The 288,358-nt window shown below is 38.7% G+C and overlaps 4 protein-coding genes across 21 annotated transcripts in view; 2 read left to right on the forward strand and 2 right to left on the reverse strand.

Annotated features, from left to right (window-relative positions):
• Positions 1 to 49,766: 49,766 nt before the first annotated feature.
• On the forward strand, positions 49,767 to 56,526 carry SMLR1 (small leucine rich protein 1). The gene is made up of 2 exons (XM_071547907.1): positions 49,767 to 50,015; positions 53,364 to 56,526. Exons 1-2 carry the CDS (start codon positions 49,883 to 49,885, stop codon positions 53,522 to 53,524), a joined length of 294 nt encoding a protein of 97 aa, XP_071404008.1. The 5' UTR covers positions 49,767 to 49,882; the 3' UTR covers positions 53,525 to 56,526.
• A 1,296-nt stretch (positions 56,527 to 57,822) lies between these two features.
• Positions 57,823 to 168,409, reverse strand: EPB41L2 (erythrocyte membrane protein band 4.1 like 2). Of its 15 annotated transcripts, XM_071549084.1 has the most exons (26): positions 168,334 to 168,409; positions 164,324 to 164,405; positions 122,366 to 122,835; positions 121,169 to 121,375; positions 104,192 to 104,296; positions 99,979 to 100,021; positions 93,352 to 93,427; positions 91,583 to 91,801; positions 91,054 to 91,141; positions 89,666 to 89,818; positions 88,452 to 88,549; positions 84,658 to 84,830; positions 82,642 to 82,823; positions 80,486 to 81,127; positions 78,503 to 78,535; positions 78,231 to 78,293; positions 75,497 to 75,643; positions 74,086 to 74,190; positions 71,331 to 71,477; positions 70,342 to 70,395; positions 69,576 to 70,136; positions 67,635 to 67,757; positions 67,056 to 67,154; positions 65,024 to 65,104; positions 62,425 to 62,563; positions 57,823 to 59,050 (listed from the first exon to the last, which is right to left on the reverse strand). In XM_071549084.1, exons 3-25 carry the CDS (start codon positions 122,819 to 122,821, stop codon positions 62,459 to 62,461), a joined length of 3,960 nt encoding a protein of 1,319 aa, XP_071405185.1. In that variant the 5' UTR covers positions 122,822 to 122,835; positions 164,324 to 164,405; positions 168,334 to 168,409; the 3' UTR covers positions 57,823 to 59,050; positions 62,425 to 62,458. The 15 variants fall into 15 exon arrangements, 13 of the variants coding, with proteins under 13 accessions (XP_071405185.1, XP_071405178.1, XP_071405179.1 ...); XM_071549077.1 differs by lacking the exons at positions 74,086 to 74,190; positions 78,503 to 78,535; positions 80,486 to 81,127; XM_071549078.1 differs by lacking the exons at positions 71,331 to 71,477; positions 78,503 to 78,535; positions 80,486 to 81,127.
• A 28,678-nt stretch (positions 168,410 to 197,087) lies between these two features.
• AKAP7 (A-kinase anchoring protein 7) overlaps positions 197,088 to 288,358 on the forward strand; it is a 96,541-nt gene continuing 5,270 nt past the window's right edge. For 2 of the 4 annotated variants that reach the window (XM_071549087.1, XM_071549086.1), the window contains exons 1-7: positions 197,097 to 197,441; positions 202,252 to 202,395; positions 203,985 to 204,130; positions 213,227 to 213,363; positions 217,649 to 217,803; positions 228,819 to 228,931; positions 239,568 to 239,712. In XM_071549087.1, coding sequence (XP_071405188.1) covers positions 197,285 to 197,441; positions 202,252 to 202,395; positions 203,985 to 204,130; positions 213,227 to 213,363; positions 217,649 to 217,803; positions 228,819 to 228,931; positions 239,568 to 239,712 — 997 coding nt within the window. In that variant the 5' untranslated portion in view covers positions 197,097 to 197,284. Of the gene's footprint in view, positions 197,442 to 202,251; positions 202,396 to 203,984; positions 204,131 to 213,226; positions 213,364 to 217,648; positions 217,804 to 228,818; positions 228,932 to 239,567; positions 239,713 to 258,391; positions 258,538 to 286,874; positions 287,398 to 288,358 lie in introns of those variants that run through there. The other 2 variants (XM_071549085.1, XM_071549089.1) reach the window with 2 other exon arrangements.
• On the reverse strand, positions 233,226 to 236,257 carry LOC139668354 (mutS protein homolog 5-like). Its single transcript, XM_071547910.1, has 2 exons — positions 236,216 to 236,257; positions 233,226 to 235,659 (listed from the first exon to the last, which is right to left on the reverse strand). Exon 2 carries the CDS (start codon positions 235,656 to 235,658, stop codon positions 233,226 to 233,228), a length of 2,433 nt encoding a protein of 810 aa, XP_071404011.1. The 5' UTR covers position 235,659; positions 236,216 to 236,257.

Here is a 288,358-nt window from a genome sequence, read left to right on the forward strand (position 1 = left end):
CAGTAAGGAAGCACCGACAAGGAGCCCAGGATTGGTACCACTGGCACATGGTGGCATCCTAAAATTAATACTTGATTTCCCATTAGGGCTTTTTCTTCCTATTTTGATTTGTTCAAAGTTATATATAAATTAGATCAAGACATTAACTAAAAAATGAGTGAAATAAGAGAATGCTGAGATTAAACTGAAGTGTCTAAAGAGTTTAGCTTGAGTCTGCGACAGCAGCAGTAACACAAGTCACTGGAAACAAAGAGAATTGCTAAAATGGATCACTTGTGATAGTCAAGAGAATAGGCTGAGTACATGTATTACCTCTCTCCCACTCCTTGGCTCAAAGTTTGTTAGAATAGCTGATGCCTCACTTGGAGAGGCTTGATTATGTATGATGAAGGATGAAAAGTCAATATTAGAATAGCAGACACTATTTATTTTCTGGGGAGCTGTGAACATAAGACTCTTGGAGAACATGACCATTCTGCTGCAGACTGCTCAAGCATATTTTTCATTTTATTTAGTAATATTTATAAGGTTGAAAAAATGTTTGATATATATCTTTTTTTCTCCTGTCATAAATATGAGAAAGTGATCACCTTTATGAGGTCAGTTCATTCTTCTACTCAAATATGTAAAATATAGAAGAATTGTGGATGTAGACCAGACAGAACAGCTATAAATCAGTATGAACTCACTAATATGAAGAACAGTGCCCTTACATCGATGGATAAAAATTATCTTAACTCAGCAGATGCCAATGGGACTCCTTGGTCCCATTTTAATATTCTCCCAGTCTGCCAGTACTCCAGTCTCCATGCTGGGGAATGGTCTTCTGGTTGTTCCTTTTCCAAGCCGGCTGTTCTAAGCTGGGGAATATATATCTATATGCAGGCAAGCACACTGTATATATTGCCACACCCATTTGCTTGACTAAATGGATTACTTAAATGGCTACAATCACAGACTCTTGCACTTGTTTAGACTGGACCATCTTCTTTGTCTTTGCATATAGGAGGCCTACAGAAATACCATGTGCTTGGCCAGGGTAGCCATACAGAAGTGTAGCTCAGAGAAGCATCTGGTCTCCCTGGAGTTCTGGTCCCTGTGCATTGCTCCTGTGAAGGCTTGCCAGGCTAGTGACCAGCTGTACAGTCTTATCAGAGTCATAAGAAAGACACTGGACTAGGCACAATATGACAGGACTGGAATAAGACTCTTGAGGACAGAATAGCCTATAAACAAATTTTCAGATGGAAAGTAATATTCTGTGTTGTGTGATCCTAATACAAAAGAGGACCCTGTTTCAATGACTGCAGTGAGTTAAGGACAGACTATTAGATGTTACATATAGTGTGTTGTCCCAGAAACATGGGCTTCAACTCCTGTCATGATACTTATTAGGCTAAGTGTACTGATCTGAGTTTGATTCCATAATCCTGGTTAAAACTTCACCGCAGAAGCCTTTGGCCATCTAGAGCAGTCTAAATATTGAAATTGCGACAAAGGAAATTTTCTGACCCTCAAATTCTTGACATCTCTTGAGTAGCCCCTGACAAGGAGACACCAGCAGTGGTGGGGACCACAGCATTCTCTGTCCTTGATGACCATTGACACCATATCTATTACAGATGAGTGTTCTCTGGTATGTAACATGGCACAGTAGCAGGCATGCACACATATAGTTGTGGGTATATTTGAAGGAAATCACAATCTTGTCACCAATATTCCAGTAGCAGATAAGGAGAAAAAACATTGCAAATTATTTGTCACTTTGAATATTGTGTGCAGTTTTGATCACAACAAAGAAGACAGTGAAGTGCCTTGAGGGGAAGCCAGATGAGGAGACACTGAGGTCACTTTGTCTGGTCGGCCTGGAGAAGAGGAGACTGAGGGGAGACCTCATTGCAGTTAGTTACAAGTTCCTTGTGAAGGGAAGGGGAGGTGCAGACGCTGATCTCTTCTCTGTGACAGAACCTGAAGTTGTGTCAGGGAGGCTTAGGTTGGACATTGGAAAAAGGTTCTTCACCCAGAGGATGGTAGAGCATTAGAACAGGTTTCCCAGGGAAGTGGTCACAGCACCAAGCCTGACAGAGTTCAAGAAATGTTTGAGTGATACCCTCAGGCACACGATGTGACTCTTGGGGATGGTCCTATACAGGGCCAGGAGCTGGACTTGATGATCCTTGTGCATCCCTTTCAGCTTGGCATATTCTGTGATTCTGTGATTTGTTCAGCTCTATTGTACAGTCATGAAAACAGTCACAAAATTTCTGCTGACCTAAAACTCTGCTACTTTGCCTCAGGAATTCTCACAGGACTATTAAAGACAAGAAGGCATTTCCTGTATATCAGGTATATTATATGGGGGCAATATTTTCATTTTTAAGTAAGTGCCTCTGAGACAAACATTTCTTTGCTATCCCTTAAGAAAAATTCTTGACTAGATGGCTCATAAACCCCACTTAGTCTAGCATTATTCACAGTATTGTAGCTATGCAGCAGTCCTTCTTGGCTAAAGGCTTGTGTTGTCAGCTAAATTGAAAGCTGTGGCAATGTGCTCACTTAAGTCATGAAGGCCAGTCCTCTACAGAAAAATATGCACAACTCAAAAGGAGTCCAAAGTATAGGCGAGGAAATACCTGAAATTGCTTCTTCCAAAACATTTTTAAGTATAAGTATGCTCACAGATATTGCAAGGTCAAAATCAGAAGCCAGGGCTATAAAAGAAACATTCTAAAGTGCTATCATTTTGATGTTACTCTCAAAAAAATTGCAGACCAAAATAACTTCCCATAGGTATGCTCATTTTATGCTCTATTACACTTTCCTCTTCACTCTGACTTGTTTTAATAATTATGCTTTGTTTTGACATTTTGAATCATTTCCATGACATTCAGCATATTATCTGATCTGCATTACAAGCTGTCACTGAAAATGTGCTGTGCAGTTAAACTAGATCTGAGGTGACAAGCAAGTGAGCTTTTTGTTTTTACCTATAAACTTCAGTTCCATGAAAGCCTCATTTCTCACTGCGTAGAGCTCTTGACAACAGATTGCTCCTGTGAGTGTATGGCAAATGTTCCCATGGTCTGTAATGGTTACATAAAAATGCGTTAGTCAGAACCAGCTTTTACTTTCCACTAAATATCCAAGATCACCTCTGTTTTTTCCTATCAGTTTTTAATTTGGAAGTGTAAAGTGCAAAAGTGTTTGCCCATCCTTTGGTATGTAATGAACACTCAGATGCCTTCCTTGGGTTTTAGGATTAATAGTGTATATTTTTATCTCTTGAGACAAAAGGTTTGATCAAAGCCTTATTCAAAAGAATGAGAAGACTCACCACTTCCAGAGAGCTTTAGATTAGAGTGTGGGATAGCACTTGGGTAGCTGAGAGGCAGCTATCAGTCTGATCACAAATCTGTCAATTAAGGATTTTCTTTCATACTTGGTCATCAGATGCCTTTCCTCTAAATAGCATACATAATTGCTACAAGATACCATATTCACTTTTATTGCTCTTTTTGCATTGCTTAGCAGGATCTATTGTCCATACTGCATTGTGTGGCTGTTGTAGAGATATAAATCCTGCAAACCACCAGCACATGGGCTTGTTCTATGTCCCTCATCACATTTATCTCAGGTACCTTCTTGAAAGATCAGTTTAAATTTGTAAGGGTGAGGCTTAATAGAAAAAGAATATGAATAGACGGGAGTTTTCACAGCTGCAAATTTTGCATTTGCAGTTTGTCAATTTCATTATTCTTGTCTCATTTTCATAACTCTCATTGGTTCTGTTAACAATATCCCTCTCTGGAAGTTTTGCATCTCGTTTGAAATATCCTTTGGAGTTACAAAAAAAAATTAACCCAAGGTTTCATAAAGTTTATTCATTTGCTTTTATTGTCTAGCAAACAAACTGGGCTCCATTTCCTATGCAATTACTTTCTGTGACTGAAGTCTATTCTTTCTGAATTTTACTATCTCTATTCCACGGTGAGCCTTTCCCAGTAAAGCTAACTTTCCTTCAGACTAAGAGATTTGACTATCCAAATGTTTTATCACATTTGTCATTCTCCTGTCAACCTGCCAGCTTGCCATTCTCCAATCTACCTGTCACTTAATTAAAAGCAGACACTCAGTTTTGGGCAGCTCATAATGAAAGACCTGATTAAAAAAAATACAATTACAGCAGACAGGAAACTTTTTCTGATCTTTTCAAGATTAAAGCAAAAGAAGAAAAACCTGTTGTGAATCCAATGGAAAGCAAGGCTAAATAAAATCCAAAGAGGTTGTTTGATGTTCAGTGGACTTTGAAGACATGTGAGGGACCCATGGTGATACATATCTGTCTCAGATGAAGACTTAGGCAATTTCCTGAAACCCAAACCACCAGCCTTTTGTCAGGATTTTACTAATTTTCCAAATAAAATATTCAGATAGCTTTTTGCAAAATATCTTGACCTTTCTGCAAAATATGAACAACAACAGATCTAGAATGCCTATAATGCTGAAATACCTATATATCTAATGCAATTAAAGATTATTTTAAAAAGTGGTAACTTGCCATGAAATTCTTTTCTTGTAGAGATGTGTTCCAAAACACAATATTTACCCTCATTTTCTGGCTTGCAAGAGATTTAAGATGCTAGAAAAAGAGTCAGCCTGACCTATTTTGTTGCAGTGCAGCAAACAAGATGAAACACAGCTGTTCCAATCTAAAAAAGTCAAAGTACCATATTTTGGCCGCTGGAGCTCAACAGCTGGTTGCAGCTGGCACGACAGAGCTGGAGGGTTACAGATGGGAGAGTCCTCCTTCCTCCTTTCCCCTGTTTCTGCCATGAGCAGCAGGAGCAGCTCCACAGTGTGTGGCAGAAGGGCACGTTCAGGGGCCTGCAGCTACCAAGGCTTTGCCACAGGGGTGAATACATAGCTCTAGATCATGCCTAATAGCTGTACCTGAGGCTTCTGAGTGCAGGTTTCTGCAATGAGGTGAATGTCATCATTTGTGGCTCCTGATGAGATTTTTCTTTCGGCATCCGGATCCCTGCATCTGATTTTTTTTTAATTTGTTCTTAACAAGATAAGGTGGTTCCTTAGTGGAGGTGTTTGCAGTCCAAATTGTCCTCCTACTTTAGATCTGCAATCTCACAGTGATCTGATGAAAAAAGCTTGCTTTAACAAAAGTCTATCAACTGAGTCTTTTATTTCATTACAGTTGAATTACAAATCCAAAGCATCACTTGGTCAGGGGCAAAATGACTATGAAAATATGAGAGAATCTTACGAAGAGGTTGTGGAGCATCACTCTGCCCCGCAGAGCTAACTCACGCAACACAAGCAGGGTATTTATCCAAGCAATGGCATAATTCTTGTCTTCCCTAAAAGGCAAAAAATTTTCCCTTTGATCATCAAGCATTGTCTGGAAATAAATACAGACAGGTATCTCATAAGCAATGTCTACTTGAGATAGACTAAATGGGTGGTAAAGGAGACCACACCCATCACTCATAGGACAGCAGGAAGTCAAGGTGGCTCCTATGTTTCTTTAAACCCAAATTGTCCTCAGTTTCCCACTTGCCAGTCAGTTGCTGCCACTCATGACTTTTGACTAAATGTAAGAATAGGTTCAAATACAATATGAAACACCAGTCATAAGATTAGGTTCTTTGTAAAACAGCAAAACCAGCTTGGCCTGATACTTGGATAAATGTGGTATATGACTGTCACCACTGTGGAATTAATTGGTGCATAAAAAGGGGGGAAAATTGAGTAATTATGCATAAAACGTATACCCAAAAGATTATCATGGAAACTGAACTTATTTTAAGAACCAAACTGGTTGTGATCTTCCTGAGTTATTATTAGGTCTAGCCACAGAGAGAAAATACAGTTCATAAGTGGTATAATTGGGTACATATGAGTAGTTACACAGTCAATAGTTGCAAACCTAAGTCACTTTTCTTAGTAACTCAAAGTAATTAGGGCAATTAAGTATGAAATTTATTTATGAAAATGGGACCCAAGATGGCTATTCTTAGTAGATACTGAAGGAGAGGTTGTAAATGAAAAGGAAAAATATCAGGTTAGATTCATTTCTAATTGTAATGCAGTATGTTATTTTAAAATTTTTATTTGATTTCTTTTATCTGAGAAAGGATACTTTTAGGATGAATGACAGAGGTAACATTTTCTGTAATCAAGAGAAATGTGTTCATTCTAAATAACATACTGATCATTCAGACAAAATCACAAAATCTGGCCCTATTCTTTCACATGATCTACCTCATATTTCCTACAAAACATCAAGTCTGGACAAAAGCTGTGCACTGGAAACTATACAGTAAGGAAATTTGTATTGGTATTCATTTAGTGCAACATATGACACAGCTCTTTCTGGTGCAGAGTATTGACTCATCACAGTTTTTTGGGGTTTTTTCCATTTGCCAAAGAGCTTTAATTTCAGTTCAATAATCTCTTTCATTATTGGTGAGATCAGTAATTTCCACAGATTTTCCCTCAGTAAGGGAAGACCTAACCTCCTTACAAAATGCCAATTTTCCCTCTAAGATACACAAGTTCTCATGAATACATCTAGAGCAGAATCAGCTAAAAGTATCCATATTGCCAATTGTAGAAAGGGAAGGTACTGCTGTACTTGGCAGTTAATTTTAGTTTCATCCTGCAAGCTGCTTTAAGGCATGCCTATTTCTTCTCTCCAAAGAAATTTAACAGTATTTAATACAAGTAAAAAGGCTATTCCTTATCTGTAATCATTAATAAATATATTGAAGCTGATTCAGAGATGACATTTCTACTTCATAAGTTCTGTAAACTTCTCCTGTAGCACTTCATGTGAATAGTTCCCTTTTAGAAAGATGCAATGATAGTTTTTATTCCTTAAAGAATTAAGGCAAGATTAAGCCCCTTCAACTTAAACATCTATTTTATATTAAACTAATGTCCTGTCATGCTTCTCAGAAAAAAGAACAGTAGAATTATCACTAATTTATGTGGATGGTGTTTTCTAAAGAGAATACAATAGCAAAATTTGCAAATTATGCAATGCTAAGGATCTTTAACTCAAATTTTCACTTTACAGGTAAGCTAATTGATAAACTAGTTAATACCAAAGGAATATACACAGTATTTTCAGCATCAACTGTGACTACTTCAGATGTCCACCTTCAGCTGAAACATGAAGCAGACTCTGTACTTGGTTTTGTTTTTGTGATGAGATCTCCCATCCAAAACAAGTATTACCTGGTGTATTTCTTCATGCCAACAGGTTACAGCTATTGGTCAAAAAAAAAAAAAGTAAATCTAGCTCTAAGGAGGTTTAGAACTCAAACCAAAGGCCCTGAAACTGAATTCCTCCTTTCCAATGAAACTCATGGGCAAACTGGGTCATTTAGCGCCAAAGCTCTCACTTAGTCTAATCCTCCCATCCTCTTTGAAGCCTTGTGAAGAGATGAACTGCCAGATAACCAGTTTTGGTATTTTCACTGCCAGTGGAGTCCTACAGCTTCATTGTGCCAAATATAAACAGCATGATCTTTCAGATTACTCAAAGCTGAGCAATGTAGGAACAGTAGGAACATGTAGGAACAGTATATCTAAGCTAGACTTCAAATGGGTAAATAGGAGAAATTCTGATAAGAAGAAAAACCTGTGCAACAATTTGCCTCTTTGATTATATCCCTTGCTATCAAAACTGTCTGCCTATATGGACAAAAAAGTTTTGAAACACTAAAAATTTATAGCTTAGACCAATTTCTATGCATTATACAATTATTTAAAGCAAAATCTCACTGACTATTAAAACTTGTAGAATTTGTCTTTTCAGAAACAAGCAACTGATGAGCTCAGTTATCTAATTATCTTTGCAAGGTAAAAGAAACAAACCAAATTTCTCAACAAGCCATAATAATTTTCAGCAGCCAGATGCTGACATACTGCTGCAAGCGGCCAAAGCAAGACAACCTAGATTTTCACAGCATCTAAGAAACCAGAAGGAACCATTTTGTCATCTACTCTGATCTCCTCAGCATCAAATCTCATTACATTTCACTCAGTCACCATTTTCTCAAACCTCATAATCAGTATTTGTCTTAGCCTCTGCTTGAGAGGCACTGAAAGACCAATACTACTTCATCTTCAGACAAGTGGCTCTTACTAAGCTTCTCATCATTAAATAACATAAACCTCTGGCACCCACAATTCTCTCATGAGAGTAGACAATACTTTACTCTACTTGAATTAAGGGAGTTTTGTGTATTTTATATTTTGATTCTTTTTCTCAAGGTAGCCTTGCATGCTGTTGCAGGATCTTATGACGTGTTTGCTAGCTGTGTACCAGCAAGTTGTCCTTCAATCTCCTGTCCTATAGCTCATAAAAAACCAAAAGCTAAAAATACATACTGCAGGGAAGGATTAGCAAAACCAGTTCATCTTGTTCCTTTTCCCATGTGTTATATAACTTTGCCATCTCAGACAGTGGAGGCACCTGAGGGACCGATGAATGAGCTGCTTGATCTGCATCCATAGAGTCAGTGGAGTCACTGGTGAAGCTCAGTGGAAGAAACCCCACAGTGTTTTATACAGAAACTTGTAAATCACATGAAGTCCTGTTTTCCCACTGCAGCTAAATTGTTATAAAACAGAGTGGCAACTTTTCTTTGCAGTGAGGCTCCCTATCTGTCCATGTCACAGACAATGTCACCTTTTAGCAAGATAACTGTCTTCAACAATAAGATTCAGAAACAAACCTGAGCTTTCAAGCAGATTCAGAATGAATGTGAGGCAAAAATGTCTTCTTCCACATGGGTTTTCAGAGGGATATGCTGATTGGCTGAGCATGGCTTTCTCTTAAGTGGGAAGCCTGATGTTTCCCTCATTCCCAGAATTTGCATTAAATAGATGTGTCCAACAGGAGATAAAAAAAGGGGGGAAACAGTCAGCTTAAGACATTTTCAAATTATGAAACAAATACTTCACAGATCCATTTGAAGGACAAGGAATGGAAAGACAACTTTATAGATAAATTTCTTTATGTATCTTATTTTTGAAACAGTATAGAAGGAAATATTATCATCTGTAATTTATATCATTTCACTATGAAATATTTCTGAGTGCATAATAAGTATCTGCCATGCCTAAATATCCTCAGGGTGTCACTCCACAGTCCTCCCACACATATCATTTCAATTCAAGGAAAAGTTCCTATCCACTCCATTAGGAAAGCAGCTTGAATAAGAATACAGGATTCAAACACTGGAGCAAATTGTGGAAACCCAAATAGTCTCTCTCATGTTCCTGGACACTGAAAGGAGTCTGTAAGAACAAATTTATGTTACGTGCACCAAGTCCGTTACAAAAGTGAAAAAATAAATGCTAGACATTATTTTATGCCCTTGTTTTCATTTTTTCTTTAGAGGCACTGAAATGAATTTTGGTACAAGACTCTAGGTTTGAACTCTTTCCTCTGTTTTCCAAAAGGCCCTTGTACTTTGATGGGATACAAGATTTTTCTTTTTGGTCTCCTTCTGCCAAAATACACAGCAGGAATGGGCATACACACAAATTTTTGCATGCAAAATTCACTCTTTAGGCACCACTGGAGATAGCAAAGGAAACAAGGGTGACAGAAAACAGGAAATGGGAAGATACAAAAATGAGGCTGGGTTTTTTTCTAAAGTGGGGTTGACAAAAAGTCAATGTTACAACCTTGAGATTTTTTTCTTGTTTCTTCATTTGCACAGACTGGGGAAATCATAGAATCATAAAGGTTGGAAGAGACCTTTGAGATCCTCAAGTTCACCTGCCAACCCAGAACAACCCAGTGTTCACTATTAGACCATGTCCTCAAGTACCATGTCCACCTGTTTTTTGAATACTTTCAGAGATGGTGATTCCCCCACTTTCATGGGTAGTCTGTTCCAATGCCTCGCAAGTGTTTCTGTGAAAAAAAATTTCCAAGTATCTAATCTAAACTTCCCGTGGCAGAACTTGAGGCCACTTCCTCTCATTCTGTCACCTGTTACTTGGGTAAAAAGACTGACCCCACCTGGCTACAACCTCCTCTCATGTAACTGTAGAGAGTGATAAGATCTCCCCTGAGCCTTCTTTTCTCCAGACCCAACAACCCCAGCTCCCTCAGTTGCTCATGATAAAACTTTGCTCCAAACCCATCACCACCTCCACTGCCCTTCTCTGGACACTCTCCAGCATCTCAATGTCTTTCTGGTAGTGACGGGCCCAGAACTGAACACAGGATTTGAGGTGCAGCATCACCAGTGCAGAGTACAGGGAGACAATCACTGCCCTGGTCCTGCTGGCCACACTGTTGCTGATATAAGCCAGGATGCCATTGGCCTTCTTGGCCACCTTCGCACACTGCTGGCTCATGTTCATCTGACTGTCAACCAACACCCCTGGGTCCTTTCCTGACAGGCAGCTTTTCTGTCACTCCTTCCCAAGTCTGTAGCACTGCATGGGGTTGTTGTGACCCAAGTGTAGGATCAAGCACTTGGCCTTGTTGAACCTCATATAACTGGACTTAGCCCACCAATCCAGCCAGTCCAGACTCCTCCACAGTCTTCCTGCTCTCCAGCAGATCGACACTCTTGCCCAAACTGGTGTCATCTGTGAACTGACTGAGGGTGCCCTCCATCTCCTTGTCCAGGTTGTTGATGTAGATATTAAATAGGACTGACCTCAGTACTGAGGCCTGGAGAACCTCACCTGTGACTGGCCATCAGCTGGATGTACTTCATTCAGCACCAGGCTCTGGGCTCAACCACCTAGTCAGTTTTTTACCCAGCAAAAAGTGCATCACTCCACACTATATGCAGCCAGTTTCTCTAGGCAAATGCTGTGGGAAATGATGTCAGAGGCTTTACTAAAGTCTAGGTAGAAAGATGGAGCTCATTTGCTTTGTATCTGAAGATAAAAAATGTACAGTTACATGTGGTGGGAAAACTTCTAACATTCAGATAAAAGAAATAAAAGGAGAATCCAGGCAGCAAATCTATTTGCTTATTTTTGCACAGTTTCACATTATTTGGATAAAATAATTTAATCTGCTTGGCCACAAGGTAAATTGAAAATAACCAGAAGGTTAACATTCCTTGCACCTGCTGGTTTGGTTTTTGTTCCTACCCAACGCAGACAGCAGAAGACTAAAAATCAAAGAGCTTAATCATTGTTTTTGGCAATGACCAGAAATAAAGGTTCACATGTCAGCTGTAATGATTCATCAGTATGATACACACATACATACAGATAAGTGTGTCTTATGATAATAATTGCTCTCTAGTAAGGGATTTAGCATAATACAAGGTACAAATAAATAGTTTTATGAAAACACTCTAGAATGTAACATACAAATCATAGAATGTGAATGTTATCTACATTTAGAGGGAAAATCCTTTCATAAAAGGGAGGCAAATACTAAATTGTCCAGTTGTCTAAGAGATATATTCCTCCAAACCTTTTAATCTCAGTGCTGAAATCTACAGTGCCCTGTATCTTCAATGACAGATACACTAGTTACATTATGAGCTACAAAAAGTGGCAAAAAATAAAAATTTGAACAGGTTTAACCCCATTCTAAAGCAACAGCAAGACTGTCTTGCGCACTATAAAAGACATATATAGCTGTCAACCAGAATTTCAAGGTTTTAGCAGTGAATAATATTGAAAACCACAGTACTGGAAATGGTAGATACTTGAGGAGTAAGGCAGTAATTACAGAATAATGTAATTCCCTTTCCTGAAAATCCTTGATGCATGATGTCCTATTTAACACAGCTTGTGATTACAGAAGTTATAAACAAATACAGGTTTCAGTTGTCTCTAGAAAAGTTGTTTCTCTTACTAGCTAGATGCAGAAAATTACTTAGAACAACCCAAAAGACAAAAAACCCAAACCCAAAACAAAAAAACCAATAAAACCCCAAACCCAGCAAGAAACTCCAACATAAAGTCTGATATCAGCCACTCACCCTGCCATGAATGGAAGTGACCACAGTGGTCAGAACTCTTGTCTCTTCTCTGTTTTGCAAAAAATTGGTATGTTCTTGGCTAAAATATTGATTCAGGGCCCTGTCAGAGTCCACAGTGTTTCAGCTGAATGTCTGTCTATGGGCTGTTGTGAAAGGGAGAATATTGAGGGAAGCTCCCTATGATTAGAGAGATGACAAGAACAGGCTGCCTACATAGCAGTGTATCTACCACCTCTAAGCCCCTTGCTAGCTCCTGTTCAGAGGCTTCTAAAACTGGAGCATGTATTGAGTTTAAGAGTCTGACAAACTTCCTTCCATCAATTTGACTACACTTTTCTGAGCCCATTTAATCTCTTGGTCTTCAAAGCCTCCTGTGCCAATGAGTTAGTTCAGCAATTGACTACCAACGTATGAAAATATTTCCTTCTCTTTCTTTTAAATTTATTTCCTAACTATTTGATTTAGTGTCTCTCTAACTTTGTGCTGTGAGGAAAGGTGTAGAGTTTCTTGATCACACGCTTCATACTAATCTCATTTTAATAAAACTCTGACCTACTCTTTCTCAGGGAGAATCTTGCTAAGATGAAGAGGTTAAATCTTGGCATCCACAGAAGAAATTCCTTACCTTTAATCACCATTTTATTCTTTATGTTTTCAGTCTGTCTTCTCAGAAATGTAAGCAACTGGAATTGTAAACAGCATTGGAGATGTGAGAAATACTTGTGATTTCTATACTGGCATCGAGGTATTTTCTATTTCTGTCTTTCTTCCAAACAATCAATTGGACTATGTTTGTTCTTTGGCTACTGCTAAGTGATAATCTGAGCTTGTAAATGGTGACAAGACCTCTTTCCTGACTGGTATTAGCTAAAGAAGTCTGTCATCACAAATGCAACATTTCCTCCTCTATCTGCATCACTTTATGTTTCAACTAGCTCCTTCTTTATTTTTTTCAATCCAGTCATTCAGTATTGCATGACTTTTCTGAGGCAGTTTCAATTAACTGTAGTTTGGATTACTCTAATTTTTCCATAGAAAAAATATCATTGTATCTCTATTTGCTCCCTCCTCAAGAATATTTGGAACACAGATTGAAGCATATTTCCACAGTAAACTATTGAAGTTACTATATTATTTTTCTATGCTCTTGTAAAAATTAAATCTTTCTATTATTATGGTTTCATCTAGCTTTGCTAGTATTGAATCAGACTTAAAGATCTCTGCTTTGGAATAGTGGCTAGTTTAAAGTTTTGTCATACTTTTCACCTTCCATTTCTTTCATATTGAAGCTTCTGGTACCTTGGAACCAGTGGCATTGTGATACACTTTTAGGTATGGGCAGGATCAGGTTGTTGAGCTCCTAATTTTTCATTTGTTAATTAGATGCTCTGTAGAGGACGACGTGAGGTATAATTAACGCTTGCAAGTTCACAGCAATTACCTATAGCATTTGCTGAGAGTTGATTTTAGCATTAACCTTTACATGGTTGTCAATTAGCTGGAAAAAAATGTATCTTATCTTAATGTGTTTCCTATAGTAATACTGTCTGGAAACTTCTCCATCATTTCTGGTGGCCATTTAAAAATGGGCTGTTCCTGTTTCCACTGCTTTTTCCAACAACTGCAATGAAATTAGTTTCTGATCATGATGCCCTGGTGCTGATCCTTGTTGAGGTTAATGATGCCCTGGGTTACAGCAGAGTGAATGTAACCTTGCAATCTATCTTCTAATTCTTTTAGGTTTTAGGAGGCAGTTTCCGTCACCATTAACAAAAAAGAGGAAGGGAGTTTGTAGAGCAAGCATCTTTTTCTGATGGTCTACTTGCTATTTTTGTATGATCACACAGAGATGTGAACCTTTCTAACATATAAAGCTGTCTGCTTTGAGGTTCACAGAAAGACAGTTCACACATTTGATTTCCCATGTAAATGAGATGTAAATCAAATGTAAACAAGAAGCGAGTCACTGGAGAAAGTCACAGCCCAATATGCCAGATGAAATTTCATGCTCAGTGAACATCAAATGTTAGAAAGTTCTATATTTTTTTTTTAATAAGATACTGCCAAGTAACTACTGCCTTGAATGGGAGGCTGCTTTAAAGAGGAGTGTGCCATTTTAATGAGAGCCCTCCTGCTGCTTCGCTGCTTTTGACTATTAGAGGCAGTTTGTGCTATTAACGTGGTGCTTGGAAAAGTAATTGCCGCAGCTTTTGTTTATGACCAAGTAAACTTGCTTCTACATGCAAGTCACATAGGAATACCTTTTAGCAATTTTGGTTTTTCTGAGTGAATAATTCTAATAGATATTTTTGTCTGGCTTTTGTTTTTAAAGTGTGATTTTTACAATATGTTGGGTACTTTTAACAGTATCAACAGTATACAGTAAATTTAACCTCTGAAAGGCCTTTCTTTTAAAGGTCATTTTTTCTTAGCTGATGTTTGCTGCTGACAGAGATACAGCCCATTGTGGTAAAACTCAAAATCAGAGGTTCTGGTAGTATTTAGGAGCCAGACATTGACACAACAGAAATGCACCCCAGAGAGTCATAACTTCATATTTCAGTGATATGACTATCTTTATGACATGATATTTGTTATTTGTATTTTCAGTTATGGTGGGCCATGTAAAAGCCACACATGAATACATTAATGAAGTGATTAACTACACCAAATCTCACCATGCCTTAGGAGCTCTTGCAAGAATGTATTTAACTCAGTTATTGCTTCTTGGAAGAATAACATGGGTTTGATCTGATTGTTTTTATTTAGCCTCAAACATCTTTATGGTAAAAACTATAAGCTTTTGTAGGCAAGGTTCCAACATGCCAGGTGCAGTACAAACACAATGATAAAAGATGTGCCTGCAGAGAATTATTTGGGCCTCTACTCACAGAGTTTCAATTACTTTTGGATCATCTCTATTTTGAGCTTAAGCAGTTCTGTGAAGATACAGCTTTTCCTGGACATGCATTTATCTGTCAGAGCAGAAGTCCCCTCAGCTTTCAAGCTCAGGATGGCAAAAACCAGATTTCTCTGGTTTAACTTACCATCCAGCTTCTCAGCCTCTTCTTAACTTGTTTTTTACTGATCACCACAGCATCTGTCCCTGCCCTTCCTTGAGTCTGTCAAGGAGTCTGTCAGCTCTACAGTCTCATCTCTGGCTCTTCCAATTTCCAAATAGTTATCTGGGACACTTGAAGCACAAAAATCTGCTTCCTATCAGAGGCTGGGTCACTGCCAGCAACACTTGAGTCGCATTACACGGGCACCATTCTCCTGGACCAGTTACATTAACTCATCAAGACACTCACTTAGATGATAACTTCCAGTTATCCAGGTTTTAATCATTGATGAGGAATAAGGTTTTTCAGTAATATACTCACAGGTCAGCCTATTTTATTATCCTCACCAACACATTGTGATAGCTGCAATTCACAATTGCCTTGCATCACCTACAGCCTAAGAGTCTTGCTCTTGTCTCAGAAAGGAGAAGCAGTTTTGTTCATCTTGGGAGACCACATTTGTGATAAATGTCCCAGGGATTTTTCACTAGCCTTCAGTTCACACTGGGAGTGCAGAGAGTGAACTCTGCCTGAAACAAAGCTACTTGTGAGGAGTGGTCCTTTCACAAGGCAGTCCCAACCCTGAGCTCACACCCTTTGAAAGCAACATGGAGTTCCCACCAAGTCTTCAGCACCAGCTCCTCTGCTCTGTAAAAGTAATTCTATTTTATAATGCTACTTAATAGTATAGACATAGCTTTAATTTTAGAAATACAGGGAAATTAAATAACAACACTGATTTTCCAATGCTTATTTTCTTTTTGTCCCAAGAGCCTCTTCACTCTGAAAACTTCTCCCTGTTGAAGAGGCTATGAGTAATTATTATATTTTGGATTTTTTTAATAGGGGCCTTAGTGGGACTCTATCATTGCTTAACCCTATGCATCACACTCACTGACTTCCCACCAGTGGGATAAGAGAGAGAACCAGAAGAGCAAAAGTGAGGAAACTTGTAGGTCGAGACAGACAGTTTAACAGGTAAAGCAAAAACTGAGCACTAAAGCAGAGCAAAACACAGAATTCATTGAGGACTTTCAATGGACAGGCAGGTGTTCAGCCATCTCCTTGAAAGCAGGGTTCCACCACATGAAACAGTGATATGGAAGATGAATGCCAATTCTGAATTTCCCCCCTTCCTTCTTCCCCCAGGTCTATATGCTGAGCATGAAACCATCCAATATGGAATATCCTTGGCATCAGTTGGGGTCAGCTGTTCTGGCTGTGTACCCTTCCAACTTCTTCTGCAACCCCTTTGCTCACTGGAAGGGTGAGATGAGAATCAGAAATGGCCCTGGCTCTGTGTAAGCCCTACTCAGCAACAGCTCCAAACTACAGCCCCATGCCAAGCTAGTATGAAAAAAATGGACTCAACTTCAGGCAAACCTAGCACAAACTTGAAGACACCTCCAAGGAGCATCTGACAGAAGAAAAAAAATCAGGAAAAACAGCTCTGAGTTCATAGAATCATAGAACTGCAGAATAGTTTGGGTTGGAAGTGACCCTAAAGATCATTTAGTTCCAATCCCCTCACCATGGGCAGGGACGCCTTTCACTAGATCAGGTTGCTCAAAGCCCCATACAACCTGGCCTTGAGTACTTTCACAAAAAAGCCATCCACAACTTCCCTGGGCAACCTGTTCCAATGCCTCACCACCCTCACAGTAAAGAATTTCTTCCTAATATCTAGTCTAAATCTTACAATTTAAAGCCATTCCCTCCTTGTCCTGTCTCTGTATGCCCTTGTAAAAAGTTCTGAATAAATAACCCCCAAAAGAAAAACTTTATGCACAGGGAAAAAGAAAAACAAAATTTCAATTCTTATCTGAAAATAGAGTTGCATGTGGGAGATGGAATGTAACAAAAAATTAAACTAGTTCCTAGACACTTGACCTTTACTGGGTGTTATCCACCAAGACGCAAAAGAACCTGAATCAATGCTAGGTCCAGTTCTTTTATTTTCTGTACTGGTAGTGGGTGTAAGTCACTCAAATCATGCACACACCCCCATACACACACTCTGGAGTAAGTTTATTCCTTACATGGCTTTGCTGTGTCTCTTCTAACTAAGCAGGCAATAATATTTACACTGGGGGCTTCCCAGAGAGAATCACGCAAATCTCCTTGTCCAAGAGAAATTCTCAGCTATATCCTGAACTGAGGCACTGGATACTAAGGCTTTGCAAATTCTTTCTCCTCGACTGCTAGCAAAAGCCCCCTAGGTAAGTATAGCTGATGCTTAAGTAACAGATGTAAGAGGAATCCGGAACACCTGCCTGCAGAGCCAAAGCGAGGGAAGGGACTTGCTGTGCATGCCCAAGTGCAGAAGGAGTATCCCAGCAGGAATGCTCTGTGCTGAAAATGTATTAACACCTGCAACAGGCTAAACGGCTTTGGGATTTCTACTCACTTGATGTCTTCCTTCTGAGGGCCACTGGGCTCGGTTATCACCCGGCACTTGGCCATGTTTTACAGCTTCGCTTCCAAGGATGGTTGTGTTATTTCTTAGTGCCACCAAGTGGCAAAATTTAATAGCACCATTTTCGATAGTCACTTCCTACCAATTAAGAACCCGGAAAAGTTATCTCCAGTGCCAGCAGGAGAGCATAAAAGCCCTCCAGCAGGCTAAGGCACGAAGATTTTGCAAATTAAAATATTAATGTGCGCTATCTGTTTCAAATGTTAAACGATCCAAGTAGGGGACAAGTTCATAGCAAAGCTAAATTAAATGTATGTAAATCTGTAAGGCTGTATTCAGCGTAACCTCAAGTGCACACTAGTAACATGGAGGAGAAAAGGGGCTTAAGCTTATATTTAATTTTATGACCATCTGCTTGCAGTATCTTGCTCAACAGGTGTAACTTGCTGAGCTGGAACCAAAGATACCAGTAATTAACTCAGAGAATCAATAGGTGGAAGGTGAAATTTCCAATAGGCTTACGCTACTTTCCATTATAATTTAATGGGAGCAAAAACATTCACCTCTTTCCAGTACAATGTAATCATTAAATTTTGTTAGTCTTAAACTGTATTAAACCATGGTTTCATAAAGCGCTGAGTTCTTTTTGTAAGTGTATGAACTTTGCCAGATCCTGGGAGGTTACCATGACAGATACTGAATAGCAACAGTATGATGGAACCAACTGAAACAAGAATTTCCCAACTTTTCCAGAGGTCTTTGAATTTACCTGTAAATAAAGCAAAAATGATACAGAACCCAGTGCTACATCAAATATTTTCTGGGCTGATTTTCCTTATGTTTTCCTCTAGATCTATGGAAAAACAAACATAGATACATTTCTGGAACATGAATTTATATTTCAAACATTCTGCCGATGGAATTACATAGAATATAAAATAGCTGTTTGCACTCTTTTTAAAAAATAAAATTGTTAGTGTTTTAGTGCAAATGCACTACATCCATCAAGCTAACCAAAAATGTTGTTAGTATCAGAGAAGGAATCTCCTAGCATAAATATTTCAGTGAAGTTTCTCCACCGGAAGTGCATAAGCAACTCTTGGGAACAGGAGGGCTTCCATACAGTCCATCTTGAGAAGAAAGAGCAATGCAGCCAGGCAGTCCATACCTGCAGTAAGGGATGGGAATGTGGGTGCAAACAGGTAGCCTGTTCTCAGTGGAAAAGTGCTATTACTCATTTCAGAAGAATCTGGGTGACACAGTTTTCTCTCAAAGCTCTTATCTATGCAAAAGCATTGGAAAACTGCACACTCACTCCACCTGTTTATTCAGAGATCTTGAGGGCAGCTCACTTGTTATAAAGAGTGGTGTAAAATGAAAGCTAAAAATACGATAACTATTTTCCTATTTTAAAACATGACAATAAAATGTATCACCATGTAAACCAGCACACAAGTGCCATTTAGGGATGGGTCACTGTGCTGAGAGCAGCTCAAGCACTTGCCTGTAGCTCTGGATGCTAGTCAGCATCTCTGGCTCTGAGTGGGAAGCCTGTGGCTAATGGGTCATCCTGTCCACTTCAAAGGTCAGTGGCAAGTACTCTTTCTGGCTTTCCCTGCCTCTCTAAGCCATTTTTCTTCTCCCATTCCTGAAACACTATGCAAATTTATTCCCAGAGGATACCACAGCTATACTGCCCAGCTAGGTCACTACACAGGCACCAGAAATAACAGATTAGTGTGCCAGGTAGATGCAGCCTGTAAACAGCCAATCATATTGGAGACCAGTGAGCAGCTGAGACCTCTCAAACTGAAGATCTGCATTAATGCCACCATTTTTATAAGGCTAGGTTTGAAGAGTGTTTAGATACCAATTATTAAATGATTAAACTATATGGTTGTTATGATAACATGCTAAAGACATGTTTTGGAGGAAAAAATATTTGTATTTAATTTAAATAAGGACATATTAACACTAGAAGCAGTTCATTATTTCCTCTAGGAATTTCATCATGAGTTGCAAGACTAATCCTGAGTTTATATGTTCAGTCTAACATTAGATATTTTTACAGTAAATTGATGGTAGAAACAAGTCTTCCCAGCTCTGCAGCCATAGCAGTGCAACATAACAGATGGAGAATGTGTCTTCTTTTGCCTGTTCCTTCAATGGTGACATAAGAAACTAAGTAACTCTCCTGTTGAATGCACAGAGGAGCTGAAATAAGATGAAAAAAGAAACTGTGAAAGCCTCAGTATCCTACAAGTAACTAATTTATTTAGTAATTTATCCATTCTAGATTTAAAGACCCATTGTAGTCACATAGCAGCCTTACACATTTCCTAAACGGGTATCGACCTATGCTATTCCTTGTGCTTCCATCATATGTCTTCATAAATGCTGCAAGTTTATCCTGAGGAAAATTTTCTACTGAAGTGCAAGCTATCCAGCTAAATCTCTGTTAACCTGACAGTTTCTTCCAATTAGTCCTTCCTATTTAAGCACATGCCCTGTCTGCTACTGCAGACACATTCAATTAAGATGAAGAAAAAAGTGCAGTAGACAAGCTTGACATTAATATAAATAAATGAGTGTCTTTTCTTCATGCACAAAGAGATCACAGTTCAGCTTTCAGCTCAAGGGGATTTAAATACAGATAAACTTCCATTGCCACAATCTCTGTTTGCAGTGAGTAGAGGAAATGTGACATTAACAGAAAAACCAAAGTATCTTTGAACATCATGTACTTTTACCTGGATCTCTGGATAATAAAATCAAGAGTGATTTCAGTGTCCTCTAATGACAATGATGTTTTTGTACTGACAACACTGTAAAAAGTGACAGCCAATTTGATAACAAGCATGGATTGCATTCTTGCTCAGAGAAACAAAAATCTACAGTCAGCTTGGTTTTCTGAAAGATCAGAGAGGTGTAGCCTGCTCTGCTTCCTGCCTGGAAAGCATTGTGCACCATCATTTTGTCTCTGTGTAAAACAATAAAAGCAGTTTTATACGTAAAATTTTATTAAGATACATTCTCCTCAGCCATCTAACATGAACACATCTGCCACTTATTTCTCTCTGTGCCAGTCTCTAACTCTGTTCCATAGTATCAATTAGATTCTCTCATGGGTGGTCCGAGAGTCAATATACTCAAGCTGAACTTGCAGTAATATATCATTAGACAGTATTTAAGCAACTACCACCTCCATTTCTGATTTGGGAAAGGGCTTCTCTCACTAGCAACTTTTCTAGTCTTTTGTTTGCTGAAATGATGGTATAAAGAAATCTGAATTTTTCTGTCACAAACTTCAGCTGTAATGTCTAAAATATGAGAGACTATTAAGGTAGATTATTTATGTAAATATTATAATGATTTTTCTGTTTAAAACCATGGACTTCCTCAGCTAAAGTAGTGCTTCCCAGTGGGAAGCATTTACTTCATGTCAAAATCCTTGATTGAATAGCACAGAGTTCAGCTGAGGGGCCAATCCTTTCGGCAAAAGTAATTATAACCATTTCCAAGAAGGCTAATTATGGTCCCTGTTAATTAGGATCCAGTCAGTGAATAATGCTCATAAGTGTTCCTCAAGGATAAGACACATAATGTGAAATACTCTAATGACTTAACAAAATTTACTAGACAGTTAGAAGGGTGGTTGTTTAGGCCTCTGTTGAGAAAACTATTTCTACCTGAACATTCAGAATATTTAAAGCTGGCCATCTACTTCCAAGCTTCACCATATGTGAACAAGACAGGAAAATATTTGCTTTGCTCAAGCAAGGAAGAGCCTCCAACTTTCTTTCTATGTTAATCCGTTATAACATAACATACCAAAACCTGGAAAAAATTGACGACACATGTAAGAAGCATTATGAGACTTGCAAACATAGGAGCCAAAGTCAGTTAGTTGAAAGTATCCAAAAAAGTATTTTTAATAGTTTCAAAAAATTGTGTGTATTCTGATTTAAAACAAGCATTGGACCACTTTTCATAAACACTCATATTAGTTATGCTTTTTGCCATATGTTTGCTTAGCTAATTATATCAAAATCTACTTCTGCATGCATAAGGAAATGAACTGTGGACTGTGGAGTGTCACAATAACACAAAAAACAAGCGTTAAATCCTCTTCTGTTTACCCACACAAATAACCGAAAACATCTTGAAAATTGCTAGGACAGAATAAAATTTAATTGGAGCAAGAAAAAAGTCCAGAAAACCAAGGACACAGAAAAGCTCACAAGCTATGCAAGACTTCAAATACACTAGCATAGGGTTTGCAAGAATTTCCACCACACTAAAAAATTAAAAAATATATGAGAAGCAACTTCCTGGGTGTTTGGGAGAAGAAAGGGAAGAACTACATTTGTAGCTGCAATTCATGTTTCGAGTAATTTGCCCTGATCTCAGCATAAATGGGAATTTAGCCAAGGACGTTTGTTTTATCTCACTGCTGAGCATGCAGATTATCTGAATATCACCAGAGTCATGTCTTGAAAGATCTCAAGGCCACGCTGAACATTGATAGTGCCTGCCTGAAACCCTGCTCCCTCTATGAACAGCGGTGGTCCCTGCAAAAACCAGGCCAGAAATGGATAGCTAAAGCAAAACACCCTTCCCTGCTTTATCAAACTTCCATTTTCTGGTGCCTTTCTTCTCTCTGAGCTGCCTCTGAATTTCAGAGATAAGCCTGAACACTTTGAAAGCTGCCTGAAAATACACAAAGTTCAACACCACACCAGCAACCAGAACCACCATCTCTTGACATCTTAGTATCTAGTCATCTGGTATTGTTCAGTAGTTTAGTACAGACCAACTATATTTCAACTTCTTAGAAGTAGAGGTCATGTTGAAACCAAGAAAATTTGCTAGACTGTCATCTCAACATTTTTGTTTTGCTGGCTAGGTAAACACACTGAAGTGCACTAAGCAAAGTGTGATTTAAAGATAGAATTAATACATTCAGAGTTTGAATATTTTTCTTGGGAAAAAACTGTTGAGCATCAACTGATTCGTGCAACATTTGCTTTAAAACTTAAGGCTTATTCAAAACTGATACACTGTGAGTATAATTCACCTCTTGACAGTAAAGCCACTGCCTTGGGTAATTTCAACTAACCCATTTCATGGCTGAGGCATACACAGCCTGATGTCAGTGCTCAGCTGATATTGAGGAGGCAATTGTAACTCAGACATTTATGAGCCTGAAAAAGCACTTGCCTTCTACAATGGGTTAAGACACACTGACATATGGAAAGACGGACTGAAGCAGGGTCTGTGCTTCTCAGTATGAGGAGTGCTGCAGGTCATTTGGAGGCAGAAGGCTACAAATCACTGCAGATCTAATTCAAAGCAAAATGCAAATCTGTGTAGAGGAAAATAGTCAGGTTGTCCTCTTGGGAAGCTGCATGATATCTAGCTGAACTACAGCCTGGACATTTTAACTAGCACAAATATCTCCTTGACAATTTGAGCTTAGAAGGGTTTGGTCTGGGCACATTTACAAGCTGGAGCTAGTTTCATGTGTGGTTCAGAGCTGAAATTGAGGGGATGTATCAGATAGCCTCATCCCTCATGCAGGATTTTAACTAGGGTAACAATCAGATGGATAAGACTTCTGGGGGGACTGTGCTTGCTTGAGCTGCCTTCCTGCTGTGGCCACCATATTCATCTGCATATGGACCCAGTTGCAGTGGGAGCATTTTAGGCAGTTTTAGAAACAGCTTGGAAAATACAATTTCTCTTGTCTGTGTTTTTCTGAGCTCCTGTCCAGACACCTGCATGCACAGAGCTGGCTTAAATTGCATTTTTCCTCAGATCATTTAAATAATTTAGAAACACCGAGCAAAGGAAATTAATGTTATGTATTTGGAAGGTCTTTCAAGGGTCCCCAAGAGAGAATTAAAGGATACAGCTTGCAGTCAAAGTGGAGGTGGTGCTTTCCTTTCTCAAAACTCAGAGGAGAGAACCAATGTTCCAGTAACAAAATATTTAAAATAATGGCACTTTTTGCTGAAAATGTATTTCCTGTTTTCCATGAGTACAAAAAGAAAGACCATGTTTTCTTTGTCTTGAATAAGAAAATGTTTTTCTGTATTTCTTCATCTATAACATTCACATATGAGATGGTCCATGCTGTAAAGGTTTCTATAGCAACAGAATAAAATCTTTAACAATAATAGCTGTTCTTTTCCCAGGTATGTTTATGAGCTGGTCATAGTTTAGTCTTTGAAATTAAGCTTCTTGTCTTTTTGGAGCTGCACACCTAGAATGAGCAGCTATTTTCCATTTAGCTTATGTGAGTTAATAGTGATGCCTTAACTCCAATTAACTAATGCAGAAATGAATACAGGCATTTCAGCAGCAGAGAACATATTACTGTGTTTGAGTGCTTCAGAGGCTTTGAAGCATATATCCACATCTCCCTTTCCTGTCCTCAGGAATGTGTTACCTTCATGTGACACAAGAGACAGAGAGAAGGCAGAAGCATGTAGAGAATGAGAATCTTTCCAGAATCATACAAAAGTGTTGTGGCAGAGCAGACTGTGAGATGAAGGTTTACAGTTAGGAGGTTTTTGCCCTGTCTGGCATACCTTCTTGTGGAACACCAAAGAGACGAAAATGATTGTTTCTGTTCAGCTTAATTTCCCATCCAAACTATGCTAAAGTTAAAACAAACTTTCTTTCCTTTTTATGGCTCCTTGGGCATTTTTTCTGAGAGCCAAAACTTTCCTTGTATGCATTATAAAGAACCAGTGTAATTCCATCCCCACCTCTGCTATCATCACAGTTCATTTCTGAATCCTTTCAGTTTGTACGTCCTCGGACTCAGTTTTTTGCACAGCACTCTGCTGGAAGGACATTGCTGATCATGCTAAGTGTGCTCAATCTTCATCTTTCATAGTCTTTTTAAGCAGCTGCTTTGGTCTAAGATTTCACTCATCAATAAAACTTATTTTTAAATTTATTCTTAATTCAAGCTATTATTCAAACTAAGAATTTTAGTCATAGAAGAAAGCAATTTTTCTGTTGAATCACACCTTAGAAGGCAAGAAGAACAACTTCAGCTTGTTGTGGCATGCTTTTTTGGGGGGGACTGGAAGGCTGAGTACACACAAGCTCCATAATCTGGCATGCAGTAAGCAGAGCTGGTCCAGGAGGGAGATCTTCCTCTCCAGTACAGTATCCTAAAGAAGCCACAACTCTGCTAGGTCCTTCCCAGCCTGACCCAGATAATTTAAATCAACATAGTGTTCCATTTTAAACTGCCTTCTCTGTTTAAAAGTACCCTTTCCAGAGCTGCTGACTTAACATTGAGTGGAGGTGGTTTTAAAGCAACCCACTCTGTGCCATGCAACATATTTGATCTCTGAGCTGTCCAGGTTAAAGCTTCCAAGCCTCAGCCTGGCAGCTGAGTTGCAGTGTGACTTCACTTTCTGGAAAACCACAGCAAGATCAACCACAGACCCAGAAGGGACATGATGAATCTGAAAGTATATTGATTTTATTTTATGGGCTATCACAGCAGATACTTTCAAGTTAACATTTTCACCACAAATATTCATTCTAATTTAACTCAATTGCTCTTAGGTAATTCAATAGATGATCAGTCACTCAGCGAGATAACACACCGAAGCAGTGAGTAAATAAAGGAGACAGGTTCTGCTGCTGCCTTGTTACCTCTGTTTAGTCACACTGCATGTGTCACCAGGGAGCCAGGATTACTTAAATTGCCTACTGCTTTAATGTTGAATAGTTATTATGGATAATTGTGGCTCATGTTCATTTATTTTGGCAGCATGACAATGAGATCACTTTTAGTCCTTAGTGGTGGCTTCAGGAGGCTAGTGGAGAGGAAGGCAAGAATGGAAAGAAAGCATTTACCCAAATTTCAGCTTCAGAGGAGCTATTGTCATTCAACAGAAAGTATGTGGTGGCTTTCAAGCTGCTGTAAAGCTGGAAATTATCTGGGTCTCCCAACCTAGTCTATCAGAATTTCTACACTGATAATGAGCTGTCCAAAAGTGTTCATTATGTTCCATTTCAGTAGCTTATAATTGATGGAGCTATCAGGAAAATCTTATTCCTTTGACTTGTGCTTTTCCAAACACTACTGTAAACTTTCAAAAATTTCAGTTGGATTAACATGGAAAGCATATGCTGCCCTAGCCCAGGCACTTGAGAATACCATGGAGAGGTATAACTAGACATGTTTAGTGATTAAAGTGTTTTTAAAACTTCTGATGTGATTAAAGTGGATGAGATATTGAGCCTAGGTGAGTTTAAAAAGAGGGACTCAGTACTGTGTCACTATATTGCATTGTGAGACTCCCTTCCCCTCCACCCTTTAAAAGTCAAGGGAAGGTTTAAATTCAGACCATTTAGGGTCCTTTCACTTTGACTGCAAATGTTTCTGCCTCCTCTCCGCTCCTTGCTGTAAAAGCTAAACACTAATTGTTTCATCTCCACCATAGAGAAAAACAAAATAAAAGCTGGTTTTAACTTAGTTTGTTTTGTGGGAGTTTTTTTTAAACTCAGATTACCTCAGCAATCCACTTTCCAGTTCACTCTCACAAAAAACTGAATACTGTGAATAAACGATTGAGGATAAAAATTTCTTAGCTGTGTTTCTATAACATACAGAGAGCTGTACAATACCCTATAAATCATAAATTACTATCTCTTGAGATTACAGAAAATTCAGTGCCTTTCTTGATGGGTACAAGTAGTGCTTTTTCAGTCTAAAAAAATATCTAACAAGAGATGTTTTTCTTATCTTTAGACCTTAAGGAAATAAAGAAAGTCTAAATTTCAACCCCTTTAACTCCTCTGAGTTAATGGTTATTTTCAGCTAATTCAAACACACACTGAAAGTGCTGGCGACTGGGGGAAAGTCAGACAGCAGGTGATCACTTTCTTTCTCTTTTTTTCCTGACTGAAAATGAGAATACATGTGTGCACATGCTAATAGCTGTTCCAGTACACTGTTGTCACAACCTCTGTGATAAGACCAGGATACTGACTGTCAGTTCAGCTGGCCCTATTTCTGTCTGGGAGATGCTGTCATTTTACAGCATATTTCAAATCTGTCCATATCTTTCAAAGGCCTCCCAAATATGACATTTCTGAAGACCTACTATGACAATTACTTCAACTTCACAGTCGGAAAAAGATTTCTTGGTTGACTGGTTTCTCTTTCTAAAACTGTCACTGTAAGGGTAATGAATGTATTTGTTTTCAGTTGGGATTTTTGGTTTTGCAAAGGAGAAATAAAAAAAATCAAAAGTATTTCAGAAACTATTAAAAAATGCAATTCAGAAAACACATTTACATTTTAAGGCACCACTTTGCAGAGGAAATGTTCCACTGAGATTTCAAAACCAGAGGCAATATAAGTTTGATGATATCAAGTGATACAAGTGCAAGCCACAAGTATGCTTAACATTTTCTGTGTTGTTTCTGAGACAGCTTTGAAGGCTAGCTATTCTTTTATTTGGATTCCTCAAAATAGCTTCAGGCACTTGTAAATGTAAATTGAACCCTGACTTACAAGAAAACTAGTTGGAATCGGTAACTTAAAATATTGCTCTTGCTTCAGGCAAGGGTGGATTACAAGGAGATGTTGTGCCACGTATGTTGTCTTTGTTCTCTACCTCTATTATCTTCTGAAGATTTTTATTAATCAGAAATATATTCCTGGAAAGCATTTATCTTTTAATCAACACTGCAATGTCTGAGCTATGTTCATTTTCCCTTTTTTTTAGTCCCAAGTTTCCAGATGCTTTTGCATATGAGTCCTAGAAATAATTTAATTTCTAGAATGCCTTTTTTATGCTCTGACCACCAGATACTACAAGGAAAACTGTATTACAAACAGACTAAGCAGCTGTGTGCATTTAATCCAATAGCAGCCTTTTTAGCTCTGAGATTTATGCAAATGTAATAATTTATTTTTAAAACTTGTTTAGGAGGTTGACATCTTAGTTTTGTCAAGTAGCTGGGGTTGCACTGTGATATCTTGAAAATAAGTCTTGGAAAGAAGAGAAGAGATTTGAGACACAGTCATACCCTGACTACGCCTGACATTGTTCCACTGAGGATAAGGTGTGTTGGACTGGCCTAGTGGTACAGACCCCCTTTGACTCTTTAATGGCAGCAGGAGGAGCTTCTCTGCCCCCACACAGGACTACGCCTTAACCCAAACATAGGTTTGGGTTAGGGAATTATGGAATGTATTAGGAATTAGGGAATTACATTAGGGAATGTATGTTCAAACCATGCATTCGGTCCTTCTTGTTGAATCAACACACAAGACTACAGACACATGTCTGGTTACCAATAGTTTTTGCAATAAAGAGCCCAGTTAGAGAGCCCCTCTGTGGAAAAGTTCTCTTCCAGGTACCGGTACTATCATTCCCCTGATCCAAGAACAGGTTTTGCGTTACTTTGGGACTTCATTTGATCATATACACATGGTAAATTGCCCAAATCACCTCAAAACTGGGATGTCAATGTGCTAGTGCTGCTCTAAGAATATACTTCAAGCATAGGAGGATTTACTACAGCTTTCTAAATTGCTCCAGACATTATGACCTGCTTGCCCAGAAGTAGTAAAACAAAATTTGTAATGCAATCATTGGAAGGAAACTATAACAGCATTTAATCCCTTAAGTATTTCCTATACTTCTTAATGATGACAAATTCCATGTTCCCTTGAAGTCATCATACCCAGCAGCATGCCTGGAAGACATAACATTCTTACACACAGCAAAACTTGACAAGTCAGAGCAGAAAGACTGGAAATACACAGCAGCTCTTTGGAGACAAGGTTCTACATTCTCTGTCAAAAAAGATTTGTTCTCACCAGTTCAAGCATCCATTGCTATTTTTGGTACTTAGTAGTAGTGACAGCAGTACAATAAATTCCCCTTTGTCAATTTTCAGACCATAGCATGAGACTCATCTCTTCACCAGGACAATATACTGATGGATTTGTAAGGTCACCAAGACCCCTCTCAGAGTCTGATCCTTCTGAGCAAGAGTTTCTGTTAGAGAGCAGAAAGCTACTGCCCACATATTGTCCCCCACACACATTGTGTGACACAGCATCTTTGGTTCATAAAGAGACCACAGAGGTGGCAGAGATGAGCTGCCCCATTTTTTGTGGCAGTAAATATGTCAAGATCTCTCAACTCCACTGTCTGCTGTACAGAAACATATCTTGAAAGTTGAGAGCTGCTGGGTGAATTAAACTGAAACAAATGGGTAAATTAAAAGCAGTGTTTCCTTCGAGCAATGAAGATACCAAAAGGAGGAGAGATGAGGAAGGCGACTCAAGGGAATCACCAAGACCACTGCTGCCATTGAAGTGGCAAGGGTTCATTTGTATGAAGCTGTGTTCGATGTTGACTTTGCTTTCAGTTTTCAGCTTGGGCCTGGAAACGGCTGAGGAAAGCACTGTCTCAGGGATTTCCCTGTGAGATGAACAGGTATGAAGTTGGGGCAGGGTAAAACTTTGCCATAAGAGCCATGGATTCAGAGCAGGGTCAAGCCTTGGTGGTGGAAGACCAGAGCTCTCTTTGCATCCAGCTTCCATGCACTGCCTTCTCAGGCTGAACGTACTTTCTGCAGCAGCTCTGAAGGGCTGATTTCCCAGACCCTATGCCATGTTTTCACTGTTCACTGTCAAAGGGAGATGCAGAGTGGGTGGTCATGGTCACAAAGAGAGTATACAAAGCAAGGAAGATCTTGGGAAATACTAAGTAACGTGGAATTAAATGCAAGATATCATATTTCTTTAGCAACAAAACCTCCGCGCTTCAATGCTGTATTTCTCAGTCCATTTAGTAGGCTAAAGAAGAACATTCAACACCACTGAATTGTGACAGATACTTGAAGCATATTCAGAGAATGACATGAACTGAATTGTGGAGCTGAAACTTAATTTTCAAGTGGGCATCATATGGACAGAATATTTTTGCTTCTATAACTATGGGTAGTCTAATGAGACCAGACATTTAGCTGCTCAGAGCGATATTAACTAGGCCATGGCTCAAATAGCTGCCTACTGGGAATCTCAGGTTTCATTCCTGTGGAAGAGGACAGGCAGGTGAGCAGAAGTTCTTCCATTTGTTCTTCAGAATTCCAACTCTTGTTGTTGCATGATCCTCTCCAAACATTTTGAAAATTTTCATTTTCTCTATATCCTTTTCCATTTGAAGCTGACACCTGTGACCCTAACCATTGCATGGGCTTTTTCTACCTGGAAGGAGGTTGTAGTAAAATGGGGTTTGGTCTCTTCATCCAGGCAACTAGTGACAGGACAAGAGGAAATGACCTCAAGCTGCACCTGGGGAGGTTCAGGTTGGACATCAGGAAGAAGGATGGTTAAGCACTGGAACGGGCTGCCTAGGTAAGTGGTGGAGTCATCATTCCTGGAAGCGTTCAAGAAACATCTGCATGTGGCACTTGGTGGTCCAGGTGTCAAAGAAGTGTTTGGTCAAGACTTGGACTCAATGATCTTGGAAGTCTTTTCCAATCTAAATGATTTTTTAATTCTGTGATTCTATGTCTGTGAAGTTTGATGGAGTGAAAACAGGGTCTGTGGAATGGGAATTTCTCAGTGGTGTTAGCATTGAATATCATCAGTAGCCTGTTGCAACTCATCACAAAGACAGATTGCAAATACCTGCACTGAACCTCCAAGTGTATCCAGTGTAAAATAAATCTTCCCAGAAGCCATAGCCAAATTAGACTTACAAAACCTCTCTGCCACTAATGAAAGTGCTGTGTCTTTTCTGCTGCCAAACCCAACCTCACTACTTATTAAGCATTACATATGATTCACTATGTGTATTACCATAAAAATACCATTTAAAATGTCTTTGTAACACATTTACAAACAAGAACTTCAGTTGCTTCAGAGATTATGGGGACCAGAGCTCTTTGCCAGCAGTCTTTTAGGCACACAGTCTATGCACAACATCTCCTTATTGTTTCAATTCTAGTGCATGTGGAAGTAACAGTTTGGTTTTTTCCAAATGCAAGGGAGCGAGCAAAAAAGAGGAACCAGAGGGACTTTCACCAAAAACAGCCAGATTAAATCATATTGGGATTTGCAAGTTAGTTTATTCACTTCACGTTATCTTTAGTTTTCATCCCTCTTAGCACTTGCTTCCAACTAGCTTTTAAATACAGAAACGCATTTTTTAAAATTTCTATCAAGACATGCACTTTGCAGGCTCAGAGGAGTCAGAGAGTTTGCGTCAGGCTGAGATAAACACTCAGAGTGCTTATCTGAACCAAACTTTCTGAGGTTTTTCATGTTACAAATGAGTATCTTAGCTGCAATCAGGGATGTAAGAGAACAGGACTGCCCTGGAACTAAGTGCTCCAGCCATCATGCTTCTATTTCTGACTATAACTAAAGTCCATCCATCTGACTTTTGGTGAGTCAGCCTCCCTCCATCAGTCCACTGCATGTAAAAATGAGATAGCAGTACTTCCTTTTCCTTCAAATATTGGTCTCTGTTGTCTGTCCTTAATGCAGCCAGAACAGGACAGCTGTCAACTGCTTAGTATAGAGTTCCTCAACTCTGTTGGACCCAAAGAGATCAATGTAACATTAAAGCCATAGTTAGTTAACAGTGTGGGACATTGCAAACTCATGCCCCTCCTTGAGAATTTTCTTCATTTCCTTCTCAAATTTGTTTACAAAATGCTTTTTTTTAAGTGACAAACCATGCGTAATAAAGCTATTCAGTAGATACTTAAGAAAGATGTATTTAATTAGAAAGAAATCCCTGACAGTTTTAAGCACTGATGTTTTTTAAAGGAAAACATCCAATATGCTACAGGAAGTGGGACTAGATTGCGTACTTCCTTTTCAACTCATCTGCTCCTTTCATATATGCAAGCTCATGTCTCAAAATGGTAGCTGCCAGAAATTTAGAAAAGTCCAAAGATTGGCTTGAATGCCTGACCTGTGAGAGCACCAGTGAGAACAGTTGTATGCTGAATTTCCTTCTCTTACTGAATTCCTATCAATTTTACCTAATTATTTTTTTGTTCCAAACATTTAAAATTCTTTGGAAGCCAATGCAAAGTAATTAGCAGTTGAAGCTGAATTGCCTCTTGACTTGACATCCATTCCAATACTCACTACAGGACAGACTGATACCAAGTTCTTTAAGAATGATGTGACAATGATTGGAGTAGTTGCTGTTCCAATACACATTTTCAAGATTTCAGTATAGGGATATCATAAGTAAAGTCTTAACTTTCAGGTTCTAGCATCTGTTTTATACTGTATCCATTCAAAAATGCATAGCTGAAAACATTAAGTCAATGCAGATCTTCAGACAGGTGTTTGTTTTAAAACCAAGACCTCGAAACAGCAAAATAGTAATTAAAAAAAAGCAGATATTTTTTACCAATTTTATGCATCAGTATGAAATTCTCTATTAACTGTGGTGCATTTCTGACTATGGAGGTAGCAAACAGGTTGATGCCACTAGGATAAAGGGAAAAAGCACATTGTTACAGATTTATAATTTACTGCCAACTTTGAACAGCAATGGAAAGCTCTGCTGGCGGTTGAAATCAATATGCACATCATGTGGGAGCTGACAAAATTACTCAAATCAAAACACAAAACCAAGAATTTAAATAGAAGTTCTACTTAACATGAAATATTCTTTAATTCTTGGGTTTTCATTCTCAAAGCGTTTTGTTTTCACAGACTGGGCAACTTCGATGGGCAGACAGAGAGGGAGGGCTCCATTCTCTCCTACTGTATGTGCTGCTGTACAGCACAGCAGTTGGTGAATTTTTATGGGAGAAGTGTAACAGGCAATTACTCCTCTCATTCCAGGGGAGCCCAAAACCCACCTTGTCACTAGAACTTCATACAGAAAAAATTGTATCTTCTGTGGAAAACTAAGTCTGTAACACAGGAAGCTAGCATAAACTTTGCAATTTTTTTTGCAGAACAACGTAGGTATTGCACATAATTTACATTTTTCAAGAGGTATTTTCTTTGTGAATCCCTTAATATTAAAGTCCAAAATATCTCACTATGAAATCCCAACTTGTTTATGATTGAACAGTGAAGTGTGAACCTAACATTGTGAGCTCATCATGGCCTTAATGGTCTCTCTGGTGGCAGTGGTTTAATCCATGAAAGATTACCGAGACAGCTGAAGTCTGCACTTTAAGCCATGACAATCTGACAAGGCATTTGTGAGTGTGTGTATAATAAGAGTCTTTCATCTCCATGCATCTGTTTCTGCTACTCCCTCCTCCCTGGCTTGCAGAGGCACAATAATGCCCTCTCCCTCATCTGCTCATGTCCATTCAGAGCACACCTACAAAGAGTGCTTTTCTAGACCATCAGTTTGGAATCTCATCTTGAAAGATATCCATGCTGCTTCTTCAATATGCTATAGACCATCCAGACTAGACTACTTCTTTTCTCTTCCAAGATAGCCCACATTTTGTCCCACCTCCTTGATCTATTTTTCTGAACAATACCAAGAGACTTGTTAGGCTCACAGTGCCAGCTTGTATCAGGTATCCATGGAGTTTCAAGTTACTACACTTTAATGTATGGAAGGTGACCCAGAAGATAGAACCTTAAAATTGCATTCAGATTACTTCTAAAACTTGCCTTGCTTTGACAACTACCAAAAGCCATGGTCCCTGTGCTGTTTGTTGCTTATTACATTGACTACAGTGGCCCACTGTTCTTTGTTTTTCTCTTGCTTTGTACTTGGGTTGTACAGTCCCTTTGGATGCTTTTTTATTTAGCTCTATTTAAGGCTTTCAGAACAATGTGTGAATAGTCCATGATGGGCAATAGATTAATGCAACACAGCAAAATGCTTTCAACAAAGATTGCATGCTGTGTTATTGGTATTGGTGTAAAAAATCAGCATGTCCAACCTATGAAGTTTTTAAAAAATAAAGCTTTGCTATTTTTTTAGTAAAAATACTTCTCTTTGCAATATTAGAGAGCAAAACTAAAACAATCCATTTCCCACAGCAGGTATTTCAAGGAAAAATGAAATAAGATTTGAGAAGGGGATTGCTATGAAACTACAAATTGAGAAAGGAATCACTCCATGTACAGAAAACAATTCAATAAAGAAACAATACGAAACTACTACATTGCTGCTAGCAATTTTACCAGATGTTGGATACCATGGCCATGTTTCAGCTCACAGCTGTCTCATACTTGGTTGTTAGGAGAAGGTGACCATCTGTCTATATGAAATACCTAATCAATTTTTTTTTATTTGCAAGCTATATTACATAGCTCCATTATTTCACTTTCAGGTTCCATTTTTTTATGCCTATTGTATTAGGAAAAAAGCCTTCCAGTTTTCTGATGAAGGGATGAATAAATGGAGCCATAGGGGATGGCTGGAGGCCTAGAAACTAAAATACACTCTATGCTTTTATGAATATGCACATTTAATTAAAGAACATTATATGCCATCAAAAGTATTGTTGGCAGAGTAATGTCCCTCCTAACAGATGTCATTACAGACAAAGGGTAAATATTATGCAGGAGGACATAATAGCAGAACAGCCTATTGGGAAAGGAGAAACATCGTAATACAAAAGCTACTTCCAGCAGCAGTGTGCTATTCAGCAAGAATATAGGCTTGCTCTGGAACTTTTAGCCTTACATAGAAAAGTTCACAAGCTATCCAAACTTCACCCCTTAGAACTATCTTGAAAATAGACACTGTTGCCTTTCAAAGCACACAAACACACTGTGGGCTTTATATTTTACCTCAGAGTGATGCTGGATAGAAGTACAATTGACTTTAAGTGCTAATGACCTGTATCAGATACTTCCAGTCCATTCACTCACCCTTGCAACACAGACCCCTAACCCGATGGCACCTGCATCCATGAGAAATGGGAAAGCCCCTGCAAAGCTGAAAGCCAGCTTCTGCACCAGAGTGGGCAGAAAAAGTTGCACCAGGGAGTAACCAGCTTCTTCAGAGCAGCCCACGCCCCAGCATATACAAGAGCATTTGGGCTCTTCCATACTCCACTGGGTGTAATGTAAATCTGCTACCTTACTGTCGGGTGAGGCATTCCTCCAGCTCCTGGTACTTCCTTCCTTCCACTGTGCCAGACCAGGAATGGACACAGCCAAATTATTTAACTGAAAAACAAGAGAATAAGAAGGGAAGAGAAACAAAACAAACCAAACTCGAAACAAACAAAAAAAACTGGAACAAGAACAAAAACAAAAAGGTGAACAGAAAATATATGAGAAAGTAAACTTACAGGGAAATTATTTATAAACTGACTGAGCTTTAATGTTACCTCTTTCCATACAAACTGGACAGCAAATGCTATTCTGTGTGCACTAATAGAGAACAGGAAAGGCATGCAAAGATACCTTAATTCCTTGCTTACTTGTTTTTAAATATATTTTCAGCTAATTTCTATTATTTATATAGTTTAATATCAATGAAAAAATAGATTTATAACCACCTTAGTTACTGCAAGATAAAATAACTGTTAACTAAACCAATATAGGCTAAAATACACTTGAGCTACAGGGTTCCACTGCAACTGCCAGGATGTAATATTTGCTGAGCACAATTATTCTTTCCTGCTGGCATGGAAACATGCTTTCATCTGTAGTCAGTCAGGGCCCTGGCCAATTATGACAATAGAAAATCCTCTGTTAATGTCAATGGGCTAGCCAACATACACAGAAAATGGTTGTAGTTCAGCTAGTATATATGTTTGACAAGAAATTAAATGGAAAGAGGATGTCAAAACTGCACCTGCCTAAAGATATGAGTGTGGAAAAAAACCAGTCTCTTTTTAACAAGGAAGCTGATTATCTGCAATTTTCTAATGTCATTGCAGAGTTTCCAGTCTTGAAAGCAGGTCCTTCCTCAACAACACTGAATTTGTCAGGAACAAGCTGTAAGAAATCTTTTCATCTTTTTCTCTGAAAAGATGACTGGTCTCATGTAGGGAAAGAAACTACTGATGCAGTATGTCTTCATGTAGCAAGCCTTTGATACAGTTCCATTTCTTTTCTCAGAAAAAAGCTTGAAAGAAAGCCTATAAGATACATGCACATTTGTATGTTAGCCTACATGCTTTAAATGACAGGGTCATTCAAGTCAGGCCATGCAGTCTGTCCCAAGACTGATCTATTTCCTATCTTTATCAATGACTTGGGTGATGGGTTAGCATGTAGGTCATGCCAAGATGAGAAGATCAGGTTTTAAAATGAATGTTAATAATTTGAGAAATAGTTGGAAAATTATAAAATTCAGGGTACAAAGGACTATGCTAAGAGCAAAACTAAATGACACACATACAACATGGGGAATAGCCAAGACATGTTTCAGCACTGGGGAATTTTGTGGCTCAAAATCTGAAAGTGAAGAGATACTGTTGCAAACAAGAGATCTACTGAGAGTCACCAGTGCCTTGCCTTGCCTTGCCTCAGTTAGAGGGGATAGTGACACTGCCTTCAGCTCTTCTTCCACTCTTTCCTAATTGTTATTTCCTCTCCAAACCGTTCCGTAGGTACAACTCCATCAGTTTTCCCCCGGGTGACAATTCTCCAACTGTTCCTCTCCATAGGAATTCATCTAAAGCAGCACATTTTCCAAGGGCTGTAAACCTACTAGACCTACTAATTCCAGCAAGACTCCTCCCAAAAATTAATACAAGTCAGGCTTTCTGTAAGGCTCCCAACACTTCCTTAGGCTTTCTCCTACTTGTCCTCTTCCTAAAGATGTTATCCTTACATACTGTATGGGATGATTCCAGTTACCAAGCCATTTGCTCTTTTTCAGCTTTCAAGATCTCCTTTTCTGAAGGCAGAGCCACTCTCCTTTCTTGCCCTGTAACTTATTTCCCAGACTGTCTAAGGTCCTCTAGCAGTGCCTCTGCATCCAAGTCACTTTCCTCTTCCTGTCTTGACCCCCCTTGTAGAATCAATCTACACATTCTCCTGCTTAGCTGATTTTCTTCTACCATGCTCCTCCTGCTCACCCTTGCCAGACATGGCAGGCACACCTAAATGAACAGTTCTGGCCAGTATAAGGATTGCATGAGCAACAAATGTTGCTAGATAGAGAAGAGTATTATACTCTTGAGAACTCCAGTTGGAGTTTGCGTGGGTTATTCTCAAAAAAAGGTATAGAAAGGCTGGCATAATTCAGCAAAGAACATCCACATTTATAAAGTTTTTAAAAATAAGGTACACTAATGAAGTTGGGGAATGACTTTTACTAAAGCTGGAATGAAGAGACACATAAACCAGAGCACAAAATTACAGAGTGTATCAAAATAGGATAGCAACTGGCTGCTGTTGAAAGATAGAACAATAATTCATGTAATTTGCAGAAAGGGATATTTAGGCTAGATAGCAGGGAATTAGCATACCACTCATTACATGGTACCCCAGAGAGGCAATATTTCAGGAGGTTACCAGAACCTCATGCTCAGAGGCTTTTAAGAATAGGTTATTTCAACATGTTCAAGAAACACAGATGCTCCCGACCCTGCCTCAGAGGAGGGGTATTGCTTAGACAGTTTCCTGAAAACTTTTTCATTGCTTTTTCTTTGATTTCTCACATGAGTCTCAAACCCTGGAAAAAACCTAGGGTAGCAATTATAGCTGTCCAGAGATTGTATCCATGTGATCATCAAAGCAAAGGGGATAGTGAATGACAAAGCCTATCTGGGGGAGGTGTGCACCAAGGAGTTAAGAAACACTCTTAGGAAAAATAATAATTCACCAAGTAAAATGAGCAGATCTCCAAATGGTTACTAGAGAAATTGAATGTCCATCTCACCCTTCTTTCAGGAGTTATGTGCAGAAAATGGTTGATGCATTTGAGGGAAGTAATTCCTCTTCAGCAGAAATAATGAATTTATAGAGAAGAATATTTTGCATTCACTGAGACAACAAGCCAGCAAGAAGGTCATAGTATCAACTTTTAAGAGTGTTTTAAAAATAAGCCTAATTCTTCTGAGTAAACTTTTTCTATAAGATACACTTCTAGCCTGAAAGCTTCTCAATACTCTGTGAACTTTTGTAAAGGTACAGCAAACTACTTCAATTAAGTCTTTTTTTAGCCAGATGATGCTAACTTGGTTTTGTTAAATACAATCAGCAGAGACAGAAGACTTGGCATTTAGGTAAATTTCCCTAAATTGTACTGGAATACTGCCAATAAATATCTGGGATAGAGTAATTCACCCATATTATTTTTAATACTACTTCTCCAAGTAACTTCAAATAATGTCTATAGCAGTTAGCCAAGTGATTTGCTTTCACAATTAACTCCTTGTAATTTTAGCTACTAGTATTTAAAGTTAGTTTTCTTACTCCTAGCATGCAGTATTTAGCTTAATGGGAGCAGTATATATGCTCCTCATCCTCTTTTATCACAGTAAGTTTTAGGAGCCATTGTTTTCATTCCTTTCCACTTCAGCTGGTAGTCAATATATACAAGCTACATTATGAATTAGAGAAGTAAAGTAGGGATAGAACTATCCATTTAATTCTGAAACATGACTGTTTAATAATCAGAAAATAAGAGGACTTTGTTTTGCATTTCCAATTTCTTAGTAGACAACAGTTCCATTAACACAATTTGTCTCAGGCCTAAACAATGAAGACTTCTAGTTCATCTCCCTGGATTGTCTTTGCTTTTGCTGCTTATCCACTCAGAGTGACTCCATCAAACTACAACCATTGCCTTCCCTTGTGTTCAGAGCCCAGAGAAAGTCCCAGCTCTTTTCTTTCAGTGTGCCATCCTACCTTTTCTCCACTGATTTGTGACACAGGAGATGTTTCTTAGTTCTTTGAATATGACCAAATAAAGGTACACTAAGTTACTCTGCCACTTTGATTAAATGACATTAGTCTCTGCCTCCAACCAGCTCCAGGGAAATCTGCCAGCTACAGCCACCCTGTGTGTCCTCCATCAAGGGGATCTCAGGAAGTGCTTAGATGATAAGAAAGTTGCTTTCTTACTAAAACTTTGTTAAGGCAGGGTAAAATCTTACTTTTTCAGCTGTAAAATTAGAATCATTTTTGACATGACATTCTCATCATTAATTCCAGCATTCCCAGGAGGTGCTGTAGTTCCAGTACTTTTAAGAAAGCTAATCTATAAGTGCTTCACAGAGTGCTTGGGAACCTTTGGGTAGAAAACCCTATTATAATTTCAAATGTCGGAATTACGTCTCTCTGCAAAATGCACAAATAAACACTGTGGAGAGACAGGAGAACGTATCTCTGAAATGTTGATTGTAGCCCATTATCCAAGTATCCCTGAGAGCACTGTACTTCTGCAATCCACTGATTGAAGAAGAGTGCTAGATAATAAATGCTGTTGGAAACAGTGAAAAATCAGCAGGTTGCTGTCACACAACTAACTGTAAGTAAAAACAGATAGTGTCACCAAGATAAAACCAGCACAAGTGGAAGAAACAGTGCATAGGTGATAGGGAAAGAAAATGAATCAGAAAACTTAAAAAAATAGATATTTTCACTATTTTCTAGTCTTTCAACCTACAAGAGAAGAAGCATGCTGCAACAATAATTACAGATGATTGCAGTTCTGTAGATGTCATGTTGTTTCTGTTTTTGTAAACAATAAAACTGCCCAAACATTCAAGACTGATAAATCATAGCCTTCCCATGCATGTGCACACACATACCCCCTACAAAAGTGTTTCACCAGGTAGAGTAGGCTATAAATTCACAGGTACTCCCTGATTATTGCCCAGGCAGGCATATGCCTCTCCCCAGTAGAATGATTAGCCATCACATGTTGACAGGGCAGGTAAAAATCTGTCTTGGGGCCACATACCCACTGAGTAGCCAGAGCACTACTCTGTGTTCGGACACTTTCAATCCATATGAACTAAAGTTTGCTTGACAGCACACTGTGAGATAGAATCCTCTGTGTTTAGTACATTAAAAATATCTGCAGCTCTTCCTGCCCATCTTTTATATTTGATCTTCTTGACACTTGTGACTTCTATTCTTTCAAGGAGTCAAAGCACTATTATGTTAAAAAGTTAATGTATTTCTTAAACAAAGATCAGACATCTCTACCACCGCAGACTCCAGCTAAGCCACTGTAGGGAAGGTGAATGAATTCCTTTTGCAAGTATTCACTTTGAAAGAAAACAGGGAGACTCCCATGATGGAATTCCTGGGTGGAAAATAAGGGAGCAGCAAATATCTGAAATTTTGAGGAGGAGTAGAAGAAGTAACTGAACAAACTGTGAAAACAAACACTGTTATCCCCATTATTCCTGAGGAGTTCTAAGAGAAATCAAGGCTGAAACAGTGAGGTACCAACAGTGGTTGGTAACTGGTTAAAGCTATCTTGCTATCTGAGGGCTTGATGATGTAAAAAAGACTGAGTTTTAAGAGAGACTTTGGGAACTCCAGTGTAAAAGAACAAGTAACACTGATGTCTGTAATAGGCAAATTAGTAGAATTGCTAGCAAACAAATAACAGGACAAGATTGCTCAATTCCCAGATAAATACAACATGATCTGGAAGAGCCAGCATGATTTCTCCAAAGGGGCATATTCTCTAACAAATCTCTGAGTGGCCAAAAAAATGTCATCAGAAGAGTATTTGTAGTTTCTGCTTGACCTGTAAGTCAGTGTCTCTGAGCATCTGGCTTGGCAACAATAAAGGTTCGAGAAAGGTATGAAATAGGACCAAAATAGAGGTGGACGTTTTAGTCAAAAACATTATTTTATGGAAAATTTTCAGATGCCAGCATCAGCTGTAATTCAATGGAAGGCTGTACAATACGTTCTGAAGCCTCAGAGGGTGAGCTTCTGGTCAACCCAAAATGTCTTACCATGTTATCATAAATGAGTGCTCATATCACCATTAGATTATTGCTTAGTTGTAGTCTAAACTTAACGTTAAAAAGGGAGAAAAAGAGAGCATTTACAAGTTTCAGATTTTAGGGTTAAGATGACTATGTCTTCATCAATCCCCTTAGTTCCGAGCCATTAAACATTTTATTGCAATTCTAAGCAAGAGAGATCTTATTTCCCCTCATTCTCATCATTCAGGATCAACTAAGTAACCAATGTCTTGAGGTACCTGTACAAAACAGATAGAGTCTTGCCTCCCATTACAGATGTATTTGCCATTAGGGCCTATCCACATTTTCAATCCAAAGTTGCCCTAAAATGTGAAAAGTCAACAAGGTGGGGCAGTAGATCTTCAAAGCAGCGATGCCTCTCTCAAACAGGAAATATTCATCTCAGTTATTTCCCCTTCTTCCTATTTTACCTCTTTGCAGCTCCTTTATCCTACTTCCATGGCTCTGCATGGTTTAGCATTCATGCTTAGAGAAGCTGCTGCCTATGGGCCAGTTTTCTGATGAGGATGGGCTATATTTACCTTAGCACTCTTATGAGTAAAAGACCTTAGAATGCATTCCTCATTCAGGGAAAAAATGCAGTTGTTGCTCTCTTAAAACAGTATGTGAAGCTCCTCAAGGCAGAAAATTCACAGTAGCTATTTTAAATCACTGAACAATGCAGTGTTAAAAACTCTTTCCTTGGGCTTACACAGTTGAATGTGTAAATTAACATTTGTTGCTACCACTGTCAGTGTTAAGCATAAGGTTTTCTGGATATGTTAGAGTATAAGGAAAAACGTGAAGGACTGTCTGTCTATCTCCTTTCTGGGGAGAGTTAAAAAAAAAAAAAGAAAGAAAAAGATCATTTCATGCCAGCAGATGGCTACAACTCATTACTGTGTAAATGTACAGTGTGGAAAGGGGAATGACAAATTAATTAGCATTCACCAGAAATACATAATAGAGAATGATATGTGCTCATGCCATTTTATTTCATGTCACATTAACTGAGTACTAGATAGCTGACAAAATGCGTTAAACTAACCATAGCTTTCGCTGGCAGTAGCTGAAAATTTCTCTCACACAGAGATTTAACTTCCTTACAGCCACTGACAGAGGCAGCAGCCATGCACACACACATCCCCCCCCCCTCCCTTCTCCAGTGTTACTAACTTCCTGTACTGCTCATTTTGCTGTCAATTATTTTTACCCAAGGTTACATCAGGCCTTAGCCTAATAAATTTCTGATGAAAACGTAGCTTACCCCTATTCGACCAGCAGCTTGTATGCCTGGTATTGGCTCAATGAAGGAGCCCTGTTTCCCCAGGAAAGGAGCCTGTGCAATGGCAGGGAGTCACAGGTCAGTTTGTCACACGGAAAGCTCACAGGGAAAACCTACCCAGCTTTGTTTAACATCTTTATTGATGATTTAGATGAGGGGATTGAGTCCATTGTTAGCAAGTTTGCAGATGACACCAACTTGGGAGGCAGTCCTGACCTACTGGAAGGCAGGAGGGCTCTGCAGAGGGACCTGGATAGGCTAGAGAGATGGGCTCATTCCAATGGGATGAGGTTTAACAAGGCCAAGTGCCGGGTCCTGCACTTTGGCCACAACAACCCCCTGCAGTGCTACAGGCTGGGGACAGAGTGGCTGGAGAGCAGCCAGGCAGAAAGGAACCTGGGGGTCTGGATTGACAGGAGGCTGAACATAGGCCAGCAAATGTGCCCAGGTGGTCAAGAAGGCCAATCGGATCCTGTCCTGTATCAAAAATAGCGTGACCAGCAGGACCAGGGAAGTGATCCTTCCCCTGTACTCTGCATTGGTGAGGCCACACCTTGAGTACTGTGTTCAGTTCTGGGCCCCTCAGCTTAGGAAAGATATTGAGGTGCTGGAGTGGGTCCAAAGAAGAGCAAGGAGGCTGGTGAAGGGACTTGGGCACAAGTCCTATGAGGAAAGGCTGATGGACCTGGGGGTGTTTAGCCTGGAGGAGGCTCAGGGGAGACCTTATCACTCTCCTCAACTACCTGAAAAGATGTTGTAGCCAGGTGGGGGTTGGTCTCTTCTCCCAGGCAACCAACAGTAGGACAAGAGGGCACAGGCTTAAGCTCTGCCAGGGGAGGTTTAGGTTGGATATCAGGAAGAAGTTTTTTATGGAGGGAGTGGTCAGGCATTGGAATGGCCTGCCCAGAGAGGTGGTGGATTCTCTCACCCTGGAGGTTTTTAAGGTAAGACTGGATGTGGCACTTAGTACCATGATCTAGTAATCAAAGTGGGGTTGGATTAAGGGTTGGACTTGAACCCAGAGGTCTCTTCCAACCCAACTGATTCTATAATTCTGTGATACATAAAATGTCTGCCAGACCCTTAATGAATAACTTGAAAATACTTGGGATACTGGCAACACTGGTATAGACACTTTTAATGTGGATTTTGAGTTTTCTATAACTCTATCAACTCTATGAAATTTTGGGCTGTTTTTCAAGTATGTCTAATAAGGACCTTGAAACTGAAATACTGCAAAACCCTCAGATACCCTGAAAAGCAGCTGAGGCATCATGCCTCAAGTCACTTATAGCACATAAATAAACACAAATAAGTTAACATGTCTTAAAAATCACTGTGACCTGGAAGATGACACTTTTTTATTTTGCAGAGCCATGCCTCAAATTCCAAACAGCTGCATCTATGCATGATTAGTCCCTGTATAAAATGCAACTTTTGCATTAGTACCACCCCATGTAGCCTGTTCACAGGGGTTAAAACCAAACTGTGTCAGTCAGTGGGCAGCCTTCCTCATCACCCACACTGTGGCTGCCCCAGTCTGGTGTCACTCCAGTAGTTCTGCCCCATGCCAAATCTTGCAAATCCTGAGTTGGAAAAGTTCATTGAGCCCAGCTCCTGGCCCTGCACAGAACAACCTCAAAAATCAGCCAGGGCTGGGGTCAGGCTGCTTATGGAGACGCACCTAGTGCTCTTCCAGTTCAATCTCTTGAGCTGGAAGGGCACAACTGTAAATCTTGCGACCATAGACTGCTCTCCATCATCTTTTGCTATAGAGAAGTGGGAAAAGAAACACTGCATTGGTGACTCAAACCCCCCTGAGGTACGGTAGGGTAGCAACACTACGGCAGCAAGTGATGTTGCAAAGCAATATCAAGAAGTGTTAGCTAACCAAGAGGCAACAAATGGCAAAACACATTTGAAATCAAGCCAGCTGAAAAAAAATTTGCTTTTACAATTGCTCTGATCACTTCTATGGACATTTGCACAGTGGTTTCAAGAACAGTTACAAGTCAGGGCACAAGATGAACACTGAACCCATCCTAGTTTCTGGAAGCACATCTTCTTGCTTTGTTTGTTGCTATGTGAAAAGTGAGCTGTCACTGAGCAAACTAATACAGCAAACTGCCATCATAGCTGGGACCATGACTTATGGATAAGATAAAAAGACAGCACACAACTATTTCCAGCTCAACCTTGCCCTGCCTTTCTGGGGTATCATAGCAGCACCATTTTTCATCCCTCATGACTTATCTACACTGTCTAAAAGGTTACATTGACTTCATCTTTACTAATCAAGGAGAAAAGCACACTGGCAGGCAGCTGTTAGCTGTCCAAGAGATGGAACAGAAAGAGATTAGGTTTGTTTTGCAGTGTTTAATTAAAAAGATAAAGATACCTTTCCACTTAATAGACTGCTGCTTGAAGTCTAATGCAGAGAGCATTCATAATACAGCTTCTACAGATCTGTGATCTTCTGACAGAAAGATCTGGAATTCAGCAGTTGAGAGGGATGCTGCAGGACTAGGTTATGCCAGGTACAGATAAAATAATCCCTGTGCTGGAACTGATGAAGAGCAGCTGATTACAGAGCAGTCATTGGGAACCAGTCTGATTAGATACAGCTGAACAGTTGGCAACTAATGAAAAACTATACACATACTAAACCAGGTGTTAGAAATTAAGCTATTTCTAAAATGTTTGGCAAAATTGTTTGATGGACATCATAAATATTTATTAACTTAATAAAATATCAAACATACCTTAAAATTTGTATTTAACAGAAACACAAGTAATTCTGAAAGAAACATTTTATTACTCTCTGTTGAGTCATATTTCAAGTCAAAGACCAGCATGACTTTGAATAAACTTTGACTTTGAATAACTATTGGTTAATTGCAGCTAGAAATACTTTTACCCCACAAAGTGCAGAAGCAGCAAAGCCTAGTTTTCTATGAGTCTGTACTTTTTGATACTATATCTCTTACCATTGTAATGACTCCACAGTTGGACCCATGTCATCTTTGATACCTCGTGGGATGAGTGGCTACACATGCTGGCATGGTGTGGCCAATGAGTACAGAGGTAGTTGTTGGTGTCCTGCTCCCAAACTGAACACACAGGGGCTGAACTCTGCACTCCTTCTCCCCCATTTGGGCCCTGCTTGCCTCTTTTCTTCTACTGAGCCATTGATTTTCACAGTACTGTCAAATAATCTGCTTTGAGTTTTCTATGCCTCTCAACCTTTTTTGAAATAAGCTGAGTTATTAGGGAGGGCAACTGTGATTCCATAACCTTATTTTCTCAGGGTAAAAGAAAAACAACAACAACAACAACAAAAAGACAGAATAACAGCAAAGGATTACGAACAATCAGATTTTTTCATTCTTTCAAAATTATGCTGGAATCAAGGGAGATGTTCACAGCACTTCATTAAAAGGTGGTTTAAATAATACTATATAGGACATATTATTCTCAATGAATGTTTTAGTTCATACTCAAAAAGAAGGCTCATCCACTTGTAGCAATGCCAGATGCTTCTGTATAGTAATCACCTGTACAGGTGATTAACTACAAAGCTGAAATTTAAATAACCAATACTGAACTTTGAAAATCAAGAAGCCTGGAAGAGGGCTAGGAGTTGGCCGAGAATTTATGGGTTTTTTAACTCATGCTAATTTTTCATGAATCTTAAGCATAATACTGAGAAGCCCAGAAACCCATTAGTTTTGTGCCCATGCTCAAGTGATCTGATCTTATTACAGGCAAGGACACTAAATGCAAGCCAGGAAGAATGCAAAGATTGTTCAAAGAGATAGAGAATCAAAACATAAATAAGCTACTTAGCACGGTTTATGCAAAATAGCTGTTACCTTGTTAATGAGCTTGATTACAGATTTGTTTGGTAAAGTCAATCAGAGCTTCAATACACCTAGATGTCCTAAGGCACTTAAATTAGTAACACATGATGTGCTCATTAAAAATTAATCACTTTTCTATATCAATAAAGCACGCGAGTAATAAATTAGAAATTGTTGCAGGGATCTTAAAAGTCATATCCAGAAGGGGGCTGCTGCAGTGCTTCCGGTGAGGGGATGGTTATGCATTTGACAGCAGAGCCATCTCCATTTTCAAACTCAATCAGAAAACAGATCCAGTTTCAAAATAATCTCATTAATACTTCCCCTCAAAGCCCAGAATCAGCTTATGCAGCTTTTCAGCCAGATCGATAACTTGAAGCAATTTACCATGTGAAGACACAAGTGCTTACATAAGTAAAGCAACTAAATAGAAAACAGGCAAAGTGGGAGAAGAAAAAAAAACAGAGTAGAAATTGATAAAAAATCAGTTCTTCTAAAAGGTGCAAATGATCAAAGATTAAGCAATAAGGAGAACTAACAGGCAGTTAGGCTGTGTGATCCAGATCACTTGTGAGAGGCTGGGTTTGCCACAAGGTAAGTCACTGCAACATTTCCAAAGCAAAATTTTTCATCTAGAAACAAGATTTCCCAATTGCCTTGGGAAACCACAATACTGAAGAGGACTGAGATGCAGAGCAGGTGGGTAATGTAGCAAGTGCCTCCAAATCCACTAGCAATCAGGACTCAAAAGCCCTCCTGATGAGTGAACAACTGAGTAGCAAGTGGGAATAAAAGCATGAATTTACCTTTAGGAGTGTCACAGGTGACACTGTTAGAAGATTTGGTATGCCTACATTTCAAAAGATATTTTTAAAAATTAGACAATGCACAAACTGCAAGGATGTTTCAAGGATGGGCAAAACCCCCAAAATCCCTGCCATAAGGAATTTAAAAAGGAGCATGCATATCTTAAAACAGCAGACTGCAAAGTGACATTGCAAGGCATAAGTACTTTCACAGGGGAGCAACTCTGAGGAAGACAGAGTAAGTGGCTGAAAGCAGAAGCCTGACAACCTCTATATTAGACATGAAGCAAGTGTTTTACATCATGAAGAAACCATGGAAAGGGACAGATGAATCTCCATCACCTCATGTTTTCAAACTAAGGCTAAATGCCTTTTGGGAAAACAAGCCTTAATCAATTTATTGAATTCTGCAAAGGACATGGAAGGAAATGAAATTGCCTGTAATAATACAGATATCAAACTACCTAATCTAATAGTCTTTATTGAATTTATGTTGAATAGGAGAAGAAAGGGTTTTGGTGTTCTAGTAGAACATCCAGGATAAAGATGAGATCTAAAGGCTCATTTAGTATTTAAATTTAATAAAATTAATACATTTTACAGGAAGCCTTTAAGCTTGATAGCCCAGGGAACTGAAGCTCTTTGTCCATCCAAAATGTGTCTCCTAAGCATTGGATCCAGCTTACCAATATCCATCCTGGATCAGGGACACTTGTGGGAAAATCCAGTCCTGTGGGGCCAGTTCCAGCTCTGGTTCAGAGAGGAACGGTAGTTTTGACCCACTGGTCTACTACTTTGCCTTTTTATATTCCCTAGTAAAGCCATCTAGAGATTTTAAGACAAATTCTTCCTTTGGAAACTGTGATTGAAACAATATAGTCAACAAGAATATATGTGAAAATATGTGTGATTCACATACACAAAGATAAGCAGTAAAAGTAATTTCTTCCAACAAGGTAGGTGTGATGTTCATAATTTCCTATGTTAGTTGGCAGGTTTGGGAAATAGAAAGCCACTTGAAAACTGAATTAATTCATTTGTGTTCATATTTCATGTAAATAATCAAAATGATACAGCTGAAATAAGAGTTTTAGTGGCTTTAAAATTAATGTTCCTTAAATTCCATTTCACAGGAAATTAAGTTTGTGATTCAAGACAAAAGGAAAACTTTGAAATGGCCAAAATCCCCATGTGTCAGAAAGCAAACTTCCAGCAGGTCCACTCTGCAGTACCAGAGGTGTAGCAAGCAATCACTTCCTCCAGCTGGTGAGAAATCAGTGCCATATTCACGAAGCTCATGAATCAATCCATTTTCTCAAATACACCCAAACTTCACAGATCAGTGAGAAAACCATATGTTCCTGTGTTACTAATCCATGCCTGGCCCACATTTCCCAGTTTTTCTCTGGCTGTGGCAGATAAGACTGCACAGCAGAGACACGCGAGGCATTGCCGCTGCAGACAGGGGCTTGTCAGGGGGGCAGAAGCCCGTGCTGCCAAATGCCTGTGCAGCAACACAGCCCCCCTTTGGCTTCATCCAAACCATCCCAGCCAACTCAGATAGGAAAGAAACCACTTTCAAGGTGAAAGTGTGTTTAAACTTTTTTTCTACCTGCATTTGCCCTGCTTCAATACAGACAGTTGTGTTACGTATTTGTCACATTGAGCAACCACAAGCCAAGTTTTGTTCCTCATGTAACTGCTGTGACCAGAGCTGGTACCTGCCATTTCACAAAGGACGTTGTACAAATGTGGCCAGTTGAGAATTTTCTCATTCTTCCTGGGCAGAAATTAATCACTTCCAAACCATCAGCTGTCTAGTCCCACGACAGGCAGGTGTGACAAGCAAGGCAGCTATGTACTTCATCACCTCCCCTGACTTGCATTTGACAGAAAGAAATTGTATCACAGCTGCACAAAGAAAACCAATTTAAAAATCCAAGTGACTGTTTTGCCCTTGTATGCAGGTATTTAGGTCTCATTAATGTCATTGTGAGCCGTAACACATCTATCAAAGAGAAATACCCCCCTTGCTCATTTTGTAATGTCAGTGCTTGGAATTCAGTCACAGACCTCAGTCTCGACAACTGAGCATTGTGATTACTCAAGATAATTTTACTTAAGAACAACAGTTAGGAAGGAATTAAAAAAAATAATCCAGAAAAGGGTGCATCAAAACATTGCAACTGTTTTACAAATCAGAACAAAACACAATAGTCTAAAAATACTAGGAATTAACATTTCATGAACAAAATAAAAAATGTCTAAGGAATTTATTGATCACAGCTGACAGGTATCTATTCAAGGAAGGAGTTATCTGGCAACAGATGGGCCTATAATAATATTAATATCCTCCCCATCTGGCTTTTAATCCATGCTTTTCATCACTAGATCATAAAGCACTGTACAAATGAGGTCAAACATCTTGTGGGAAAAGGCAGAATTAGATATAACAGCTAGAAGCTGAAGTTGAACAAATATAAGCAAGAAATAAGGCACACTCCATTTGCTCTTTTTGCAATTACAGCAGCAGGTGATTAACAAAACAAGGAATTTGTTTGTAAACACTGTATTTTCCATTGCTTGTAGTCAAAAAGGGATGATCTCAAATATGTTACAAAGTTCAAAGTATTTCCAAACTTCAAATCGTTATTAGGTGAGGTTGTTTGCCTTTTGAAAACAGTAAGTGAAGAAAACAAGGTGAACACAAATACCTCTTTCCCCTGAAAGTCTAAAAAATTTCCGCATTTTCCCTTGGCTCTAGCCTACCCCACCTACTGAATCAGACAAGCAAATCTCATACATCCCTTCTGGAGGCTTGCAGAGAACTGTTCATAAAAATGGCTGTTTTCACCCAGAGCTCATGATCCAATTTCAGATTTGGTTGATATTGAACAAATAAAATCCTTAACATCATGGACATGAAATGAGCCAGATTTTTTCATCCTTGTCATAACGAGCTGCTGAAAACCCAAACACACAATGCTTAATGTAACCTGATGCATTCATTATGAATCAGATTTGGTAACCCAAAGACTGTTCATGTTAAACGTTGGACTTTATAATCTTCTTGCCTCAATGGTCTGGTCTGAAAACTCTTTAGAGCAGAGACCACACATATGCCTATGTGATATGTATAACAGGGTCTTCACCCTGAGTGAGCATTTTACATCTACTGTAATATAAAAATATATCTAGAAATCGGGTCCTTATTACTCAGCATGGTCTGTACCATGTTAGCAGATGACAGAACCCATACTGCTCAAAAGACAGCAGCCTTTCATATCGAGCCATGCCCAGTCTAACATATCCAAAGGTTTCAAAGCCTCACACTACTTTAATATGCACTTTCAAACTTAGTTGTTGAGTAACTTAGTGAGTGAACTCCAAACCTAAGGGGATCACAGGCCTACACAAACAAACCAAAGTCCAAAAAGAGATTATGGCCTGACTAAAGGGCAGAACATGGATCCAGGAAAAAAAGGAAAAAAGCAGGATAAATAAACTTGTAGATCATCAGGATCTTGCTTGGCATAGTTGTCAGAAACAAAAATGGGCATGAGTTACGTATTTTCAGTGTTCCTGAGGGAGCTGCCTGGCTATGTTCTCTTTGCTGGAATCTTTATGCCTGTGACTTTACTCCTGCTGCTGCTCATCGCCTACTTCAGGATCAAACTAAGAGAAGGTGAGTCAGGACTTGGGGGCAGAGAGTGGGTAGGCAGACAAACCTCATCCAAGAGGCAACTTAGGCTTGTACCATTAACTAAACCATAGAGAACTATGATCAAAAACAATATTATGAAATTGTACTGCATTTTAGACCATTTCCTATTTGAAAAATGCTGCAGGTATTTGTTTAAACTTGGATTGAACCCTCACTTAAGGCTCCATAGACTTACATATCATACTATAGAAGATTTTACTGTTCTGTACTATAGGAGGGGCAACCAAAATGGAGAAAAAGAATAGGGCAATTAATTTTCTTCTGTGCTTACACTGTGCAAGTCTTCAGTGAGACAGGCAGTAGCAGTTACACTCTGTAAGTAGTTGGTTATTGAGCACATTTCTGTGTTCTTTCAAAAGTATTTGTTTACTTTTACTTTGTACTTAACAGCACATTGGCAATTTTTAGAGCAAAACCAAAACAACACCCACACCAAAGCAAATGAGCAGGGATTGCAACATAGCTGTGTACTGCAAATCAAGGTTGCTCACAATGCCCAGTGGTGCTTTACTTGTAGCAGGCAGGGAGTTTCTTTCAGAAAAGAAATCCCTGTACGTCAGAACATCCAGTTTTAATGAGATGATCTTCATGCCCTCCAGGTTTGGATCCCAGCTGCAGCAGCACATTCCCATATGTTCTGCTCTTGTTTGAGGTTTCCAGCTGACGAGGCCAACTCTGGGGTACATTCAACACATCCTCAACCTTTGTTTCCTTCAGCCCTTCCAAAACATGTTATTGCAGACACTGGGCTAAGCTTGTTCCTCAAATTATCTATCTTTTGAAACTTTTGTCCATAAGGAGTGTTGGGGGAGATAAAATGACAACCTAGATTTTCTTTCCTTCAAGTGCTTCAGAAGCTTGGCGAGAACCCCGCCTGGGACAATGGTCCACAATGCTCATGGTACAGGGTCTAGTTCTAGCGGAGTCCTGGCTGGGGCAGACAGGCTAATCCTGACCACAGGGCTCTGCAGACAGGCTGAGGCACTCACACCAAGCTGGACCAGGGTGTATCAGCCCAACAGGTCAAGGCTAGATTTGCCCACCAGTGCAAGGCTAGGAAAGAAACCAAGTATGCCAGGCCAAGTACTGTAATTTGTGCACTCATTAAGTATATTCTATCCTGCAGTCCTCTGAAATCCTGAAAATTGGACCGTTTCACACAGTTCTACAAGAAAAGCAGCATGTACACAGAAATGTAAAATAAATTAAATCCCTGTTCTGTTTACCATCTCCAGGCATTTAGATCCGAGTCTTTAACAGAGAGGAAGGGTATTTGTTTTTGTTTGAGCATACACCACAAGTTACTTTCAGGCTGCTAAAACTCAAACATTTCCTGTTCAAGATGAGCTTTCAGATGCTGAATTAATCTACGAGGGAAGACTGCTCTGCATGCCTAACCCAGCCCTGCCTTTGGTTATAGATTATCCTTAAAACCAAGGTGCTGAATTTTTCACACACCAATAAAACAACCTAAAAACAGTGCAGTGTCAAAACACCATAAAATTCAATATCTATGAAGGAATAAGGAAGGCTAAGTACTGACAGCTGTATCTTAAAAATGGTTGAAAAAGGAAGCTAATGCAGTAATAGCCTTCGACTTTGGATAAAAGCAGGGATTCTTCCTTTCAGTAAATTACCATCTTTGTGCTCATATGTGATAGTCAGAAATTAGTTATGGTTAAATAATACTGAGTCACTACTGAACTCCTCTTATCAGGTGATGCTCCTGCTTTTCTACTCCACTTAGGATCAAACAAAACAGGAAAAGCAGGTGGGTTACAGATCCCATTAGTTCAGATATTTTGCTCAGGCTCAGACAATACTTTCATTAAGCCAGAAGAGCCCATCTGAAAAAACCCCACAGACATTTGCATTCATGATGCATGATGAACAGTCCTACCTTCTTTCACAGCAGCCATATCCTCCTTAGCTGCACATTCTGCAGGTCTGTAAATAATCTACAGCACCAGATGTTAAATCCTGCTTCTATTAAAGAACAGAAATTTTAGCTTTGGATCTGTGAAGAGCTGAAGCAAGCAACTGTTTCCCAAATTTTCTGAGATTAGAAATCAAGGTTGTAAGAGAGAGGTGAATGAAGTAGTTGGCAGACTAATTTGCCATAGGAATATTGCTGCTGTACTTTCACAACCAAGAAGGATGCTTGAAGGGAATCATCTGGCTTTACAGTGCCTTGGGGAAGAAGACACTCAGTTTGCACATCACAGGAGTTCTGGTTGGGACTCTCAAGAGGATGTGAAAAGAATTCTTTTCTATTTAATACTTTGGGCAGTGCAGTCCCAGCTCTGTCTCTGAGCCTTTTTTCTTGAGCCGAGACTGTCAGAGTCCAACCTACCAATCTGGCCTTCAGCCAACTCACACAAAACATCCTGAGCAGCTCTCTCTGTGCAAGCAAGTGGAACCAGCTCCAGCTTAAGACCATCAAGTGAGAGAAAAAACTAACCACAGATAAACCTGAGAACAGACTCCTTTAAATGCTAACTCCCTCTCTGACATAACACCAGAAATTCATCAGGCTTTAGCTGCCTATTTCCTTAGAACTATTTTTAAAAACAGAAAGAAAAAATTTGCACTACTAAAAGCAAGGCTGACTTTCTTCATTGTTAAATAAACATTTAATTCTCTGTGCAGCAAGAGAGAGGTTTTGCATAAATATATAAATACATAGATATCTTATAAATAAAACTAAGTCAACTAACAAAGCAGCACACAGTTCTCCTGAACAACTAGCAATGACAAGTGTTTTATGGTAACTAGGCTTTTTTATATTATTAGTTTTTCTTTTCTCTGTTTCTCCATCCCTCGTCAAATAATCCCCAAACCTCCAAAAACACCACTCTATTTTGAGGATGTCCAGTTACATAGGCTGCAAGCATTTTCCTGGTCTGTCTGTACCACAGGCAGCATCAGCAGCATCAGGAGGATCAGGCTAATTTGAGGTTCCCACAGCACAGCCACAGTAAAGCAGAATATGAATTGCCTGTACAGGCTAACTATGCTTTTTGCTGTTGTTAAAGGATTTTATTCTGATTGAAAGATGGAAGCAATCAATAGAGTATTTCTGCAGACATCAATAGTTTGTGTTGATACTTCACCAGGCATACTAACAGCCCCAATCTCACATGCTTTTCTAGAAGTATGGGCAAACTGGTATCATGAGCTACTTATACACTTTCAATTTAATAAATTAGTTCTTACTAATATAGGCCAGGTCTGTTTCTTTATAAAAATTCACCAAAGGAAATCAGCATATTCTTATGGAATTTTTGTATTGGTTGGTTTAATTTGCAGTTGATGAGGAACCGGACGTGGCACAAGACACCCAAAGTGCTCTCCTGTACCACCATGCCCAGTGGAAGAAACCCAGGAGAAAAAACCCTGGTCAAAAAGAGAACAAATACAAGAACTCAAGGACATTTAAGGGAGTCTCACGTTTCAGGAAGCAAGCTTAAATCCACTACTCAGGTCTTCAGGTTTAAAAATAACCAGCTGTAGGTAAATACCAGAGAGGAGAACATACAGAGAGAATAAGTGCTGTGCTGCACAAATGAAATGGCTGCTGCCATTCAAAAAGTTTCATAACCCTTGTGCCTTCTCACATGAGCTCAAGTAAGTGGCACTTGCTGCAACTCAGCGGAGACCAGAGACCTGCAACAAACTGTATCAGTTCCCTTACATGACACAGGATTTGGAGGGAGGGACAGCACCTTGCTCATGAGCCCCTCCCTTGCCAACAAAGAAGAAAGCTATAGAATGAGCTCCTGAGAGGCTAAGCTGGTATACACAAGGCAGGCAGCCTTATTAAATTGATGCATAAATAGCAAGGCTGTATGAAGCACTGACATTCAGAAAATTGAAAAGAGTAATGAAGGGGAACTGAGTTTTTTTATTAGCTTGTACACTTTAGGAAAGATTGTGAATTTTATAAAGTATGCTTTCTATAAAATTTGGAAGCAAAATATTACAGTAATGGTGCATCTCATATTGGTTGTGGAAGACAGCCCACAAAAATGCAACTCAAACTGTTTGAAAGTTCTATTGTTCTATCCTCAGGTTTAAACCCAAACTGATGAAAAACTAAAAGTGACTATCACTACTGTCCCCGATGTTTACTGTCCCTGATTGCTAGTGCTTGCTGTCTGTAATTACTTTTCAATAAAGATGTTTGTCATTACCAATCCTGCAAGAAAAAAGTGGGCAATCTTGCCTGACATTTTGTGTGGATTTGCACAATTTCAGTTCTTATAGACTTTTAAGAAATCCTTGGAATCATTTAATAGAAAAAGCAACGAGGCCATGACTAAAGGTTTAAAAAACACTGTAATTTATCAAAGTCTATGAGAAGTGAACAGGGCTCAAACAGCAAGTACCTTTACTATATGTAACAGTCCTCTCCCATTTTAATAGTACTCTATTTAAAAAAAAAAACATGAATCATCACACTATGGAAACAATACAGAATACATTGCATTGAACAGGTAAAGAGCCAGTTGTTTGCAATTGAAAATACAATCTCTTGCAGGGAAGTTGAGACAGCTGCTGCAAAGAATTTACTTTCTTCATTTAAGAAGGATGCTGTCTTCTTAAAGCAGTGATCTGGGATACTGATCAAATGCTAAAGGAGTCGCAATATACACACACAATTCCAAACACCCCTTACCACCCAAGAAGAGACTGGCCAGGATCACATGTAAAAATACAGAATGAAAGTTTCTGCAAGGCTTACCATTACATAAAATTGACCTTTTAATTTCACAAGATGTCTGAGAATAAGGAGATTTGAAGTGTCAATAAGCGATATCACTCTTTAACAGCACTTTGCCTCAAAATGGTGGTATGGATACCAAAGATAATGCCATTATAGGTACACTGGATGCCTTTGACACAACTGCCTTTTGAGCCGTAATGCTGCCTGGTAGGAGGATCTGCCATTCAAGACTTAGTAACTAACATGTAAAGAAAATTCTCAGGCTTTGTTGTTTTCAGTTTCATTACTGAATAATGTCAAGAAGTATCTCTGACACTACTGGCATGAAACACTTCACCCTATCCAATATAATTCCCTCAAAAAGGAAAAAAATATTTGAAGAATGCCATGGAAGTAAATCTTTGTCTAGACAAATTATAAAAGTTTTATCTAAACATACATAAGAAAAGAGTACTTGTAAGGAAATAATTTGTCTTCAATTACTGTTCTTACTGAAGAGTCCTCTGTCTTCCTGCCATCAGCAATAACCTGAAGTTAGGATTCCATCTATGATCAGTAAGCATGTTTAAAACTTTCTTGCCTGTGACTGCTTCTTCTTCACCTCCCAGAACAGAAATCAAAGTCTTAACATTTAAGCTGGAAAGGGACAGAGAAGGATGAGAAAATGATAAAAAATTGTGGAGTAGCTTTTGGCAGGGGAACGACTGAAGAGAATGACTCTGCAGTGATGCTGTCAGATGAAGCTAGCAGGGGCAGGTTCAAAAGACATGAAAGGTGTTTTTTGGCCTTTTTTTTTTTTTTTTTGGTAAGCAATACAGAATGGTTAAAATGCCTACCAGAGAAAATTTTCAAAAAGCAATTAGCCAAAAATCCAGAGGCAGATTAATGTACAAGACTGATAGATCAGCAAGTCTTTGAAAATTGCTGGAAAAGCTGGAAGAGTATTTGGGAAAGTTCTTTCTAGTACAGTACTTATACTTACACACACCCCTAGGCAACTGCCAGTAGCCTCCGTCAAGGATCTGGAAGAGTTTAGCCTGGCGCAGTATAGCCATTCATATATACTTACCTCCAAAAACTCCGGTAGGATGTAACACTACAAGAACGCGTATAGTTGGTACCAAGACTACAACTCCAAGTATCTTTTTTCAAGTGCAGTACAAAACTCCCAAACAACTCAGCAGCTCCAAGCTATCCACTTCCATGGTTAACATGTCAAAAGCTGAGAAACTCCCACTGCATCCTGACCAAGAGTACAGTTAGTTAGTTGTTCTGATCGCCATCAAATCTCCCAGACTTTGACATATGTCATAGTATTTATTTTATTTCACCTATTTGATGTTGTCTGTGGCCGAACTAAAAGTTGTCATTCAGCCTGATTGTCAAATAGAATATTTCAAGAAACAACTTGTCCTATAGTTGCTAATTGCTTTGAGCAATAAATGTTTTGTTTTGTTAAAAGTTAGTAATTGGAGTTGCATGCTTGTCCTTTATGAAACCTTTAGGAAACAACCTGTAGAACAACTCCAACATTCACTATGAACCCTTAGGTGACCATGATTAAAAAGAAAGATGTATTAAGTACTTCTGTGTAGGACCTGCATGACTTGCTTTTCTAAGTATTTAAGCAGAATTAATTACTGAAATATCTTCTCATTAAATGGGCCTGTAATTGTATTTGAAATTGCCCATGTATTATAAAGCTGGCTTGTGAAGTGCCTTGAGAACAATTTCCTTTGTTGCATGTTGCAGTTTTTGTTATATCATACATAAAAAAGTAGCAATAAAAATTCATCAAAATAGCACAATATTCCAGGACACTTGAATAATTACATACAACCAGACTATGTAAAACCTGGTTATCTTTAGGACTGATCACACTTGGGGCTTTTGTTTTTCTGCAGGACAATGGCTGTTTAATTAGTACATGTTTAATCAATGGAAGTGATAACTGTATGCAAGCTACATTGACCTGAAAACACTATTAATTTTTCCCTGACAAAAGGTTCTGATTAGTATTTGAAGAAAGACATCTCTCAGTGAAAATAACATTATTTCAATAATTTTATATTTGCAGGTTTAGGGATTAAATACAATTGCAATAAAATCAGTATTGATCTAGTGTCTAATTAATCATAATGATCCAAATCAACAAGGAATTCAAAATGCTCTCCTCCTATCAAAGATCTACAAAGTACACCATATAAAAATACTCTTAAGATTTTATATAGCGCTTTTTTTATACACTTTTGTAGGAAAATCAGCTAAGAGACATCCCTCTCTATGTGTGTCCATTTTGACCTACACTTAGGTGTCCAAACTCGCCACTTCTCAACAACCTTCTCACTTGCAGTGGTGTGGCAGTGCTCTTACATTATTAGGTTGGATGGGGTTCTCTTCCCCCTTTTGAAAGGCAGGCCATCTCTGGTTTTGAAGAAAAGCAGGTGAACCTGTTACCTGCTATTTTTCCAGGTAATGTGGGATGTGGCTGAGAATGTCCATATATGTATAGAAACCAACATGTCTGTTACTGTTGTCTTAGCTTATCCAAATTGTACAAAGTCAAAACTAACAAGAACTTCTGTTATGCAAGCATGCTGACAGATGGCAGCCATCTAAACTGAGAATAACACCAAAAATACATTGCTCAGAAGAGAAACAGAATGCAGTGAGAAGTTTTAGATGTGTTTTGTTATCTGAAGATGATAGTATGTCCTAACTCAAGCAACTCAGCAAAACCACTTGCAGATTGAGGCACATTTTAACTTGCAGTGTGGTTTCCAATCTTCTCTGTTTTGGCATCTGAGGAATTCTTCTCTAAACTACAGAAACCTGGATGTTTATTTGAGATGTCTTAAAAATACTGATACTTTAGTGTCCGTATTAGGAGCCAGGCAATTGTGCCACCCTTCTGGCAGCCCTGCAGACCACTTGCACTAATCCCTGCTCTTCAAGGTCCTGTGACCTCTAGAACTGCAGTTGTTGTAAGTAATCCGCTCACTTTAAATATCCTCCAAGCTTATGTCCGAGTGCCAAAAGTCATACAGAGAATAAACAACTTTATTTTATAACAGAATTACAGAAAGCAAAATATCACTTAATACAACTTCAAGCTGCTATAAATCTAATTTGGCATTTAAACTATACACAGAGTCAACAGCAAAAAAACCCCAAACAACCCCCCTGCAAGAACAAATTAAAAATAAACCCCAATATATAATTAACAGGTTTTCTCAATGGCAGTCTCAACTGATGGTATTCTCTCATTACTATATGAATGGAGTCCATCTTACACTTTTACTCAGTATCCTAGAAACCTGCATTAACCATTAGAGGAAGCATGTGAAATGTATACCTTCTCCATACAGAGATGTCAGTTCTAACATGGAAACAGTGAGTTTAATAGCAAGCGAGCATTCTACACATGTATTCAAATAATGCAAGTATTGAAGTTGGGACACAGTAAGAAAAAAAGCACTATGGTTTTAAGCTGCCTAGATCATCTCTTGTTGGAAGAAGAGAAAGATATTATGTTCATCCTTCTTTCCTTATCTGGAATGCTGCAGACAGCAAAAAAGTCTGCAAAAAGTTGAGCATTGGCACCAAAGTGCAAAAAGAACACAGTGCTCAGTCAGAAGAAATGTGTCTGCAACTCCTTCTCCTCTATAAACTGCCATACCATCTCTGCTCCACAGAGAGGAGAACCTTAGAACAGAAAGAGTTACAGAGATACCAGTATAAAATTTATCCAAAGAAATATATTTTTTCAAATTTTAGCAAACATTGTATTTTTATAAAAAACTTTGTTATGTGATATCATTATATTTACCTGAATAGTCTGAAAAAAATTCTGTAAATTACTCCAGTACGAGATTTCACTTGAAATATTTGAAAAAAACCTATATCTAAATTAGTAAAGATCCTCTTTCCCGCACAATTACCACCTGCTCCAGTGAACAATGCCTTCCAGACTTTTGTTCACTTTCATATAATTAAGAGTCAGTTTCAAAAATACAAGTATTTGTGCAAAAGAAGATCATACTCTCTATAACTTCGTTTAAAAAATTTCTAATATTGTTAAGAAGTGGTTATAAAAAATAAACAAGAAACATTGTAAGGGAATATAGACCAAAGATGTTAAAATGGAGTTTGGTATTGGCATTTAAGTCATGAATATCTGGTCATCGTTGCTAGGCTTGGTGGATTCGGTAACTGAGGAATGATGACTTGGAATGATCACAGTTCTTGGTGGTCAGTATCATCTTTACCTCTGGAAGAAAAAAATTAAGCAGAAGGTTACATAAGCATTTATCACAGACTCTACAGGAATGTCACACGTGAGTATACAGGGGATTTTGGGGAGTGGGGAAGGTTATTTTGTAAAATAAATGTTTCATTGATTAAACTCCCCTTAAATCATGAGGCAAACAGTACTGCACTTTCTCTGAGTACTCATCTCAATATTCTCCTTTGTTTTCTCCTCAATATTCTCGTATTATTTTAATAGTCTCTTCTTACACAGTTTACTGAAAATTTTAATCCACAATTTAATGAATAAATAAAAATAAAAGGTACTTGTTCAGTTTAGCAATCCCTCAGAATCAAAATGCAGTTATCTTTCACTTTTATTAGAAAAAACAAGTCTACAAGAACAATATTGCTGTAGCCATGAAGACAAAGCTTTCATCACCTTACAAACAACTACTAAAAATCCATGGCATGATTCCATCACCTAAGCACAATTGCCAGTTCCAGCTGTCCCTCCAGTTGCTGCTGCAGGAGAGTAAAGGGCTCTTCACAGATATTTGAGGTGCTTCAGGTGCCCTGAGTTTGTTTAGATGTCTAAATTTTTTCCTTAATGTTTAACTGCAAGGCATCATCATGCAAACAAGTCCCCAGGTCTCAGATACAAAAGTAGTGTGGAGAAATGCCCTCTTTTATTCTCTCACAGCTACTTCAGACTATAAAGCACAATTGGCAAACTCAGAGATCTGAGACACTGATACATTGCAAAGACCATTCCACAATGTGTTTCTATAAAAAGCACACCCCCCCACCCTCACACAATGTAAGAAATTCTTTGAATTCTTTTCCTGAATAAAATTTTAACAAAGTATTTAAATATTTGATGAAGTAACAGAATCAACTTTGCAGCTAATCACTAATGTAGAGACGTGGTGTAAACCTGCCAAGATAATTTTTTCCTTCCGTGACACAGTCCCTTCTAAAAAGATTACTTCCATGGGATCTGAAAAACACTTTTCTGGATTAAGGCAGCATGAAGAAACTGGCACATTTTATGCATATATAACAGAAGAAGCAATCTCTGCTTCCAAGACCTTTAAATTCATGCTGATTAATAATAAAGGAAAAATGTGATGGTAGCACATATCATAATAGTAAATCCCTGCAAATCCAAACGACCTGCTCTGCTGCCTCAGTATATCTTTCTACCTTAGATCCTGTGATGTAAATGCTGAAAATATGCGAGGGATGGTTTGAGTGTGCATGTTGAAATGTTGCTGGGTACCACAGAACCAGTGAAATTACCCAGATCACAGGCATTCTCCTTACTACAACTATCTCTCACAAAAGTGATGTGGATTTTTCCAAGCCTCCTGGAGCATTTATATTATGTGGGGACTCATCCACATCCTCCTATCTCACAGTTCAGTACAGTTCCATGTCCTCTCCTGTGCTTTCAAAGCAAAGCTGGGGTATGCATGCTGTACTTGTTTTTAGTGTCACTAAGCAACAAAGCTACAAAATAAATCCAACTGAACACTGAAACAAAGGTACAGTGAAATTGGCAATTGTTGATCTAGCACTTCCAAACTTGATTTGTGCTGTTTTCCTGGTTTGTACATTTATGAACAAGAAATTATTAATTTCTTTTCCAAACACACAATATTCTGACCATATCTAAAGACATTTTTAGGAGGCAGCTCAAACTTAGTTCCACTGTGATTTACATCCTGGAAAATGGTGTAAATTTACACATTCAGAGGAGAACTGGCCAGAAGGTACCATCTAAACACATATGATCAAAACAAATACTGCAGTTCTAGCACAATCTGCATCAGGTCAGGAAAAGCAACTGGATCCACTTTGACAGACAAGGTGGATAAACTTTCTGTCTGCAGGCAGGGGACAGGTATCCTACTCAGCCTCACAGACTTCTCCATGGCATTTTACACTGCTGCTCTAGGCAGTGCTGCAGGTAGCAGGAGTTCAGGGCAAACTCCCAGAAGATTTGTACGTGCAGTGGTGAGACCTCTCCCCAGTACCTCACCGCATGCAGTCTCTTTACTTATCATATACATGTCAACAGCTGGCAACTGTTATTGTGTAGTGTATTAGTTCTCCCTTTCCTCAGCCAGAGCACTTCCACTACTATCCAGATATTAAGAAAAGAGACACTTGCAGGTAAGTGAAATAAACTATGGCTTTAGTCTATGTCTTTCAGCTGAAAATTTGAATCTGTAATCAGACGAGTTCAGGAAGACTCTGATTCCTTAATAATGGTCTTCTTCCATGGAAAAGAATTCAACAGTCAAACTGATACTCGCATCTTTTCTCTTCTGGATCCCAGAAGTGATACTTGGCAGTGAAATCTTTATCTCTTAGGAAACTCAGGCACAGGAGTAAAATGGATCTTTTTCAACATGATGAATTATCAGGATTATGAGAAAAACATCCTCCTCTATAGTAGGTGGCATCAAATCTGGAATCAAGTCAGTGTCTCATTTTTCATATATTCCTGGCACTTCATGACTATGCTCATGTTTGGAAGTCTGCTAAAGCTGTACGATGAAATTTTTGAGAGGTAGTTTCCTTTGGTGAAAAGCTTCATTCAATACTAAGGGAATGCAAGACCACAAAACCTTCTTCGTGAATCTGAATCTACAATTAACAACACCATCGAGTTTGAAAAAAAGTGAAGCTTTACTCTCAAATCGACAGCTTGACAAAGGAAAAGTGAAGCTTTACACCCTCAAAAGGTGACTGAGCTTTAAGACATTAGCCTGTAACGAGTGCAACAGCAGATTTATTCAGTGTTCATCCTGTTTTTTCTGTTGAATACATGAAGTAGGGCAGTATTGTGGGTCTTCTCTTTTTTTTTATTTTTTATTCCTAGAAGAGAGGGTCTAATAAAACGACAATCCTGCAAATAGCTCTTTCAAATTATAAAAGGCTTTGAAACTTGAGCTTGCCATGCATTTACCTTCTTGCCTGGGAAAATGATAAAAGGTCAAATATTTCAGTGTGTTTAGGATTAAGAATTAACTGACTAAATTCAAGTGTCTAAGAGTGTCCTTTCACTACTGGGAACTACACAGTCTCCCCACTGAACAAGCAAGACATAAGGCAAGGATTGTAACTGTCCAGGTAAACAGAGAAATGTGACACATCCTTCATATTTTGCAGAAATAGCCCAAACACGCTTCAACATAAACTACGACTTGACCAACCATCATAGTAAATGCTATGAGGGTACTGTGACAAGACTGTGGAGACCTGTTTCAACTCACCCTTTAATGATACCATATCTCAAAGATGTCTTGTATTTTTCAGCTGAAAGACATGAGTGCATCAGAAAACTGATGATACATTTTCCTATGTCAATTATATACATAAGCTTACCTGAAGTATTTGCTTGAGGACATTTTTAATTTGACTATTCATCTTCCTCAGCAAGTTCAGTTTCTTTGTGCACCACCACTCTTGTCACAGACATGTCAGGGTGCTGTTCTTTGGCTTCTTTGATTGCCTGTGCCAGGGCCTGCAAATGTATTTGAAATATGGAACTCAGTAACACCAAAAGGACATTCATGTGGGTCCAAAGAATGGCAGAGTAGCTTTGGAAAATTTCATTGTAATTTTTCAGAACTGTGAATTCCTGAACTTGAGAAGGAATCAAGGGTGAAAAAACCTCAAACCCAAAACCCAAACAAAATTAAAAACTCAAACAACTATGCTAAAAATTCACCAAGACTTCCAGGAAGTAACAAATAACCATAAAGTTGTAAGATAACTTTTCTAGCTCATCTCAGAAGAAAAAAGTATTCTTATATCCCAGAAGTTTTGAACTACTGCAAGAAATCTAGGAAATAAACCCATAACAAGAATGCAAGACAGTACAGAAAGAGAAGAGTTCCCTTCAGTTTCCTGAACAAAATAGAAAGGTACTTAGTATACATTCCACAGTATGCCACTGAAACTTTGGAAGAAGATCATAACAGAAACTTCTTTCTCAGCACAAGAATATAATAATTCTTTTTGTACTAGTCAAAGAGAAATTTCTCTAGCTTAACTCTGGAAAATGCAAATATAAGTATTATTCAGTTTTTTATAATTCCTCCCGCATATTTTAAGAAATTTTATCATCTTAAGAGATGTACCAATATTAACAGTTGGACTAGATGACCATTGTAGGCCCCTTCAACTGAAACGTCACAGTTTTTTCTACATCACAGTCAACCACATAAGAGCAGCCTCTGAGTGAAAACAGGCAAAAGAGCACTTGAGACCTTAGACTCCTTGCCCTGATCTACAACTTATTTCTACGAGCTGTATTACTGCTGGAACCTAATATAAGAAAAAGAAAGAAGACAATGAAAGGCATTTCTGAGGGAACAGTAAGTTCACTATTCATCTTAGTATCAACCACAACTTAACCCTCGCCACTCCCCCCCCCAAAAAAAATACTCTGAGGAGAAAGAAAAATGTAATGCAACAGAAATTAATTGAGAAAAGTGACAATTTCCTGAATTGTAGGTGTTAAGGAGAAAAGAAATAACTAATTCTGAAGAAACATTGAAAACACCAACATTAGCCACCCTAACGGCTATAGATAATGGAATTTGAAGTCCTGTTAAGGAAACATGTACAGAACACACGGTGTGCACTGGAATAATACTGAAGTTTGCCAAAGTATTAATCCTAATTGTATTTTAGTAGTTTCTCTTTTGCAGTTTTAGTGATATAGGGAGCTAAAAGACAAAAAGAAATATCCAGCATGTGGTCTGGGCATTTAAGGACCTCCATGCTTACTGAAGAAAAAGTGGTAGATATTATTTAAATCTCTTTAAAGCTTCTCACTGCTGCTTCAAATGGCCTTCCTCTTCTATAATTTCATTTTTGTTCACTTTAGTATTAAGATCAAAATAAAGAAGGACTTAGAAAATTGTCTGGTACTAAAGGCATTGTATGACCTTTGCAGACATCTGAAGTCTGTGTGCCAAGGCAAACAAGAGCCATGTCTGATGCTAAACAGCCCTGTCATTTAATGATGAGTTTCAAGAAGAGATTCAACTTGTCAAGAGCCACTTTCTGGAGGCAAATCAAAATGTGAAAATAAATTCCTTGAGAACTCTCAGTATATTACAATTCAGAAGTTAAAGCCTGTTATGTTGATTTGTGTAGCCTTCATAAAATTAGATATGAATTCACTGCAACTTTATGCAGAAGGTAGACTTTTCCATTTTTATTATCCAGTGACTGCTGATTGCCTTTGTTACTATAGTTTCTTAGATGAAACAAAAATTGTGCAATAATCACCACAAAGACTAGATAATTGAGTTTTCTACATTATTTTCCTGTGTACTGCCTAAATTCAGCCTATTAATTGAGCACGTAGAAGTGATTTTAACCTTAGTTTCTAACACTTTGTAAAATACTGCTTTGCTACTCATAGAGATGAAAGTTACTTACTACATAAGATTCCAGCAGATCAGCAATCTCTTTTCTTACACATAATTCTACAAATACAGGTCAAACCCTAATTTTTAAATTTGAGTAGTTTATGCTTTAATGTATTCCAAAGCTTTCAGTCAAAATGAGCGTTGCATTCAGATGTTGCTGACACAATGCAGTAGAGACTTCCATCTATCCAGATTAACATATCAAAATAAGATTATTTCAGTAATGCTCTTCCTCCCAATGACAAAAGCTGCACTAAATAAACTGGGTCTCTTCTACAAAAAGAAAGTCCTTTAAAAATAGTAAAAATCCATTCACATGATCTATGATACAAATTAACAAATGCTGTTTTTCTTTCACTTATATTCAAAAGACTCCTTACTCACAGAACATGACTGCTTAATACCTATGGCACAATTAACTGTCTCCGGGTCTTTGTATATCCTCTCATTCAACTTCTCTACTTCAGGTTTATGAAATATCATCTAGATCTCACTGGACTAAAAAAACCATTGTGAGTGTTAACAGTTTACATACTTACCTCATCATGGTCAATATCTGCATCTCCAGTAATGACAATTCGCTTCTCAATTCTTGTTTCTGATACTCCACCTTTTACCATCTCCAGAAGGCAGAAAAAAAAGAAGAAAACATCCTTGTAATTATTCTGTACTTCCACAAGGCACTCCTTTCTGTTACACTGAAGCAGATAAATTTCTGTGTCTGAGCTGCCATGGGTAGGAATTGTCCTTAGCACTAAATCACCCTTTCCTCTTTCAGCTACACAGTCACATTCTAACAATTGCTAAACTTGAGAAAAATGAAGCAATAGAGAATTACTTCTGTTAATGGAGCCCAAGTTTGACAAACTGCAATTCTAGCTTCTTCCACTATATAAATCTGGTTACATGGAAGTTCCAGGAGTCTTCTCTTTTATTTCAACCCATCTATCATGGGCCTCTCCTCAGTCATAATCCTATGCCATTAAATACAAAGACAATCTGGTTTTCAGGTCTACCATTCAAGGACCTTTGTGACTTATTTTCAACCAATTTCACATCGTTGAATAGTTTTGAGCTTTGTTTCTTCATTTCTTACACTAATGATTAGCTCATAAAAAATTCTCACAAAAATAACATTGTTTACCTTTCTTCTTAATCAGCCAGTATATGAGAAAAGAATAAACTACTACTTAAGATACACTGACCATACTAGGTAAAATCCAAGATCACTCTGTTAAAAGCACCATTAGAATACTGAAAGTATTCTTGAAGGTCCCTTTATCAATAATGAACAGCTTGGGATGTAAAAAAGAAAGTTAGTTTAGAAAATTCAGTCTTGTTACCAAGTACTTACCACCAATTAAAAAAAGACAAGGATCTGCTGCATCATGGTAATCCCAGTAATATTTTAGTAGAAGACAATATTGAAACTATTTTTTTTAATTGTTCCATCAAAAAAGCAGGATTATTTGACATCTGAACTTGACAAAGTAAATATACGTTTCCCCTCAAAACTGTGGTTCAATTAATTGAATAAAGACTTTTTCCAAAAACGGTGGTGGCCTAATGATTCCAAAAGGAAGCAAGAGACTGAAAAGGACCTGTCGACTAGTCTGTATAACAAAACATACTCATTTTCAATTCTGAGATTCCTTATTTCATGTGATTTACTTTCTGACATTATCCTTCCACTGTCATTCTGGGAACACAACTTTCAATCATTAGAAAATATATCCAGTGAGCAGTGAATTATTGTTCAATTCTGCCATGCAGTGAAACTTCAGTGTCTTGGGGGAGGGAAAGAAATCCTAAATTCACACTTTGTTTCCCTCTTCTTTTTTGCTTTACCCTAAACAGTGCTTTCAGTAATTTTCTTGGAAAAAGATGTTAAGAGTTCAAGACTGAAGTTCAAAAACACACTGTGGTATGAAACATCACATAGGACTGAAACAGATGTGATACCCTTTTAGCACTGAGGTTTTCTTTCCTTTTCAAGCACAGATTGCAGAGCAAATAATTCAGCACCCAATATGCTTGCAAAGTAACCTACTGGAATAATCTGTTTTTAAATAAGCTCTAAACCTAGCAGCACAAGGATCATCAGCACAAAGGCCGAGAAAACACTGTTTCAGTTTATTCTTCTAACTGATGCCATTAGCAGTACTCCTGCTGATCTCAGACAAACCAGTTGTATTAGCAAAGATTCTGTAGGATATCAGCAAGTGATAATTGAAAATGTAAAAATGTAATTATTGAAAATGTAAAAATGTAATTATGTACTCTTTTGTCAAACACTGAAATAAGATCAATATGAAGTACTAAAAAACACTAATCATACTTTTACCCCTTGCCTTGTCCTGTCCTCAGATATTCCTGCTTATTATTAGGGCTTCTCTGTTCAAAAGTCTGTGTACAGAAAGATTCACTCTCACACATGCCTGGAATGAAGCCAATCCATTTCAAGTCAGTTTTGTTTGATGAATTAGCAGATATATGAAAAACTTCATGCAAGACTGTGTTTTGAGGGTTTGATGTCTTTACCAGTTAAGAAAGGCATTACATATATTTTACCTTCGTGATGTGTGTAGTTGTGGTAGTGGAAACAGACTCTGACGTAATTGTCTGCGCACTCACCAGCATGCCGGCATCGCCACCAGCGCTGCCATCAAGCTGTAAGAAAAAAAGGTTGGTTTTGTATTTTGGCATTTAAAAATTTTGCTTTCACAGGAGAAAAGGCTGATTTACACATTCTTCAGTTCAATTAGAACTTAAATCTAAATAGAAGTGCCATCCAAGTTTACAGAGTCATGTAAAACTATTGTTATGGCTCATTCCTGTGGAAACTTCACGATTAGTTACATATTCCTTTCAGAAGCAATGAGATATTTTAATAAAGTTTCGAAAACTGAGTTATACATTTGCAGACAACAACAAAATATTTAGAAAAAGCCAATTACAACTTCTGAAGTAATGCTGCTTTGTCTACAATCATTTCACTTGCCTAAACATTTCACATAGCCAAAGTAGACTCTTATCTGCCAGAAAAAAAGTATGTGCTTTTGAAAAGCATTTTTGGGCATGATCTATCTTGATCTACATAACCAGAATAAAAATAAGATTGCCAACAATATAACAACACAGTCACCATACCTGTGAAGATTCATATGTGATAGTCTTAGTTTCTGTTTGCACAATTGGAATTTCTTTAGTGGAGATTTCAGTTCTCTGTGTGGCATCCGAAATGGTTACCATCTCTGTTTTCACTACTGGAGGCTGTGATGCAAGAAATAACCAATCAATTCAAAAGACAGAAGAAGTTTGTGTGGACCAAGAAAGCACAATCAAAAGCTCAAGAAAATCATAACAGTAAGATAAGTATTTGGCTGGCTTCCCAATGAAAAAGCATGCAATAAATAAGCAAAATGAAATGAAGATCAATACATTGGCCCTCTGCATAACATCTATCTATGTAAAATTGTAAGAAAATTTATTGTCCTAATAACCTTGCCAAAGTTCAGTGTTTCAGCCACCAGTACATATCAGAGAGGGCAACTGCTAAAACAAAGCAGCAATGTATGTATTGAAAATGTGTAAAAGCCATCACTAGGGAAAAAAATAAAAATCTTGGTTTGCATAAAGAAATTGATAGCTAGGCTCAGATGGATGAACTTCATATGAGAATTAATCTGGGAAAACACCTATCATTCTTTAGTCTGCAAACAGATTAGAAATTCCAAGGAAATTACATAAAAGTTTAACTTTTTAATATGTACTACTCCTGGAATAGAAAAATAACTTTGACAATTGCATTTTATGCAGTCTAAATTCAACACATTAATTCTGTAAGTCAATTACTTCTTTTGACAAAGATCCTAAAAAGCCATTTTAACCATTTAGAGTTGGCTAGTGGTGTTCTCTGCAATATCACAAAGAAAGCAATTAACCCAGAGTCTCTAAGCTAGTGAACTCATGACTTATCTTACTGGAACAGATTTTCAGTATTTTTAAGAACTAAAGCCCTTTTGGTATTTTTCTACATGCACCAGCTGCTATCCCTTCACTGATTTTGGATACACATGGCATGAAATCCCTGGATAAAAAAAAACAACAAACCACCCCTTCTTTCCCTCTACACATTTGCACAAACAACAGCCCTTCTTCCCTTCCCCTAAACTATCTATGTTATTAGGAAGCACGGGTACCTGTAAATTTTAAAGGTCTAATAAACTAATTCCTTCACATCATTAATCATAACAGCTGTGTATACAAAAGCTGTTTAGATTCAAAAGTAAAGATAAAAGTGTGCCACCATTATAAGAACAAGTAGGTGAATAACCACCAAACCCCCCATCTAACCACTGAAAACCTCAGTAGAAGATCCTAACAACTTTACAAAGACATTGCACTTCTTTTTTTCCCTTTCTGCTTTTTTATAACATTTGCCTCGTAATGAACTCTAAAACCCATGCATTATTCCTTAAAATCTACTGCACTAGACTTCACAGAAACATTGTGATATGTGCCTCCCCATTTCACAGTGCAGTGCTCTCACCTATGCAATTTCTAACCATACATATTCTAGCCTATATATCTGTAATGTTCTTTTTTCTCCTTCTATAAAACAGCAACAAAAGCAGTGAGTAATGAGGAGTGAAAAAAAAGAAAAAAATTTGCGAAGGGTGTTTTCTAATTTCAATTGTCAATAGGTTTCCATCACAATTACATGTCATGGACTTGTCAAAAACCATTGACAAATAGACAAGACAAGACTTAAAACATTTGAAACATGTAAATAATAAACATACATCATGTATGTGCCTATAAAATAAGGAGCAGATAAAAAAAGGAGGTATCAGTCTTCGGAAGGTTTGCCTTACTGGTGATTCTCACTCAGTTCTAGCAAAAAGTCAGAAACCATAACTGAAGGAGACAGAATTTCACTGCTCATCAAGGGTTTCCCCTTCCAAATGATCAGAATCTTGTTGGATGACAGAAGACGTGGAGGAATAGGAGAAGAAGAAAGGCAGGTATATTTTCACCCCAAGAAATACTTCCGCTTAATCTAGTTGGTCATACTGTTCTACCATTTACCTCAGAACAACAAATTAATTGTGGTGCAACATCAATGTCAACATGAGACACATCTCCATTGAGTTTGAGCTGTTCCTCCTCTTTTTCTTCACCTAAATCTTGCTTAACTTGCTCTGATAATTTCTTCTCCTCTGTAGCTACAGTAACTGTATTTTTCTGGACCAAATCTTCAGCTTTAACTTGTGTGTGCTCAACTGGTGCATTTACTTTACTGCCTTCTGGTGTGGCTTCCACACGTTGCATTATTTCTTCATGTTCTTTCCTTTTCATGTCTTCCTCTTCTTCCTGTTCTTCCCTGATGACTTCCTCAATTGCCCTATGATGTGGCTGGTATTCTCCCACCTCTTCATCCTCACTCTCACTACTACTGCTGCTGCTGCTACTATCTGACGGCAATGATGAAGAGTCCTTTTTTGACAGATGCTCCACCTTACATGTTTCCCCAGCATCAGTGGCAACTTGCATTTTCCCTTTGTTGGTTTCGTCTATGACTACTGTTTCTTCTATCCCAAACTCTGCCTGCTTCTTCTCCTCCACTATGTCCAGAGTCTCATGTGAACTCTGCACAAAAAAACATGGATGAGGGGGAAAAAAAAGTAGAGTATATGAATAAATTAAAATGATGAAAACAAAATTAGCTCATGGCTGGTTCATGTCATGTACAAGACAAAAAATGGTTGTGATGGTTAACTGAAAAAAGAAGTAAGGAAAGAATGAAGATGGATTGGAAGAGTTAAATTTAGTCACGGAAAAAAATCTGTAGAACCTTATCAGCATCGCTGACTCCGGTACAAGGCCCTTCCGCTCTGGAAGCATGTCTCTGTGAAACACAAAGCAATCAGAGGACAAAAATCAATGCATAACCTTTTTCAACAGTGCAACATCCTCCAAGCAAGCTTTTAAGAATGTATATACTAGGCAGATACTGTGTATTCACTGCAGGATTCACATAAAACTGTGCTCATTTCCTTACACTTCTTTGAAATATTGGAACAAAAGTAGATCAGAATTATGGATATTATTAATTGGCATAAGAATTTAATTATGAAAGCCTGAAAATAAAAAGCATGAATGCACTTGGCAGTGATGCTACCGAGGTAGTTACTTCACTCAGTTAAAACAGGCATTAAGAATAAATATTAAGAGAGAGTAAAAAGAAAAAGCAAACTAACATTCTACTAGCAGTTTATGGTAAATAAAAAATAATAATACATTATTGTAGGGTATTAATAGTTGCTTGTCTTTGGTCTGATACTTTATGAAACTTAATAGATAAGAAGAGGGAGACTGTTTAGGGTGGTAAGTTGTCAGAGTAGTAATACATGATTACCTAGAAGAACCATTAGAATTCAGTCTGGAGCCAAAATGATTGTATTAAAGCAGCTATATTAGTATTTGTTCCATAACATAATGATCTGTGATGGATATCCCAGAGAACCCACTGTAAATGTTGCATTAGGTAGTTAGGGTGTTTGTTTTTTTTTTAATCTAATGTACTTTTAGCGAACAGTCTGCAGCAAAATTAAGAGTTCAAATTGTAAGAACAGAAAAAGCAACACATCATCTGTGACTTAATCCTAGCTTTTATTGCTGTTTACCAAGCGAAGAACCTACGGAGGGTGAGTTTAAACAAGCCCCGGCTCTTTTCTATTCCTGGAGTGTTGCAGATGCAGCCCTAAGCTGTGTGTGCATCCCTGCGCCCTCTAAGCGGCGCGGGCAGGGAGCGCGCAGGGATGCTAAGCCCAGCCCGAGCACCTGGGGCGGCGGCGCGGCCGCGGCGCTGGTCTGTTCCCCCGCGGCGCCCTCTGCTGGCCCCGGGCTGGCGGCGGCGAAGGGCCCTCTGCAGCTGGAGCCAAAGCCCTCCTTACTAAACAAAATGGAGGCTATCTCCTCTTCTAGGCTCTAGACAGGTCAGAGAAGGGAAAGGAAAGAATTAGACAGCGGCGGGCGGAGCGGCAGCCACCTACAAAGGAAAGGCTTGGCGAGAGAGAGACGTGGCACGGGCAGGGGCACAGCACAGACACCGCGGGGAATACAGACACCCACGGGCACTGCAGACACCCATGGACACGGCAGAGAGACACCCACAGGCACAACACGCCGACAGACACCCACAGGCACAGCCACCGTACACACAGCAGGCACTTAGTTCCCAAATCCCTATTTACTACTGGGGCTTTTTCCCTCTTAAAAATCCATTTTTGACACCTTTTAATGCCAAGCTGGCTCAGAGCCCAGAGCTGGCAGACACATTTGTTTGGAATACATACCCACAACACTGAAATGTTGTAATACTTGTTATTTTTTTATATTAAATGTTACATGTTTTTCAAATGCTTAAATAACCTAGGGAAATTTGTGTCTATTAACAAAAACTGTTTCCAAAAAGCCTTTCTCATTTTACTGGGAAACTTGTTTTATTCAAATATACATATAAAGGTATCATTGCTTTAAAGCATAAGTTATGTTCATAGTCTGGTCTGTTTTGTGTAGGCCTATAAATCTGTATGGTCAAGCAAACTTTAAAAACTCATGTGGGTACAAGCCCTCTGGAAAGGCTAAAATTCTTTACTCCAGATTTCTTTCCACAAGCTCTCGGAAGAAGTTGAAAGTGGAAGAGGTTAAAATAAAAAAACAACAACATACAAATATTTACATGGACACAACACATTTGAACAACATTCTGTAAGTTACATGACAGTCTTAGAGAAGGGCACTACAGAGAGCCATGTCAGAAGCACAGGCCAGAGGAACGCCAAGGTGCCATGCAGGCAGGGGCAGCCTGTGTGGGTTCCCCATGGGAGGAGCCGTGTAGAATCCCAACTAGCAGAAGTTATACCATGCTACTGCACATATACTACAACACATATGGCATGCAGAAGAACAGAGAAGAAGAAAAAGAACCCCTATATTGTTTTCCTCTGCGATAAAATTTAAAGTTTATCTCAAAGGTGGCTAAAAAAAGTTAATGGGAATGCAAGTTATTAAATCTGACTTCATGCAACACTGAATATCCATCAGGACAATGTGTTTCTCACCCTCACTTTCTTTCCCTGGTTTACTACACCCAATAAATGTTCATCCATTAACAGATTACATCAAAAGGCAAAAATGTTCATGATCCGTCTTAGACTGTGTGCATCTCTCTCTCACCCCCTCCTCCCTTATATATACAATTAAAGGCAGGCACATACCACCTATCTCTCTGTCTCTTTGAATTTTACCACCTTGAAGTTTTTTGGTCTTCCAGTCTCTTTTTAAAAGGAAAATCTCTATTCCCTGAGGTGGTGTTTGGTAAAAATTATTAAATGTATCAATAGAATTGGCACTTTTCATCAATTTTGTATCACCCTGTGAGGGTGTTTAAATTCCTGACAAACTCCTTCCAGTACATAGTCATACACTCCTAATATGAAATACCATTTACAAGCTGCTGGGGATGGATTAAAGAAAACAAATATTGTGGGTTCTATAAAAGAAAAACATTTCACATATTTATTTGTGACATACATATCAATGTGGCATGACTTTTGTTTAATTAAGTCACAGATGCTGTGCACCTTTTAGAGTATGGTAATATAGAAGAATAGTGGCATAAACAAGATGTGCCCAAAATAATACTTCTCATACACAGAAAATTACTTATTTGCAAGTATTTTCACTAGGGCAAAAGAAGAATGAAAAGAAAGAATATTAGCAGTATATCCCTGCATTACTCTCATTGTCCTGCTATCCTAAAGGACAGGCAAGGATACATACAGTCCAGAGATATGACTATGCAATATATTAGTCTACTAATACCAGCAAGTTTATAAATTGGGGGTAGAAGAGTTGAACAGAGACTTCTCTGCCTCCGTCAAAAAATAATTCAGGATGGAAATAGTTTCCCAATCATCATATTTATATACATTACTGAAATAGGACTGACAGCTTCACATTAATCTAACAGACCAAAAGTGAAGTAAAAAAGCAACGTCACCATTACTACTAGTCTCACTAGTTATATAGTGCATTTCATTGCACAGATAGATGTCAAAACAGCTTATTAGGGACAAAACCTCCCACTTTTCCTGGATGAAAAGAGGTACAAAAGTATGGAGGTACTCAGAACCATGTTGCCTTTGAAACAAAGCTGCTTATACAGCATTATTGGTTTGCATAATGATTACATAGTGAACACAAAATGCAAAAAGTTCTTGAGTGAAATGTCAAATAACCGCTGGCAATTACTTTTATATACAATGGAAATACACATTTTGCTGTCATCCTTGTCATATCAAATACAGTAATTTTCCAACAAAAAAATTGGTATGCTTTTCAAATAGTAGCAATTCAGAACTTCACAGTTAGATGAATGTTTAAGCAAAATGTTGCTGGCATTCAAGAATGTGTGTATATATACACATACACACACAGAGATCTATCAAGAAAATAAAAGAAAAGAGAAAGAAGTGCCCAAGCTAGCCCACAGCAGATACAGTGAAAAGGCAGTTGGTTTCAGGGCAGCCACCTTATTGGTTTCCTCCGGTTCTGCTCCAGCAATCCATGGCATTGCCATCCATTGTTTCTCCTTCCCAGGCAGCGTTTTCACTTGAAAAATGTGGTCCCCTTTTTTCTAGTTAGTTTTCATTTCATAAAACCAGTGTAAATCAACAAGCAATGAGACAAACATACACTACACATAAAACCAAACCTTCTGAAAGTGACAAAATATACTAGATGAGAAAAAAGATAAAATCACTTGGAAAGGGCCTCAACTTCAATACAAAGAAATGAACACACAAATACACACAACCATACAACAAAATTTGTCACACTTTTACATAAATGCCTGTTTAACCAAAAATATATTTATAACTATTAAATTAACGTATGTGTCATGAACATTTGAAAATATGACCGACATTTGCACCTATTCATATACCACTATATATAGAAATATTAAGGTACTACTCAGGAATTTGAGGAACTTCTTGACAGTGACCGTAAGTTAACAAAAATTAAAGAAGTGATCCATAGAGTAAGTAACTGTTCAGATTGCTTACAGATCTTACGAAAATAGTGTCCTATTAAAAATAATTTGGTAGCATCAAGCCTGCTTAACTGAAAGCACACCCCTCTGTGGACTGAAAAGAATGTTTAAGAATTTAAGGGGATAGGACAATACTTTTAGGGAGGGAAGGGTGGGAAACATGCTCGTAACAACACAGCATACACTCATTTCTTTTGAAGATTGATTTGCTCTTCTACTCTACAAAAGAAGCAGTAAATAAACCAGTAAACCCAAAAGTTTCACAACAGCAAGAGAAATCTATTTGGGTAGTTTTCTTGCCACAGGCATTCAGGATGATATTTAGAAAAATGTTTTCCATACCAATGATTCAATGTTCAGTCAGAGAGGAGGTATAGAGAAAAAGTAGATTAACTCATTTTACACACTTTTGAAGATTAAGAAAGTAAATTTTAACAACTACATTAAATGTGTCTTGAAGGAGTCAACACTGTAAATTAACTGATCACATAAGGTCCTTCCGAAATAACACACAGACTGTATTTATGTGCAAGCTGCCTGTGAAGAGTTAAAAAGACGAAAAGGAGGGAAAAGTTCTACTGTCATTGAAAAGTTATCTCTATCAACCTGTGTATATCAGAGTGAAATTTAACATGGCCTTAATATACAGGAAAATATTGCCATCGCTTCCATTTTGTTTTAATTCAGTTGTTCATGTAGAAAAATAAAACTCCATACACTATTTAAAGTCAGGTCCAATAGTAAGTGGTAAAAAAGTTAATGTATACTAAGTATAAACAAATACTACATTAGACTAATAGAGTGTTAATATAAAGGACAAACTGCATTTACTGTCTTACATACAGGCTTGTATGGGAACGCATGCGGAGAGGTGTCTGCAGTGACATACCCCTTGTGTCTGAAGGGACAGAGGTGTGATACGCCGCTTTTCCCACTCATTTGGGCGTGGTTCAGGTGTGGATTCCATGAAATTGCGCTTGAGCTCACTAATGCTAGCCTGGTGTTTCAGTAAGTCGTCCTGGGTCTTATCCAGGTCCTATCAACCCACAACATAAAACAAAGTAGGACAAAACACAGCAACAAACCAAACTTCACCGGAAACAAAAGGAAACAAAAGCAACCAAACCAAGGAAAGTGCCTTGTGTCTGAAGAGTTGACTTTCTTTGGAGTGCCTTAAAATAGGAAAGTTTAAGGCTATAATGGACCAAGATTTTTTGGCTTTGTTTTTGTTTCTTCCATGTTTTAAAGCAAAGGAAGAATAACGTTTTGCATGGTTATTTAACAGAGGGCTACTTCATCCTCAACATGAAACTACTAGTCCTTTGAAACAATAATTTCCAGGAGCTGTTCGCTTTCAGCTAAAATTTGTCAGCACAGAAGCAAATGTTTCAGGATACTGCACAGCTAACATAACCAAAGGTAGCTGTAAGAAAGAACAGTTTAACACAAGGAGCATAAAAATTCATCTTTCTTGATATTACAAGCTCCATGAAAAATACTTCTGTGAACACAGTACTACACAGCCAAATATGCAAGCAGCTAACACCTGCTTAGCTTCACAGGGACTACTCACTGTGCCTCTCATGCAGGCTTAAACTTACTGAAGAAGTCAGATTAAAGACTTAAAACTTGTTGTCTGACAATTCCACATTTAAAAACCTGACAGCTGACAGACACAAGTAGGAATAGTTTCTCTGCATGGAAATACCAAAGAAATTATCTCTCTAAACTGCACCTCCCGAGGCCACTGCCAAAGGGAACACCTTGTGTGACTAATCTACCAGATTAGATTTTGTGATCATCCATGGAGGCTAAACTGCAGCACCTTGGATCAAATAACTACAACCCAGTTTTTCACATCATACCAGATACAGAGCAGAGGTAAGGTCCAGGAGATACGCAGAAACATAATTCCTCTGGTAATCAGACAAAAAACGCATCTGCTTAGCTTGCTTGGAAATTCGTTATCCTTTACAATGGCTGGGCTTTGGTGGGAGGAGCAGATTTCACCCTGCTTTCATAATGTGTCCTCCTTCCAGCATTACAGGTCTTGAGAAAAGCCTGTGTTGCTTATGCTCACTCTAACACAAGAATACATTTTCAGTATTCTGTAGTTAAGTTTAAGCCTCTGATCCATTTTCAGTAAAGAAATAAAAGACAGAAGACTAAAATTAGGATTTTTATTGTCAGTGACCACAACGTAAATAGACCTCACATTAAATCATTAAAAAGCCAATGCCCAAATTTGTTAGTTTCTAATTTCTTTTCATTTGCATGTCCAGCCCCAGTAAGGGTTTGGTGCTGCATATCTATTTCCTAATTCTGAAAATAATCCCACATGCAGTTTGAACACTTGAACCTCTCCCCCTTCTGGCAGCTCAGTAGGCTTGTATTGACACAGAACCACTTTTCATCCTGGACTAATGACTGAGACATTAAGTATGTCCTCCTAAAGTTTGCATTTCTTGAGCTAAGTAAAATCTTATGCCAAAAGCGTACCCTTATACAACTGAAGCTCATAAGAATAATGTAATTATTTTAAAACCTGTCTTGGCTTGACACAAGGCACATTTCTTGGACTTGATCAAAGCAAAGTTATGCAATGCACATTTTCAGTGCTTTAGTAAGTTACACACAGGCATATTTTCAATAGCGATCAAAAGCTGCAAAAAAGCCGTAAAAGATTAGTTGGGTTACTGTGATCCATACATCTCCTTATTACTGAACAAAATCAGTGATTTTTTAAATAGACCATTTTTGTGACAAAGGGAATTATTTATAGCCCCATCTGGATGAATAAGGACAGCAGTAGAATCTTCTAAAACATCTTCAGTTATTAGCTTAAGTTATTAACCACAAGTTAAATGACTGATTATACTACAGACAGTCTGATTAAATAATTGAGGTTAGCATCTATATGAAAATTCTTGTAATAAAAATCTCTACTTCAGTGACTAAGCACTACACATGAACATACTGGTCATAACTCTGCTCATCTATGATGAAAACCAACCTCCAGGAAGCAAAAATTACTTCCTTTTGAAAAACAAAAAATAAATATTTCAGAAGATACCTAAACATTTCCTTTGAATATCCGATCCTTGCATCATTTCTCAATGCTCCTAAAATCAACGCGTGTTGGAACCAAAACGAGTTTTCTATACTTCTTTGCTTACCCTTACTTTTAACTTCATGTATTCAACTAATGTATTTGATGAATGTTGATGAAACTGGCAAAAGCTAGAAACTCTGCTCAACAGAAGATGTACACACTAGGAAGCAATGTACAAAACCCATTTAGAACTATGAATTGAACCCATGTGTTTGCTTTATCTAAATAGGGCTATTATTCCCAGTTGCCACCTTGAAAACATCTAGCAAAAATATACAAATTTACATTCAAGGTTCAAGATGAGGTTTGGCTGTAGGGCTTTTTGGATTTGTCTGTTTGTTTGTTTTTTAATTTAAACTCAGAGACTAGAACGATAACATGCAACATTTCCGAGCTGGTTTTCCCCATGCGCTTCATGCACTGTGTCCATAACAGCCTGCAAGTGACCTCCCATCCCATGCAGCCTGGCAGCCCGTGAGAATGGACAGTATTTTTTGCATTACATACAAACCTCCAACATTAAATTGCTATGTCTGACATAAATATTTTCCCCGTCTACTCTCAAGGAATTCATCTGTGAAATTAAGCCACACAGAAGAAACAAAAAAAAACAAAATAGACGAGCAAGTAAATAAAAAGGACCTTTATAATCAGACATTTAAATAAAAGAAATAAAATGGTGAGGTGAAAAGGCACTGTTCACACAAAACCCACAGAAAATTTAGGGTGCTAACAAGGCAGGCAGCTACAGCCAGGTTCAATTGTAAAGAAGCAACCATGCACCTTCTGCTGTGCTTCCTCCTCTTCGTATTCCACCTATGCGAGCACATGATAAATTATTAAGAAAAGGAACCATTAACATATGATTACAGACTAACACAGAGGCTGCATCTCTTTGTAAATGCTGCAAAGCGTGCTGTATTTACAGACCTTTACAGTTTTGGTCCCAGATGTCGAAATTAAGCATCTTTGGTCTTCTTTCACCTACATTGTTGTAGAATGGCTGAAGTAATTTTTGGCACAAGCAGCATGAAAAATGGAAGTTTCACACAGTGTCCCCTTCTTGCTATACTTTTTAGTGTTTCCCAGGTGAAAATTTTGGAATGAGTAATGAAGAAAAATGATATGCATAATTTCTATAGTAAGCAACTTAAATTCTGCAACAAGTAGATGGGAGAATGGAATCAAATCCAGGAGTTCTTTTGGGAAAAGTCTAGGGTTCAAGTCAAACATTTGAATACTGTATTTACAAACTGTCTTAATATTTTAGGAATGTTGCTGCATTGGGATGAGTTATTTATGCCACCCTCCACCACCCCTTTTTAGGTGAATATATTCCTTCTTAAACTGCAATGCACTTTGTTGGAAATGGTAGCTAATCTTTGTATCTTCTCTCCATGTATTCTGAATCCTTAAAGAGCAATGTTTAAAAAGCAAGAAACTTCCCAGTCTTTCCACAAGTACGAATATCAACTGCTAATCTTAGGAAAAGATGCACTTAGAAGTCAACACTCTGCAAGTACATAAACTTGAAGAGGGGTTTACTTACTGCTCATACGGTTGCATTTTGGATTCTGTGTGAATGCCCACAAGATGAGGTACATACATATCACATTTTTAATAATTTCTGACTTCTCTGGGATTCTATTTTCTGTAGCTTTATGTTACAAATTATGGATTGAATTAGGCTACAGAAACATTGAGAAAATCTTTAATGTTTTTCATTATTTTAAACTTAGACTGGTGTTATAATGACATCATGTCACATTTACCATGTTTTTAATATGTACATCAGTTTAGCAAACTTTGTTAAATGTAACATTAAACAGGCCCTCCTCCTTTTTGATTCTATTGTATTTTGTTTCATATTTCCTTTGAGGACCAAATTAAACTACCTTTTTCTAGTGGTACTGCTGTAACATGTGCAGCAGACAAAAGGAAAGCAGGCATTTTTTCAGCCATTCCAGATGATCAGAGCAACGTTTTAATGTGACAGAGGCTTCTGTACAGCAATCTTAGCAGGGTATTCCAAAGAATGTTTAGACTTCAGTGCTTCAGTCTGACATAACCTTCAATCCCAGCTAATGAATGAAATCAGTTTCCACCTTAAATACTGCTAGAGATTAATCAAAGCACATTAAAAAAGAAAAATATGCGTTGGACAGAACTCAACTTTGCACACACCCTTGTAGAGCTGAAACATCTGAAACAACAAAAAGTTGATTTGTTAATTTTCAAATATTCACTATTTTCTGCATTCAGCTTTTAGAAATTTCATTTTTCAGTTCTAAACTGAACTTGGGAGATGTGCATTCCAGTCAATACATGCAGGAGACATGAATTTTAAAACAAATTGCTAGCACAAGTAGAACTTGCAAATAGTATCAGAAAATAGCATATCTATGATTACACAGAGCACTTCCAGTATTCAGATTTATGCACTTGTAAACATTTTGAACTATGAAATAAGTCCACCTGCAGCTCAGTATCTGTGGAATTGAATGAAATTATGCATGCTGTTGGAAATCAGGCAGAAAAAACACGAGCTAAAAGTTATTGACTAAAAATCCCACAACGGCAATTTTTCACATGTTAGAAATGCTAAAAGATACAGATATACACGTGTGTGCATGTATTTATATATATTTACAGGCATGTACATTGATTTGTCTGTATACCAGGAGTGTGCAAAACTGAGCATGCCTCAAGAGAAAAAGCATAAAAGCCATGTGCAAGTGTCAACATTTAAGCAACAAAATTACACACCTCCACTTCCTCTGCTTTGTCATTCAGGTCATTGCCATTAGAGCCACTAAAGGAAGACGCCTTAGGCTCCAGGTAGCAGAGGGACAGAGCGAGAGGAAGGGAAAATGTGAGTGAAAAAGGAATAGACTGGAAAGCAGACAGAAGCAGCACAAAGATAAGGAGAAAAGAGGGGATGAAGGAAGGAGAGGTAATAGGAATATAGTGCTGAAGGCCAGGTGGGAGGAAAGAAATGCAAACATCAGGAAGGCTAGGAAAAGTAATATAGCCATCCTCATCAAGCAGTGAACGGAAACTAAAAGAAAGGCATCTGAAGAAGCTGAATGAGACACACAACTCAGTACTTTTGTAGTCATTTGTATGGATTTTTCCCTCGACAGCAGGGCAGCCTCGACTAGCTAGGGGTCTTATAGATTCAAAGATATCATTTGGTGAAGCTGTTCTGGTTTTATTATGATCTGATGTTTGTTTCATGGAATTGCACTCTGAAACATCTGTAAGGAAGGGCTCCCCAAAGGAATCTTCCTCTGAAATATCTGAAAGCATGTCCATCTCAAGGACAGGTGACAAGTTTGTGAAATGAGATGACACAGAATGGATAGGTAGTGATGGTGGGTGTATGTGAGTGAGCTGAAGAAAAAAATTCTGTGCACAGTGGAAAATGAAAGCACAACAAAAATGCAAGTTTGAAGGCACATGAAGAGGGGAAAAAAAAGAAATTATTAGTTAGTGAAAACTTTTACTTAGAAGAAGGAATAGCTCTACTAAAGCAATAGAAATAAAAATAAAAATCCCCTTGTGTTTTACAAGCAGCCAACTTGTTTACTTCTGTGGATTATGAAAGGAACCCATAACGAATGTTTTGTTCTCAGGCTGTAAAAAACCATGCACTTTTGAACTGTAGTAGTCACTTAAACCAGATGGAAGCAGACAGACATTCAAAGCTTTGGCAAGAAAGGTCAGAGGACAGTGCAGTACAGGAAAGACAAGCTGGCACTTTGATTCTTGGGTTTATAACCATTTTCTCTAAGACTTTACGAGAGCCAGAAAAGAAAAGGAGGATCTGCGCTAGGGAAAAAAGAAAGCTGTCCACAGAATAGGCATTTGGAACAAAACCTTACTCAACAGCTTCCCAAAACAACTTCTCGAAAAACATTTTTTTCCCCCTCTCTTCTTTTTGGTTAAAATATTGAAAGATATTCCCTTATTTTCAAAATGGTTGTATCACCATTTTACCAAGCTCAAAGGCAAAACATAGTAATTTATTTTACCATTTCTCTCCCATGAAGAAACTGTGTGTGCTTTTCTTCTAGTCACATTCAAAATTATTTCAGCTTGCCAGCAAACAAAACAAAAAATAACCACCGCAGTGGTATTTGTTCTCTTTCTACACTTGGATGCAGTGAAAACATATGAACTGCACAGAGAATCTCAGCAGTCTCACTAGGAATAAAATGGGTAGCTGACTTGCAGAAGTGTTTGAAGACAAATTTACTTTTAAATATTCAAGCAAGTTCTGGAGAATTGCTGAAAAAGAAATGATCTCCAAGAGAGAAAGAGTAGCAGTTTTAGTTGACAGTCTAGGAGGAAATTTTTACATCAAATCATACAAAATTTAAATTCAGTTTTTTTACCTATTTCCCCCGTAGCTCAAACAAACAAGACAAGTAGATGGTTGCAAAAGAAACAGATTACAGTACTCAGGTTTCCATAGAAATGTGCACCTTAGTCACCATACAACTTTTTAAAGGAGGAAATAATTCTGCAATGGCTACTAAAACAATACTGCTATCTATGGTAATTACATTCAGTCATAATATACCCAACTTTGTAGAAAGCACACAAGTGTGGATATATTAGGATTTTATTTTAAATATGAACTAAGAAAATAAACAAAACATTATTTACCCTTTGACACTTTTTTTTTTCAAGAACTCATTCAAACTTACTGAGAGAAATCCTAGGTCAATGCCATTTAGAAGTTTGTGTTCTGTTTTGCTTACATATATGAAGTTAAATCCACAGAAAGCACTTGACAAGTTTACTTGAATATTTTAATACAATGTCCTGTATGATACTCGGAACTGAAAGGCATGAAATAACCACATATGGACACACACCACAAGAACAAATAATTTTGGTGTGAAAGTCAGCCATACCTTTCCATCCTGAGTCAGTTCTAATTGTGGAGTTTTGAGTGGGCTTCCATCTTCTTCTCTACCGCCTTCTTTTACCTTGGCCTGACCAGCAGCTTCAGTGTCAATGACTTTGTCTCCAGCAGCCTGGCCTCCAGTAGCAGAGAAATCTCTTAGCAGACTTTGGTCTGAGATACCCATGGGAGCTATTAGAGAACAAAATAATTTTTGTTAATTCCGGTAAGCTGACACATTTTGTTATTAAGTCCTCTTAACAAAAGTGTTTTATGATGATGTCAGCAATGGGCAATACAGGCTAGTTACTGAGTGATACAGTGTTTTTCAGCTTCTTGGCTTTACAAAAAGTCTGTGGTTCCCATTGCAGTGATATGAACAGCAATATACCCTCATCACAAAACATGCACTTACTATACAAGGGAAAAACCCTCACAGTATCAGACAGGTATTTATCAACTTCTTGATTAGTCTTGGAAGGTAAATTGAACATATTCTTTTAACTGTCTAAATCACCATTAAAAAAGAAATAGGCAACAGCCTTTTTTTGTGGAAACCTACTATTTGAGCGAACTACTTTAATACAACATAGAAAGAGCTATGCATATAACTGTCACAGTACTTTTTGCTGGAGCCCTAGCAAAACAGTACAAACAGCTCAGTGAAATCAAGACCTTTCCTCTCTACATGCTTGCAAAAAAAAGAAAGGGGAAATACTAAATATGTATACTTGAATAAAGTCACAGGGCAAGAGAATGAAATTTCTTAAATTAGGGTTGTTTTCTCTTATTTGATTTGGAATAATAGGATTGATGAGCAGGATGGCTCTTATTTTTTAAATCACCATGACTGGTTTAGTCAAAGCAGTAGCAATGAAATAGAGGAGAATTCATTAAATAAATGAAGGAGCTTTAAACACAACTTTGATATAAACTTAATTTTGAGAGTTGGGAAAAATTTAAATTGTTTCTAGCCAAAAGAGAAACTAAATCAGACTCCGACAGTAACACTGATGTGGTGTCAAGTCTTTTGGTTGCCACAAGGACTCATCACATGCTACCAGTGCAAGCACTTTTGCCTCTTATTCTAACTTTGGTTCTCAGAAGACAAGCAAGTGTCAGAGTGTGTTCATAGTATAGAAGAATGAATATTTGCAGAAATAAAATTCTTCTCAATAGAAGGGTTTTTAAGAAAATAAGGTAAAGTTGACAGCTCAACTGTAGCTAAACTCACATCATTGTTCACTTTTATCCTAGAGAAGTTGTGCATGCCTGAATCCAAATCAAGCTTCATGTTATTTTGCTGAAGTTATTCTATTATATATTATTTCAGAAGTAATTTAGAGCAAGACAGGTACTTATACATCTCTCACACATACTGCTGCCATACATGCCTTTGAAAAGAATGCCTGTTACCAATAAAGGAAACCAGAAGGTATTTATTTCTCCAAATAAAAGAAGATAGTTATCTAAATAAAAGAAGCTAAACTTGAGTAATAACAAAAAAACCTTTTAGCTATTCAAAATCAACATAAAATTTTTTAACTAAACACTGAAGCATTGAATAAATATATAGGAAAGCAATATATTGAACAAAATTATAGAAAACTAAAAGAAACAACTTGTTGAGCCTTTTCTGTTTAGCAGAGAGACACTCAGGTGCACTCAGATCCCAAAAAATGCCACTGATGAAACAACTCTGACTAACAGCTTATAATGAGTGTCTATCCCATAAAAAGATATGAATAGTGTAGACAGATGCTACATACCCAAGATAGACTTCTCCATATAGTCACAGCAGTGCCATACAATTTAGGCAGTGACTTAACTTACTGTTTAGATCACTTAACACTGATAAATACACAAAGCACCTACTCCTCACATCACCCATTAGAAACTGAAATTCATAAATTTGTCAGTCGACCTTCTGGCCATCCATAATGTCACTGTTTTTTAATGTTGGTCAGATCAGAGTGGCTACACATAATGTAATCATTACACTGAAAAAGTAAGTCAGATTTCATACCTCCATCAAGGCTTCTGGAAACACGTTTGCTTGAAGTGCGCTCGAAGTACGGAGCTGGTCTGTCTATGAGGTTGCTCGCCTGCCGCGTCTGTGCTTGCGTACGTCCACTGTAGCGGAACTTGGAACCCAGGGTCAGAAACTTGGCTTTTGGAGGCTGTTCTGGCGATAGAAGTCTTAAAAGAAAGTATGGGAAAAATCAGTTAAAAAGGCTTTATTTTAGGTATTTAATGAGGTATTTTAAAACTACTTACTATATTTCAACTTCAGCTCACTTTGCATAATTTGCACTCTCCAAGAAAAGATGCTACCGTAAGGTCTGCAAAGACCTTCTAAAACAATGCATGTTATTTATTGTTTGCAGTTGAAGTGACACTGATAACCATCACATTTTTCCACAGTATGATTAAGCATTTGGGATTCTTATCTTTTAGTACCATCTTAGTTGAATTGTAATTCTTTGCAGAAAGCTGAGGCCATTATAGATCCACGTTGAATACCTCTCATATCTCTCTTGTTAGAATGTTACTTATAGTAAAAAACTATACATTCTACTCCATTGTCTTTCCTATATGCTGAGGTACCAGAACAGCAGCTGCACCATAGTCTGCACCAATGGCTGCAGGGGAATCTCTGCTCTGGCACCTGGAGCACCCTCCTCCTCCTTCACTGACCTTGGTATCAGCAAAGTTGTTTCTCTCACATATTCTTGCTCCTCTCCCCAGCTGCCACTGCTGTTGCACAGTAGCTTTTCCCCCTCCTTAAATACATCACTCTGGAGGTGCTACCACTGTTACTGATGGGTTCAGCCTTGGCCAGCAGCAGGTCCATCTCAGAGGTGTTTGGCATAGGCTCTATCAGACATAAGGGAAGCTTCTGGCAGCTTCTCACGGAAGCCACCCCTGTAGCCGCTCTGCTACAAAAACCTTGCCATGCAGACACAATACAGCTCAGTGGATAACCATTTTCTCCAAGAGAGCATGTTTACAGCTTTGTCAGAGGACTAACCAGAAAGATCCAATCAGCCATGCCTAAGGTGCACATTCACACAACTGAATCTTAATCTGTTCCAACACATTTTTAAAGAAAACAATTCAAGACAGACTAATCCACTCCTCCCCACTAAGGCCACTTATGTAATAAAATTTCCAGTATCTGGAGCTTCCCCTTTATTGCTTCTGTAAAACAGTCTTTCTCCCCATTACTTCCATGGCAGAGGGTGTTATGGACTGAGAGGAAGAAGGCTAAAAGGGTTTTTCCAAGGTTCCTTCAGTTCTTGATTTTCCAGTCTTGGCAAGGCTACAGCATGAACTGCCATTTTTATCTTCCACCCTGCTGAGATAAACTTTTAATCTTTTAATGTGGAAAACCAAGAGAACTAATTACTTCCTGTTTAAGGGCACTTGAATGGATTTTTTGTATTACAGGCTTAATTACCTGAAATAACTGAAAGCTATGCTTTTACCACTTCAAGGCATTCTGAGGAGACAGTGAAACAATCATGAAAATTTCAAATAAAACATCATAAAGTGGAAATATAAGCATGTTTCTTCAGACACTGGTTAAGATCCAGAGTTGTCAACTCTGCTTGCCTCAGAATATTAATGTAGATATATAGTCTGACTTTACTTTTAAGTAGATTGCTGCTCTTTGAAAATGGTACTGGAATCCTGTAACTTTGAGCTGGTAACAAGTGAATACAATGCTTTTTGGTTGTCATTTTCAACACGGTTCATTACAACTTTTATAAATAACTTCCTATACTGGCTTAATTTCCTACACATTATAAAAATGTATCTAAAGGTAGCTATTTAAGAAAAACAAACACTACGTAAGACAACACAAGGAACAATGTTATATAGGGCATGCTAAGAGATTTTAAAACTAAAAGTATACATTTAAACTGTATACAATTTACTGTGGCATCATACACAAGCTCTTCATATGCTCCGAATGAGCTACAGTCTCTTGGACTGTAGCAATTGCTTTCTGCTTTTTATCTCTGGAGAAAAATAGAGCTGGATTTATTTTACTCTTTTTAAATCAGGATGAGAGGTTCTGAGGATTTTCTTTCTGATGACATCAGTGCAGTCTATGGATTTACAGAATAGCTGAAGTATTTGTTACATAATTCTCACTGTAAAGTCATTCCTAGTTAGCAAAAGCCACTTCTGATTGTAATGAAATACCGTTATTTTTATTATATCAGAATTTCTGCAATAAGAGTATCTTATACCTATTAATGCTCCTGAAAACTTTCATACTTGCAAATGATGGTTGTCAGTTTAAGATTTTTGACTTCCATAAGATTTGTTTTTTCTTTATTCAGGTCTATTTCGTTACTATAAAACTAGGAAATACAATTTACCAGCTAAGTAGATCACTGCAGAAGTTATTTGAAGAGTAGTGATAAACTTTTCATTGTGGAGAGAACTGCATACAATTTGTTGTAATCGACACCACCAGCCAAGGCAGACTTCAAATTTTCAAGAATAGAATGCTGGATTATTAATAAACATAGCTAATGAATTCTATCAACATGAAAAAAAATCTCTGATAAGGATTTAAAAAAGAAGTGCTTCTAAATTAAGCATTTAGAGACCAATTTATGGTGATATTTGCCCATATCAGCATAAATTCTAACACTGCATTCAAGAATAGTCTACATTCAATGAAAATCTGAATACTGTAAACCAATGAGACAGTTCCAATATTCAACTGCTTAGGATTCCTGGTCTCCAAGTTTTCTGAAGTTGTCAATCTAGCAAGTGTATTCAGCAAAAGGATTGCATCTACCTTAAAACACAACAAGCTTTTTAAAAACAAACCGGCTACTGAAGCAGAAAGCTTACCCTTTACATACCATAGTTACTGTGCTTTGAAGCACAAAACTTGGATTTAGTGCCTATCCAATTCATGAGAGATTCAACCTACATCAGTGACTCCTAGACTGCATGGGGCACATGCAGTCCCTCATGGAATGTGTATTATAAAAATCAAATGAAGATTCTTCTATTTTCCTTTTCATTGGAGGAAATAGACAGAGGAACAACTTTGTGGCCTGTTGTTAAAGAGCTTATTTACAAACAAATCAGAGCTTCAATGACCAATTCAGAATTTTATATTCCTCGGCTGTTGAGAAAAAAAACAAGGTTATGGATTATTACATAAACAGTCTTTTTGAAGTGATTCCCCTCTTCAAAGGACTGTGAACTCAGACCAGTTCGTAAATAATGAAAAACTCAGTTGTAAGCACTTACGCTCAGCAGAATATTCAAGCTAATTGAATATTAACATTCAACTTAATTGAATATTATTATTCAACTTAATTGAATAAAGATTACTGTCAGGCCCTAAGAGCTTCTTGTGCAGATGTATAGTAGGTTTCTAGATGGGCATTCTGAAGAGTCAATCTCTCGGGAAATCTTATCACAGAATCACAGAGTGGGTCAAGTTGGAAGGGACCACAGTGGGCCATCTGGTCCAACCTCCCTGCTCAAGCAGGGTCATCCTAGAGCACACGGCACAGGATCACATCCATATGGTTCTCGAGTATCTCCAGCAATGCATGACCACTTGTTTAGCTCCATCCTGTTTTGATAAAGCAGTTAATTATACTTGAGACTTTAAGAACTGGTAATTTGGTGTCAGTGATTGTCAAGGTGTCTTCTAAGAGGTGTTACTGGAGTGAAAAATTAGGGGCAAAGAAGAGGGAAATCTCTACTTTCCTCATGTCCTTTAAAATAAGGATACGAGCACATTTTGTAAAGAAGGGAAAGCAGAGAATTATCATTTACCTGAAGAAAGTATGATGCTCCACACAAACCTTCCATAACCTTTTAGCAGCCCGATGGTTTGGCAGTTTGAACCCAATAGTGCTCTCAAACTGTTCCTGCTGTAAAGAACCCACAAATAAATTAATTTCCTTGAGCTCCCTAATTAGATGGAGTTCAGATAGTTCCATTACTGTATCAAGCTGTAACACTCCTGTCATAAGACTTTGTAAGATTTAAAAAAAATAAATTAAAAAGATCAGAATTTCCAGCCTTTTAAAAGAATTTTACTTGTTGGGCTAAGTCATGATGGGTAATAATCACATTCTCACTTCCTATCTGTACTAATGGCTCTTGAGAAATCTAATAACACTTTAGTGTTCCTTGCTGATTTTTTGACTAGCTGACAAATGTACTTATTTTTAAACAGCATGAAGCAATTGTACTGCAGGTTGTGCTCCACACTTTCCTTGGATTTAAAAAAAAGTCTGAAATCCATACTGTAGTGTTAAGCTTATATGACCTGTTTCACTGTATAATAGCTTCTCAGCAAAAGTATTTCATCTACACACACCATCAGGACTGCAAGAACAATACATCTGTGTTCCAAAACTTCCAAAACTTCAATGTTAGTATTGTAAAACTGGTATGACTCCTCTTTGGTTTTATTTATTTGAACAGTAAGAGCAACTTTAAACAATTTAGAGTATAATCTAAAAATGTGTTGGTATTTGACATTTTCATGTTTTGTTAGATTTCCAGTTACAATGTGTTCAAGATGTACACCCCCAACCCTCCTTCAGCAATTCCCACAAATTTTTATCGGAAAAGCAGCTTGAACCCAAACCCATTGCTTCCACAGCAGCTAATAGAAGGAGTTATCCTACAGGACAAGTCAAGCGTTTGGTTACGGCCACAAACTAGATTCACTGACATTTGGTGAACAGTTACATCTGAAGAGGAAGAGCAGCTGTCTCTCCCAGGACTGCACGGGTTTTTTCAATAGGCATCTATTGAATAGGCATCTATTGAAAAAAAAGATTTTATTCTTCATTTACTAATCAAGATAAGTGTTTCATACAATCAGTAGAATCTGAAGAGGAAAAAGCACTCAAATTCTGCTTAAATCTCTTAGAGGCAGAGGCTTATGAGGGCAACTGGGAAAAAATGAGGGTGTTTTCTTGTTGCTGAGTAGAAATTATCTCACAAAAGAAACAAGACAGAAAGATGCCACTTACTTCTGCTGGCCTGACTTTGATGTAGAAGTTACTTCGCTTGTATGAAATCTTTAGAATTTTTGGCCAAGCGAAGCGGTTGATCCGGAGTCTGTCTTTGTAAATCAGCAGACCATTAGCACATACACCCAGCATGATATCCACACCTTCAGAATCCTATCACATATGAGACAATTTCATAAAAATCAGTTTAATAACATTCCAAGAAAGTAATTATTGCTGCTATAGCTTGAGGGAAAATAATGCAACTGGGAATTGTTTCATATTCAAACCTACAAGACTGACAATGAGATTCTTAAATCAGAAATTGCCAACTGTATTAGTTTTATAGGAAAGGCTTTGGACTCTAAGTAATGGTTTTGGCACTCATATACCATTGCTGCATATGCCACAGTTCTGGGAAATTCTTCAATATTCTGGTAATAGGGACTAACTTACCAACTTCAAAGCAAGGAAGGGTATGGCCAGTGTGTGTGCTACCAGTAATTTCAACAAATATTAAAAGAATAAACATTAAAAACAGGCCGTTCCAACTTAAAGCAGTCAGTGAAAGTCTCAACAAGCTGTAAAGATACAGGAAGTAATGGAAAGGTTTCTGAGTACTCTCTTCCACTGACAGCATTTGATGCAAACTTTACAGGCTACAAAACTAATCACTTACTGATAATGCTTTGATACCCTACACAATACAGCAGAATCTCATGTACTCTCCAACAACCAATCAACTACACCAAATGCCAACATTGTCATTAGCATGTTGCTTCACCAGCATAACTAACAAAACAAAATTAAACAATGTTTCTCCAGCACTTAGAAGTCTTTATTTTCTTTTTTAAATATAGGACTGATATACTTAACATACCTTAATTTTCCTAATGAATTTGAGATTCTGGATTTATGTGAGAAAGTGGGAGGGGATTATTTGTTTGTTGGGGTTTTAACTAAAAAAATAAAACATCACTTGAAATGAAAATTTCATTTGAGCTACCCAGAGAAGTGGAAAAGGCACCCAAAAACCACTCTCCCCTAAGACCTCCCCCATCTGTTTTCAACTCTCATGGTATAAGGGAAACAATTACATGTTCTTTCAGGCTTTACTTATGGCCCTACATCTCCTTGGCATAAAAAACCCTGATATTTTAAATGTATATGTCTGATCTTATGAATAAAATATTTCCAAGCTGCACATAATTCTATGTATGAAATGCACTAGATAAACTAAGACATGGAATAAGTCCTAAGGATGTTACAGCTGTAAATGGAGTAATGTGACCAAGAGATAAAGGTTTATAACCAAGAATTAAGCATGTAAATTTTTTTAACAGATCTATATATAATGTTGTCTTTAATACTAAACATGTCTATCCTAAAACAAAACTAATCTCCAATACCTTGGCGTGATGTAAATCCACCCCATACATGGAGAGTCTCTTAGCATTTTCTAGGAACTGGGAATCCGCTTGTGCTGGAGTCAAGCCCCTAAAACCATTGAAAAAGCCTTGAGTTTATTGACAAAAAACTGAGAATCAAAACAGTGAAATCCTGGAATTCAGACACACAGAAAAACCTCAGTTTGTAAGGTATCAATAGAACTTTTGGCCTACAGGAAAAGGGGTCTTTCAGAGAATATTATTTTCTTTGAATACCAATTTCCACCTTCACTTTCAAAATATTCCAGCTCTATGTTGCTTAAACTAATTGATAAACTCACATAGGAATATTTGCTCCCAAAGTTCTAAGATCATAGTGAAGGTACTATTTTCAAACTGAAATTTTCAAACACACAAAAGTAAGACCTTTTAGTTACATAACAATTTCCAAAGTAACAATAATTTCAGCTCAGCAGTTTTACACATACATAAATGACATAAATGTGACAAAGCACGATGACTTCATTTAATCTCACTGTATCTGACACACCTGTGTGTTTTGTGTAGCTCAGCCACTTTCTCCTCCATTTCTTGAGTTTGATTGGGTGCAAATTGGAATTCACTGATATAATCACTGCGGTGTTCCTCTGGGTCATGATCACCCAGCTCAGCCTGCAGGGTATATGAACCAAGGAGGGCATGAGTCACAAAGGAACAGGGCAGCCGACCAGATACAATATCCTGACGAAGCTGTAGGCACAAGAAATACCTGCAAGACAAAGGAATGGGGGGGTGGAACCAAAGAAGAAAGTGTTACCAATGGCAAATTAATGAGATATGACAGATGCATGTAATCATGTAAGAATATTTTAAAATAAGTCAATGGCATAATAATATGTTACACTTTACATTATGTATTATTATCACATAGTGAATTTCATTTCATTTTTAAGAGTCAGTATTACTTTCATTAAAAAATGTGAAAAGGAGGAAAAATTCTGATTTCCGATATACATTAATAAAAAAGCTATCTAGTTTTAAACAAAAGCTTAGAATCATAGAATCAGTTGGGTTGGAAAAGACCTCCAAGATCATCGAGTCCAACCCTTGGTCCAACTCTAGTCCATTTACTAGATCATGGCTTACTTAGGAACTCCTTCAGTTCTCATTGTAGCCTGTAGGTATCTATGGTTTAAAAATAAAAAGCTAGGCATTTCTTTTGACATTTCCCTTTGGCTTTAAAATTCTTTTCTATCTCTTGCAGTTCACAAGCTAATCAAGTCACATAATACAGAAAGAAATCCAGTTTAGTACTGAAACCATAATAATCTTCCTTAAACCATGTCTGTATTAGAATATTTCAAGTATCGCATACAGTCTTCTACCAAATTTAACAAGTTAACATTCAGCTTAACATCCTACCCTAGCACAGATATTTTTTTATATAAATGAAAAAAAAAAGCCTTACTGGTGAAACTTAAATTTTAAGGAATTTAGCTTTAACATATAACAAAATTGGTTTTATCAATTGAATAAACAATTGAAAAGCCTACCAACTTGCTGAAAATTTTCAAAGAAAATATATTTTTAAATACAGTCTGTACTAAATGTCTTAGCCTATTTGTAGCAATGTATCAACTACACACTTGTGTAGCTATCTTATTCTGTGCAGAAGACTGATCCAATGCAATGTGCAGTAGCAACATTTATCCTGCCTCAGCAGAGTCAGCTAATTCCAAAATAAAACTAAGTATTTAGGTTTTCCTTAACTCCTGAAGAAAAATGAGCCAATTCCTTGCACTGTATCCCCGGTTATGTCAGTCTTGAAATGCTACTTTTTAGGTGCCTAGTATCCACTGGCATTCTAAGTAATTTCTGTCCAAGAAGTGTGGAAGATAATTATTTTCATGTTTTATTATGTTTTATGGCTTTATTTAATGCATATGTGTAAAACTGCATTTTCACCAATCCAGTCTAGGTGGTTACTGAAGTGCCTTGGATCCCTTGAGCTTTGCTCAAAACCCCCATACGCTCACATCTGCTTTATAATAAAGCAGCAGACTGACAATAAACCACTCACTTCCTTCAAATAAGATCACTAATATCTTACCTCCTGCCCAAATTATATCCCCACTTATCATTAAATTCTTCCTGCTCAGGTTTCTTCCAGAAGTTTTCACTTTACCTTTTCAACCTCGTTACAAAAAGCAGTTGATGTATATAAGAACATTATATAGTACAGTATCCAGAAACTGAAGAAATGTCATATGGTTTTCAAAGTAGACTAGCAGTAAGTTTAAAATTAGGAACTGTGCATACCTAGTGATGTCTTCAGTCAACTGTGAAGGATCAGGGGGATAAAACTTCACATTAAAGGTGAATATCCAAGGTAAACCTAAATACGGGAAATAACTGATTGTTAATCTCAAATAAGCTTAAGCAAGCAAAGAAAGGAACTTACTGAAAAATGTTAGGCAGTCATATAAATCTTAATCACTGAAATCCTGAATAAAGTCTTTTTCTGTCTTTTCACAGTACATTAGTAAGACATATACATTATTTTCACTAGCAGGTAGAAACTCAGATATATAGTGAAAGATTAGCATGTTAAAAATTATTTTATGATGGTTTACATGCAAATATCAGAACATATTTTTAATTTCAAAACTACCGTAATATTTTAACACTTTCAAGACATTGTGTTTTCAAAGGCACTTGCATTGCATTTGTGTTTTCTTTCTAACTCCTCTAAGGCTAATGCTCCTTCTGTCTAAACTGGCATGGTTTGAGAGAATATACATTAACTGTGAACAAGATGTCAAAATGAGGTCTGTGTTGTATACAACAGAGAGAATAAATTATTCACTGGGAATGCATGGAAGGCAGAAAATATTAGCCATTCCTACTTTAAAATATTTTTCTGATAAACACCTTATTTAGCAACTATAACAGCAATGGTATTTTAAATTTAAATTCTTACATGTTAGAACTGTTAACAACACAGGCATTTTTTAAGCAAAAATGTGCTTAATACTAGATAATAATTTGAAAAGCATAAAATGTTGCCTTCAGTCATATCTCTATTTTTAAATAAATTTTTAAGATTTGAAAGCTAAGTCATACATCAATAATTAAAATACATTTTCAGAATGTATTGTAACGCTATGTGCAAGACGAGTACGTTAACTGGAAAGTACTAATAACCTTACCAAAATAAAGAACTTCCCTAATGCTAACAGATTTTATCAAGTACAATGCAGTCATATCTATGTAACAGAAAATCCCAAATTGGGAGTCTAGTAGAAGACAACTAACAGTTTGGGTTTGCATGCTTCCTGAAAGCAAATGCAGTTGAGCTTTATCCTATGTCAATAAAGAAAGTAACAGTATAATGGAGACCCGCTAAAAATTATGAAAAAAGGAACAAAATCCAGAGGAGGGTGACAGAAGTGGTCCGTGGGTTGGAGTACCTCTGCTATGAAGACAGGCTGAGAGAGTGGGGGGTCACCTGTCAAAAAGAGAAGTGTCTGGGGAGACTTCAGGACTCAAAGGGAGCTTAAAAGAAAGATGGGGACATACATTTTAGTAGGGCCTGTTGTGATAGGACAAAGGGCAATGGCTTTAAACTTAGTGAGGGCAGACTTAGATGTCAGGAAGAATTTCTTTAGGTTTAGATTAGGCATTAGGAAGAAATTTTTTATGTGGTGAGGCAGTGAACAGGTTGCGTAGAGAGGATGTGGGTGCTCATCCCTGGAAGTGCACAAGGCCAGGCTGGATGGGGCTCTGAGCAACCAACTTGGTCTAGTGAAAGGTGTCCCTGCCTATGGCAGAAGAGCTGGAACACGATCTGTAAGGTCTCTTCCAACCCAAATTATTCTATTTTTCTGATATAATATTATGAAAACAGTAAGTAGCTACTTTTGTCCTTCTTTTGTCCCTTTTTATCTAACGCATGAGTGAAAGACATACCAAAAATTGTCTTTGATTAAAAAAGGAAATAGTTTTATAAAGCCTGTTAAAGATGAATGTTGGACAGTAAATTATTTTTAAAATCTCTGCAACACAGATAAATCATGCTTTGAAAAATGTACCTTTTTTACAGCAACAACAAAAAAGACTGAAATGCCACTTTCAACACAATGCTAGAAAAAAGTGCTGATGTTGTTTAAGGTTATTTTCTTTTAAAAAGCTGTTGTAAAATTTTATAACTGTTAAAAGTCAAGAGATGCTTTGTATCACAATTTCCAGTGTCTTCCAACATTTCAAAAATTATTTTAGTTTTTTTAGATGTGACTATTCACTGAAGCACTTCAATTTTTGTTTAAGTGTGAACCTTGCTCTCCCTCTGGCTGCTAAGCCATTATTTCTTTTTGAGAGCTCAGGGTTTTAGTGTATCTTAACATTCCCAGCTATCAAGTTTTTGTTAGAAAAATGACAATTTTGTCTACAAAGTAAAGCAGGACTCCTTAGATGAGAAGGTCTAATTTATCCCTGCACCATCTAACACAATACAGTGCAAAACAGAATTAAGAAAAAAATACCTTTTAAAAAAAAGTCTAACACTAATTAACATATACAGCAAACAAACACAGTTAAAGATGGAATAGATTAGCCTACTTGCATCATTTATCTCCCAGGGAATTAGCATCATTTAATGAAAAGATGCCAATATTGAGTAAGCCAAACTGATGAATATGAGCAATTGGGCCAAAATATCTACACAAAAAGCATTCAGGGAGAACTGTCATGTTAACAGGGCTGTGGGATGTGGAGAAATGGATGAAGAATGTTTCCTTCCACACAGAAACTAAACCAGTCTTCAAGTTTTCCTGGAATGAAGCAGTGTTCCCTGGTATGAAGCCGTTTCTTCTGGTCTAAAATTGCAGTTAAACCAGTCATACATGAATTCCTGTTTAGCCTGTTGTTCTTCCTTGTAAGCATTTCTACAGTTAAATTTCAGAAAGTGGAAGACCTAGACATGGTTTGAAGGAAAAAAAAATCACTATTGAAAAGTTATAAAGTTATCCTCTGAGAGTTCAGACTTTGTGAAAAATTTCATGTGTCTGCTCATACTGATTCCATTGCTAACTTATTGAAAAATGTTGAAGTGAACTTTGTACTAAATATTTTAGGGACAGTTGGTAACCATCTATTTGCCTGATTACTGAAGGCACATTTATTCCCTAAACATAGACTAGCAGATACGTTACAATGTACACAGTCTATATTTATACTTCTCACTAAAGCACACTGTTTATAACTGTACAGCCAAAGCGTACAAACATAATTGCCTTCACACAATAATGCACATTATTACTGTTTCTTTAACTGAGTTGGTAGCCAAGACAAAAAAAAAAGGAAAAAAAAACCACAACAAACTGATTTAAAATTATATTTAGCATTCTGTCCCTGATAAGGCTCTCTGTTTTGATGTTTAATAGTATGGGCTACAGAAATGTCAAAAATTTTTCTAGCCAGCTTTTTACATCAAAAATGCTTCTGTGCAAAGTTTAGGCACATTCTTAGAGAACAAAAATGCAATATAACCAACTAGCTAGCAGCATACAATTAACATGATTCATCCCATTTAAACTGGAAAAAAATCAGTAAATTGTTTTTTCTCCCAGTAAAGGCTTTTCCTAGCTTTTACTCATCATCTCTCATGTGTCAGCTTTTGCAGAACTTTTCCCTTGGCACAGGTACTTAGTTCTCTTCAACAATAACAAGCTATACTCTAGTGTAATTAGCTCAGGTCAAAATTAGCCACAACACTTACAGATATACAGTTATATATATAAAATAAATTAATATAAAGTGAACCTGCATAAAGTGACCACCATATTTTGATCCCTGAGCATAACCATACACTTGTTAGCATTAAAATCAGACAGATTAAATGCAAACCCTGTAATAACTAATTCAAACTTCCCTTAGTGTCCAATCTATTGTGCCCTCAGAACATCCAAACTATCTCCATTTCTTCTAAGATATACAATGGAATATGTAATATGGAAGTATTTTTTTCAGCGAGATTTAATTGACATAATATTACCCTCAGTTTAAACAGATAAATTCTCAAATTGAGTTTGTTATCAGGGTGACATACCACACCCTGTGTCTGAGAGCTGACTATTTCAAGGTCAGTTGCTGCTGCCTGCACTATCACAATATTCAAGCTGAAGTTCTCAATTTTTACCAAAAGCCTGAATCCACCTTAGATGTAGCAATTTTCAAGAAGATAGTGACAAAAATCTAATTACCCACCTGTCCCTGAAAAAAGTAATTAGAGGTTTTAACACATGCCAGTACATGAGCTAAAAAAAGTCAAGAATTCATTTTCCTGAAGAGATCAGGCTGGCTGAAAGCAAACAAGATTTTTGTCACCTTTGTAGCCCTGAGAACAGAGATAGTAATTTGTGGATCATGTTCATTAGCCAAAGTAAAATCAGTAATTGCTGAGATCCAATGTAATTGCCCAGCCAAAGGCCAACCTGTAGAAATAAGAAATCATACAGAGGGCCTGAGGACCGTGACATAGCAAGAGACACCCTATAAAACATGACTTGGGAGAGACTACAGGATTCTTATTTCATCTTCTCCAGTCACAAATGGCACACACATGTCCAGTGTGCAGAGTATTGGTGTTGCTTGCATTTAAGAGAGCGACAGATTGTTATAAATAATTTTGCAAACTGATATCCTGAATTACACTTCCAATTTTGTCACCTTTGTGTGCTCAGATCAATATATTTGTCCAGATATGCTTATCTGGCATGCTAGTGCTTAAGTTTGTGCTACACAAGACAAAAAGAAAAGAGTTTCTTAATTTCCAATTTTCAAATGAACTAGTAGGTTTTAAAGGTATCTTAAATTTAATTCAGTACTTTTGTATGTAAGATTTCCATTCTGGATTCAAAGACAAATATATTTGGAATTAAGTCTGAAACAAAGAAAGGTCTCACTACTTGATATTCATGCATCTAGGGGATTAAATGTATCTGCAGTACATTCCACTATCTGGAAACTTTAACAGACTAATTATGAGGAACATGACTGACAGTATGCTAATTACTTGCAAATTGGTGTAAGCAAGTTTCATTTGAAAATGCTTAAAATGATGTTCTTACTTGTTTGCTTTATTATGCCTATCAACTCTGAAGTCCTACAGACCAGAGAAAAAAAATCCAGTCATGATTCCTAATTCAAGAAACTGGATTTGCTCTCCAGTATAAAAATGTAGGTCTCCATGTTGTATGAAAAATCACATCCCTTCAATATATTTGTTTCTGTAGTGGGTATGATACAGTATTAAAAAAAACATTGTGTAATGCGTCCAAAAAATTTTCAGGTCAGTTGTGACACTTGAAAATTTTGGCACTAACTTGTAGGCTAGATAGTATGCAAATCACTACAGAAGGCAAAAAAGTATCAACAACATTCGTATCAACAAAGATGATCCAAAAAGTATTAAAACCTGTAGTCTTTTGTCATTTATTAAAAACAAACAAAACAGCCTTTAGCCCATGTATTTGGGCAACTAACAGGTTTTCACTGAAGACTTGCAGAACAGGGAGTTTCAACACCAGTAACTTTTCCTTAATTAAAAGTATGGCCGCGATTTGAATATTAGTACATTCACTATTTTAATAGGTCTAGTTTGGTTATACAATAGCATGTTGGATCACAAAAATAAAGTTTCCAAGCAAACTTCTGTAACTTTTATTCCATACTGAAAATATAAACCACATCTTCCCAGTAAGGGATTTCATCTGTAGGCAAAGATCTAAAGAAAACAGAGGTAATAATTTCTGGAGAAAATTAGTGTTGCCTTAAAACAGTAGAGTTTACAATAGTAAAGAAACCATCTGTTTATCATTATAAATACTACACTGCTGTTCTTAATTACAAGTACAGTCAGTTCCCTAACTTAAATTCTTATTGTTTTGGAAGTGTAGGCATGTAAATGTTCTCATCATTCTCTTCTCCCCGCTTATATTTCCTATCAGGTATTCCCAAAAGGCTTCCATCAAAACAAAAACTACATTAAAAAATTAAAAACAACTTACACACACACACACACACACACACAAACCCCCCCCACACCCCCCCCAGATTGGCCACAAATAATTAAAGCAATAGGAAGAAGTTCCGTTAAGGGCAGGGGCTGTCTAGCAATTTGTAGTGGCAAATTATTTTGTGATATGCAGACTCAAGCATAGCACCACCTAACTTTACTCTCCATACAGTCCTCATCTACAACAAAAACTACCCAGCTAGTGAAGAGCTTGACAGAGTTTCATGCTAAGAGAGTAAAATACATTACTCATCATTTATTGATTATAGGAAATAGAAAGGCATTTCTGACAAATTCAGTCTGAAAAGCATTGTAGTAAGACATTCCAAGATTATGCTCTCTATTCCACTTCTAATCTGGAAATGATGGACATACAAAAAAAAAGTCAATGCTGGACTGATCATTATTGAAGAGTATATATTTTCTGTAAGACATTAATTCTCTTTTTATAGTTTCATATTGTTGTAGTGCATCTTTGAATTTATAGAATTCTACAGCAACAATCGTGACCATCTTTGTCAAGAAGACATTCTCCATCCAATAACCCAAATATCAGCACAAAGCTGAAAAACATCTCTTGTTTCAGAATGCAAAAATATCAACTATTGGTCACATACAACATACGAAAATTTTTGGGCAATAGCCAGTATAGCAATTAACTTCTATAGCATAAAGTTGAGTGACTCTCTCTCTCTCTCCTTCTCGGACAGTAGACAGAAATAGAAGATTTGCTTTCTGTTTTAAGGCTGAATACAAAATTATCAGACAGAAATTATTTTAAATCTGCAAGCATACAATTTAGTCAACATCCAGGCTACTAAATCTATGAAGAATATTTCTGAGGAAATAAAAGGAGCATCAAAAGTACTTACTTCGAATTTGTCTCTTAATTTCCTTTGAAGGATCTAGCCAGTTCTGAAAAAAAACACAAACACACAAAAAAACCCCCCACAGCCAGAAATTAAAATCCTCAATATAATCTGTGCAACCTATTAAACAGTTCATAGCATTTCAGTTACTCTTGATATGTGCAAAGAAACTGTTTCATGACAGATCACCCAAAAATTTAACTTTGGGAAGTGAGATTAGAAATTGGTCACATATATTCATCATTAACTCAGGCAATCCTGTTTATTAGTTTTACCCATACACGTAAGAAAACAGGTTGCATGAGAGACTAGAAATGCAAGCCTTTTACCTACAGTTACTGAAAACTTCCTTCATACAGTGTGTGAATCTTTATTTCCCATGGCCAGCCACACATTCAAGCATGTCCATGGAAGACACACACTTGTGTACAGCAACCTGACAGGAGGCCTGGCAACATTTCACAAGGTAGGGAAGAATTAGAAACTGGCTTGTAGGTCAAGGACAATATCTGCTTTTTCCTAGACCACTGCAGTTATTAACAGCTTTAAAGTCTGAGTGGACACCTCAGGGCAAGCACACATGTTGGGAAAGGCATACTTCTACCAAATTTTCTTGCCTAAGCAGTATAATGTGACTCACCTTTTTCAGCCTACGGCACCAGACAAATTTCAGATGCAACATTGTTTCCCCTTACCTCAGTCTCTATTACAGGCTTTTGCACCTGAAGTCCAAATTACTTCACGGATAAATGCTAGGCTACAGTTTCATAGGTGTGTATGGATTAGGAGAACATGAAACTACGTTTTTGCATAGTTTCTAATGCAAATCTTTAAAGGCAGATCACCTCTGCTAAAAGAGAATGTGGCTCCTATGGATACGACCCAAAATGCCAATTCCCTCTTGTAAATGACCTTGGTTCAAGTCGATTTCATTACAAGTACAGCACACATATATTAGATGAATACTGTTTAGAAATGAAATGTAAGATCTCCTTTTTATAATTTTTTACAACTGTAATTTTAAAAAAAGAGAACTTAGTAAGTCTGTGACTTCTAATTTCATAGCTACTATAATTTTTCCAGAGGTGGCACAGTCCGTACCATTGTTACAAAGCTTCTCCAAAATTCTGGATATCATTTATTCTATGAAAAACAGAAAAACTGCTATCTGTTTAAAGAACCTTGACATGGAAAGGCCTTGGAAGACAACATAAGTCTTCAAGTAATTTTAACCAAGACTCACTTCAGCTACAGTTATCAACCTAGGTTTTCAGTTTTGGAATTAATTCCATTCTGAAATTACACACAACTGTATTATTGCAATTAGAAAGATAACTAGAAGTAGCTTAAACTTTCACATTTTACATGTAGAATGAAGTAATAATACAGAATATAACATGGTATAGCTACAGCAGAAAACTAGAATTTCTGAGTATATTCCTTTCAATGCTTTATCTTTTATCACTATAAAGTAGGAGAAAAGAACATACAATACAGAATATGCTGCAAGATGAGAAGAATAATCCTTTCTTTACACAAGTTTACAGCTCTTTTTATGGATTTTCCCAAATCTGAAATAAGCTTGCTGGAAGCAGACTTTGCCATTAACTTTCATTACTGTTCTGTCAAATAAAACCAGATGCTTATATGCTGTTCATCAGCATAATTACAGGGATGCGATTTTTTTTGCATCTGTGTCTTTTGTTACAGATAAAACAAACACCATGAAAGAATCTACCCTGAATTAGAGCTCCTTAATGCAAAATAGACAGGTCTGTTTTTCAAAGCAAAAGATAAAGCATATGCGCACACTACTTTGCTCCAGTAGGCAGAAATCTATTTGTTTAATTTGTGCATGGTAAGGGTATAGATGAGACAAAGTAGCATACTGTCAAAGAACAACAAGTGTTCTCTACCATTACAAAAGTATTTTGTCCAAATCCAGAAATGCAGCATTTTCAGCTGGCACCCAGAACATAAGAGCAGAAGCTTTCTAACACTTCTGCAGAACAATTACAGCGTGAATGGAGCATTCATGAACTTTTGAGAGTGCAATGCAATGAAAACTAAACTGTACACTAATAAATTGAACATTTGCAAACACTAAAAGAAATCATTAATGACTAAATTGACTCAAAGAGTTTTTAATTGTGTATCAAAGCTAACAAAAATCAGTCTGATTTGAAGACATAACATGTCGCTCAGCTGCATAGAACACCCATGGAGAAAAGTTAATGGGACGACTCCTCCAATGGTACCCCAATGGTGCATTAAGGAGCAGCTCTAATTCAAAATAGTGCCTGGCATTCAGTTTCCACACACCACAGCTGCCAGCGAGTTCAACAGCTGGCTCATAAATGGGTGGCTGTGATGAGTGCACAAGAATGGGAAAACCACATAATTCAGCACTTAGTACCGACTGGCCTGGAGGTCAGAGATTTGTGGTGTTTTGATTTGAAGAGGGAAGACTCATAATAGAAGAAAAAAATGCATCAGAAAGAACTGGTACTGAAGGAACTCAAACTTACTACACAGATGAATAAAAAAGAGGGCCCTAAACCCAGAAAAAGTTCTGAGAAAGTAGGAAACGCAAATCTGCTATGGAAGACTCGTTTTTAAGTTTCTCCAAATAACACAAAGAACTTATTCGTATGAAAAAGACAAAATCCAGCAACTGTGGTTTTTAAGGCTTCTTAACAAATAGGACCAAATTTCCACAGAGGTTTTTAAATAAAATTCTTCCGCTGTTCATAATTTGGGTGAGACATGGTCTTCTCTTCTTTTGGATAAAGTGCTAGACTTAGTCTGGGCACAAAAATAAAGACCCCATTATCAGATATTTCTCACTTAACCTATGTAAATACCTCATTTATGAGTGCTGCTACAGTAACACCTCCAGAGTCTAAGGATAAGGAGCTCAAGAACTCATTCAGCTTGAAAGAGACCCCTGGAAATAAATGGTCCAAGTACAGTTTAAGAGCCAGTTTTGAATAAGATCAGGCTGTGCAGTTCATATCCAGTCAAATTTTTAGTATTTCTACAGATAAAGAAATGAAAAAACAGATGGGCTCTTTTTAAAACATGGGACTCTGGTCCTCCTTTCACATGACTGAAAACTACCAAGAAAGTCTCAGTCCAACTGGAGGTACATTAAAAAAAAAAGAAAAACAAGGGGAAAAAAGAAATAAAAGGAAAAAAGAAAACAAAAAGAAAACAAACCAAATGAAAACAACGTTAACTCTACACCAATCCAGATTTTTCTGCTCTACTTTCAAAAATACAACGGCTCCATATCTACTTCCTGGTATAGCTCAGGGATCCCATGTCTGCTATTAGACCTTTCCTCTCTTGCCAGAAATCAGACTGCTGCTTTATATTATTTTGCTGTACATGTATAGTATAGTTTTTTCAACAGTGAGTAGCTCAAAAAAAAGGACAAGCGAAAATAACAGATAAAATTAAGTTTAGGATATTACTCAGAATGGAAATTGTCAGAAGTTCAGATTTATACAAACCACTTAATTAGACTTAATTTCAAACACAATAGTAGGAACAATATGATGATAGAAAAAGAGCAAGAACTTCTAGAGTAATTATACTGTAATTATGGTTCTGTTACAAATAAAGATCAAAAAGAAATGGATTCTTTTTCCATTTCAATTTGTAACTATTAGTTGGGGTTTTTTAATGAAAAAAAGATGACTACAGGTATATCTTTATTTCATGAAGGAAACAACAGCCAGCCAGTGCTGGAAAGACAACCTGGGTTTGGTGATTAGTGGAACATGTGCCACCAACTGATTCGAGATTTTTCTCAGCTGAGCAATCTAGATATTCTCTATCATCCACCATATAAGTAAACGCTAAAGAAGACTGAAAGTAAGTTACGAAACAGTATTTAAGAGATCCTTCTGAATATAGTCATGTCAAACACCACTCATCTGTCAAATTAGCATCCAGTACCAGTCATGGGCCAGCTCCAACCTCTTTACAAATGCCAAAATTTTCCTTAAGCTTAAAAGTAAGAAAGAAACTCAAAGGCCCAATAGTTACAGAGCTACGGGCTAGATTTCCTTCATAATCCTGGCACAACACATTCTTACACATATACAAGAAAAGGCAGCAAAATTTACTCAAGTGTTTGTAATGTTTCATATTAAATATTTATTGTGAGCGGCAACAATGAAAAACAAACAAAACCCTCATACAGGCTTACCTTCTGTTCTGAATTCTCATAAAACAACAGCCCAAAATAGTCCTTTTCCAGTAAATTGAGATGTTCACATACTTTATCAAACAGCACTTGTCCTTTGGCTCTTTTCTGGGAGTGGGAAGGTAGGGAAAGGGGAAAAAAAGAAAAAGAAAAAAAAAGAGAAACTAACAGTAAATCAGTAAAGTCCTTATTACAAGTAGTTTTACTTGACTATATTATTAAGGAAAATTTAATATATCCATAAAGCATATTATAAAGCTATAGGCTTTCTTACAATACACAGATCCCCATAATCAAGAGTTATACATACCCCTGACAAAAACAGAGAAATTCCCAATTTTTTTCAATACATGACAAAAAAATTACTTGAATATACAAGGAAAATTCAAGACCTAAATAGATTTAACATTTTTGCCCTATTAAGTGTCAATAAATAGTCTTAGTTTTTCTGGATCCTTGTTTTTAAAAGAACAGATTTCTTTATTTGAGCCAAGTTTATCCGTAGTATCATCTAACAATTAATATAGTTTCTATAGTGTTCATTTATATTAACTTTAGCATTTCTATCATTTTGGTATACATCTCAATGACTTAAGAATCACGTTATACGAATACATTAAAAAAATAAAAGTGTGCTCTCATCTTCAAGAGACGAAAAAGAACTTGCAGACCACTAACAGCCAATGCTCAGACCAGCAGAGGTCTGAACAGGTGCAAACTCAACACACGCAACAGGCCTAGCTGTCTGTACTGCAGTAGTTTTGAGATAGAAAGTACAAGGGCTGCTTTCTGTCTGCATATTTATGAACTCTCTCGGTACCCAACATGTCCATTAGACACTCAAAAATAAAGAACAAGTCTTAAAGAAGCTTATCCTTCCTAAAAATATTATTTGTGGAAGTCAGTAACAAAGAAATAAAATGGAGAACATGTTTTTATTTGCAGTTCATTTCAGTATTGTAGACTTCTACTTTGTAATGGTAATTGAAGACTGATCATCATCTTAACACATTCTTTACAAGGCCACTTGCTGTGGCTCAGTATTACTAGAGCTTAAGCAAATCACAGTTAGTCCTGAAGTTTATCTGTTCTTGTGATCTTGCAGCAGCTTTCCAGTGCCTAAAGGGGCCTACAAGAGAACAGGGAGGGACTCTTTACAAGGGCATGTGGTGACAGGTCCAGGCATAATGGTTTTAAATTGAAAGAGAGTATGCACAGATCAGGTATTAGGAAGAAATAATTTTCTGTGAGGGTGGTGAGACATTGGAACAGGATGCCCAGAGAAGCTAGGGACGACCCATCCCTGGAAGATGGGATTCAACCAGATTAGATGGGCCTTTGGAGCAACCTGGTATAGTGGGAGCTGTCACAGCATAGAAGGGGCCTGAAACTACAACTTTAAGGTCCCTTTCAATCCCAAACCATTCTAGCATTCTATGATTCTTCTACTTGCAATTGGGAATGTAAACAAGGGCAATCCATATGTCTGTACTGCCTGTAAGGAAAAGGAGGTCCCAGGCCATGCTTTTGTGTGCCAGGTTTTAAGGAACAGACTTCTTGTACTGGAGATGGCAGCTGACCAGAGATAAAGATTTAGAGCAAACAGCTCACACCATATACTCAGGAGCAGGAAGATGAGAAGTTCTTTCCACAGTTACCATCTGAACATGAATGGCATGCAGCCTCCAGTCTGAAACAACTCCTCCATGCCTGCTCTGCTATTTGTGGCATTTATCAATGAGGCCACAACATAACCTTTGCAGAGGCCTCTCAGCTTATAGGAATTTTTGCATTTGCTTAGGCCTACTTATTTCAGTAGATGCCATACACCACTGCAATTCCATAGGAACGCCACGGACCGCCCCGTGTATGCCTTGGCAACACTGCAACCATTGTCAGCGCAGACGGACACAGAGCGCTCGGCACGTGGCTGCGGCTCAGCCCCATGGCACAGGGCGCCAAAGGCCAGGCGGGGAGGGAGAGGGCTCCAAAGAAGGTATGCACTGAGCAAAGAGTGAAGGCATTGTTGGTTTATTCCCCGAGAAACCAAAGCTTTATTTATTCCAAAATGGCATTGTCCAGCAGACATTCTGCTTGCAAAGATCAGAAGGCTTACAAAGAAACAAAATTATAAAATGAAGACATTTAGTAGCATAAGCATCACACTGAGGCAGTGGAACTTAGAAGTCAGAGTGACATTTGAAATGGGGAGCTGGGAATCTTAAATTTGTTCGGCACTTGCAAAAAATCTTAATCTTCAGAAAGACAGATGACTGCTTCCCGTAAGTGTTTGAAGTAGCCACTTAATCTTCTTGACAGCTTCACCTTCAGCTTAAGAGAAAACACCAATATAGTGATTGTGGGCCCTAGAACTGCACACAGTACTCAAGGTGATGACAAGACAACATGAATACAGCAGTATAGTCACCTCATTTGTCTGGCTGCTTAAACAGTATTTGCTGCATCCCAGGGGAAAGCAGGAGAAGTATGAGCAAGAGAGTGTTTGAAAAATCTTAGCCTGCTTAGATGCGTGTGATAGACGACACTTTTTTCCCAAGTAAATATGCACATCAGTCATCCACTTTGCAAAGGCAAGTTCCAGTTATACATATTTCAGTAAATATACTGATGAGTGAAAAAAATAATATATGCTATCCTTAAGTCCATATCTGGAATTAGTTACTTTTAAAATAAAGTTCATATATTGCATTCACCCTTTGTAGGGTTTGGGAGGAAGCATAAATGACGGTCAGAAGAGCTCAGGCACAGCAGGCATCAGAAAGCTTACAACTAGGAGAGTTTATTTTTAGTTACACCCAACACCTTTTATATCCTCTTATATCTAACATGTCATGACATTATTGGTTAACCAATTCACCTCACATACATAGAAGCATCCCATTGGTCACAAGATACCACACACTCTACAGGTAGCTCTCTGCTCCTTAAGAGTGTACTCCAAACTATTTCCTTCAAGGATACACACACTGTCATCACCCCTACATTCAGATACTAAATCCTGCAGTTAATATCATGCTTTTGATATACAGAAACAAAGCAGACAAATCTACAGGAAATATATTCTAAGTATAACAATAAAATATTGCACAGTTTCTTCTTAGGAAGTCACAGTGAACGTAGAACTTGGATACACTAGCAGTGTCGACTGTATCTTTAAACATTTTTGGCACTTTATAGCTCTTTCACATAAAGAAAAACACCACCATGCCATGAAGCCCAGGTTATGTTAGTCTGCATTCTAGACAGCAGCACAAAGCAGCATAAAGACATTATAGCATCAGAAACTGGTATTTATAGAGCTCCGTTATGGATTCATAAAGCCTCTCAGTACCAGCAGTGGTTCTCATTAGAAGATCCTACTTGTAAAACTGAAAGACGCCTGGTTATTTTATATATATACACACATACACACACATATATATGTGCATATATATATATATATACACACATCATGTATATACACACACACAGAGATATATATGTATATATATATACACACATACAAATATATACACACACACACATTCATACACATATAAATATATATAGTGATACAGTTTTAAAAATCTGAAAGAGTATTTAATTTGCAAACTCAAACTTTTTAAGTGCAATTTCTGTGCAATCCATTTGGGGGCAGGTATTACTACACAGTTTAAACTACACAAAAACATGTAACTTTTCTGGAAAAGCCCATTGTAGGGGCTTTTTAGGTGAAGGTTTACAGGTAACAGGAAACAGAGGGACTGCCTGGAAAATTTCGTATCCCAGGAGCAAGCAGGGCTAACAGAGGGCATGACTGACTGCACACGCCCCCTGAAGCAGCAAGCTGATCCATGGAAGGATTGTGCACATCACTTGAACACGTTACTGCTCCCTTCCAGGGGCATATACGTGCCCCCATAACTGTCAGTAAATCAGATGTTGTACCAGCAGTTCTCGTGTTTGCTGCACTGTCACAGCCCATGCTTTAGAGACAGAGTGTGTCTCAACAAGAACTTAAAGCTGTTGTAATTCAACAATTTTTTTCATAGAGGAGCAGGGGGCTCTAAGAAGGCAGCATCATGGTTTGCACAGGTTGTTACTTTTTAAACTGGATTCCATTTCTTTTTCTACCAGGTGGTTCAGATGTCCAGTAATGGCCTCAACCAATGTGTAAAATTATAATCACTATCCTTAGATATGTATGCATAATACACATTTATGTGTAGGTATATACACACATATGTGTACATAGCACAATAAACATTAGCACTGAAACAGGGAAATCTTCATATTCCAAATTCTAATGCAGAAATGGCAGTAAAATTATAAGACCATACTTTGGCTCCCAAGAATAATCATGTAGGGGAACATAATCAACCTCAGTGTACCAAGAGGTTGAAAAGTGAGGATCCACTCACAGAGCCAGTAATTTAAACACACAGGAGTACTCAGAACAGCAGTATTCTATTGTGCCCCCAAGCTATGCCTTTCTCTTTTTTTAAGTGAGAACACAGAAAGCAAGCATGTAACCAAGATTATTACAGTACTGATTTCAAGTCTGTATTTAGACATCACAGATACGACCCCATAAAACCAGAGGGTAGCATGTTTCTGTCCTTTACCTCCTTCCCACAGAAAGAGCAAACCACAGGAAAGCAAATGCAGCAGGCATACACAATGGAAATTTCTATGCAGCTGGAAATTAGCATATTATGGATCTGTTTGGCTATACAAGAATTGCCAGCTATTATTGCAATATAAACACTCATGGCTACCAGTTCTGTTCAATGTATTTATCAATGATCTGGATGCAGGAGTTGAATGCCCCATTAGCATAAACCAAACTGGGAGGTGCTGTTGGCTCTCTTGAGGGTCGAGAGGCCTTACAGAGGGATGTGGATAGACTGGAGCACTGGGCAAGCAGTGGCATGAAATATAACAAGTGATTCTGTACCTGGGACAGAGTAATGCTGGGCACAAGTATACACTGGGTGAGGATTACGTAGAGTTCAGCCCTGTGGGAAAGGATCTGGGGGTGCTGGTCAGCAGCTGGCTCAATGTGAGCCAGCAGGGAGCCCAGGCAGCCAGGAGGGAAGACCCCATCTTAGTGTGCAGCAAACACTGTTAAAGCAGCCAGACAAAAGAGGTGACTATCCTGATGTATTCAGATTGTTTTGTCCTCACCTTGAGTACTGTGAGCAATTCTGGGGTCCATTATTTAACAGGAATGTGAAGGTCCTTCAGTGTGTCCAGAGGGGAGCAACAAAACTGGTGAAAGAGCTAGAAGGAATGTCTCATGAGGAGTGGCTGAGAACTTTGGGCTTGTCTAGCTCAGAGAGAAAGCAATGAGGGGTGGCCTCATTGCACTCTACAGCTTTCTGAGGACAGAGAAGAGGAGAGGGAGGTGCTGAGCTCTTCTCCCTGAGATCCTGTGATAGCACATGTGGGAATAAGTCAAAGCACCAGGGAGGTTTAGATATTAGGAAGCATTTCCATACCAAGAGGGTGACCAAACACTGTAAAAAGACTTCCTATAAAGGCGGTTGATGCCCCAAGCTTGTCAGTGTTTAAGAGTCATTTGGACATGCTTTGACCTCTGGTCAGCTCTAAAGCAGTCAGGCAATTGGACTAGATAATCATAGTAGGTCCCCTTCCTCCTGCCCTCTCCTTTCTCTAGCAGTACATGCTGAGGAAACCTCTGATGACATTTCTTCCCAGTGCTGCACTAGCAGAAAGGACAGACTGGGTAAGCAAGTCTCAGCCTAGGCATTGGCAATGCCTGTGTGGAAAGGAGGTATGTACCTTCTCATGAGGGGGAGAGCTGTGGATCACCTGAAGATAATTTAACCCCCAGAAGAAATTTGAAGAACAACCAAATAACATAACACACCATCTCCTGCCAATAGCCCAGGGCATGTCTTGGCTCAGCCTGGGGCCTTCAGTCCCTGCCTAAGCCATGTTGCAGGCCTGTCCATGTCTGCCTGCATCTTCTAGATAGGCTAGAACCTGCACTAAAGAGAGCTGCTCTCCTAGATAGGCACAGCTTAGCATGCATAGATAATACTCTATTCCCTGTGTTCACCATTAATTGAATAACTACGATACTGATATTTGCCTGAATTTGCCTGAAGGGTTTCTCAGCTCCAAAAACAAACACATATCACAAAGGCTACAGGTAGAAAAGGGATTTGATTTCATTTTATTTTTCTGATTTGTTTTAAGAGCCAATGCTGACAAGCATTAACACAATGCACATCTGTAGTCAGGAACATGCTAATGCATTCCTCCATTTTGCTTCAAAAAAACAAAACACACATACACACAAAAAAAAACCCAACAAAAAAACCCCACAAACAAAAACCACATCCCTTGCAGTTTGGCAAAGCCAAGGACACAGAAAGGAGAAGCAGGAATATGGGCCAGGAAGTCTCTGTTTCCTTCAACTTGAAGAATAACGATGGGTACTGGTCACACGTGGAAGAGGAAGAGATGTGCAATAGCCTGGGTCGTTTTCAAAAATATAGTAAGCATCAATGAGTAGCATATTTTTTTGGCTGAAAAATATTGCTTTGCTATGCTTCTTGGCCAATGATGCATGAAAAGTGCTCTCATGCCTGCAGCCAACCTGGAGCCCTTCCAGAACATACTGTTTTGCACAAGCAAGAACCTCTGGGGAAAAGTGAACCAAGGGAATACGGGAGCTTGCTTCTGCTACAAACTTGCAGGAGCAAAGAGTGACAGAGAGAGCCAGGGCATAAATAGTACCTTGAAGGTGCAAAAGCAGCACAAAAGAACTTAAGCAAAAATGGCCCAAAGGAGCCGTGGCAAGGGGCCAAGCTCAATGCTGCAGAGGATGGCAAAACACTCCCAGGGACTGAGATGACTTCACACATAAACATTACTTTCAGTGGTATCTACTGAATCCAGACAGGCATTTTAAAAAAATATGACTAATTTAACATCCCTGAGTTTTTTTTCTAAATGAAAGATTTCATACTTTAAACAGACCACTTCATGTTTGAATAAACCTCATCTACACATCTGAGCAGTCAGAAAAAAGATTTGCAATTCAAAACACAACTACAATTAAACATCTATTCCATATCAACTTCATTCAGACTTTTCTTAACTGAGGGTTAAAGACTGATCATAATTGTACAAGGAGCAAACATATTTTTACTTTGTATTAGCAAACTGTAAGTAACCACAGCGTCTGTGTCAACTCCAATATATTTCACTTGTTCATACGTGCATAAAATACGGTCAGTGCTGGCATCCTTTAAATGCCTTTTGTCATAAATATTTAATTAGACCACTGACTGAATGCAGTAAACAAACCCAATAGGATCTTCATTTGCTTCTAACTCGTAATCATTATGCACTTAGCACTTCCTTTTGTTTGTTTAAACTGTGTTACTCTCTATTAAAACACAGTTTATATTTAAAGCAGTAAATCTGAACAAGTCTTTACTGCAGATACCAAATTTAATGACAATTTCCTCATGACCATCTACAAAACCACAGAAGAAGAAAAAATCAAGTTTATCTCCTCCATGAAAGCAAGAGTCACATGTAGATCACCATAAATTTTAATAAGTTACACCACCCACAGATGTCAATTATCAGGAAAGGAGTAGGTCAGAATTATGACATTTGCACTGTGTTAAAAATAATTCTAGAAATTAAGTCAAACATTTCAACAGTCTCTTCATTCAAGCATTTAAAAACTCAACAGCCATTACATCTCAAATATGATGCTACTAAATCATGAACCTAGGTTATTTTATCCTTTAATATGGTTATGTCATTTCAACAAAAAACAAAAATTCAGTCACTTGCAAGTTTTGGCAAATACCAAGCTATTGAAGCTTTCATCCTCCAATACTTTGACAAGTCTGTGATACACTTGCACACTGTTATTCCTGTAAGTAAACTGAACTCTCTTAACAATGACACAGGTAACAAAGTTTAACAGTTCACAGCCTGTGGAAGTTGTTTCATGCCTCTCCAGAACTATTCAACAATAGCTTCTTCCTCCTCCCACTTCTCCAGGCATTCACACATGATTCTGAAGAGTCTGAGGCTAAGAGGATGTCATCTTTAAGAGCTGTAACAGTTTTAAGCTTAAAATAATTAATTGCTCATGCTCTATGAATAGACATATCGTTTACACATAACTCATGTTTAGTATAATACTTCCATGCAATACTATTCTGTGATTTATTTCAGAAGATTCCTTTAAAGCCACAGAACACAGAAAATCCATCTATTTTGTTAATATGCAACCTGTGCACTTAAAGAACTAAAAAACTAAAACTTAAAGGAATTAAATATAACATTTTAATGCTGGATCTTTTGCTACTTGGTTCCAGAAAACCAATATAAAGCAAGTTTGATGAGTGGCTGGAATAGAAGTTCACAACACTACTCCCAAAGTTTCTGATCCCTCAGAGCAAGTAGCCAAGATGCAGAGTGATTATTTACAGATCAGAACATATTTTATCAACTATGCAACATGATAATCAGCATCTGAATTATGTCTGATTACAATGCAGCACTGGTGAACTGACTGCAGTGATAATTTCAAACTACAATGAACTGAGGAACAGGTTTCACCTGGTACAAAGTTTAGCTTCATCATGCTGTCAAGGCCATGGACCTTTTTGGGCAACACCTAACATGCATCTACACTGCCATTCCAACAAGCATATTCAGAGAAGCTATAGTCAAGAAAGACTGCAAACCAGGTCCTTCAAATTTGCATCTATAAAAGTAATAAAAGTACAAAGACAGATGAGGGAAAAAAAGAAAATAATCACAAAAGAGGCTGAAATATCTGTTTAAACAATTCCACAGATAAAGTTATTGGCTAAGAGTTCAAAATGGCAAGTTGATACCATATAGAATATCTATTAAGGCAAAATAAGGTGCTCCAAGGGCAAAAGAACAGATTACTCTCAAAGGTGATAAATTAATTTACAAAGTAACCTTCAAAAAAGACAAATATCTGAGATTTGCTTCGGGTTGCAAGCCAAACATAACCATGTCAGACATGCCCTGGGCAATGGGAAAGACATGCAAAAACAAGCCAGAAGAAATATCTCCACTGTCAAACAACAGTAAGTGGCTGCAAAAAAAGAGCTGAAAGTAATTATCAATACACAAAACACAGAAATGGCAAAGAAACAAGAAGGGTACAAATGCACCTGTACTACAGCAACATTTGATAACAAATTCAGAACTATGTAAGAACAGCATCAAATTATAGTAATTTGCAAAGATACTTCTGTATCACATTAAAAACATACTAATTTACCATGAATGTTCTTTCCTCACAATGTCATACATAAATTTATTATCTCAACATATTAAAGATATATTGTTTCTAATAAAGCATCATCGATCCATTTCTATTCTGTACCACTCACCAGCAAATTACACCTGCCAGAGAGAAGATGCACCCAGAAATTCACTTTCAGAACATTGTCATGAAAACCACTTTTCTTCACTCTAACTCTCAATGCATTCTGCATGTCACATATACTTTTTTCCAAGAAGTGCTTTGATTCAATATAGATTCCAAGAAAGTGCCTCCTTATGCAGAAGTTACATCAATTTCATTTTAGCTACATTTTAAATTGTAATAAATACCTCTTTAATTATGTAATTGATGCTAAGTTTCCACATGTCCCTAATCGATTCCAAACAAACTGAAATAGAGTAAAATGTACATCTGTGCAAATTTTTTAGTGCTATAACAAAGTTCATAATCGGATTGCAATTTGTACTATTTTATCTTTTTTTTTAGATAGTACATGTATTTCTTACAAATATTTGCTCCCAAAATTCAGCTCCCTTTTGAAGATTCCAGAGTAAAAAAAAAAAGCTACATATATAATTTCCTTATGCAAAACCTACTTCTACTCCTGCCCTTTATCAGCTGACCTTAATGCAGCATTAACCCTTTGCTTACAGGGGATCTTGTCTTGCTAAGACTACCATTGCAAATACAATTCTGTGGTAGCCAAGACAGAAAACAAGAACATCAACAAATTGGCTTCAGTCATACTAAAACTACAGGACTTTGCCCATACACTTAAATCAACCCTTCTACTTATCTCAGCTTCATACTACAGAACTCAATGTTTCAGAATACAGCCGAACTCAATTTTCAGCAAGTTAGGATATCCACTTGTCACTTGGTAAATACTAAATTTCTAAAAATGTTTAGTGAAGCATGAAGAGCCAGGTACAGAACAACCTCTACAGAGCTTTCCCTGCTTAGGGTAAATCTCAGCGATAATACAATCTGAAAAAAGTAATTCCAGGAGAACTCTTTTGTTAAACACCAACCTTAAGCAAAAATTGTAACTTTCTTTTCCAATACCTCACCAGCACCTTATTGAAATATCCAATTTTTAAGCTTGAAAAAATTCTCTTTCTACACCCAGTCACCTTTGAGAAATTAATATAATTTAATTTGTACCAAACATGTCACCTTGCAAAAAAAAAAAAAGCAAAATCAGCTTCAGAGTTGGTGAAGGTTGAAGTGAGGACAGGGGATGGTTGTGCATCTGTGTAAAGAACTGAGTTTTTTACAAGATATCATATGAAACAAGGTTTTGCCATATCCAAAATTAAAAACCCTTGCTATAAAAAATTAAGTATGTTGAAGTGTTTTAAAGCACTGGAGCTGAAGAAACGTAGCCACAATTATGTCTAAAACTAAATTAAGCTCACAAAGCAAATGGAGATATATGCAGGATAGAAATCTATCACATGGACAGCAGTTTAGAGAGCGGCTTCTGGTCTACTGAAACGCCATTTCTTCCTAAGCACACAGACTATTGTCAGTGAATATTCTTTTCTTTCAAGAAAAATTAAAAACAAGATGGACAGAAAAAAGAATGGAAATTAAAGTAAAAACCCTGTCAGAACTGCACAGCTAGCATCTGAATCTATACTTAGATTACTTTTAAAATAAGGGAAAATAGAAGGAAATAAGAAGATAGATGTCAGATTAAACAACTGATGTAGATCATAGATTTGAATGAGAAGTAACAAAAGAGCTGCTATTTCAGAAGCTGTTAATAGCAACTGCTAGGGATATTATGCCTGAACTCATCTGTCCTCACAGACAGTATGAAGCCTCAAAGTGCACTCTTCCAATTGTACCAGTGTGAAACAATCCTAAGGGTTCTTATTTATTTAGGGCTTTATTGTCTTGCTACAAATAAAATTAAAAAAACAAACAAAACCAAAACAACTCAGATGCTTGGACAACAGTGCTAAACAGGTGAGACTGAACTGCTTTTTCCTACAAGCAAAAAAAAGTGAGGACCAATCATCTTGCTAAAAGGGCCATATACAAAACCACAAATTTTGAGAACTATGACAACAAAAAGTTTCCATTCATATTCTAAAATATGAGAAATATGTTGTTTCTACATTCACTTTTTCAGCAATAGCACCTTTCCAGCAACCTAATTATTTCAAAGGTATCTCAGTATCTTTATAAAGTGAAAATATTAAGTCACAGCTGGAACAGAGATTAATAATTCATTGCAGTGCTCAAGTCAGAAACATCAATAATTTGCCACACCACAACAGGCAGTACACGAAACCCTCCAACATAACTTCAAATCCCAAAGACAAGGTATGGGAAGAAGAGTTACTAGGCTAGCACATTTGAGAGTTCCTTGCAAAATGCCACTGTTAACCAGGAATAAGTGCAATGTTTTCAAGGGCAGTTTGCGTATCAGTACTGCAATTCTTACACTGTTATTTAACTTAATGAATCTACAGGTATGCCATTGGGTTTATTTCTTTAGCAGTAATTGTATGTTCATACTATTCATGCTATCATCACTTTTTAATTGACAGACTATGTGTGCAATGTGCATGATAAAAGCTAAGTTAACATATTTATAGTAATTCCTGAATTATTCTCCTACAATGGTGAAATATAGCTACAATTATATATGTCAGCTGAGGTTTGAAGGGACCTCTGAAGGCCATCTAGTCTGAAATTCCTGCTCACAAGTGTAATGGTTTTGATCCATGGCTTCCTCAGTAACTAGGTGTAACTAAGGAAGCAGACATCACAAGTATTCCACATGTGTTTTCCACGTAACAGAGGAGGAGTTTAGGTTTTTCCTTCTTCCGGGGAGCTGGATATGGGAGAAGCCTGGATGGTCTGTTCTGTTCTTGTGGTGTTCCTGGCCTGGGATGTGGGTGAGATCATTTCATGCTTGTTCTCCTTTGATTGCATTTGTCTGTTTCATTTTTTTAGGTTTGGTTTTGTTTCTTCCTCTTTTCTGGTTAACAAGTTGTTTGGGTTTCTTCCTTTTTTCCCTTTTCCCTTTCCCCTGGGGGTGGGGTCCTACATGGTGTGTACACATTGTATATATGTGTTTGCAAATGTCAGGAAAATATAATTTCTTTTTAATTCAGTTCAGTTTCTTTTGAGTTTTTCTCTTTTCAGTTTTCTTGCAGTTTTTTTTTCCTTTGCTATGAGGACTCAGGGGGAGGGAGAGGGCAGTCCAGGGTTGGTAAGAAGCTAGGCCAAACCTGAGACAACAAGTTTGTCAAGGCCTTGTCTTGTCAGATTTGGAAGCTCCACAACTTTTCTAGGCAAACTGTTCTGGTGTTTGATCACCCTCAATTGATATAAACTCACCTTCATTTTTTCAATTGATTCCCTGTATTTCAGTTTGTGTTCATTACTTTTCATTTTGTCATTGCTCACCACAGAAAAGCCTGGGTCCCTCTCCTTTACTCATCCCCAGACAGGTATTCATATACAGTGCTGAAACCTCCCTGAGCCTCCTCCTCTACAGGCTGAACAGTTCTGTCAGTCCCTCCCCACATATCCCATGATTAAGGCCTTCAATCAGAGTTGCAGTCCTTTGCTGGACTCTCTCCAGGATGTCCAAATCTCTCTTGCACTGGACAGCCGAGGACTGTACCCATCACTGGGGGTACTGAGCAGTGAGTTAAGGACTATCTCTCTGGACCTGCTGCCAGCATTCAGCTACTACAGGCCAGGAAGCTGCTGACCCTTGTTACAAAGGCCCACTGCTGCCCCATGGTCACCTTGTCTATTAGGACACACACACAGAATTCTCTCTGTGCAAAACTGCTTTCCAGCCAGTCAATCCACCCTGTGCTGCTGCTTGGTCTTATTGCTCCTTGGGTGCAGGGCTTTGTATTTCTCTTCATGGAAATTCAGGATATTCCTGCATGCCTGTTTCTCCAGCCTGTTCAGGTCCCTCTGATACATCACAGACAGTCTTTCCAGCTTTATCATCACCTACAAACTTCCTGAGGACACACTTTGTGTCATCAACCAGATCACTAAGTGCCTCGGTATTGGTGCTTTTAGTACAGTGTCAGTGACCGGCCTCCAGCTGGACTTCAGACTCTGCTGATCACAATTTTTAAGCCCCTCAGTTGAGTGAGTTTTTGGTCCAACCCTCTGTACACTTACCCAGCCCATACATCACCTACCTGTCTAGAACAATCACAGGAAAATGTCAAAAGTCTTGCTAAAGCAGAGATTATATCCACAGATTGCCGCACATTCACAGAGCCAGTCAGCACATTGTGTGAAGTACAGTTTCCCCTTTGAAAACCCATCCTGACTATTCCCAAACACCTTTTTGTCCTGAAGTTCAAAAAGGATTATTTGCACCATAACCTTCTCAAGTAGCGAGGTGAAGCTGATCAGCCTGACATTTCCAACATCTTCCTTCTTGAAAACAGGAATGACATTTAATTTTTTTGATGGGGGGAAGATCAGAGCAACCTGCCCTGCCTGCTGGGACCTTTCACATATGATCAAGTTTGGCATTGCAGCAACACCAGTCAACTCACTCAGTATTAGTGGGTGTGTTTTAAAAATGTTCCATGGGACTGGCATCTCTCGCTCAAATGTTCCCTAACATAACCCTCCCTTTTTCCATGGTTTTACCTTTACTGATCAGAAGATATTCAAGGTGGAAGATTAAAGTTTTTCTGACTAAAACAACTTACAGACTAAGAACAATGCATCAATACTTTTTTGTTTTAAAGAAACAAGGCATTATTACTCAATTTCCAGATTTTCTATTAAGATTCTAGTGAATCTAAGGTGCATAATACCTGAACTCAAATATCAAGACTAATATTATGATTACACTAATTAATTGCTTAGTATTATGATTACTAATTGGTCACAAAAGTTTCTGTATTTAGTTACTGCTGAGAATTGTAATCAGTATTGATCTGCATACTGACATTGAAACTACTGCATCTTTATCTCCTTTTACATCTGTTCTCAGTCATTGTCTTACATAAAGACACATACAATAAGAATAAACAATGACATAATTTAACTGAGACTGAATTGCTGGGTCATATTTTGTTTTCTTTCACACTCCTTTTAAGTTACATGAATACAAATTGATGCAGTTCTACAAGAAAAATAGGAATGTGTAATTGTAACTCAAACAGAAAACCCCCTAATAAACAGTGTACTAGCTCTTATTTTATTACTGATTACAATGAAGGTTTAAAATGGCAATTAAAAATAGACAGGATTCTACAAAAAGCCATCAAATAACATTAATGAAAAGGAGGCATTTTTCAGTTTTACTTCATCATTAGCAAGTATGTATGTTTAAAATATGAAAAAGTTGGTCTACAGTGCATAGTAAAAACCTGGAAGGGGCAACAGGAATGTACAAGTCATGACAATTTCTCCAAAACAAAAACCTGAATTACTACAAAGTCAACCAAGGTAAATTGGGCTTTGCCCTGTGTGCTTTAGGCTGCAGAAGTTCTGTTTATTTGCTTTGTATCATTTCCCTAACATTTTTAAAAGCACAAATAAACCAACATTTATCCAAACAACAAATACTGAAGGAAGACTAAAAAGGAGTATCAGAAATTTATCTACTAGGATCCCCTGCAGAAGAGACAGTAGCTTTCTGAGACTAAGTATTCTGGCAGAGTAGTAGAGCATAAAAAAATCCTCTGCATGTATTTAAGAACATAAACTCATCTATAAAATTGCCACCAGCACTGCTCATGTGCTAGAAATGATTCAAATGAACATATAAAACCAAGTGTTTCTATACTGCTTTGTTCCTCTCCTTAATTTTTTTCAGTTCTTACAGCAAACTCTTCTTGCAAGTAATAAGAAAGCAAGTATCTTACCAAACAACCAAATCATGACAGATTTAAAATATTGCAGAATAGAATTTTTCAGTTATGAATGCAAAATGCTATCATCTTAGATCTGTGGTAAGCCACAACTTCAATTTAGTCTCATTTTAGGATGAGGGGAAAATTCCAGGAAGATAAAACTCATACAGCCTTTAATTAATATAGATATACCATTCAGATCTAAATATCCTGATTGATGGGGGGGGCAACGCAGAACAACAATCACCACCCCAGGGTTACTAATGCATCTATTTTTCTTTAATACATTATTTATGGGGGGGGTTCCTCCGTATATAACACTAGTAACACAAACAAAAGTACTTTTCAAGAAATTCTGGTGACAAAATTCCTGCAACTTTAGACCACAAATATGTACAGCCTTACACAATGTGTTGTGGACATTAACTGCTCTGTAGTATATTTTTCATGTTCTTGTTTTGTTTATTCTGATTTTTTTTTCTTCTGGAAACACAGCATAAAAATAAACAAACATTAGTGAAGGCTTCACTATCACTTTTTACAGTCAATTTAGTTTAGGGTGAAGTGTTCTGTGTTTGACATGATCAGGGAAAGATCATGTAGGATTAAAATACTGTATTTTAAGACACATACATTGAAATTATTCTGTTTTAATGTCAGGAATAGACATTTATAAATGGGAGCCCTAGAAAGCTTGTATTAGTATCAACTACAAAACACAAACTTCAAAATGCCATTAAACTACAGCAAAATAGCTCCAAGGAATATTTTACACAGATAAGCAAGTAAGAATTTCTGAACTGACAGGAAGAGTTTTATTAGAGAGCAGGTATAAAAGGCAAGCTGTACTAATGCATGAAATAGGATTTAAGTAGTGATGAAACTTCTGAAAGGCTCAAAAATAGGCATATATTTTAGTCTTGTCTATTGTTTTTGGAAGTTCTGGAGGGACAGGTCAGCAGTACCCATCCAGCACTATACCACAGAACAAAATGACTTGTATACAATAAGCAATAAAAATACTAAGGAAGCCTAATGAAATCCACAATCATACAGCAGAGGGACTGACTGAGGGACACTGGAAAAATGAAACAGCATGAGAGCAGACAGAAGGCCTCAAACAGAAGCCTGCACTACTGTAGGGCTTGTAAGGTGTGTAACTATGACAAAAGTTGAATGATTTACATTGGACAAAAATGGGAATGTTTTAAAGGAATCAGCTGGGTCCAGGAAATGCCATAACACTGGCAGTGTTTCATCCTCAGATCAGTATGAAAGATATACCTAGATGTCTAGTTTTATAAAAAACACAGATTTTAACCACTATTCATAACTCAGATACTCAGCTTAGGTATCACCCAGTGATTTACAGTTGTGAACAAGCAATCCAGGCAGCCATGAAAATTCGGAATTAGAACATCACTTTAAAGATAATATTTTAAAAAAAGAGAATTAATTCAAGAAAACTGTTATTAGCATGAGACACTACCTTCATGAAAATGTCAAAATGTTACCAAAAAAATCCAAAAAACAAAAAACAAAACAAAAAACCCAAAAAACCAAACCCCCCCCCCAAAAAAAATACCGTCAGATTTGAGCTGTCAAGTGATCAGCATTGAAAGGATGTGCTACTGTACCCCAGAGGGCATTTTTAAGAATAAACTGATATCATATTAAAGATGGAGATTTAAACTGAAATGTCAATTGACCTCTAATGATAGCGTTAAAACACTTAGCACAATGAAAACAAATTTTCCTTTTTCCCTTTTATATAGAGACCTCATGCCTTACCTCTAGGTCACAGTTGTATTCTGAGCCATCCAGAAGCATTACTTTACACTGCACAGCTTTGATTTTCTTGGGAGATTTCTGAGGAATGCTGTCTGTTTTAATTTCAGCTGTTTGCACTTCCTTTGTTTCCCTTTGTTTTTCTTCATTTTCTTCCTTTTTCTCTGCAACTTTCTCTACTTCCACTTCTTTACCATCTTCTTTAACAGGCTATATAAAATACAGGTAAACAATGACAAAGTCAGGAAGTGGATATTTTTAACTTGTTCATTTCTTTCATAAGCTACTAAAAAAAAGACATTAATCCTTTATTAAAGTTATGCGCATACTGGAATCACAATAACCAGCACAAGCATTAAGGTCTGCCTTTGGGGACCAGATATTCTTGCTCTCAAACCACTGAAGGTGCCCTTCTTTCCTTTTCTTGAAATTAGGTAATTTTTGTTTTAGTGTCTTTTATCCTAAGAGAAAAAAAAATTATCAGGAAGCTCCAGGAATTATATTAAACTAAAACCCTATGTTTATGAAAGACAAGTAATACAGAATCACAGAATAGTTGAGGTTAGAAGGGATCTCAAGATCATCTAGTCCAATGTCCCTAGGGCCTGGCCCCTCCAGAGTCACACACAGCAGTTTGCCCAGGACCATATCTAGTTAGGTTTTCAGTATCTTCCCAGGCGAAATCTCCACAACACCCCGGGCAACCTGTTCCAGTGTTTAACCCAGCCCTTTGTTACTTCTGGGAGGCCTGTCATCTGTACCACCATCACGTGGGCTATTTCCTTTTGTTACCAAGGGAAGGTCCTCCCATCATCAGTAAAAACAATTTTTTTGCAATTTAAGATGTAATCTCATGTTTTTGAGTTGAGTCCATTGTCTTTTGTCATCTCACTGCATACCACACTGATAAGATTCCCTTTTATTCTTCTCTTCCCCAGGCTGACCAGTACCAGCTGTCTCAGCCTCTCCTCACATACAACATTCTCTGTGCACCTGATCTTTGCCACCCTATAATATGAAGTTTGAATGTTAAGAACTCACATGCAACTTCACAAAAATCAAGACTTGAGCCTAGCTACTGGAGTAGCTAGCAGTTTTCCCCCAATATGATTCTAACAAAGCTTTGCATGAATTACATAAATCATGAATCAGGTTTAATTAACATTACTCCAAAGTATATATGAAACTTCCCACACATACCTGCATTTCAGCACTGCTGATAGACTGTTTTGTTTTGTTGTCTGCTTTAGCATTATGCTGATTTTCAGCTGCTTCTTCCAAGCTCTTTCTTGGCTGAGCCACCCCCTCTGGTATCTGGCTTTCACTTTCTTCAATTACTTGTTCTTCCCCTGTGGCCCTTTTCTTGGGTTCATCTTTGGGCTCTGCCAAGGTGTATGATTTTTGTTTCTTAAGCCAGGGAGGAAGGAAACGAGAGATACCCTTGCTTTCAGGGGAAGCTTTTTGCTTCTTCTGGCTACTTGGACTACTTTGGCTAGTTAGTGCTGGGACAGATGAATCTTGAGCTTCTTCAGAGGATGCTGACTTTCGATTTTTTGGAGACTCTGATGCTTCTTCAGGCTTGTCCTTGCCTTTGTCTGATCCCAACTGTTCAGAATCTTTCTTTACTTCAGTCTCTGAGCCAACTTCAGTTGTCATTGTCACAACTGAAACTAAAAGAAGCAACAGTAAAAATAGTCTTGTTACATAGCATCACTACTTTTACTGATTATTTGCAGTAACTTGAAATCACGTAAATTACTAAACTTATTTGGGTTAAAAAATACTTCCTTTCAAATTCTCTGTTCACAAGTAACATCAGCCAGCTAAAAGTTAGTGCTCTGCAGATAAAGATTTTTAAAACATGAAACTAGACAGCTAGACCTACAAATAGTTTCCTTCTCCTTGATAAAAATTTAAGTGTGTTCACTGAATTACATTTGTTTTATTATAAGCTATTCCTGATGTCATTGGCCAAGATCCCTTCACAAGTAACATCAGTTTTATTTCTACAGGGCTCCTTGGCTGACTCAGGAACGGAAATTTCAGAAGAGTAGCCACCTTCTTTAGCAAAATTAGCAGATACAATCCCCTTACTTATTCAGTGACACCCGTTAATTTGAAAGAAATTATTGGAAGAAAATGAAAGAGCAAGATACCAAACAACAGGACAAAATGATGGTGAGCACAAGACTGAGTATAAAAAAAGGTCAGAAATTATAAGTCAGTGATACTGCTGAAGTTACTAGCTAGCAGTCCTAGTTCAGCAGCCAGGACCAGTTTTATCACTGTGTGGGTATGACCAAAGCTGTGTATTCTACACCTTTTATGTCATTTCTCATGAACTGTTAACAATGGACCATTTGTATCAGCTGCCCAGGGCACACCTGATCCCTCAGGCTGTGCAAGAAGCCTGTGAGATAAGAGCTGTGATAAGTCCCCTCCAGGAAGTCGTCAGCACTGTCACACCCAGCCTGAGGGGGTGTGTCTGCTAACGGGCCATCAATGATCCCAAAATACCCCATGACTCACAGAGTCAGATCACCCATTGTGGAATTCCCTGCCCTGGGGGAGGTACTGGGCGATCCCACCTGAATCTGAGGGGATATAATCTTGGGGTTTGGGGACTTCTGGGACCACTCACTGGATCCAGAGGAGGACCAGAACTTTGACAGGAGGTGACCACCACTCTTGACCAGACTACAACCATCATCTGCACCAACAGGGTTTTTGCCCTTCTTTTTACTTTGGACTCGGAGGAACCATGTGGGTCTCAGCACAGGGGCTAACAAACACCATTGTCTTTGTGCCCCAACGTGCTGGGTTATATTTCTGGGCTTTGTGGGTTAAAACCAATTTCTCTTTGTATCATTGCATTTGTTGTAATATTTTTATTAAATTGTAACTCTGACTTACAATCTTTTTTGTGTTGGGTTCACTTCTCCTGCCAGTTTCCCTTTAGAGCAGGACATTATGTTAGTTACCAGCTGAAGTTACGCTAGCAAGCATACTTTTTTATTTAAGGTAAGATTGGGTTCTTAATCAGGAGTTAATACCAATTAACAAAAAATATCATGCATAACTCTTATACTCTAATCACTTCTGCCTAAGTCTCCCTTCAGTGAAATTAAAGGCAAATGTACAATAACAATTTTTAATTGTAACATCCGTGGTATTTATTGAAAAACTATTAACTAGAATGAACAAATTTTCTTATCTATGTGGCATTGGATTTTGGTTCATTGCTTTGAAAGTGTAATAGAACTATTTTTTTCTAATCTATTCAAGTGAGTTATCAAAAGTAAGCACATGAGGGTCCAACAAAAGTTTAAAATTACTAGATTCCATTAGACACCACTGGCAATTACTTTCAACCTTCTGAAAATAATCCATTTTAAACTGATGGTCTGTTTGTCTGGCCTGAAGTTTAGCATGTTAGTTACAACATAATTTTTTTTATCTTCATAACAGCGAACCCTTTTCATTACAACTGATGGCCATAACTTCATGCCATTAGAGTCAAGAGGCTATTCGTTCAGGACTCTTACTAAACTCAACAGCTGCTGCCTCCACCCCTGCCCAAAAAAGTCAAGTAGTTTAGGCTTGATGCAATTAACTCACACAGCACTTTCAAGTGCACATGAAGCCCACCAGGAACTATTTTAGATCACAAGACTGCAGGGACACTTTGCCTCCAGGTTCCCCAAGCACATTCATAGGCAGTCAGAAATCATTAAACTAAGCTGTTCCCAAGGAGGGAAAAACCCCTAAAGGAAGCTAATAGACACCTAAACATACAAGAGAAACCATTCTGGCAAGAGAGATGAACAATACTGTGCCAGAGTAAACCATCTTGACTGTTATCTTATGAAGAAGCTTAGACATAGGAGCCTTGAACCATCCACAGGCAAATTCATACTAAGAAAGCATCCTAAGACCAAAAGTATCTCCATGTTGTGGGTGTTTCTTTTTTCATCAGTTGGCATTTCACCATCTAAACCCAAAACATTCCCCAATGGGGAAATTAAAGGAAAAGTTAATAGCTTTACTGGTACACTGAATACATTTCAAGTTTAAATATTACAGTCACATAGCCCTTTCTATCAGTTTTTAATAGAATTCTTCAAGTTTTAATACTATTAAAAGAGCTTGTAGTGATAGAGTATTAAATATCACATAAGTATTATAAATCTCAATGGTAACAGGCTTCTGAGAGGCAGCTTTCCATTTGACTATTGAGATTAAAGACTTTGCTACTTAAAGCCATATATTAGTATGCTAGTTTTAAAGCCACTACTAGTCAAATCACATTTTGCTACCACCTTTGTATTTTACACAAAAATGCTGTTCTTTCCTAATGGTACATTATCTTATTAATATAATAATGTAAAACTTCATTATCAACATGAAAAATGAACAATATAAAGAAAACTAAAATCAAGTTTCCCTAGGAGAAAAATCAAAATTTATGTGGATCAGAGAATAACAATCCATGCTGCTTAACAAATTCATAAGGGAGATTTTGTTATTAACAGAGATAGTGGTGATTTTTTTTCTCATACATCTCTAAGAACGAACTATTTCCTTCTCAGAGAGTAGCTAAGACAATTTTGGGAAACTTGATAAACATCTTCAGAGAAGTTACAGGAAAGCCACTATTTTTTCTGCATGCTTTTTTCTACTTTTCAAAATATGCAGAAACACGTAGAATACATGTACAAACTAATAAAAATTCATTATATACTGCTCTCAAAATTAAGATAGTATCAGTCAGAAAGGAGAAATCTCTAGAAAATTTCTTAGAACTGAGTAAAATTAATCACCTGTAAACACAATCCTATGATACTTTTCTAACAATCAAAAACTGAGGATACCATGTTCAGACATCTTAATTTGATTTTTGACAGGATAGCAGTGGGTGGTACAAACTTGCTCAGTGTGAAACAAGAAATGTTCTGCATCTTGATGTGTCCAGGTTTTCACAAAAATCATAGCTAAAAGAAGAACTTGGCTTTATACTGTAGAAGGAAGGGAAACTTGTTACAGCCCCTGCCCTGTCTCAGTAGGTCTGTCCATGTTCGCTTAATGCCTTCATTCGATGCCCACAGCAGGAGGCGATTTCTTTCACAAACCCAGCTTCCTATAAACTTGTTTCCAGGGGGAAAAAAGAATCAGGAATAGAGAGGAAAAAATCTACAAAACAAAACACACCTGTCTGCTAAGCCTGTGTACTGCTTTATACTCCCAGTAGTCTCTGAATGAACTGTGAAGAGGTGGATGACTTTACTGAACCAGGGCACTGACCAAGAGTATAAGGCACAGTCTTCCCAAAATACCTACCGTCACTACCATCTAAGTTTGATGTTTCTTATTTCTAGAGTTGCATTTTAGTAGGAATTAGGCATTCCTTGAAAAACAAAATCAGGTCTACCTGCCCTTCCATACTCCCCACTTCAATGCTCAGTCAAATCCTCCAGTTTTGCAGTCCACAGCAAAAAACAGAGGTAGGAGGGACAAAACTCTGGAGTTCTGCCATCAGCCTACTGCAGTTGTTTGTGAAGCCTCTGATGTTACTTTCACCACAGTCAAGCAGATCAAATAACCACATTTTCCAGAAATTACTTTTTTCTGATCTGCTCTTGTCCTGCTTGCAAAGATCTCACAAGATCCCACCCAGCCCTGTGTCTAACAGCCAACAACACAGCAGAACAACAAAATGGAAGAAAGAAGCAGACAGCATTTGTCTCAGATTGGGAAGAAAATCAAATTAGATTGAAAATTTAGAGTTCTGAACTTCAACTGTATGTTTTCCTCTCCCATGTCCAAGTAAACCCTCATTTGCTCTTACTACATAGTATTAAGCACAGTACGTAGTTTTGCCCCTATAATTTTTAGGCCCTGTAGCAGCTGCAGCAGGATAGGGATCTCCTCATCTCACCTTTTTTGTATTGCAAGGTAACATTAAATCGGTATTTTATTTTGAATTAAGAAAGAAGAATAAGAATCTTGCAGTAAGAGTAGACAACAGAGAAGGCACCTTAGGGAGATTATCAATGTCTGAACTTAGGGAAAAAAGTCCTGGTAGATTTTGCAATTGACATTAAACGCATGCACAATAAACCACAAGTCATAATATCTGAATCTGCAGTAATTGTCCAGTAAATTTGGCTCATGCAGATTGAATGTCTCCCCAAACTGCAAAGACCAAAGTGAGGGTGGGATGGCCAAGAGTACTGGAAACAACTTGGCAACTGAAGAGAAAGTGATTTTGTTAAAACAGGTCCCACTTTTACAGGGAGCAGATGATCTACCCTAACCATAACTCTACCAATTTCCCCAAGCAAGGGTACTGATCAGGAAGCAACCAAAGACAACAGATACTCATTCTCTCTCTGTCTCTTAATCATTTCCTTTGTTTTCATTTCACTAAGATACTAATGCTGGCCAGAGTTCACGCTGAAGACTGAACGGAATGCTAAAGTCTTTCCTTACCACTCTTCCCTCTCAAATAGATAGACCAGTCAGCTGGTTGATACCTTTCCTCCAGTTCCTAGCAGAAACTCTTGAAATACAGTTTTCTGACCAGAAGGATTCCTACCACCGTAGATAAACTATAAGCAGAAGGCATATCAAGTATAACATGAAGAAGAAAAAAAAAAAGAGCAAAAGGGAAAGAAGAAAAGAGTAGCTCAAGGATCACAGACAACACTGAACTAAAACAAACTGCAGTGAAGTGAAGCTTTCTATGATAATCCACCTTTTACTTTGCTGCTTCCATTATGGCATTTCTTATTTATCAGCATAGACAAACAAATCAAAATCCTTTTTACTTATGTTCCTGGATCTTATTTTATTTATTTTCTGAGCATATCAAAGTAGAAGGCAGTCCTAAACCTTTCTTCTTTTTTTTACTTTGTTACTGAAATTCATAGCAAACTCAAGAAAGAAAAATTGTTTTGATGGTTATACCTCCATCAGTCTACTCAGATTCACAGAGAAATCACATCATAGAAGGAAAACTAAAAAAAGAAATCAAAAAAACTCCAACCTATTTCTGCTGAAATAAATTACAGCTCAGTGCACTAAAAGCCAACGTGTGTCTGCGCAAGTCATGTAACTTCCTGGATCACCATATTATTTATTTTTAAAATCGTTACCTTCATAAATTTTCCAAATACTTAAGTTCACATGAGGCAAACATAAAAGCCAAAAAGACAGCAAGTAAAATTTCTAACTTCTGAAAAAAAAAACATATGAAAACCTGAAACAAAGTCATGTGTACTTCAACTGCCTAAAACAAAGCAAAACCGGTCCCAAATAAAGTTGTTTATTTCTTCTCATATTATTGATCTGAAGCACAGCAGAAGACTACTCCATATTTCACAGTTTGGTAGGACACATCATTTATGAAGAATATGGGGTTGCTGCTTTCAACACACATGATCTGTTGATATAAAAGCCACATAGAAGTAAAATCCTAGTTGGGACAGTCATTCAAATTTTAGAATGTAAAGCCAGTGTTTAAACATTAGGTAATACCTGAGGAACTTGGTGCTACACCTAAAAGATGTTTTCAAAAGCATAAATTCATTATTTCTGAAAAGTGCAATAATTTCTATTTCAAATCAGGCTGAATGTACTAACTAAATAACCTTATTTTAAATTCATTAAATTTTAAAACTTGTACCTTATCTTGTATGTAAAAAAGAAAACTCATGGCATCCCACAGTTTGTTGAAGGTGCCGATACAGCCAGCACACATTCTACTAGCAAACAAAGAAGTAAGTCAAATTTCTTCTTTTAGTTATTTTCAGATGGATTAAACAATTGCAAAGACACTGAGCCCTCTGAACACAAAGGAATAAACTAACAATTCAGGAATGCAGTTTTATATTTTGACATCATTAAGAAAGCAAAAAACATCCCTAAAATTGTCTTAGTTACATCAATCTGAAATATTTATATCGTACCCTATTAAATATTGTTCTGTAGTCAAATATCAATGCAAAAAAGTCCCAATTCTCCCATGGGAACTTGCATCTTCCTCTGTATTTATGAAGACACAGAACTGTATATTCATACAAACATACTTTGAAAACTGCATCTGAATTTAGATTAATTTTTAAGCACACTAAAAAAAAAGGTGAGACTGAAATCAAAGATCAATAGTTTAGCACACTACTGAACACAATTAAAAAAAGTTACAATGGAAAACCCACAGGAAATTGGTACCTCACATGTACAAAATCTAATCACCTGTTTTTGAATGATTATTCAAAGATGATCTCTAGTGACTGAACCCAAACCTAGGTATTGACACACTAGGTATTGAACGTGACACTGACTGTTTCAGTCAGTGATGATCACTGTGCACAAAAATCAAGGTTAACTGCAGAGGCTGAAGAGACAGACCACAGAGTCGGCTTTTCTGTGAGTCTCTGCAGTAGCCACAGGGCAGAAGCCCGTCAGAGTCCATTGGTTTACAGGCTGTGACAAGAGCACTGGAGCCGGGGCCTGAACTCTGCTCGTGCTGTCAGGGCTCCTCTTCATAGGCTTAGAAAGCAACACAGTGATAACAAACAGGCTACCAAGAACAATCCTTCATGCCACATATAGCTACCACCCCCTCCCAGAATTCCATCTTTTAGAGCTTCACAGTTCATGGAGAAGCCTTAAGCAATAATCCAGGTGACTAGACAACTAAACCTGTATTATGATTCAGACTTTTGCCTTTCTAATAATATCTTCTACTAAAACTATTTTTTTTCCCCAAATGTAAGCCAACTAAAAGAATCACCCTTTCTTCTCCTCATGATTCTGCTTGCAAAACTGGAAGTTTATTTGCAACGAGGTAACCAGGTGAGCAAGCTGACATTGCCAGTCTGTATATTGGTCAGCAGATGGTGCCATAATAGCTCTAAAAATCAGTAGCTTGTTTCAAAGGTCAAACCTTAAGCAGTAATATTCCAATTTCACGTGCAATTTCCAAATTATGACAAGTAATGAAATGCCTTCATACAAGTATTAACATTTTAATAAATATGACTTCAGAGTAAGTGAACTCCAACTCCATGACAATACACATTAGTTAGATTAGTAACTAATTAGTACATTAACAAGTGTGTGTCTAACTATATACACATATTCACATCTAAGTTAATTTCCAAGAATAGAAATGGCACAAAACTGGCTTTTCGAAAGCTCCTACATCTATCAAATCCAGTTTCCAGGGAATTACAGCCATCTCACAGTGGTTAGCAGCCAGAGTTAATAGCAACTATACTCACAAGCATCCTTTTATGTAGACAGTGAGGCCACTATTAAAAGTAACAGCTGTTTCACTAGTCTTCAAGTTTACATCCATGCCATCATATATCTGATTATTTGCAAGTATGCAAAGTTCCTCTCCCAAATAAATTCTTGTCTTTATACTAATACTGAAATCTCATTCAGTCTCTAGAACTAATTTTTGTACTGCAACAAAGTTATGGTAGGTGTGACACCATTCCTTACAAAACACAGAATACACAGAACTCACCAGAAAAAACACTGACAAATTCCCATATAGGATGATGAGAACGCAAAAGGTAGTTCTGAAACAACAATGTAAGACAAGTAATTCTGAAAAGAGCAGTGAAGACAAAGAAAAAAATCAAGGATAGAGACAGCAGATGAAATGTGACAGAGAAAGGTACTTCTGTCTAAAATTGCCAAGTGTGTATCTGCAGTCTAGATAGAATGTTTTCACAATAAAACTGTTATGTTGACAAATTTCTCTAAAGCAACTCTAGGGAAACCACCCTAACTCTTTGTAAACTCAAATTAGCATCCAGGAACATTACTACTTCTCAATACACTTTTTCCTATTAAAGCAACAAAACACATACCTATCACTCAAGTGCCTCATCTTTCATAAAACATCTGCTGCAGGCCATCTCCATTTTGCCTAGTGAACAACTTAATTATTGCAATCCACATACAACTTTGAAAGGCATAGTTCTGACAGATAAGTCAGTTGTAGAGATACATCTGATTTTTCCGGAAAGGGAAGATAATACTACAAAACATGAAAATAAGTGAGAATTCTTTAAACACTATTTTGTTTCTCTCATGACACTAGGTAGCAATCTCAGATGTATAATAAAACATAAAAAATAATAACAGAAAGTGCTGTTTCCCAAACTAAATGAAATGCAGTGAAAACTGCATCATCTGTTTAACAGCACCCGTAGAAACATGCAAAGCTCAACCCCAAAGCTTGCAACAAAATCAGAACATAAACACCTTTTAAGTGTTACATGGAGCCAAGCTGTGATGTTCACACCGGAATCTGAGATTGCATTTACATACAGCTCATATATATATGTGTGTGTGTATATATATATATGTACATATATACATATTTATGCCGCTCTCTTAGTGATATCCATACCATATCCAGAGATAACAAAAACCTGTTCCTTCTGTATTTTCAATCTACAACTACACTGCTATATCAAGGGAAAAAAATAAGTCTCAAAGAGCAACTTAATTTAAATCCAGACATCTGTTTTTGCCAGAGTACATATGCAGAGACACAATCTGTTTACGAAGCTTTGTGCTGTTCCCCAGCACTGGAAGAAGTGTTGTAAACTGATGAGAGTCCAAGTCATTTTGAAAAGCTGTACTGAACAAAAGTGACCCCACCCAGGCCATGACACTGCTAGAGAACGACATGCTCAAATGGAAAAGTGGGATTTAGTTCCAAACTCATTCCAATTCAGAAAATGAACGTGGGTGAGGAGACAGCACTGTTTTCCTGTTATCTGTCCAAACAAAGAACATAGTTTTTGAGAAAAATCTCTTCCCTATTTTTAAAATCAACTTTGCAAGTTTATGGTGGGTTTTGAGTGCTCACGTTAAACCCCCAGGATAACCACAATTTTAGAGATTAAAACCAGCAGTGAGCACTCATTTTTTTTCCAAGCACTGCTGTCTCTCCAATCTCCATTCCTATCCTTCCACTCTCTCCCACCTCACCAAATGGCTGTTTCTATAACAGTGCCACAATTTCACTGAAGCACAGGCAAACATACATTGCTTTTTACCCCATTCTTATTAAAGAAACTGGGAAGGTGGACAACCACCACCGTATTTGTGTTCTGTACATTATTTACCTTGCTTGGATTTGGAGGTGATTGATTTTTAGAGGCCACAATAAAACAAATTCCACTTCCAACTTTCATTCTTTTTATTTATAATGTATTGGCAAGACTAAAACCAGTTTCTTTTTATACTGACAGCATTTAAGTTCACTCTTGCATACAGTATGCTTCCAAGGCACTTACAGTAACATGGTTAATCAAAGCACTTGCCAACTCTGTGAAAAATAACTTAATAGTATTTTCTGTACTGCAAACTGAGAGGCCTCAGTGTAACAAAGTTCCCAGATGCCAGAATTCCACATGGGCATTATTGTTTCGACAAGTATCTATTTCCTCTTCAGTGGAAGTCATACAGAGAATTATTACCCTTTCACATGTTTAGGAAGTGTACGACAGCATGCAAAAAGAGGAATCTCTGTAATATCAGGATTCTATCTCAGGAAGCAACTAGCCTGTGTTTTTGGTAGTGACAGACCTGTACAAGCACATTCAGAAGTTATTTCCATCAGCAGAGACAACCAATAACTTTATTTCACCAGTACATTGAGGCTGAATGTCATACAGATGTGCACACTACTGAGATCACATTGGAAACACTTGCTAGCTTTTCATTTCAGCTAATCCAACTCAGGGACAATGGCTAGAAACCAAGTGACAAATGCACTGACAGTTTGTTCTGTCATGTACAAGAGTTCAACAGACTTTTTTAGGTTTTTAGACACAAAAGTGTCTTTTTTGGCAGCAATATCACTTTTATATTTCCACTTTCAAGGGTACTTGATTTTTGCTACTGTCAAATATAAGCACCATAGAGGGCACAGTTCTCTTCAGCAAGCCACTGTAACAACACTGGTTGATGTTTGCCATTACCCAGAGAAAGAGTTGTAAAGAGTGACAATAAAATTATCAAGTCTTTTATACAGAGGACAGGTGTAGAATCTTCTCCTGCCACTATTTTTTTAATGTCTGTTTTCCTGAATCAGGATGCAAGCTTAGAAAGAATTAAATTAAAATATAAAAAATTAATTACACTAATTAAAACAGGATAATTCTCAGCTCACGTTGCAATGAATAAATGCTATTCCATATTCCCTGACTGCTATCATCCCTACATTACTCAAACCTCAGAGGTTAGTCACCTGAGATGTCTTCTGTTAGTATTTTTATGTTTACAGCTAGCACAAGTTACTGAGTCCTTTATGTGCTACTGAAACAAAAGTATTCCCTTGAAAGAGCAGAACCAGTTTGCTCAGCATTTCCCATCTACCCTGAATAATTATAATGCACCTCAATGATACACTGCAAACTATTTCCTATATACTTCAGTTTACTCAAATATATAACAAAGTAGTGAAACTAGAGATAACACTGCTCTTTGAAAAAGTGTGCATCTCCTGGTCCTGTGGGAGTTAACTCTGCCAATCCCAAGCAACTAAAAGCAGTGGATATGCCTCTTTGCTGAGCAAATAAAACTGGCAGCCAGAACTTCATCACTCCCATGGGCTCTTCTGAATGCTGGTGTTTGATTAGCAGAGTAAAAACACAAGCAACTTCTTAAGTCTCCTACTTTTCATGGCAGTGACTTCACAACTAACAATGCTGCAACCACTGTCACATCTCAGGCTAGACAGAAATAAGCCCAATTAATTTCTAAAACTAAAGGTCAGAAACAAGTCTAAGAGGGAGAAAAAAACCAAAAGGCAAAAGAGAGTGCTAATAATGCTGGTTTTGTGTCTGGACTTCAGCACTTAACATGTTTATTTGTCATCTAAGTGCTTTAGCTGTTTTGTGCTTTTAGGAAGGACATTCCCAGCAGGAAAGACTGTAATATAAAACAGATAACAGGATATGCATAAAAGTCCCAAGGGAGTAACTATTTAAACAAAGTTTTCTTTGGAGAGTTAGGGAATGACAACAGATAAGTAATTTTTAACAGAATAATTCATTTGTGAACACCAAGAACAAGGTGGGGAGGAGCATTTAGAACTGTTCTGTACACAAGGAAGAGAGAACGTTGACTTGGCAAACCATGACTGCAATGACATTCCCACATAAATATAAGAATATACATCACAAACTGCAGTTTACCAAAGCAGACTCACCCACTGCATAAAGGCCTTTTAATGACCACATACAAATGGGGATGGTGTGTTATTACAGTAAGCTTTCAGGCCAAATTAAGTAGACTTTATTCTGCCTTCTTGGGCTCATTCTGTACATCCACATAAGTTTCAAAGCCTGGAAACAGTCCTATGCAAACACAAATCCAAGTTGACAACTTAGCATCTTACAATTTGATTACACAAACATATACAACAGGACATTATGAACTCCATGCCAAAGACTTGCTTGGATGAACTGCCAGCCTGCAGTGGCTTGGGGGTCTTCTCTGCCTCCTTTTGGCCTCATCAATTTAGGTGCTGACTCAAGAAATGCTTGAAAGCATATTTACCCTGCTATTCTCTATGGGTATGCTTCTCTTGCATTAAATGCAAAATCCAAGATCGTGTTTGAGCTCACGGTCATGGATTTCCCCCATCCTATCTAAATTTTTTTTAACTCTTTTGAAACAAAGCAATGAGAAAGGGAAAACTGGTATAAGCAGACAAACCAAACTAATTTCAAATTTTTTTTCACCATGTATACTGGTTAACAGCTGGGGGGGTTTGCAAAGCCACACGCCTGTGTGGAAACAACAGAAAGGACCTATTAACAAAAAGGACAAGAGACTCAGTCCTTTTAAAGATAACATCATGTTCTTTCAGAAATCAAGACTACTTAATTAATTCCCAAAGTCAGATGTCAGAGACCAAGAACTGGAACTCTGGCCTGGATGAAATCTCAGGCATGCTAGTGTCAGAAGTCTGCCTAAACATACAAACCTCAAGAAATGAAAGCATGAAAACTTCTAGCACTTAGAAAATGAATGTGTCTGGCTCTATGTTAAGATGGGAGACATACATCCATGTGGCAGACCTGAGTTTTGGGAAACAGTATGAATACCATGCAAACTAAGATTTAATAAATAAAAAGAGGATACAGAACCTTGCTAAAAATGGGAAGACTGATGCTATAGCTCTCAACTCTTTCTTCCTCTCTTCCATTTACTATGAAGAAAAAACTTAGAGCTAAAAAACAAGTTAGCAGTGAAAGAAAGTAAAGACACCACTGCAAAGAAAGTCAGGAGCAAAAAAATATGGGGTGGGGGAGGGAAGGAAAAAACAGGAAACAGACACTGAAGACAAAACAGGAAAGAAGGTCATGATTTGTTTAATAGCCAAAAAACTGCAGTGAGGCCAGAGAAGGGGAGAGGGTGGGAAGACACCAGAATCCCAGTACAGGCCAAGTTACACTGTGGAGGCTACTGGTCAGCCCACAAGATCTCCTGGTCCTTCAAGTGCTCAGCTGCAGGAGATCCAGCAACTATAGGCCCCTCATTTTTAAGACTCTTCCAGTAGCTTTTTCATTTTTGCACATTTATTTCCCGACAAGTTTCAGGTTTTGTTTCTCTATTGTAAGATTTAAACAGAGTATTCCTTCTTTTGTACTTGCAATTATTTTCTACATTTGTTTTTAAGCAGCAAATTATTGCTTTGGATTGCCTAATGAACTAAGTGAAAAGCTGCATTTCCTGGAAAAATTGGGTTACTGTATCTCCAATAAAATGACAGAATTCTAGTTTGTTCACTTTTGGTGTTCTGGTTTGCCTACACATCCTTAAATATTTCAGTTCAATTGAACACCAAGATTAGAGGCACAATATCTCAACAATTCAACTACATCTTTGGCTCACCAGTTCCTACACAGTAAGTTTCTTTCTGCTATTAATAAGTTATTAATTATATTACATTTACTTTTTGTTGAAGGGCTAAAAGACCAAACTCCTGTGTGAAATATGTACCTGAAGATGAGCTGACTGTTTTGTAGCATTATAAAACTGACCCATCTATAAAAATATTCTGATTTTAGCAAAAGAAATAATTTTACAGATAGAGAAACTTGAGCACTCTGAAGAAACAGTCACACATAAGACATACTCACTGAGACAGCAGCAGAACCACACCAAAAACAGTTCAAGGCTTCTATGCTCAAATACTGACATCAAGTACTTCTAGATGTTTCAAGTAAGGATACAACATTGTAGTCTTTCACTTATTTTAAGTTGAAACCCGGAGGTCTCTTCTCTCTAAAAATATAAAGCTGATGGTCCACAGGGGAAGTTTAGCTTTCTGTAGACAATAGCAATACTTCTCAACTTCATATAGAAAAGAAAAAGCAGAGAAGTCTTTTTGACCTGTTTACATTATGAAATGCTGCAGACTTGCATAAAAATTGTGTTACAAGCAGAATGTCAGAACTGGTTTCCATGGGAGCTATGAAACTTAGAAGAATTATGAAATGAGCTTTTTAACTTTTAAAATTATAAACCAGAACAGAAGTATCCCCAGCTCAATTTCTACTGAAAAACATTACACAAGCTAAAAGTCTGTGTGCATCAACTGATACACCACTTCTGCGTTGGACATTCCAAGCTAATACATGCTGTGTGACATCACTAATTAATATGAGGCCCAGTTCAAGTCTGCAGGAGACAGACAACACTCTCAACACACTCCAATTCCACAGAATTAGATCTCACCACAATTACGCACATATGAACCCAATCCTCATCAGGTGAAGAATTCTGTGTTGGTGGACATCTTTTATGAGGTACTGCTGTCATCATGGAACTCCCTGCAACTTCATTAATCACCATAACCACATTTGCACAGAAACAATTCAATACTTGGAGCAAAATGAATGCACAGCCTTTTTTCCGCAAAGAAAAACTGCAGCATTTCTCATGCCAATTAAAACAATGTTTCATTGTCTTCTTTACAAAGGAGAATGAATTTTAGACTGCACATGCCTACTGCAACACTTGAGATATAAATTTCAAATATTAAAAGTAAACCTAGTGGAAAAGGGAAATAGAATGAAACAGAAGGCATTCCTTTTAAGATATACAGGTAAGTAATACAGCACACTTAGTGTGCCTTCCAAATAAGAGTTTCAAACTGATCAGACACAAAATTTTTTGTCCCACAAGAGTTATATGAACCAAAATATTATGCCATGCTTCACATAAAGCGGTAAGTATGCTAAGCTATCTATAAAGACTTTAAAAATCTGCTAAACTATATAGATAACTCTTAATCTGAAAACATACTACCAGATTGTGTTACCCCACGCTAAGATGCATACTTAAGCCTTTTAAATGAATAGATACAGTCATACGATCATGAGACATTTAGATGAAAATGGTGAAGAAAGAACTTTGTTGGAGCACAAGATTCCATAATCCTATAATGTGAAACAGATTCCCCTAAAACTCTCAAGACACAGTAACAAGTCTGTTTCAAGGTATGATGTGGGGGCTTCAATCATTTTCAACATCACGCAACCCTTCTTACTGAATACTAGTTTCACACATAAGCATCTCTTCCATCCTCTTTTCTTCTCCCTCCCCTCTAGTATCTTCACTTAATCTTACTTGCTTTTTTTAGAATCTTCCTGATTATCAATTAAGTACTATGCCTTCCACTCTTAATTCCATCACGATTGCTAGAAAGCCAGGGTGCCAAACTATGTCAAAAGCCTGGCTTACATTCAAACAGTTTAGCAACTCACCTGAACAAAAAGATCAAACAATTCAATATGCAAGATGCATTTTTCTTTCAAATCATATCCACAGAAGAACAAGCAAAAGAAGGTGTTTACAAAGTTATGTGAATGCCTTTATTTGTCAACTAATTGAAACAAAAAAGTTTTCAAATGTAGTACTTTAAAACTGTTCAACTAATGACAAATTAAGCCATAGGCAAATACATAACACGAATGAAACAGTTTCAGAAATAAAGGATTCTTTTCGGCAGCTAATTTACACAATTACTACCTAGTACTGGGAATTTCTTTCTGTCTAAAGCAACTGGAAACCAGTATAGCCAATATATCACAAAGATGTCCTGGGAGGCTGAAACAGATTCAGTTTTTCCCCATCTGTGCATCACAATAAATGTTCCAGTTTGTGTTGTCAACAACCTCAATAACTGAGGAAGTTAGATATATTCTTAAAACAGAGATAGTCAAATCTGGGAATGTTAAAAATAAGCAGATTTTTCTGCTCTTATCTCTGAGAGTATCTTGTTCTGAAATGCATGGATTGATTATGTTCTTGATCCATAGCCGACAAAGACCCCTGCATACCCTAACCAAAGGGATTACAGGCATCAAAAACTAACACTAGATTTCTTTTCATAAGGAGTCTCTTCCAAAACAGCCCCTGATTCATGGAAGTGGAAGGCCTAAATAGTTCTGATTCTGCCTGACAAAAAAACCAAGGCAAAGTCTATGTAGAAGAAAAGGATTGTATGCTCTGTTGACGCTGTCAGTGACCTCCTTTAAACTGTCATGGCTGGGATGAATAGCCTAAGTCACCAATCCATTTTATGACTGCTCAATCTGAGCCAGGGTTTAAGCAGCATGCTGTGCTGCACAGGCTACGCTAATCTCAGTACACGTTAAGATACACAGAGAGCTGCAATCTGCTCATGCTCAGTAGATAAAGAATATCCCTCATCTTCACTCTAATTGAAGGCTGTGCTTATTTAATGAGTAAATTTCCCAGTTAAAAGAATAAATATAGTTTCAGAAAAAACATATATTCTTCATTACTCAACTCAGGAGGTTCCACTGTTTGCATACCTCATGCAGAGGTGGTAGAAACATCACATTCTTTTTCTTCTCTCAATTTTGACCATGACACTACTTTAAGAATTGGCTCTAACTAATCCATAGTAATCCTTTAGTATGTGAAAATAAATACATCCTTCAGTTAATGAAAATAAACCCAGCAGGAACAGAAAGTCAATTATCAAAAGAAAAACTGTAAGAAGGAAAGATGTGATTTGTCATTTCACTAATTCTTAGCATTACAGGCCTGCAGAAAAAGAAAGAATACTGAAGTCTCTTGGAAGATGTGAAATATTTCTTCTACTTAGTGTTTAATCCCTTCAGAAAACACAGTAAGAATAAGAGGAATGCAAACAAATTTTAAGAACCTCTGTTAGAGCAAGTTTTTCTTCTTCTAGCTCTGAACATTTTGACAATGACCCAAGAAAAGTCTTTAACATTTAAACATGAGGTTCATGGAAAAAAGCTAATAGTTATAGATGCTTTTTAGAGATAAAGAATAGGTTATTTTGTTAAGAAATTTGTATTGCTGTGTTTTTAAAATTCTTCTAGTTGCTTTAGTTACAGATACAGTCTGACAAGTAGTTTTAAAATGTTAAGATCTTCAGGTTGATTAATGAAGTGGGCATAATACTCCATAAAGCCATTTCTCAACGTGTTCCAAAGCTGTCATTTGAGACATCTGTGAAGCCCTTCTAAAGCATTCAGTCCAATCTTTCAAGAATAAAGTGAGTTCTTTTCTGAAAAGAATAACCAGGAATCATTAGTTCTACGTATGGCAAAGCAACAAAACCCCTCAACTTTAGGTATGCCAGTTTTTAGGTATGTTCTAGAGATAAAACTCGCTATGGACTAAAACAGAAGTTGTATTTCTCAAACAACTAGAACGAGTATCTCAATACACATCCTACTCCTAAATCAGTTGCCCTGTAGCCAGTATTCATTGATCAAGTCCACCAACAAGGGGATGAAAAGCTTGTTATCTTATAAGGTCAGCAGCCTGTGGAAGGGCATCTTTTCTCAGCATTGGCTAAACACACAGGTTGTACTAATTTGATGACAAAACAATGTTAAAGAACATATCTGGACTTCAGCTGGTCGACAGTAACGCTCTACTGAATTGTGTGCATATGCCTTCACATAGATGTTTTTATTTTTTTCCTCAAAGAAACCAACTTATTTTTGCTCAAGAGTTGTTAAAATGGATTTATTTCACCAAGAATGTAATATTACATTTGGCATTGCTGTTGTGATACTGAATTACACACATGGTGGAACCACAAGGTCACTTAAGGTATACAAAGCAGCAAGATCTCTTCCCCACTCCTCCTCCTTGATCTTGTGCACACATACCAGATAACTCCAGTGTTCCTTTACAGCTCTGCAACAGCACTAACAGTCTGCCAGCCTTTTTTGAAGGGTGAGAAGATGTACTATAGGTTCTACCTGGCTTGCTAAAAGCTTGACAATGGGTTGGTTTATTAGCACAAACATATCCAACCAAAGTTTGAGTATTCCCTCTTCTGAATTTAAGTTTTGTGTCCAAGTATCTATATTCACATCAATACCTAACAGGCAGCATTCAGTTCCCAAACAAAACTACATATTGCTTAAGACAGAACATGCTGTATCACAATTTACAGTGCTATTCTGGACATTTGCATCAGCACATGAACTTGTCCTTAGATTGGTAACTAATGAAGAGCATCAACACTTGACATACTCTTTTTGCTGATCTATTTACATCACAAAAAATAGTACAGCTGAAAAACACGGATTTCTTATCTAACATTCATATTATAGTGAACAGAGTAACACCAGGCTGGCATCCAGTCACTAGCAGGGTTCCACAGGGCTCCATCCTCAGCCCAGTGCTCTTCAACATCTTGACTGGCAAAATGGACCCAGGACTCAAAGGAATACTAAGCCAGTTTGCTGACAACACTAAACTGAGAGCTGTCAATTAGCTCAAGGGCAGACAGGCCCTGCAGAGAGACCACCACAAATTAGAGATCGACAAGCACCAACCATATGAAGTTTAAGAAGGGCAAATGACAGATTCTGCATCTGGGATGGGGCAACCCTGGCTGGGTGTATGGACTGGGGAATGAGAAGCTGTAAAGCAGCACAGCAAAAACGGACCTGGAGATCCTGGCTGACAGCAAGATGAATACGAGTCAGCAGTGCTCTGGCAGCCAGGAGGGCCAACCGTGTCCTGGGGGACATCGGGCACAGCATCACCAGCAGGTCAAGGGAGGGTATTGTCCTGCTCTGCTCTGCACTGGGGCAGCCTCACCTTGAATATTTTGTGCAGGTTTGGGCACTGCAATGTAAGAAGATACAAAGCCAATAGACAAGGTCTAAAAAGAGGGCAACAAAGATGGTGAAGGGTCTGGATTGGAAGCCTTATGAGGAGCAGCTGAGGTCACTTGGTCTGTTCAGCCTGGAGAAGAGAAGACTGAGGGGAGATCTCTGCAGTTGACAACTTCCTCATGAGGGAAAGCAGAGGGGCAGATACTGATTTCTTCTCTCTGGTGACCAGTAACAGGACTCAAGGAAGTGGCATGAAGCCGAGCCAGGGGAGGTTTAGGTTAGATGTCAGGAAAAGGTTTTTCACTGTTGAGCACTGAACCAGGCTCCCCAGGGAAGTGGCCACAGCACCAAGTCTGAGTTCAAGAAGTGTTTGGACAACACTCGAGCACATCATGTGACTCCTGTTACAGGGCCACAAGTTGGACTTGATGATCCTGATGGGTCTCTTCCAACTCAGCATATTCTATGATTTTCCTTTTTAAAAATCACAAATCTGTAGAAAATATGTTCTCACAGGTACTCTTCTCTATTATCTCATAGCAGCACGTACGTATCCGTATACAATCAAACTACTTCAGAAACCACCAGTAGTTAAAAAAGAAGAACTGTAAAACTCAGATATAACAATTACATTTTGGTGTCAGTACCTTAAGTTGCAGCATTTTTGGTATTTCATCCAATTCCTTAGCTACATCAACAGCAGATGCAGTCACATTTTTGACTGTAGAATAAACGCATCCTAAAAACATCCAAAAATAGCATAGACTTGGCCACTGGAAAGAAAGTCAAACTTAACTTTCCTTATTTTTGTGAAATTATAAAAACATAATCAGCAAGCAGGCAATGAGACTAACTCTAGGCAGAAGAGTATTTTGACTGACATTTTGAGTCAGAGATGCTCTTAGTGAGCCAACATTTATTTACAGTATGAACAAGACACATGACTACTATATAAATAACAAACCCTCCCCTAGCTTTAATCTAGATATCACCAGTGCCAAAAAAGATATAGCAAGTTCTGATCCCTACAGGGTATTTTACCAAATTGCTCTATTTTCTAACCCAAACTTTAGCAGAACAAGGCTCTAATATGCATTATCCTACACAACTTACCTATCTTTAATAAATTGAGCAGCACGACAGACTTTTCCTTAAATACAGCTATTTCTTTTTGTGCTTGAGGTTGTGTATACTCTTGGTGGGTGAAACGTGAAACAAAAAAATAATGACTAAGCTATTACTGAACCACATTCTCCATTCTGAAAGTGTCTTAATGAACAGGGTGGAGTTTTAAAAGAACTGTTAGCTCTGATTTCTCAGTTAGCACCCTTCACTTCACATAAATCTCACATGAATATCCACTGGATTTTGCTACTTCAGGATTATGAGCCCTCCAAGGAATCTTTTCCTACAAATACTGGATAGCATAGAAGTAAAATGAATGACTTTGCCACAAGCAAAAGGCTTCCAACTCCCTTTGTACTGGAGCTGTGTAACAGCACAATCAATTTAAGACTGAACACCAACAACCGTTTATTTTAAGCTTGTATTTTCTTGACCTCTCACCACCCATTAAGATTTCTTGGTGGTTTTTTGCAGATCAAGTAGTCACAGCTAAGTGAATCAAGAATCTAGCCAGTTTAGTGGTCTGCACAGTGCAGGAGACCACACAGATTAATCCCCTCTTTACTGGGAACATGCAATACAATCGAAATCTTTCTCAATGTTATTGTCAAAATCTATTTCTAAGCCATCAGACCTAATAATAACATTAAACATTTTAGATGAAAAAAGGTGAGGTGAGTGTTTCTGTCCTTACTGTACTCCCTCGCTCCATTCGAGACACCTCAGTACCTTAAGATACTGACTCAAGACAGCACTCCAGAGGGCTGGCAGCCCCTCTGCTCCAGCACTTCACTGCAGTTCCCTACTTCTCAGGAATGTAACAAAGGCAAGATGCTGGGTAGCACAGATCCAAATAGCTCAAGAAGTTTAAGGTAATTAATATTAATTCTTAATGAACTCTAAGTATGCTTGACTTACTGAATATTCAGTATCAATTCTGAATAAAAGGAAAATTACTGAAAGAGTAAGGAAAGCATGTGCATGCTCTAAACACACACACACATTATGCTCATTTGTTTGTTGTAATGCAAAAGCTACAAGAGCTTTCAGAGTTCCTCTACCTCTGGATGAGGAACTCTGAACTATATGGTAATGCTGCAGTGGAAAGAAATTGCAAACAATTTAATTTAAAAAATCTGATATAAAAATGAATGGTTTTAAGTTTCTGGACTAGCGATATTAAATACAAATTAAGTGGGGTTTTTCTTCATGCAACAAATGAGTAAGATTTTGGGGCCACTTACCCTAAAAGGCAGCAGGAATAACAAACCAAAGTAATCTTTCAATAGCACTTGCAAAGGTCTTGAAATTCATGTTGATTTTCAATTCTTGATGACCCAGGAGACCGATTCCAAGTCTATAATGTTAGGATGTTTGAATTCAGACACCAAAACTGAAACTAGGATTTTGTCAACTTACACTGATGTCATAGTGCTCAGCATCTCCTCCATGCACCACTTTAATCTTTCAGAACAGGAACACAGAAACCCAATGTACTTTCTCTGCTGCTTTGAAGAGACAACTCTCTTTTTAACCACTCAAAGAATGTGTTCTGCACTCTCCCATAATTTAATCACTGTCAGTCATAACAGCCTATTGTGAAAAATAATCCACTCATTTATTTTATCATCAGTGCACTCAAGCATGGTCAATTTATGAGCAACATAGTCACATGCATGAGCCACGAGAGATCCATTACAGAGCTGCTGGAAGGTTTGTGAACAAACCAAGTTGCTTTCCTCTGATTATCCATAGGCTAAATCTAGCCATCTAAGTGTTTTCATCCTATTTTCAGAGGAGAAACAAAGGAAAACCTTCAAGCAATAGTTCTAGTGTTTACTTCAACACATGCTCACAGAGTGGGCTAATTAAATCTTCAGATTTTAATATTAAACTACAGTAATAATATCTCATGCAAATCAAGTGCTCATGGAAGAAAATGTCATTTTAATATCATCATATTAGCTCACAGGACATCTGACATAAGCAGCATACCTGTTTGTTCTGAGAGACCAAAAGCACAGCTGTCACTGGAAGTGTAGGAGCTATAGAAAGTACACTCAGGCTTGGGAGCTTGCAGGCTGTACAACTCTGAGTTGTCAAATAGCAGTCAGACCAATTCACTGGCATGAATTTTATCAAGTCCTGCTCACAGTGTCAGGTTACTGAAGTCATGAAAGTAATGGAAGTAACAGCTTTGAGCTCTAAGAGATGCAGACATTGCTAATCCAAGAATTGTCACTATGTATTAGTAGTTACAAACAGGCTGAGGACTTACACATGAGTACATACATTTTCTAAACACTTGCACACACATGTATGTATGTCACTCAGCGAGACCCAAACAGGCAGAGAGAAAACGTAATGAAGTTCAACACAGTCCATCTAGAGTACTACATCTAACAAGGAATAACTCTGTGCATCAGTACCAATTAGTAGATGACCTGCGTCAGCTCCACAGAGAAAGATCTGGGGGTCCTGGTGGACAACAAGCTGCCCATGAGCCAGTAATACCTCTGTGGCCAAGAAGGCCAATGGAATCCTGGGGTGCATGAGGAAAAGCACTGCCAGCAGGTCAGGAGAGGCAATTCTGCCCTTCTACTCAGCTCTAATAAGGTCACATCTGAAATTCTGTGTCCAGCTCTGGGCTTCCCAGTTCAAAAAATACACCTACTACAGGGCTACGAAGATGATTAGGGGACAGAAGCATCTCTCTAAGACTGATGACCATTTGGCCTAAAGACAAGCGAGGGGATATTATCATTGGGTACAAATATCCTAAGTGCAGGTGCCAAAAAGATGGGGCCAGACTCCTTTCTGTGGTGCCCAGCAACAGGACAAGGGGCAACAGACAACCAAGCATGCAAAGTTCAATCTGAATATGAGGAAGAACTTCTTTACTGTGAGGATAACAGAACTCTGGAAAATGCTGCCCGAGAGATTGTGGAGTTTCATTCTGGAGATACTCAAAACACACCTGATCATGATCCTGTACAAACTGGCTGTAGATGAACCTGTTTTAGCAGGAGTGTTGGACTAAGTGATCACTGGAGGTCCCTTCCAATCCCAGCCATTCTGTAATTCTGCATACTACAGTCTTAGCTCTCATACAGCCAAGCATTCCTCAGGAAATATCTTCCTAGGAGACATAATATAAATTTCTATTATCAAGTCAGAAAATCATTCATATTATTATAAATCCTAAAGCCCTTTAAGAATTTTCAACTGATAACTGGTGAAACTGAACATGTAAAAGTTTTAACCGGAGTAACTCATTGAACCCTGTCTTTTTATGTGCCATATGCACAACACTTGCACAATACTCAGCCTTAAAGTTATCGCTTCCATTTTAAACACAGGATACAGCTAAAAACATAGTGGTTAAAAACCCCCAAGATTTCCAGTGTTAACATTTTCAGTCAGGTTATGCAGATAAACCTACAAATGGTCTGCCACTAAGTTTAAAAAGAAACCCAACTGAAGAAACATCACTTTGAGCACCCAGCCATTAAGTTCCTTGGCAAGCTACACTGAGGGAGAAGCCTCACTCAACCCATCCTTTTGGCAATAGTATGATGCTACAGGGTAACCTATGTGGGAGACATGGCAGATATCACTGCACATCCTGCCAAAACCTGACACATTTATCTGGAGAAAAATCATAGAAGTGCTGAGCATGCTGAGAACTTGGAGCATTCTGATTTGTATTACAGTGTGTTCCATAACGTACCTGACCAAACCAGCACTGCAATGCTCACAGCACCTATTAGGTATTCCTCTAACTCTGCCAGAAATGACTCCCAAATTGTAAGTAATTTCTTGATTGTTGCAGTAAGACTTTTCTACAAGTTAGAGTATAATTAATTCCCCACAAGGACACTCAATCACATAATACAATGCCCTCCAATTAATTAACAGAGCCAATGTATTAGACAGCTGCTTAAGTATTTCTTGTCTTGAAGTGAATTTTGACTTCTAGAAGAAAATCTGCTTTTACAATGAAAGTTAATAAGTAACTTCCATAAGAAACCCACAGTGTATCAGAGCTAAGGAAGTATTATATACACATACAATCTAGTATGAAGAGTATCATTCTTATTCCCCATTTACAGAAATTTAATTTAGCCTCTACAAGTATTTGCTATCATGAAATATGACTTTCCAGGTAAAGGAAAATTACGTACTTTATTTCTTTATAAGCATAAATATTAATACAGCAAAACTGCTGCTCACTTTCCCAGTAAGATACATATCACCATACCATTCAAATTTTAGTGTCAAAACTGTAAACCAGTACTACAACAAGCTGAAGGTACTAAAGTTACTTTAAATCAAGCCAGTACTTTAAAGGAAACCTCTTCAGGCTCCAAAGGTTGCTACTGTTAAATATTCCATAGTCAATGAGAAGCAATTTTTCATGCAGTGGTCAGTATTACAGTCTGACGAGCACCCAGAGGCTGAGAACAAAAGCTGGAATTCACTTCTCAATTAGGTCAGACACACTAGCACCTCAATAAGCTAACACTAGCAAATACACCCAGTCTTGAACCTCTAGACTAGAACCTCTAATTCAGCAACACTGATGTCTGGAACTCATGCGCTGAAAATAAAATCCTGCCACTTGTGTAGTAATAGATGTAAATTGTGAACAAGACAAAGCAACACAAATCCACACCAGCAATCTGATCTGCAAAGTTAGGCTATCAGGTTTCTCTGCAAAAAAAGGTGGGTTTTGATTTCTTGTCCCTGCTCCCTCCCCAGTCTACAAGCAGGTTGATATCGGAAAGCACTGATGGCAGTCCCTCACTATATACACCTTATACAGATTATCTATCAAATTCCAAAAAACTGCCACTTGTCACTCTTACAGAAGTCTTCAGATTCATAATTAATTCTGAAAAGTAACGTTGTTTTTCAAAGATGTCTCTACTGACTTAAGCAAAAGACAAATATATTTATATAAATAAGACTTTCAAAAGCCTAACTGACTACACTTTACTCCTTGAGCATTAATGTGGTCCCAGACAGTCTGCAACTACAGTAAATATATTTTCTGGCAGCCTAGAAGTGTGTTCCCTTCCAAATTATTTATCAATATCAGGCTATCACTAGCGCAGAAATGGTCACCCGCATCCCTAGGGACACCATACCATCATCCCAAGACAATAGGGAATCTATGTGGATCCGCTGCAGTCATCATTCCCACTCTGAACTATTGCTGATGCTTCACTCCCTAAGAAAGCAGGCTCAACTTCTGGATCCTCAGTCTAAACAAAAATTTGGGTGTGAAATCACAGGGCAACAAAGTTTAGTGTCACTTAACAACAGTGCTATTTTAGGACAGCCCTAGAAAACTGTGAACAATTTATTTTCCTACTGACTGTTAAACCACATCTGTGTCAATGTCTATTTAAAAGGATGAGTGTTTCTGAAAATTAAGATAATTAAAAGAATACTTGCTATAAGGAAAAAAGTGACTAAACCTGTACTCAAGAGAAATTCTAACTGCCTTTTCAAAATTCTAATAGACTGACATAATGCAACTGTTTGCATCAGACTCTACACAACAGTGAAAAAGTTATTCCACTGAAATAAATTTTTCAAGGAGAACAAGTTTTATCCTGGAACACATAGCACCTTACTTGCAGTGACTGACTTGTCAATATCTTTAACCTGAGGTTGCCTTGGGAATATAATACAAATAAGTATTCAGTTCCAGTTTTAAGTATTCTGTATTGCAGAAACTGAGAAATGCTCTTCTATGACACTACATGCATTACATTTTACACAAAATGCATTTGATCATCACAGAACTCATTGTAAGGGCAACCCCAAAACTGGCATCCAAAGTAATATGTCAGGTACAACAAATACTAATGATAAATTATCTTCAAATGGTTGTACTACAGGAAAAGTAGAAAACAGTCTTGAAGGTGGAACATTGTGTATCCCTATAAATTGTAGAAAGAAACAAATTTGACAAGTGAAATCCTTAACAGTGGTAAGTTTTCTACTGCAATGGCACGACTTTTATTCCGGTATTGAACTGATTACTCTGCAGTGACTTTTTTGGGAAACTGAAGACTTTAATGGTAGTTAGCATATTTATTGGATTTATAAAGGATTTGTTGAAGGTCTTTCTCCAGAATACTGTTTTCTACACAGTGGATTTACTGGTTTAGCTAGTTCCTCCAATTCCAACAGCAAGCTAGAGCAGTATCATAGGTCAAGCACCACTTTTCTCAAATTACCTTAGCTTTAAGTTTTGTACACATTGTTGAAACACAAAAGCTTTTCAAGGTTTCTTCAACCCTTTATCCTATTACCAGCATCCTGATAAGCCAAAAAAGCAAAAGAAAACTTATTTTTACAAAACCAAAAGCTATCAGAGGAGATGCATATCACCTTTTATAAATGCATTTTCAAAAGTAGCTCACAAAGACACTTTTAAGCATGGCTGATGTTTCGTTCTGTCTATTCTGTTAAAAGGCACCAGTCATGTGACTAAGACTATTAGCCATTTAATTAATTTCAAAGTTTAGGGTCAGATCAGTACAAATTAAAGGTTTCCCAGGAGTACTGGCAACATCAGCTTTTTCCTGTCAAATTCATTTCTGCTGCAGCAACAGTACTGGCTTCAACTTCCATCCTTTTTTCCATAGTTTAGGAGTCCCAGTGACATCCCTGGTCTCACTGCTGTGACTGCAGTCCTGCGATCTGCGTACTGCGCTCCTGACTCATTTCTGTCCAAATTCCCAACCTCTCACAGCTTCCAAGAAATCTGCTCACTTGCAACCAGAACAGAAAGAGTTAAGAATACTGCAAGAATTAAGCTTTGCTCTAGCCTGCCTCTGCCTTTTGCAACAGAGAGCTATTACAAGGCCGTGCTGTTATCCTACCCCCACTTACCGTAACAAATGCCAGTACAGGATGGGGCAGGATGCAGAGGCAGAGGAAGGGGCTGCAGACCATGCTCAGTGTCAGCATCCTGAGCCACTCTTGCAGCCTTTGAGACAAAGCAGACAAAACGGGGCCTCTGCCCTGAGACTCTCCTTGGTTTTAGACTGAGGTTTTGCTGCCCTTATAGCCTGCATCCTAAAGATCAATTCAATGACAAAAACTCTCATATGCTTTGCTTAACAAAGGCAAACTCTGTTTACACCTTTTCCTTCTGAAAACATTAAAACTATTACTTTGTTCCCAACATTAACTTCGCATTTGAAACCCCAGCTGTTCGGCAAACTTTTGTAGTCATTCCAATCAATCCTCACAAAGGTTTAAACTAAGCACTTCAGTTAAACTCATTCTTCAGGGGGTGAGAGAGGGTAAGGAAAGAAAACAGGCTACTGCTACTACTGAAACAAAACAAGAAAAAAGTTTGCTTCCAGCTACTGCTAAATTCACTGTGAATTATTTCACCTGAACCTCCTGAAGTGCCTCAGGAGACATCCTTCTGCATTAAGCTTGCAATTACACTACAAAGCTATACTTTAAATTCTTCCTCCCTTTACCAGCTGTCCCTCTGCTCACACACTCACTTTAATGAACTGTTGCCGACAGCCACCTGTATTTTACATAGACTGGGGCTGTACATGTATTTTAAAAACGATTGTATGACATCTGCATTTTCCCTTCTCTTCTGATATCTGCAGTATCTACACCTTGCCAGTACTTCTCAGCCATAGGCTCATTCTTTTAAGTGTTTAAAAACAGTTCTCCACTATTCTCCATGATCTGTCAGTCATTATGAGCTTTGCACCTTAGCCAGAATTATGTCATAGGCATAAAGTATTTTCAATAATAATTTCAGAGAGTTATTTTTGTGTCTTATTAAAGCAAGAAGTATTGTAATTTTCATTCTGGAATACCAAACAGGTGCACAACTGAACTGGTAGATAAGACAGCACCCTTTCTTTAAATCATGGTATCCATCCAGTTAGATCTTGCCCCATTTGACAGCTTTAAAAAAAACCAAAACCACAAAAAAACCACACACATTTGCAACACTTTTTCATTCAACTTTGCAATGCAGTCCACATCAAGCATTCCCTTTCCTAAACAAGTTAATTTTTAACAAATTGAATGCACAGCAGTTCCATACTTGAAAGAAGGATGCCAGGTACCATCTAGTGAGGCTACACTTGCTCATTACAATTTTGGTTTAATGTGTCTTCCCAGCTGATACTTAAAATGAACTACTACACAATTGTGGTTTAGGGAGAAAAGCTAATTCAAATAAACAAGCGACAGTGTCTCTGTAGGATGTGTGAAGAACGCTGAAGCAGCAGTCTCAATGCGACAAGGGAAAGGGGGAATACAGAAGTGCACACAGTGGCAGAAGTTTCCGAAATGGAGAACTACTGTCAACAGAATTATAACAAGTAATCAAGCCTGTTTGGTTTTATGCTATAAAGACAATAGAGACTTAATCTGCAAAATCAACAATAACCCTTCTCTGCTAATTAATACCAGCTCAATGAATGATGTACATGATACAATTAAGGCAAACAGTAAGTTATATTATTGTTTTGTCTTGCCTGCAGCTACAATTGCTTGTGAAATACCAAGGCCTAAGAAATGAGATTCAGGATCCTTGAACTCAGGATAGATATCTAGAGGTGAAGACCAATCTTTACAAGCTGTGATACTGGTTTGGGAATCCACTTTTTGAATCTCTGTAAAGAAAAATCTAGTCTTGTAAAATATCTTCGGGAAATGCCATAGAAACATTTATGTTACGAACTCAGTTTCAGATTTCATGCTAGATAAAAAAACAACCCTCCTTTATCTTCATTACAGATTCATTCAATACCTTGATTCTAAAAAGATACAAAACATTTGGTATGTGGCAGATACAAGTGAAACTGTGTAAGGCTCTGAAGTTATTTCAATAGTCCTTTAATTGGAAGCAATTCACTTTGCTCTCAAAGAAAAACAAGTAATTTGTTATATTATTCCAATTCCTTTGCATTATGGAGAGTAGGTTCTATATGCACAGTAACCAGTTTTCACTCTTTGTAACCTCAGCTTTCCCAGCTGCAGACTTTAAAAAGCTACATTTCAGATCAAACCACAGACCAACAGATATGTGATAAAACTGAGACAAATGCACCAGCAATTTTTTTAGTCAGGCATTTCACACAACTACATAGGTAGATAGGAAATTTACATGCCATAAAAATAAGACCACAATACATATCTTGCACAAAGTTTAAAAGAACATTAGTAAATAAGCTTCCATTTCTTGTAAAGATGCTAACTTATCTCCTTAATATTAAACTGACTGGTTTAAAAAAAAAAGCTTTCCAAAAACAATCCCATATTTTAACCAAAATATGTATCTTAACTGTTCCATAAAAGTAGTTCACAGTAAAAAATTATTCAAAGAATTAATAATACACTTGTCTCTCATCCTGTAAAACATTAATATTAAAAGGAATATCCTAAGTTTTAAGATATGTATGTATGGCCAAACTTCGCAAACGCAGATTTGGGCAGGGCTCTCCCCACGTGGGTGTGCCCTTGCAGCCTGTGCAGTGGATTTTTTAGGTGAGGCACAGCGTGCGCAGAACTGGCCCCACCGTTAAGTCCTAAGGGTCCATTTGCCATGGCCAAGAGAGCTTGGACAGTGACAGGGAAGTCCTCGGGACTGTCACAGCACCCGGTACTAACCGGGGCTGACCCTGCTGAGCATCCGAGATCTGACAGGATGGGATGGCAGGGAGGCATTTAACTGCCAGGAGACGGTCCCCACTGAGACTCGAACTATGACCTTGTGATCCAGAGTGCTCACCATTGCACCACGGGACCGCCCTTAAGTTTTAAGATATAAGCTTTACACTTTTTAAAGCAAGTTTTAAATACCTTAAAATTTGCTTCAAGGCATAAATTGAAAAGACATACACAATTCCATGATTTGCTACTTTCCATATTCATTCCAGAGAATGATGATAAAATGTATGTGTAGATAGAATGTTCCCATAAAATTTCAGAACTGTATTTTATTCAAATGATTTAGAAGAACAAGAAGTTGACGTAAAACAAGCTGTATTAATGTAACACTTTAGCTACCTTATTAAGCTCATTTATATTAATAGTTTGGGTAAAAAAAAAAAGCACTAAAAGTACTAAATGCCTCCTGAAAACCAAAGGATGGCTAGACATCCAGTCTTTCCCTCATAATATTTCCATACAAAGGCATCCACTGTCTTCATTTGCCTCTCTTCACACTTCAGTTTTACCTCATTTAAAATGTCAATTATTTCAGCAGCATGGTCATCACTCTCACAGAAAGTCTTAACAGAAAACAAAACTACACTTAACTATTTTTTACCCAGTTCTTGCATAAATGGCGCAGTTAGCAATACAGGCCTGATCACTGACTAAGAACTAAAATTCACAACATGGTTTTTGGCCCCAGCAGAACTTTAAAAACCAATTTAGCCATCAACTCTGCACTTGATAAGCAAGAAAGGATTGTGTGCAAAATTTCTGGAATGCCTGTGTGGGCAACACCATTTGTAATTCTGGGCACTGGTGCACTCAAACAATGGTTTACAGGAGATCTTTCAGATATAATTAGATTGCAGACCACTGGTTCCATCACAGCAACCCTGGACTGTCCTCAAATTTAGAGAATATTCACAGAATATTTAACTAGGGGGCTTACTAGAAGCATGACCATGATCTTGCCTTCTCCAGGTATTCCTTACCGTCTCTTTCCCCAGTGCACTAGGGAAGGAAAATGAGCCAAGGAGACCAAATAGGACCCATCTTCACAGAGCTTTCTGCCCCAGTGCAGAGACTGGGATTTATAATCAAAACTGTCCGGGACACAGAGTGCTGCTAGTGTTGCCTGCAATGCTGGCAGGCTGTTAAAGTTACAAAGAAAGAAGTATGCGCCAAAATATGTACTCTTGCTTGCCAAGCATATAATCCTGATGCATACTTCCTGATAGGAAAAGCATTTAATAAATATGAGAGAATTTCCTTTTCCCCTTGCTTAGAAACGATCTTCTTTCCCACATGCTTACGGACAGAGAAAAAGAAACAGTGCAGCTTCCACATGGAAAAGATGATGAGTTAATTCTCTGCCTGGAATACTCAGGTTCATTTGATGAAGCATATTCTGTATTTTCTTAGCAACTCAAGATGACAATCACCAGGACAAGTTTTGGAATCTAATAGTCTCTGCCTCCTGTTACTCATGAAACACTTCAAAAAATGCTGGAGGGTTAGATTTGCTCGTGGATACAGCCTCAGTTGTTGCTGGGCTCACTCTGCAGTCTGCTGCTCTACTAGCAGGTTCTCTCCTGGTTGGAAACAAATGGAATGCCTATGAAGGACTACAGGTTTTGCACTTGAGTCATGGCATGTCCTTGGTTAAAATGAGGAGAAGTGAAGTTTGTTACCAACCTTCTATGTCAGATATTTTAATTACATAACAGAATGCATATAGGTTAAGGGACAGCTTCTGATGCTTAGAAAGGACATAGCAAGTAGAAGAGCAGAATACATGAGTCAGGGAAATGAGTCACAGGCAGCACTACAGAACTGAGGCACTCAAGCTTACTTCATTACCATGGCATAGCAACAATTAATTTAATATATTACCATGAGCGATACCAGCAAAATACTGCACAAACCAAAGCTTGAGTTTCCAAAGACTCCTCAATAAGGGCAAACAAAGCGTAGCTAACAATACATTGAAAAGATCTTGTTGAAGAACCAATGTGAAGGACATATTAACAGCTACATTAAAACCCTGTGTCAAAAATAGTCTTAATGCATTTAAGGAAACTCTTACTTTCATAACAAGGCTTTCAAAGAAGAATCAATTGTCATTTAGGTCTAACAGAAAAGTTTCCAAAGACTGAAAGATGCCCATCAAAGGACTTAAGTGTTACTAAGGTAACAATCATGACTATTTTTTCCTAACGTGCAGCATCCCTCTGCTACTTAACATCTTTTCCTATTTCTAAAAAGGGGAAACAAGACATTTTACTCATGACAAGCCATCAGAGATTTCAGTTGTTAACTAAGATATATTCAGCTGAGTGAACATAAAATTTCAGAGAGGATGTAGCAGAACAGTTGACATAGGATTTGGAGCAAAGGCCAAGAGGCCAAGAGGAAAACAGCCTCAAGTTGCACAAGGCAAGGTTTAGATTGTATATAAGGAAAAAATTCTTCACTGAAAGGATGGCCATGCACTGAAACAGGCTGCCTAGTGAAGTAGTCGAGTCACCAGAAAGAAAATCATAAAACATTCAGAAATCTCTTAATGCAACCATCTTGACATTTTGGGGGTAAAACCAAAAAAATCGTAACTTTCATTACATTAAATTCCTCTCAAAGAGGTATCTACCATCTGCCTTTCAACCACTTTATTTCAGGACCCTCCCCCCTGTGTGAACTGCTGGAAGTAATTTTAGAAAACCACTATAACCAATCATTTTGATGCAAAAACTTCTTTAACTGAGAACTCAGTTTAAAAATATGGTATTACTGTAGGCAATGACAGTATCATAATCAGAACAAATTAGTTCTGCTAATTAAAGAACATATACAAAAAACAGGAGCATTAAGTCAACAGCAAACAGAGTCAGGAAAGATGTTTTAGAAATATTTCAAGTTTATAGACCAAGTTAAATGTTAAAGTCAAAATCTCCTACACTGAGAGGAAATAAAACCATTCACAGGAAACAAAGCAGTATTTTACTGATCATACATTGCTATGCTGACTCAAATGTCTTGTGAGCACAAATCCACAATAATGCAGTGTCATTGCATGACATCAGGCTGCAAGTTTGATTACTTCTCACTTCCTCTACTTTACACTCTTCAGGAATTAGCTCCTAGTCAAACCTTTAAATATAACCATTTACACTGATGCTCAAGGAACAGCCACAAAGCCCAGTTAGATAAAAAGACTAGCAGCATTTACCCATTATGTGAAATAAGTACAGCTTACCCTAATAGATTACAAAAGACTGCAGAACAAAAACATAGGTTATCTAGGGGGGGAAAAAACTACTTGTCACCCCACAATTTAACCTCCCTTTAGCACAGCAATCAGAAATGGAAAGCTGGTGGAAGTCAAAGTCCAGGATCTTGTACTTAGGCGCCCCATATGCATTGGTGACCTCTCCCTTGCAATCACTTCTCCATGTGTAGCAGCAAGCTAAGAGTTTGAAGAGTTTGATCTTTCTCTTCACTTCCACAAAACTTCTACACTAAAACTTACATGTGTTTTGAAGAGCAGCAAAACAACAAAGCATACAAATTATTCAAAAAAGCAGCTACAATCAAATCAGTAGATCAAGCTGGAAAACTGAATGTATCGCATCGCTTGGTTGAAAATTACTGAACTACTGGTAAAACTCTTGCAGAGTTATTTTAGCCCTTTGCCCTTCAGGGTACCTGCAAGGACAGTTTTGTCATGCAATTGCCTGCAAACACTTGAAAAGTAAGTCCAGGCTATGGCAGTGCTTTTCAAGTGCAAAGGCAGGTCAGTAAATTAAAGGGTTTTTCAGGCAAAGGAAGATATTCCTGAATAGCTAATGAGACATCTCTATCTCTCTCAGTCTAGAGGGGGTGAAAGGAGCAACAACTGTTTTCAATACAAAGGGTCAGAAGCACTGACTGAATATGGGAGCACATTCAGCTCAGTTTGATTCTACAGAAGAGACCTTACACTGCAACCATGTAGATGTAAGGTTTATATTAGATTATCTCATTGCAGCGATGGTTATGTCACCTATTTTTAAGGAAAGCATTCTGAGGGGACTGCTTCAGTTTCAGCGAAAGGACTGAATGTGATCACTTTCACATCAAGCAACAAGAAACCTTCTACGTTAAAATAATGGAAGTTTCTACAGAGCATGCCATCATTGTACACCAGCTCACTGGCATTTACATCAATGAAAGGAGAACAGTGCTTCAGGGGATTACCCGACCCTGGCAAACAAAGATCCTCTCTTTTTCCTCCCTACTGACACGCACCTCGTCCATGGAAAGGCTGTCCAATCCAAGACTTCAGACAGATTCAAAAGACTCGAGCAAGGTAGAGAGGAAATGTCCCCATGCCTCCCTTGCTCGAGAGGTAACAGAGAAGACATGAGGAAGTAGGATGGAAAACCCACCACTGCCCTAGCAGCATGGGTACATGAGCTGAGAAGAACAATGCCGACAGGAAATTTAAGGGCAAATGGCACGCCAGTTTCCAGGGGGCAAATCCTTAGAACAGAAGTGCTGATATTACTTGTGATCCTCTTGAGGGGACTTTCAATTTGTATTTACAAGAAGCAAACAGTGAGTTCTGTGACCAGAATCAGAGGGGCCTTGCCCCGGCCCAGCTGGAGGAAAGGGGCAATGAGATCTGCTAGACTGTGTGGATCCAATGGCCTGGCACATCAGACTCACAAGAGTATAAGGCTTTAGTTGACACCAACATACAATGTAGCCTGATGTCATTAAGGTACGTAGGGGCAGAATCTCATGGTATCTCTGTTTCTGGGGTGACAGGGGCATCTGAACAACTGACTGTACTGGAAGCTGAAGTGAGCCTAACTGGGAACACATGGCAAAACCACCTCATTTGGACTGGCCCAGGGGCCCTGTGCATCCTTGGCATAGATCATCTCAGGAGAGGGTATTTCAAGGACCCAAAAGGGCATTGCTGGGCTTTTGGGAGAGATGCTGTGAAGACAGAGGAAATTAAACAGTTGAATACATTGCCTGATCTCGGAGGACCCTTCTGCTGTGGGAATCCTGAGGGTTGAAGAGCAATGAGTACCAATTGCTACCACATCAGCGCACCACCAGTAACACTGCATGAACCAGGACTCCATGATCACCATCACCCATGAGATGATTCATGAACTGGAGAGGCAGCAAGACTTGCTCACCCTTTAACAGTCCTATATGGCCAGCATGTAAATTCAAATGAGAGTAGAGACTGACAGCAGACTATTATCATGGCCTGAACAAAGTTACACCACCTCTGAGTGCTGCTGTGCACTGGAACTTCAGTACAAAGCAGAGTCCAAGGCAGTGAAGTGGTGCCACCATTGATACCGCCAATGTAACTTTTTTCTCCATTCCTTTGGTAGCAGGGCACAGGCCACAGTTTGCTTTTACCTGGAAAGGCTTCCAGTATATCTGGAACCTACTGCCCCACAGGCAGAAACACAGCACACTATTTGCCATGGACTGATCCAGACTGCACTGGAAAAGGGTGAGGCCCCAGAACACTTGCAAGTACATCAATGACATCACATGGGGCAATACCGTAGAGTTTTTGACAAAGAGGAAAAGATAACCCAAATCCTCCTGAAGGCCAGTTGCAAGGTAAGGTCAAGACACCTGCCCAGGAAATTGTTTTTAGGAGTAAAACGCCAAGATGGACATTATCAGATGCCAGTAGACATTAAACAAAATAGCAGCTATGTCCCCACCAACTAGCAAAAAGGAACAGGCTTTCGTAGGGGCTGTGGGGTTTTGGAGGATGGATATTCCAGATTACACTCAGATCATAAACCCTCTCTATCAAGTGACCCATAAGAACAATTTTAAGTGGAGTCCTGAACAACAACAAGCTTTTGAACAAATTAAACAGGACACTGTTCATGCAGTAGCCCTTGAGCCAGTCAAGACGGGACAAGATGTGAAAAACATGCTCTACACCACAGCCAGGGAGAATGGTCTTTCCCAGAGTCTCTGGCAAAAAGTACCTGGGGAGACTCAAGGATGACCTCTGGGGTTCTGGAGTCAGGCCTGCTACATTTCAAGAGATATTGTCTGTTTATGAAGGTGTTTGAGCTGCTTTAGAAGAAACTGGCACTGAAGCACAGCTCCAACTGCCAGTGCTGAGCTGGATGTTCCAAATGGAAGTCCCTTCTACATATTATGCCACTCATGCTCTACAGAGTAAGTGGGTCAGGCTGATCACACAACAAGCTCAAACAGGAAATCCTAATTGCCCAGGGATCTTGGAAGTCATCATGAACTGGTCTAAAGGTGAAAATTTCAGATTATCATCATCAGGAGGAGGAGGAGACATGTGCTATGGAGGTCCCACCATATATAACCAGCTACCAGAAAATGAAAAGTTGCATGCTCCCTTCACTGACCATTCCTGCCATATTGTAGGGATACATCAAAAATGGAAAGCTGAGCTATAGAGTTCTATGTGGCCAGTCACAGAAGCTATTGAGGTATAGGGTGGATAAAGCCAGGTTGCAGAGCTGAAAGCCATCCAGCTGGCTTTCAATATCACTAAACGAGAGAATGGCCAGTGCTCTATCTCTACACTGACTCCTAGTCAACACTGAGGGGCTGGCCAGACCAAAGCAAAAAGAACAACTGGCAGTGCAGAGGTAACCCCACTAGGGAAGCTGAGTTGTGGTAAGACATCACTGCCTGGGTAGAGCAGTTGGCTGTAAAATTATGTCATTGTGGTGGTTTAAAAGATAAAAAACCCAAACGCTCAGCAGGGCAAGTTAAGATTACTCAAGCTGTCACCTTTCAACAGTGGAGGGCAAAACAAACAACAAAAAAGAGGTTAAAATGTTTGAGTCACAGCATTACTAAGACAATTTGTTGCAATAAAACAACAAAACAGGAAAGCAGTTTAACCACAACACCAATAAAGGCAAAGAATTCACATGAACATGTTAGGTAAAAAAGAAACAAACTTTATATTTCATCTATCTTCTGTAAAAAGTTTTTATCAAAAGCATTTTCATGTCGACCAGTCTACCTTGAAAATTCTTAAAAAAAAGCATTAGTTAATCATCTCTCATAACAATGACCCACTAAACAGACAATACAATACCTCAATCAACTTTTCTCAGGTTCTTGTTCACTCCAAACTCCAAGAAGCTTGTTTGTCCACACCTGACTGACAATTCTTTTACTCCACACTTTCTCAGTCTCCAACAACATCCTGACACTTACCTCAAGATTTAAAAGCATTCCTCAAGACCAGCATCTCCTAGAAACCTATAGCCAGGAACAGCACTAGCCATAACTCTATTGTCTCCAAAGATCTGTAGCCTTTGTTTTGTTTGGGCTTGGCTTGCTGTTTTGTTTTCAAGCAATGAATAACATTACATTGAACAAGATATCTGGTAAGAACTTTATTTTCCTTTGAGTTGCTACTCTCATGATCAGTTTACCAAGACACACATACAGATGTACTTCCTAAGCTATCTGAAACAAAGCTTCAGTCAGGGCAGTAGTAAAAAAACACCACCAAACACCCAAAATTAATCAGCCTGTGAAAAATCACATGCTTTCAAAATAAATGCTTATGCTTTTATCTTCCTGACATAACCAAAGGTCTGAAAAGAGTCACAGAATGCAAAATCATTTGTTGTGTCTTGTGCTGTTAATTTCATTTCTTATAGACTGAGTCTTCTAAGCAAGTATCACATGCTGTTGTTAACCTTGGAAACAATACAACATAAAACCCACTCAGAATTTGGAAACTAACAATTGTAGAAAAATCTCTTTTAATGTAACTACTTGAAGTCTTAAAACATTTAACAAAAACAAAAGTTGACTTGTTTTTAAAATGAGTAAAACAAGAACATTCCTATGAACTTTTGAGTACAAAAGGATCTACAGGTTTTTTTAGTCAGCATCTCCCACAAGCAAGCCAAGATCATACATACAGCAGTAAAAGAACGAAGCAGCTTGATTTTAACTTCAATCAGTTTAACATGTGAATTACAGCATACTGGCTTTTTTGCCCCCTTTTTTGTTGCAAATACCTTCACCAGGCAAATTAATCTTCATCATTCAACAGTTTATGGATACAAGATATTTGAAGCCAGAAAATAAGGGCTCATGACAGTGACTAAACAGTTCATCCTATAAAAACTCTTCATCTAGTCCCATTCCAAAGTTTTAATCCTGCTACGTATGCCATATGACACTCTAAACCAGCACCAACCACTGGGTAACTTATGGTACGCCCATCAGTTTCATGGTAGATGTTGCCTTGGAATGCACTTTTAGAAAATTTTTAAAAATTATAAATCAGGGAAAACTGAACAAAAGGTCTGAAAAACACAAAGAAATTGCATTTTTATCAAGGCAAGAAATGGTTATATTTATATATATACATACACACACAGAGCATGTTTTGTATTTTTCACATTAGCTTTTAAAAATCCATTGGCAGGCAATAAATAAATCTTAATTCTTAGCCCACTATTTCAAATCTCAAAATTCTTCAAAACAAAGTTAAATTACTTACACTTTCAAACATTTCAGCACAGATAAAATATACTTCAGCTGAAGTATGGGCATTTTTATAAAGCTTCATTATGCTTTTTGAAACACAAGAAACAGAAGCCCAGAATACACAAAGACAAGAAGTAAAGCAGCTTCAGCATTATCCTCATACCAGTGCCAATACTGCACAAACTTTTCCTCCAGGGATAACTGTCTCACATTTAATACTTGGTCTCTAGTTAAGACTGCAAATACTCTGTTTCAATTACTGAGCTTGAAAGGTCTAAGGACGAAAGTAGAAGGTGGTGTCATGCATCTTGTGCTAAGTTTGCTAAAACCAGTGGGCAACAGGGGGGAGAGGGTGAAGGGAGCAGCAATTTATTATATATATCATTTCTTAAAACTAGATTATTTGATTACATCATCCTGGCATTCTCGGCAAGTCAAAACACCATCATTTACTACTGTGTTCTGTAGCAAGATTTCATTTTCACTTTGAGTAAGGTTTTTAAATATAGCTCTTCCTGGCAACAGAAATGATTTTACAGTTCACTTTTATGAAGAAGGCATCTTTTATTCAAGAATTTTCTCACCTACAACACAGGGCTGAAATATTCCCAACTTCACTTAGATATAGCTTCATTTCTGCTACAATACAAGAACAATGTTCTCGTAACAGAGCAAACTTTTCCCCAAAAAATATTTCAACTATTCAGTCTCTACAGTAAGTCACTATCCTGCAGTTACGCCATGAAACTTAAATGGCATTCTTACTTCCTGATATGACACTGGGACTAAACTCAACAGCATCAAAAAAATTCAATGTAGTAGGAAAAAACCCAGAGAACAGTGATTTCAGCCTTCAGAAACATGTCTTACCCTTCAGAATGAAAATATCCCAATATACTTGCAAAAAGCTAAAATGGTCTCAATATTATAAGCAAATGTCATATTCAAGGGCCAGGAAGGGTTGGGGAAGGAAAAATAAATCTGTAAATGCACAGATTTCATTAAGCATTAATTTCTTTCTCTAAGACATCCTTGAGCATATACAGAGTCAAGAAAACACTCTGTGAAAGTGAGGCCAAATACCCAACAGCTTAAGTTAATTAGTGAGATAATTAGAGGTCCAAAACAGGTTTAAATTATTTCCAACTGGGGTTTATAAAGAATACTATAACACTGATATGCAGCAATCCCAGCCTCAATCCAAGGAGCTGCCTACGACCATTATGTAAGACAACCTCCAGTCAAAGACCACTTCAATACGAGTGTTGGCTACAGAGAACACAAGGCAGCCTTAAGACCCAACACGGACTAAAATATGATTTTTATGCTACAACATTCTTTGGTTCTGGTTGTGGGGTGTCTATCCTGCCCTCCCACCACCTCTTTTCCTCCAGACACTGGGTTTGCTTCAGATTTGTGGTACAATAATGCAATACCCTACCAGGCAAAGTACACAAAGAAGCCTTAACAAGAAGCAGGATCCAGTCCTCTAAGAGAAGAACAATGGTATACAGACCAGATTTCTTTAATTGTTTGATGATGAAACAGCAGGATATACTGTACCTTTTAAGTACTCCAAAACAAGTAAGCCAAATGGAATAAAACAGCTTCTTTCAGCTGAGGATACAGCAAATAAATTGTTTACAAATCACATCTACAAAGTACAAAATACTGTATTTGGAAACTGAACAACAACTTTCAGATCCAAAACTGAAGTGTTCAAAGAAGTTTACAGGACATACTTAGTATATTCTGAACTATTTTATTGAGGAATCCTTTTGTTTGTGAGTAACTTCAAGCAGTAACATTGTTCCAACAAATGTGAAACCCAAGCATGTATTTTTATCATCAGATTTTAATTTTGGTTTGAATTTCAAAAGTAGGAGTAGAGTACACACGCTGAGTCAATCAAAATTAAAGGTCTGCCTACTATGAATTCAAAAACTTGCAGTAAGAATATACATTTTAAAGCCCATCTACAGGATAACTGAATATTTCAAATTAGAAAAAGCTGTTCCACTTTTCCATTGTGGTAAGAGAGCACATCATTCATTTTAAATACATACTGAAGTTTTTTGTACTTTTAATAACATTCTGTGTTCTTTAAATGTTGTAGTCAAATTCTTATCCAGGCCACTAAAAAGAATACCACAGTTATAGTCTCTAATTCTCAAGCCACAGTAATGGGATAGCAGTAATTTACAGTAAAATCTGGTGTTACATTTAGCTGTACAACGCTACTAATTAGAGAGTAATTTCAACAATAAATATTTAGTTAAATTATGCTTTATCATCAGTGCAAGCAATTTAGGATGAAACTGATCTTTCAGAGTCCACACATTTTTTGAATCTATTTTATTTTCCTGTGCAACACTCCTCCCAAACTACTGCTTTGCAAACCGAAAACCACATAGACAATGTTACAAGCAAAGGAGAAGATTCAAAGTGGACCAAGGCAATCCAGTTCTCTTCAAACTGTCCTTAGCTAACCCTATTTTACTATTCAATGCCAAATTCTAACAATGACCTTACAGAGAGAGAACTGCAGGCTACATCGCTACAGGCAAGGAAAGTTAAAAGACAAGCCATTGTGACATCCTTCAGAAAGGATATAGGGAGGACAAACCCAGACAAATATGAACACCATGGTTGATACAATATTAGAGCAGAGCACCCAGTCAACCCCTAGACACTGTCAAAGTAGACTGTTTCAAAGAGAGGACCTTCCTGCAACACTCCCTCACCACAAGTCTCTGAAGAGCCAAACTACTATTAAAAAAAGCACTACACAGATGACCAATAGTAGTACTTTACTCCTTTAGGAAAAAAATATCCAACCAAAGAAATGAAAAAGCGAGCAAAATACCACTACCTGCTTCTGAGAATCTGCAGAGCCAATCACTTTTTAAACATGAGGCCAACTTCACCAAAGTCACGCCTTAAAGAATCTCATACTGGAGTCTGGTCATGAAACACTATGCCACCAAATGTAGTGATGTGCAAAGGGGTAGCATCAGCCATTCTCCTTTGAGACTAACTTGCAGAGCTGCTGTAATGCAGTGTTTGGGTAGTGACACTGAGACTTCAGACACTACTGCAATGGAAACAATTTTTTTCCCCCAAAGTCTATTAAAATAAACAAGCCTGCATTCTTGCTGGGCTGTCCCACTTGCAGCACATGCAAGTCTATAATTTCATACCATATATGGCACATACTTTCCTCATTTCACTCACCAAACAGAATGGCTATATTCAGATTACTTAATAGTAATTAATCAATATTCTGTTGATATGGCCTTCACTTAATCTGTAAATCTTTACAAAACACTCAAAGACAAGGTGAAGTCTATGGAAGAAATAAGTACTGGTAAAATTACCTTCACAGATTTGTTTATATACAAACATTTTAAGTAAAAATATTTACTGTATCACAAATATGTTCTTTCCTATATAACACTATGAGACTGACAACTTAAACCATGTAAATTTATCCCATCAGCAGCAAAAATAAGAGAAATGGAACACAGAATTTTACATATTTAATGAATTCCTACAGTGAATCTTCCGATATTAAAAAAAATCATTTGCAAGTTACCTTTTACTCCAGTGGAAGCCTTGAAGATTTGTAGAATGCAACCAACTATGACAACTGGATAACAGCACAGTATCTTCTTTACCTATAAGAGAGATAAATTCAGTAAATTACACCAAAAGGTTTAACCCACCAATCCAGTCAGAAAACCAGATTAGTGAAATGAACTGTGCTTAAATAATAAACATTTTAAAAATGTGAGCACACTTATGAATAGGAAGAGAAATAGACTCCAAAATGATCTTTTAACCTTCTCTTTAATTTTGTTCCTTAAAAAAATAGAAGGCTGGTAGTTTACTATAAAGTCTAACACTCTTAAAGTCAAGAGGAGCCTTTTCTTTCAAACTAGAGGGTCAGAAATAACCCCTATGATGCAGTTTGAATTCTTGTATATCCCAGGCTATAACACAATCACATGCTCCCACATCCCCTTTCCTTGTTCCCATCCTCTTTCTTGTGCCCAGCCATTGTGTGAGGATACAATGAAGAGTTTTCCAACACTGCTATTTTTGGGTTAATTTTCCTACAATGTGGAAGACAGCCCACCTTTCCTCCTCTCACTCCCCCCCCGGCTTACAATCAGTTCCAGAATGAAATCACCATTCGAATTATTACATCTTTCTCAAGAAAGCATTCAATCTCGCTTTAGAAATATCTAAGGCAAATATGCTATACACTACAACCTTTAGTAAAATCACTTTTAACCTACTGAAATTTACACATGGTAAACTTAAATGTAGAAGACTTCCTCTTTCAATAGAACGATGTTACACATTACAGACATAACTGTTAGAAATGTAAACCATTTCGATCCTTTTCCTGCCACTGAATCCTTTCATCACCTCTGTTATCTGCTCTTGCCCATCGAACAGATACATCTATCACCATTTTATTTTGTTCCCTCCATTTTTAGTGCTTTAACAGATCAACTTTTTTTGTACTAAAACATCATCATGGCCAAACTTCGCAAACGCAGATTTGGGCAGGGCTCTCCCCACGTGGGTGTGCCCTTCCAGCCTGCGCAGTGGATTTTTTAGGTGAGGCACAGCTTGCGCAGAACTGGCCCCACTGTTTAAGTCCTGAGATCCATCTGCCACAGCCAAGCGAGCTTGGACAGTGACAGGGAAGTCCTCAGGACTAGAATCTACAGTTCCCAGTATTCCCAGGAGGTTTCCCATCCAAGTACTGACCAGGGCTAACTCTGCTGAGCTTCCAAGGTCTGATGGGATTGGGTGTCAGTGTGTCTTGCCAAAAGTGAACACAGAATTCAAAATGGAATTCCATAAGCACCAACTACAGATTTTTTACCTTGTCGTGTATTTTAAATGTTGTTTATATACCGGGTTTGATTTTTTTGAACATTAACTTATGTCCAAACTATTATTCATCACAACTCTCAGCTGCTTCTTTACCTTCCAAAACACTCATGTTCCAACTACAACACATTCTTCAATCCTTAAATGTGTGACCTGGGAGATGGTCCCACAAAAAAAAAAAACCTGCCTAAATCCGCACTCACAAAGCGATTCAGATCATACTGAATACAATAAGTAATACAGTTACTCTTCAGGTTACCCTTTCTAAATGAGAGCTCTCCACTGCTGGTACCAAAAGCCCAACAAGATATCAACAAGCCAAAGTAGCTTCAGAGTTACCTCTGTTTTCTCCTCCTTTTTAAATTATATCAAAAGTGATAATAAAAGTTTTTTAATTGACTGCAGTTGTTAAAAAATTATCAAATTAGAAGTGGAACAAAAGGTCTATTTCCAAATGAATGAAGCCTAGAAGTTTATTCCATATGGCCCTGAATGTTAAGAAGTTTGAACTCTCCTTTTCCACTTTCAACACATGTGCAGACAGAATATTCTTGAAATTCTTGCCCAGGCCATTTTAAATTATATTTTTACAACACAAGTTCATCTGTCACAGGTACAAATGGCTGACAGAAACTTTGAGACCCATAACCTCTGAAAATGCAGAAGGGAAGGTCATATTCTGAGCCCAAAGGTAATCAAAATCAGCAGAATGTTGCAATTTAAGAAAGAGAAACCAAGCAGCTCAGCTTCCCACCACAGAGGTTAACACCAGACAGAAAACAGCATGGCAAGCAGAAACAGAAACTTGTTGGAAGGGAGGAGAGAAGCAGCTGTAGCAGAATGCTTCTGTTGAACACCCTTCCAGGGCTGCTCCTGTGTAACCCACGGTGCCACAAAAACTGGTTCTGTTCTTATAACTGTTTGGCTCTGTAGCTTAAGGACAGAATGTTTCGGCTGTTCAAAACATGATGCCAGGGGATGCAGCTTTTCTTTTACATAGTGCTTCTTTAATAGAGGCTCATTTCAATCTCTGCAGGACTGGAAAAATGCAAGTTTATGAGAATTTGCTGAAGGCTAAGTTTTGTAGAGCCATGCTTGCTGCATTTTACAAACACTCTGGAAGTGTTCATGCTAGCAGATAAAACAATGAGGCTGTAAACCTAAGCCAAGCACTGCCTGTGCTTTAAAATAAATACAGATTATATGATTTTACTTGAAAATGGGTCTTGGACAGCTTTACAAGGAGTAAAAAACAGTTGAACTGCTTGCGAGTTGCTACTGGTATCGAAGCACCTTAAGCTAAATTTACTCAAGCTGGCTATTTCTTGTTGTCTGGCAGTGATCTATTTCAGAAGGTGAAAATAATAATCATTAAGCTGACAAACCCTCAAACCAGCTCTCTTTAGGTCAATCAACAGTCATTCACAGAGCAACTCCTTTAAGTACACTCTAGCCATACACATGCATGCACAATACTATTAACATCAAAAGAGATTAACTTCAGCTCAGTGGGACCTTCACCTGTGGAAAAATGCTGTACAGTGTTAATAGCTCTTGTGAGAGATTGATTACAGAGCTTCACAGCACTGTAATCAAAGTCTTACAAAAGAACAGTAATAGGAAAAGAACTTTAGACCTAAATTTATAAATAAGATCTCATTTTTTAAAAATATCTCAGTGCATAACGCTCACACAGAGGCCAGGTCATCACATCTTGAAAGGTGGACTGTTATTTTAAAACAGGAGATACAGAACATACCAAAGCAAAGTAAGCATAGAATCATCCTAATTCTGAAGAGAAGGGAAATTAGGAATGTAAAATCTTCCTCGATTTCATCCCCCTACCTAATTAAGCAGCTTCAGTGCAGGGTCCTATTTAGCTCATTTTTCTGCAGTTGCTCACTTCCAGCTGAGAGAAAGGCACAGCCCAAGATGCAAACAGATGAAGTTATCAGAATGAGGAGTGGTGCTCCGGGAGGAAACAAATCAGGAAACCGCCTCTCCTCACACAGTATTCACACAGCGGGTGCGGGAGCGCCACCGACAGCCACCGGGACAGGTTTTCGAGGAAAAACACCCCTATCTTTCTGGCCCCCGGCCAGGAGGGGAGCGATTCAAGAGCGCGACAGATGCAGCGCCGGCCGCGACCGTGGGGGCTCCGCACAGCCCGGGCCGGGGCGTCCCGGGCTGAGGGTCCCGGGCGGCTGCGGGCACGGCACGGCCCGAGGGGGACTCGGCATGGAGGAGCGGGGGAGCCTCCCCGCACGGAGCACCTCGCCGGGAGCAGTGCCCGAGGCTTGGGGGAACGCAGGGAGGAGCCACCCCCGGCCCCGAGCCCCTGCCCGCCCGCACCGCTCGCCCCCGGCCGCGCTCCTCGGGGCCGCGACCGCCCCCTGCCGGCCCCGCCGCTGACAGCCCCCGCCCCGCCGCCGCCCGGGGCCACCAGCGAGAGAGGAGGGAGGGGGCAGCCCTGCCCGATCCCCCAGCCCTGCCCTATCCGCGGCCTCCGCATCCCGCGGCAAACAGAACGGACCAGAGCAAATGCCGACGGACTGGGGGCAAAGCCGCTCCCGGCGCAGGGCCGGATCCCCACAGCGCTTCGGCTGCCCAGCACCCCCTTTCTCCTCCTCCTCCCCGCCACCCACTGCCCGTGTAAGTGGCGCTCCCCCGGGACCCTCCCGTCCCATGCCCCGGTACCTGCCGCCCGCTCAGCCGCGGCTCCCGCAGTGCCAGCCGCGGCCGCCAGCCCAGCCCGGGAGAAAACCCCGCCGGCCCCGCCCCGCGGCCAATCCGAGACGCGCCCGCCCCCGAGCTCCGCCCCAGCGGCCACGCCCCCACGCCCTGCCGCGCCGCCATTGGCCGGAGGGGCCGTCAATCACCCAACGAGAGCCTCGCCCCCGCCCGCTCTTCCTGGGCCGCCTCCAACGGCCGCTGGCCGGCGGGTGCGGCTGCAGCGGGGCCGGGGCCGGGGCCGGGGCCGGGGCCGGGGCCGGGGCCGGGGCCGGGATCGGGATCGGGATCGGGATAACCGCCGGGAGCACCGCCCCGCAGACGCCTGCCCGGGAGTGCCGCTGGCCAGTCACGGCCCCAGGCGGGTCCGGGCAGTGCTCCGGCGGTTCTGTGATGTCCCAGGGGTGTCTCCGTTCGGAACGGGCTCCTGCGGTACTGCGGGCTGTGCGGGCGGGGAGGGGAGGCCGTGACCCCTCCCGGCTCTCCGCAGCCTCTCGCCGGACACGCCGCAGGGAGCTCTCGGGGCCCCGAAGCGGCCGGGCCGGAGCGCCCGCCCCGTGTGGGGCGATGGAGGGTCCGGGCAGGTGCAGCCCAGGGAGGGGATCGGCACCCATGGGGAGGTGGGCAGGGAAGAGGTAGCCAGGGCTTCACGGTGCTGCTGAGGGACCCCGGGCGTGAGGTGCAATGAATGGGTCAGGCTGGGCGTCGGGAAAAGGCTTTCCATGCTGAGGACACGTGGCTGTGGGAGGCTCCTGCGGGTTTCCTGCCCCAACGCAGAGAGTCCTGAGCAACCTGGTCTCACCACGCAGCTGGCCTTGCTGTTGAGCAGATTAGGCTACAGACCTTACAACCTGAATCTTCAAGTGGTCTTCGTGGGGGTTGACCTTCATTTAGCTCTGATGTTTGGATGCTGCCAGTGTGGTTGCTGACTGCTAAAGGCCTGGATATGGAAAACCTGATGGAGTGTAATGGCAAATGCTGTGCTGCACGGGCTGCAGGCCCTGGGAGTGCTGTGGAAACAGAAAATCATTTATATTATGTGCAGTCATACTGATTTTGCTAAATCCAGCACACAGTATATGTTGCCTGTACAAGTTCATCCCTTAGGGATGCATATCCCTCATGCATACCAGGCCATTCCTTTTTGTAGTGAATAGATTTTTCTACTTTGGAGCAGAGCTGTGCAGTAAAATAAGAAATTTTTTATATAATCACCACGTAATTTCTAGGAAAACTGGAAGTTGGGGAGCAGGATCATGACTGAGACTGTTGACTGTTCTTCACAGAATTCTGAAGTTTTCTTTATCAAAAATTTCTGTGCTACATAACTTTAATCTGATTTTTGTGAAGAGGTTGAGGGATGTGTTTTCACAATGCCAATCATAAGATGCTGGGGTTTCATTTAGACTAGCTTACTAGTGAAAATGAAATCAACAGGCAATAGACTGTAAATATTCTGGGTATTTCATAATGCACAGGATCGAGAAAGCAAGTCCTGTTTGACACAGATCAATATTTTTTCTTTAATCTTAGTGCTTCAGAAGTAAAAGCAGCCATGCAGCTCATAGGAGTGCTGTTAAAGGACATTAATGTAAGCACACAGAGAAGCAATGAATAGAGACCAAGCAGTATTAGATGTCTGTGTCTAATTCCGCGTTGTTCATTCTATGTCCACTGAAAGAGGGTAGGGACCAGTAATTAAAGAAGGAATTATAATACGTGGGCACAAGCAGTTTTAATTTGTATCAGCTATATTACTTGATGTTGTAATCTTCATGTTTTATGTATCATATTGCATAATTTAAGTAAAGCTGTTGAATTATTTTTAGTATCTCTTGCTCCACATTCAAAAACAGCATTAAAAAGCCTTTGAGTCTTTCAAAGAGGAGACAGAGTATCATTTTTCTTTTTCAGGAAAAGCCGTCACTGTGGTTTTTTTCTTCAATATAGCAGATGCTAGAATTACCACAGCACTACTGGGTTTTACATTTAGATGCCTTCTTTATGCAGAATGGATTCTAAAACTCTGTGTTTGATCTTTCCTGGTTCATTCCGCAGATGCTTTAGTATCACTAAGCATGAAGGAACGGTAGCAGAACATGTGCCAGTTTCTCTAATATTACAGCAGCTTCACCTGCCTGCGTACAACCAGTGACTGTGACTATAAAAAGGCTTAGTTTACAGAGCCAACAGGAGACACTTGGTCTCTGCTGCATTCTGAGGCTACCTAAGTTTGCACAATCCAAACTGCTTTTTATTATTGCGAGTACTTCTGTGGCTACCAGTATTTAATATCATTGGCCTGAGCAAGTTTAATTGACACGGTACTAAAACCAGCTGCACCTGCAACCATCTTGTCTTCAGTAAGGTTTCCAGTGTTGCTAAAACCAGTGGAAATGCCTCTAATGCACTTTCCTGAGATTAGAAAATTCAGGAAGACCTCAAAGAAACTGCTTCTTTTTCTCTCTTCAACAAGCTCGGGCACCTCTGCTCAGAATCCCAGTTAGAGGTGCCACCCAGAGAGGTTTATTTATACTGATGTTTCTTCTCACGCTGGTTTTAGGCCACCTGTTTCTGAAGGAATCTGCTGCCTTATGACAAACTTCCTTCTTCTTTGATGTAGAGTTTTGGAAAAGTAAATAGCCTGGAAGTTTCATTGAATTAAAAATCTATGCTGCTTTTTTTTAAAGAATATAAAATGTAATCTGTTTTTTCGTGTGTGCTTTTCCTTAATTCTTTTATTGTGGGACAAACATGTCCTAAAGAGGAGAAGAATGCAGTCACTTTCTTAAGCAGGGTAATGAAACATCTGGGAGGCCAAATAAAGTCTGTCATTCTGTCAGCAGCACATCAGGTGGTGATTTTCAGTTGTCTAAATTTCACAGAATCACAGAATGGGTCAGGTTGGAATGGACCACAGTGAGTCATCTGGTCCAACCTCCCTGCTTAAATAGGGTTGTCCTAGAGCACATTGCACTGAACATTTCTTAAATATCTTTAGTGAGGGAGACTTCTCAACCACCCTCACAGTAAAGAAGTTCTTCCTCATATTCCAGTGAAAAAAACTGAATGTTTTTGGGAGATATACTGCTGCTGCACTAGAGAAAAGCCATTAATGTAGTTTCAAATATTTTTCTCCATCCCCTTTCCACTTCTCTGAGTTTATATATGTAAATTTTGTGTGGGTGCCACTGTGAGAACTGTTACCCATCTGTTGTTGCACTCAGTATGCAAAATTTTCTTGAAATTGCCAATCCAGCCAACGCAGTGTTTAGCGGATAGAAGGACTGCGGCATTGGAGCTGCTGTCTATATGGATTACAAATCTGTAGTCAAAATGGCTGTTTGTGCAACTCTTGCACCAGTTGGCTTTACCTAAATGGCACCTTATAATGTTCATCCTGCAGTCTCCACATAACTAGATGACACAGCCATGAGCAGTGTCTGTTACAAAAGAAAATAAGGAAAAAATACCCATTTCTAATGTTAAATTATTTGATGTTAACAGAAAACAAGGCATAAAGAAAAATACACTGCCTTCTTGAATGTAAGGATATCTCCATTTCAGAGATTTTAAAGCAAAAAAGGAATGAAAAAAGATCCCAGAAATGGCTGAAGTAAGTACATAAAACTGCATAATCTAGTCCTAGTACAACAATATATCTGCTTTAATTATATTCAGTTATTTATATTTAGTGGCTTTGACTTTTGTTATTCAGCACCATCATTGTGGTTTTTAATGGGCAAATTCCCAAGTGACCTGGAAACTGGTCCTGAAAGAGTCTATCTCTCCCTCTTCCATAAAGTTTTATTATAGATGAGAATAAGCTTTCTATCTCTCCTTCTTCCATGAGGTTTTATTATAGAGGGGAATAAGCTTCTAGAGAGCTGCTTTCTGGAAAGGTAATGTATTTTCTTTTTTGCCCAGAGGTTAGTTTGCTGGCAAGTCTACTGGCATTCAGCAAGGTTCCAAGGCATTGTATTAGTGCCAGTAAATATCTTCCATAATTAATAGAAAATGTGCTACAGCATAAAAATATGCACTAGAAAAAGAAGCCCATTGTACCTGTAATTTTACTGTGATAGAACTGCATAATTCATGAAGACACTCATCATGGACAGCATTTTCAATCTATTGGCACAGAAGACTTCGTGTGCCCAGTAACATGATTTGTGTGCAGTGTCTGGAGTTCGAGGTTACAGGACTTATGCCCATGAATGAAGTAAAGCGAAAGGTACTCTTTAGCATCATAGGAGTGGATGTTGGTACTACATTTGATTGGTCAAGGAATACCCCTTCCAATTGGGTACTTTTTCATGTGTGATTCTGCTTTTGCTTCTGGCAATAGAACAAGGCAGTGGATTTCACTCTGTCCTCAGGTTTTGAGACATCAGACACAGCCAAAAACAAGAGACAAGTTATATTGCTGCAGCGTGATGGCATGAGATTTCTCACACCCCAACTGTGGTGCTGACAGGGAGGACAAATGCAGCAATCCCACTGACAGCTCCCATATGGTGATTATAAGCTGATCAATGTAATTGTGGGGGTTTGGAATTACTAAGATTCTGATCTTGTAGACTCTTCTGAACTGCTAAGATTCTTCTTGGTTACTGTTATACTGGCTTGAGGATTGTCCTCAAGTTAGGACATTAGATGAGCATTGTCAGGCCACACCATTAAAGAAAAGAACCTTGTTTTTATCTCTGGAAGAAAAGACACACCTTAAGGGCCTTTGTGCCTCTTAAAGCAATAGAAGTTGTAGAGTTTGGAGTGTTAAAGGCAAAACACAAAATAACAAAAAAAAATCCAAAAGATTAGTTGTATGTGATGTAAGATATACACAATGAGTTTAAACTCTATTCAACCAGAGTTAAGTGGGGGGAGAAAATCAGATGGAAAATAAACCATGTTCATCATGAAATGGATACCCATAGGTTATACTTGTCTTTTGTCTTTACATTCCCCATTTGTTTGATTCTATATTGTTGGTAAGTGTCAAAATCAAAGCCGCAACATAAATTCCCCTGAACAGCAAAAGACAACTAGTAGTTCAAAGTGACTGCTGATGTGAAAAGCCTGTGTTCTCTTAATATTGCTGCTTGGCACTGCTACCGACGGGGTAGTGAAGCGGATAACAAATATTGGCATGGATAAGTGGCAAGTGTTGCTGAAGACCTAGATTTTGTTTGTAGAGCAAACATCCACAACAGATGGAAGGATCCAACCTGGCAGACCAACCAGGGCTCAGAATCAGTTACACCTAAAGAAATGCAGTTGAAACATTATTATGTGGTAATAAAGTGGAGGATTAAAGTCATTAAGAAAGAAAATAAATTACTTACTTCACAGCTGTACCATACCAATCAACAGAGTCCAGGGGAATTTTAAGAAAAGCAAAGAATGTGTATCCTTTGTAACTTAGTAAAAATATGATTGCTGCATATCTGGGATTTCAACTGCAAATCTCAAAATTCTCAATTCATATACAATCTCTGTTAACATGTCTCTAAAATGTTTCTGATTCCAAGTACTGATGAAAGCTTCCAGACTCCAGCTGGAGAGAGTTTATCTTCATCAAGTCTAAAGCCAGGAGAGATAAATTTGGCCCATATACAGCAGCTTTTAGGTGTTAAGGCCATAAAGTGAAAAGCATTTGGGATGAGAGAACAAACACTGTGTTTAGAAGCCAAACCGGCCAGGTCAATTGTACAGTGTAGAAGAAGGAAGCTGAATATAAAAGAGAAAAGAGAGGATTGGAAGAAAATCCTATCTAAGATACCAATGTTTGTGTGGAAAGGATTAGATAAAATAGATGAATGTACAATAGCAATAGTAATCGTCACCATCATCTAAATTGGAGAGGCACATTATATAGCTATCCCATTAAGATAATTCAAGGAAGTAGTCTGCATGTTCTTTGTGCAGGGATGTGCATAGGTGCTATTGCCTCATCAGAATTCTCTGTGCCTGTATGAGCTCTGATCTCTACCCCTGCTTGAAAAACGGTTGCTGCAAAAGGGCCATGGACAATGCTGGTCACACTAATCTGTTTTCCTCCTCAGGGTAAAGTTTTTCTGGTTTTGACTTTTAGTTTGCAATTTCAGAGTAAGCAGATGAATTTTGTGAGAGGCGTTTTCATGGGGCTGATAAAAAGAATCTTGGAAAATGCGGCTGGGAGGGATGTTTTTTATTTATACTGGAGTCCCATGACAGCTGTGCCAAATATGCTAGGTCCCACCCTAGTTCCAATTATCCTCAATGGTAAAATGGATATTTATGTCACCATCATAGTACCTATCATACATATTCCTAGAATCATCCTGATAAACAACATGAAATCAAGCTATGGGCAACCTTGCCACTTAGCAGAGTTCAAAGAAATTGTGGCTGGTTGTAACTCAGTATAAATCACTTAACACTTTGTAGGAACAGACTCACCAGGATTATTTAAATAGGTTCTTGTATCACAGTGCCCTATGGTAGGAAGCTAAACTATTCAATAAAAATGCTTTGGAAAGAGCATATTGCAATGTGACAGACCACACAATGAGAGAAGAGGGCATTAATTAATTAGATGAGTTACATGTTAACCCTACAACTCTGTGTGGGAGCCTTGGCATCACTACTTCAAAAAGACAAATCAGAATATGTATCAGAATACTTGTAAAGGAATAAAGTCAAATTCCTGCAGGAGCTTTGAACAGACAGAAGATTTCTTTACTTTCCCTATTGCTTGTGAAAAAGTCTTAAGTTTCTACCACTCACTGAACTTCATTTTCCTGCTAGGTTTTGAAACTTTCCAGTGACAGAAATGTAGGAATTCATAAAAAATAGGCACAAAATCATACCAGCAACCCCCCACTAAAAAACCAACCACCAAATATTCCACATAGCAATGGTACTTAAAAATTTCTTCTCACAATTTTAGCAAAATGGGAAACCCCAAGTTTGATACCATATCCATTCACTCAACTCATCTGTTTCCTGAAAGCTGTAACTTTTTCAAAATAGAAAACATATCCAGCATCCACTGTGCTTCTCTTCTTCGGGATGTGTGCTGAGGATCTTCTGGAGCAAGCTTTCCCAGGCATAGTGAGGACCACAGAGTACTAGTGGCATGGATCACCTCCTGTTTCATTTGTGAACAAACAGAGAACCACAGCAACAGCTCCAATGCAAAAGTAATATTAAGAAAAAATGTATTTTTTTCTAACAGTTCCAGCTGTGGTTCTGGCCTTCACTTTCTCTATGAGGACAGTGCATACAAGAGGCAATTATGGTACTTATTTCTGTCCCATTCCAAGACCTTATATAAGATTCCTGAGTTTTCCTGGCTACTCCTTCAAGTATCTGGAAACAAGAAAGCAGCACTATGTGTCCTATCAATTATCCACAAACCATGGGAAAATTGCCTGCTAATCCTGTTTTGTGGATCGCTATTATGGAAAACAAAAAAGTTGTGTGTCTGTAACTAGTAATAAATATAATCCTCTTCACTTGATCATGACATATGACATTCATGGTTATGATATTCATGCTTATCAATAGCCCACTCCACTGTTATGAAGATCCAGATATTTACAGAAATATCTTTTTCTCATACCTGTACTTGTGTGACAAACCAGCTTTTCCTTTGTGTTTCTGTACTTGTGTAAGCCTTTCACAGAACAAAGAAAATATAATTAATAGAGAGTTCATTTGTGGCAGCTGGAGAAGATAGGAATATTCTGGTTAGTGCTAATATGGAAAAATAATTTGGAGTTCCCTCATTAGCACAGGGAGTTATTCATAAAATTTGTCACTGGAAGGGTAGCATGTTATGTGTGTTTTATGACACTTCACCGCAACTAGGAGATACTTTTATTCTTCCAAATAACTGTGGCACGGTTTTTTTCTTTGCATAGTTCCAGTATTCCTTTCTTAGTTCAGCCAGTTATTTTTCTACAATTATGTGTGTTTTTGTAAGCAAACATTTCCAGTATCTCTGAACATGCTTCCCAGGGTATGACCCAATCATTAAGGCTGAACTAGTCAAATGATTTAACATACAAGGACTTCAGGTAGGGTGTAACCGGAGGAGGGAATGCAGCCCACCCAAGTCTGAGCCTGTGAATGCCAAGTTCAAGTAAATTTACTAGCAGGCTTTTTCCCTTTAACACTGGCCTCCCCCCCTCCTCCCAAAACATATAATCAAAAGGTGAAGAGTTCAGTTTTGGAACAAACAGGACCTCTTTAAAAATATGTAGCTGGCTGTAGCCAAAGACAAACTATGATGTCATTGGGTGGGAACTTCCCTTCACTGAATGCAAGCAGCATTGGAGTGATGTGATTAAAGATGTGAATAAAATCACAGGGATGATTTTAATATATCTTGGGGTATACTTGTTAAGACCAATCTGCAATATCAGTGATTTTCTGTTTTATACCTTTGAATGTTGTTCATCTGCTGCAAATTGGTGCCCAAGCAATTTTCCATTCCTAGCCATGCTACACTCATACACAGACTGAAAGCTAATCTGATTTGCAAAGTTGTCAATCACAGCATCGATTAGATAGTAGACAGTGGTGTTAATGCAATCACTAAATGGCAAGCACCCTTTGTGATATTTTTCTTTGAACAGCATGTGGGGCCCTATCTATATTGCAACCACAACTGATTCAGGGAACCTGGCTATTGACAAGTTACCCTGTGCTGGGTTTTACATTTATATTGATTGGTCCTGCAGACAGTTTGGTACCTAGTTTATATTTATGTCTATTTGTAGAACTAGAAACTAGTTTTGCCCTCAAGAGATTTCACATGCAGCCAGTTAGGCTTAGCGACCTTTATAGCAAACTGCTTGAGAAAAGGCCATGTGTTCTGCTGTCAGAAAATGTGTCATAAAAATGTATTTTAAAGAAAAATTGGTACTTATGTTGGTGTTTCTAAATCTCACTATTCCATGTAGAACACTAATGGTTACAAGAGAAACCAAGGTCAAATCCTGGCTCACCCTATCACTATAAATCAACTTCTCATGACGGCAAAGGGGCCTGAATTTTATCCTGTATGTTTTACACTGAAATATGGCCAGCAATGTGCATCAATTGCTTTACTTTGGAGACCTTAGAACAAAATAAGTTGAAGCAGGAAATTAGTGTAATGTTTTTTTCCTGCTACTGTATGGGCATTTGTCTGTAATATTAAAATTCCATGCATTGTTTTCTTTTCTCAGGATTGACTATTAGCAACTTTCCTGGTCTGTGATGAATTACATTAGTATATATGTAGATCCAGATAAAACATCCATCTTTTTTACATTTTACTTTTTCCATAAAGAATGGAATGAATGTTTCATTTTTAATCAATTTGACTTTACCATTTCACTTATTTTCTTTTTTATTAATCACACTCAAGAAAAAGTTTGGATAAAAACAGCTTCAGAACTGGCATTGATTTTCAAAGAAATCTGTTATCAGTTTTCAAGTACTATATTCACAAAGGTCAATAAACTTAAAATGCACAAACTCATTGTTTGAGCCTACAGAGTGCTAAGGGGAAAATGTGCATCATGAAGAGCTAATCTCTTTAAAATCATCTATCTCAAGTGTTTGCCTTGGGTAAGTTTTTAGCATTAAACAAACATACCATGTATAGCCATGACATTGCCAAGATATCTGTGATGTCTTTTATCAAAACTAATGAATATCTTGATCGTCAGGTAATGTAAAATTTGCCTGACACAAAGCCAAAAGCTTCACACTCCTCTTTTTTTCAATATGGATTATTCATTTTGTTTCTTGAAAAGATGAAATTACAAAGAATGTCCATATGGGGTCCAAATACCCAATTTCAAAATCTTTAATATTGCACGTATTCTTAAAATGTTTAATCAAAATCGTTACCATACTGATATTTTATCATGACACTAACTTTGACTATTACCCATAGGGCATTTAGCAGTAATTCAGTTTTATACACATAAAAGCATCCTTCATTGTTAAAAATTTATGTGACTGGTTGTATTATTAATGAAAAAAAAATGGTTATACTGTTTGCAGTTTTATATTACTGTTAATTAGGGAGTGGCGATGTCCTTTAGGTGAGTGACAATAGTCATATATATAAAATCAGAGACAGAATGTATTTGTTGACATCACTGCTGTTTAGCCCAGAAACTCCCAGAAACTAACTTTTGCATTCAGGGTCTGACTTGCACATACAGAGTAACATCTGTCCATCCAAGCTGTGCTCAGAGCAGGTTAGAATTTCTTGCAAAATCCATTTGCACCAAGTAATTTCACTTTGATTTAAAGTGTCTGCACAACAGGTGTGTGCTAAGTGTTTAAACTGATTCAAGGGAGCCCAGGAGTGCAATTCCCTGTTTGGAGTACAGCTTTTGAAAAAGAAGCAATACCAGCATCAACATTGCTTGTAATGCCCTTTGGAGCCAAGCAGAACAGAGGTGCCCCTTGCAGCTCCTTCCACTGACCAGCATTCCACTGCGCTTCTGAGTGGAGGATCAGGGAGTTTGCATTGAGACACAGCTGACTTCCCCTCAAATGCCCTCCCAGGCCATAATCCACAAACCCCACTAATCTGCACTGGGACTTCCCTGCATTACTGTGGATTAGTGACGTCCTGCTGTATCATATAGCACATTTACGCACTGTTTACAAACCCCATGCTGTTTAACCCATGGCAAGCATTGGTCTGTAATCTCACGTACTGTCAAGTTTGTTTAGTATAGGTATAAGAAATAGATATAAATAGTGTTATACTTACTTCACAATAGCGTTTTATACAGCATACTACCTGTGTACCTTATAACTTAACAGGTTTTCACATGCTTGGTGAATTCAGACGTTCCTTTGCACAACAGCAGCCTCTCACAAATCTGTCAGGAGGTAGTTGTGTTCAAGGACTTTGCTTGGATTCCCCTTTATGCCACAACTCTTCTCTAGTGGCTTGGCTTCCAGCCTAGCAGCATTACTTATTCTTCCTCTCTCAAATAGAATCCATAAGCCTCTATCCTACAGGAATCCTGACAGTCTTAGATTCCCTGCTCCTGAAGGCTTCAATGACTGTTTTTATAAGGCCTACTAGTAGTCTTCCGCCAAGCATGGCTCAGTTCAAAAGTGATCATGACTAATTCAAAAGCAACAGCGATTTACAGGATCTCACCATTTATTTGTTTGCTTTCTTCTCTACCCATCACCATTGCATTGTCTCTTTTCCTTCATTTTTCTGTGGTTAGCCCTAGGCTAAGTTACTGTAGGCAAGATCAGGAGAATTGGAAGAGTTATTTTCCAGGCTCCTCAAACTTGTTTTGGTCTTCCTGTCTGGCTCATAGAATGGTGGTGACTGCTCTGCTCCCCCTTCCACTCCATCAGTCTGCAGTCTCATTGCCATCGTAAATGCAAAAGCATTCCCATAGGGCCTACAGAAGGATGGCAGCACTGAAAAATTTCCTCTTGTTCGGTAAGAAGGGCTGGAGACAAGCAGTGGGGGTGAAGTGCAAAACCCTGAGAGGAGTAATGGGGTGCTGTGGAAGAAAAGGGGGGTCATAATGCAGGAAGAAAGGGTAGCCAAATGCCTTTCTAAGAGTCTGCTAACAGCTCGTGGAAAAGCACATAAACAGCTCTGCATGCCTCACACTTACATTACAAATCCTCTTAAGTACTCCTTCTTTAAGAAGGGAAAATACTATACCTGGAGTCCCTGGGGAAAGTCATGTCTGTCCACTTCTTCAGGGCTCAGCCAGGGCACACCTTTTCCTTTAAAAACTAGCCCTTCACTCAACACGACCTCTCTCATCCGCAGCCTTCTTCTCCCTTACCTTCATTTTCTTGTCTGACTTGTTGCAAGACTGTATTCAGTCCCTACTCTGCTAAAGCTTCAGCAAAGTGATAAAATGTGGCATTCTCACACAGGTAAGAAGGTTCAAGCCTGAGTTGTACGGAAGACTAGTTTTTGTGGCAACTAACTACTGACTATTGACTACTGCTCTAGTCTTCAGTGCTAACACTAATTTCACTATGAACAAATTGCTCTCTATATAATAGATTCTTTTGTTCTCTAGGTACTCTGGTGGCTTGCCATACTTTATGTACCATTTTTCATTAACAGTCTTCAAACAGAATTGAAGGAGATAACCCCTTCTCTCCTAATGTGGACGTAATTTTAAGTTTCCAATTTGGTCTATTGTAATTTTTTACTAGGATTGTTAAAGGCAGGAAAGTTAAGTCAGATGAGTTTTGTGGTCTATGAATCCCTGGACTACTTTCATCAGAGTGTTTGGAGATATTGTTCCTCTTCTTCCCTTCCCAATCCAGCAGCTGGTTTGGGGTTTTTTATGGTGTACAACTGTCATGAGAACTGGCCTCAGAAACAAGGATGACCTGCCTACAGCAATGACAGCACTGAACTGTATTCTCTAGTCTGAAAAATGTAAATATGTGGGGATATTGTACCTGTGGAAGCAAAACTATTAATGCCTATTGAAGTTATTATCCTTATTAAAGCAATTTTTTGTTGTTGATTTTGTACAGCAGTCTTAGGCTTCTGTAACCTGCATCTCTGTTGAATTTTGTATTAGACACAGCATTTACCAGCTTTTCCGAGAAAATTTCTAGGTAAACTAACCTGTAAATTTGCTATATGTATGACTGTGACATACACTAAGAAATCATCTATTTTGGAGAAGTAGCAGGAACACTATTCATGCAACATGCACAAACCAAACCCTGTGATGATTGAAATGTGAACACACTATGTATCTTTGCCATATTAGCTCAATAATCCAAACTTCCCTCAGGCAAGTTGCCTGTGTGTCTAAACAGCACACATCTGTTCTTTTCCACAACTTGTTTACATGTTCTTCCTCTCCATGTGCCTGCTCCATCCTCATTTTAAAGAAGTTCCTTAATGCTTCGTTTATTTCTCATGCATATTTCACAACTGCATACTGTAATAGTTGTATGTGCTGAGTGCTCATTTACGATCTAGTGTTTGTTTTTTAATATATTAGTGTGTATTAAGAATAACTTCATGAAGGCATTCAAGGTTAAAATAAGGCTTCCTGGCTTCAGGCTGACTGGGCAGCATTGTGAAATACCACATTTCATGGTAATGTAACTAATGAATCTACAGTGATAGATACTATAATACAGAGTAAGAGAGTTAGAATAGGAGAGAAAAATCTAATTAAAACTAACAATTTGATAGTGTCATTCAAAACATTACTATATGTTTTACTAAGCATAATAAAGGGGAAAATACACATTGAATTTAGAAGATTTTTTTAAATAATTACTTATTTTCAGTTTTCTGTTCTCAGGTATGAAAGTGATTTTCAGAAATGCTGAGCAAATATTTGTTTACTAGTGCTGAAAAACTAACAATTCTATGAAATCCACCATCTTTACAACATTTGTACAATGCTGTACAAATTTTAGGACAATAAAGATGCTCATTTTCCTCTAAGGATAGAGGAAATCATTGCTGTTCTATCAACACTGTTGCTAGATCAGCCCAGTTCTGAGAATTGACTTATATACCTGTTTGCTTAATGTTATTTTGTATTTTCTTTTTACTATGTGAAGTGTTCTACAAATAATAGACTAGATAGGCTGAAGTGGGTTGTTTGTTCCTCTACTGAAATAACACTCGGTGCTATCAAAACAAAGCACTCAGCACAGGATTTGTTTACATGTTTAGTCTGCTTGCTTATCATATTTGAGTGCTGATCAGTGCCGCCTCAGTCTCTTTTTCCAGAATCTCTGGTTGCAGCTTGGAGTAGAACCTGTAGTGTGGGTTGTTATAAAAGGCTTAACAATAAAAGTAAAATTCACAGAGAAATACTTTTCCTTTTTTTTGATGTAAAAATTGCAGCAAGCATATGAAAAACTCTATGACATTAGGAATGGGCACATCTGACATTTAATTCCTATAATATGCGCCCACAGACAAACAATGCATCATTCAGAAAAGAAACCAAGTATTTTCAAGGTAGAAACACAAACTAAAAAGTATTTCTGTATATAAATGGATATTACTGTAGGAAAAAAGGTTTTTGCTGATTGATTTGTTGGAATTACAAAATCTTAAAATTGGCAGACCGGAAGATCAGTGTGGAATTAAAAATCAAACACTAAGGAACTCCCTGAGATAATGATTCTGCTTCTTAAGCTTTTTTTTTCTTTGTAAAGTAACTTAGCAATGCACATCTCTTTTATTTGTGATGGCTATAAAAAAGCAAGCATTTTCTTTCAGATATGTATAAATACTATTGCATAATGCCATGTTGATCTCTGATCATTGTGAAAGCAATAATTTCCTTTGGACAAAACCCTCTCTTCATTAGCACTGAATGGTATTTGTCAGTCTTTTTCCTGTTTAGATAATATGTTCAGTGTTGATATATTTAAAAACATTCAATTGGTTGGAATAGTATCTGCGGCTTCCCATCAAAGGAGTGATGGCAGTAGCTGTGTGTCTAAATCTCAAAGCACCACTCTGTAGACTTCCTAAGTGATTAGTACAGAGTATAATCGCTCTCCACCATCTGGCTATCTAATATGGAAACGATAATAAAGGAATCAGAAGACTATACAGGCTTCATCACTATGAATATACAGTATGTCACAGCAAAAATGTGCAAGTTATGTTTAAAAGAAGAGATATCCTTAAACGCAAAAGAATTATTTCTTTTGCAGGGAAGACGTATGTCTGTCCTCCCTCATTTTAATTACTTGTAAGTATATAAAGCCATACATATGTATACCGAGACAATGCAGCTTAGCACATATACGCGGGCTGCATGTTTAGCATGCTAGGAGTGAAATCTGTTTAAATTAAAAGCCTCATTTTGGTTTTGATGCCACTACAATTAATTGATGTGTTGGATGGTTTCTAAGGCTTTGATTCATCTATGCTTTAAAGGTTTTGAAGTTAAATGCTTTGGATAAGGCAGAATTAAAGAATCATCAGAAATTTCTGTGTTAAAGCTTCACAATCCAATACATAAAAACTCTTGTAGTTCAGTGTACTGTATATCTTTGTGTATAAAAATATCCCTTTATAAGGAAGAACAAAAGATACGCTTCTCTACTCCAGGAACATTACATGGAATAAAGAGCCTCTGAAAACCTCCAAAGCACAGAATGCAAGCTTGTGCTGCCAGACAAAAGTGAAAGCCTATCCTGTTTTCTCTCTCCCTGATGTAGTTGCTGTGTCAGATGAGGGCATCAGGGCAGATTCAAAAGTCAAAATGAAGAAAAGAAAAACAGCGCAGAGAGAAGTGTGGTGATTTCAGTCCTACTACCACCTAGGTTTTCCCTGTGCAGGCCCAGCCTTAGGCTTTTTAATTTGTTTGTTTTACAGAAGAGTGGATAAAGGCAGTAATTAAAAATGGGTTATCAGATTCCACTCATTCATAGGTGTTATGCTCCAGGGTATTGGGAGCCCTGTATCCGGCAAGGAGGAAAGCAGAAAGAAAGGGAGGTCTTTTCTCCTGTTTCCTTCAAGCTGTTTAGGAAGTTATTTCTTTACTTCTTTTAAAAGGGTTTTATTTTTACCTCACAATGAAAATCAATTTCTTTGTCTTGACAGAGAATCCTGAGCTAGTGGGCTTTCAAGTAGACTCATGTCACAGAAGATCTGTAGCCATTAATGAGGAAACATGTTTGGCTGAGCAGCACAACTAGTAGAGTCTGGTTTGGTAAAGATGTATGTCTTTTGGTCTTGAAATCTCCTTCTGCACTGCAGTGATCTTAGGTACTGTTCTGTGGGACCTGTCACAGACAAAAGACGGCATGGACTGCAGCTAACCTGGGGAAAGGACAGTAGTGAAGCTGAGCCCACCCTTCCCTCTGAGAAAGAATTCTTTTCCTTTCTCTTCTAGCTAACTGTGGTGTTTTTTTTACAAAGCTTATAAGACATTAATTGTCTTTAAGATGACTATCCTCTTGCATATATGGCTGAAACCGGTCACTGACTTAAAAAGTTAAAGGGCAATGCCTGACAGCAGTCAGATGTGCCTTAGGAAGATCAAGTATCAAATCACTTCTAATATGTGTTTTTATATTTTATATTCACAGTGCTTTTGACCACAGTTCTCTGACCACTGGTAATGTTCTTCACAATAGCCAAGGAGTGTAGTAAGTAAAAAAACCCCAACAAACACCATCTTCTTACCCAAATTTTCAACTTCTCTTCCTTCTCTATATATCATGAAAAGAATATGGCACCTTTTCCCATTGTGTAGGAGGTACTTTACACATAAAGGCTGTGGATCTACGTAGCACTGCTTTTGACAGCAAAGCAGGTCAGGTTGATGGGCTCTGTTCTACTGTTCCCAATCTGATCAAATCTCCATTGTGCTTTGCATCTACAAAAAAGTTACATGAACAGAGCCGTCTGCGGACCCTTGGGTAAGGTGGCTTGCTAAACTGATGGACACTAAAAAAAATAAAAAATTAAGGTACTCTTAATCCAAATTTTTTCAACATTCTCATTCTCAGCTCTTCCACTTCAGTGATGCAGGGGCAAATGTGCACTGCTGCAGCGGGGAAAGGAGCTAGGAGATGGATCTTAAAGCAGAACTGCTACCAAACTGGAATTAATTTTTTGAGTTACTCCTGAAGTATGAAATTCTGTCCTGACCGAAGATACCACCAAGTTTGTCTTTTACTGCAGAGTGGATAGAATTCCATCTTGTGCAGCCACAGCACAAGGGCAAGAATCCAGGCCCTACCGACATCAGGAGTGAAATATCCCATGAATTCAACATCTTGGCACTGAATAAACTCCAATAGTTGCGACTCTGTGCTAGGACAGCAGTAAAACCTGTGAAACATTATCTGTGGGTTGAATCTCCCCTGCCATTACAAATTCCAATCATAACTATGGAAAAAGAACTTTTAAAGGACCAAAAGATAAAATTAGAATTGCTTCATATTTAACTGTCCCAATCTTTTTACTGTGCCCTCATTTATGTGCACAGTTTAGGAAAATATTTTATGACAGTATTTAAAACTTCCTGGCATGATCTTTTTTTTTAAAGCAGTGTCAATTAGTACATATTAAAACTCGTTTTCCACAGTCAGGGTTCAGTCAGTTCCTAATGTGCTGGTTCATAACATACAAAACCTGCTCATGAAGTCCTAATTCTGGCAAAGATTCCCATTCCCTTAGTAAGGAGAGCAGACCAGCCTTCATAGTGAATACTCAGTTAAAAGGCCTGTGAAAACAAGCATAAGATAGTTTTTGGTAAGGAAAAATACATGAAATACATTTTCCAAACAACTTACATACTAGATCTTTGATTTATACCCAGATATACCAATGTAGTCAATAAAGGGTAATAGGCTAGCTCAGTTAAATGTATTTTTGCTCAACTTTAACTCATTGTTAGGAATGTACAGTTTATGGCTTGAAGCAGGAACACAACATCAGCAGCATTTTTTTCTAATCCTAAGAGGACAGTATTTTTGGCAGAAATTGCCTTGGTATTCCAAAAACTACTGTCTCCTTTCAGTCTGCTACTGTTCTTGTAGTAACTGTAAAATCTGTATACAGCATAATCACAGTAAGTGTAAATCCCTTTTGTATGCAAAGGACTTAAAAATAATCTATTGCCCTCATTGTAGAGAGGTAGTATACACATTTCTTTTTTTATGGTGTAAATTAGCAAAAGAATATGAAAATGCTACTTTCAAAAAAAGCACATTTAAACAAAATATAAACTACTTTATCATTCTTTAGGTAATTCCTTCTGGTACAGTTTTTATTACAGCTTTACATCCTGGACTTCTACCAACATAGATGTCATCTCATGTAATTACACTGGATCATTTTCAACAGTATTGCATGCAATGAGTCACTTAAAAATCAACTTTAGGAAATACACTTGGAGAAAAGTAAGCTTTTCAAGTAATAATACTTGAAAAGATTCAGGAATATGTATTTGCAAGAAGACATGTCTTTTATGAGAGATGATTTGCTTGAATTCTTATGGGTTCCTTCTGAAATGATCTACTAGTAATTTCAAATCAGAATTTAAAATAAAGGTTTACAAAGGATATCAGCTCTTTTGTAAAGGCTTGAACTGATGGTATTTATCACACTAAAAGAATTTATCTGGTCCAGTTTTCAGTAGACAGATTTTTGTGGTGCTGACTTTTAATTGTAAAGCAGAGAAGCTCCATCTGAGATGGACAGACTGGCATATACACCAGGGAGCCATATGACAAGCATTAAACAGCTTAGAAGATTTTCTTCGTGCATTATTAGTTCAGCAGTTGTAAGGATTATTGTTGTTGTTGTTTGGGATTTTTTTTGGTAATATAATAGTAAATAACAGTTTCAAGAAGAACAACAAAGTAGGGTTTTTCCAAATAGAAGGAGCACAGGAAAAAAAACATAGATTCAATATCTGCATGGTACTAACATAACATTGTCCACAGATAATTTGAGCTGCTTCTGAATGAGTTAGATTGCATTGGAAGCAGAACAAATTCATTAGTGCAGTATTCTCTTTGCAATGTTTACTTGGCTAAGAAGCACAATATATTCACCCAGATGTACAGCCGCAGGAAACACAGCCATCCAGTTCCCAGTACCCAAGGCCAGTTGTTAAGATCTGGACTCTGTTTCTCTTGAGCTATACAGGAAAAAGTAATAGCTCCTGTTTAGAAATTAAGTTACAAACCTTTCAGAAAAAGAAATCAACCTTCTCAGTATTAAACTGAAGATAATTAAGGCAGGCATCAACCGTGAAGAATGGAAGTCAAGATATTTGACTTGGTTGGTAAAATACAGAAGCTGTGGAGGAATTTAAGATAGGTCACATTGCCAAAGTTGAAATTATAGAAAATGCATGTCTCCAAAGACTTTCTAAATTACTGCACAGGGGAATTAAATTGTGTTTTGAAAGGCCACCAAAAAAAAAAAAATCGTGTTTCAGTACTTCAGATGTAAGGTGCAGATCTGGACAAGAATTTCAATAGTAAACATTACAGTTTACATTGACAAGACTCTTTCTTAGATTAAAAGTTAACTTCTGCCTAACACATCTTACAACAGATTGAAAAGGAGCTTTGAGAGATTTGAGATAAACATATTGCCTATAGGTACTGACTGATGGGCAAGAGCTGTGACTGAAGGAGTATGGAGAGGGAGGATGAATTGTGTTAATGATGTTGAGTGTAGGCTGCAAGCCAGACATCCACAGGCCGATTGTCGAAATCAGGCTGAGATCTCAGTTTGAAAAATATGAAGGAGAGAAAGACCTGGGAGTGATTTTGATAAAGATGGTAACTTGTGCTTTAGATGAAGGAGGGTAAGAAGTGGAGCGTATTCACAAAGGGGTGAAGGAGTAAGACAAATCCTCCAAAGGCAATGCTGAAACACGAGAGAATCATGAGTCAATGTTGTCATAAAAATCAAGTGAGTCAAGATTTCAGTTTTGCAGAAATTTGACCCGGATTTGAAAGACATCAACCAGCCACAAAAAAAAAAAAAAAAAAGATGGGACTTGGATCATTTGAGACTTGCGTGAAAACAGATTCAGCTGAAAGGCAGACACTGGACTGTAAAACATGCAATTTTAGAAAAATTTAGACAGCAAATGTAAATAGCATATTGACTGAGGCTGGAGCTGAGTGGGTAAGACATGTAACATCTAGAAAAGCAAGTACATACAGAATTAGTTTCAAAGGGACAAAGGCCCCTTAAGTTGCCATATCTCATGGGAAGTCAGTGAGCTCTACCTAATCACTCTCTCTTGCTCTGAAATCTCCCTAGTTATAAACCTAATTACATGGATATGACAAGTCACCTGTCATTAGTGGTACTTCCCATGAGTCTTTGGAGTCCTGCAAATACAGTATGTAACTGGTAACATCTGCTATAGACCCACACATAGATTTGACAAAAGTGCAGCTTCACATTTCCTTTGACCAATCAGTCTGCTTTTTTCACCCCTTGATTTTCTGCTGGTCCTGCTCCTCTTCAATTGAGGGAACAGGTCCTGGCCATATTACATCACTGCAGGAAAGCATTACTTCTTTTACTGAATGTCCCTCAAGTAAGGGATCCTATTACTGCCTTCCTAACTATTCCAAAAGCATAAAGCACCTTTTTGTGGGTATGATTTCACCCTTTTTAAATTCCCCATGCAGCTTACCTGTCTCAGAGAGCTATGTTGTGAGGAAGATTATTCTTAGGATTGTAGATGCCATTCTGCCAAGACAAACAGAAAGACATCTACATGTTCCACAGTATTATTTGTCTGCTATTTTCAATTTGACTTTTACTTGCAGTTTTGGTGCTTATATGTTGCCTCAAAATAATGATGATGAATTTTTAGGAATGAGTGTAAATTAGAAAGAAAGACAGCAGTCATGTCACAATGTAACGCTATGTGACATGGAGAGTTATCACAGCATTTGGTCAAAACTGAATGCAAGCATATCAGATACTGAATATTTTGAGCTGAATATGAATTGTGGGTCAAAAAAACTCATTGATTCCCTGGCTGCCCACCAAAAGTAGAGTTTTTGACAGAGTACTTTTTAATGTATCCCTGAGCTCCTTCTTTTCAGTGTTTCAAAGCATGTGTAAGCCACCTTTCATGACTTTCAAGCTGTAGATTGATTCTCTTACACAGAAGCAAGTCTGGAAAGTTCTACTCTGAACATGAAAATCACTCAGAAATGGATTAAAAATAAGACTTTTTTTTCCTCTCCTACATGAGTACAAATTCTTGTGGTAAGACCAAATAGCTGTTGTAATCAGACCAGATGAAATACAGTTATTCTGAAGCCCTGGGGAGATGTTTTTCCCCACCATCTCCTCACTTTATACTAGCTGTATTAAACAGCTGATAGTCTGCTTTCACAGATACATGATAATGGTCACATGCGGGCTTATGTAGACAGACTGGATGCCTGACACAATGACTCAAAAATGGTTCTTTCAACAGGGCTGCTGAAAACAGTTCTAACATGGACTGAAAATCAGATTTACCAGTGAAAATGTGAATGTTTTCCTCCTTTTCAGTTATTGCAGCTCATTTAGTGCTGTTGTATGAGTGAATGTGAATTGAAAGTGGCTCAGCAAAAGTCTGCAGGATTGAATAAAAACTGTAAGAGATAATCTATTAAAGACATAGCAATGTGCCAAGCTAGAGAATTAAAACCTGTTTCTTTTCCCATTGGTCAGAATGTGTTTAGGTGTTTTTCTTTAATTGTATTTGTTTCCGTTTCATGTTTGGTCATAATACTAGAAGGTAGACACAAGTCTTTCATCTAATGTAAGTTAAAAACATGATTGTAAATAAGGGGGTTTTGGATTGATTCATCCTTGTGACTTCATATATTAAAACCTTGAGCCTCAAGAGAGGATCAGGAAACTCCACTGTCAGCAAAGACATGGTGAATACCCCCAGAGCTATACATACAGATGGATCCAATAACGGTGAGAGATTTCAGTGACAGAAGCTGGATGCCAGCTCCAGGTGTGAGTGGTAGCTAAACCAATGTTAAAACTGAGATCTTTCATTTCTGTTGAGGTCAGGAACGCTTTTCTTCTTCAAACAATAAGTTACTGTTTCCCTGAATAGCTCGTAGGAAAGGTATTTTGACCATCACTGTTTTTTTGTTTTAGACTTTAGGTTAAATGTAAACAGACATCTTAAGAGATTGCTGATGTGAAAGCAATGAATGGGATTTTTTTTTGCATGGTTAGGCCCAGCAACTTCAGAGGTAAATCAATTTCAAAATTCATATGTGAAACATAAAAAGTACTGCTTAATTATTTCATCCTAGGTAGGCTTTAACTTGGCAGGATCACAGAACCTGCATTGTGTGAATTTTTCTGAGCACTTATCTTTGTAGCATTAGTCACAGCCATTGTCAGGTTCTTCCAAACTTATGAGGGTTAGTATAACATTCAATAAAAGGCTGTTTTGACACAACTGCTTCGAGCTAGAGAGTATATGTTGAATTTAAATGCCTGGCTTTTTTCCTAATTCTAAATGAGGTGATCACAAAATTCAGGCCTTGATCCATTTCACCCAACTTGAGTCTTCTAACCAACAGACAGGTTAGAGGTTGTGTCTAGGCAGGACATGCGGCCTGTCATCCTGGTCATCCCAGTTATCTGTGGGGAGAGTGGAGTTCTCTAGAACAACTGCTTACTTATTATGTGAATAAGTTTCCCTTTAGAGAAGCCTCTGTCTTTACTGACTGGTGAAGAGTCCCAGAGCAGGTACCTTCACACCTTAGGCTAATGAGCAATTGCCTGAAGCTCTGGTAGTGCTTGCGAACTGGTGTCTCAGCTACTCTTAGGAAAAAAGGCAGGCACACACCAGAAATGCATGCAGAGGGAGGAGTGAGGATCTGAATTTCAGGAAGAATTGTACTATGTTTTCACAACAAGAAGCTTTCTTTTAAGTTGTACATTGGGCTCTGCAAACATGCATTAAACATGCCTCTATTCCACAGACATCCTAACTTTACAGAAAATCCATAGATAAAAGAAAGAAATAGATACAAGGCCACATGCAAAGTCTGCATGGCCGTGACAAACACACAGTGTATTTGTGTAATACCCGGAGCTTGTGAAGTTAAGGAGCCAGAGTTTAAAAAAAAAAAGCTTGTGGCTAAAGGGAAAGACAGACAGAAGAGCCAGAGGGGAGAGGAGAGCAAGAAATGCAACAGACAGGCAGCAGAGAATCAAGATTTTTTGGTTTAGTAAGTGAATATGGTTTTCCCCCACCCACATCTGGAATAATATGAATTTTGGATTCAAAACTGCATTCTTTACTTGTCTAAGACTCACAGTAAAGTGTCTTTTGCTCAAGCACTGCAGGATCTAGTTAGTGTCTCAGCTGTATGACTTCCGCATATAGTTGGCAATATTCACTCAACCTTTTTTAATTGCAGGCAGCATCTTCTTTTTAGTTAAAACACTTGCCATCCACTTTTTTCCTGCACATACTTTTTTAAGACTTCTATTTCAGACAGAAAATAAGAGCAGTTCCAGGAAGCTGTAGGTTCCAGAGCAAAATAATTTGGAGCTGAAAAGTCCAGGGAGTTGAGTAAAATTCCTAAAAGAGAAATATGTTTTTATTTCAGTGTATGGATGTTGCACGTCAGTAATGGTTTCTTATCAAGCAGAATGGTGTCTTCATCTTTGTAGACTGCCATACTTAATGGGCTCCAAAACATGCAACTTTTTGCTTATGTACACATTACACATGTCAAGAACCAGAGAAATAAGATTGCAGTAATCAAAATCACTTAGAGTCATTTTCTATTTTATAGTTTTCTTTGCACGTGAATAATTTTTAGTAAAAAGAAAGTTATCTACTCACATCACAGAATATGAAGTAGTAGAAGTGTTTCATCATATTATTTGCATTGTATGTACCTTATATATTGGAAAATGAAGTGATATTCATCACATTGATGAAATTTGTTTTTCTGAGACAAAACTAAAAAATGATAGCTTTTTTTAACTTATGGTGGAGCAAAATAGGGAAGACTGGTTTTGTTTACTGTGAAAGGATGATGTAAATGCTATAGAATAAGGATTTGCCTAGATGATTTCTGCTGAATTTTCAGTGCTGACAAGTGAAAGAAAGATTAGATTAGGAAAAGCATAGATTAAGAAAGCATATTCTATGTCTGCTGCTTCAAGTATTTAAGAGGAAATATTAAAGCTAGCTAGTGACATACAATTTGCAGGGCAAATGGGTAAAGAAAGTTGCTCTAATAAATGCTTTGTTCATGGAGAAAAAGCTGTAGGAGTTCAAGCTAGAGAATACACCCTAACAATAACACCCAGTGCAAAGTCCAAGTTAGTAAAAAATATCATGGACTGCTACGTTAGTGCAGATGTGCATCCAGCCATTTTTTGCCAAAATCTATCTGTCCTAGATGCAAGATTTTACACCTGTCTTTGTTGAACTTCACATAGCAAGCATCTGTTGTTCCACTTCTCCAGCCTGTTGAGGTCCCCCTACATGCTGGGCTTTGCATATGGGATGGGTCCCTAGGCATGCAGGCAAAGAGGGACAATCTTTGCCATCATGCTATCCGGCATGTGCTTTTCCACTACCTACCACTACCTCTTTGTCAGCACAGCTCTTCTAGCTCTTCCAGTTCTCTTTCAGCTTAGGTCTGATGGGACTGCTTCTCCATCCTCCAATAACCTAGTTTAAAGCCATCCTTATACAGCTGGCAAGCCAGTTGGCAAAGACATTCTTGTCCCACTTTATTAGATGAATCCTCTCTCTACCCAACAATCATCATTCCTTGAAAAGCCTGGAAGAACCTGGAAGTGTCCCACTTTATTAGATGAATCCTCTCTCTACCCAACAATCATCATTCCTTGAAAAGCCTGGAAGAACCTGGAAGTGTCTGAAACACTACATTGACCTTAAAAACATTTGTGTGTCTATACTTATCTTCAGGCAATGTCCTTCACAAAAGGTCCCCCCAACACTGCTATCCAGAGGGTAATAAGTGAAGAACTGCTCCTCTGGGTAATCAGTTCATTTTTCAGCTGATTTCCACTGTCCTGTTCCCCCCTTCTGAAATGTAAATGAACTGCCTGTGATCAACAGATCATGAAAATATGCATTTATACTATTCTTTTTCATGTCAGATGTCAATCAATTGTAGTTTCTATTCATTAACTACATCTGATAGTATCTTTGTGTACTTCTTCCTTTTATACCATTTATTGTAGAGACTCTAAACTATTTGCTTTTAGATCTTTGCATTAAATTACCTTATCCCAGGCAGTCCTCCACCTTTAATCTTCCATTATCTGTAGTTCTGCAGCTCATACTTTTGTTTCTCTAGCAAATCTCTCATTACTACCAGATCACGGATTACTCTTCTTCATTTTTCACAACACAAGATGCTGTATCAGCAGTAACAGTAATGAAGACTTGTTCTGTATCAGTTATTTCATTCCTTCTTATAACAATAACCCAAGCTTCCCCTATAGTTGCCATGCCCTCTCATTACAATACTTTCAACTCCCTCTCACATGCTACACAATATCCCAGTGTCCCCTTTATGCCTCCCTGCAACACATCCTGTTCCTGCCCTCTTACTACCTAACCTCCCACGGTGAGTCATGTCCCAAATACTCCTAGCTCCCCCCATATCTCTTGCTTGACTAAGATAAGACAGAATATGTATTGATAATATGTACTGTTGCCTATCGTGTAATGAGTTGACCAATACTCACGGCCAGACACTGTTTAATAGAAAAAACAGAAATGCAGCCCTGTTTCTTTTTTACCTTATCTGGGAGCTAAATAAGTCCCCTCTTTTCTCACAAATCAGTTACTTCCAGGAAAGATGTGGGAATATCTTACCTCTGAATCCTCTTACACTCTATAGAATTTGTTTGAAGTTAGAGGGTTGGATTAAGAAATGGAAAGGTGGGTGAGAGGCTAAAAGGCAAAGGCAGTGCAGTTGTGCAAGCAAATACAGTCATAGGGCTGATTATTCTTCCTCTTTCTGTTAGCATCACTCAGCTGTTATAATGTGATATTTTTCCCTCATAGGGAAAACTGTACTGCTGAGAGGTTAATCAGAAACTCTTTAATAAAGACAAGGCCACAGAAAATTGATAAAGTGCTGGCTTTAGCCCAAGCCTAAGCAGTAGCAAAAACCAGTTTCTGACAGGCACCAGGTCAGTGACCTTTATGGAACTTGCACAGTGTTTGGGCAGGCCGAAAAATCACAACTTGTTGCTTCAGCTTTCTAGTCCTCAATTGAACATTTTCCTCCAACACCACTTTTGTGACTTAAAGGGACAATTAATGAGAACTGCTACCAGCTCCAGCTAGGGTACTTTTAATTTCTAACTTCCTGTCATGCTGAATATAGTATATTCAGGTATGTTGCGAGATCAAGGAATACATCTACATTTTAATGCTAGGTTAGTTGGTATTGGTTAGAGGCAGTTTTGGCTCCATTAAAAATGCACTGTGTTTTCATTTGTTAAGAGAACTATTAAAGGCTACCTTAAACATTGCAACGGATTCCCTTGACAACTGCACAAACAGAAATGTTTTTTTATAGAATTTTCTTGCTGAAGATTTCTGTGAAACACTTCATGAATTAATCTGGAGCAGTTTCAGATCCAAACTTGCTTTTTAAATTCTTATTTTTAAAAAGACACTAATACCAAAAATATTTTCTCCTAGTATTTGTTCTATAATACTCTTCAATAAGTTTTTATGGAAGTATTGTATTTGACAATGGAAACAGGCTACGAAGGGGTGACCACTGGCCATTTAGTCTCCTAAAATAACACAGACTCAAATGAAATGTGTATAATTAATAAAAATACCAGCAGGCTCATCCTAAAGCTTCTTTTGGATCACACAGAACTTGGACTTCTGTGTCTCATCCAGCCTTTGGTCTCCACAGAACTATGCAGATGAAATAAAAATACTGTGTGAAAGACAATGATGGCAAACACATCTCAAAATGGATGAAATAGTGATAAAATACTTCCAAACAGATTTTATCTCCCACAAATGAAAAAACACAGAGGAGCCAAATACAGAAACTGGTCTCATTTTTCACTCTTCTTCCATCCAGCTTCTACCATCCAGCAGCCATGCTGCTTCCTCCCTATCATGACCATCCTATTTTTTTTTTGTCAGCTGTGAAGGACATAAGCATGTTTTGTCTCAAACATTCTGACTGTTACACTGGAAAAGGTGCAATTGGAAGATCACACAGAAGACCACCTGCAGAGATGGGGCAGCACTGTTCCGACCCAACTTCCTTGAAACTCGTGGTTAGTCCAACCCCTCAACTCACCTCCTGGAGGAGAGCTCAAAGGGTTGTCTGGGCATGTGTGAACAAAACACCTCGAAAAGAACCCTTCTAGTTTACATAAGAGGTGTACACCAGGCTAACTATGAAAGAAAGAGGGGTGGACCTTCTCATGCTCTTTTCCCTCTCTTTCTTCATCTTAAGACTCCAGCTGCAGACCATCCACACAGCAGCACCAACATGGGATCTAAGGACTAGTGATATTTTTGTTCTCTGTCTCCCTGTTCTTTGTTTCTCTCTCCCCTTGCTCTGCCTGGGAAAAGCATGGCTATCATATCCCACCCCATGCTCCATACTGAACTTCATTGTGGGTGTGGGGAGCTTGTGGAGGTATGTTGTGGCTTTTTAGCCAGCACCTTTGAGAAATGGCGTTATTATGGTGTATTGTGGCTTGCAAGCCAGCACCTTTGAGAAGTGGTGGTGTGGTTTGCGAGCCAGCACCTTTGAGTAGTTTGTTGTGGGAGGTGAGAACTTGCAGAACTGTACTGTACAGTGCGTTGCACAAAACTAAGGGCTTGTTAGCCTCCACTCTTTTGAATCATAGAATCATAGAAACTACTGGGTTGGAAAAGACCTTCGAGATCATCAAGTCTAACCCTTGGTCCAACTCCAGTCCATTTACTGGAGCATAGCACTCAGTGCCACATCCAATCTCAGTTTAAAAACTTCGAGGGATGGGGAATCCACCACCTCTCTGGCCATTATAAAGTTAAACGCTTGTTACTCAACACTTCCTGAGTCTATAGAGTGGGCTGGTTGCTGGAGTTATGGCGACTCCACAATAATTAGTTCCCCATCTCTGTTCAGCCTGATGAGAATTTACAACATCATACCTCTACCAATGGGTCATGACACTATCCCTACTGTCTTCAAAAATGAAAGTAGGAATCTTTGTATGAATATATACAATCTGCTCCCTCAGATCTAGTCTACACGGACAGTCCAATTTGCAAAAGTACCAGGCAACATTTAGCTTGGGTTCTCTCAGAGAATGCCACGACACGATTTTGCTTCCAAGAGGCACCAAGTCTTTATTTAAGCTGAAAATCTCCTTGTTTAAGAGACCTTAACACCCATCCATAACATTCCCACAGAGCAGGAGGCTCTCCTGAGGTCCGTTTCCTGCAGAGACTCGGCCGAGCAGAGCCTTTTGTGCTCCGGGCAGAGCGCTCAGGGCTGCGCCAAGGGCTGCCTAATGTATATGTATGGCCAAACTTCGGGAACAAAGATTTGGGAAGGGCTCTCCCCACGTGTGTGCCTGCACAGTGGATTTTTTAGGTGAGACTCAGCGTGCGCAGAACTGGCCCCACCGTTTAAGTTCTGAGGTCCATTTGCCACGGCCGAGCGAGCTTGGACAGTGACAGTGAAGTCCTCGGGACTGTCTCCAGCACCCGATACTAACCGGGGCTGACCCTGCTGAGCATCTGAGATCTGACGGCAGGGAGGCATTGAACTGCCAGAGGACGGTCCCCACTGAGACTCGAACTCAGGTCCTTGGGATTCAGAGTCCAGAGTGCTCTCCATTACACCACGGGACCGCCAAGGGCTGCCTAAAGGAAGGAGTTTAAAGCACATTTAGAGCAAAACTATCTATGATTTCCCAGACCGAAGCTAAATTACTGTTAATTACTGCTCAGCAGCCCTATGCTACAGCTGATTATTTTGGGGTCACGCCACACCAAGCCACTCCCGTGGCTGCGCACCCCCAGAGGGGGGGAGCGGGGCGGCCACTACTCCTTCAGAAACCAGTGACAGCAACGCGTGACACGCGGGCTCCCTCCCGTCCCAGGACACGCTGCTGGCCGGGAGCGGGGCGGCCCCGCCGAGCGCAAGGGGGAAGGAGACGAGAGGGGAAGAAGGCGAAAGAAGACGAGCTGGGAAGGGACGTGCCGCGCCCCCATGCCCGCCATGCCGGCGCGGGGCACGCCGGGAGCTGTAGTTCCACGGCCGCACGGCCTCGTTGCCCCTCCGCCTCTCCGAGGGGCGCGGCGGCTCCGGCAGCCCCGCTCCGGCAGCCCCGCGGCGCCCCACCGGGCAGCCCTGCTCGCCGCGGCCGGGCATGCGGACGCTGCTGCTGCGGCTGCTCCCCGCGCTGTGCTCGGCGCGGCGGGCGGCGCCGCTGGCCCGGCGGCCCCGGCCCGCACTCCCGCGCCCCATGGCGCTGCCGCCGGCGGGACGGGGTGGTGGCGATGGGTCCCCAGCGGCCCCGGAGCACGGTGAGAGGCGGCGGGGCAATGCTGCGGGAGGAGGGAGAGCAGGGCAGCGCCTGCCAGGCCCCGCTGCCGGCGGGGGAGGCGGTGGCGAGTCCCGCAGGATGCTGCGTGCGGGTCGCGGAGCGATGTAGGGGGAAACTTTTCAGCCTGACTGTGAGCTGTTGCCAAAGGGTCCTCTGCGCTTCCCTGCCTGCCCCACACAGTCCCCAGGCTTGCCAGACAGTCTAGCATCCGGCGTGGCTGAATATTAAACCCACCATTCCCCCTCTCAACATTTGTTATTGTTATTATCGTTATTGTTATTATTATTTTTTTTTTTATTTTTGTAAACAATAGTGCCAACAGCAGAGGTTCAAAATAACTCGAATCTAAGTCCATCTATTTCTACAGCAAGTCTCAATTAAACTGTCTCCAAAGTTTGTTTTTTCATTAAAAATATGAATGTAAAGTATGGGATGCAAGCTTAGCAAGAGTCAGAGGAGCCCCGACCCTCTTGCCATTGGGAGGAGACCTAAAAGATGGAGGGGAATGGAAACAGGTCCCTGCTCGAAGAGGTACAAGAATCCCCTCCAGGCATCCCTTGCCTTCCCAGGTGTCCTTATAGAACAGATTTGCGGCCCTGGATCTCAAGGGTCGGGCAGACACAGTGTAAAAGAAAGTCTCTCTGGGGAGTCTCCCAGATCAACAGTCAAGCAGACAGATCACAAGCAGATATTAAGAAAAAAAGAAGGGTAGTTGTAGCAGGTCACTCACTTCTGAGGGAAGCCAAAGGCCCTGTGTGCTGACCAGACCAGACCCATCCCACGGGGCAGTCTGCTGCCTCTCTGAGACCTGTTAAGGGATATTACCAGGAAACTCTCTGGACAAATTTGGCCCACTGATTACTGTCCACTGCTGGTTGTCCAGGTCAGCAGGGATGAGGTTGATGAAAGAAGTACTAGGGTAGTCATAAAGGACTTCAAGGTACTGTGTCATCTGGTTGAAGGGATAGGAGCACAAGTCGTGGTCTCGATTCCTTTGGTAGAATGCCAAAATGAACAGGAAGACCCACGTGATCAACAAGTGGCTTGAAGACTGGTGCCATCAGTGGAATTTTGTTTTTTTTGATCATAGGGCAGTTTATACAATGCCAGGCCTGCTGGAGACAGATGGAATTCACCTTTCTAATAGGGGCAAAAGGATTCTAGACCATGAGTTGACAGAGCTGACTGATTAGGAGGGTTTGAAGAGGGAAAGGGTGAGACCAGGCTTGCTAGAGATGAGCTTGGGGGTGGCATGCCAGAGTTAGGGGTGAAATTGGCAGCCCAACTGCAGTGCACGTACACCAGTGCACTCTGTGTGGGTAACAAACAGGAGGTGCTGGAGGCCACTGTGCATCAGGAGAGCTGTGATGATGTAGTCACTATCATGGAAACGTGGTGGGATGACTCACATGACTGGAGTGCTGCGGTGGATGGTTATAAACTCTTCAGAAAGGACAGGCAAGGAAGGAAAGGTGGTGGGGTGGCTCTATATACTAGGGAGTCTTTTGACTGTATAGAGCTCAAGGACAGTGATAGCAAGGTTGAGTGAGAATCAGGGGGAAGGCTAGTAAGCTGGATATCCTGGTAGGAATCTGTTATAGACCACCCAACCTGGATGAAGAGGCAGATGGAGTATCCTATAAGTGGCTGGGTGATATTTCACGATTGCCAGCTCTTGTTCTTTTGGAAGACATTAACCTGCCAGATGTCTGCCAGAAACTCAGCAGAGAGGAGGCAGTGTAGGAGGTTCCTGGAGTGACTGGAAGATACTTTTTGGCCCAGCTAATTTAGCAAGTTTACCAGGAGTGGGCCCCACTAGACCTGTTGTTTACAGATAGAGAAGGGCTGGTGGGAGATTTGGTGGTCAGAGGCCAACTTGGTCACAACAAGCATGAAATGATAGACTTTCCAATACCTGGTGAAGGGAAGAGCAGCATCAGCAAAACCTCTACCCTGGACTTCTGGGGGGTGGACTTTGTCCTATTCAGGACACTGATTTGGAGAGTTACTTGGGAAGCAGTGGGGCCCAGGAAGGCTGGACATACTTCAGGAAAGAAACCTTGAAGGCATGGGAATAGGCAGTCCATGTGCACCAAAAGAAAAGGTGGTGGGGCAGAAGATTGGCCGGGCTGAATAGGGAGCTTTTGCAGGAACTCAGGAAAAAAAAAGACTATGTATCACTTGTGGAAAAAGTGGCAGCCAACTCAAAAAGTCATTAAGGGTGTTGTTTTGTCATGTAGAGAGAAAATCAGAGAGACAAGAGCTCAGTTAGAAGTTAATCTGGCCACTTCTGTAAAGGATAATAAAAAGTGGTTTAATAAATGCATTAATAACAAAAGAAGGGCCAAAGAAAACCTCCATTCCTTATTGAACATGGAGGGGAATAGAGTCACCAAAGACATGAACAAGGCTGAGGTACCTGTATCTTCTTTGCCTCAATCTTCTGCAGTAAGACCAGTTATCCTCGGGACAGCTGGCCCCCTGAGCTGGTAGACAGGGGCAGGAAGTGGAATAGACCCCCTGTAACCCAGGAGGAAGTAGGTAGTGACCTGCTGTGCCACTTAGATGCTCAAGACCAAGTGCCGAGTCCTACACTTTGACCACATTAATGCTATGCAGCACTGCAGCGACTGGAAAGTGGCCCAGCAGAAAAGGACCTGGGTGTGCTGGTCAACAGCGAGCTGAACATGAACCAGCAGTGTACCCAGGTGGCCAAGAAAGCCAATGGCATCCTAGTCTGTATCAGGAATAATGTGGCCAGCAGGACTAGGGAAGTAATTCTTCCCCTGGGCTCAGCACTGGTGAGACTACATCTTGAGTGCTGAGTCCAGTTCTGGGCCCCTCAGTTCAGGAAGGATATTGAGGTGCTGGAGCAAGTCTGGAGAAGGGCAGCAAAGCTGGTGAAGGGTGTGGAGCACAAGTCTTATTAGGAGCAGCTGAAAGAGATGGGGTTGTTTAGCCTGGAGGTGGCCTAGGGGTGACCTTATCGCTCTCTACAACTGTCTGAAAGGAGATTGTAGCGAGGTGGGAATTGGCCTCTTTTCCAGGCAGGGGCGCAATAGGACAAGAGGATACAGTCTTAAGCTGTGCCAGGACAGGTTTAGGTTGGACACTAGGAAGAAAGGAAACCTGTAATTTGGAATATACACGCCTCAGATTTATCTGAATCCTTGTTCTGTAGGTGACAATACTTTAACAAATCCCTTTGCTCCCAGCTGGTTATGGTTGTGTGTTGTTGAATCTTCTTGCTAAATTTTCTACCCCAGACTGACCTACTTGTTTGTCAGTTTCATGCATCTTCTGTCTTGTCCTTCACTTTGAGATCTCTTTGAATCCACAGTTGTTGTTTTCTGCATGCCTGGGCATCAGCAGCAACAATTTGTTTTATGGGATCTTTAATCTAAATGTTAAGTAATAATTTTGTTATTGCTGTAACATCTGTTTGTTATGCATAGTTCTTTAGTTTCTACAGGGGGAACAAGCAAGAAATCTAAATACTTTATTTTCTTTGAATAGCCTTGGGGATAAAGTTAGGTGTCAGACTACAACCACAGAATGATTTATACCTCCCTACTTTAGCCTGGAGTGAATTAGCATTTAATCAGGTTGTTCTTCTACTTATCTTCCCTAGCATAAAGTGATATGTGCAAGAAACATTCCACAGGATGATAATCACCTATATTGATTTTATACAAGTATAGCCTTGCATGCCACAAGAACATAGCCGGCACTTTTGCTGCTGAATTTTCCTCTTGGGCCAGATTTGGGCTATCTGCACTGGTCAGAAGAGGAGCTTTCCAAAGTGCATTGTCTGTAGTAATGAGCTGACCTGGGATAAACTGCAATTCTGACATAAGGCTTCTTCCACTACAGTAATCCCATTGTGAAGTTGTCCCAAAAGAGTATTGCTGGGTGCCTGGTTATATGCACATTGTTTGCTGCTAGTAAAGATTTTAATTTTTCTTTCTTTTAAGGTATAACTTAATATGGGGATATTAGAGTTTACTGGTGCAGAAACATGAAGCAGACATAAGGAAATGACTCATGCTTAGTTGGTACTCTTGGGGAAAAAGACTTGAAAAAACTTGTTAGTGGAGATTGTTCTGTTTTTGCAGTTATTACTTTGAGACAGAGCTTCATGTGTATCTTGTTACATGCAAGATGTATTTTGATTTATATTGGTTCCTTCTTTAGCTTAAATACTAAAAGTCTGTACCAAATGGCACGTTCAGACCATTGCTATCCAAAACATTCTGTACTGTGTGGGAGATGCAGGAATAGAATAATCATCTCGTTCCTGAATGTTGTAGTCAGCTGAGAAGCCTTTGTTTTATGTGGAATAGTAGGATTCCCTTCCAGATTCTCCATGCCTCATTTTCAGTGTGTTTATAATGGAATTCATTTGCCAGTGTTTGTCTGCACTGATTTTCATATGCCATTACTGTTATGTAAAATGAACTTTATGTGTTGTCTGAAGACTTACATCTTTTTATTCTCAGTTATAAGTAACCTTTTTTTTTTGCATGTAATTGCATTTACTTGGAACCAAACAAGACTATAAGTTACTAAAATATCGAAGGCTGAACTCTCTCTTTTTGCTATTCCACATAAAACATTAAAGTATTTTTACTGATCTGTTGACAAGGAAGAAGAACAGGATCCTTAAGGGGGTTATACGCCAATATTTATTTGCTGATAAATGTATACTTGGTATGTTGCTTGCATATAATGTCTCTTAGCTGTTTAAAATAAAAAATAAGACCCAGTGTATTATTTTAAATACATTACAGATGGCCTGGAAAATGTACAGCAAAAGGATATCTTTAAAGAGAGTAAGACACAACCGATGGAAGAGCTCTGTGCTGCCAATTCAGTAGACACTCTAATGGCAGAAATGCCTTTTGTTGACACAGATATTGAAGATGAATGTGCTAGTAAGTACATTAAACTGAAGTAATGTGAAAGTAGAGACACATCATGCACTCATTTCTTGGTCCTGCCAGTTGGCACATGTGGAGGGTTGACCTTGGCTGCACACCAAGTGCACAACCAGCTGCTCTATGACTCCCCTTCCCAGCAGGACAGGGGAGAGGGGAGAGAATAAGATGGAAGATGTCTTGTAGGTTGAGATAAGGTAATTTGCTAAAGCAAAAGTGAAAGTTTGTGCATCCACAAGCAAAGCAGAAAATAACAAGGTTTGTTCTCTACTTCCTGTTAGCAAGTGATGTTCAGCTACTTACTGGGTAGCAGGGCTTCAGTGTGCATAATGGTTGCTCAGAAGGCAAACACTGTAAATCATGAATGCCCCCCCTTCCTCCTCCTTTCCTTAGCTTTTGTATCTAAGCTGGTGTCCTGTGGTATGGAATATCCTTTTGGTTATTTGGATCAGTTGGCCTGCTTGTGTAACCTAACCCCTCAGTTGGGTGGGGAAGGAATGTTGAGACCCTCCTGGTGCTGTGCTGGCACTGCTCAGCAGGAGCCAAAACACTGGTGTTTTACTAACACCTTTCTGGCTTCCAATGCAAAGCACAGCACTGTCAAGCTGCTATGGGGAAATGAACTCCATCTCAGCCAGACCCAATACAGCACATACGAGTGGGCTGTACACATGGACAGTCTCCCTGCAAAGAGGTTTCAGTCCAGAACCTCTCTTAATAGTATTCAATCTTGCAAACACTTGAGCATATTAAAAATTCACCCACTTGTTATCCTTTGGAGCAATGAGTCACAGAGTGAAGACATTTCATATGTCAATTTACATTACTGTATATGAGCTTCTCAAGTGATGGCTTTTATGAGCTGTCTTTCAATATGTGTGTTCCCAGCATGGGACTAGAAGTACACCTTGGACAGTGGATGTCTTCAGCCTCATCACCTTCCGAGTATGTATCATGCCACATGATGGGAGAGGATCTGTAAAGGCTCAAGGAAATAAGCTGAGAGAAAAATAACTTAGGGTGCAAAGGAAGAATTAAGGACACACACTTTTCTTTCACTATATTGGAAGGTGTCTTTGGGAAGGAGGAGGTAGAGAGTAGATCTATCTGGGATGAAGTTTTATTCTGGACTGAACTATAGGTTGGCCAGTCTTAGTCTACTACAACTTTTTACTTCAATAACTATGTATTATTGTATTTTATATTTCAAAATGCAGCATGCATGGGATTTTCGAGGCTTAATATTGGCCCTTTTGCTCTAGTTCAATTGTAGACAATTTGCAGGCCTATTGCACTGCAGCATATGTTGGGGGAAATGCAGCATGGTAGTTTGGAAGCCACCCATCTATCTTAGCAGTTTATAAGCCCTGCTTAGAGGTGTAGGCTGTTAGTTCAAGTGTGGTTCTCCACTTGTATGACTACATTAATTCAGGTTGGAGTAGGATCCCAGTCAGACAGTTCAGAGGATGGGCAGATCAGATGAGGGGGACGACATGCTCCAGAAGTCCAGCTCCTCTTGGTGCGAGATGAAGAGTATCTTTGTTTTGGTATGTCTGTATGCTGAAAGTAATTTCTTTTTTCTTCAGTGCACGCAACCTCTGAAATAAATACTAAAAAGAAAAGAAAGAGGACTACTGGAAGGGAAATTGAAGAAGGCATTGAGAGGAAGAAGAAAAAGAATAAACAATGTCAGCCGAATTATTTCATTTCTCTTCCAATTACTAATCCAGAGGTGATATTCTTTATTATATTAATTCAGTATAACCAGAATTACTTAGTTTATAAAAAGGACAGTGTTTGATATGGTGCAAAACAAGTTTTTTTCAGGTATTTTTAAAGGAATATTAGCAATCTATTCAAAGACTAACTTTAGGTAATATTTTTGTGAATATAAGTGCTTATCTGGAAAAGACTAGGAAACTTATTCAGTTTGTCGGTCTTACAGATTTCACATTATTTTGCCTAAAGCTGGCTGAAATTTCTCCTCTGTACTGTTACAGTATTGCTTATTTTGTCATTCACTTAGAATAAGGAAAAGAGATATTCCTACTTAATTTATTAAGAAAATCTCCAGCAAGATTTTTAGCTTACCTTATAGATAGGAATTAGTATTTGGATCTATTCAGTTTTAATTTAGCAGCTTATAGCTTAACATTTTTCAGTAAAATTGATCATCTCGTTTAAAATTCAAACAACTATTGTTTTAGTGAGGTTGTTCAAATGGATTCAAGAAGTGCAGAGGTCTTTAAGAAAATGTCTTTTCTTGCAGTTAGGATGAGTCATCTCATTTAGGCAGTAAATGAGAACGATTTCTTATATGCTGTGGGTTGTCTCTGCTACGTCTTTGATACCTGTTGTGTCTGAAACAAGGAAAGTAGGCACATTATGTTTAAAAAGTTGAACTGAGCAGTTTAATGTCATTTGCAGATTTAGTTGGATTTCTTTTTTTGATATCAGGAGCTATCTCAGGTGAATTTGGACTCACCCTACATCTGTGCTATCTGTTCTCTAAGAAAGTAAAAGAAGATTAAGAGGATATAAAATGAAATTAAATCAAAGTAGATTTGAAAATCACAGTGCAGTATTTGATTCTTCAAAACATACTATGTGAAGAAAGGATTGTAAGGGCTGGGTTTGTAAGATACAGAATACTCTGATACAAATACTGTGGAATATCTTTTGTGCTGTCATTTTATGAAATGTCTTTTCCTCTTGTCTGTTCCATGATACAACAAGTGCAAGCGTAATGCAGGGGTTATATAATCTGATGATTGTGAATTTCTGCTCAAAATCATTATATTTAAGGGCTGGTTCGAAAGGCCTTAACTATGCATGCTTTTTTATATGTCATGTATTTTAGTCTTGTATCATTTACAGAGGTAAAGAAACAACTCTTTAAATTAAATATCAGAGCATTTGGAAATTCCAGGACTTTGCTAGAAAGTTTTGTTTGTATTTGCCTTAGAGGGAGAGTTGTTCTGGAAGTAGAAAATACACATTGGAATTTGTATAGGCAACATTAGCTAAAACTTTGACACCTGGTTTCCTAATAACCAGAGGGAATCTGGCAAATGCTGTACTTATTTCAGTTAGTAATGGGAGACCTTTATTTTTTTCAAGATCTGATTTTATTCCAGTGAAATATTTTAGGCATTAGTACTCTTGCTTCATATTTTATGTAATAATTTAAATTTTATACAGAGAGACATTTTGTAATAAAGGATATTTCTGAAACTTTTAATGAACTGTTCCTCTTGGAAGTTGAACAGTTTACTGGTTTTCATTTTAAGTATGTTTTGAATCTTCAGAAATAAAAGGTATCGTTCCATTAATTTTGAATTTTTTATTGAACCTTGCATTATTACTTGTGCAAAAATAGTTATATGGATAACAATCATTGTATCCTTTTCTGTTCGTTTGTTGGTTTGGATTTTTTTCAAAGTTACGACTTATGTGGTTTGTTACCACTTGGTAGGTTAGCCTTTCAGGGTCCTCCAGTCTTGATTGTAATTATAATTGATCTGTTAAATTGTTAAAGCTTTTGGTCTTTATATTTACTTACTAGTAGCATCCTTGAAATAAGCAAAACAGTGTTACTCTGTTGCTTTTGCAGAATAACTTATTTTAAGTAATGGGAGAAAGGACATTGAAATCAGTATTTGAGACCTTTTTTTTGGAGTGTTTTAAAAAAAAATGAAGGGGGGAATTGTTGATATAATCTGCCTTCGAACACGTCTTTTAATTAAGTTAGGAAATCTTAAGTGGAAATAAATAGCATGATAGCAGTTGAAACATAACCCTTGTAAGGAAACATAAAACTTTGTAAGGAAATGTAAATAACAGCTTTAATAGCAATTTAAAGTTTTTATTTATGCCATGAGTCATAACTTCTTATACAGCATTGGAGGAGTCCTAGTTTGCTTAATTAAAATTCAGTACACTCAAACGTTAATTGCACCTTTTATTTATTATAGAAAACAGAACAAATTCGAAGTTGTAATATGCATTGTGTTGGCACACCTGTTCTACAGCTGTTGTGTTACATTTTGATCACATAACTTCTGGGAAAACATTTTACAAAGAAATTTCTGAAATTCAGAAAGATGTACTTGAAAACGTTTTTTTCCTTTGCAAATAATGTTGATTGTGTAGACCATTGTCACTGAACCAGAGAGAGAGAACATGTTCAGTCTTCTTTTTCTTTTACCTGTATCCAAAAGGCAGGTCTTTTATACTTTTCTTTATGGCTTCAGCAGCAGCTACTCTCTGGAACTGCTGACTGGCCATCTTTGGACTTAACCCTGTTCCAAAGCCATGTTATTTGTTAGGTTTCTGGTTTGGCTTCTTAAGAGAGTTTATACAGGTGCGAGCCTGTCTGTTGGGTTTTTGTGGGTGTTGAACCTGCTGTGGGTTTTCAACCTGTTGTCCAAGTTTGGACAGAAAAATTGACCTGTCAAAGGTACTAATTTCCTACAGCTTTTGTGCAATTGGTGCTTGTATAAAAGAGCAAGCCTTGAAAGAACAGGCTTGTGTGGAAGAGTGTAGTGTGTGTGTGGCAGTTGCCTGTCCTAGACCTGCCAGCTGACAAATGAGTCTCTGTGTGTTTATCAGCCCATCAATGCCTTGTAGATGGAGATGAGCCAGCATGTGTTGCTTCTTGCCCAAGCCAGAACTGAACTATGTGAGGGAGCTTCAGGTGTTTTAGGACATGAGCAGGAAGGGACCTGGAATTACTGCTGAAGGAAACTATATGGATAAGGGGATGTGGGGTATTGGCAGCTGATCTAAATGCTGAATAACACAGATCTCTTTAAGAGCTAGGATAGTTTTTTGTACTGTAACACAGTTCCACATCTGTCTTCTGTACTCTGAAGTGCTTGTACACTTAGATTTATATTTTTATCTTTGACAGCTCACAGGTACAAATTAAATTTAGAAGCAATAGTTGTAATTAATATCATAGTCTATGAATTTTTGAATTTTATCTCTTTTCCTTTACCAGGATAACTGCATTGGCTTTAGTTTATAAAGTTAAATAATTATTCAGTCAATGCTTTGTGATTACTGAGGATTATGTTTGCAAGTTTTTTGCTTAAATGTGGGTTAAATTTATCCCATATCCGAGACAATATAAGTGTTCTTTATCCAGGATAAGGTCAGTTCTGCCATATGAAGATGGTCTTACTACAACATGATTTATGATAAAATGTTGGTGGAATTTTCTTTGTATATCTTACACTGCCCAAGACACTTGTGATTTTGTAGACACCATACCACCTTTTCTGTCAAGTGGCTTTTATCTTCTGTCCTCCTACCTACCCTCTCTAGCATTGGTTCCTTTGAGTTATAATTTAGTTACATTTTTAGGACACTAATTGGTATCTATGGCACATTAGGTAAAACTCCTGCATGGCAAAACTCATCTTAAGAAATTTGGTCAGAAAAATACTGAACAGAGCTACCAAAATATTACAAAGCTCATTTTTTATTTTTAACCTAAGAGCTACTTATGGTGATCTTACAGAAGTCAGTATGTACAGTATATTTTTGAAACATTCACCACTGAGTTTCATATAAATAAACAAAAAAAAAATGAAATTGAAGTTTCATACATGCTTCTTTTAGACTTTATACACCACAGATGATTTGTCTGTAATGTGTTTGTTTACCATGCTTAAAGAATAGCTTATTTTGTCAGATGGTCAAGATTATTGGATTTGATTTAATTTTCACTAACATATTCAAGAACAACTAGCATAATGTCAAGCACAGTACACATTTTGGATACAATTTATAGAGCATGTAAAACCATGTGGCTTGCTCGTTAGCAGGAGAGTGAGAAGGCTTTAAAGGGAGGGAAGGGAGCTGCTTAGCTCATTTCCTGGCCGGCTTTGTTTGCTGCTCCTTCAGCTATCAGCAGGTGACTCAGAGGGGAGTTGGAGGCGTGGCTTGCTCGTTAGCAGGAGAGTGAGAGGCTTTAAAAACATCTCTAGGGAGCGCAGGCGACCTGGAGCGCATTGAACAGGAGGGGGCAAACAGGGGTGTGGCACATCAGTGAGGGCGTGGCATGGCAGTTTGCAGGCAGTTTGCACAGGCAGGGCGAACAGGCAGGGCATAAGCCTAGGTATTTCTGCAGCTTTTTTTTTTCTCTGTTTGTTTGTTTCTCCTTTCTACCTTTCCCCACAGCTCAAGGCAGTCATGCCTCCCCCCCCCCAAAAAAAAAAAATGAAAGCTGTTGCTCCTGTTACCAGTAGAGGGGTGTCAATACAGACAGAACCCTCTAAAAAGGATGCAGCCACTCAGGCCTCTGGCTGCGTAGACTGTTTGAGCCTGGACCTACTACCAGAGGACAGTGTGAAAAGCACCTGCATACAATGTGAGCAGATGAACGATTTGCTGTGTCTGATGGCAGAGCTAAAGGAAGAGGTGGATAGGCTCAGAAACATAAGGGAGAGTGAAAGGGAAATTGACTGGTGGAGTCACACCCTTTCCACTCCTAAGGAAGCCCAGCAGGAGGTGGTGAAGCCCAGCCCCTCCTGCCATCAGGCAGACAGAACAGACCATAGGGATGGGGACGAATGGAAACAGGTGCCTGGTCGTAGAGGCAAAAACACCTCCTCTTGACCCATTTCACCTGCCAAGGTGCCCTTAAAAAACAGGTATATGGCCCTGGACTCAGACTGGCTGTTGGAGGACAGTCAGGAGGAGGATCTGTCTACAAGGTCTTCTGGTTACCCCCAGTCTATTGGACGGGTTACAACTACAGGTGAGAGGAAAAAGAGAAGGGTTGTTGTAATCGGTGACTCCCTTCTGAGAGGAACTGAGGGCCCTCTGTGTTGGCCAGACCCATCCCACAGGGAAGTTTGCTGCCTTCCCAGGGCCAGGGTGAGGGATATTACCAAAAGACTTCCTAAGCTTATCCAACCCTGAGACTATTACCCGCTGTTGGTTGTCCAGGTTGGAAGTGATGACATTAATAAAAGGAGTACCAGAGTAACTAAAAAAGATTTCAAGGCACTGACCCGATCTCTTCATGGGACAAGAGCACAGGTAGTAAATACCTCAGTTCCTGTGCTAGCTGGGATGAATGAGGAGAGGTTTAGGAAAGCCCAGCTTACCAATAGGTGGCTTAGGGGATGGTGCTATCGTCAAAATTTTGGGTTTTTTGATCATGGGGCAAACTCCGTGTTGCCCAGTCTCGTCAAAGCAGATGGGCTTCATTTATCTAGGAAAGGCAAAAGAACTGTAGCCCGTAAGTTGACAGGGTTGGTTAGGAGGGCTTTAAACTAGGTTTGAAGGGGGAAGGGACTGAAACTGGGCTCTCCAGAGATAAGCCTAAGGGTGTAGAGCCCGAGTTGAGAATGAAATCAATGGCCCAGCTGAAGTGCATGTACACCAATGCACGCAGTATGGGAAACAAACAAGAGGAGCTGGAAGACATAGTGCAGCAGGAAAACTATGACATAGTTGCTGTCACAGAAACATGGTGGGATGACTCACATGACTGGAGTGCTGCTATGGGGGGCTACAAGCTGTTCAGAAAGGACAGGCAGGGAAGGAGAGGTGGAGGGGTGGCTTTATATGTTAGAGAGTCTCTTGACTCTGTTGAAGTTGAGGTCAGCAGTGACAAGGTTTGAGTGCCTGTGGGCCAGAATCAGGGGCAAGGCCAACAAGGCTGACACCCTTGTGGGAGTCTGTTACAGACCACCCAACCAGGATGATGAAGGAGATGAATTATTCTACAAGCAGCTGGCGGATGTCTCAAAATCTCCAGCCCTTGTTCTTGTGGGTGACTTTAACCTGCCAGATATCTGCTGGGAGCTTCATACTGCAGAGAAGAGGCAGTCTAGGAGGTTCCTGGAGTGTATAGAGGACAATTTCCTTCATCAACTGGTAAATGAGCCTACCAGGAGTAAGGCCCCACTAGACCTACTGTTTACAAACAGAGAGGGGCTGGTAGATGATGTAGTGGTTGGAGGCCGCCTGGGGCATAGTGACCATGAAATAATAGAATTTTCAGTCCTCAGGGATGTAAGGAGAGCCACCATTAAAACCTCTACTTTGGACTTCCAGAGAGCAGATTTTGGCCTATTCAAAAAACTGATTCAGAGCATACCCTGGGAAACAACCCTTAAAGGCAAGGGGGTCGAGGAGGGATGGACATGTTTCAAGAAGGAAATTTTGAGTGCACAGCAACAGGCTATACCAGTGTGCCGAAAGGCCAGCCGGAGGGGAAGACGGCCAGCTTGGTTAAATAGGGAGATTCTGAAAGAAATGAGGGATAAAAAGAAAGTTTACAGACTGAGGAAGAAAGGGCTGGCTACTTATGAAGAATTTACAGATAGAGCTAGGTCACGCAGGAAAAAAATTAGGGAAAGAAAAGTGGAATTTGAAGTAAATTTGGCTATTTCAGTTAGGGATAACAAAAAGTCCTTTTATAAATACATTAATAACAAAAAGAGGGACAAGGAAAACCTCCATTCTCTGTTGGACTTGGAGGGAAATATAGTTAAGGAAGATGAGGAGAAGGCTGAGGTACTTAACACCTACTTTGCCTCAGTTTTCACTAGTAAGACAGGTGGCCCTCAAGACAACTGGCCTCTGGAGCTGGTAGACAGGGAGAGGGAGTTGAATAGCCTGTATTCCAGGAGGATATAGTTACTGAGCCAGCTGGATCCTAACAAGTCTATGGGACCAGATGGGTTCCATCCCAGGGTGATGAGGGAGCTGGCAGAAGAGCTTGCCAAACCGCTCTCCATCATCTTCCAACAGTCCTGGCTCTCGGGGGAGGTCCCAGGTGATTGCAGGTTGGCCAATGTCACCCCAATCCACAAAAAGGGCTGCAAGCAGGACCCTGGCAACTACAGGCCTGTCAGCCTGACCTCCGTGCCTGGCAGGGTTATGGAGCAGTTCATCCTGATTGCAATCACACAGCACCTTCAGGGTGGACAAGGGATTAGACCCAGCCAGCATGGGTTTAGGAGGGGCAGGTCCTGTCTGACCACCTGATCTCTTTTTACGATCAGGTGACCCACCTGGTGGATGAGGGGAAGGCTGTGGATGTGGTGTACCTGGACTTCAGCAAGGCCTTTGACACTGTCTCCCATAATATACTCCTGGAAAAGCTGGTAGCCCATGGCCTGAACAAGTGTACCCTCTCCTGGATTAAGAGCTGGCTGGAGGGTCGGGCCCAGAGAGTGCTGGTGAACGGAGCTGCATCCAGCTGGCGGCCAGTCACCAGTGGTGTTCCCCAGGGGTCTGTGTTGGGTCCAGTCCTGTTTAGCATCTTTATTGATGATTTAGATGAGGGGATTGAGTCCATCATCAGCAAATTTGCTGATGACACCAAGCTGGGAGGGACACTCGACCTGCTGGAAGGCAGGAGGGCTCTGCAGAGGGATCTGGATAGATTTGAGAGATGGGCTGATTCCAATGGGATGAAGTTCAATAAGGCCAAGTGCCGGGTCCTGCACTTTGGCCACAACAACCCCCTGCAGCGCTACAGGCTGGGGACAGAGTGGCTGGAAAGCAGCCAGACGGAAAGGGACCTTGGAGTACTAATTGACAGGAAGCTCAACATGAGTCAACAGTGTGCCCAGGTGGCCAAGAAGGCCAATGGGATCCTGGCCTGTATCAAAAATAGCATGGCCAGCAGGACCAGGGAAGTGATCCTTCCCCTGGACTCTGCATTGGTGAGGCCGCACCTTGAGTACTGTGTTCAGTTCTGGGCCCCTCAGTTCAGAAAGGATATTGAGGTGCTGGAGCGAGTCCAGAGAAGAGCATCAAGGCTGGTGAAGGGACTGGAGCACAAGCCCTATGGGGAGAGGCTGAGGGAGCTGGGGTTGTTTAGCCTGGAGAAGAGGAGGCTCAGAGGTGACCTCATCACTGTCCAGAACTACCTGAAGGGAAGTTCTAGCCAGGTGGGGGCTGGTCTCTTCTCCCAGGCACTCAGCAATAGGACAAGGGGGCACGGGCTTAAGCTCTGCCAGGGGAAATTTAAGTTGGATATCAGAAAAAAAATTCTTTCCAGAGAGAGTAATCAGGCATTGGAATGGGCTGCCCAGAGAGGTGGTGGATTCACCATCCCTAGAGATTTTTAAACGCAGATTGGACGTGGCGCTGAGTGCCATGATCTAGTAAATGGACTAGAGTTGGACCAAGGGTTGGACTCGATGATCTCCGAGGTCTTTTCCAACCCAATTGATTCTATGATTCTATGATACTATATAAATAATTTTTAATGAAGAAAATGTTATTCCAGTTTTAAAGAGAAAGACTGACGAAGTTAGAACTGAATGCATCTTACATGGAGGTTTGTTGAAGTACGTTTGAAGAGTATATAAATTATATTTGTCTATTGGACAGTATAATCAAAATTGCAAATAGGATATCGCTACAAAGTATTTACTGAATATTCCTGTTTTGTATGTGCCCGATCCTGCAAAGATCTCTTTGTTTTTCCAGTCACTTTTCTGCACATAGCAACATACAAGTTTAGCAAAGTTGGCAGAGAAATTCCTTGCAGAAGCCTTTTATTGGTATTACTGGCAGCGTAAAACTGGATAATCTGAATCTCCTTCAGGGATTTATCATACTTATTCAAGAAGCTCCTACTAAAATGTGATGGGGAATGTCCAGTCACTCCATTAGTGCCCAGTTGGGGTTCCCTGAGGTCAGTTAGTACAACCTTGTCAGAGGATAAAACTTTCTTCTGCTCGAATGGTTTCTACATAAACATTTGATTTCAATTTGTGTACTTTCTTGTTCTCTTGCATGATGGGATACAGTAGTTGTAATGGCTAACTGTTGTTTCTGTCTTTCTTCACAGATTACTGTCAGTGTTCAGGCTGTCCAAGATGCAATAATACAAAAGGATCAAAGGCTTTCCAAAGTAATGGTTCGCTCTGGCTCATTGCATGTCACTATGTTAGTGATGCATTTATCCAATGAAGAAGAAATTAGCACGTAGGTATTTAGTGTTAAATTAAGTATATACTGGTAATTTTGCTGGGTGTATTCACAAAAGTACTGGAAGGGTTAACTGATGCTTTTTTTTTTTTGCAATACACAACTCTAAATTACAGGGTTATTGAACATTTAATTCATGTTGGTTTTAAAATGCTAATCTTAATATCAGCGATTTTCATAACTTATGGCATGTCATGGGCTTTGAAAAAATTATGCATTTTTCCCTTGCATTTTTCTTACTGGGTGCTGAACTTGGCATGCACAAATCTCGTTTGCTAAAGTAATTATTTTAAAACAATGGTTTGGTGTAGGGGGCACTGACCAGACTAACATGGGAATTAAAAATCTATTAAAGTGCAAATTGCTCATAAGAATGTGAGAATCCAAAATAGTATATAGGAGCCATGCAGTAGTCAAAGGCATACTTCTCATAAGTAGGAGTATTTTGGCTAAAAATATATGACATACCTAAATAATGAGAGATAAATATATCTAATTCAGTTATCTTGCTTGTTTTTCACTCCTGTTTCCTTGAATGTCATATCCTTGAGGCCTCTACACTCCTGCCTCTCCTGGGAAGATGCAAATCTGTCAGCATCTTCATAACCAACAGTCTGATCTAAAGGGAGAGAAACAGCCAGGATCAGAGAATAGAAAGGCAAGCAAAGAATATCAGATCTGATGGATTCCCTCCCCTCTCCATGTGCCTTTGTTTCCAGGAGGAAGCACACAAGCTTCCTCCTGCCAGGTTCATGAGCGAACTGATAGCACCTGAAAATCAGTGAGAACAATCACCAACTGTTTGTGTGAGATTCTTTTTGAAAGGGTTTGAAGGATGAACTTTTTACAAAGGAAATGTGAGAACCTATGTCAAAGGAAATATGACTCCTCCCAAGTATTTTTTGGAGTCCAAAACTGCAAAACAAATATTATTAAATTCAGGATGTTCTGCTACTCTTTGAGCTCCTTCTCGGCTTTCACTCTCTGACTTCCACTGAAGCACTGACTTACGGAGTTCTTCTCTGCCTCTCCCAGCAGAACTCTACAGTCCAGGCACTCAGGACTGTCCTCTAGTCAGCAGCAGCTTCCTCAGAGATTCACCCCTTCCCTGGCCAGATGCCTTCTATAGGTTTCTAGCTCAGCTATCCTCAGGTATTCTAGATTGCATGTTCTTTTATATGGGATTTCTTTTTATTTTCATAACTGAGGGATTTTGTTTAACCATGAGAGAACTCAAAGAGTAAAAAAGCTGACTTTTCCTTTATTTGCTTCACCAATTTTTGATACCAGAGTAATGGAAAGAAACCAAGATCCAGCCTGGCAAAAGAACCTGTGTGCAATGTAGAGGGAGCGTAATCTCTGAAACAAAGTGCAGCTAGTCAACTGGGCACCTCAGAGTTCACAGATCCTTAGGTTTGGATCCATTAAGTTACTTAGATATCTACAGTTTTTCTACTGTGTTTGCACAATAGTGCCTCTGTCTATACAGAAATGAAATGTGTTGAATGCTATTTGAAGTCAAAATGCGTGATAAGAATGTGCTAAACATAACATTCAATTCGGCACAAAGCCCTTTGTATGGTATTTTAGTACATACAGCTTTCACCCTGAAAATGGAAGATCTGTATTCTAGGCTGCTCTTTCTAAGGGAATCCAGACCTGCAGTTTCCATGTGAGTTTCCTAACTGATTGACTGTGATCTAGCCTTCATGAATACACTTTACATCTCTTTTTGTAGGGCTATATGAAATCAAGATTGTGAGATTTTGAAGCTAGAAAGCAAGCAAGTAAGCAAACAAACAAGAGTCATGACAGCACTCCCTTCAAGCAAAGGAGGTCTAATCCATGCTAACTATGCATAGTCATGGGATCAGGTGCTAGAAATCAGGATGCCTGCCTTCGCAGTAAATGCCTTCTTTATGAGATTATAGTGTCAAGTTTTTCTTGCTTGTTTTCTGTCAAAGACTCTGTGAATCTCACCTTTTCATTATAAATAAGAGAGCTGAAAGAATTCAGTTTGGCTTTTTTGCAAGATTGTGTTTTCTAACAAGAAATTAAAATTAACAACTCGGAAATTTCTAGGAAGAAACTACATGAATTTTAACTGCTCAAACAAAACAGAAGAAGGACAGGCACTGCTTCTGTAAGTCTAGGTTGTATTCACTTGGAATATGTAGTTTAATTAGTTTTTTTTTATTTCCTTTTTCCACTTTTAATCAAAATGCCTGTAAAGTATCTCTGTGGGTTAGTTGCACTGTGTGTAACTGCTTGTTGTCATTGTAAATACCACTTGGTATGGAATAATAAGAAAATACCACTGTTGTGTTTTTTGCTATTCACTTCAATGGAAGTATTTGTCCTTGTGCATTATTCTTACAAAGCAATTGTTAGACACTATAAAGTGGTTGATAAAGAACAAAACCCAAGATGACAACTGTTTTTCCAAATATTTTAGTGTTTGCAGCATTATATATAAAAGAAAAAGTAGAACTCAATCTTCAGTGCCACGGTGCTGAACTGAAAACACAATGCACTGTTTGAATTGACCTTTCATAGAGTTCATCAGGTAGACTTGAGCTGGTCAGTGAGTTCAGCAGCCAACCATACAGTATGGAAATACAAATTTTTGTTCAGCTTAGGAACAGAGCTTTCTGTGACTCTCTGTGTACCAGTTCTTGTATGTAAAAACTCTAGAGATGGCTTTTAGATATGTGCATGATTCATAACTTGAAAGCCAACTGCAAGTTTGACTCAATGTATTTGATTGAAATATATGTGCTTTTTTTGGACCAATTTTCAGTTTCATGTTGTAAATAAACCTACACATGATTATGTGTGAAGTAATCTGACAGGTATAACCAGTATTAGTTGGTGGTTTTGAGAGGTCTTGAAATATAGCACATAGGGAACACACAGGAACAGGCTTGTCTAACAGTGATAAAAGGATAGGTAAGTGACAGAGACTATGCTCACAGTAAAGTATCTTTGCCGGGGAACAAGTAATGGCATTGTTGTTTAAAGTGGTTATGAAGGAGCTAAAGTGCTTCTAGGTTGTAGATTCAAGCCCTATAAAAAGACCACAGGAGGACTCTTACCAAGCAAGGATATTTTGTCATGTAAGCAACCTCAATGTCTTTCTTAATCTGGCCTAGGTTTCAATTAAAGCATAGTTCTCATCAAGAGTCCATCTTGTTAAACACAGTAAAAATGTGTGAAGCTGCTTGTAACTGTACAGGCATAAATAATATAATTTAACCTGGTGTAGAAATCATGGTGATGACTTCCCTCCAGCTAGGACAGAAAAAGCAAAATTACCTTGTTTGAGCGTTTTAAACCTAATACTGCCATCTAGCGTTTATAAAGTCTGTATCAGTTTAGGGAAGGTTGAATCCAGTTTTGCTGAATAGAGTTAAAAACTGAGCATGTAAGAGATCTTTTAGAAAACACTAGGAATGTTTATGTGGTTTTTGTTTAGCATTTGAATCACTTCAAGTGAAGGTCAAAACAATTATTTCATGTACTTGTACATACAGTTGATGTGGCTAATTAAAATGATGATGAAAAGGTTACCAAGTTCGACCTGTTACTTTAGTTATTGTGGACATGCCTTTTAGTTCTTACAAAAAGTAGGCAGAAGTTTAGATAGTACAGTTTTCAATTAGCTTAACTGTAGTTTTTATGTAGTTTTATCATTATATATGTAGTGTCACTGATCACGATTTTCATCCCCATATGGGCCATTCAGTTAAGAGCTGGACTTGATGATCCTTGTGAGTCCCTTCCAACTCAGAATATTCTGTGAAACTTCTTTGAAACTTCTGTTTATAGTATTAACTAACACGTGTAGTAACTTTGTATGAAGCAGAATCTAAGACAGTTCAATTGACCTATCAGAAGAGGAAAAATGTTAATTAATTTAAGAATGAAAAATACCATTCTTCCAAGTAATCATCTTATTTAAATGGGATGCACAAAGTAATAGGGACACTATCATTTTAGTATCTGGTTACCTTGAGGACTGAGGTAAATTCTTTTGAGGAATTAAACCTGCTATTAAATCTGCCTTATTATTTCTATGGTTTACAGCACAGTGTATGATTTACCTTTATAAAATGGTAATAATATTAATACTGACTGTATTGATAGGAAGTAATGCCAAAGTACCTGAGTAGATAATAAATTGCTACTAAAAAAACTGTGCTACATTTTTTGATATAATGATTAATAGCAATGTTAACATTACAAATGTATTTGACATAGATATTTTCTTTTCTCTTGACAGAGCAGTTGGTGCTCTTTCAGACAGCAAGGTTTTTTTAGAAGATCTCCTGAAAGGAAAAAGAGTGGATTTGTCTTTTCAAGGAATTGATCACTTCAGAAATCAAGTTGGATTTGTGAAGTTGGCAGAAAATGCAACTATACTTGTGGAAATAGCAGGTACAACTTGCCAATCTAGTTTAAGTGCTTTACAGACTTTCTGACAACCTAAATGAAAATGGAGTACAAAGATAAGTTGGTGCTGATTTAGTCAATACTCATTTGCCTTTAACAATTGTAAAGGCTACAAAATGAATTTTCTAGCATACTTTGTGTAGTTCAAAAGAATATCAATGAATTACAGACAGTACTGTTCTCTGATATGTTTTTATTTAGTATATATAAAAATTATAGTACAGATTTGTAGATGGAATGGAAAGAACTCCAAGCTACCTTGTTTTAGTCCATTTTTTTATCTGCCTATGACTCTGGACTTAAACTATGTTGTTTACAGATATTTAAAAAAAATTCTCAGAGAACAGTACTGTCTCTAATTCATTGGTGTCCTTTAAAACTATTCCGGCAATTCCAACTATTCCTTGGAAAGACTTTTTAAAAGAGTTTTTCAGTATTGATGAATTATCTTTTGTGCTCTGAGGAATGTGAGGTCGCACCATTTTTTAATAGTGCAATAACCCATATAAGACATTTTGCAGAGTGGCAAAGATTGTTGCTGTAGCACTACCTCTTTGCAGTCCAGTATAGAGGAAAAGATGGAAAAACGTATTTATTGATACAGTGTTTTCTCCATCAATTCATTGTTTTCATTTTGAAGTGCCTTTGGAAAACATTTAGTATTTTTTAACTTACATTTTAAAGTAAGGTTGACTAGAAGATTGTAATCTTTTCAGCTTACCAAATTGCTCATGCTGTTACTGAGCAATGCTTTATTATTTTATGCAGTGCTTGATAGGGAAATATTCCTAATGTTCAATATTGTAGAAACTGAACAGTTCTTACAGTTTCAGAGAAGCTTCAGTGGTCAGATAATCCCATACTTACTTCAGAGATTGAATCTACCAAATATTTCTTCAATTTTTTGGATTACATGCTTCCTTATCCTTGTCTTTGTGTTTGTCTTTACGTTTCTGTTGTAGGTGACAGAACTGTGTGAATGGTGTCTGTCCTGTTTTATAAACAGTAAGATAGTGCATAAACAGGATTCCCTTTCAGTACATCTTGTGACAGTAGATGAATGGTTTCTGTTAGTGACAGCAACTTTTGATTTTGAGAAGTTTATAGTTAAGGACTCCATGATGTGGAGAGCCAAATATTTTTTAACTATAGAAAATGAAAGAATTTGTTATAAGTGATTTTCTAAACAGATTAGTGAACCAGGTTTTGGTCAGAATTAGACAAGTAGATATGAGATCGGAGTTCCGCCTTTGTTTTTCAGTTTGACAAGCCTTCCTAGGGGACAAATTCATAGTATAGTCAAATTTAACAAAGAAACAAATCTATGTTTTCTTTGTGAAGCATAACTTCTGATACTCACTAGTGAGCATTCTTTGCTTGTATTAGAACTACAGGTGTATTTTATTATCTTCACTTAATACTGCTGTTTATTAAAAATGTTTCTTATTTCAGTGCTTACATATGCCAATTCAGTGGATAGTTTCTTGGCCTTAGGCCTGTTGTTCTGTGTCTACACTTCTACAGGATGTTTGTTTTAGTTCTGAAACAGGGGAGGGAGATAAACATTGCCAGAAGAAAATGGTAAAATAAATGAAAATGTTTAATATGTATGACTTCACTTTTAATATTTCTTAGCTACTGGCATAAATGTAACTTTTGAATTGCTACTGATTTCAGAGTATCTTTTTGTGCCTTCTTGAAGTGCTAATATTCTTTCTTTAAGGGTAACATATAATTCATGAAAGTAAATTCACTTTTTGTATTGATGCTTGTGGCACAAAAAAGCATTTTAGGTCTGTAATTATGTAACACTGAACATTAAAGAAGTATATAGCTTTATTATATAGGAAATTAGTGGAAAGGACAGGTATGATGATGAAGAAAAGGAATATGTTAAGTAGCTTCTATCTATGTCTTTATTAGATTAAATTGCAAAGAATTTATGGTAAAAATAATGATCAAAATAGGTAATTTATTATTACACAAGTGTTCTTCAGGGCAGTGCAGTTTGGAATGCAAAAAAATACTAAACAAAAGGATCCATGTGAACTCAGAATGGATAAGGTAAACAAGAGAGTTTTTAGGATTCTACCCCTCCCCCAAGCATATCATATGTAGTATTCCTTTAATGTAAGAGTACACGTATGAGCTAATTGCAAGACAGTTTAGTTTGCATGCAGTGTTTAAAAAATATTAGCAGACAATTCTCCGAGAGCCAAACCTACTGGATGTGTTGCATTCTGGTAAAAAGTCCACATTCTTTCTGGGCTGTACTTGACACAGTAAATACACCTTACAATGTAAAGAATCTTATTATATTAGTAGAAATATGCTGTTAAGGTTTTTTTTCTTTAATACATATCATATATTAATTCACAACAGGCTGTATGTCAAAAGTAGTCCTGCTCTGTGGGTGGTAATCTCAACACAGAACTTTAGAGAGACAGCTACAAGACAGAATATTAGAAACTCTTTTCTGCTGGGCTGCTGTTGTCAGGATCTGTGTGAAGACTGCTATGAGCCCTTTATATATACTACTGTGAGGCTGTATATGTTTGATAGAAATTACCTGTCACAAGTTTATTTTCATTCGTAGTACAGCTTGCCTGTGCTATAACTTGTGTCCCTTGAAAACTGGTATTTTAATGCTCATAGTGGCAGACAGAAAGAAAAACAAAATATTGCCTGCAGGATGCTCATCATTCTGTTGTTGGCCATGGAGCAGTAAAGAGAGGTCACTTATACAGCTGGTTTGATTTTTTACAAGACCTCAGTTTAGTTTATTGAAGAATTTCTGTTTTACTACCTAAAGATTATGCATGGTTTCTGCTATACTCTAAGGTAAATTTTGACTTCATATGTTATTTTGTGTTATACATGAATGTTGAAGGAGAAATATTAATAACACAGGCAATAGAAAATACATTACGTTACATTAATTACTTGTAGGAGCCCATTTAGTCCCATAAATTATGTGGGAAATTTTTTGATAGTAATAACATCCGAATATGGTAAGTACATGTCTGCTAATACCACTGTAAATCTAAGTTTGCCAGAAACCAAAGTTCAGAAAAAGGAGAGCTAGTATGAATTAAAAGACATTAGCATCATTAATTATCTAGCATGAATAGTGCTAAAGTGTTTAAGCACTTTAGACAGAAGTTTAAGGAGTATTCTAATCACTTTGTCCAATTCTTTTTAGAAATCCTGCACTAACAGTGACATACACACAGGACTTTTAAAAAAACTCCTAATTTCTTATGCTTTATTTCACTACAGATGTGAGTTTGAGTCTCAGTGGGGACCGTCCCCTGGCAGTTCAATGCCTCCCTGCCATCCCATCCCGTCAGATCTTGGATGCTCAGCAGGGTCAGCTCCAGTTAGTACAGGGTGCTGTGACAGTCCCAAGGACTTCACTGTCACTGTCCAAGCTCGCTCGGCCGTGGCAGATGGACCTCAGGACTTAAATGGTGGGGCCAGTTCTGCACACGCTGTGCCTCACCTAAAAAATCCACTGTGCAGGCTGGAAGGGCACACTCACGTGGGGAGAGCCCTGCCCAAATCTTCGCTCGCGAAGTTTGGCCATACATACATACGTATATGCATACATACATACTACACTACAGAATATTTGAAGGACTGTTGTAGTTTAATCCCAGCTGGCAGCTAAGCCCCACACAGCCACTCGCTCTCTGGGTGGGATGAGGAGAGAATCAGAAGAGTAAAAGAGAGAAAACTCGTGGGTTGAGATAGAGACAGTTTAATAGGTAAAGCAAAAGCCATGCACTCAAGCAGCAAACCAAGGAATTGACTCACCACTTCCCACTTACAGGCAGGTGTTCGTTAGGAAAGCAGGGCTCCATCACCCGTTATGGTGACTTGGGAAGACAAATGCCATTACTGTGAATGTCCTACCCTTCCTTCTTCTTCCCCCAACTCTATATATGCCAAGTATGATGTTGTGTTGTATGGAATATTCTGTTGTTCAGTTGGGGTCAGCTGTCCTGGCTGTGTCCCCTCTCAGCTCCTTGTGCACCTGCAGGCTCCTTGCTGGATGGGTGCGGTGAGAAGCAGAAGAGGCCTTGGCTCTGTGCAAAGTGCTGCTCAGCAGTAACTGAAACATCCCCATGTTATCAATCCTGTGTTCAGCACAAATCCAGAACACAGCCCCATATAGCTACTGTGAAGTAAATGAACTTGACCCCAGCCAAAACCAGCACAAGTACTGAGTGAATTTGGAAAAAGTAATGAATTGTTTGGCTTTGCTATTAATTTTGATAATTATATTGTAAATGCTGTTTGAAGCTAATAGAAGTAAATAAGTGAATCCTGTTTTTTACCTGCAGGATTTGCAGATTTTGATTTTATGGATTAATGATGCATGTTGTGGTCTGACCATGAGAGGGAGCTTGTATTTCATGAACAGAAAAGTTACTTTTCTGTTTATACATATAAATAATTTAATTTGCTTTCTGTCCTTTGTTTTTATGAAATGTTGATTTGCTGGCTTAAATATTTTAATACAGTTAGGACTGCACTAAACTGGCATGCAGTACACTGAACTTAGTAATTTCCTGTAACTTTAGTTTTATACAAATGACATTCAGTCTAATCATACTAAATTGATTTCCTAACTAGAGAGAGAAGAGTGGAAAGTGAGTTCTGCCCATCTTCTCTAGGTACAATACAGCTTTACTCAAGCATAAGCTTACACTGCCATCATATCAAAGCAATCCGACCCCTTCTGTTGTGCTGAGGAACTATGCAGCCACACGGTGAATTCAACTGTAATTATAGCAACCATTTTAACTTTCCCAGCTGATTTTTCACCTATTCACTTTGCCAGTGCAGTGTCATGACTGTCAGCACAAAAAGATAGGAGCAGTGGCAGGCATGGGGCTGGAGGAACAGTCTGTTTTGACAAGGATGAGCTTCTTTAGAGATTATGAAACCACACATTTAGCATCTATTTTAAGGTGAATTACATTGCCTTGACTTCAGAAATCCTAGGGAAATAGTTTAATTCAGTTAATTTATTTCATTTTATTTATAGATGGCCGAAGCTAAGATAAATGAATTTTGCCTCATGTCAGTTATTCTTAAGTAATTTCTCATGATGAAAAAAAATTGGTAACTCAAAGCTCTTTTAATTTTCCACTAAAACAACTGATTTGTGCAAAGTGGACAAAAAGCTGCTAGTCCAAATTAATAACAGTTACATTGAAAATGTACTGCTGTGACAGGTTTTCTTCTCGTCTGTGTGGCATTAGTTATAATTCTTACTGCGTGTAACTGAGAAACTTGATTCATCCACAGCCAGAAGAGAAGCATGCTCCGAAGTTGGAAGTGGCAGTGTTCTGCAGTCTCAAGAATATAATTATGTCATTTAATAAATACATGCTGTATTCTGTGTTTAATACAACCAGCAGAAAAAAATCCTAAAGATTCTTTTGTTGATTTCATTACAAGAACCAAGACACCTCCCTGCTGGATAGGACTTACTTACATGAAAGACTGGTTTCAATAGACCTAAGCATCATTCATGCCTTTTTCTTCCTGCATGCAGTCTTTTCTAATTCAGCTTTGTGTTACATGACACTTTTCTTTGTGTTAGGCCCCATGACTAGACAAATGCTGACAACATGGAGCAAACATTTTATTGAAAATGAACAGTCACTGTTCTGGCTTAGTATAACGCCAGTTAGTTTTATAAGTTTATACTTGCAACGGGTAATAGTTATTAAATACAGTTTGCTCTGGAGCTCAATATTTAATCAGTTGCATGAGAATATATTAAGTGCTGTGCTCTTGCCAAATCTTTTAGCTCACCTTTTTTGTGCGTCACATGACGAGTAGAAGAGAATAGATAAGAGCAGTAGGCTGGGACAGGGGCCTGGCTTTGGCACACTGGATTGCAGTGGCTCTGCTGCCCTTTGACTCTACTGCTCTTCACCCATAATCTTAAAATTTTGATTCAGAGTGTGGAAGGAGTCAGAATTTTTTTTTAGTTTGCTAAGAAAAATGTGATTTGACTGTATATTGATATTTTCATCAAGGAGGGCAGATAGAAGAATAAGCAGTTACTAGAAGGGAAGTCAAGGTAGCAGGAGTAAGTAGAGAATCAGTTTGTAAGGCAAGGAGAAAGTAAATCTCGAGGGAGGATTTTGGCTTTTACAGACCACTTAGTCTCTGATTTGCTGTTATTTAGTCAAGTGAGACTGGAAATACAGTTCTCTGAAAACAAGGACAGCAAATGCTTGTAGATTTTAGTTTACATTCTTCTTCATATTCTGCTGCCAAACACTGAATAACAATAGCCCTGATAAATACTTCATTAAAATGAAGCAGGAAGATATGTTTATTGTGGTATTAAAGGAGGTGCTCTCACCCAATCATTTTTGTAATTGTGACAAACTTCTAGGAAGTATTAGAATGAATTGAAGCCAGTATAAGAAGCGAGTTTTATCAAGAAGTCCTAATTAAGTTTCTATTTCAGTCTAGTACTTTGAGCCTTCACATCGTCATTGTCTTCTAAGGCTTACCTTATGTAATGGCATCTGTGGGGATTGCTTGGTCCACCTGCTCCTCGGATCCTGCTGATCCAGTGAATGAGCACATCTTCTATGTGCTTGTGGGGTGATGGAGAGAAACAGAACAACCCACACATACTGCTGATGCGTGTTTCAAATAACAGAGTAGCTCACTGATATGCGATAGGGGTAAGGTACAGTGACATCTCACTGTAGAAAAGCCTAAGTAAGTAGTAGTGGAAGACCTATTCGGAAATTGGCTTGACTGTCGTTTACCTTTTGGCACATATCTTAAAAATACCTAAGAACTTTATAATTTTAAATAGTTTAACAGGATAGTTGTAACTGTAAATTATCTATGATCAGCTCTTCTTCAGTTCCAAGTGTAAAGTCAAAAAAATTTCAATGAAGAGACAGCATATTGTTTCTAAATTTTAAACCTTTTAATTGTAGGAACATGATTTAGAAAGCATAAATTAATAGTTTGGAAGAAAACACACATATGTAGTAGTTTTCCATATATAATGAATTCTTGAAAAGGAAAATGGCCATTTCTATTATGGAATATGGCTCAACATGCAATTTTCCTTTGAATCATTCTGTATTGATCTAGCTGTTCAATTTTGGAGCTTTTCCAGTATCTAGTGGTTCTGAGTAAGCTTCATATATCACATTCCTAATCTAATTGTGGGGGAAGAGTTGTCTAATGGACTCAGCTGCATCCAGTATAAGAGAGGTAGATTACATTTATTAAGTTTGGCATTATAAAAATAAGGTACAAAATGGTATTGTAGAGTACTTCAATCTGTATGAAAGATGGTCTGAAAGCTGTCCAAAAATTTGTTCCAGGAAGTCACTGAGCTTGTAAAAATAGCTTTAACATTTCTAGGGTATACTTTGAAGCTGCAAACATCAGTCAGCCTCAGGCTAATAAAGGAAAACACAGATCTTGTCTGATTTTTTTAGTCTAGGTAGTAATGATGATGTCTGGAGAAAAGATGGGGTATCCTTATTTGTTAAGACACATGGGTATTGTCTCTGTTTCTTATCAACGGCCTCTAATTTATTTCAGTTCAGACAATCCCCATCATTAACTTTTGTGTATTTGCTGGTCTACAAATCCACTTTTATGCTGTCCCATAAGCCTGGAACTTTCTCTTGCCCACATCATCCCAAGTTCCTTTTAAATCCCTTCTTGTAGCCACTTCTTCAAAGAGCTGTAACCTTCCTATGCTCGCAGAAAAACATGTATCTTTGTTTCTTTTTTCTCTTCCATCTATCCAGATTCCTTTCTATTTTCATTACCTTTGATGAAGGAAACGTTGTGCTTATTATGTTCATAAGTCACCTTAACCAGTAAAATGTAACACTTTCCATACATGTCAAATTCTGAAAAACTGGGGCTATCTGCAGTGGCAGCAAGCATGCCCAGTGTCTTAAGCCCGTGATGTTTAATAAGTCTATGCCCTGGCAAAGCTGTGAGAGAAGTCTGATGACCATGAACATGTGCATGCACACACACACGTAAATCTGTTAAATTCAAAACTGCAATCTCATCTGAGATGATGTTTTCTCTCATCTGACCCAGGTTTTCATTATGTTTTTTCATTATAAGAATTGCCAGACATGAAACAAAGAGGAGTTTGGAAAGATAAGTGGAGCAGGTATCAGACAAAGCTATTTAGCACAAAGAGAAGACACACAGACCACATGGTTGCTGTTCAGCAGTGCAAAGTGTAGATACTCAGCTGTCCCACCCAATGTCACACACATTCACAGCACTGAATGGTTGGTCTGCGCTCTTGAGAGCCGTGGGCTTACAGTCCTGTCATCAGATGCACATTGGCAAACCTCTGGTCTGATACTAAGCTCTTACTGGAGTTAGGAAGTGCACATCTCACCAGTGTGGATCCTGGCTGCAGAGTGGGAGATAAGACTGCATGGTGTAAGATGTGATGGCAGAAAAAAACTGGTGGTTTTACAGGAAAAAAAAGACTATTGTGACTGAGTCACAATATTACAGGGCAGCATAAACCTGGTTTTGATAAGACTTCCCCTTTGCTGGAACATCAAAGTCAATGGGTCCCCAAGTGATGCAGTTCAGAGAACCAAACACAGGAACTATAAAATGGCTTTGTTACAGATAATTTCAGTTTTAAATAACTGTAACATTTTATTAACTTACTAACACCAGAAAATAAGCAGGCTGTTGGATGCATCGAAATACATGTACACCATAACTAAATCAACTTATTTGAACTTCTATATCTTATTTTGAAGAAGCAGCAAACATGTATTTGTATTCTTCTGCTTTGATATGTTAATCCATTATTCAGCAGCACTTGTGTGCACAGCTGCACAGTAGCTTAGTGGGGAGTCAGTATAAACTTAGAAATGTTTCCCACAGGCAAAATTTAATAATACAAATAGGTAAGCTGTACTTGTGTATAGATATATAGCTATAGGTATATAGTTAGCCTACAGCTATAGATATGTAGCTATATAGATTCAGCTACACAGCTCTGTTTATATAGCTGTTATGATTGTATGTGCATGGGATGAGGGGGAGAGAGAGGGAGGATATGGGCACAAACTGGAGCACAGGAGGGCCTCTCTGACCATCATAAAATATTTTTTCACTGTGAGGGTGACCAAGCTCTGGCACAGGTTGCCCCCAGAGGTGGTGGAGTCTCCATCCTTGGAGATACGAGAAACCCATCCGGATAGTTCTGGACAGCTTGTTCTAGGTGGGCCTGCTTGAGCTGGGAGGCTAGTCCAGAATGACCTCTGGAGGTCCCTTCTCACCTCAACCATTGTGGTAAGTTATTTTCAGCATCCACAGTAGTAATAGGATCCCTGTTGCCATTTTGTAAAAACTTTTCACAAGTTTTAATCCAGTAGCTCTTTCAGCATCGTGTGAGAATAAAAAGTTGGACTAATTCTTTTTTGTAAAATGCATCAGCATCTTATGGGAAGTGGAGGCAGAAAGAGAGTTTTTAAGTGGGCCTGTTTAAGAGATGGCATTTGGGTCATTGATTTCCTTGGCTTCTTTAAAAATTACAACTTCTGCATAGACCGTGGAGCCTGAGGTGATAAATCATAGGCAACAGAGAAAGAGAAGTGAATCTCCAGGTCCCAAGTGAATACTCTGAGCTTGTTCTAGATCTTTTCTGTTGCAAAGTAGTGCATAAACTTGTAAAGTCTCCTATTAAGTGTGATTTCAAAGCAACTCAAACAAAAAATTGTAAGAGTAAGGACTCTAGAATGAACATGTTACAGGAGTGTGAACTGACAGACTTAGCTAGCCAGCTTTATATGGCTATATTCCTCTTCCTTGGGCCTTCCCTATTTTTATTTTTTTTCTAAACCAGATTTGCTGTTCCCTTCCCAGTATAATGCTGTTTCTTCCAGGTAGGAGAATAAAGCACTGTTGAACTATCAAGCCAAAAAGCAGTACATTTTAATGAAAATGTATAGTTACAGTAAGGGTTGATTAAATTTTTGTGATAGGATTATTTTTCCCCTGTTTTGATTGTAGCTTGATCCTATGAGTCAGCGAGACTTACAGCTAGTGAAAAATGGAAAGTTGTATTTCCACAGAAAGAGAAATTCTTTGCAGTTTTTCTGTTTTCAATAGTAAAAATATTCTACTTATTTTTGCCACAGGTTTTATCAATTTTATCTAAACTTATTGTCAAAATTGTAACAGAAATTTTTCACATGCAGTATTTTAGCTAAAAGAAACATGGAAGATAATTCAAAAGTTATACTGAAATTTATTTCCAAGAAATTAAAGCTTATATTGGGAAATAGTAAACTAGGTCAGTGTTATAGCGCTGCTTTGGCTTGGAATGTAGACAGTTCAAAGTATACATTAAAATAGGAAATTAGCTTAGAAGGCAACAGTGAAGCTTAAAACCTCAAATAAAAGTCATCAGCATACCTGATATGTTTTCTAATTCTGACATGTAAATCCAGTGCCAGATGTAGAACCTTCATTTTTAAATTTCCTTTGGTCTGAGTGGGAGATTACCCAAATACAGATAATAGAACTCGCCACAGAATAGTGTTTTTGAAGAGAGACAATTCTGTTATGTACTTAAAGTTTTTATTAAGTTTCCAGAACTTCCAGTGATAGCAACTCCTGAACAATGCTAATGTTGAATTCTTATTTTGATAACAAAACCAGACAGCATGAACAGCTTTGTAATTTCTTTTATTTTAGTAAAGCCAAATTTGTGACCTGTATTAACTGCAAATGTATGACCTTTGTCACGTGAAATAATAGATACCTTTGAAAAAATCATGTGTACCTCTGAAGTTAACTAGAAATCTCCCTGCTGTTTAGTACTTAACATGTTTCTTCCATGTGAAGCAAGCCACTGTGACTCAAATTACAGTTGAAAGCACATTTTTAAGCATTCTATTAGGTGATATCATTGTACCTCTACACTTTTCTCCCCCACTCAGAGACTATGAGGAAGATATTTCAAGAAAAGGGCATCCTGGCAGGAGAAGAAAGAGCTTTTAAACCACACCTGACCTTCATGAAGTTGTCAAAATCAACAGAGCTACGTAAGCAGGTGAGCTTACATTTCATGTAGATCAGCAGCAATCTAGAAAGTTTAATGTGGAGATGCACGAAGGTGCTGCTTATGCTGTAGCATCACACTTTCTACTTTGTAACCAGCTGAAAAGGTAAGACTTTAAAGTACTTATTTTATTTAGAAAAAATAATCAGTGCATCTACTATATAAACATTACTCCTGTACTATAAGTTAGGACTCTTGATATCTCAGTACAGTAATATCATGGACTATTTTCCATTGTGAAATTAGGCAAGACCAGAGGTTGAAAGTACTTTTACAAAATTACAGAACTCTTGTTAGGATGTAGTTTGTACACAAACCTTTGGTTGCAAAGTTTTGTTACTGTATAGGAGAAAACAAAGAAGTAAACAGTGAAATTTGTGTTTGGATTATGCATAATAGGCAGACTGTCAGTTCTCTCTACTGAATATACTTTGGTGAATTTCAGAGTAGTGAGGAAACACATCTTCTATATTCTCTCTTGCAGACAGTTATTTCTTGCCTATTTATTAGCCTTTTTTTGACAAAATACAGAGATCTGTGGAAGTAGGTTATAACTGATAAAAATATATGGAAGCAATATTAGGGCACCTATTTTTTATTTCATTCTCATTTAACTGTAATACTAGTACTGTAATATTTAACATAAGATGTATCTCCATAAATTTTTGTTGACATTTTATAGAATGTTTTATGTGATCCTTTGTCTCCGAAAATAATTTTCAGAAAAAGTATTTTAAATAGGAATTAAATTAAATAATATGTTGATTTTTTTCCTTAATAGTGAGCATTTAAAAAAATACTTTAACATTTCATTAGAAATATCTCTAAAAATGCTGAAGGTCCATATTTTAATTAAGTAGTATTCTGAAATCAGTAGGCAGAAGGCAGTGAGCTGTGAGTTACATAAAGAAACTTCAAGGGCATGCATACTTGCTCTAAAACAGAAATAAGGACTTATCCAGAGGATGCAGGAATATTATAGATACTAATTTTGTACAAGCTTTTGCTTGTATTAACAGATGTTTTTTTAAAACACTCATTTTAAAAATCCACAGCTCTTCCAGAATATCTGCTGTTCAGAAATTTAAACTGTTTGATTAAAACATCTGAGACAATCAGGGTGGGTTTTTTACCATTCTGTTTTTTGCTTGTGTTTTGGCTGATTGTTTGTTTCATTTGTATTTATCTACTTTCCATGAAATATTAGCCAGGATACATACTTTCTTATGATATTCACTGCTGCTGACAGAACCAGGTCAGTGTCATTCCGAATCATCTTCCTTAGCCCTCCATAATGCCAGATAATGCATATGGTATTCTAAAGATATACTGTATAGAAAGATACTATGTATTAAAAATCAGTACATTTTTTTCTGTCACTTCAGTGCCAGGCATAAGCATCAGTCTTCACTATACCTTTGTTTCACTGTGTGGTACATTTAATGAGATGGTTTCATGCTTTTACTGAAGAGAGTAAATAAAAATACAAAACATAAAAGGAATAATTATTTTACAGTACATTTTAATACAATGTCTAATTGCATTTTGAGATCATACAAGAATATAAAAAGCAAGAAAGGGGTAACATGAAAATTATATGTGAAAGCATATAAAAGAGCAAATAGTCCTAAAGTGGTTGAGTACAGTTCTCAGCTATATCTTTATAACTATTTCAATTTTTAAATACAAGTTTCCTTATTTGAAACAATATTCTGTTTCATAATAACATCTAAATTCCACCAAACTTACATTCTAGAAAAAAAAGTGTTTTTTAAACCTTAATATAGCTGCAAGCATTTTTAAATGCATTTATTCTGAAAAGATTTTAACTTTCCCAAAGTTAAAATTTTATTTACAAAGCAAGGAATTTAAGAATTCAGAACTAGGAAAAATCTCGAGAAATCAGCTTTTCACTTTGAAGGCACACCATTAAGCTAAAAATGGTAAATGCAAAAAACCATGGAAACATAACAATAAAAGACAACAGTGTAAAATAAAGTGGATTAGAAAAGAGCTATCTGATTTACTGTGCCCCCCTCAGCTTCTCAGATTAAAAGACTGATTTACCTACTCAGCAATGGGAGCAACCCATTCTTCATGGTAAGTTGGACATTTCTGAGATCAGATGTGCCACTGGAAACTTCCCAGAGTCAGGAGGTACAGCGTGTCCTAGGTGTCCTTGTGGAAGGAGATAAAAAGATATAAATTACTTGCACATGTTTAGCTGTTTCCAGAATTATTTGAATGATAAGAATCTTGTGTTTGTAACATTATCTTCTGTGCAAAGAACCTAATGAAACACAATGAAAGAAGGAATTGGAGTTTTGCACTTTAAGATAACATTTCTATTCCTGCTTCCCTCACTTGCCTGCTAAATTGCCATGGGTCAGTCACAACCCCTGTTTTTCCTTTGTCCAGACTTCTGTTTATTTCAGGCTGTGTTGTGAGGCACAATTCAGAAATGGTGTATGACATTTGGAGGTCCTTTGATACCTAGTGCTGCCAAAACTGCAAATACTGTGAAATTCATTTCCTAAGTAGAAGATGACTGACAGCTAAATTGCTCTGATGGTATCTGCCTAATTAGTATGGAGTATATACTTAGCCTGGACAGTGGCTGACAACAAAAAATGCCAAAAATACAACTTACAAATCTTTAGAATATTTCAGTTTTGTACAGTATATTTTTAGAATTTTGAATGTACAGTTAGTAAAAGAGAATATAGCAGTGGGAAAAATGTTTGTATTTACAACATTTTTGAGCATTGTACAAAGCCTGATTCACCATCTAACTTCAATGGTAACATCATCAAGATAATATTTTGCAGACAGTGTTATTATGATTGCACTGGATAGAGCATTAATTGCATTATTTGGTAATTTATTATTGTATTTTTTAACGTAAATTATGTTAAACTTTTGTCACTCTCCAGTTTCATATAGAGATAACATAAGGTATTTATTTTGTAATAATAATAATAGTTTCCTTCATCGTCAAGGAGGAAATTACAACTCAAAGCAGTTCTCCAATTTCAAAGTTTTTGATGTGCACTCACGTTCATCTTTTGCTATCTTCAGCTAGATATACCAGACAACCTGTTTAATACTGATAAAGGGAATTAATTTTTTTCTCATGTAAACTTTCTCTCAGTTTATGTGACATTAATATTTTTGGCTTCTTGAAATCACATACAGCCAAACTGTATGTCTGCTGAAATCTTTATTAGCCATAATGTAAGCACTTACTGCAAGTTTTGACAGACAATAAGCTATCTGATGTCTCTTCTGTCTTATCTACACGAGGAATCTCAGGCACTTACCTCACTGCAGGAAAGGTTATTGCTTTGCTGGTTCTATACAGCTCTTGCATCATTAATTTGTTAATTATTTTTTCTTGCATATGCATACATTAAATACTGTGTTCAGTAAGGATTATCTGCATGCCAAGAGGCATGAAAGGGAATCCTCTCTTCTGGTATTATACCTCTAATGTGAAGTTGTACTTAATACTTGAAAATAGAATAGAAAATGTGAATTTCTCTCTTACACTCCTAGATTTATAATTTTGCTTTTATTTATACCCATGTGGCATTGACAGAGACTTGTATCATATAGGACCTTAGAGGTGATTCTCAGTAAAACAAAAGCACTATTCTTTATTAGTCCCTGCTGAATCTGACTTCCAGCATTCTTTTTATAATAATTAATGGGATCTCTGGTGTTTTGAACAGAAATGCTGGTATAAGGAAAGCCACCGAGCTCATTAAATGCCTCTGTATTTCCATTTATCACCCTCTTTGTCAGCGGTTTGTATTGTGACAACAGTTACTTGCTGAGAGTCTGAGGCAGATACTCATTTGGAATCTTTGATGCTGATCCTGAACTGGCTGGAAGGATCACTTTGGCACAATACAAAACAATTAAGTGCTTTGTTTTCACAAAGACCAGTAGAAATGTGTTGTGATTTTTCTGTATTTTTTTAATCTGAGAATCTAACAACAGGGATAGAAAATGCACAAACTGGGTGATCCAAGAGCTTAATTCTCTTAATTCTTAATTCTCTTCTTTCCCTCTTTCTAAACTCATAGGGTACATCATATTGCAGAGATATGTAACTACAGTACTTGCTTTAAACAAGAAAAAGGAAGGGCATAACTATAGATAATTTGTTACAAGCTAAATGTTCAGTGAGGTATTATGTCCTAGTGAGCATTCTTTAAATGACCAAACTCTTCTACTGAACACAGTGGACAAGATGCAATCTATGCATTTACACGTACCCCTGTTACAAGACTGAGGCTACAGAAGGCATCTCTTTACTCATGAACTCTTCCAAGTCCACATGGGGATCATCAAGGTCTAGGCAAAGAAACTTTTCTACAACAGACTTGCATTTTTCCATCCGTTCTCCTTTTAAAGGATCATCAAGACGTTTGATAGGTTTTCCGTTGCGAATCAATTCTGATACTTCTATTCCTCTTTCTAGAATTTTGGCTGGCATTCCTGCTAATGCAGCAATGTTGGCAGCATGACTAACAGTGGACATGCCCTGTTTGATCTGATAGAAAAATATCAGCTCATCTCCATCCTGGTGGGTCTCCATGGTCAGGTACTCCAGAAGAGGTGTGTCAGGCAGGAGGTCTAGCTGCATTAAACTGTGAAAATTAGTGGAGACAAAGACTTGTGGACACTGTGTTCCTTGTCTGAGCCAGTACCTCAGGACAGCAGCCAGAAGAGCCAGGCCATCCAGTGTGTTGGTCCCTTTACCAAACTCATCAATAAGTACCAGGGACCTCTCTGTAGCATTGTTTACGGCCTTGGCAATCTGGTTAAGATCAATCATGAAAGTGGAGAGCCCAACAGAAACCGATTCCCTACTGTGGATTCTTGTGTAAATCCCATCAATTAGTCCAATCTCTGCCTCCACTGCAGGGACATAACTGCCGATTAGAGCCATGAATACTATAAGACCTACTTGCTTTAAGTAAACACTCTTTCCAGATGAGTTGGGCCCTGTGATGATCTTTATTCGTCTGGTAGTCTCACCACTGTTCACAGGATTGGCTATGAAAGTCTTTGCACATAGTTCCATGAGTGGATGTCTTCCATCCTTGATGTGGAAGCCCTGGCGATGCGTAAAGCGAGGTCGGCAGTAGGCGTTCTCCCGGGCCATTGCTGCCAAAGCTAGGAGCACATCGAGATGTGCAGTGTACTCAATCACACTGTTAAGTACTTCAGACTTCTCCAAGATCTTTGTCTGCAGCTGGTGCATGATAAGTGTTTCCTGGTCTCTGATCTCACAATGCAAGTCACCCAGCAGGCTGTCTAGTTCCTTAGTCCGAGCACTTTTGTAGTGCAGTTTATCATCTGACAAGAACATGAAGTCCAAGCCTTCAATTTTGAAGTCACTCTTATCCACCATATGTGGTAGCCGTGGAATGCAGAGAAGGAACCCAATCAAAGGCATGTAGATTACACAACAGGAAGGAATATCATTGTCCAAAGCCTCCAGTTCTTGTTGTGCCACTTCTGTAAGGAAGTCTGACAGTCCCATCAGCTTTCGTTTCTTCTCATCGATACTGGCATCTATATTGGGTCTAATAGTGAAGCGGTTCTCTGAGATGCTGCCTTCAAAGTCTACCACTTTGCTGATTAGATTAGCAATGTAGTGCAGATCATCAGTGAAGACACGTGAAATAATCTGAAAAAGTTCAATATTGTTGGGCAGAGAGCGACACGTGTCTCTAAGGCACACTGCATTGTATGCTGTCTTATAGAGTGCTTGCCAGTCACTAACTTTTGTGTTGGAAAGAGTCATTCTTTTTAGAATAAGAGGCACATTTTTAATATTCTTGAGGCAGTTTTGAAGAGTGAGGACTGTTTCGTGGTTCTGAGCCATGAGGAAGAAGTTGATAACATCCAGCCGTTTGTTCAGCTCCGTTAAGTTCCTGGTAGGTCGTGTGAGCCACAGCCTCAGAAGTTTTTCTCCCCATTTCAATCTGCAACGGTTTAAAATTCCATATAAGCTGAATCCTTCTTTTAGTCCACTGGACATCTTGTACACAGAAGGATGGATATCACTTTTAAATATCTGCAGGACATTGTAAGTGTCTTGGTCCATATTCACAGTATCTGTCAGCACAAATTTTTTAAAGGCCAAAATAGGAACTGCTATACTGCTGTCTTCGAGCTCAACTCCAACCCTTCTCCTGTCTAGAAACTTTAGGAGGCCCCCTAAGGTTCGTACCATGAGTGGACTCTCGAAAGGGATAATTGAGGACAAGTAGAGAATTTTCTCTGTTGCAGTCATATGAGATGGGATAAATGGAAATTGCCTAGATAGGATCCGTTGCTTGCTGACTTCTAGACCAAAATCTACATTAGGAAACAGGACAATTTCTGGTTTTTCAGTGTCTTTATCACCAGCAGTAGCTTTTAGGTTGGTCAGGACTTTTGCAATATTCTGGTCCTGTTTTGCACTGGTCACTATGCATTGAGGATTAAGTTCCCCAATCACTGTTTGCAGGAGTTTGAGCTCTTCATTATCAGGTATCTCAGGCATGAAGTAGACTGTGCAATCCGCTGTATCATAATAAGTAATTGCCAGCTGCCCTGCATACCACAAAATAGACATGTGTGTCTCAGATTCCTCTTGGTCCTCTTGTTCAGGCCCAAGCGGTGGTATCGAGGTATGGCTCGTGGCTGACATGGCGCTCATTCTGTTGGTGAGAGAGGTTTTTATTCACAACTCATCCTAAAGGTGCTGAGAAGTAAACTGTAATTGACAACAGCAGGTTAACACTCACTCTTCCAACTCTGGAGAAACTAAGATGCTCCCAAGCATTAATGACAAATGTTTAAGTGAAAAGATGCAGCCATCATTGAAAAGATACAGCTGCCATCTGCTTCCAAGCAATGTGTAAGAGAGCAAACTACTAGCAATGTTGGATTAATTTTACAGGGTTTTTTTGTATCCTTTATGTTTTTAATGTATGCCCCAACAATACGCATCAATACAGTAATGTACATGGACGTGTATATCCATGTCCAAAATCATGCTCCCTCAGAGGCAGGAGACAGGCACGTGTGCTGGCCACAGCACTCACAGCAGTGCACCCCATAATCTGGGCATCATCTCAGGGCTCCAGTGCGGTGTTCACGCAGCACCACCACACAGTGCCAGTTTCTGTACAAGTACGTAAGGGATCAGCCATACCAATCCGATGTCACCACCCCAGGTCCGGGCCCTCTCTCGCTTCTTCTCCCTCTACTGACCCTCCTCACCGCAGACGAGCTCTGTGCCGCTGGGTCTCCTCGCAGCACAGCCGTGTTGTCCCGCCCTGCTTTCCCCGGCTGTCCGGGCGGTATGTCGGGGCTGTCCGGGCGGGATGTGGGCTCTGCGCGCGCCAGACACCGCCGCGGCCGGGCCTGTCAGTCAGTCAGTCAGCAGGGCCGGGCCGGGCGCGCCCAGGGCGACCCCGGGGACAGCGAGTCCTGCCTGGGGCAGCCGGGGTGCTGCGGTGTGCCGCGGTGTGCCGGCGGGCACATGGAGCCCGAGGCTGCCTGCGGCTGTGCGAAGGTGTGTCACCACCTGAGCTGAGCCTCCCTGTGCCCGGCCCCGCACCCGGTTCCAGCCCTGCCCCAGCGCGGCTTGGCGGGAGCAGCGACCGGCACTGCCCGGGGTGTCACTGCAGGCCAGGGCTGCGCCTTCCCGGGCAGGCACAGGCAGAGGTAACAGCGTGACAGGGCTGCCAAAGACTGTGCCCCTGGTGCCCTGCCAGAGCTCCTCATGCTGTGCCTCTCCAGCCCCACGTTACACAGCCATGTGCCTTTACAGGCATCATCCATTCACTGCAGTTCTTCAAGAGGCAGGTGTCTGCCTCCTCCCCTTCCAGCAGCACCAAACGCTACAAAATGGCCTCTAAAGTACTCTTGCTTCTCACCCTCCCCCATTATATAATTATTTTATATCTTTATAATCAGCATCTATACTATTCCCATGTGGTAACAACTTTTCTCTTTCATATCTGCTGCTCCAGACCCTTCAAGTTAAGAAATGCACCATGACCTTCCCGTGCACCTGCATTGTTTCATCCTTTCACATCACACAAGCAGCACTCCAGCAATTGCTCCAGTTACTAAAAATATAGTTTTCCCATGGCTGTTTTTCCAAATGCCTTTCAGTAGTGCATCACAAGCACAACTCAATTCCTGAGCATTCAACACTTGATTCACACCTTACCAATCTGTCTTTGACAAGCAACATCCCAACCTCTTGTAAATGTTATTTTTTATTGGAGCATGAAGTCATGATTTTTATCTTTTCCTCATTTCATTCCAGAAGTACTCAAGGCTTCACATTTTGACAAGTGTTCTCTTGGCTGAAAAGGTCTTTTTTTATTACTAATTGATGTCTGACTGTTTTTCAAAGAACTTGTCAGCCAAAAAGGAAGGAACAATGATTTAATTTCAAAATAACCTTAGTACATAAGGACTAATCTAGCCATAGAAATCAAATTTTAAGTAGTGACAATGATGATGGAATAAATGTAGTTTTCCAAGGAGATTGTTCCCGAAATGAAAAACGTCCACCACTAGATGTCATCACTTGGGAGATTAAGGAAACTGAAAGCCGTTTCTGACCTTCACTAAAGTAAAAAAGGAGACCAAAAGTCTCTAAATTAGGCTTTAGAGAACCAGATGTGCAGGTACTTACAGAAGCAAAGTGCTTCTGAGGCCAGTAATTTTGTGCGTAAGTAAAAACTCAGGAGACATACCAACACTGAGCCTGTCTTGCAGATGTGTAACTTTAAATGGAGCACCACAAGAAATGCATGAATGTGATGCTCAGATGAATGACTGCAGTGTAACGGTATAGTAAAGAAGGAGGCAGCATCTGCTCATTTCAGGGTGTCTGCTGAGGAGAGACCTTTTCAGTGCGGAGGAGGCCCTAAGCAACACATACAGAGACACAAACCTGAACAACACATGATAAGGAAAGCAGTAACAACAGCCAAAGCTGGTGAGCCACACAGACTAGTAAAGATGTGGAGTGTGGGGATATTCATGTCAGTGGGATTGTCTGATAGAGGACTTTGCCAAATGGGGCAATAAGGCAAAGAAGGAGGCCAGGAGCAAAATATAGAGACACAAACCTGTCAAACATAACACACAAACCCAAGGAATAAACCTTGTCAGTCACAATAACTGAGGGTCTGTCAAGAAACTGCAGACAAACCTGGACTTTGCAGTTGTCGGGGATTTAAAAATGAGGGTCCAGAGTGTTGGGGGTGGGGGCCATGGATGGGGGATGTGAGAGGTGCAGGGGAAGAGCAAAAGAGGAGTGGACAGGATGGGCTGTAAAAGGAGCCAGTCCTGTTTAAAATAAGGCTCATGGGTATGCTTGTCTGATGAGCTGAGCTGCTGACTGCAGGGGGCAAATGGCTATCCTCCCCAAACTCTGTGTGTGTGTGTGTGAGGAGTGCAGGTGTTCACTACCAAACCTCAAGCTGGACCAGCCAGCAAGTGGGGTCTCTTTGAGGCCTGCAATCTGGGCAGGGCTGCTGGGTGGACAAAGGGGCCATGTCGGTGCTTGGGGGGTGCACAAATGTGTGTGCTTGTGAGCATGGAAAAGGTTGTGTGTGTGTCTACACTGCTGGACTTCTGTCTCTGCCAGGGGCTAGCTGCACTTGTGTCTCCTGTGAGCCCTGTATGTCGTGCTGTTGAAGGCAGTGGCACCCCATGTATCCAGCCATGTCAATGTCCTCTGAGCGTGTGTGTGTGTCTCTGGGAAGTGAAACCAGTCTTGAGCTCCGGGACATTGGAGTGGGCTCCAGCAGCTCAGCAGTAAGGAGCCCTGGGCTGAAACTATTAGAGGTAGCATCACTGCTAACATCCCTTAGCATGTAATAATATTTAAATAGTAAACAGCATTATTGTGAGGTAGATTGAATGAGAAAATACCAAATTTCTACAGAGATCATATATTTTTATTGAACGTGCAGTGGAATTAGGACTCCTAAGCGCTTGAATTAACTACTGAAGTCATGCTTTCTGAAAACAGTCTAATAGAAAATTTATTATGTTACACTTCATAGATGCAAAACTGCATGATTCCAATATTATAAATCATGGTAAATTTTTTAGATTTACTGAGTTAAAACAGGCTAGTGCTAGTAAAACACAATGACATTTTCCTGTGTAGTGATTTTATAGACTCAGGAAACTGCTTTTGACAAACATTTGAGATTCTTCCTTGTAGTAGCATGTCCAGTGATGACAGCAAGAATAATTTCCAGTTACATGTTCCATGAACACTGTTGCAAACCATTGGAAATTAAAGCAGTTGAAGTATTGTGTATGTCTATTTGTTTCCTACAGGACTGAAGAGGAAGTGATCGGAAGGAGGAGTAATGACACTTTTCTTTCATTGTTTAAGTTCTGCAGCAGACAGTGCTTACCTGAAACAAGAGATTTGACATATTACTGTTTCTGTATTCTTTTTGCATCTTGAATTAGTTTTCCATCCTAACTATACTTCTGGTTATAACTAAAACTATAGGAATCAAATATAAAATTTCAGTCTTCTAGTAGGATGCCTAATCGAAATTTATGTTGCTTTTTAAAGGTGAAAAAAATTGACTCCAGCCTGTATGAAGATTTCAAAAACCACTATTTTGGAGACGAAATCTTGCACCGCTTTGATCTTTGCTCCATGTTGAAAAAAAAGCAACCAAATGGCTACTATTATTGTGAGTCCTCTATTGTTTTTGGTAAGTACATTTTCATTTTCTTCTTACCAATTGTGTCTCTGAGTTATATGCATGAAAAGACATTTTGTGGGAGTGTATGTTAGGCAATTCTTGCAGTGACCATGGAGTCTGACAGAAGTCCGTCCCTCAGCCCTGGCTCTACAGGAACTCTGTGCCGTGGTTCTTGCCGACAGCTAAAGTTTATGTTCAGTTATCTGTCCCCAGAATCCCATTCCATTTCTCATCCTAAGAGGAGTCTTTAAGGTAAGTGAGATGTGTCAGTCTCCAGTGCTGCTCATCTCTATGTTGACTTTAAAGATGGATTGCGTGACTAAGTTAGATTAGACACAGTAGTTATAGATGATTAAAGCTAAGTGAAATGTCTCTGGTTTTGCAGAGATGTGAGCTTACTAGGACTGTATTCATGTACAGAGAGAATTTCAGTGGTACCACAGATTTGATAATAACTCTTTAGAGTACCATCAAGACTTTTACAAACACCTTTCTAGATTACAATGTTAGAAATCTACAATGTCAGAAATCACAGTTGTGTCCTCCTCCTTTATCTGACCAGAAATACCACTGTTAGTGCTGGTTCCAGGAGTATGTGAAGGGCTTTGGTGACGGTGGTAAATTCTTCCCCTGTGCTGCAGGATTGCTGTTGGAAATACTTACTGGTCTTGAGGATTGTTTTGAGTACTTGTAATTAAATATTTGCACAATATCTTAAACATGTGAGGCGCTTCACAAATGCTAATTGCTGGTTGTGTTTTTGTTTGCACTTAGTGTCTCCTTTATTTAGCTCAGGTATACTGTTACAAAACAAATCAAAATAAGTACAAAGAAGAAAAGTGTAGGATATGACGAAACTATTGCAAAATTCAGATCAGTCGAAATCGAAGTGAGATATATTTATACATATCTATCTGTCTATCTATCTATCATACTTATTACCTTGTACTTGTGTTATGCATGTCTCATAGTTATGTTTATATTTGTATATATAACTATATATAATGTCTTCTGTAAGTTTGTAGATTTAAATGTTACCTATATGCATCCAAAGGCTTAAGAGAAAGAAATTACAAGATCATTTAATGTGGTATAAAATTTTTCATTTGGGTGAAATTGAGGCTGCACTTTTCACAAATAATATTTTAGAATGTGTATCTAATTAAGGAATTTGTTAAATAACTCATTACAGACAAAAATAAGCTGTTTGGTGGTATAGTTGGTAGATATTGAGAGTTTTATTCCCAAATGTTTGTTTAAATCTCTTTTCTTGAACTTGTCTTGTTACTGACATCTCAGAATGCTAAAATGGGCCAGTCTTTCAGCAGTCTTCTGAATGTGAGTCCCATTAAATGGTTTATAACAGCAGTCAATCAAATAGTATTCAAAGCAAGAATTACATGCATGTTTGGCTTTGACTCAATCCTGGTATGACAGTGCGTAAAGAATTTCTGTGTCATTTTCACAGTCCGAGCAGAACTCTCCTTTGAATTATTTTTACATGAGCACTACATCTCGCTTTCTCTAGCCATAGTATTTGAATGGATGTTCTTCACTGATATGAGACTAAGAAATTGCACTATTATTATCACCATTTTTCTCAGTTCTGTATGGCTTAGAAGCATCTTGGTGAAATATATGCGTTCAGTTTTCTGGTTTTGTACACATTAATATGCATTTTTTATAGTAAACAGACAAAGGAAAACAGCTCTATTGGAACAGATTTCAACTGACTTTTTTAATTTCCAAAAAAAAAATATGGTAATGAATTTTGAAAAAATAATTTTAAAATGTTTTGAAGTGTGATCTGAATAGGGTATTTTTTTAACTATTGGTAGCTAGGACATGAAAATAAATCTTGAAGTAGGAGGGAGTTAATGCAGTTCAGTTAATACATCAGAAATAGTGAAATTTGAATAGAGGCAAAACCTGTGTCCAGGTCTATTTCTTTTTACATGTACATATACTCACACAGTTGTCTTCTTTCATTGAAATGCACCGAAAATACAGAAACAGAATTCTTGTTACTTAGAGTTTTGTCAGACTTGAGTGTTATGCATCTAATAAGATGTAAAGATCTAGAAAGGGATCAGAATTAATGTTATAAATCCATACCCAGCAAAGACTTGCATACTTACCATTGCCTGGCAGCCAGGAGGGCCAGCGGTTGTCCTGGGGTGCATCATGCACAGCATCTCCAGCCAGTCGAGGGAGGGGAGATCTCATCACAGTTTACAACATCCTCATGAGGGGAAGTAAAGGGGCAGGTACTGATGTCTTCACTCTGATGATCAGTGACAGGACCCAAGGAAAACTCATGAAGCTGTGTTGGGGGAGGTTTATGTTGGATATTAGAAAAAGGTTTTTCACCCAGAGAAGGGTTAGGCACTGGAACAGGCTCCCCAGGAAAGTTGTCACAGCACCAAGCCTGACAGAGTTCAAGAAGTGTTTGGACAACACTCTTAAGGCACATGGTGTAATTCTTGAAATGTAATGCTTAGGACCAGAAGCCGGACTTCATGATCTGGATGGGTCCCTTCCAATTCAGCAGATCCTATGATTCTGTGATTCTCTGGTTAGTGAGTGCCACAACACAAACTAGCTGCACATTTTAAAAGTGGGAACCAAAAGAAATTGATATGAATAAAGTCAGGAGTAAAACACCTGCTGAACGGCATCAATATGCAGAACAGGTAATCGGGCTTTGACAGTAGGTTACAGAGCAGCATCCACTATCTCTTCAGCAGAGCCTATGCCTGCACCAGAAGTTTTCTTTATGTCTGTGTGCCAGCCCCCCAGGGTATGTATTCAGGAGTTAAAAACGGATGTGACAGTGAGGGTGATGTTGAAACTTCATCCTCAAAGTAGAGTTCAGTTTACTGATTCAAGCAAACAAACCAGCAAGCCAACAAAGTGTCTTTCTTCAGACCACCCACCTCATGGTAGCTGTTGTGTCACCTTAAATCCCAAAGAAGACCAGTGAGTGGTGGAATGAGTTGAGCTTCTCAATACATACTCCTTCACCCGAATGATAGATCAGTTCTTGATATCATGGTAAAGATATTCAGTAGACCCTCTAACGATCAAAGGGAGCGTTACGTAAATCTTATGTCATTATGGCCTTTAGTATTAATTATCTCACCTAAATATTTTCAGGATCCATTAATGAAGATTTTTGTAGACTTGTTTCAAAGAAAATTGGTTTATAGCAATATAATGTAAAATGAGACTATATACACATTAAAGAAAGTTATCACATGCCAAGCTGTTTTCTGAGTGGCTTGTTAGAAGTTATACATCACACTTCCCCATGCTATCTCTGAGGCAGAAGGACTTCAAGAAGTCTGTTCCTTGGTGGAAACCACCCAGCAGGTTACTCTTACTTTCTGCACAGCCAAAATTCATATACCTAGAATGTGAGCCAGGCTGGAGGTTAAAGCACTATTACAGCCTCCCTTAACCCTTGCAGTCTAGGAGTAGGAATATTGAAAAAGAAATATCAGACTAGAAACATCTATTTTATATGGATAAAAGCATAATGTGGTAAAAGGTAATGTTTCTTGCTGTTCAAATAATACCTCAAACAAATGCCTTTTGAAATTGGAGAACACTAATGGATCAATTTGCTTTTCAGTGGAACTTTGTACAGATTTGGTGTACAGTCTGGTCTCATCACCAAGGTCATTCTGCAGTCTCAGAGATAGGAAATACCTACAGAAAGTTGTTCTTCCTATCCTAAAACACGTGTCTAAGACAGGCAGGATCTAAACAGTGTCTATGGCAGGCAAGATGTGAGTCTAAAGTACACTGCTTGAACAGTCATTAATATTTGTTAATTAACTTGCTTGCTAATTATATATATATGTATGAAGATACAAGTTTCAACTAAATAGCAGAAGGATGTATTATATTTGCAATCTTTAAGTTTCTGAGAGCTATCAATAACATTGTGAACAGAATATGTTACAAAAAAATCAGTTCTTGCAAATTGCTGGTGTTAGGCCATTTGAACCATTTCAGTAATATTTTAGTTTAATAAACTTGATTAGGATTTAGTGGTGCAGTTTATGCTTCCACATTACATTTTACAGTGCTAGGCAGGCAGCTGCTCAACACCCATGTCTCAAAAAAAGAATAAAATGCTTCTGGTGGTACCTTGTGTATGAACTCTGCAGACTGAAGATAAGTTTGTCAGGAATAGATTTGGGACTACCCACAGGGAAGAAAGAATTACAGAAGAAAGAACAGGAGAAAAGACTCCTCTGTACCTGAAACAGAAAATAGATGTGGTAACGTCACTCTGTGGACTCCAGATAATACTGAGAAGAAATAGAAGACTAAAAATAAAAGAATTGGAAACCAGTTGATAGTTGGATATATTGTCAACATCTCCCAGTTTGCTCTTTATAAAAATGCATTTGCGGTGCTCAGCAAAAAATACAGTAGTAGTTCACCTTCATCAAGGAGAAAGAGGATTCAAATAGAGTATTCAATATGAAGGTTTCCCAGTTTGTCTGAAATCTTTTTAAAGTGGCACCAGCATAACTGAAAGACAAGACTGGCATTTGTCTCCTTTAGATGCTCTCCTGCTTCTCTGTTTACAGATGGTTTGACCTAAATGTTATTGATTTTATTCATACAGCAATTTAACATTTTCTTATGTTGTAAGCAGCAATGGTAACCACGTAAATCCTATTTTAATTGTCCAGATTCTACATCCTGCAAAATTACACATATTGTTTGTCTCTTTGAACCCTCCTTCTTAATTGCGTGACAGTGACTCACTTCTAAAATAATCATTCTTTGATTTTATCTGTTACATCCCTTTCTTTCCTCTTTTTCTGTAATTACAAATACCCCTAGGTCTGTTTCTTTCACTTCTTAATTTCCTTTCCTCGACAGTGGATTTGTAACCTAACTTCTACTTTCTCCATCCTACTAGATCATGAGTAACAGTTTTTGAGTTTCTTGCTTCTCTGTGGCACTCCTCCCAAATTTTAATTAATATGGCAATCATATTGCTTCTGAACGAAAATGTCTTGGGCAGTTTCCCAGGGACTATTTCACAACATTTGAAATTAGTAATTGATTTACTGTTTTTGTTGAGTTTATCCAGAACTGCAGCAGTTTTGTGCATGCAGTGTGCTTTGTAAGTCTTTGCCCGCATAAAAAGCAAGAGGTATTTTATGCTAATCAGAGAAGTCTTTCACTAAAGCACTATTACTCAGCAGAGTCATGTGGTAGAATATTGACTTAAAAACTGATTCTTTTAAACATGTCAGAGAAAACCTCACATTTTAGTAATTAACCTAGAAGCCATGCTCTTTATGGTCAGGGACTAGAAAGTAGCGATCTATGGTTTCTTACACGTACCAAATATTTTTCGATTATCTCAGAAATGGTCCCCTTATTGATTCCTTTTCACTACTCTTGTATTAATACTTGATGGATGGGCTCTAGAAATATATCTCATCTGGTACTGCTACACTGGGCAGTTGCTTCTGTATTTGGTCATTTCTTGCTATTGAAACACTGACCATTAGTGTAGCATTTTTTATAATGAGCTACCATTCTATATTAATTTTGCAGTATCAGTTATAATTTAAAAGTCATATGGATTCATACTGTGTGTGGATAAGAAGAGGCTGATTGAGAAGGAAGTAACCAATATGGTTTGAAAGTGAAGATTTGCATTTCAGAATAATATTTCATTGTTCTGAGGCAAATTTTAATGTTTGAACTTTAATGTTGGCAAATGTGTGACAAACTCTTCATTAGAAAGGGGCAGGGAGCTTCAAAGACAGGAACATGGTGTTTAGAATTCAATTATCCCTCTCCTAGTACTCCTACTAAAAAACCTTCTCGTCACTTTCTGTGATTATGGTGATTTGTTTTTTGTATTTGACTATGAAATTTGCTTTATTGTAGAGGATATTTTTCACTGTTCTCTTTTCAAAATATCAAATGTAATTCTGTCCAAAAGACTGTTTCCCTTTTGTTTTTCAACAAAACAGTATTTGAAGTCGTGATTTGTTTTTGTGCCAGGTTATCAGTAGTTGAAAATAATACTTTCCAAAATGGTTTTCAAAAATCTGTGCAAACAATGGGATAAAACTGATGAAGTAAATCTAACAGGAAAGCACAAAAGCTTATTTGACGTCAGTAAGATTGTGATTCACGACTGAAAATTTAGTTGAGTATATGAAAAAGAATTGATTTTTCACAACAAAACATAGTATGCTATAAAATACAATTTAAAAACATCCATCATCTCTTTTGTGTCTTAAGTATTTATGATAGCTATTTTCCTCAGCAGACTTTGGTGTCCAAACAGCTAATGTATTTCTAAATTTAACATATTAAAATTTTATTGAAAATATGTAAAGCATTAACTTCAGTATGTTAACAAAACAGTAAACAGATGGCCTAGAAGGTGAAGAAGAATCTAAATATGTAATATTCTATCATTGAATAGATCAGTAAAAGATAATTAATTTTTATTCTTATAATTTTCCTAGCTAGCAAATTATTTTTGTTGATACATAGGTTTTATATACTCTTAACATGAAATAGAAGGTATGTTTGATTTAGTGTAATTGAATTAGACTCTTCTGCAGTTTTTGTGAGGAGTGGTTTTCAGTAGTTTTTGAAGGACCTGGAGTGAAAGGAATTTTCCATTGTTCAAATGTCACCATTTTTCAATTGCTGATGGTTAGTGTAGAGTTGAAGAGATAATCCAGTGTGCTGCATGGTTACACAGAGAGTCTGCTAGGCTTCCTACCTAATCCCTGTGAGGTATTCTAAACTAAGACATGGTTACAGCTCAGCAGAGTTCTGTACTTCGGAGATAATGAAAACCCTGTGTCATGGCTGGGGGAAAGAGCATGTTTTGAGTAATACCACAGCTTGCATTACTCTTTTCACAAGAGTACTCAGCAATGAAGAGAAACAGGTGTTTCTAGGATAGAAACAGTGTTTTTTTATTCTAGACTGCATGAAGTATTTTTGAAGCCTCTAGTATTTGTAAAAGTAGGGGGTTTTCAGTGGAAATAAGTTCAAGATAAAATGTGACAGATTTTAAAGATGCATTGTTAATGTGGCTTATAGTATAATTTCTTGTTTCCTAGAAAGCCACAATGTGCTATTTCTAAGGGAAGCAGTAGAATGTAAGAGCAAGATTACATCAACCACAGGCTAAAACTTGTCATTGTATTAACAGTAGCCTGCCAGGTTACTTGGTTTAAATCCATTCTTAACACAAAGGGTCATTGCAGTACCTGCTGAGTACATAAGATGCAATCTTCCATTTTTCAAGTGAAGATCAAACATTTAAGATCTGAATTAATATTTAATGACAGGAGAGAGAACTGAACCTTGTCTCTGTTTACAGGACAGTTGGGCAGATCTGTTGGATATGAAAGGTTGGAGGGGTCACTCATGCAGTATAGAGAACTTTCTGGGAGGGTGACACAATTCATAAACATGTTGCTATATTATATACATGAAGAGTTTTAATTTCTTCTTAGAGGAGTATGTCTGAGTCTGCATTTGGGTCCTTATCTGTCAGCCATCACCTAAAGAGACAGTCCAGCACTGTGCTTAACCCCCCATCCCACAGCTTGAGCACTTACCAGAAGATGTGGTTTAGAATAGAACCACCAAAGGCAGAGGAGTGCCAAACCTTGCCATTTACAGCTTCTCAAGTGTTGGTTGCCATCTGTAGGTTGATGCTATAGTGTTTAGCTAAGTTCTAATTTCTGCACCAGCATCACTAACTCAGGAGGCTTCCATGACCAAAGTATTCATACTCATATTTGCTAGACATACTTACAGACATCTGAAGTCAGGCTTCTAATTTTTTAATTTTCTAAATGTGTCCACCTTGTGTTTTCTGAGACAGAGTGGATTCACACTGCTTGCATTCTGAGCAGATATTTGGGCATATGTGGGGGTCACAGTGCTGAGCTTGACAGCTTAAGTTGACACCACAGATTTCTGTTACCTGGATTTGAATTTTCCAGAGTATAGAAGAGAGAGCTCTTCTTGTCTCCTCTAGACAGCGTGGTTTTACTTGAGGTAAATAGCTTGATTTCTAAAACCTCAAGACACTACAGTTGGACCCTCTGCCACATACTTTTAAAACTTTCTGCTATTACTTCATGCTTTGCAAAGAACAGGTTTGTCTTAAAGAATTCTGAGTAGCCATCCAGAGACTATGGATTTCAGCAGAAAATAATTGCTGACTGAAGGCTATTTAAAAAACCTTTTACCTTTTCAATAATTTGTTTAGAGAGGCAGTGAAAATGCCACTATTTCATTTTAATACCTCAGCACTGTTTCCGTAGCTTTTTTGGGTTTTTTGTAATGTTTAAGGCATTTTGAATCAAAACCCCTAGATACTGAAGTTTATTGCTTTAATCAAGAGAACAAACAAAAGCCTTTCTTACACATAAAACTGCTCCTAATTAAATACTTTTGGAAAGTGGGTCAAGCTGAACAGAAACAAAGCGCTCTCTTATTCCAAAATAAGAGCGTTCACATATGGAATTATTCAGAAACAGCTCTTAGTACTTCAAAATTCCCAGGCAATGTTAATCTGTTTTATCTTTCAAATGCAGGCAAGCTCTATAGTTTTCATTCCCCATTCCTATCATATTGCATACAAAAACACATTGGGTGTTAAAAATTTGCATCATTTAATTGGGTTGTTATACCACCTTTGGCAGAAGAGGAGACTTGTTAGTGTATCTTTATTATTAGAAATGTTATTTTCACATGAAAGCAAGTAAAAGCAATCATTATTTTACCCAGAAAATATACCTACTTATAGATGTACTCTTTTAGAATAAGATTATGCTGAATTCTCTGTGATCTTTATTATTGGTAAATTCTGCTTTCTATACGTTGTAATTTGCTTTCCCTATATATACAATATCTCAAATAATATACCATCCACCATCCAGAGTAGCTGTTACATCATTGCTTCTTCCAGTTGTCTTCCAGTTATCTAGTCAGAGCTTCTCCTTTATTTTTTTCCAGAAATACAGGGAATATCTGGTTTATCTTTCTTTATAATTCATTACCTGGATTGGTTTGAATGTACTTAGTGGTTATTTATATTCTTGGAATAGCTTTTCTTAATTTCTAAGTGCACAGAATACATGAAGGCATACTGTCTCTCCAAATGGAGTTCCCAATGTTATAATACAACTCTTTCTATATAGGCATAGAACCCCATGCATTTCACAGTAAACCTAAATCTATAATTTGAAATATACATGGGAATCCTAATGCTTTAGTTATTTTAGAACTATTGCAAATACTTTCCTGATAAAGAAATGTGTATTTTTACTTCTTTGTATCATGGGGCCTTTTATTTGCTCATATGACACCTTTTCACAGTGATGGTTTATTTACGCAGGTGCTTATGAAGAACAAGGGCTAAGAGGTTTTAAAAATTTAAATCTTTCTGATTTATTATATGTGCTGTCAATTTTAAACCCTCCAGTCAATTTCAGTCCTTTTCTTCACTTCCTTCTCAGTTTGGTACTTCAGTGGTACAGGGCCAGTGGTAGTGGGGCTTACCTAATGAAATTCTAAGGAAAAGAAAATTATTTTGGGAGAATATTGCTCTGCGCTAGGATAGATTTAAAGGTAAAATTTATATAGTAGAGTGCACTAGTGGACTACAAAATTTTTTTAAATTTTTGAATACTTTTGAGCTTCTGCTTAGCATCCCACTTCTCTAGACGGGCTGCCCTGCTCAAACTAATGGAATTAGTCGGCTGTATATATATCTATTAAGTTTGTCTTCTTAGCAGTAGCTATTCTGACTATTGCTTTTTTATTTGAACACTTCTGTCTCTATTGGTTTATTTAATATGGAGGAATCTTTAAGGGGTTATATTCTATCACATACATACTTTTTTTCAACATTAATTTATATTTGTTCAAATTCATGTGTAATGATCTGTTCAGTACAGTCACATTAATAACTTTGTACTAGTAGTGCAACCATAGTACAAGACCTACAGATCTACAGTCTACAGACTCTCTCTTAGGGGTTGTTTTGCAAACAGATTTTAGTCCACAGTCTTGGTCCACAGTCAGTTGCACAGTGAAATATAACCTGTGCCGCATGTGTTAATGTATCTTATCTACCTGACTGAAAAGTACATTTCATAGATGTATTATGTTGGCAGGTTCTCCTGTTTTGTATTAAAGGAGGGGGTTATTATGTGTCTTTGTGTATAAATAAAATGTACAAGTGGAAAAAAGGGTGTTAGGTGAGTATCTCTTGCAGAAATTTGGCACCAGCATAAGATTCCTCTATTTCCAGTTGTGTGCAGAGTCCAGTATCTCAGAGCAGAGTCAAGAAAGTGCAGACTAAACTGGCTGCTGAATTAAAGAAGCCAGTGGGAAATGCCCCAAAAGGACTAGGTCAATACCTCTCTGTCTTCCTTTGTTTTTTGAGTTAGGCATCTCACCCTACTGGATTCCAATGCTCAGTATCTACTGCTTATGATACACAGGTACTCAGATCAGGTTGTACTTTTTTTTCTAATTTTAAAGAGTAAACTCTTTGGACTCAAATTGGACATCGTGGCCTTTTTCTTCTTCCATCTTGGGGGAATTCAAGCCCCTGAAGGCTGGGGAAGCCACAACTGGCAGCTTAGCATGGAAGCTGAATGATGCACCTTTAACCTTCAAGAAGCTTCACCAGAGTAGCAGAGAATTCAAATCTCATAGAGCCAAAGAATAAACCCCACCCTGCCCCGAGTCAGGCTCTGTAATCCTAGGATTATTTGCTGGACTGTCTAGTTTTATGGAGGTCTCAGGCACAATGTTAAAATGCCCATTGGACTCTTAATCTTCTGGCTAATTTAGGAAAGGAGTGTCCAGTTCCTGCTGGACAATAATACAATATGTGGATTTTACTCAGTTTTTGAATGCAGATGCATTGGTCCTGTCTAAATGCTTTAAATGTTTGGTGCTTGTCTGTTTTTGGCATTCATTAAAGACAAATTACCAGTATATAGGATTGATACATAAATGCATATATACATATATATGTGTCTTTGTCTGTGTCTCTTCTCCTGGGACACCCCCTTGTCGCGGGGGAGAAGCTTGCGTGCCCTCATGAGGTTGAGAGCTATGCTGGAGGTGGTTTGTGCCGCCGGTAGGGTCTCCCATGCCAGACAGGTCTCAGCTGAAGGGTCAAACAAAGTGTGTCCACGGGCAGGATGGGCTCGCCAGCCGTCTGGCAACCATCCTAGGAGAAGGACAACTCCAACCCCAAACCCGGGCAGATGGCCCTCGTTTAGCCCTGTAAGGCCATCCATCTAAGAGAAGGATACTCTAACCAAACCTACGTCCTGAGGTATTCGCTGTCACCGTCCAAGATCGCTAGGCCGTGGCAGATGAACCTTAGGAGTAAAGGGTGGGGCCAGTTCTGTGCACGCTGTGCCTCACCTAAAAAATCCATTGTGCAGGCTCGAAGGGTTCACCCACATTGCAAAGCCCTGTAGCGACAGGTGAGGGTCGAAAACGGCAGGTGAAAGGAAGCAGCTGGAAGCCGCAGACCCAACGCTGCATGCAGGCGGTTCAGGATATGGGTCATTAGAGACTTGACCCTGGAGATGACAGTCTCTTGCGGCAGCATCCTGAATGACCAAGCAGCCTTTTCTAAGGACAGCACTGCTTGCTCCACATGGAGAGGGGCCTAGCAAAGGTGGCCTAAACAAAGCTCATCTCCACACCCGGTTGGATAACTGCGGCCAACTGGCATCTTCCATGCGGTCAAACAAAAACAAAGAGATTTCAAAGGCATACACCTGTCTTCAAACGTGTGCTCAAACTAACACTCGCATGTTGGAACATCAGAACCATGCTTGATACTGGGGATAGTGGACGTCCTGAGCATCGTTCTGCTCTAATTGCCCACGAACTGTCACAGCTCAACATTGACATTGCTGCTCTCAGTGAAGTTCGTCTTCATGAGGAAGGCAGTCTTAAAGAACATGGTGCTGGCTACACACTCTACTGGTCAGGCAAACCCAAAACCAAAAGACACCTTTCAGGAGTTGGCTTCATGATTAAAAACTCCATTGCCTCCAAACTTGAAAATCTGCCGACAGGTCATTCCAATCGCATTATGTCCTTAAGCCTCCCTCTACACAACAAGCAACATGTTGTTCTTTTTAGCGTATATGCCCCAACTCTCCAAGCTGACCCAGCGGAAAAAGACAAATTCTACACAGACCTGCGCTGCCTCACCCAAAATGTTCCTGCAGATGATAAGATCATAATCCTTGGTGACTTCAATGCCAGAGTAGGTAAGAATTCTGAAGCCTGGAAAGGAGTCCTGGGCAAGCATGGCGTTGGAAACTGCAATGACAACAGACGCCTCCTGCTAGAGTTTTGCACAGAACGGCAGCTCACCATCACCAACACTGTCTTTCAACAGAAAGACAGCCTGAAGACAACCTGGATGCATCCTCGATCCAAGCACTGGCACCTCTTTGACTGTATCTTAGTACAACAGAGAAATGTCAGTGATGTCCGTCATACTCGAGTGATGCCAAGTGCAGAATGTCAAACAGACCACCGCCTTGTGCGCTGCAAACTTAACCTCCACTTCAAGCCCAAACCTAAGAGAGGCGGCATTCCAAGGAGGAGGCTCCAAGTCAGCAATCTTCAAACAGCCACAGTGAGAGACAGCTTCCAGGGAAACCTTCAAACTAGACTTAAAGATAATCCCATAGATCCCTCTCCTGAAGCCCTTTGGCAACATATTAAAAGTTGCATCCTGCAGTCCTCTGAAGAGTCCCTAGGGTTCTCCTCCAAGAAAAACAAAGATTGGTTTGATGAGAACAATCAAGAGATCCAGGAATTGCTGAAGAAGAAGAGAACTGCTCACCAAGCACACCTTGCTCAGCCATCTTGCCATATAAAAAAAGCCGCCTTTCATCTTGCATGCAGTAAGCTCCAACAGAAACTTTGAGACATCCAGAACAAATGGTGGCTCGACCTAGCAGAAAAGACACAACTATGAGCAGATTTGGGTGACCAAAGAGGATTCTATGAGGCCCTGAAAGCAGTGTACGGACCCACATACCAGGTTCAAAGCCCCCTACTCAGTGCAGATGGTCAACTGCTTCTAACAGATAAAACCTCCATCCTGAACCGATGGTCTGAGCACTTTCAGACTCTCTTCAATGCCAGCTGTGTAGTCCAAGGCTCAGCAATTCAGCACATAACACAACAACCGGTGAAACATGAATTGGATGCAGCCCCTACTATGGGAGAGATACTCCAGGCCATACAACAGGTGAAACCTGGCAAGGCAGCTGGGGTTGATGGAATTCCACCTGAAATCTGGAAGCATGGAGGTCAAGCACTCCATGCCAAATTCCACGACCTTGTTGTGCGTTGCTGGGAACAAGGGGAACTACCACCAGATCTCCGTGATGCAGTCATTATCACCCTGTGCAAGAAGAAAGGAGAAAAATCAGACTGCTCAAATTACTGAGGTATTACTTTGCTCTCCATTGCTGGTAAAATCATTGCAAGAATACTTCTGAACAGATTAGTACCCACTATTGCAGAAGATCTTCTACCTGAAAGCCAGTGTGGTTTCAGAGCCAATAGGAGCACCACAGACATGGTGTTTGTTCTCAGACAACTGCAAGAGAAGTGTAGGGAACAGAACAAAGGTCTCTATGTAACCTTCATTGACCTCACCAAAGCTTTCGACACTGTGAGCAGAAAAGGCCTGTGGCAGATCTTGGAACATTTAGGATGTCCCCCCAAGTTCCTCAAAATGATCATCCTGCTACATGAGGATCAGCGTGGACAAGTCAGATATGGCGATGCACTCTCTGAGCCCTTTCCAATAACCAATGGTGTGAAACAAGGTTGCGTTCTTGCACCAACTCTATTCACAATCTTCTTCAGCATGATGCTCCAAAGAGCCACAGCAGACCTCGATGAAGAAAACGACATCTACATCCGATATCGTACCGATGGAAGCCTATTCACCCTAAGGCGACTGAACGCCCACACCAAGGCCCTGAATCACCTTGTCCGTGAGCTGCTTTTTGCTGATGATGCCGCCCTCGTTGCTCACACAGAAGCAGCTCTGCAGCGCTTAACATCCTGCTTTGCAGAGGCTGCTGAGCTTTTTGGGCTGGAAGTCAGCCTGAAGAAGACGGAAGTTCTCTACCAACCTGCACCTCAAGAAGTCTTCCATCATCCTCACATCACCATAGGCAATTCAGAGCTTAAGTCAGTCCAGCAGTTCACCTATCTGGGAAGTATCATTTCCTCAGATGGTAAGATTGACAAAGAGATAGACAACAGGCTGGCAAAGGCATACAAAGCCTTTGGAAAACTCCATAAAAGAGTCTGGTCCAATAAACACCTGAAGAAAAGTACAAAGATTAGTGTCTACAGAGCCATTGTACTGTCTACTCTTTTATATGGGTCTGAATCCTGGGTCATCTACCGCCACCACCTGCGGCTTCTCAAACGCTTCCATCAGCGCTGCCTCCGTTCAATCCTAAACATCCACTGGTTTGATTACGTGACCAATGTGTCTGTTCTTGAACAGGCAGGGGTCAGCAGTATCGAGGCCATGCTGATGAGAACGCAGCTGCGCTGGGCAGGGCACGTCTCCAGGATGGAGGATCACCGCCTCCCAGAGATTGTGCTCTATGGTGAACTCGCCACCGGCTGCCACAAGAGAGGAGCCCTGAAGAAGAGATAATACAAGGACTCCCTGAAACAACACCTCAGCCTTGTCCATATTGACTGCCACCAATGGTCCACTCTGGCCTCCAATCGGGATTCATGGAGACACACCATTCACGACGCTGCTGCTTCCTTGGAGAATGCATGGAGAGTCAGTCTTGAGGAGAAAAGATAATGCAGAAAGAACCGTTCCTTGCCAATATCACCTAGGGAGACGTTCCGCTGTGCCTTTTGTGACCGGACTTGCCTATCCCGTATCGGCCTTTTTAGCCACCAGCACGCTTGCAGCAAGCGTGGGTAGTGCCCTTCTCAAATCTTCATTCGCGAAGCCTAGCCATGATGATGATGTCTGTGCCTGTGTTTGCATGTTTGGGTATATGCACATGCATACATGTTTATGGTGAGGTAATGCAAAATGTTCTTTTTAAGCAGCTCTTTTCTTGCTGGAAACCTTTTAATCTATTCAGCCACAGCAGTGGGTGGTGTTTGCATGGAGGAGGTTAAGAATAAGCACACCAGAAAACCATTGAATACATGTGGGTTTGGACAGCCTTTGTCTATGGGACTTGTATGGTACCTTGATATGTTTCAAAGCTGCTTCCTACCAGTTGCACAGTAGGTTCCTCATGATAGGCTTTGGATAGAATACAGCCCAGATGTTCATTTTCTTATACATTGTTACTACATGATTCAGTGGAATGTTCCTTTTTTTTGTAACAGTTCAGAGAATCTCATACATGAAGATCCATTTAAAGGAGCATCTTTTTTGGCTGTTGGATGTTGTTATCTTTTGTATGTGAGCTAATTTTTCAAGCTATACTATATTTTACATTCTTACATAGAAGCTTCATTAGCACTTAAATAAAAAGTTCATGTTTAACATCGTAATTAAAATACATAGATAAACCTTATTTTATCAATCAGTATAAAATTGCATTTTTAAAATCAGAGCAGATACTGAAGGTGTTACCAGTGATTTCTCCTCTCTCCAGATGTATTTATCATTGCTAAGGATCAAAACAAATGTCTCTTTCCCTTCTCTAGGAGGGAAACACAGTTGTAGTTTGTACAGTACACAGAAATTTTATGGAAATAAACAGAACCCAGAACAAACAGAAACCATTTTACTTCCTCTAAAGCCTGTTTACATGAGTACATTTTGTAAACACTTTTCAATACACTGAGGTAGAGAGAAAGAATTTATTTCACTTAGTAGATGTAGTATCCTCTCATTCATGCAGCAAATGCAGAATCACATTCTCTTTTTATGACCTTTATAAATATCACTGTGTCCTTCGAGTATAGAAAGATGCAGGAATTCCCACTCAGTTACTTACATTTTACTCTGTTAATATAAGCGTCTCAGTCAAAGCTCCCACTTCCTAAATTGCTTTTTAAGAATGAACATATTTTTCTCAAAATGATACAATTTTTCTACAAGTAGGTAAATAGGTGTTCATATATAAAACTAAAATTCCAGAATTCTCTTCCCTCATAGTTGTGAGTCTTAAAACTGATTTTGCAAGATGGTAAGCATGTTTCTAGATGAAGATACAAGAAAGTCTTCTAGATGTCGTGCTAGCTGTTTTTTTTTTTGAGAACCTTCCAGTAAATAACTCCTAGCTGTTAGCTCCCTTTTGACTCCATATATTTCTAGGACTTTCAGATTATGCCCTTTCAGTGTTGCGGACTTTATATTATGTAGTTATTGTTGCTTCATGTTTTTATAGAGATGTGATAGAAAATTATAATGCATAATCTTTGTTTCACTTGTTCTGACTTTACTTTTCCCTTGTATACATAACATTCAGATTAATGCTGTCAGTGCTCTTACATGACTGAAAAAAGAGCTTACGGGTTTATTTGGAAATGTGTGTCTTTTAATTTTAAATCTCTGCTGTTGAGTCTCTTGGGTAAGTACTATAATTAGGTCTACATTATTTTAATTAACTTCAATATTTTATGTTATCTATAATTGGAGGCCAATGAAAAACTGGAAGAACTATTTGTTCAAATCAAAATTAGGAGGCTATTGATCTGTAGCAAAAGAATGGCAGGGTTCTAGAAAAAAATTCTGTTAATTTTGGTGCAGGATGATATGACTTTTGTGTTACTTAGGTTTTTTGAGAAGAATGTCTAAAAGGAATAAAAAGAATCTGTGTATGACTAATGAAAATGAGTTTAGTTCACAGTCATCTGAGAAAGCAAAAGTTGGCTGGCATTCCCAATTCTCCTTTCATTTCCATTTAGAATAAGTTTTCTACTTTGGTCTCAAGAAAATCTTGGCACAGAATATCATATGAAATGCATCAGTGTTACTGCCTGTGCTGATCTTTTAGCAGAGACTATCTGGCATTTATCTTCATGGTGATCAATGTGGTAGATTCACACACATGCCATCATGGCAGTGTAATGCCTGTTAGTTAAAATTATACCAACAGTTACCCAGCTTTCAATCTATTGGTGTGTTTGGGATGTGTTGGTAGACCATATGCTGAGGGGTCACCTGGAAGTGATAAATAGAGATTATTCATTACATTTACTGCAAAGACATATTAATAATTAATGTATTTTTGTGCCTGTTTGTGAGATAAACATTTTAAATTCCATGTTATTTTTCCCTTTCTTTACATAGTCTAAATTAAAAGAGCCATAAAAAATTGTAAAAGGAAAGAAACAGCTTTTTTAAGTTACAGTCAGTAAATGATTGCTGGACTTAATGCTTACAATGTTCAAGAACATGTGAGATAGATCCTGAAATACTTTCCATTGTCCAGTTTCTGTCTTTTTAGGCAGGACTGAGAGCAAAGTTTTTCCTGAAATAAGTTTAGTGCATTTGCTGTCTGCAATTGCAAAGACTGTTCTCTGTGTATTGGTCTTAGCTGGCGTAGATTTGGGCTTCACCTTGTACATACTGCTTCAAGTCACATTGTACATGTCAGATGAAAGCCACAGTGCTGCACCTAAATCAGATAAAAAAATTCAAGCAACAGGGTGGCCTGAAGGATCCATGCTTAGTTTGTTTGAAACTCAAGGTGAAGACTGATGAGTTTCTGCAAAATAGCTGTTGAAGCTATATGAAATATAAAGCCAGAGAGGGTTCCATAGTTCAGCCTTATCTCTATTATAGCATGGGCTGTTAGCCCACCCAGCCCTCTGATGAGCTGAATGGGTTTAGTTGGGCCAAAAAGATGATGTTCCTGTGGAGCCTTGTAGATGTGCAGTGCAGATGTGAGACAAGGAAGTTTTGCCTGCTACCATTGGCCAAAACCTCAGTAATGGGGGGGATTAACTGCTTGGCAGACTAAGATGCTTTCTTATCTCATTGGCAGGGAGGAAATTAGAATTCCTCTGGGCATTGATCGTGGTCATCTGTCTGACCACCTGCAGATTCGATGTGTGTGCGCCTGCCAAGCACTTAAAATTGAGGATTTTCTGGTCTGAACCTGGTCAGTGGTTGGAGTATCCCTCTTTCTCCCTGCTTCTTTCACAGACCTTCCTACTGTGGCTGATCTTTCCGAAGAACTGTTGACTGCGAAAGAAAAGGATTTATTTAGGGATAAATTCAAATGTAGAGATTTGCTGGAAGGTTTTGATGTGAAATGTGTGATTTCAAAGGACAGGGTTAATCCTTACACAATATTTGTTTTTTTATTATCTGAACAAACTGATTAAGGTGTGATTAGCTGTAAAGTTCACTAAAGCAAATGGCAGCAGATTTCAGTGAACCATATTAAGGTGCAGCAATCTAGCTGACAGCATCAAAACCTTATTAATTGTGTTTTTTTTTAACACAAGTTGTACATGGATTCCTATGCTACTTTCTTTTTACCTCCGATGAATCACGAAAAGTCTTGGATACAATCTTAAAACATAGCTGTAAGGCACAGTAACTATTGGTCCTTTCTGTTCTTTAATGCTAAGTATTTATTTGCAGAGCAACAAAGACTTCATTTTCACTGGTATATTGGATAATATGGCAGAAGATTGAAGAGTGACCTAAAATGCAAGGAATTTGTTCTCACTAGAAAGTCATAAAAAATAACCTGTTACTATTGATTTCCAGAACTTCAAAGAGCGTAAGGTATCTGTCTATTCAACATTTAATTCTTATTCAGACTATAATAATACATACTTAAGGAGCATCTTGCTGGTTTGCTGTCAATTATTTCTAGAATAAATCCAAATTTTTACAGAAAGGACTACCTTAAATCTCAATTCTGTCTTGACTTGCATTCTTAACAGCAGATTTAACAAGCAGGAGAAAAGGAACTTTGTAATTTCTTGGAAAATCAACACATGTAGGCTCTGGAGCTCCAAATGTAGGAGATCAGGGAAAAGCTGCAATACTGAGTAGTGTTGCAACAGGAATGGAAAGGGGAATGCAATCAAGACCTCCCAGTGCAACCTTATGGCAGCTGTTTTGGGCACATTCAGTGGGCGATTTATGTAAGTATTCCAAACCCAAGAAGAATCTTAGTAAAGAATGCTGAAGAAGAGCAATGCATCAGCAATAACATACTGACTGGGGTCAGTGGCATTAGCATCTGACACACAAAACTGTGGCACAATGTCAGTGCATTTCATTACTTTCCTGACAGTCTTTGAAGGGAAAGAATATTAGTAGTCACAATTCATTGTAATTTCTTTTTTCTCTTAAGAAATGCATTCGATTTGCTTGTTCTAGTGGAAAACGTTTCTTTTTTTTTTAAACAGGAATTGTTCTTCTAGTCTATGCACAACACTCAGTGTTCCAGAGAGAAAATTTTAACATAATGTGATCAAAAATATATGCACATTGCAAAAAATGTCTCACTGTACTGTGTTCATAATGCCTTTTATTTTAAATGTAAAAATTTGTCATGTTTGAATGGCAAACAAGGGAAGGATGTATGAGAAATGTTCTCTAATTTCTTTTTCTTCATAGCCAGGTTTTCTGTTTTTTTAAACTGATAATTTAAAAACACTACATGTAATCAGGAATGTAAAGAAAATATGCAAAACAACATGTCAGAAAAAATGAAAGTCCTCTTAAAAGAAGAACAGCATAGTGATAATTTGTTGAAAATTAAGGTTTACCAATTTATGTCAGAACATATTCATTAGAGCCTTACCACTGCCACATCTTTCTCTTGTTTAATTTTTATACACATAAGAAAAAAAATTCACTATTTTACTATAGTAAATAATTTGAAAGTAAAGGAAAATTTTTATACTCTCCTTAACATCTTTTTGGTGTCCTCAAAGTCAGGTTAATGCTCAGTAAACCATCACTGGAGAGTGATAGCTGCCTTTAGCTACTGACTGGTTGGTAGACTCACTGACAGACTACATGCTAGAAACATAACTCTTTTCAAGTCTCATTATCTCAACTATTCAGTTCACCTTGATACTTTAGAAAGAAAAATTATATAAGTCCCAAAAAATTTTCCCTTGATTGGAATTCCATTTTTTTCACACATGGCGTGTAATAATTTGTATTAAGGGATTCAGGATTTTGAACCTGTTTCCCCCCCAATAACTAACATATCCTTCAGTCTGCATATTTTTATATATTGCTTTATCTTTCTTTTCCACAGAAACAGCAGGAACTAGCTGAATATTGAATTAAATGAATGCCTAGTAGGCCTCAGAGGCTTTGGCTTGTAAGCTGAGCCTTGGGAAGACCCTGAAGCATGAGGTGTACCTTGCCTCAGTTTTTCACATTGTCATTGTCATGGGACTTAACTGCAAGTCTCATATGTCAAAGGGGACACATTCTTGTACTGGCATCCACTATGAAGTCCATCTCATACATCCCTTCTCAGTGAGGTAAAATAACTGCAGAAATAGATGGAATAATTTGTGACATACACACTAAAGAAGGGTGCTGTGAGTACTCTGCAGAGCTTCCCCCAGAAATGCTGTATGGCTTATTCTAAACATGGCTCTAAGTGCATTCCTGAGAGTTGGACTATTGGCAGATTTAGTCTTGAGCCTCTCCCTCAGGTTGCCCTTAAAGTAAAAGGCAGGTGTGTCAGTGGCTGGCATCACAGTCTTTACTGAAAGGTACAGTGCATTCAGGAAATGGAACTCACAGAAACAGTGATTTACAGTGAATAGGAGCAAGATTCTATCTCTAGAAGGCAGTGTTGTAAAACACATATTAGCGGTGAGAGTTCCCTAGAGTATTTTAATATGGTTTAAAAAAGCATAGCTAAAATATGCACTTCTGTTTTTATAATGCAAATGTCAACTCAGTATCTTTTTTATATAAAATGCATGTTTCGAGGAATATTCTTAAGCCATTGAAAGAAAATAAAATACTTTAAAATTAATTTAGACTAGTCATTTAAGCTTTTTCTCCAGAAGAATGAAATTGGAAGTGTTTTCAGAAGACACAATTGAAAAATTGTTAGAATTACACAATGCATTACAAATGAAGTATCAAAAAGAAATGGGAGCGTAGTCTACACTGTCAAACACAGTAAGAAAATGTTTGCATATTAGCAAGTCCAGCAGATCATTTGTTTATCCCTGCTTTTTCGTCTAAATGGAGATTGTAACTCTGATTTGGTAGGTGTTCTCAAACAAAGCTTAGAGTTACACACTCTCTTCTGCACTCTCTGTGTGTGTATGCATGTTTTTGTACATAGGCTTTGGAACAGCTTAGGTTCTGAGTGCACAAATACTTTTAAGTTGAAATGCAGATCAGCTTTCCTCCTCACCCACTTTTTACATAATTTGCACCACAAGCATCATCTAAAAAAAGCTTTGCTAGGTTCCTTCTGGATCAGCTGAACAGTATTCAGAAGCATTAAGAAGGCTGAAATTGCCTCTGCTTACAATGAATACATTTTCATTTCTTTTAGTCTTTATCTGCTGTGAAGAGAGAGACTTTCCAAAATTCAAAACTCATTTCTGTTTGGTGGAGGCCAGTGGTTCTGTTTGCTGGTTTTGCACCAGTTTGTCTTGGCTAATCTGAATAGCCATCCTTGATAAAGGATGTCACTTTGCCATTCCTTACGTGGAAAAATTCCACCTCTCAGTTTCAGTCCCCAGATGCTCTTCAGCTTCTCTGCCTCCCAACAAAATACATACCGGTGTCTTTTGGCGCTTGTTCACTTCTAATAATACTTTGGCTGTTTAGGCCTCATGTGGCTAGAGTTATTATAATTCTATATCCAGTCACATGTGCCTTAAACAGCTGAAAGCTTTGCTGCTGTGCTGTAACTTCTGTCAAAATAGACTTTAAATCTCATCAAAATTTCGAGAGATGTTAAAACAAGAAAAGGCAGACCCTGAGCAAGCAAGACACTGAAAATGAGATCAGGGCCACTTTTGTTACTGAATATCATATTTAAAATATTTAAGATGGACCCTATCGAGCTCTAGAGGTTTCAGTTGACTTCATAGTCCCAGCTCTCATCTTGGAAGTTAGAGCATGTACAGTGATGTGGTCAGTGTTAAAAGGCCAAGGCCCTCCTTGTATCCTCTATTTCTTTCCTGTACCCACATTTGTGCTTATGTTATTTTGTTAGTTTTGGCTAAAAGATGGCTTGTACATGGATGAAAGAGGTCTGTCACTGGTTGTGACTATTCCAGAATTGCTTAATGGAGTATTGTTAGCCTGACATCCATTGATTACCAGAACTGCTTAGAAAGTGATCAGTAAGAACTGTGGTTATTCCATGTTTTGACAGAAGGATGCTTGATTTTCAGTATAAGAGGACTTTGTGCTTCTTATGCTGCTTTGTTAAACATGCTTGTCAAAAGCACCACGGGTTTTGTATTCATGTAGGTACCCTGTAGATGTGATCTATCTATATAGAAGGAAATTATGCATACAGAAAACTGAAAAATATAAGTTAATGTTTGTTTTATGACTTGAACTTTTTTTTGTAACTTTTCCTGGTGGAAAATATTTGGGGTTTTTGACTAAAACGTTGCCTGTCTTCTTGTTTTGATCCTGAACAGAATGGAAGATACTTCTCTTAGAAATACTTTCTCTGTGCTTTCGTGACTGTCTTCAGTTATGCCCTGTAGTATCATGTTCAATTCATTTATGTTGTAGAATATGGGTCATGTTCTTTTCCTTTTGGTTAGGCTGACAGCATCTCCTCAAGTAAGGCAACTGCGCAGCTGGAATGCATTTCATTGAACCTAATAACTTTTATAGTTCTTATTAAAAACTTGTATACCGTCCTGATTTTTGTTTCTGCTACTGAAAGATAGTAATTTTTTTTAAACAGTACGTGATCTAATAATTGTTAATAACAGACTAGTGATGGAAAAGAATAAAAATTACCACCTGGCAACCTTTTTTAAATGCATTTTAGTTTTGGAATATTACTTAGCTTAAAGACAATTCTAATTTTGTAAGGAACCATGCCTTACAAATATATTAAATATATTACACTTGTTCTTATCAAGTAAACTGACTTATCTATGTAAAAAATGTGAAATATTCATAGGATTCTCCAGTCAGAGATTCTTATATTTGGGAAAAAAATCCATATGGTTTCTTGAATCAAATAGTAGTTTAAATATGAAGCAGTAGACATTTTTGTGGAGAACTTCTGCCACTGGTTAAATTAATGGCTTTCTGGAAAGCATGTCATATGAACTAGAGCATTTAAAAAATGCAGGTTAATGGTAGCAGAATTCATACCTTCATTCTTGTTGTAACTGGATTCTTTTTTCATCTGTAAATACTAGTTTTTATAAACAATAAAAACCAGTCATCTGAGCCTTTTAATTCATTTCGGGTATGTGATAAGGAAAACAAGTGTATGTTTTACTATCCTTCATATTAATATCAAATATTAAGAACTTTTGCTGTCACAGGCTTGCTGTAATGGTGCTCAAAGTGTTAGTGACTGCAGGTATTACCAAAGGAGCTGTGCAAGATGAGCTCCTTAAATGGAAAAGTAATTGCGGATTTGGTTTCCAGACTTTTTGTACATTATGAATGTAAAAAAAAATACTTTCAAAAGCAAAGTGACGGCAGTCATGAAAGGCTGGTTTTCCAGTGCACATGGATGATCTTTCAGTGAAACACCATAATTTTCCTTGATTTCCTGGATGAGAAATTATGTCATGATTTAACCCCAGCTAGCAAGTAACTACCACACAGCTGTTCATTCACTTGCCCCCACCCCACACTCCTGCAGTGGGATGGAGAGAAAAATCAGAGAAAATGTAAAAGCCATGGGTTGAGATAAGAACAGTTTAATAATTGAAGTAAATACAATAGTAATTATTATTATGATTATTATATATATGATGATGAAGATGATCATGATGATGATGATGATGAAAAGGAAAGGAAAAGAGAATAATAAAATCCAAGAGACACCCACTGACAGATGTCCAGACTGTCCCTGAGCAGCAATCGGTGCCTCCCAGCCAACTCCCCCTGGTTTATATACTGGGCATGACATTCTGCCGTGTGCAATATCCCTTTGGCCAGTTTGGGTCAGCTGTCCTGGCTGCACTCCATCCCAGCTTCTTGTGCACCTGCTTGCTGGCAGAGCATGGGGGAAACTGAAAAGCCCTTGACTTCAAGTACGCAGTCCTCAGCAACAACTAAAACACCAGTGTTACCCACATTGTTCTCAACCACCATTGTTGTCATCCTAAATCCAAAACACAGCACTATACCAGCTACTGAGAAAGAAATTAACCCTTTTTCAGCCAACACTAGGACAGCGTGCAGACTTTCTAGTCTGTAATCCCACAATTTCTATGTACACCTGCATTCCTTCATTACTAGCCTAATGATAGAAGGCCTGTGGGATCGTGTTTTGCCTATGTCTGTGTGTGTTACCTGTCCCTAACAACATTAACTTCAAAAGTTGTTGGTAAATTTCTAGTAAATTAAACAGATGTAAAAGTCTCAAAATATTAAATATCTACATGTTACCAGAAATACACATCCAGATAGAAGAGAGGGACATATTATTAATTCCCACAATTAAGGAAAAATTGCAGTTTGAGCTCAGATTTTAAGAGCCACGGGGTATCCACAGACTCTTATCATTATGGATGGCTTACCATGGGTCAGTCTTCAATATGAATTTATTGGACACCAGTGAGGCTCCTTCTCAGCCATGTACGTCATGTACATTCCTTGTTGTCTAACAGAACAGTTTGTATGGACAGCTAACTGCAGCAAAAGCTGACATATTCACAATAGAGTTAGCTGGCAAGGATGATTTGATAGCTAACAGCGTGTGAGCACCATAGTGGTATTTGTCTAATTCCTTAAAAATAGAGTGAACCACAAGACAAAATAAGTAGAAACCCAGGCAGGCATTTTTTGGTTCTGGTGACTGGAAGAATATTTAAACAAAATATATGTATTTCCATTTGATTTTATTTACATGCTTTGGATGAATAGACTCAGTTTGCCAAAGCCATACAGGCTGTGCTCATTTGCTATCCTGTCTCACTGTGTTATGTCAAACTTCCACTCTGGTGTTTTATGACTTACTTACTTTCAAGTAATTAATGACTGTGTTGAGTTATGTTGGGACTAACACTAATCTTTGCAGAACTGCCTTTGATTATTTTTCATCTTTGATCACTAACTTGCTCTTTACTCATGCATCTCATTAATATTTTATTACTTTAGAAAATCCTAAATTTATTGCATCCACCAGGTGACCTTCATCACCCACACTTGTAATACACACAGAGTTGAGAAGGAGGACTCATAACCTGCAGCGAAGGTGACTTATTCCTGCTGAAGTCGGTGGTAAATCCCCAACAAATGCAGAGCGATGATATCCCAGTTTGTTTCCCAGCCTCTCCAGCTAGGGCTGCTGTGCCGCTCCGCCTGCAGCATGAGCAGCTTTTTTCCTTCCTTAGTCTCATTTTTGCGCCTGGGGGAAAGAAGGAGAGGCCATATATTAACTTCAATACTTGATATATACACATAATATGTGTTTGACTGTATTTTCTGGCGTTTCTCAGCACACGGCAGTGCAGCGGCGGTGACCGGGGCACACAGCCACGCTGGCCGGTGCCGTATTTAGGGTGGCCAGACGGGTGCCTGGTTTCTCAAGCGCCCATCCCTCCTGTAGCGCCGGGACGGGAAAGGAAAGGTCGATCTTCAGGCAGATGGATGGCGCGGAGGCAGGCGCAGGGTGGGAGGGATGCCGGGCCGGGGCAGGGATGGGCGGTGGCCGCGGTGCCGCGCCGGGGGCGGGGCGGGGCGGGGCCGCCGCTCTCCCGATCTACCGCCACTCCCCGGGCAGAACAAGCAGTTTGTGCAGGAGCGCAGCCCGATCTGCAGGTTTTGCTTGAGGTGCACGCAGAGAGGACAAGCGGGAAGCTGAAGCGGCCGGTGCCATGGGGCAGCTCTGCTGCTTCCCCTTCTCCAGAGGGGAGGAGAAGATCGGTGAGTGCGCGGCGCTCGCTGCCACTGCCGCCGCCGCGGGGAGCGAGTGCGGGGCGCAGCCCGGCGTGCCCGCGGGGTTTTCACTTTGGGAAATCCACTGATTGCTTTTTAGAGAAGGGGTGGAGGCAACCTGTGCAATATTGCCACTAAGTAGATGAAGATGAGTTAAATAATTATGTCTAATTTTGTTCATGAGCATTCTGTCTGTCCGTTTCTGTAAGCAAATGTAGCCAAAGTGAGTATTTTCATTTTCCTTTCTGGCCAAGTGCAGTTTAGAGTGAGAGATGAGAAGGTTTTGATGTTGACAGCATGGGCATGTTAATGGTAAAGCTCATTAGCAACAGATGAAAGAATGGGGATTTTGTTGATGGCAATGTTGATGGATGACGAAGGAAACCATTGGTTCATTTTCCATTTGGGTGTTGGTTGGATGTCTAGTTTTATTTAAGCTGACCAAGTGAGGGAACAGCCACGCTTTATCACTGTGTGTGCATCTGGTAGTGTCTGGCTTTGCTTTCAGTTGAGTAAATATAAGTTGAATTAGAGGCAGCAGTTCTGATCGCTTTATCCTTTGGTGTAGTGAGTCAAGCTAGCTAACTTGACTGGAATGTTGTTTCTGTTAAATTATGTGCTGAAAATGGTGTTTGTCCTGAATTTGGTTACACAACAAAATATTTACTCTCGACTTCTTGCTCAGTGAAATATTTTCAACCTTTCTTCTAGAAGATGCAGCCAAATTTCTGTCACATTGTGTCTGAAACCAGTATTAACTAAATTCACATAACTCATAAGCTGTAGGCTAGAAATCCAGTTTTCTGATCTGGTTTATACTTGATTCTTGTTACTCAGGAAGCTGTCTAGGCATAAGTAAAGGGAGAGTTTATGCCATCAATTAAAAAATGAATGTGTATACCAATAGTGCAAGAAATCTAGAAGACAGCCTCAGGAAGATGACTTGGCAGTTATTTTGATAAGTTTTTCCTTCCCAGGTGTGAGGGTAGATGTTATCAATTTTGCACTGGAAAAATGACTAGGAATATTTAGTATTTCAGAACTTTTTCATTCATCTAGCCAGTACAAAATGTCTTTATGTGAAGAACAAGTAGTTAGTGCATCTCACTTCTAATACCCTAACAGTTGAAGGCAAACAACAGATACAGATTGTTGGGGTTTTTTAGATTGTTCTGTTGACAGAAAACAAGATACAAAAAAGCAATATATGCTTCTGCTTGCTGCTTCTTTCATTCCCCTCACTTCACTGCTTTTTAACTTTTGTTCTGCCATCACCTGTCATGCACCAGCTTTCTTTGTATGTGCTCCTGAGTGACTGGAACATCCACTGAATATAACACTTACTGTAGCATGACCTCAGAGTGCTTATTGTCAAAAAAAATTCAGGAGATGTCATATGTGGGAAGTCATAAAGGGTTTTGAAAGAGGTCTGGTTTTGACATGTAGCAACTGAAAGGTGTGGCATAAAGTTCTGAGAATGTGGAAGGAAAAGAAAAAGATAAGTGTAGATGATGGGAATCTGAAACAAGGAGGTCTGGATATAGGTAAGGTAAGAAGATGGTGTCTGAAATGAGGTGAAAAATGTAGATGTGGCACTGTTTTACCAGTGTTCATGGGAGAGTAGCATAGACTGAGCCACCTTAAAAAGGGAAAGATAGAGGAAGGATGGGCATGGTGGACGTGATTGTTCTTTGCCTCAGATCAGTACAGTCTGGCCTCCCTCCCTGTTTTCTGCCACATCTGGTTCTCCCTCTAGGTGCTGGGAGGAAGCACTGCTGGGCATCTGGGATGGGTGTGCCCCAGCTAGACAGACAGTTTGAAGCTGACCATGTGGAACAGGCAGAAGTGAATGTTTCGCACATCCATTTTTCATCTTCTTATCATATGGTGGCCTTTAAACTAATTGTATTGGGAAATCAACCCAGGCTTTTTATTGCCACTAAATTGTCTCGGTTAGCAAACGTGCAGGTGCAAATCATGATTGTTGTTGTACAAAAGTCCATAATAAAGGCAAGCATTTGCAGTAAACAGCAGCTCACCATGCTACTTGACTCCTTTCAGTCACAGTAAAGATGAAAACATAACAAACTTCTTCATGGTTTTCCAGTCAGTTTTGTTTCAGCTGAAGTTGAATTCAGCTGACAAATACCAGTTGTTGAATTGCTGAGGGTTCATCACTTACTCAGTAAGGGAATGTTTTCAGTTCATGTAAAGCGTAGTTTCAACAGGTACTGTAGATGATTCTATCTGGTATTGTTACATGCTACATCCTTGTGTTGAGTGAGGAGAAAGCTCACTGGTTCCATGGTGCACTTTTTAACATTTGAGTTTAGATCTATTTCACATCAAGTCTGAATTGATTTTATCTTCAACCCATTTACTAGTCCGCATTTTTAAAATGTGGACCTATTTAACCTTAGAAAATAAGAGATGCTTATGACTGAAATGCACCAAAGTATTGACAAGTGGAATCTGAGTTTTGTTAATAAGTTTTAAGAGCCACTTGCTTACATTTTGTATCCACACACAGTTACGTATTTCACATCCCTTTCTAATGTCTTCAATATAGGTAGAACCTTGGAAAACACTCAGCCAAGCTTTATCGTTATGGTAGGATCATACGAGTGGTTGTTCTGGACCAAATTTAAGATCCATCTCCCCAGCACAGGATGCCTAACAAAACCAGTAGAAAAGGACAAGTATAAGAAGGTGTTTCCTAAAAATAAAGCTCCAATGCTGCAGCAGTTCAAGGCTTTGTGAAGCAGCATGGCATTCTTGATGATTAAAAGTCTTTAATTATTTTTTCCAGCCTCCTGTTGAATCCACAGAAACTTCTAATATTTGTACAATCTTCTGGCAACAAGCTTTATGGCTGAGCTATCTTTTTTGTAAAGACCCTTACTAGCCATGACAACAAACACAATTACATTTACTGAATACTGTCTAAATAAACAGTTTTACTGCCACACTTGGTAGGAATCTATTCCCAGAATGTCCTCTGGATAGCAAAGAGTTAGGGTATTCCACAAAGAAGAAAAGGAAAGAATTATTTGTCCTCACCAGTGGCTGTGGGGCAGAGATACAAGTAGTGTCAGTAGAAGCTGTTAAAATTAGACATGTAGGACTTGCTTTCATGACCTATTTTTTCATTTGTCTCAATGAATGATCATATAACCACTCTAAGGCTGAGAGAGCTTTCTGCAGGGATTCAGACACCCAATTCAGCAGGTAAAGTTCCATTGAAGTTCCAGTGAAGATTTGGCATGTTATGTTCAAGGAGGGGCTTTTGAAAGTGTGTATATTTCAAATAAAGATTAATGTTTAGTTTAACAATTAATTCTTTATATCTCTGAGATCATGAAGGAATTCCCTGTGTGATAACCCTGTACTTAGACCTTGTATTGATTTGCTTATGTCCATGCTAAACAAGTGCTTTTTTAATTTTGAAAATAGTGTCAAATGGTCTTTATGTGTTTTTTGAAACAATGTTGTAATTTCATTTCTGACCTAAAGTTGTTTGTTTTAACTTCATAGCATGACACTTTTTAATCTGATATAAAAGAATGCACTTTATAAAATAAGCAGTGTTACACCTTCTTATAGCTGTATATGTAGTAGCCCATTTGCAACTTGATAGGTATATTGGCCAGAAACTTTTTAAAAAGGCCATTAAATATTGAATGCAAAATTCCCATATTAGACGATTACTGATGTGAAATAAGGGTGATCATATAATCAAAATAGAACATGAAACTTAGTTGTGTTATAAAAAATTTTATTCACAATTTGAGAGGGCAGAGCATAGCAATATGAGCACTTTTACATGTTTTGATTTAATCAGATTAAACAGTTTGTTGTTTGATAGCTATTATGAACAGACTGAGAGTAGGCCTGCCAAGAAGGACTTTGGGGTGCTGGTGGATAAGAGGCTGAACTTGAGCTGGCACTGTGCACTTGCAGCCCTGAAAGCCAGCCATGTCCTGGGCTGCATCAAAAGCAGCGTGGTCATCAGAGCAAGGGAGGGGATTCTGCCTCTCTACTATGCTCTGGTGAGCCCCCACCTGGAGTGCTGTATCCAGCTCTGGGGTCTTCAGCACAGGAAGCCACTGATCTCTTGGAGCAGGTTCAGAGAAGGGGGCTACTAAGATGACTAGAGGGATGGAGCACCTCTCTTACAAGGAAAGTCTGAGAGCATTGGATTTGTTTATCCTGGAGAAGAGGAGGCTTTGGTGTGATCAAATTGAAGCCTTCTAGTACCTGAAGAGAGCCTACAAGAAAGATGGAGAGAAATGTTTTACAAGGACAGGACAAGGGGAAATGGATTTAAACTGAAGGAGGGCAGGTTTAGATTAGATATTGGGAAAAAATTCTTTACTGTGAGGGTGGTGAGGCATGGGAGCAGGTTGCTCAGAAAGGTTGTGGATGCTCCGTTGCTGGAAGTGTTCAAGGCTGGTTTGGCTGGGGCTTTGAGCAATCTGGTCTAGTGAAAGGTGTCCCTGTCCATGGCATGAGGATAGAACTAGATGATCTTAAGGTCACTTCGAACCCAAACTATTCTGTGATCCTGTGATTATATACTATTACTCATGGGGCATATTGAATGTAACATGGACAAATAGGTGTGGAAATAAGTAAATGAACACAGGGCCTGTGGCTGTGTACCCTGTGCATGGGAACTGGGCAAGCTGGTGAGCTCCAACACACAGCCGGGTCAGTGACATGCAGTCCAGATCTTTTGGGCCTGACCAAAAACTCTCCAGCTGTATCAAACCAGGAACTACTGTTTGAGGGTAAAGGAAGGTTCAGTGAACAGAGTGCAACTGTTTTATTTAGGTCTTAAACTGATTTTGAAAATCCTGAAAGTTTTATTTGCAAATCAATGTCTTGATCAAGTTAGTAGTTTGTTATAAGTTACCATGAATTATTTTTCATTTACATAGCTGTAGTACAAAAGTTTCATTGTCTGGCTTTCTCTCATGAGAGACAGGACAGGTTTGCCTACCACAAATAGTAAGTCAATCCTCGTTGTTAAACAGGCCTGGTACATTTGCCAGGATGTGATTACTCCCTGTCCTGGAGGTTGTGTGTCCTTCTCACTTCTGTATTAAGGAGTTTTAACTCTTACTTGGTCAGAGGGGATACCTGCTCTGGTACTATAAAGACACTATTCTTTTCCCTTCTTCCTGAAATGTGAAAACACACTCATCGTCTGAGCTTGGTGAGTCCTATATATACTCATTCTCTAGTGCTTATATTCTTTCCTGTCTTGCCAATCTCCCTCTGTGATGTTGTTTATACACTCCTACACATATGTTCACACTAGATAAACACAAAGAGGTGCATGATGTGGATGAAAAAAACAAACAATTTTAAGGAAAGGTGCATTCCTTGAAATGACATTTTGAATAACAACTAGGTGTTTGTCTTTTTCCCTCATAGAATTTCACAGTGCCTGTGATTAGATTGCTAAGATTGCTTCCATTCTCTATGGAAAGAAAAGAAAGAAAATTTAGCAGTCCAAACCAAAACTAAATGTTCAATACTTACTATGTCAAAGTTGAAAGTTACACAAATCTTCCTCCTCCTGCAACCAACATTAGGTTTGATGACCAAGGCAATAAGTGTAACCAAGGCCTGAAGACAGCCAAGACTGTCATGAGTGTTTGTGAATCATGAGTATCTCTATGTGTATGACCATTCTTGGGACTGACATTGGCTGTCAAAAATAATTTCTCAGTAATGCAGTAATTCTTCTAGGCTGCTAGAAGAACTGTACACACTAGTGAAATCAAAGAGAAGAGATTTAAGGAAAATCTAGGAGAGAAAATAAGGGATTAAGTTCACCTTCATTGCAAGGTATCAGGGAGGGGAGTAAGAGAGGATTAGGCTTTTAAATTGGAGGCATGATAATTAAGAAAGCTTTCAGCAGTGAATGCCTCTTTGTGTCCTCAAGCATGTAGAATATAGTAATTTTGAAGTAAAGAGGATAAAAATTCTGGTGACTGTGAAATTGGGGAGTTTTTAAAATTATGTTGGATGTTTCCATATGTGTTAGGCAATCTTCCTTGAAATTAAAAGGTCTCAACATATTTTTCTTGTTTATTTTTGTTTTTTTAATTAATAACTGCATTTAGAAAATTATATGGACACATACTGCTGAGCTTTCTCCTGTGTCTGATCTGTAGTAGTTTTTGGTGGCATTTGACTTTAACTGAAAAGTGAAATTTAGCACTTTTTCCTCCCTTTGTATTTGATACAAACATATGTAAATGCAAATTTAAATTCTATCAGCATATATGGCCTGTGGAAGGAAATTAAATTAGCTCGCTGAATTCAATTTTTATACCAGTTTTTATTTGAATATAAGTAACTTTGAAACACAGAATTACATTATTTTTTTAAAATAGGCTATGTTTTACTATTTTACTAGCATGCAGCATACTATCTTCCCCTATAATCTGTTAGATTGCAAAAGTTAGCCTCCCTTCTGCCTTCCTGTCCTAAAGTTTTGTGGAAAATATATTGCAACGAGAAACTCTGGAGACAGATCAAGTCAAATGTGATTGCTTTGCTATTAGGTTATGTTACTGATGGTGGGAAAAAGCAGAAGTGTATTTTATATAATTTATTTAGAGATATGGCAGAACGGCTTCTTTTCCTGAAAAGAAAGATGAGCAAAGACAGGGAGTTTCGTGGTTTGGTTCATGATCAAAAAATGTCCAGGTTAATTTGTAACTGTTCTAAAATACTGAAAATTGTAAATTCTGTGAAGAGTGATCTTTATGTAATATGCACTTATGTATGAAATGAAGATGTATCTCAAGCTGAAGGCTGTATTTGGAGTACTACTGACCACAGTGATCCATAGCTACGCTACACTGAGAAACTTCAGGCAAAGCCTGAACCAAACCTGTTTTTATTAAAGGACTTGAATAATAAGCCAGGAGAAGCTGGGAAGATACTTCATTTCAGTTGTAGCAAGCAGAAGATCAGGACTAGCCAATTGGTGTAGGTGACTAGTTTTGATGGGACAGGTACCAATACTTCTCGATCCCACCAAGAGAAGATGAGAAAGAATAAAACTATTAAAGTTCAGAAGACTGATGAGAAACTTTGTAATGGAGATCAGGTTGCTAAAATTGTCCCCATATTGATGAATTGGAACTTTAATGAACTTAACATCACTTTTCAAAAAAAGTGTGTCAGCAGAGGACCAGTCTCCAGTGAGTTGTGACTGTGTAGCAAGATGAGACCTGCCCAGGTCCCCGAGTACAGCGAGCTGTTACTGCAATATACAGGTTATTTCCTGTCTTCCACTGATGCCACTGGGAGCTGATTGCCAAAAATGTCTGCACTGACGGTTAAGATCATCATCAATTTTCCATCCAGGGTGTTTTTTTGGACAGTTTGTACTGTACTGTCTGTTGTATCTGGACTGTCCATTAGCTTAAGTGTTCAAGGATAAATAGCTTAATGTCTATCTTATAGTCAGTGTAATTGCCAAATCATCATTTTGCATAGGTGGAAAAAAATAAGGACCTTTTCAGATATCAAGTGACACATCATATTTTGCAGAAGTATTTGCACAGATTCCTCCTATATTGTTGAAATTGCATTTATTTTCCACATTGAGTCCAAGTGCCCTATCCTCTATTCGCATGCTACTATTACTTTACAGTCAGTACCTCTGCAACTGTATTAGCTCCCAAACATCCTAGGAGAGAGAGTATCTTTAATATCAGTTTAAATGGTTGACAGAGGGGGATATACATAACATAACTCTTGTCTTTTGCTTTCAACCTCACTGTGATCACACAGTCCTTCTTACCCCTGAAGAGGGAGTTGTGAGATCTTTGGATTAGACTACCATTGAGGAAAGCGGCCACACTCTTGGTAACCCTGCCTTTACTTTGTTGAGGGTTGCTACAAGGTGCCACCTTTCGTTCTAGAGTTCTAGAAAGAAATGTGTGATTGTGCACCATCGTAACTAACCTCACTTCTTACAGATAAGTGTTGTTAGAAACAAAGTTACTATGCTGGCAGTTGTTAGATAAGAAAAACCATAGTGGCTCTAGGACCATAAAACCCCACCCTCTTCTAGATTCCAAAGTGCTGACAGAAGAAGTTGCAGATCCCACGGAATTGTTGCTGCCACCTTCACTGGTCGTGTACACTGTGGATTGGTGAGACATGCTGTGTACACTGATGCATAGCAGAGCAGGCTATGTGAGCACTCCTTTAATAAAGGCAAAAACACCCCAGTGAAGTTCAATGCTTCTCCTTCATTAGCAGACTAACCTGGGTAATTTTGTTTGAAGTGAATTAATGAATTCTCAAAAACCTTGGTACAGCTGGTGGTAAGGGTCACATAGCCACAATAAGTTCTTCCACTGTGTGACTGGATCTAGTGAAGAATATCTATTGCTTCAGAAATACACAGGCTCAGTCTTGCAAAGTGGTCAGTGGCCTTGATACCTTGTGAACACGTGTGCATATGGTGATGCTGGCTTCCTGCTGCTGGCAGAGGATGATGGGGTGGCAAGGAGCTGAAACTTTCAATCTCTGTGGGAAAGACTAGTGGTGTGGGGAGAGGGGATATTGACCAGAGCAGGTTGATTATGGTGTCTTTCTCAACAGACTGTACTGCTTTTGTACTGAAATGGTTTTTACCGTGTCTAAAGTGAGAAGCTCTGCTTCTGTGCAGATTGATCCATTGATACTTGTGGATTAGATATTAAATAATGTAGATGTCAGATGGGTCAGCCTTTCCTGAAAAGTGCAGCGATCTCAGAACAGTGAAATGGTGTCTCTGTACCTACTCTGAACTCAGATGGAGGGAACAAGGAGGACCTGCCTAGTTATAGTCCAGTGCTTTTCAGAAACTGCAGCAAAAATAGTTGGAAGGGCAAATCTCTGATTAAGTGTATGGACCATGTATCTCCCTTCTGTCAGCCTTCCTAGTTGTGTTGCCTCATATGGCCACTGCTCCACAGGGTAAAGTGCTGTACTTCTTGTTGGTTGGCTGACTTCCAAGGTCCCTTAGCATTTATCATGCTTACATTTCACAAGAAGGTTATCTTCATATTTTTATGCTTCCCTATCCTCTTCTGATATGCAAAACTATAATTCTCTGAGAACTTCAGAAATTAGTTTATTGACAAAGAAGTGATTGTTAGTTAATGCCAGTCTGGAAATGATAAGAGACATGAAAGAAAATAAAAAAACTGATGCAAGTGTATACCTCATTCCTACTGTGAAGGGCATTGTATGAGCCATTTGTGGATTTTTAGGTAAAATAATCACTGTTTAGTCATGTTAGTACTGAAATGGATGACTGTTGTGGGACTTTTCATTGAGTAAAGATGAGAGACAACATTAAAATTATTTTGTTTTCAGCTGAAGGCTTCTTTGCAGATATGGGAACTGAGTCTGTGATCTCAGTAAGTCCATACAAAGGTCACCACTGCTGGAACTAGTCAGCACACTTGTCAGACTAACAGAGGGTGCTGGCTGGGGGCTTGTGAAGAACACACTGTTAGTTATACTATGATTATGCAGTTTTTCTGGGTGAAAATAAAACACCGTAGGAGATAATGATGAGTACCACGTAGTATTGCTCCTGTTAAATGTATAGCACTGTAAAGGAAGGGTGGCCCCGTGGTGTAATGGTGAGCACTCCGGACTCTGGATCACAAGGTCATGAGTTCGAGTCCCAGTGGAGACCGTACTGGGCAGTTAAATGCCTCTCTGCCATCCGATCCCATCAGATCTTGGATGCTCAACAGGGTCAGCCCCGGTTAGTACCAGGTGCTGTGACAGTCCCAAGAACTTCACTGTCACTGTCCAAGCTCGCTCGGCCGTGGCAGATGGACCTTAGGACTGAAACGGTGGGGCCAGTTCTGCACACGTATATACACATACATACACTGTAAAGGAAAGAAAAAATAATCCTCTGTCAAGCAGAGGGACCTTCCTTAAAATACTTACTTGACTGCACATTGATGCAATTAATTATTTCTGTGATTTGTTTTTTTGCTTTTGCTCTCTATTTTAAATTTATGGCCAAGGAACTTTTTAGTACACTTGGCTACAAGGTCAGACAGCCCATGTGGAGAAGTAAAGCACAGGAAACTTGCTTATGTGGAGAAGTTTCTAACCATGACATTAGCCAGACATTTTGTTCAATGTTTCTGGAAGGTGTTTCATTCAAACAAAAGCATGAGTAAAAAGACCAGATTCCAAAGGAAAAGTAGCATTTTCTTACTCTCCTTACTGAGCACACCAATGCTACATCAGTTAATCTGATTGACAAAAGTTTGGGAATACAGGAAGCTTCAGTAGATCCAGAGTTGACCTCTGTTGTTCTTAGGTTATATAGGTATCAGTTGAAATTCCATCCACCGTAGGTCATTTCCTTGCCCTGTAAGGAGGGTAGATAGGCCCAAGAATATATCCAAAATGCTCAGTATGGCAGTCTAGGGAAAAAGAAGCTTTGGGATGATTTGGAATATGAGCAAGTTCTGCTGCAATTGCATTCAAATAGCCCTGAGCTTTACTGTGGGCCACCAGCTGCAGTGGCAGATTACAGCTGAAAGTTGCATTTAATATTCCAAATTGTGCTGCCTCTTGGTTCAAAAAGCCAGACAGTGATACAGACCAAAAAATGGTGAATGCAATTTCTCATGGGTTCAGATCTTTCAAAGGCAATTAGTTTGTTTTGTAGATCTCCAGCATAAAGTTGGAGTAAAAGCTTGAATAGAAATTAATAACTCTTTTAAAATATACTGTGATAGTTAGTTTCTTTTAATCTTTTGTAAAGAGGAAATAATTGACAGTTAATTATTGTCTATCAATTTGCAACATAACATAAATTAGAATACACATTGCTTTTGCCCACAAATTTATTGCTGTATAATAAAAATTATATTTTTCTGATAGTCATAAAATCTCTGAAAAAATTCCAATGTACAATAACTGAACGGGGAATTTTAAAGTGGTTATATTAATTAAAAATAAGAATTTCAGTAATAATATACTTTAGTACTGCAATGCTTGGAAACTTGTCTAAAAGGATGCTTTAGTTGGAATATTCAATTAGAAACACGCTAACAATGTTTAAGGAGTTTTGCTAAACATGCAAGTAAAACCATGAAAGTGAAACAGATTAACTGGGGCATGAATCAAGCAGTACTGAAAATGTCAAGTGAAACCCTTAGCAGCAAGTAAGCAGGAATAGTGTTGATTTATACCAACCAAGGACCTGGCCTGCCAAGTGTCATGGCTGTGACAGTCTGCTGGCAGCCCCTGGAGTCAAGGGCTGCAGTGAGATGGATGAGAATATCAGCTAGCCCATTTAAAAGCAGGCCTTCTATAAATAATGTCAGAAAGATTGGTTCAGATGGCAAGCCAGCAAAGTGCCAACTCCCATCTGGAATCCTCTTTCTAAGTACATACATAGCAAGGGAAGGAGGCTGGGTAAAATGCTGTTCGTGCAGCCCTGGGCATTAAAAGCAGACTGGTAGTCTGCTCCCATGCCTCTTGCAAGAGACTTCTAGCATGATTTCTTCAAGTGAGAGGAAACCTGGAAGGAAAATAAGATCACCTTTAAATCTTTTGCATTTATACTAGGTTGCTTAAGCAGTGTGCCTGCTGCCATCCCATATCCTTTTTGGGTTTGAAAACGAAGATAAAGGCCAAAAGAGAAAGTAAACATACATAAACATGTCATGGGTGAATTGAATAGGGTAACTTCACTGAGTGTCTCGAAAGCAGATGTTCCACTTAAGAGGAGAAAGTGTATTAGATTTCGCATACCTCTGTAAGTATGCAGGTTAAACATTACTTGTTAGTGGAAAATACATTTGGTATCCATCCCATATACACCTAGATATGAAATACGCTGTCTTTTAAGACATCATGGTGATTTAAAGGTTGTCTTAATAACACCATTGCCACAGAAAAAAAGGAAGACTGGGTTCTTGGAGGAGCTCTTGCTTGCTTTACTTTGTATACTGTTGAATAAGGAAAAGGCTACATTGTCATGTTTTTGTTTATTTTCAAAGTGTAAAGTACAGGACATTACTGTCAGATAATATTAAAAGCTGGCCTGTGTTCCCAATGAACAACATCCAAATACTTTGTTCTGTATTATGGAAATCCCATTAGTACTGTTTCTCTCGTTCATTATTGCATGCTCCTTTCTCAGTTTACTGAGTTTCATGTATATTCTGGCACAGTGCCTCTCAACTCACTATGCGAATTGTGCCAGTTGTTGCTCACCAAACAGTAGAAGGAGCAAGTGGCATGGTTTTCCCAAGTGTTGTAAGGCCTGCTGTGAAAAATGGAAAGCACTAGAAAGTCTTAATGTTTAGAGTTAGGAGTTTTGCCTTTCCATTTCCTTACTTCTGCTGGTTAAAGCAGAACTATAACAGTAAGATTTCATTGTAGTGGAAGAGGAAATGGAAATTCTGTTGTTCCCACAGCTTTACTGAAGTCAGGAGCCAAATGCTGTCCTCTGGCACTTGTATTACTCTAGCTACTACTGCTGTTACTCTCTGAAACTGTTCTTAGTTCATACTTCTGTTTTCATTTGTGTTGGGCTGCTTTGGAGTTACAGTTCAAAACCTCTGCCAGGAGAAATCCACAAAAGTAACTGTTCCACATATGCAGGATTGGGCTCAATGTACTTCTCAGCTTCACTACCTACAGACATAGCCCGACTCTGCAGACCACTCTAGGTGCCTTGGACTCTGGTGTACTGCATGACAGGGTGTCTGGGGATGCACCTGGACACTGAGACTGCCTGGCTCATGCCATAACCCTGGCATAGTTCTGGCCCTGGCAAAGTGTCTATGCTGCAGAAGTTGCTGGGCACTGGTTAGGAGTTAGCACCAATCCAAATCTTTTTCCAGGAGACAGTTTGGATGCAGCCCTGGCGTTTCAGAGGTTAGCAGAGTGGAATAGATTGTACCTGAGTTACTCTGTCCTAATTGGTCTTAGAGCCAAAGAGCAAGTACTGGCATTGCAGAACTCACCTGTACAAACATAGGCAGGTACCTCTGAGCAAAACACCAGGTTTCAGAGATGCTTTTCATGTTTTTCTGAAGACAGATGTTTTTGTTTAATGTCAACACAGAACTCAAATTGAATTTTTATTCTCTGCTCAAAAATGATACATGAGCAAATCCTTATTACAGCCAAATAAGAAATGTGATATGCTAAACATGAAATACCGACCTCTGTTACTATATATGAACATCTACTCCCGCAATTTGGAAACTCATTTGCTTTGACCTATTGTATTACTATATGACTAGTCCTACTGGAACCTGATTCATGTGAGCTTAGAGTGGAGCCACTCACAGTGTAGAAATTGTAGCATATGGAAAAACATCTATTACAAAAATAGAATAGTCACATTTGGGAGTGGGAAAGTGTTATACAACCCAAATGTGGTCATTATCTACTTTTTCCTAACCTGATGTTCTAGATGGTTTTTTCCCTTTATACTGTCTGATTTGTGATGCTTAATGCTAGCTAATTGAGTGCTTTGTTTTCTAATGGGGAGTGGTATTCCTGGAAGCAGGCAGTCATGTTTGAATGTTGATTCCAGAAGCCATTAAAATATTAAAATTTAAAAAAATAAATATAAAATTGCTCTGCACAACCTTCATTAAGAAAGACAAAATGAGTTATTCTATTTTATTTCATTAAAGGTCTCTAGAAACTAAAATCTAGACTAATAATCATACTCTCAACTTTGACATTTCTCTACTGACCTGGAATGATCAGAAAGCTGTACTCAATACTCTTTGAAAAAGGGGTGAAGACAGGTTTCATCCATGGAAAAGGGTCACCTCTGGGAAGGAAAAAACACAACCCAAAATCTGTATCTTTTTCCCCTTCATCAAGATTATGTGCCACTAGACCTACACTCTTAGCAGAAATGACACATGCGCCATGCTAGCTACATCTGCACTGGGAAGATCAGAGTAACTTTTGTCCTAGAAAGTCAAGAGACATAATCATGGAGCAGAGGAGGAAGATGTTAGAAGGAAGTGTTGCATTTCCAAAAGAATATAATGCTCCCAACATAAAGTAGGAGCCCAGGTTGCACTTCTGTAAAATGTCTGGGGAGTTGCAGAGCTACATCTTGGGGAGCTTGGAGAGTAGGAACTGTCTAGTTATGAAAAAACAAATACAAAGCCAGAAGGCAGGAGGAGGAACTGGTTAACATGATTGAGCAACTGTTAGGATAGCATGGGATTACTTCTATTGCATCATGTGAAATAAGAACAAGAAAGAACATTTTGTATATATTTCAAGGAAAGCTTCCTGTCAAGTGACAGATGCTGGGCTGCAGAGAGTCTACATTTTGCAATGTTGTGACCAAAATTTTCAGATTAAGGCAGACAAACAAAGAAAGCAACAAAAACAACAGGTCCTTGGTCCAGTGAAGGGTTGTCCTTTAGATGACATTGGTCTGTTATTATTTGTGAAATTATTATAGACAAAGTGGAAAATAAGATAACTTGAAAAGTACCATAGTAAGGCATACTGACCACAAACATTGTTTAGAATTTAGAGACCTTAAATTGATAAACATTTGGTTACGGACTGGACTTAGGCCTTGAATAACTAGAAATACACTGTAGTAAAGATGAATTTGGCACTGCCAGACTTTTACAATGGTCAGTACTTTCAGACTCGTAACTCTGATGTTGGCATACCCAGCTGAACTTTTGTCAGGCTGCTGACCCTGCCTGTAACTCTCATAAACCTTAAGAATTGCTGTCCTAAATTGGTGTAGAGAAAATTCACTCCTTATTAGGTATTTCCTCTGGATCCCAATCCCCAGATCTCAAAATCCACCATAAACTTTATCTTTTTTTTCTGATGGCTTCATCCCTTTGAGTACCTGCCAGTCTCAGGTGAGCTTGATCTGGGCACTTGTGAAGTTTCTTGTGATTCAAATCCTCAGGCATGGATAATTCACTTCACTCGCTACAGAGCTTGTATCCTTTTACTGAGTGAATTGCCTTATGCTGTGGTCTCTTATTGTGTTACTCTGTTTCTCATCCTAGCAGTAATTTTTTAAATGGCATTTTACTCAATATTTCACTTTAGTACAAAGCACAAGGATTGAACAAAAATCAGCCATGTTTTCTGCAGCACTTCCTGTGGCTGAGGACTATGAGCAGATGAACAACATTTTTGGCGTCTTAAAAATCCATTACCATCCAGTATAGCCTAATGCAATCAAAAAGGTTTTTCTTTCTTCCTCACTTCTTTCAGCTTCCGCTCCCCTTTTAGTTTTCACATTCACCTCATTAGTACAATGCAAGACCTTTTTCCAACATGAAATTAAGACTTTTTTCTTGTAGTTCTATAAAAATTAACCTATGACTAGGTGAGTTCTAGTGATTGAACCCTCTTATAAAGTCTGGGATTACCTTTCTCTGTTAAAATGAAATTTGATGTAGTGTTTTTATGTTTTAAAGCACTGTTGATCCTCTGATTTAATGAAATGTGTTACTTTATGTTAACCTCTTTAAAACATCATTTTGCTTTGAAAGATCCATCTTTCACTGTCTTTTTTTTTTTAGCCATGATCTCTATAGAAGGTATAAAATAAGAAAAGGTTAGAAGATTAGACTGTAGAAAAAAACATGGTATGTGGTAAGATGTGTTCCAGTATAAGCTCCTACATCAGCAGTGGAATATCTGGATCAGCGTGGTGCTGCACCCAGGCTCTGAGGACAGGCTAATTCCCAGCTGCTCTGGATTTCTGCTGCTGGTGCCTCAAACGGTAGCAGGGCATAACCCTCAATGTATAGCTACACCTGCATTCTTGGAGTTCAAACCACATTGCATTGTGCCATGCAAATGTATGTGCTTACCTATCTTGCAAAATCTCAAAATTATGAATGATACAATTTGCTCTTGAGGGTTGCACATTTCTTTCCTTCTCTTCATCCCTAATGAACTTTTTCGTGTCCTCTTTAGCCTGACATAGAAGTGGGAGAACTTTTCTCAATGGAAAACATAAAGAGAGAGCAAATTATAATACTTGCTTTTGATTATACAGTTGGTTCTGAATGTAGTGAAAAGAAATGGAAAAATTGGTTATGGTATGAATATACACTCTTTATTCTTTTGAGCTGGAGAAAGACTGAGAAAAATACTACTTTAAAGTCAGAGCATGAAGAAACAAATACAAATCTCCAGATTAGAACTGTTTAGCCTGATAGAAATAAAGGCCCAGAAGACCAGCTGGCATAAATAAGCAGTTTTCCACTGATGTTAGTAGGACAGATTTAGAATTATTGGGATGCTGAAGATGAAGGAATGGAGTTGTCTGTACTATGTAGGTAGAGATAAAATTTGCGAATGGGAAAAGAAATGTAAAAAGAAGAGAACCATCAATTTTAAGGCATGGTAATGAGCAATCCATTATGATACAGTGAAAGTTGTGATGATTATTTCAGGTTTTGGCATATCAGACATATTTTTCTGTATTGATTTCATTGAAGTGTCGCTAGAACAGTCTGACTCACTGAATTTGAGGAAGTAGGAATACAGGGAAAGAGAGGAAGAATGATCTACTTTCATTAAAGAAATGTGGCTATTACGTAGGGAAATGGTTGTTTTTTAAGGAGTTTTATGTTGTTTGACAAAGAAAATGCTTTTATAACTATTCGATATTTAGCATAGGAAGGATGTGAAAGGAAGGCCCATTGGTTTAAAAAAGTAATCGTGAGTCAATTATTCTTGATTTCTACTGGTGAAGCAGTCTCAAGAATAACATTATTTTTGATTACTAGGTGCTTGTTGAGCAAATGACAATATTTGCACTATGCACAGGGAACATAGGATGGGAAAAAATCAGTGTTGTCTCCTCATATTCTTATTCCTTCAATTCTTTCTTGCACTAGATTATAAAGTTTTCTTATTTCCTGTGAAGGATCTATTGCATTAAATTTAGTTTTATGACATGGTAAATCAGGGGTTTTTTGATCTACAGATTTTGTTACATATACTCTAGCAATTTTTATATTCCTGTGAATTAGATTGAGTGAGCTGTACGCCTACCTTCAGCATTCTTAACACTTTATCTGCCACTATTCTGATGTAATATGGCTGAGGTGACCAAAAACCCCATGGCACAGAACAATTTATTATGAACAAACATGTATCTGAATTTGGTGCCTTTGGAATACTTCTTTTGGACATCAAGAGGGACTTTTTTTTTGCAAGGACATGTGGTGATAGGACAAGGGGTAATGTCTTTAAACTGAAAGAGAGGGATGAGGCACTGGAAGAGGTTGCCCAGGGAAGCTGTGGATGCCCATTACTGGAAGTGTTCAGTGCCAAATTGGATGGGACTTTGAGCAGCCTAGTCTAGTGGAAGGTGTCCCTACCCCTGGCAGGAGGGTTGGTGGAACTACATGGTTTTTAAAGGTCTCTTCCAACCCAAACCTTTCTATGATTCTGTGATTCACTGTTCTTGTAAGCAGGTTTGGGCTTTTAGAGAGAGATGAAAGTTGAGGAAGAGCTTTTCCTGAAGAAGATCAGATACAGTAATTTTAAGGGTTCAGAGCCAGAGCATTTAAAGAAAGGTCTAAACTTTTATGAACTAGTTTCTCCAAATATCAAAAATAAATTTCATATTTATGTGGTAGGGCAGGGAACATTTATATCTCACAGAATCAAAGTGAAAAAATTGTACCAGATTCCAGCTTTTAAAAAAACCCCACATCTTTAAAGTGGAGGCTATGTGGCAAACAAAAGGGAGGAAAGAAAGAACAAAGCTAAAACATTATTTAGGCCAAAAAATTAATAGGTAAAGGGGATTCAGATAGGAAATGCTATGATAAGTACTTAATGAGTTTTTTTAAGTGCCATTCAAATTGACTTAAGGGTGTTCTGTTATTTTTCCCAAAGCTGTTAATGAATTTGGTCTGAATCTGTAGACTTGAGCCATGAAATGAAAGACAGCAACAGTACTACTCATGTGTTCAAAAATTTCATGATTTGCCCAAGAAGCTTATGATGTGGATTCAGTTTCTTCAAGGGAAAGACTCCGGGCGAAAAGGATTAGACCTGTCTGTTTTGGCAACCCTGAGATGCTGTTATGCTGCCAGTTCAAGATGCTCACAGCAAAAGAGGTGACCCTAACCATGCTCCATTAGGTTCAGGTTCTAATTAAGTGTCACAGACAGGTTAAAAGCACTTTCCAATTAAAATTTTTTCCATCAAGATGATATAGTATTTAAAATTATTAAATTAAAATTATTACAGTATCTTGTGGACACTGTTGGGCATCCTCTTGAATTGCATATATACTTTTATCTTCATCTTTGTTTTGACAAGATTTCATCTTTTTTTTTTTTGCGGTTTAAGAAGAATACAGCTGTCTTTCACAACTCATGTTACTGCAAATGAAATAATTAAATGAAAATGGATGTTGATTAAAAGTTGACTTTTCTCTCCACAGTTTACAAATATATTCAAAAGTACTTTCCCCACGGCAAAACACATACTACGTGAGAGACTGTCTGATAGCATGAGTTTGTATGGAGTCGTCTTCTGAGCTCAGGAGGAGCAACAACACAGGATCAGCTTGTTAAGATTCACTTATTAACACTTGTTTTTCACCATCTGTCTTAGTCCAAAAACAGTTGCTATTTTTAGTGTACTTGACAGTAGCATGAAGACGTCTCAGCCAAAATAGCATCCTATTGGAAGCTGTATAGTAACAAATGATTCCTAAAGACGTGAAACTGAAGATCACAGGGACAGGATAGGAAACTGTAACAAGAGATAAATATTTATTTAATGGCTTCTTTTGTCATGCTTGTGAGTAAAAGTTCAATTTTCATGGTTGACTGGTCCTTTAGCAGGGACTTTGAGGTTTTGGCAAAACATCTGGACTGTGGCAATTAAAATCTTTGTATATCCTATTCTGGTTAGCTACTGCATTTTTTGGGCTTACACCTCCATCAGCTTGGTGACCTAGCAGGGTGATTTTCTTCCTTCAAGACTATCCAGCTCTGTCTGTGGTTACTGGTGCCCAAGGCTGATGGGGAAGCAAGCTACATGGTCTCCCACAGTGTGTTACATTCTCAGTATTATTTCTGGAGGACTGTTGAAGGTGAGGGACTGCTGTGTCTGCCCTATTCCAGAAGTCAGCTTTTCCCCAGGAAACTGGGAGACCTGGTCTCTCTCTCAGGCTCTGAAAACAGCAGGAGGCTTGCCCCGGGCTGCATACTGGAGGGAGAAGGAGCTCTCCTGCTCTCCTTGGTAGCACTGCCAACCCAAGTGGCCCTTTTCCCTGTTCACTGGAGCTGGTAGCACCAGGCAGCTCTGGGAATGGCGGAGATGGGTGAATAATGTTGACTGGATGTTTGCTATCGCAATCTGCCTTGATCTTTTGATTCTCCCATTGTCACCTTGCCTTGTGACCTTTACTGTGGTTATATTAAACCACTTTTGTTACTTGAGCTGTTTTTTTCTACCTGAATATTGGTGAGAAAATCAAGTAAAATTCAGAGCTTTTTTAGCTGCCTTCTTTCTTTCAGCCATTATGTTATCTTTGCTACCTGTTACACTAGGCTTCTTATAAATTCCTTAAGTTTAAGCATTAAACTACATTAAAGGAGTCAGAAAATTTCACTGTCAGTAGGTGTCTTAAAATAATACCAAGATAATTAACAGAACTCCCTGTATGCCAGGACTAGAGTCTTACATTACCTTTTTTACTTTGTTTGTTCTGAAGGCTCATGCCTGTAGCATCACATTCTCCAGTGCTTTCAGAAGGAAGAGTAGGTTTAGCAGCTCAAATCCTGTTTCTGCACTTGGAGGTGGTCAGAAATTTTACATCACGGAACTTCAGATGGTTTTGCTTGAAACAAAACAAGCTTTTGCCATGTTTGCCAAGTCTCCAGCTCAAAGGGAGCTGCAGGTATTCCTGCTGTCATCATTATATCTGGCAAGAGCACCATTTTCCCTGAATGGCTGCAACACCCTTAATTTCCTCTTTACTAGAAATTCCTAATTTTATCATGTTTATTCCATGGTGGGCCAAATTAAACAAGAACTCTTTCCAGCAAACTAGACGGAGGTGTTCAGCATGAAGGACAGGTTGGTATTGCCTGTATTGCCTTGTTAGACAGTCCTGTATTTACAATACATGTACAACTAAAGAAGTTTGTTAAATTTCCCGCATGAGGTGGGAACATCCAGCAGCAGATACATGATCACCATCATGTCATCATGGGATTATAATTTCACTCTTTCTGTCAGTGCCTTATTTGTGTCAGTTCCTTAAGTGACCGCTTAAGATATATTTAATGCAAGTCCTTAATTAACAAGGAAGTGTTCAGAGTTTTGACTTTCCTGTCTGTACTTACTGTGTTGATTAGATGTGGGCACATGCTCTTGTTTGTGTTCATTACTTTAAAATCATGATCTTGAATGTGCTTACTCATATACAGCCTGTTGCAAGGGTGGGAAGCAAATGGTCTGGTGCCTGATTATAACTTGTTATTCAGTTTATTATGGCTATGGACTCTCTGTCTTTGCAGGATGAAGGTGGATGCTATTTTTCTAATGCTATAGTTCTGTTAATATATATATATGGCCTACCAAATCTGTCTGAAAGTCCTCAGTAAAGAAAATGTTTTAAGACTTTGGTCTGATCTGTAGGACATTGCAGTTCAGTATGTAGGTGTGGGAACTTCATCCAGCTCTCACAGAAGTCCATGAGATTTAATTTAATTTTGAATCTGTGTCACAAAAACTAGATGTTTCCACAGTCTGCAGCTGGACACAGCAGCCTTGCAGTAGCCTACATCTGCGTGGGCATTGTGAGCATAGAGGGTTTTGTCACTCTTAGTATTTTCCTTCTAACATAGGTACAGGGAACCATGACAAAGGCACAGCCATTGACATTGCAAAGTGTATGAACTCCCATGCTGAAATCTGGCTGACATTTGTTTCATTAGCATTCCTTTGTTTTCTCCAGCCCCACCATGCACAGAAACAATTGCGAGTCTTCTGCTGAAGGTTTGTTGCTCCATCAGTAGTTGGCGTAGTTGTCTCCATCCTTCTAGTCCTGCTATACCGCACAGCAGTAAGTTCTGCTTCTGTACGGAGGGGTTGGTAGTCAAATATCTTATAGTGAGGGATTATTGTGAGGTGGAGCCACTGAAGAGTCACCACAGAAAGAGAATCTTGTGGTGAAAGCTTTGTGTGTATGTAACAGCAACTTGGCTTACCTAGGTGTCAGTACGAGGCACTGGGTACAAGGGGTGAAGTTTTCCAGCATTCAGAAGGAATTTCTTAATGTTTAGCTTTTGGAAAATGGCCCGAGTCCCTCGTGGGTTTTTTTGTTCCTAGAGTTTGTAAAAACTTGCAGAAAACTAATAAAGCAAAAGGTAGACAGAGACATGTCTGTTGCCAAAGCCCTCCCCAAGGTGCAGACCAGAAGCTCACTGACAGTATGGATTTCCCAGCTGGTCTTGGTCATTTATTCAAAATACAAAGGGTCTCCGTTATAATTTTCCCCATGTTGTCATTATTTTGTTGTAAAGAAAACTTGGTGGAAGAAAGAACAAAGCCCAGTGCATTGGGGCCATGAGGGAAGGATTGCAGAACATTGTCTTGGAGTGTAGCTGGTAAAAGCTTGTAAAATTGGCTTTTCCTATGTACAGGATCCACTGTTGCTTCTTTCAGTCAAATCTGTCACCAAAAAAGTGGACTAGTCATATAAACAGTAGAGGAATTCTAGTAACTGTCCCACCTCTCTCCAAATCTGAGATATCTGCATACACTCTAGGCTGTGTCAGGACCATGAAAATGCTATGCCAGGACCATGATATCTGATTTGTTCCAATACAATACAAAATTCAGATCACAGTCTTGTAAGTGTAAGAGAGTGTACACTTGAAGAGTAAATCTAGTCCAGTAAAGAGATATAGCAGTAAATTTGAATCTGAACATGGATTTGGTTGCAGGCATCTGGTTCATGTCCATAACTGCTGGAAGCCATCTGTAGGATCATAAAGTCCCTTTTTAGTAATTCTGTGCAGTTGATAGTTCCCTTTGTACAAAATGGTGGTTATTTCAGGACAACAAGTATGTTTCAGTTTCAGGAATAAAAAACAACTGCTAATCATGGATGCACTGAGGTGTACTCACAGAGTGTGAATTTATTTTCATATTTTGATGACTATACAATAGAGTTCTGGGTTAAACAAAATGAAAGGGTTTTCTTTTTTATTCTGAGCTACGTGGATGAGAAGACAGTGGAAGTTTTTTATTCATGGGCACAGAAATAAAGTAGTGTCACAACACTGATGCAAATACAATCCTGGGGTATATCTGTTTTCAGAACAGAGTTTGCAAAGAAAGCAAGTCTTAATTTTTAAACCTCCTCCTTAACTCTGTAATATTTATATCTGTAATGACTTTTACTGATATTCTGGTAATTCCAGTAAGGCAAGACAG

This window comes from Pithys albifrons, chromosome 2, assembly GCF_047495875.1.
Source record: "Pithys albifrons albifrons isolate INPA30051 chromosome 2, PitAlb_v1, whole genome shotgun sequence".
Taxonomy (NCBI): domain Eukaryota; kingdom Metazoa; phylum Chordata; class Aves; order Passeriformes; family Thamnophilidae; genus Pithys; species Pithys albifrons.

Coding starts and splice junctions, on each gene's coding strand:
- SMLR1 (XM_071547907.1), top strand. CDS start 49,883: ATGGGCATGAGTTACGTATTTTCAGTGTTCCTGAGGGAGCTGCCTGGC. Junction 50,016..53,363: donor CAGGATCAAACTAAGAGAAG/GTGAGTCAGGAC, acceptor TTTAATTTGCAG/TTGATGAGGAACCGGACGTG.
- EPB41L2 (XM_071549084.1), bottom strand. CDS start 122,821: ATGACAACTGAAGTTGGCTCAGAGACTGAAGTAAAGAAAGATTCTGAA. Junction 84,831..88,451: donor GAGCATCATACTTTCTTCAG/GTAAATGATAAT, acceptor CTTTCTTTTAAG/ACTTCTATCGCCAGAACAGC. Junction 74,191..75,496: donor TGTCCCTTCAGACACAAGGG/GTATGTCACTGC, acceptor AAAACTAACTAG/AAAAAAGGGGACCACATTTT.
- LOC139668354 (XM_071547910.1), bottom strand. CDS start 235,658: ATGAGCGCCATGTCAGCCACGAGCCATACCTCGATACCACCGCTTGGG.